The 243,793-nt window shown below is 46.2% G+C and overlaps 1 protein-coding gene across 1 annotated transcript; it reads left to right on the top strand.

Annotated features, from left to right (window-relative positions):
- The first annotated feature begins 45,869 nt into the window (after positions 1–45,869).
- Positions 45,870–243,554, top strand: CDH15 (cadherin 15). Its single transcript, XM_078668302.1, has 14 exons — positions 45,870–46,110; positions 130,703–130,870; positions 139,468–139,623; positions 152,738–152,882; positions 153,864–154,024; positions 157,268–157,396; positions 161,468–161,656; positions 162,510–162,763; positions 199,401–199,543; positions 206,067–206,303; positions 206,993–207,232; positions 208,441–208,577; positions 210,820–210,987; positions 239,905–243,554. The coding sequence occupies exons 1-14, from the start codon at positions 46,054–46,056 to the stop codon at positions 240,103–240,105; spliced, it is 2,385 nt and encodes a 794-aa protein (XP_078524428.1). The 5' UTR covers positions 45,870–46,053; the 3' UTR covers positions 240,106–243,554.
- The last annotated feature ends 239 nt before the right edge of the window (positions 243,555–243,793 follow it).

Raw genomic sequence — 243,793 nt, forward strand, 5'->3', positions numbered from 1 at the left:
GCGTTCAAATGGCGCATCTGAAAACAAAATGCTTCTAATGGTGGGCTGGACCATTTTACGGGATGATGATGACTTCTTCGACCCAGTTACGCTCAGTGATGATGAACTTTTTCGCATTGGTGTCTCACTCTCTCCCACACTCTTAGTGTGGCTCATATATCTTGCAGGGGGTGTGCTGCTGACAGGGGTACTGGGTATAACTGAAGAAATGTTTGTCGCTTCTTCCTCCTCGTCATCATCAGATGAAACATCAACGGATACACTTTGTTGACTTGCAATTCGGGCTGCCTTGATCTCCCTTAGGTGCGCATGCCATTTGACAGTGTGCTGTCTCTCAAGATGACCTCTCTGGCCTCCGGTACCATAGTTGGTACCAAGCTTACCACGACTAACTCGAACCTTACAAATGGTACAAATGGCTATGTTTTCCCTTGTTGGGCTAACACTAAAGAAGTCCCAAACTGCGGACTTCAAATGTCTGTGGGGGGCGGAGGAGGCGATACTGGGAATGCTAATGCCAGATGAAGTGGAGGATGTGTGTTGTCGAAATGTAGTACGTTGTGCACTTACAGCACCACTAATTGAGGAAATGGAGGTCGAGGTGGATGGAGGTCCCTTCTGGCGAGAAAATATGGAAGCTGTAGGTGGTGGTATACTAGTTAACTGCATTGGTGGTGGTCCCATTGACACGTCGCCATCATCACGCTCAGCAGCATTTCGGGATAGGGTAAAAATGTCTGTTTGCTGCATGCCCGCTGAGGCTGGAGTGACGTCTATGATGACTGCGTCATCGTCGTGAGAGTCTTCATCAGCAGGAGTATACGCCACTTCTTGTTCAGCGTCATCATCACACTCCATAACTATGAGACTTTCAGGGACCTTCCTTTTACGCTTAGCTACCTTTGTCAGATCATGGTGTGCCTCACTCTCAGACAGGCCTGATGGTTCCCAATTTTCATCCATATCATCAGAAGGAAGGGGGCTTGAAGAAGATGTAGACACCATCCTTGATCTTTTCCTTGCTGGGGATCTGGAAGACAATGAATCATCAGGAGGAGTGGCTTCCTCATATGATACCTCGGCTTGAATGTCGATTTCCTGATGTGCCCCTACTTCGGGAGGAACAACTATTGTGGGCACTTGTGCCACTCCATGCACCTCTGCTTGCGCCTCTCCTTGCGCCGCCTCTCCTTCCACATGTACTTGGGCTTGTACTTGCACATGTGGTTGTTGTTGCGGCTGTGGTTGTTGAACACTCGTCAGATGAGTTACAACAACCTGTGTTGATTGAGGGATGCTGCTACTTTCTTGCGATGAGCCAACATCACTGGTCGATGGTGATTGAACAACTATACTGGCTGCCTCTGCAGCACTCAAGGGCTTGGACCTAAGTTGGCGTGGTGGTGGTGGCACTGAGCCCAATGGAGCGGAGGTGCGACTCCCTGCTTGGTCCCCAGCAGACCCCGCTGCTGCTGCAGGCTTACTTTTTTTTCCCCCAAAAATGTGGCGGACGGCACACCAGTCTCCTTGGTAAGTGGCGCCACTTGCTTCTTCTGCTCCTTACTGGCAACTTTCTTGCTAGAGGAGCTACGGGCAACTTTTTTTGGGGCCATCTTCTTCAGATGTCAGAACAGCAGGCCGCAGTTGCACAAGTTACATAGTTGTCTGTGGCCACACGTGACGTTGTGCTGCACACACCGCAGCAGGACTTCTTCCTGGCACTGATGAGGAACGATGAGGCTGATGATTCGTCTTTCTGCACCTAAAAGCAAACGAAGCCAGAGGAACATCAGTTAAATAAATGTTGCATATGTAGCGCTTCAATTAATAGTTTGCAAGTAAGCATTTTTATTATACCCACCCCCCAAAATGGAAAGACCAATAAAATGCACCACTGACAGAGTACCCCTGGGCATAATGGATGAAAGCATGGCAGACTGGGTGCAGGCCTATGGCACAACAAAGCACACTGCCTGGCTTCAAAATGGCCCCTAGACCCCCACCCACATGGCCAGGCCCTGCCTGGACCAGGCCTCAAAATGGCCCCCACCCACATGGCCATGCCTCATCAACACCCCAAAAAATCGAAAAACACACAGAAATCACCACAATCCAATGCCATCCATGCCCTCCATGATGTTTACATTAAAGAGACCCCACAGAAAGACTCAGTCCATGCACCACTGAGTACCCCTGGGCAAAAGGCCCCAACAATAGCCAAAAAATCGAAAAACACACAAAAATCACCACAATCCAATGCCATCCATGCCCTCCATGATGTTTACATTAAAGAGACTCCACAGAAAGACTCAGTCCATGCACCACTGAGTACCCCTGGGCAAAAGGCCCCAACAACAGCCAAAAAATCGAAAAACACACAAAAATCACCACAATCCAATGCCATCCATGCCCTCAATCATGTTGAAATTCAAGACACCCCACAGAAAGACTCAGTCCATGCACCTCTGAGTATCCCTGGGCATAATGAATGAAAGCAAGGCACATTGGATATTGGGGCTCCAAAATACTGGTAGGATTACTTTTTTCATTCAGAATTGCCGTTTCATTCATTGCAGTTGCATCTTTTTCATCTCTGGTCCTGACGAAAGCTGGATAAGGTCTTTTTACAGCTGAAACATGTTGACCACACTGCTTAGCGTCTTACTGTAGTTATAATCTCAGACTACAAAGCGCTTGTTCTTAACCACGACACCAGAGCAGTATCCAATAAACATATTTTCTGCTCTTGTAGTTGTTTTTAACATTCTTTTTTCTTGTTCACTTCATTCTGAGCACTGCACATTCATTAGCACCACCCTGAAATACACTGTGGCTTGAAGGTTATCACAGTTTTCCGATCTCTGCACCATCTTTGATGGGGTGGGTGAGATTTGGAATACACTTTCCACTTCCCACATGACGATGCCTCCGCCACATTTGGTGGGCTGATGGGAATTTTGCAGCCCAGTGTTATTTCTGTTCCACTTATTGTATCCACAACAACACACTTTGCTTTTCTGACTATGTGCCTCCCTGTTTTGTATTCATGGCTTGCCTAGGGTTGTGAGGTTCTATGGTCATTAAACCAACCCATACTGACCCCCTTCAAAAAAAATTATATTTTTACATTCAAGACACCCCACAGAAAGACTAGGCCCATGCACCACTGAGTACCCCTGGGCAAAAGGCCCCAACAACAGCCAAAAAATCAAAAAACATAAAAATCACCACAATCCAATGCCATCCATGCCCTCAATGATGTTTACATTAAAGAGACCCCACAGAAAGACTAGGCCCATGCACCACTGAGTACCCCTGGGCATAATGAATGAAAGCAAGGCACATTGGATGCAGGCCTATGGCACAAAGCACACTGCCTGGATTCAAAATGGCCCCTTGACCCCCACCACATGGCCAGGCCCTGCCTGTACCAGTCCTCAAAATGGCCCCCACCTACATGGCCATGCCCCATCAACACCCCAAAAAATCGAAAAACACACAAAAATCACCCCAATCCAATGCCATCCATGCCCTCCATGATGTTTACATTCAAGACACCCCACAGAAAGACTAGGCCCATGCACCACTGAGTACCCCTGGGCAAAAGGCCCCAACAACAGCCAAAAAATCGAAAAACACATAAAAATCACCACAATCCAATGCCATCCATGCCCTCCATGATGTTTACATTAAAGAGACCCCACAGAAAGGCTAGGCCCATGCACCACTGAGTACCCCTGGGCATAATGGATGAAAGCAAGGCACATTGGATGCAGGCCTATGGCACAAAGCACACTGCCTGGATTCAAAATGGCCCCTTGACCCCCACCACATGGCCAGGCCCTGCCTGTACCAGTCCTCAAAATGGCCCCCACCTACATGGCCATGCCCCATCAACACCCCAAAAAATTGAAAAACACACAAAAATCACCCCAATCCAATGCCATCCATGCCCTCCATGATGTTTACATTCAAGACACCCCACAGAAAGACTAGGCCCATGCATCACTGAGTACCCCTGGGCAAAAGGCCCCAACAACAGCCAAAAAATCAAAAAACACATAAAAATCACCACAATCCAATGCCATCCATGCCCTCCATGATGTTTACATTAAAGAGACCCCACAGAAAGGCTAGGCCCATGCACCACTGAGTACCCCTGGGCATAATGGATGAAAGCAAGGCACATTGGATGCAGGCCTATGGCACAAAGCACACTGCCTGGATTCAAAATGGCCCCTTGACCCCCACCCACATGGCCAGGCCCTGCCTGGACCAGGCCTCAAAATGGCCCCCACCCACATGGCCATGCCTCATCAACACCCCAAAAAATCGAAAAACACACAGAAATCACCACAATCCAATGCCATCCATGCCCTCCATGATGTTTACATTAAAGAGACCCCACAGAAAGACTCAGTCCATGCACCACTGAGTACCCCTGGGCAAAAGGCCCCAACAATAGCCAAAAAATCGAAAAACACACAAAAATCACCACAATCCAATGCCATCCATGCCCTCCATGATGTTTACATTAAAGAGACTCCACATAAAGACTCAGTCCATGCACCACTGAGTACCCCTGGGCAAAAGGCCCCAACAACAGCCAAAAAATCGAAAAACACACAAAAATCACCACAATCCAATGCCATCCATGCCCTCAATCATGTTGAAATTCAAGACACCCCACAGAAAGACTCAGTCCATGCACCTCTGAGTATCCCTGGGCATAATGGATGAAAGCAAGGCACATTGGATGCAGGCCTATGGCACAAAGCACACAGCCTGGCTTCAAAATGGCCCCTTGACCCCCACCACGTGGCAGGCCCTGCCTGTACCAGTCCTCAAAATGGCCCCCACCCACATGGCCATGCCCCATCAACACCCCAAAAAATCAAAAAAACACACAACAATCACCACATTCCAATGCCATCCATGCCCTCCATGATGTTTACATTCAAGACACCCCACAGAAAGACTAGGCCCATGCACCACTGAGTACCCCTGGGCAAAAGGCCCCAACATCAGCCAAAAAATCGAAAAACACATAAAAATCACCATAATCCAATGCCATCCATGCCCTCAATGATGTTTAATTTAAAGAGACCCCACAGAAAGACTAGGCCCATGCACCACTGAGTACCCCTGGGCATAATGAATGAAAGCAAGGCACATTGGATGCAGGCATATGGCACAAAGCACACTGCCTGGATTCAAAATGGCCCCTTGACCCCCACCCACATGGCCAGGCCCTGCCTGGACCAGGCCTCAAAATGGCCCCCACCCACATGGCCATGCCCCATCAACACCCCCAAAAATCGAAAAACACAAAAATCACCACAATCCAATGCCATCCATGCCCTCCATGATGTTTACATTCAAGACACCCCACAGAAAGACTAGGCCCATGCACCACTGAGTACCCCTGGGCAAAAGGCCCCAACAACAGCCAAAAAATCGAAAAACACATAAAAATCACCACAATCCAATGCCATCCATGCCCTCAATGATGTTTACATTAAAGAGACCCCACAGAAAGACTAGGCCCATGCACCACTGAGTACCCCTGGGCATAATGGATGAAAGCAAGGCACATTGGATGCAGGCCTATGGCACAACACACACTGCCTGGATTCAAAATGGCCCCTTGACCCCCACCACATGGCCAGGCCCTGCCTGTACCAGTCCTCAAAATGGCCCCCACCTACATGGCCATGCCCCATTAACACCCCAAAAAATCGAAAAACACACAAAAATCACCCCAATCCAATGCCATCCATGCCCTCCATGATGTTTACATTCAAGACACCCCACAGAAAGACTAGGCCCATGCATCACTGAGTACCCCTGGGCAAAAGGCCCCAACAACAGCCAAAAAATCGAAAAACACATATAAATCACCACAATCCAATGCCATCCATGCCCTCAATGATGTTTACATTAAAGAGACCCCACAGAAAGACTAGGCCCATGCACCACTGAGTACCCCTGGGCATAATGGATGAAAGCAAGGCACATTGGATGCAGGCCTATGGCACAAAGCACACTGCCTGGATTCAAAATGGCCCCTTGACCCCCACCACATGGCCAGGCCCTGCCTGTACCAGTCCTCAAAATGGCCCCCACCTACATGGCCATGCCCCATCAACACCCCAAAAAATCGAAAAACACACAAAAATCACCCCAATCCAATGCCATCCATGCCCTCCATGGTGTTTACATCAAGACACACAACAGAAAGACTAGGCCCATGCACCACTGAGTACCCCTGGGCAAAAGGCCCCAACAACAGCCAAAAAATCGAAAAACACATAAAAATCACGACAATCCAATGCCTCCATGCCCTCCATGATGTTTACATTAAAGAGACCCCACAGAAAGACTAGGCCCATGCACCACTGAGTACCCCTGGGCATAATGGATGAAAGCAAGGCACATTGGATGCAGGCCTATGGCACAAAGCACACTGCTTGGATTCAAAATGGCCCCTTGACCCCCACCACATGGCCAGGCCCTGCCTGTACCAGTCCTCAAAATGGCCCCCACCTACATGGCCATGCCCCATCAACACCCCAAAAAATCGAAAAACACACAAAAATCACCCCAATCCAATGCCATCCATGCCCTCCATGGTGTTTACATTCAAGACACCCCACAGAAAGACTAGGCCCATGCACCACTGAGTACCCCTGGGCAAAAGGCCCCAACAACAGCCAAAAAATCGAAAAACACATAAAAATCACCACAATCCAATGCCATCCATGCCCTCCATGATGTTTACATTAAAGAGACCCCACAGAAAGACTAGGCCCATGCACCACTGAGTACCCCTGGGCATAATGGATGAAAGCAAGGCACATTGGATGCAGACCTATGGCACAAAGCACACTGCCTGGATTCAAAATGGCCTCTTGACCCCCACCACATGGCCAGGCCCTGCCTGTACCAGTCCTCAAAATGGCCCCCACCCACATGGCCATGCCCCATCAACACCCCAAAAAATCGAAAAACACACAAAAATCACCACAATCCAATGCCATCCATGCCCTCCATGATGTTTACATTCAAGACACCCCACAGAAAGACTAGGCCCATGCACCACTGAGTACCCCTGGGCAAAAGGCCCCAACAACAGCCAAAAAATCGAAAAGCACACAAAAATCACCACAATCCAATGCCATCCATGCCCTCCATGATGTTTACATTAAAGAGACCCCACAGAAAGACTCAGCCCATGCACCACTGACTACCCCTGGGCAAAAGGCCCCAACAACAGCCAAAAAATCGAAAAACACACAAAAATCACCACAATCCAATTCCATCCATGCCCTAAATGATGTTGAAATTCAACAAAACAGTTGTGTCATGCACCCATAACTAACCCTGGTCCCACTGGATACTGTGGCTACCCACAATATATTTTATTTAATGTTCTGAAAAAGTTCCAAAATTGTAGTTGCAGCAACTGTAATGCCCCAAACAAACAACATCAACTTACTTGTGAAATTTCTAATCCAAAAGTGATCCAAAGAAAGTCAAAAAGGCCTCAAATCCAAATATCCAGCAGCATCCACAAAAAGTAATCCTTCCAGTCAAGATCCAAATCAAAGTGACCAGGACATGAACAAAGCACTAGGAGGAGCCTGCTGGACTGGAACAGGAAGTTGGAGACTGTGGGGCACTTCCTTCCTCCCACCCCCCCCCAAAAGGGACTCCTTGCAAAAAAAAGTGCAGGCAAATGTCAACCTGAGGAGTTATTCTGATAAAAATCATCATTTTCAGAAGGTTTATGCGGCCTGCTGATGGATTTCTTGTGCAGAATTGCAAATTTTGCAATTTCGCAAACGCGAGATTGTCGCTGCCCGCCGCATCTACGTGTTCGCAAGTGTTTACTCCCGCGATGCGTGATCACGGGCCTTTATGACGTACTCGCGTTGACAAACTCTCTCTGTGCAAGGTGGCAAGCCGCGATGACGTAATCGTGGTCGACAAACTCCCGCGGGATCCCGCAGCAAGATCCAAAATGGCGCAGCACACGCAAACATGGAGAAAAACAACTCTTCAAAGGCTGAATGACAGTAAGTGAACGCCGCGCGCCGCAATATTGTATTTGTCAAGTGCGACAAAGCAAAAAAATCCGCTTCGTGCGAATTGCGAATTTTATGCAAATTCGCGAGAGTTCGCGGATTGCGAATTTTCCGAAAATCCGCGAATTCCACAAGCGGAACGGATTTTACGCCCATACTTAGTATAATCATTGGACCTTGTAAAGTATTCTAATCCGGATATATATAATCTAACAAATTCCAAAATAACCCAGGTTCTGTTCTTTCTCTATATACATTAACCTTCTGGTCTAAATCTCTATAGTATCTTACTGAATTCCACCAGGCTCTCCATGTTGGGGTACCGCCTGACGCCATAACTTATAGATCTCCCTCCTTGCCAAAAGGATCAAATAAAACACCAATTTATTCTGTATCCCTGTGAAGCCCATCTCCCCTTTGGGCGTCAATACAGTGCCAAACAAGATAAGAGAAGGGCTTACCTCAACCTAAATGTCTAAGGCATCGGACAGAGTCTTACCCACGTTCCTCCAGAATTCTTGAATCATGGGGCAGGAAGCAAACACATGGATATTTTTTACCTTCTGGGCACCACATCTCATACATCTAGCTTCTCCACTGCCCGTTATTTTGGATAGTTTGAGTGGGGACCGATATATCCTGTGGAGCATAAAAAAGTGGTTTCTCCTTAGTGAGGCAGATTTAATCACTGGATAAAATGTGTCTACGTATACTTGCCAATAATTTTTCAGCTCCTCGCTCGGCAAGCACTTCTCCCAGATGTTCCAGCATCCTATCCGCAGCAGCAAGGAGATGATTATACCACTGTGCTACCTCCTTCTTTTTTGAAGTTGGGTCTTGTAACTCATCTTCCATGGAATCGTCCTCTGAGGATGGCCAATATTGGCTCTTACACCTTGTCAATGTGGAAAAAAACAATAAAAAGCCAAACCACTCTAGCGTCATTCCAGACAGATGTTGCCGGGCTTTCTAAAAACGCACTCTTCACAGCTCTGAATGATTCGTATATCAAGGGGAAATCTCAATCGTATTTCAGCTATTCTCTTCACTCACAGACTCGCAATAAAATACTGTACATGAGGCTGTTAGCTCTACCAATTTTTGATTTTAATCTGCTGTGGGCCCGGCGGAATGGGCAGCTTACATGCAGGCTCTGCAATTATCCACATGAGTCCTGGCTTCACCTGCTATGTTGCTGTCCGCATTTTGCCATAGATCGTCGCCGCCTACTGGCTCCAGTTTTTTGGGAAAAGACATTGAGACACTGCAGGGAAGCATCGGATTTGTGTTTTAGCAATAACTCAGCCCAGGCTCTAGCAAAAGCTGGGAAGTTTGTTAATATTATTTTAACTGCACTGCATAATGCTTAGCATTAAGAAAGTGATTAGGACTTTCCCTTTTTTTTTTTTTTTTACTTTTATATTTTAAATTTTATATTTCATTATGTATTGACATGTTTGTATATTATGGTTTTAATTAACTGTATAATAAAGAGAGAGGGGCTCTTACACCATGATAACATTTGGTAATACTTACATCTGGAGAGAGCTCCACTGGTAAAATTCCTCCAGAAGTCCCAGGGGAAATATTCATTGCCCACCACAATGTCCTTCCAGTGTGTGACACCCGCGTCTTTTAGTGGTTGAACTAAAGCGTCCAAACGACACTCCGGTATCCCTGGGGAGTCCCACACTGGGGTCCATTCACTATAATAGGGCAATCCCAAACAGGCCTGACAGTCCGACCAAAGTTTGGCCGCCGCATACAACGTTTTCAGCCGGACTTTTTAAAAGAATTTAGGAGCACCAACTTTATACATATATCCTAACTCCTCTACATCCAACAGCATGGCTTCAAACATGCTGCCAAATAGCGAGCTGTCTGGCCTGAGAAGTAGTATCCTACAATTTTTTAATTGATATGCCCAACAGTACAACTGGAGATCCAGTAGCTCATACCACTGTGTGAGAGTTTACGTCTTAATTTCTTACAGGACAACCTGATCCCTTTGCCTGCCCAGATAAAAGAAGAAATCTTGCCCTGTATTTTAAGCAGATCACCTTTAGGGAACTCCAGGGGGACGTTATTAAAAAGATAGGCATATTTAGGTAGAACACACATTTTAATCAGATTAACCCGCCCATAATGGGATAGCGGGATATTCAGCCACCTTTTTAATAAAACATCCACCTCCTTGGAGACTCTTTCCAAGTTATTTTTGGGAATATCTCTGAGATCTTGGGTTATTATTACTCCAAGGTATCTTGGTTTCTTGGAGAGCCTCACCCCTTGAACTACGATGTTCCAGGCCATGATCTCTGTTTTATCGTTGTTAACCTCGTAGCCAGATAGCTTTCCAATAGCCCGAACTTCAATGAGTAACTCAGCATAAGATTGACATTTGATGGCAATAAAATCAGATCATCAGCATATAATGCTAATTTCCTCGTAAATCCGTTTACTGTGAAGGGGGTGATCTTTTCATTCTGCCTAAATCTCTGGGCCAAGGGCTCTATGTACAAATCGAAAAAAATAGGGGACAGCGGGCACCCCTGCCTTGTGTCATGTTCTATTGTGACCGCTGCGGTAATTGCTGCCATTGACCAAAATCTGAGCCCGGGGAGCTTTATATATTTTCTTAAGGACCTCCCTGAAGACATCGCCTAAACCAAAAGCCATGAATGCCCTACTCAAATATTGCAGTTGACTCGGTAAAAGGCTTTTGCTGCATCAATAGTAATTATTGAAAGAGGGAGGGCCTGGGCAGTTGCCAGATCGACAACACCGATTACGGTATACACCAAATCCGACATCTGCCTGCCTGGGAGGAAGCCCTTTTGATCTTCATGGATTATGGGCCCCAACATCTTACAGAGCGGGGTATTCAAAATCTCTGCAAAGATCTTGTAGTCACAATTTAGTAGAGATATTTGCCGGTAAGACAAGCACTGGGTTGGATTCTTCCCGGGCTTCAGAATCAGTGTGATGACAACCTCATTCCATGAGTCAGGTAAAGGGGAAATGCCTCCTAGAATTTCAATTAACATTTTCAGCCAAACCGGGATAACTTCTTCGATCATTAAAACATAGACCTCAATTGGGTCGCATTGGGTCCTGCACCTTTCCTTTTCTTAACTTTATTTAGGACATCCAATATCTCACTCCCTGTTATATCTTGGATGAGAGTTTTTTGGCTATCCTGATTCAGCTTTGAAGCTGTTTCCCAGTAAGCCAGCAATCTATATATAGCCTCTTTCTCCACCGATACAGCCTCACGATATAGACATTGAAAAAAATCCATAAGAGCCTGCTCAATATCCCCTTTGACCTCCATTACTTGGCTACCCACTTTAATCTTGCTAATATAATTGCATGATCTATCTGCTCTGCTCTGCTCTTCATGGCGAGAAGTTTGCCACAATTCTCACCCTGATCAAAATCCCTCATTTTGCTTACCTCCCACTGCTGAAGCATTATCTCTTCAGTTTTGAGTCTAAACTTCAGCTGGAGATCTTCAACCCTCACTAGTAAGCTTTCTTTCTCTGCGCCAGAGGCCTGCCCATTCTTTAAAGCTGCCTCTGCTAGATGCACCTCCAAATCTGCCATCTCTTCTTTTTCAGATCTAGCCCAACCCACAGCTGTACCCTTTAGAGTCCAAATCATGTTTTACCAGTTTTCTAATGTGCATTCTGGGAAATGAATGGCCTACAACAGTACAGAACTACTGTGTAGTGCACATGGTCATTTTATTCCATAAATACTGCTCACCTGTGATCAAGGCTTATGAGAAAGCAGAAATGTGTCAGGATAAAACATGTTGTTGCAGCTTTTTAATGTTCAATTAAAGCGCGTGTCATCCAGAGACATCAACTGGGTTTCAATAGGAAACTGATTTATTGGTTTGCTAATACCTTTGGTGCAGTTTGACAAATCTTCACAGAACGTTCCCAAAAAAGATTCATCCACCTCTGCTCCGTCCTGGAAAGATTCAGGGTTATCTGTCAAGTGGCAGCCGAAAAAATTAATTTCCCGTACGAACTATAGACTACGCTATAGCGAAAACGGCATAATAGACCTACACAAAACGTGGTCATGACACAGCTGCCATTGCCACATCATTTTTCAGGTACATGCATTCATCATTACCCCTACAAAATGGCGCTGGTGCCATTTTTTATTTATTTATCGATTCGACATAGATCCATGAATTAGAAAAAAAAGAAGTAGCATGAAAGTGTTTTGTTTTAAGGCAGAGGAATCAGCAGTAATTTGCTGTCAGTTCCCTCTCATAAATAAATAAATATCTTTTCTAAATTGGTGGGTATTGGGGTAACGTTGGAGTGGGTGAGGGGAAGCAGCTGTGAGTGGGTGTGGAGAGGGGAGAAGCAGCAAATGATGAAGAGCAACACAAAGGGTGGGGCAGAAGCATGTGAGCAAGTAAGCAACACAGCACAGGTGAGGTAGTTTGGCGGGGGAAGCACATGAGAGAGAGAGCTTGCAACATGAGAGAGACAGCAACACAGGGTTTGGTGTGGTTATTTAGTGTGGATGGAAGGAAATGAGGGAGGGAGTTGGAAAACATATGGGCTTGTGGAGTGTTTAATCAATAGAGAAAAAAAATGTAGTTCTTGAGAAGTGAGCAGTGGTAAGATAGAAACCAGCAAATCAGAAAGATGGTAAAAATATTATACTTCAGGGAAGGGACAAAAAAAGATTGACAAGTTGGGACAAGGAAAGCCATTGAATAAGATGCAAGCAAATAAGACTGACAATAAAGCCAACCAATGGTAAGCAATAGACAGGTTGTAATCCCCTGCATATTCTTGGTAAGCCCATAATAGTCCTTTTGCAACCAGACAGCGGGTTCTATCTGGTACACCCGGCCAATAAAATTATAGGTAACCAAGTGCAAAGCCGTTATTAACAACAACAAAGATGGATAAATAGCCTTTTTTGCAGTCTTGCCTACAGCACATTCCACCTTACTTGTTAATAACCAGAGAAAATCACAGTGCAGCAGCATAGTTTAGTAGAATTACCTCTATTTTTCTATTTACAGCTTGCCTGGCTACAGTGCATATCATCACAACATTCTCGATAGTCATTGCCCCTGTCTGTAAAAAACGGATTGAATTGATAGTAAATTATTAACCATTACTGACATTAATCTCAGTAGTCCATATATATTGAAATTATATCTCACTAACCATACCACAAAGCACATAACTCTCACAGACCAAATAGTAAACCATCTAGATGCAATGCAGACACAGTATTTGATATTTATTAGTTTTTGTAAAGCGCGTCTATCGCTCCGGAAGGAGCATCTTGGCGCTGAGCAGACAGAAGAAGCCAACTTGGCGTGAAATAGGAATCAGATGGCTGCGAGGACCAGAGAGTCGGGCTGAGAGAATATCCATGTCTTCAGGAGTTTCCTGAAAAGGCTTTCAGAGGGGGCGTGCCTGAGGTTGAAGGGGAGGACATTCCATGCCTTTGCTGCAAGGAGTGAGAATGATTTTCCACCCTTCGTTTTGAGCTTAAACCTGGGTACGGTGACCAGGTTGGCTCCTGATGACCTGAGGGGACGTGATGGAATATAGTGTGGGAAGCGCTTAATGAGATAGGAGGGGCCTGTGTTCTTGGTAGCTTTAAAAACAGTGACAAGAAGTTTAAAAAGGATTCTTTTAGGGAGGGGCAGCCAATGGAGAGTGTTGAGGGCTGTGGAGGCAGAAGACCTTCTAGGGAGTTTGAGGACGAGCCTGGCCGCTGCGTGCTGTACGCTCTGTAGCTTCTTGAGGGTAGACTTCTTTATGCCTGCCAGGAGACCGTTGCAATAGTCTAGCCTGGATAGAATCAGGGCAACGGCAACTGATTTCCTGGCAGAGATAGGGAGAAAGTCGAAGAATTTCTTTAGTTGTCTAATAAGGTTAAAACAGCACCCTGCCGTGATGCGCACATGGTCGTCAAAACTGAGGGAAGAGTCGAATTGGACGCCCAGATTGCGGGCCGAGGAGACTGCACTGGGAGGAGCTTCCGAATGTAGAGGCCACCAATCTTTTGGAGAAAAACAGGCGTCTTTGCCTAAGGGTATAATTTCGGTTTTGGCGCTATTGCATTTAAGATGGTTGTTGTTGAGCCAGGCAAATACTTGGGAGAGGCAATTCTGGAATCTAAGAGCGGCATCGGGTGTTTTTTTATCTAAGGTGACGACAAGTTGGGTGTCGTCAGCATAGGATGTTACTAGGATGCCATGGGATGCCATGGGATGCAAGCAGTGGGGCCATGTAGATATTAAAAAAAAGGGGACTAAGAATAGACCCCTGGGGCACCCCTGATATAATGGTTCTTTCACTGGAGAGAAAGGGGCCAAGTGAGACGGTTTGAGACCTTTGGGAAAGGAATGACGTTATCCATTTTAGTGCAGTACCTGTCACACCGATCTCGCGCATTCCTGTGAATGAGGATGTCATGGGAGATGGTATCAAATGCGGCAGTTAAGTCGAGCAGGATGAGTACAGCGTGTTTCCCCTCATCCTGCAAGAACTTGATGCTGTCGGATAGTTCGATCAAGGCAGTTTCAGTGGAGTGGCCGGGGCGGAAACCAGATTGCTGTGGGTGGAGGATGTGGTTATTTTCCACAAAGGCTTTTAGCTCCTCTTGTACTATTTGCTCAGTAATTTTGCCTAGTGTCGGGAGTAGGGAGATTGGGCGCATGTTGGAAAGGTCTGTCGGGGATTTATTTTGTTTTTTCATTAGCGGCTTCACGATGGCCTTCTTCCATTCTGCGGGGACGGTGCCTGAGCTGAGGGATTGGTTAACAATGGAATTGATGAGAGGGTTGACAGCCTCGATGAAGAGGTGGAGGATAGCAGGGGGACAGGAGTCCGTGGGGGCTCCTGATCGGCAGGACATAATGGCCTTCTGGGTTTGGAGCAAGGTCACTGTTGGGAAATTACCAAGCAGGGGCAAATTGGAGGTGGCAGCTTGCAGAGGGACAGAAGAGGGGGGAAAATCCTGACGAATGTTATTAATTTTCTCCACGAAGAAGTCAGCAATTTGGTCGCAAAGGGTTTGGGATGGGGGGATTTCCACTGCGAGGGCCTTGGGGTGGGTGAAGGACTTGACAATATTAAAAATCGTCTGTTGTTTCTGATTGGCTAATTCTATTGCTGCAGAAAAGAACTCCTTTTTTGCATTTTTTATATGAGACAGGTATTGTTTCCTCTGTTGGGTGTATCGGGTTCTGGAGGAAAGGTCATAGGTTTTCCTCCACTCTCTTTCAAGAACCCTGCACTTATGGTGACTGTCGGCAAGGGCCTGGGTATACCAGGGGGCATTGGGTTTTCTTTTATGAGAGATAGGTTTTTGGTGGGTTGAATTAGAATTGGCCAGAACCAGTTGATTGATCCAGATGTGAAAGTTTATGGAATCTTGAGATACATCTCCAACACTAGTGGGCGGGGGGGTGGGTCTAGCTGAGGGTGAAGTTTAATGGAATCCGCTACTTTCTTCCAGTTGGTCGAGTAGGTTGGAGGGGTGTTCTTGGCGCTCGGTTGTGATATGGGTTTTGCCTGGAAGGAGAAGGGTATAAAACAATGGTCAGTCCAAATTTGTGGGATAGGGGGGGATACAGTTAGAGTGATTGAGTTTGAGCAAATGCCATCTAGTGTGTGGCCAGCCTGGTGCGTGGGGGGAATGACTAATTGAGAGAGACCAAAGATGTCAAGGGATTGTAGGAAGGTTAAAGTGTGGGGGTCTACGCGGGATTCCAAATGAAGATTGAAGTCACCGAGGAGGGTGAAGTTGGGATAGTGGGACAAAAGGGATCCAAGAGTTTCATCCAAGGAATCTAGGAAGGGCGTAGCGTTACCAGGGGGGCGATAGACAAGACCTCCAGAAAAGGAGGTAGAAGGGTTAATGTGGATTACAAAACCTATGCTCTCACAGTCCTTGAGGGCGGCCAGGTCAAATGTGTGGCACCTCATGGATTTTCTAATAATGATAGCTAACCCGCCTCCCCTGCCAGCTGGTCTATCCCGTCTGTAGATGGTAAAGTCAGGGGGAAGGGCAGTTGCCAGATCTGGGTTGGATGAGTCATTGAGCCAGGACTCGGTGATAAACAGGGCCTCAAGATCATGGAAAAGTACGAGGTCATGGATGTCTTGTCCGTGGCACGCTAAAGATCTTGCATTGATAAGTCCGAAGTGGAAGGTAGTTGGTTTATGCGGAATTGGGGAGGGTGGTCGTAGTAAATTGCCGGTGGGTGGCAGGGATGACCATCTACAACGACGACACGAGAATGGGCCCCAAAGATGGTAGATGGGAGAATAATCCTTACAACTATGGCTAGCCGTTGACTGTCGTATAGTGAGTAGATCGTTCGAATTGTACCTGGTTATTGGGTGGATTCGGGCAGTATGACCGGCACTCGGCACGGTCTTGGCACGGACGGGCACAGACGGGCTTGGCTTAGGCGCGGCTTCGGCGCCCATCCGGCGCCCCCGCTGCGCCAGCCCGCTGCGCCGTCTGGCCGCCGTGCACATTTTATAGAAAGGTAGGAGGGCGGGAAGGACGGCCCGACGTGAGCGCTGTCCCCACCTGCCACACTCAAGATGGCGCCCACCGCCGCCGGGATTCGGCTGAGAAGCGGCTGGGCTGAACACGAACAGTAAAGGTGTGTAGAGGTGTCAGAGTACCTAAAATTTCAATTCCCCTTTTTCTGATATCCCCCACATAAAAAATAAGGCGGTTTTAAAAATTAATAAAAACGCTCCAGATACACTTTTACAAATACCCTATTCCAGTATCAGATTCTAAAGATTGCTCTGCAGCTCACAGTACTAATCTTGTGCACAAGTAGCCAGGTTAAATATGTGAGCTCAATGATCTTACCAACGAATTATCTGATTGTTAAAATAACATTCAATTTCTAAGATGTGTGATCCTATTTTCTCAAATTTCTATAGTGTGCCTCTCACATTTTCCTATGTCCTTGATGGACTATTTATGTTAAGCCTTGGTAGAGACTTCCAGTGTCTCAAGAAAGGCCAAAGTGCTCCTAAAATATGTTTTTCATAAAAAGTGATGTTCTTCAGACAAGATACATTTCCTGAAATAACTATGTCATAACAGTATCAATGATGCCTTTGTGCAAAAGCTAAGTCGAACAACTATTACTCTCCAGTCATGAGATAACAGATCACAATCCAACACCACTCGATTCAAAGGGCTTGCCAGCCTTCTCCAGTCCGAATAGATATTGTAGTCTCTCAGCTCCAATATTCTATCCAGCCTTTTAGTAAATTCATAACACCGTTTTTGGTGTGTTAAGTAGATTCAAAAGTGACAATAGGAGGTGCAAAACGTATGTCATGCACGCCCAATTCAGGTTCAAATCCACAATATCCTTATGTACACCCACACTTCTGTACTTTTAGATTTTGTATTAACTCAGACTCCTCTATGTATGCATGAATGTTTCTAATTCAGAACAGCCATGCCAAACAAAAACATGAGACTGACTGCAGTCTTCTTTGCCAAATATGGCTCAGTTACTTAACACTTTGCATCCTGATGGAACTCTCTGCAGAAACATCACAAGTCCATCACATCCAGCACCCTCGCTTTTTCTGCAGCCACGCTCACCAGCTTTGATGGTTTTCAGCACACCCTCAGCCAGGGCACCATCAGACTACAGACTAAGAGGTGTAAACAAATAGAAGAAAAGGCAGCAGGCCTTTAACATCTCTGCACCCTGGACATTGAACAACGTGCCCATACCAATCAGGATCAGCCCAACACTGCTCTAATTTAGAAAGGAATTGCAGACTCACCACTTTAAAGACCACTACATCACAATGCATTAACTGTCCATATCCATACTCCTTGACTTAACGCTTGTCTGTAACAATGCACAGCACTAAAATGCCTTTTGGCCAGTTCGCGCTATAGAAAGGTCATTCATACATATGCATACTTCTTTAGAGACTCACAGTTCTGCGTCTCAAATTCAGGCCTTTATTAACCTGCACATATATTGACTCAACAGTATAAACTACCAACGCTCCTTCAAGGTAATCTTATATTGGGATATGGATCACCATTCTTAACTCTACATCCGATCACTAGGACAATATGTTGATAGTCGTTATTGTGGTGTCAGTATGGGTATAGATTTAAATTAAAACCTCAATATTGTGGTATGACAGCTTTAGATTCAGATTTCCCGCTGCTGCAAGCTTCTTAGTTGATTAATAACTCCACACCAAAGGTTCTAACAAATCATTTTCAGCCCTCTCTGGTTTGCTTAATGGTTTGAAGGACCCAGGTTTCCCCTCTGAACGTTGGTTGCTGCAGTGAATGCAAACAGAAATGTATGGATGTTGCATCCCTAAAAGTACATTAATTCTGGTTTCTGATCTAATTCAAAATAGGTTAGTGTTTGCTTACCTACAGCTACAATAAATAAAAGGAGAAAAATTAGGAAAATCCATACCTCCTCTCTCTATCCCATCTGTGACTTACTCATTCTGATCATACACCTCTCCTTATACACTGCAAGAGATCTTAATGGAGCCTTTACATTAATGAAAGTATGCCCTTATTATGAGTCAGGCGGAACAGAATTGCTGTATGGAATTTTTCTCCACCAGATTCAGTGTGGACTGATGTTCCTGCTCCCGGTTTTCCCAGGTGTGGGACAATGGATCACATTTTTCCAGACTGCAATTTCTTCCAGAAAATTGCATAAGGTTTTGGCTGCAGCAGCAAAGCCTCATTCCTCTTTTTTTTCTGATGGTGGGGGTGGACCCAATTCTCCCCACTGCAAGACCCTTCCCTTCTCTTCCCTCCCCAGCTCACTGTGAGGCAGAGCATACATTTATCACCTACTCAGAGCAGATGGAAAATGTATGTGTTAAACCCCTCGTGTGGTTTTACAAAATGTAATTCTGGTCCTTCACTGTAATTCCCATTCCATGGGGCTTAACTTATAATTGCATGGTACTGGTGTGGATTTACCGCACAGTAGTGGTAATTCCAGTGGCAAATGTACAACCCCACCAGTAATATGCAACTCAGAGTCTGGGCCAATATGCTTAACAACAATGAATTAAATAGATATCTAATTTTTAGAAGCAGTAGCGTCATAACTGTGTGTATTTCACTACTCAAGGATTATCGCAACTCATGACATCAGCACCCTATTGTTCTAGTTTTAGTAGGAGGAGAGGGTAGATTAACCTGTAAAGACCTCCTTAGATTTTGACACTCAAATCCCCAGATAGTTAATATTTTATTTAGCCAAGGGAGGATAGCACTATTGTAGCAGCCTTCAGATACTCCCGTGAACTCACTCTCATTGACATTCGATTTGTAGATGGCTAGAGATCTAAAATTATCAATAATTTTCTGGAGTTCTGGGACAGATCTAGTAGGCCAGTTAGAAAAACCAATGCATTGCATCAATGTGATGGGTATGCCCAGACGTGCTTCCCATGCTTATTGTGCCATAGGAGGCATGGCGCACCTCACTGATAAAGCCCATCTACTCTGGAATGGCTTGCAAGATAGTTAAGACTTGGTCTGGCAGTTTAAGATGTGCTGTTCCTATTAAAGCCTGGCCAAGACTGATTTCTTCATGGCTGCTCCCTATCAGGAGTGGGGCAGTGGGCATAAAACACAATGGACTGGAATGCAGCCCAAGCGATTGCCAGTGGCTAAGACTTTACGAACATTCCTCCCAGTACATTTGGTTGTTTAAATGTGCTGGCCTAAGTGCGACGTGTATTCTTAGTCTAGCAGTTCAGGCTTAACTGGTCCTATGGGAACTGGAACAAGACTGATTTGCATAAGGTTGCTTCATGCCAAGAGTGACGCGGTGGTCAAAAAATGGCAGACTGAAATGCTGCTCCTTTCATTGTAATAGTGTCATTTGCATGGATCAGTACATTGGGAGCTGCTGGCAGTAAGAAAGACTTGTTTAATGATTGGATGTTGTTAAATGATTTTTAGTGAAATAGCACAGCCTTAACATTAAATGTTGAATTAAGCCAATTATGTTAAGGATTACTTGCCACATTGAGAACATAAGACTGCATGACATTAGCAAACATACAGAATTCCAAATTCCAACATAATGTTCAGATATGTTTATTAGCAACAACAAAATCGGGCCATGATTGGCGTTGCGTTTTTAGGAACACAGATCGATGGGTGGATTTACTATGACCTGCACTAAATTAGAAAATTCGGAATAATCCTCTTACTTCTTCCTTTCACCCGCCAAGTCTGTTGTATTTGTTTCATTTTCTTTTTTGTCTCCACGGTACCTTATCACCGTAGCTCAGATATATATGTCATTAGAACTTCTTTCACAAATCGTAATTCGTCACATTCTTTTCCTTCAGAACAACACGATGTAATTTCCAACAGTCCATTATTAATTTGTGGTTCATCATAGATTTATTAATCTCTGCATTACATGGTTGTTTGCCATTTAGGAACAAATGGTAATCCTTTTTGCAAGTAGTTTTGCCTTTTTATGTCAGTTTGAAGACATATTACTACTAACCTTTCAGCCAATCTCACGTCTCTCAAAAATCATCCCCTGTTTGCTGTCTATTTTTGTTAGGTCTTGCCTACGCAGGGCGCATGCGCTGCCTAGAAGGAGCTTTAGCCGTCGCTCTGCTCTTTTTAGAAGCACATACTCGTGCTTGTGGCGGCATCCACCTTGCGGGAGCGCGCAGGGGCGCTCCACAAGCACGAGTATGTGGTTCTAAAAAGAGCAGGCTGCGCACGCATTCACGCATGCACCACTCCCGGGCCAGCAAACACACGATTGCAGTGCCAGCAGTGTGTTTTGCTTTTAGTGTGACAAAGACGCGTGTGCTTTTAAATAGAGCCCGAGTTATTCACTCATGTGATTTATCTTGTGTTGGCTTTATTTCTTCTTGTTGCATTTGCCTCTCCCCTGGAGCATGGACGCATTAGTTGTTGTGGTCTGCTCATTTTTCAGACACTACTTTTTCTTTCATAAGTACTCAATGAGAGTGCATGTTTTCCAGCTGTCTCTTTTGTGTACATTTCTGCCACGCTCATGTTACTGTCTCTGCCCACATGCTTTTCTCCTGTCCTCCGCCATGATGCATTTGCCTAAATGCGCTTCTCCCCATCCCATCGTTGCATATTCCCCTCCCCCCCTTGTCCAGTCCTCCTCTCTCGTCCGTTTGCTTGCCTTATCTACTCTGCTCCCTCGTCAGTTTGCTTCTCCCTCCACAGTGATCTCTCCATTTGCTTGCCCCACTGCTACTCCTCCTCCCCCCCACCTTTTCTTTGTTTACTGGTCAACTCTGATCAATAAACAAAAATTGAAAAAATTAGGTTATTTTGTGCACTCGAATGCATGTTGTCATAGGCTTGACTGCATCATGGGCTTTTACTTTCTCCGTTTTTTCAGCCAAGCTGCACAGCATTGATAATGCTGTACAGCATGGCTAAAACCATTGGCAGATAAAATAGGTCCAAAAGGCTAGACCTCTTGGCTTTTCCAATGCTTTCCTTTCTACTAGGAGCTGGTAGAATATTAATGGACTTGACCGATGTAGTTATGTGTGCTCACATTAAGGCCTTTCAGATTGACTTTGAATGCTACTTAAATAGAAAGCTGAGGTTTTATACCCCGAAGCTGAGTTCCCCCTGCTGGCTGAAAAATGGCAAAATGTAAGGTTAGAGTGAAACATTATTTTTGCTACCCACCAAAAGAAAGGGGCGCCAAGACCACATCTCCTCCTTTGTCCAATATCAATCATATAAAAATGTGAGCTTTTAATTTACATTTGAAAATGACATTACAGAAACAATAATGGCCTAAGCTTGATAAAACCTTACCACTCCTTCCCATGCTTAGTACTAAGCAGCCAAACTTCCACCCCTCCAATAGATGGAACTCAGTTTGGTTATGCTAGCATTGCCTTGGTTCGTCTTGCTTCGAACCTTGTTGCCCACTGATACTATGACTCAAATTGTAAATGGTGTTCAGCCCTTCTGATTCATGTGCATAGGCCATATTGATTGCTATGTTATCTACTCCCTGATCTCTGGACAGGTTCCTAAAGTTTTGAAAAAGGCAGAAATAATGTCCGCTTGAAAATAACAAAATAAAATCATTGGGCTAACTGAAAGGGGTGATTTTGGCAAAATTGCTGGAATTAATGTTGACCAAGCAGTTATTCTTTTTTGAAGAGGCATGTTTACTTGAATCTGTCCCAAAGCAGAGGTAGTGTCTGTCTTGTTATCTTTGCCAAGCAAGCTTGGGTTGATATGTGTTTGAAGAGTTGCTTCTCTTGTCACTTTTACACCTTTCAGCACTTTTGGTACTGTGGAACACTGAGCATTCCTGAACCGCTTGGGCAATCGGGGTTGCATCAAAAGAACACTAGATTGGGGTTCCTCCCCGTGATCCAATTATTTTTGGCTTCTTTTTTAGGTCGAGCTTGGTAGCAGGGATGCGCTGCTCTCCGAGGTTTGTGGTATTTAGTCAGTTGGTTAGCCATGCCCACCGCTTTCCATTTGTTCCTACTTGAGCATTTCTAACAATTGCTAAGGCATACAATCAAGAAATCGCTGTAACAAAATGCCCTTACACTTGAGTATCAGATCTTTCACTGTTTGCTCGCATACTATGATTACTTTAAGGTACATGCAAATAGGAAAACAAACGGACTCCATTTTTACTGATGTTTATTTTGTGTGGGTTTCCTTTTTACTGTATTTACTGAAGATCCATAAAATATTCTGAAGAAAAAAAAATAGCCAGGTTTTAAGGAATTTTCCAATTTTATTTGGGATTGTTTCATGGAAATAACCATCACACAAGTTTATTCCATTGGCTGTTACTTTTTTTGTATCACTTCTTCCCTCTCTCCCTCTCCCCCACTCTCTTTCTCTTTTTCTCTCTTTTTCTCTCTCTTCCCCCTCTCTAATTCTCTCTCTCTCTTCTTTCTCTCTCCCCCCTTAATTCTCTCTCTCCCCCCATTCTCTCCCCTTCATTCACTCTCTCTCCCCTTCTTTCGCTCTCTCTCCCCTTCGTTCTCTGTCCCCTCGTTCTCTCTTTTCTCACTCTCCCACTTGAGCTCCATCTGCCATTCCTTCTCCCATTCTTTCTCTCTTGTATTCGCTCCTTCACTTTCCTCCTCTTTGGCATGCAGGTTGTAAAAATCTGCACAGCACACACAGAGCCTTTCCAGCGTTCTCATTAGAGTGCTGTGTAGTTATAATATATATAAGTCAAAGTTAAGGCATACAATCAAGAAATTTCTGTAACAAAATGCCCTTACACTTTATTATCAGATCTTTCACTCTTTGCTCTCATACTATGATTAATTTAAGGTACACGCAAATCTGAAAACAAACGGGCTCCATTTTTTCTGATGTTTATTTTGTGTGGGTTTCCTTTTTACTGTATTTACTGAAGATCCATAAAATATTCTGAAGAAAAAAAATAGTCAGGTTTTAAGGAATTTTCCAAATTTAATTTGGGAATGTTTCTTGGAAATTACTATCCCAAGTTTATTCCATTGGCTGTTACTTTTTTGCATTACTTCTTACTTCTATCTCTCCCACTCTTTCTCTCTCTCTCTCTCTCTCTCTCTCTCTCCCTCTCTAATTCTCTCTCTCTCTCTGTCTTCTTTCTCTCTCTCTCTCTCCCCCTTAATTCTCTCTCTCCCACCCTTTCTCTCCCTTTCTCCCCCTTCATTCACTCTCTTCCCTTCTCTCTCTCTCTCTCTCTCCCCTTCATTCTCTCTCTCTCTCTCCCCTTCATTATCTCTCCTCCCGTTCTCTCTTCTCTCACTCTCTCTCTCACTTGAGCTCCATCTGCCATTCCTTCTTCCATTCTTTCTCTCTTCTATTCGCTCCTCCACTTTCCTCGTCTTTGGTATGCAGGTTGTAACAAGCATTGGCATAGCCAATAGGTCTCACCTTTGGGACCTTCTTAGTGTTTAGCCATGCAACAGGTAATGTTGTTGCAGTAAGGATATTGTGCTGCATAACTAAATACTTATAAGGTCCCAAAGGCGAGACCTATTGGCTATGCCAATTCTTGTCCTCTCTTGTGGTTTATCTGTTAAGAACTTATACACTGACCTATTTTTACTTTCAAAGTTGTTTGTGTTTCTGATTGAATGTGTTTGTGACAGCAGTACAGGTGTTTTCATCTCCTCATCACTAATATATGAGCAAGACAACTGATCTGTCTCTTGTCAGTCTATCTATTCTCTCTTTTATATGTACTTCTGATCAGGTATGAACTGAATCGTTCTCATAACTGAATGTATCATTTAGGAATGCCAATTTTACATTGTTCTGTTCTTTTTGTGTATGTTCTAAATGTCTATGGTCGTCCTCCGGAGATCTCATTTTAACATCAACTTGATCCAGACGTCTCACGAGTTTGTCTTTAATAAAGGGAGGTCAAGCAACCAATTTTTTTAATGTTTAATAACATCTTTCTCCTTTTTACATAAAGTTTGTTTCAGTTTTCTTCTCAATCCTCTTTGGATATGTTGGATTTTTTTTTAGTAGTCTGTAAGGTTTTCCAAATGAGTTTTTGGCGAACAATATTTCTATTTATTCAGCCTTATTTTAAATATGATGGTAAATGTATTGATTACCGTAATATATTTATTTTATTTAATTGGAAATGTGTAACTGGGCATTTCCTCTTATTAACTTCTGTGCTCAGATATACAGGAGATGGTGCTTCCTTTTTGAAAGGGGAAGTTAGCGTGCATTTGGTGTCTGATGTTCTTCATCATCCATGTTTCAGGTGAATTTCAATTGAAGGCAAGTTTGAAGAGTTCAGTTTTTAGGAGTTTCCTGAACTTCGTTTGTTAGAGTTCCACTGTTAAGTTGGGGTTAAGTTTGCACCTGATTCGCAGTCCATGCCCACCCAGAGATCTGCCCCACAGTTTAATGCTCTGGACATCTTGTTGGTTGATCCTGAAGATAGGGAACAAAGATCTCTGGTGCAGATATTATGAGATGATAGTGTCGGTGGATATGCCAGGCATTCACCCCAGTTCGCTGTGCGGGCGATGCTCATAACTTTAACTTTAATCCTAGTATCTACCAGAAGGCAGCGGATGGATTTAAGGGCAATGTTGATGCCGCCTCACTGGCAGAGGTAATGGCACATTCTGGCTGTCTGGTTCTGAAGTCTTCTGGAACCTGGCATTGAGTTGGCAATGCAGCGAGCGCAAGGTAAATAGTTTTATTTATTTAATGACTTACTTTACTCCTGTCTGTAGTATGTCCGAGTCCACTTCCCCCCACCCTGCCACTCCACTTCCCCACAGCACTCCCTATGCGAGCCCCCACTGGATCTGAGGCTCACCTTGCGTTTGTTGAGTTTGACAGAAGCTAGAGTGTCGAGAGCAGATGACAGATTGAGGCAGAGGTGGTCCATGGATGAACTAAGGTCGGTTTTTGTGAGTTGATTGATTGATTGATTTTGACAGCAAGATGGGATGACTTCAGTGTCTCAATGTTTACATTTCTAAAATGTGTTTTGGGGGTTAGGGTGCTTTTCTGCTTCAAGGCATTGGGGTGTATTTCAGTAACCCTCTCGTGACACTGCAACTTCTACTTACTGTCAGACCATATCTCGCGACTTGCTGTAAGTAGTTGGTTTTCCTATATTTAGCACATGTTACACTCTGCAGTGGATGAACAATAAGTCAAAGCATGCTCTTAACACCCACCTCTAACCTGTGAAATGGGGCATTACAAATTGGGCAGCCCTCTTTCTGACATAGTTCCCACATTCTTTTACCTCCATCTTGCCCAATAAGGGCATACATTCAATGAACGCAATGGATCAGAAAAAATATAATTTATACTGTGTGTTTGGTGTATTAAAAACTGTCAGACCTGCATTGGATATGAAACATTCTACTGATACAATGCTTGTCCTCAACCCTGACTCCACCATTACATGATTGCTTCACCCCCAATCCCCCGACTCTTAACTAACAAAACATTGTCTGTCACCTCTGCACAAGCGCCATCACTGATGACATCTGAGCGTGCTTCATATTTGGTTGACACTAGAACATCCTCAAGAATGACACATACGTGCATCAATTAAAAATTTAGCAGAAAGCATGGGTGGGTGGTGTGGTCACCTGGGCATATAAGACACCTAATCAGAAGTAGTGTTTCTCAGGGTTTTAATGGTCCACCTGTGGATTACAGGGGTTTCTGGATAGGTCAAAGGCAAATGTCTTCAACAAAGTATAAGGGAATGTCCTTTCTTGACAGGGTAGCCAAAGTCCATATGCTTAATGTTCTCCCTCTATCTCTACGCTTAAGCTGGTGTCTGGATTCGTTTTTCCTCTTTTCTGTCATCCCGCCAGGTCACAGGTGGAGAAGTCTATATGTGGCCCTTGAAACAAAAATAAACAATAATCAGTATTGGTGTCCTAAACCAATTTTAGTCCTATACCGTCACCTTCACCCGGGACATGTGCTATGTGAGCCAGTAAGTGACAAAAATGGAGAGGTGATCCCCTGCAATGTCATGCATACTCAGGCACTTAGTGTCCCGACCTCCACCACCCTGCCATGAGATAGTGAATGAAGGATACTTGCCTCAGGCCACGGTCCTCCTGGGTCATGGCAGTAGGGTCCTCACCGCCTTCCTCCTCCCTGGGTTGGTCAGATTAACACACGTTGCCGCTAGGCGGTAATGTGGGTGTTCCCGCTCCTGTAAAGTCTTTTTCCTCCAGGCTGGTCCATCCTATCTCCGGTGCCTCCTCTTACGCTCCTGGGATTCTCTTTCGCTTTTCGTGCTTCGCCTCCGCGTTCTCCTCTTATCCCTTGATGACCAGGATACTTCCACATCCATCTTTTGGACAGGCTGGTACCTCGTCAAATAGAACGCCAAATTCCTCTTCCGGGTGGCCGTCGCAAGTGCCATCTTTGAAATCCCACTTGGGCGACATGCGGGATTACAGGTGGCCACCAAAAAGGACGCACTCTGCGACTATTCTGGTAGCTGATTAGGCAAACCGGCGGCTGGAGCTCAGAGAACATATGTCTGGGTCTGAAGTTGGCTCTGATGTGTTTGGACAATGATGAGTGCATTCCAGTGATGTTCAAAGGGGCAAATGAATGAGTGAGATTGAGGCTGATGCCCCGTTCCACCTCTTGGGAATCAGTGGCCCAGAATTAAGGCTGCGGACGCTGAGCTGAGAAAACAGATGCTCAAGGGTGGCATGCAGGTCACTGTTATGTCCTGTTAGACACGTTCTAGTGTCTCGACAGGCATAGAGTTGATAGCCACTCCCTTATGGGAGTGGGCACACTTGCACCCCCACACGCATCCCTCACAGGCGTCACGAGTGATGTGAGCCTGTTAATAAAAGGGCCCGAGTGCACGTGCTCGTGGCCAGTTGAGTAACCAGAGTCACTGTGTCTGTGTCCGTCATTCAACAGCATGTGGGCCTAGGGCCCACTACATAACATTTGGCGACGAGGCGGGTCTGGCCCCCGTGTCCCCTGGCAGCAGCCTGGCTGTCCTCTGAGAGGGATGGGAGCGTCCCCCGTTCAGGTCACCCGTAATGCATGTGCGACCCTGTAGAGAGGCGACTGGACAGACGACGGGCACCCAGCGGTTGTACTGGCGCTCACACGCTGAACCTCTGCTGTCCCCCCCAAAAAAGGGGGGTGAAGTCGCAGTCAGCGCAGGAGGCCGGAGGCGCTTCGCCGCGGTGGACTGACTGTGAGAAAGCCCACATGTCCCAAGGTGACCGGAGCAACTGAACCACGCCAAGAGTGCCGGCACCGAGCTCCCAGGTTGAGTGAAAACAAGATACCTAAGCTACACCAACATCTGTATTTTCACATGGAGGGGCGCATACATATTCTTACACACAAGTCACTTATTTTTTCAACGCCCTATCTCCACAAAGTCCATAAGAAATTTCAATAGAACTAATAAGATAGTCCAATCAAAGTTTCTGTCTTGAAGTCTGTTTTTTAATTTCCACAAGTTCGCAATAATCCAAGTAACAGCCGACGCGCGTTTCGCCCTCAGGGCTTTCTCAAGGCTTAGTTTTGTCTGATATGGTCTGGAAATAGTGGAAATAATTCCCTTGGCTATAGTGTCCCTTAATGATATATAGTATTCCGATTCGCGTAGAGATTAGGGCACATTCATAAGTCAATGCGCAGTCCGAAGGGCGTGACACAGGCACACAGAAGCGCGTCAACATGGGCAAATGCCCAGGAGGAAAAGAGACCTCTCTAAAGAAAAAGAAGCACAGTTGAAGACAGCAGAGAGATCTTCCACATCTCCACAGCAGCGACGAAGCCCGGAAGGTGAAAACGCAGCACACTCTCCTCCCTCACACGGCCTCGAGACAGAGTCGGCGGTGACCCAAGACAGGCCCAAGGAGAGTCGCACACTACGAGTGGCCAGCCACCACCATAGCTCACCACTGCCCATGGAAGCCATTCCCAGGAGAGGGAACACCCGGATTAGGAGCCTCAAGAAGCTGCCTGGATAAGGAGCGCTCGAGACGAGTGGCTGGTTGCCACGCAGCAGAGAAGAGCGACAGAAGTCTTGCCTGTATGGTCAAGAGACCATTGAAGGTAATAGGCCCAGTTGGCCTTGTTGGAACATGGTGCATGTTACTGCAACCGGGGAAGAAGCAGAAGAAGAGTGGCAATTGTGTCACCTAGAAGAGCTGGACAAACACAGGTGTGTCAAAGACAGCGAGAGGAGAAGTACGAGGACTCGTAGCACCACAAGTCAAGAACGCCTCCAAAGACACCAGACAGCCACCAAGGCGGACCGACGGCCCTGGCGACAGCACCAAGGGAGAACCACACATAAGACGCAGCAAGCGCAAACCGCGTTGCTCCCATCGCTTCACAGTGAGACCGTTCAGCCCTGAGTGCCGGCAGTTGGGGTTGAACGGCATCCCTTCCCTTGACCGCAAATGCCAGAGGTGCGAGAGAAGATTCAGAAAGAGGCAGTCATGTGGCTACGACGTTCATCCAGAAACCTCCTCTCCTAGTTAATCATCGCCACCTGTCGTTCAGGTCCAATGACAGTTACATCAACAGTGCCATGTGCACGATACCGCACACAGCAAGACATGTGGAAGTTTGACCGGAGGGTCTGCACCAAGAATCGGACAACCAACTGAAGTCAGAAGAGAAAGTTGTGAGTGGCATGGCCGGACGATGAAGAAAACCCAAGCTACAACAGGAGTGAGTCTTGACACAGCGACAACAAGGGAAGAGGGAGGTTTGTGCGAGAGACTGGCTACTGGCTCCTCAGCTGTTCGCAGCTGCCCCCAGCCGGCACACACACAGCCCATTGCAGCCTACCTGAAGTCCCATGACAAGCCCGACGAAGGGCCTCCCCAACCGGGAGAGCTGGAAGAGACATTGCCCCACCGACAGGTCACCGGACACAGCAAGACAGCCTAAGAGAGACTTCAGGCGATCCAGAAATAATCCAGTGAACTTTCACCATGGACTCCCAACATGATCTTGATGCACCCAGTTAATGAACTATTGTTACACACCACATACCATCATCCTGGTCAGTGGATGGAAGTTACGTGGGACTAAAAAACATGCTTACACCTGCACGTTCCTAGTGTGCAGATTACATCTTCAAACAAGAGTTCATGTCCTGAACCGATCAGGTTAAATAAGGAATACCTGCTGAGAGTGTCCTGCCACAGTCAAATTCACAAGCCCTTGTCTGCCGTCTTCCTGATGCCGGAACCCGAGAAACACACCTGTGGTGTATATTTCGTTACTGTTTATCCCTACAGGTTGAACTATATAGCTTTTGTTTTATTAAAATTTGGGAGGAATGGTATGTCCTGCGAGATACGTTCTAGTGTCTCGACAGGCATAGAGTTGATAGCCACTCCCCTATGGGAGTGGGCACACTTGCAACCCCACACGCATCCCTCACAGGCGTCACAAGTGACGTGAGCCTGTTAATTAAAAGGGCATGAGTGCATGTGGCCAGTTGAGTAACCAGAGTCACTGTGTCTGCGTCCGTCATTCAACAGCATGTGGGCCTAGGGCCCACAACATAACAGTTGCTCCTTGAATACAGAGGGACCAGGATAGAGGTTCTTGGAGCCAAGTGGGTAAGATTGAACCAGATGGGGTTGCGTGTCTTGACTTGTTGTAACACCTTTTTCCGGCAAGGAGCAGCATCCCTACTTCGTTGGTGCCCCTTAGGGGCAATAGTCACCAGGTGCTGCTCTGCACTAATTGCAGAGGAAGCGGGCCAATGATGAGGTCATAATCGAGATTGGTGCTGATGTTGGACAGTGCTGAGAGCCAGAAGACTGGGAAGTTCAAAGGAAGTTCACCAGAGGGGTGCACTGAGACTTTCAAGATGGTGCCAGCTGTACAAAATTGAGAGGGGCACCTCCCTGGTAGACCTTAATAGTTGTATTATATTATAATGCAGCTTTTCACACGGTCAACCATATCACTTTGGCTGACCGGGTCAAGGCCGCAGGTCTTCGGGATTCAGTGTTGAACTGGATCATTTTATTCCTGAGTGAGAGATCCCAATCAGTTAGGCTAACCCTTTTTAATTAAGCAAAGGTACAACTGAACTGTGGGGTACCACAAGGCTCTTCTCTCTCTCCTCACCTTTTTAATATCTACATCCCCCCTTGGTCAAGTCCTTCAAAAACAAGAAAGTTAATATTTTTAACTATGCTGACGACATGCAATTGTTATTCATAATTAACGATAGTTCCACATCTAGTCAGCAATTTCAGGATACTTTGCTGTTCATCTGAGATTGGATGAACAGTAATCATCTGAAGTTAAACTCGGATCACTGAAATAATATCGACTACCAAAATATCGACTACCCAAAATATCGACGAGAAAATATCTACAACCAAAATATCGAGTTTGTATGTACAAACAGGTAAGTACAAAAATATCGAGTACAAAATATCGTTAACAAAAATATAGTTGTAAAAAATATCGACTTTAATAAAAACAATGTTTAATTACATTAATATAAAAAATTAATTACTAAAATATAATTAACAATACTTAAAATAACTTTTAATAATTAAATAATTAATGAAAGTAAAAAAATAATATTTTTTTATCATATTTCTTAAAACATATATATATATAGTAACAAAATTTAATTAAATAATAGCCAATATTATTAACGTACAAATACAAAAGAGTAAAAATTACTATTCCCACTGCAAAGAGTGCAACAGTGGATATATGACGTTACAACGCAACTTTTACAACGCACTACCATTACAACGTAAGTATTGGTAAGTATATAATAATTTTTTTTAATTTAAATTATTTAAAATTATTTAAATATAATTTAATTTAATTTCATTTCATTAAATTAAATTAATGTAAATTTAATTTTACTTTATTTTTACACTGTACCCCTGTACCCCAAAACTGACCCTGAACCCTAAAAAAACCCTTTACCCAAAAACCCAAAACTGACCCTGAACCCTAAAAATACCCCTTTACCCAAAAACCCAAAACTGACCCTGAACCCTAAAAATACCCCTTTACCCAAAAACTAAAAACTGACCCTGAACCCTTAAAATACCCCTTTACCCAAAAACTAAAAACTGACCCTGAACCCTAAAAATACCCCTTTACCCAAAAACTAAAAACTGACCCTGAACCCTAAAAATACCCCTTTACCCAAAAACTAAAAACTGACCCTGAACCCTAAAAATACCCCTTTACCCAAAAACTAAAAACTGACCCTGAACCCTAAAAATACCCCTTTAATTTAACATAATTAGCAATTAATCAATTAAATTAAATTAATTACCAATTACATTTTAATTCATTAACAAATATTATTTAATTACCAATTAATTAAATATTACTACCAATTAATACATTTACATATTTAATAAATAATAATTAAATTACTTCCCACCCTATTCCCCTATAAACCCACAACCCGCTACAGGAAATACATTATTTTAATTTACATATTTAGCAATTAATAAATTAAATTAAATTAATTACCAATTAAATTTTAAATAATTAACATATAATATTGAATTACTAATTAATTAATTATTACTACCAATTAATACATTTACATATTTAATTAATTATAATTAAATTACTTCCCACCCTATTCCCCTATAAACCCACAACCCGCTACAGAATAAAATTACACAATAATAAAAAAAATCATTAATTAAAAATAATTATAACATAAAATGACACTTTTCACACATATTATAACATAAAAACACTATAAATAATTACATATTATATAAAAAACGATATTTTTTACTTTCGATATTATTTACAGTCGATATTACTTCACTTACCTTAAAAACGATATTTTGGCTGTCGATATTCTGTTCTGTCGATATTTTCTCCAAACGATATTTAAAACTCGATATTCTGTCCAAACGATATTTTGGAGTCGATATTATGTCTGTGCACCGTTAAACTCTGACAAAACAGAAATAGTTATCACAAAAAATAAGGTGGACCACTGGAATCCCTCCCTCTGGCTCAGCGAGATGGGAGGGATGGCTCCCTCAACCAAAAGGGCAGTAAAAAGCCTCGGTGTCATCATTGATGAGGAGGTATCATTTAAACAACAGGTTGGCGCAGTGACATCGGCAAGCTTCTGCCAACTTCGACGCATAAAAAAGATAAAGAAATTCCTCACTAGGGAGGTTCTGACCCAAGTAATAATAGCCCTAGTTATGTCTAGAACTGATTATGCCAATTCTCTGTACTTCGGTCTTCCTTAAGTCTTTTTACACAGACTCCAGTTAATACAAAACCAGGCCGTCCAGCTTCCATATCATCTGCCCAAATATGGCCACATCTCCTAAGTGACTAGGGACTTTCACTGGTTGCCAGTTGCACAGAGAACAATGACATTAGAGGGTCAAGTGGCATGGTGAGAAAAGTAGGTCCCACCATGCAAGGGAGACAGTGAAGAATGAGATGTTGCGTGGTATGAGAAGAGCGCAGTGTAAGAGAGTGGCAACATGGAGGGTAAAACCCCCAAGCTAACCTAACTTGTCCTGTTTGAAACTGAAGGTCTGCAGTGTTGTGAACAGGCAGTGAAAGCGGGAAGGCAGAAAACGTCACAACATGCCAGAGGACTAGTGGAGGAAATATTTCCTATGCCACAGATAAGGAGGGCTAACTCAAAATTACAAATAGAAGTAATGGATGTGACACTACTCTCTTGAGATCTCACGTGGTTGGAGGGACATTATAGGTCAATTTGTGGCGTACTTGTAGGAGTGTGTTTCCCTTAGTAACCGCTTACCACATATGGCAATAAATCACTGGTGGGGGGCTTGAGCTGTTTAAAGTCTCTGAATGTATTCCAGACGACCCTTGAGAAAAGGTTTTGGTTCTAGGACTCCCGAATGAACACTGCTGTTGTCCACGTAAAGCCAATCGCAGCCATCTGCCCATCATGGTCCAATGTCCCTGAGGCCCTTTCCTCTTTCTTTAGCCACCAAATCTCCATCCTTCTTAGTAATTTCTCTCCCTCACCTGTTCAGTAATCTTTCCCCTTCCACATTTATATTGCTAAATCCCAACTTGCCATCTAAGGTCCCTGATAGGTCCCAGCTCAGTGTACATTTAGGCACCCCATATTTAAAAGAGAGGGTGCCCTCTATTTTTAGTCAGATCCCCCAGGAACAGTGTCAACAACCGTAAATGTGGACTGAACTGTGGCACTGCAAATTGAGAAACAGACACACAAACTCATTTTATAGGAAGTACACTTACTTATTCAAAATGGCACTGTGGTTTTTGAGCTGGCTTTTGTTTCACAGTTAATGCAAACATTTATTGTTGTAGTGGGTTATTTATAAAGGTATGTTATTACTATCTATGTGCTGCCACTTGTTTGTTGTTTGATGCCCGATGACAATGTTTTACATCAAATAAAGGCCAAAATGGAGAAAGTCTTTAAAAATAATAAATATGTAAATCCTGCAAAATACACTCTCAGTAGGTAAATGGGGCACATGTTGCCTTGCACTCTTACTGCAGACTAAGCAAATTAGAGGTGCATTGGGCCCAGCGTATGTCTTCATCTTCGCTAAACAGTTATCTTAAGCAGACAGATAAAGTATAACCCTCATAAAGGTTACAGTACATTAGGTTAGTGAGGTTGATGGAGATACAGAAGTGGCTGGACCAATCCTGTGGTTGCACTGCCACATGAGAGGTCTCATGGCCATGTGTGAAGATGGGGGCCTGTGTGTGCTCAGATTGATGTGGTGCACAATGTACCACCTGTAAGAAGCCGATGCCTAGCATGTTGGCTTTCTGCAGATGAGTGAGCTTGAGGAACTTATCCAAAAAGATGGGGTTGTATCCTGGGGCTGGTATATCACTCCTGAAAGGAGGGAGTTGCTTGGGTTGGTGGTAAACTGGGTCACTGTGCATTCAAAGGATGGGACTGTGTTGCCAGGAATAGAAAAAGAGTTGAGATCTGACACTTAAGTTAGACCTACCAATCGCCCTTGCTTGCCGGCTCTGTTTTCCAAGATGATTTGTGGCATTTTAAGGACATCAAGGGTGGTTATTGTATTGCCTTGGAACCAAGCCTCAGTAATTGTTGTTGGCATTGAGCTAGCCGTATGTGAAAAGACCGCCTTGCTTGGTGGAGGACTAGTAGCAATCTATGGGATGAAAGGCCAGAGGGAGATTTAAAGGGGGTTAATGTAAATAAAGTGACATATTCTGATGATGCTGAGTGAGGGATGTGAGATATAGTGAATGTCGGAGGTAGTGTGTCCAATATTTAGGGCTGTGGAGAGGCTTATGTAGCAGCTGCAAGGCCAGCCTGACCACATGCATACTTTATGGACAGACTTCTGTTAACACAGCAAAACTGGGTGAAGTAATACACTGGCCTGAACAGGTACAGATGTAACAAGTAGATCAAAACCACATTTTTTCACCAACACCTGAGCTATTCTTTCTTAGCTAACTAATCACTCGCCAGGTGCAGACCGCTGGTTGGTCCCTCACTTGGCGAAGACAGTAAAGCATCTCCTAAATATCTACACTTAGGAAGTTTTTTAATACTTTGTTAAAAATTACTGATGTATAGATTTTTGAATGTCCAGATATTAACATGAAATTGTTATTCTATACCTAATCTCCTAGGTAGACCTGTAATTCAGCCTCTGCATTAAGACCATTACCAGCTGCCTATGGAGTGTGGATTTAATATTTTTCTTTTTTAGGTCTTGCCTAGACAGTGCATACACTGTCTCTTTGAGACATTTTCTTTATTATCAGTGGGATTAAAGCCCATCCATTGCTTGCCGTTGGTTGGCTTCATTGCCACTCTCATATGCCTGCTTCTATGTGGTCAGCGTGTGACCGCTTGACTTCCTTTTTGTCTGCATAACCCTCCCATGGAGCTGTGGAAGTACTTGTGTCCTTCTACTGCTGCTTTCGTGGGATCTACTTTTTTCTTCAGCTTTATACAGTCCTAGTGAGTGCATATTGCCCACGTCCTGAGTTTTAGCTTTTTTTTAACGTTTATTTCATTATACCTGTTTATTTCTCTACTTTCTAGCGTTTTTGTGCACACAAAGGCAGTATATGACTTCATATTTGCGCTGTTTTTTTTTTGTAATGTAAATTTCTTTTATTTACACACCAGATTCTTCAAACAGTCCTTGTGAGCACTAATTTCTTTTTCTTTACAGTAGTCCATGTCCTGAGTTTTATCTTTGTTCTCCACATGGCCTGTTTATTTTTATTAGCATAACTTCCTTTTGAATGCACCCCAGATTCTTACTCTATGTCACTCTCGCCACGCCACTCTGGTTCAGTCCACTCTGCGCCACTCCATTCTATACCACTCTACTTTACGCCACTATTTTCTACACCACTCTTGGTTGCTGTAGGCGATTCCACCCCACTCTTCGCCACGCTACTCTAAGCCACTCCATGCCACACTACACCACGGCGGTCTAATTTTGGAAGTTCTAGTTAGATCACATGTTAAGTAGGGGTGGTCCAGTGCTGGCAAACTCTGCTACATGGTAGGCAGAGTTGTTTCCCGAAGTCCGCGTTCTAAGCGGAGCGAGGAGTACAAGACATTTTGCAAGCTCCACCTGAGGAGCGGAGTTCACCACCCACCCCTACTGATAGGGTTGTTGGTGAACAACATCTTGGAACCATAGAATCTATTTAAGGATGCTACATAAGTGTGGTAGACGCCGTTTTAAAACCAGAGAGTCAATCTAAGGATGCCACATACATGCAGTAGATGCTATCTTGAAACCGCCAAAATAAATAGAATGGCCGTTTTATTTAATCTCTTTCATTGTTCTGGGTACCATGCCGGTTTCTAACAAAAAGGATTCTTCCCTTTTTTTTCTAATGATGTATGTGTGTAATAAAAAAAAATGTATTTACTGTCATTACCTGTTAATAATAGTGAGCTCAGTATGATGCTGTGTTCTTTTAGCAGATATTGGTTAACACCATTATTAAAACTGTTCAACAGTTTGGAAAGATTAAATGTGTTTTATCGCATTTTGATAGTTTGATAAAGGTGGTAATAAATGTGTTGGCTCATTTTTTATTAGTTGCACGCAGGTGTATTAGGTTATATCTATCATGTAAATTGAGAGAGAGTTCTCATAGTCTAAAGCAGATATGACATTATGTGAAATGACTAGGCTATGGATTTTTACTTTATAAGCAATTACTTTGGAAAGAACATTTGAACTTATAGAAACGTATAAATGTTGTGCGGGATGTTATTAGTCATCAATACACCTTTTATACTACTGATATATTGATTGCATTTATTTGTCTTTGATTGTAGGGAACACCTTATAATGTAACAAAATACCGGGGTTCTGCGGAAACAACTGTAGGCATTGTGAAACATGTGTGAAAGGATTACTAGAATAAAAAAGTCTAAACAAAAACTATATATAAATTAAAACATCATTGATTTTACTTGGAGAATGAGAAGAGAAACTATGTTTTCTTATCGGCCCTCATGGGATATGTCAGCATAATTTTGGATGCCGAGTACCTGCACTTGTTACATTTGAAGGGGGTACCAGAGCAATTCAGCATGGGTGCAGTGCCATTAATGGGAGTGTACTGGCCCTTCTCAGTAGCAAAAAGGAACTCCTGGATAGTGAGTGTAGGAAAGTACAGTATTATGGGGTGATGCTGGTAAAGCTTCACCATGCAATACCCTAAAGAGGGTCCTTGGATTCACAATAATAAATTCTTAGCTCAGTCCTGGTAGAGTGGCAAGGAGCAGTCAAGCTTTACTAGAGGTTCGTGTTAAGCATATCAGAATACCAACATGTACGATAAGTAAGTGACGACCCGAACGAAATCCAACATCAATTTTAAAAGTAAAGTGATCTTTATATAAGTCTAAACACCTAAACAAAGTAAATCAGATATGTATATCCGGAGTTATGGATTTTAGAAGCAATATTAAATCAGTGCAAAACAGTACTGCAAAACATTATCATTGCAGTCAATGGGAAAAAGCACCAGTGCCAATTGGTCACTTGCAAGTCGAGTTACATGGAACCTAAGAAGAGTAAAGGTGATGTGGATCCCAGGACAAAGCCATGGCAGTCGATTTGATTTTACCTGGTTCGCGAAGCCAGGGTGCAGAGTTGTCCTGGCTGTCCTTGGGGCTGAAGTGGGAGCAGCCGGGGAGGTGGTTTTTCTGCAGTGCTGGTGGGAAACGGTGCAAAAAGTCGACAACAAAGCCACTGCTTATGTCAGATGAAGGTTTTGCGTAGTTCCCTCGAGTTGCAGCATCAAGTAAAGGATGTGACTGCCAGACTGGCGACCAACAAGCCATTACAGTGGTAAGGTCAGCAGAAAGCTATTTCGATGTGGTCCAGGGGAACACGGTGGCTGCATGAAACGTTGTGGAGTTCAAGACTACATTTCCCATAATGCACTGGACCATCTACATTTGGGCGTTCCCTCAGAGGGCCCGATGGCTAGCGATTCTTTGGTTCTGGTACATTGTTTTTACCTGCGGTGTTCAGGGGACCAGTGCCACTAGTCCATGGGAGTCAGGTTTTGCCTTTGACTCTCAAAGGGGTCCCTCTGTCTGGAGAAACTGAGTTTTGGTCTAGGACGATTCACAGTCCTGCAGTCCCATGAAGGTTGCCACAGGTGCAAGGCATCATTCCTTTGGCTTGTGCTGCTCTTGTTGCTGTAGACTTGGGTCTCTTCTTGTGTCCTTTGTTGCCAGTCAGATCAGAACTGAGATTCTGGTGCCAGGGGTAGCCCTTAAATCCTAGATTTAGGGGTGTTAGAGGTATGGATGCAAAAGGCCAATGGGCTACTAGCACCAGCGGCTAATCGGCCCCCGAGGTGACCACGTCCAGGGTGTAGGTCGCCTTTTCTATGCAGAACCCTCTATTCTACCACCTTCTTTTTTTAATGAAGTTTTATATAGCACAAGCTTGACCCTAGGGTATCGGGTATCCAAGCGCTTTACATAGCACCAGTTGCCTTTCATGAGGACACATTCATTTGTGTTAGGCACGGGAAGACTAAGTCATTGCCGAGACTCGAACCCGGTTCCCTAGATTCAAGGTAGACCGCCCTAGCCGTTTAGCCAACTCATCTTCCTTAGCTGTACAGACGAGGTAGCCCACCCAAGTGGTGTGGCTAGCCTTTTTGGGGTGTATTTCTCTTGAATACTTAATTTTGCAGCCTGCTCTGTTGCAAATGTGCCTTTGGGAGGCAGCTCGGCTGCATATCACAGGTAGTGCAGCTGGTGCTTAATTTGTAAAAAAAAAAGAATTGTGCCACGGCCCTCATCTGGAGGCCACTGCAGCTTGCACTAAACATTGCCCTTGCCATGCTGACAGTGTCAGTACAACACAACTTCTAACCATCACACTCCTACAAGTCTGACAGTTCAGAATGTTCCAGGCCCCAAAAGCTACAAGAATGGCTTGGGTAGCATGTATTAGTATTTTTTTATGTATATTGAATTAATATTTGACAGTTGTTGAGGTCATCTCTAAATTAGCCAGACAGCGCCACCCCGTCACAAGTGCTGGTGTAAACAATTAAGTGCCTGTGCCGAGCACCGGAAACCACTGGATCAAATTAAGCACTGGGTGCAGCCTTTGAACCTCACTGCCTTGATGTGCCACTTCACTAGCCATCCAGTCAGGGCGAGAGGTGTGACATCACTTCTGTGCTGTCCAGGCCATCTTCTGAGAGAGATCACACCTCCTGGCAGGGGGTCAGATTCCTGACTTGGGTCAGCAGCTTCAGGCTGGCAGCCAGAGAACAGGATAGGCTGGGGCAATCATTCCTTAAGGTCTGCTGTCTCACCTTTAAAGCCATCAATGGTACAGGTCCTGGATACTTGCAAAAGAAACTCTGTAAGCTGATTTCCTGCCGTAACCTGAGATCAAACGCTATGGCATTGTTGAAGATCCCTCGCATCCGACGCACTCGTTCGGGGGGCAAAGCCTTTTCATATATTGACCCTAAATACTGGAATATATAGCGCAGTTTCTCCGTCCGCGCAGCGGGCGGGCGCGCCAAAGGCGCGCCAGAGGCGTGCCCGTCTGCGCCCGTCCATGCCCTGCCGGGCCCAGGGGCTTTACCCCCTGGCCAAACCTCGGACCCGTCCCGTAGACTTACTTATAGTGCCAATCTGCTGCGTGCCTACAGGCCCCATCATAATGTGGACTGCTCTTTGTTCAGTTCAACCAGCACATACTCCCAGTCCTGTTTAAGCTGCTCACTGTCACTCGATGTCCCTCAGCTCTGTAGTAGTTGCACTTCTCAAACACCTACCAACCTTGAAATTGTATACAACTTCTACAGCATGAACTGTCGATCTATACCTAAGCACAGGCGTGAGATTTTTGATCTCTTAAATGATGAACAGCCTGATGCTCTCTTTGTCACAGAGTCGTGGCTTCACAACGGCTCTGGCCCAGACATCGCGGAGGCATTGCCGGCCAACTATGCCATCGTCAGGTGTGATAGAGGGGCAAAAGTCGGCGGAGGCATCGCCATTATTTTTAAAAATACTTACCAATGTCAACTAGACGCCATTGCTCTACCCAACTGCGAAGCCGCGTCTTTTAAACTAGCTCTTCACCCCAAAACCCCGCTGTCCGGAATTTTAATCTACCGTCCCCCAGGTCCTGCTAACGACTGGGTTTCCCATCTGTCCGATCTCATTGCTTCCTTCCTGACTAAATCCAGTACTCTCCTAGTGGTGGGTGACCTTAACATTCATTTAGACGATTCCAGCAACAGTGCAGCCAAAACCTTGATTGCCGACTGTGACGCAATGAATGTCACCCTCCATAACTCCGGACCCACTCACAAAGGTGGACACTTATTAGACCCCATCTTTTCAAACCTGCCCGATCTGACTTGCCCGTCATCTGGTCTGATCATTATTTGGTCAGCTTCAGGATTACGTCCAGGACAACCTCAGCTCTGTGCAAAGGTACCCATGCCGAAAGTAGGAGGGCTTGGAAAAAATTGGACATTTGTTCCTTGAATAAAGTTCTTGCTTCCCACCTTCCCGCAGAACTGCTTACGTCAGTAGATGTGGAAACCGCAGCTTCACTGATTGACGCCTGGCTAAAAGCTGCAATTGACATCTGTCTTCCTATCTCGCTAAAGAAGGTGGCCCCCCATAAGACTCCAGCTCCTTGGTTTACCACGGCGCTAAAAGCCAAAAAATCCCTCTGCAAGAAGCTGGCGCGCATCTGGCGAAAAGACTATTCAAAGTCGACAGCTCTCGCTTACAGTCCTACCACAAAGCCTGCGCCTCCACTAGGGCCGACTTTGTGGCGAAGTCCATAGTAGAGGCTATTGACAAATCCAAAGTCCTGTTTGGTATCGTAAAAAGTCTTGCAGGATCTCTTACTACTGCAAAAGCTCCCCCCCTGTCGAGTAGTAGACGTGATGCTATTGCCCAATTCTTTATAACGAAGGTGGACAAGATCCACCAGGACATCTCCACTTGGAAGCATGGACAAAATCCCATGGGTCAATCTACCCTCGTTAAGGAGGCCACTCGCCATGCGGCCCCTATACTCTGCCCGCTATCAAATTGGCCCGACTTACAGCCTGATGGCCTTCACGAACTGTTCTGCAAAATAAAATCTGGTTCCCCTTTAGATCCTTTGCCTATTGCCGCATTCAGGTCTCTTGACCCCCCGCAACTGTTAGCAATGTGCTCCACATTGAACCTATCGCTCAAGACTGCTACAGTCCCTGCTATCTGGAAACATGCTATGGTCACGCCACTTCTAAAGAAGCCTTCCGCTGATCCCGAACTTCTTTAGAATTACCGTCCTATCTTACTGTTACCTGCTTTTTCTAAGGTTCTTGAACGTCATATCCATTTTCACCTCACTCAGTTTGTGACCTCCAACAATTTACTTCACCCCTCGCAGTCAGGATTCCGGTCAGGTTTCTCTACGGAAACAACCCTTTTGGGTGTCACGGAAAATCTCCGATCCCTGCTTGACAGAGGGGAGACGGCCGCGCTGATATTACTTGATTTCAGCGCGGCGTTTGACACCATCTCTCATAAAATCCTCCTGGACGCCCTAGCCATCATGGGCGTTGAAGGATCCGCCCTGGGCTGGCTGGCTTCCTTTCTTGCAGATCGCACCTTTCAAATCTTTTCCCAGTCTGCTTCTTCCAATGTCTATTCCCAGCCTTATGGTGTCCCGCAAGGCTCTATTCTTAGCCCCCTCCTTTTCAATCTGTACGTCACTCCTTTAGCCTACATAGCTGACAGCGTTGGTCTCACTCTATTCATGTACGCCGCCGACTCACAGATTGTTTTTTCACTCACCAAATCTGATAAGGCTTCCACATCCCCCCTTTCAGTTGGGCTGGGAGAAATTGCCAAGTGGATGGACCACAATCTTCTCAAGTTGAACGGGGGAAAGACTGAGGTTCTCGTCCTGGGACACAAACCCGACCTATGGACTTCGCGGCATTGGCCTGCAGAACTTGGCCATCTCCCTGCACCTGTGGAACAGGTTCGTAATCTGGGTGTTGCTATTGACAAAGACTTGTCAATGCAATGCCAAGTCAACAAGGTATCATCCACATGCTTCACCATTATACGCTGGTTGCGAAAGATCCTGTGGATGTTGCCTGTGGACACTCGGCGAGCGGTAGTGAGTGCCTTGGTCACCTCCCGACTAGACTATTGTAACATACTCTACCTGGGGGCGGCCAAGGCCGTCATGCGTCGCCTACAGCTGGTACAAAATGCGGCAGCGCGCCTTCTCAGTGGCTGCCGCAAAACCGACCATATATCCAGTTGCCTTCGTGAGCTTCACTGGTTGAAGGTGGAAAACCGCGTGAAGTTCAAGGCGCTTACATATATGCATAAGATTTGGCAGAAGGTGGCACCAAGTTACCTACAGACCTTGGTGAAATCTTATTCCCCTACCCGTTCCCTTCGATCTCCTCTCAAATTCTCTTTTCTGTGCCTAGGGTCAGACTTTCAAGAATGGGAGGCCGCTCCTTTGCTTATCTGGGGCCCAAACTATGGAATTCTCTCCCTCTGATCATCCGGTCGGAGGACAGCCACACCCGTTTCCGTAAAGCTGTTAAGACCTGGCTTTTTGACCAATAACTGCATCGGCCTCAACTAGCCATATTAGCTGCACAATCTTAGCGCCGGGAAACCCTCAGGGGTAGCTGTCGCGCTCTACAAACTCAAATAATAAATAAATAAATAAATAGAAGCAGAAGTGGTGGCCGTGCCTTTTCCCATCTGGCTGCAAAATCCTGTAGCGGCCTCCACCTTTGAACAGCACCCACCCTGCAAGATTTCAGGAAAGGCCTAAAAACCTGGTTATTCTACTAATATTGCTAAGTGGCAGCAACCCCCTCCCCTCAAGCACCTGGATACCCTCATGGGTGATAAGCAGCACTTTACAAATCCTATTTGATTGCGTGCCATAATGGAGCTGCCAACCTCGGATTTACCTGGGTGCCAGCCCATGTTATCCTATGGACCGTTTATCACTTATTGTAGCCTTTAATGGTAAAGGCCACTATAGGGACATATAAGCATGCACTTACATGTCCTCACCTTTAATATAATGCACCCTGCCTCCTGGTCTCAGGAGGCCTTCCTTAGGGGTGACTGGTACATATTACAAATAGTACATTGACTTTGCCACACAAGGTGAGGGCAAAGTCGAGTTCCAGCAGTTTGCTCTGCTCCTGCAGTCAGTAGTTTACTTGAGTCACTCAGGGTGGCACAAACAATGCTAAGACCATGGTGACCCCTTTATGGTCATGGTGACCCCCTAAACTGCCCCCTTACCCTTTCCGACTCAGTTAAGTCTCAAGGCATCACCCTTGACAAGAATTTATCAATGGAGGTCCACATCAAAAACTCAGCAAAAAGTGCTCTTTTCTCTCTAAAACACCTTAAGAAATTGAAAACTTTTCTACCCCCATGATGACCTCAAGACAGTAGTCCAATCCCTAGTTCTCTCTAAAATCGACTACGGGAACGCCATCCTTACAGGGACTCCAAAAGCTCACCTAGCCCCTCTAAGGGCAGTGCTGAACATGTCAGCTCGACTCGTATCTGGAGTTAAAGATTTGAACACATCACTCCAGCTCTCAACTGCCTCAATTGGCTTCCCATGGAAGGGAGATGTATTTATAAACTGGGCTGCATCACACACAAAACCCTTCACTCTCCTGCCCCCAACTACCTAAATAACAAACTGGTAAGAGCAGGTCAATCCAAAACACTGAAAAGCTCCAACTCTCTCCTTCTTATTCCGCCGAAAATGAAAAAAAAAAACACCCAATACCGATCGTTTTCTGGCAATCCCATATCCCAGGATATGGAACGCTCTCCCTGGAGCCCTCAGATGCAACCCCTCCTTCTCCTGTTTCAAAAGGGACCTGAAACTCCATCTCCTAACAAATACTTTCAGGACCAACGTCAACTTACCTAGACTACTATATCCGAGTTGTCTCCTCGCTCCCTAGACATTCAAGGATAGTGGGTGACCGGACTATGTCATTCTCACCTGTTTCTTTTATTGCTCTCTCCCCCTCCGCTGCACTGCATATTGTTCCCATGCTGTATTTTCTTTTGGTTTACTTCCTTACTGCTGGCCTACTATGTCATGTAATTGTCCTTCTGCTGTTTACTGTGTGTATGTAAAGCCCTCTGATACCTACGGGTTAAGTTAGCGCTATATAAAACTTTAAAAATAAATTTAGAAAAATATGCCCTGGGTACCATAGGTACCTTATTCCAGGGACTCATAAGGGGGTTAAAGTCCTTTCCAGTTTGCGTTACCAATTCACACATATCAGTGTTAGTGAGAAAGCACTGGCACTGGGGCCTGGGCAGCAGGCTCTAGTGCGCTTTCAGAGCCATAACCATCAGCATTGGAGCAAAAAGAGAGGAGGTGAGCATACCAACAGGGCACTTTCCTAAAGTGAGGACTCGCACTTCTCTGTTTCGATGCAAGGCTGCCTCGAAAAGTGCCACCGCACAACCCCCTTGTCACATCTGGAGATGAGACGAACCACAGAGAAGCACAGACAGGACAGCAAAGAACCTATATAAGTTTCATAGAATAAAGCGCTGCACGCACTGCAAGGGCCATGAGAGTGCAGCACTGCAGAGAGAATCGCCTCCAGGCGCTAGACTTCTAGAGTTCTGTAGTTCTGAAAAGGAATGATTTCTATTTCATTCCAAAAACTGTGTGGAGCGCCTAAAAGCCAGTGGACGTGTGAAATTGTCTGGTGGTGCCCCAATGATCCACGGCCTGTCCAGGGCGTGTTTTAAAGCACCCAGCGACGGGCTAACTCTGTCCCAGCCCTGAAAGCTGTCTCCCCTAGCGCTGCAGACCTCGAAAGGCCCAAACCTGACCTGTAATTCATAACCCTGCTCTCGTCATGAAAGCCGTTCATAGACACAGGCGTGACTTGTGACTGACTCTGTCTTCCTGAAATTCATTCTCAGACCCACGTGGCCGCCCCGTCACCGCCCTACTGACCTCCATAGCCACAGGCATGATATGTGCCAGCCTCCCCAGCCCTGCCAGCTTTTCAGCAGCATCCGCCTAGCATGTGAGAGCTGTGTGACTAATTCTGCCCCCTCCTACAGGCCTTTTAGAGGCGCTACCTTCAATATGACTGGGGTGCTCCCCAGACTCAGGCAATGTGACTGAACCCCAAAAGCAGTCTAGTGGGACAGGCAGGCCAAAAACGCATGTTTTCTCTGAAGCTGAGCCCCTGCCAGAGGCCCGCATGCCTAAACCTAACCTTCCTCTGGTAATTGAAAACCAAGCTGGGCTTTACGGGTCCCTCGCGGGCAAGGATGCCGCGTACCAGGACAGCTGCGGCGCTCATGGGGTTAACGCCATTATGTGAGCCTTGCCATCCATCCCCTTAACCCCCACTGTTCCACAGTCCAACCCCCACCCCCCATTGGAGGGGCCGTGATGATATTTGACCTTCGCTGGACTAAGTACTGTGCAGCGGGACAGCTGTTGTTACCCCCCCCACCCCCCCACACCCCTCCCGATGTGCCAGTAAGACCCCCTCCCTTCATCCCAGTCAAGCATTTCAGCACTCCGGGCCTCCCACCGCACATGTGCCGCTGTCACTCAGTCTGCCCAAACTTTTATTTTAGTTCCAGGGCAGTCAGAACAAGGTGCCCGGGCGGGGTTCAGAAACATTCCCAGATCTTACCAAGCGCCCAGTCCCTGCCCTGGGCACTGCCCAGCACCAACCGAGGGACCGTGCACCGACTCTGCCAGGCCAGGCCCCCCTCACGCCCCAAGAGGCCGCGTGCTGCCGCGTTTCCCGCTCTCCAAGGTGTCACCTTTCCCGAGCCATGGGTCCCGGAGCGCTCCTCGTCTGCTGCCTCTCGGCGCTACAGCTCTGCAGCCAGGTAAGCCTTTCTTTCAAAGTGACGCAATTAGTTCCCCTGGACGCAGGATGAGAGGTCGGGCGCAGAGACATTTTAAGGCGTGGGAAGAGTGGGCATTGCCCGGGGTCCCCCACCTTCCTAGGGACCTCCCCGAGAAAGTGAACTTTCTCTTTAGTTTACTTCTGTGTGTTTCTGTAGTCTGTACCTCACCCTTCAGCATATAATGCAATATTCTTACGCAACATGGAGCTTGAATTAGCAGATAATGGGTAATACTATTCGGAGGGGTTCAAAACAGGGGCCCCTAAAATAGTGCTGGCACGGGCCCACAAATTACTTAAGATGACGCGCGGTGCGCACTGAGGCGTGTTTGAGGCGCAGGGAAAGAAACCTGAGAGACGGCGGCGATGAAGCAGAGGAGACAGAAGGGAAATAGATGGAGAGGAGACACCGAAGGCGCCTGGAGCCAGACAGTGCAAGGAGTTTGGGCTCCTAGACAGACTGTGAGGGGACCTTTGCGTGTGTAGACAGAGCATGGAGAGGCGCGCGGCAAAGCGAGCGCGAGGAGCTCATGCGCGAGGGACCAAAGGCGCGTGGCCACTGTGAAGTGCTTGGGACCCACAGACTTCGTTCAAGGAGCTACGGCCGGTAGATTGACAATGAGAGGACCTGGACAGACAGTGCCAAGCTTGGCCCAGAGACAGTAGCAGAGGCCCGCAGACATACACTGTGAAGTGTGGGGGCCCACAGACAGTGCAAGGAAGTCGGGGTCTTAGACAGGTAGTGTGAAGAGTCTGAGCCCCAGAGACAATGTGAACGAAGATCTTGGATACAGACACAGTGTGTGAGGAGCTTGGGGGGTAAATGGACAGTGTGAGGTGCTGAAGGCCCTCAGCCAGATTAAAGAGTGTGTAGCGCACAGACGCGGTGCGAGGAGCTAGGGGTCCATAGACAGCATGGGGAGTTGTGTGGGGCCCATTGGCAGTGTAAGGAGCTAGAGCCACAGCGACATTGAGACGAGTGTGTAGTAACAAGTTCGGTTAAATGTTTACAAAATAGTCTTTTTCCCGGTCTTGCGCGTGGCTTTGCTTTGTAGAGCACTTTTGCACCATCCATAGTAGCCTCTCGGGCTTGGTGCACATGGCCCCTTCGAAGGCCTGCTGCTCCCCGGCCACAGGTGGGACAATGTTTGGCGCTAGAGTGGAGTTCTTTTTCGAAATGTGTAACCTAAAGGCGCAGAGGTGAAAGGTTACAAAGCAGCAGTGTCAGCACATAAGGGGCAGCCAGCAGCGCGAGCCTGATGCCATCCTGGGGCAAATATTTGAGTGGAGTCAGGTGCTCTAACGGGTCAAGTTGTGCCCCTGTTTCACCACTAGTAGTAGCACTGTTTGGGGGGTGAGCAGAAACTGTGCACACTCACATTTTTTCCCAAGCACTCACCACCAGTGGGAAAAGTGAACAAGCATTGGCTAAGTAAATGCGTCTGACCCCGGCTTGCTCACCCAAATGTCGTTTAGTACATAAAAGCCAGATCTATTGGTTTTGCCAATAGTAGAAAAAGTATATTTGAAAAACAACAAGGGGACCCAATAAAGTCGAACAGGGACCTTGGGAGTACATTCTTTTAGACAACAGTGACCCCTGAAAAGGGAGGAAATAGGGAGCAATGAATATAGACTCAGTCGTTTCTATATTGGATTGACATATCCAGCCGGACAGAGGTCTAATATTTACTTTTTTAACAATAGAGAGGTATTTCACAGCAATACACAAGGTGGGGGACAAGCCTGTGCCCTACTTAACACATGTACAACATATACAGGTAAGGACAAAAACCGGGAACAAGGGGCTTTTAGGCACAAGCTTAACGGTGGAAAAATAGTGGAAAAAGTACCACGAAAAATGATGACTTCATTTTGGAGATCTAGAACGGAATGTGACAGTGTGGGGATGACTATACTTTTCAGGTGCAAAATAGTCCCCCATCCATTTCAATGAAGCACTAACTAATTGGTGCAATGATACACCTACCTGCTAATAGCATGAGATGAGAGAGAATTTACTCCCCTTTGCACCATTTTAAAGAATTATTAATAATAGGTCCTGCATACAGCTGTGCTGTCAAACCAGATAAAAAACTGGCTCTTGAGTAAAATGAGCACAAACACATTTGCACGTTACACTCCATTTTTCAGCACCTGCGTGAAAATGTGGTGCAAAACCACACTCAATCCTTAGCATAAATGTTATTTACACCGGGGTGTGTTGGTGCACTTCTCAATGATTCACACTAGTGATGATAGTGATATATGTTAATAACATGCCCAATAGTGGGCTTTGTAGGTGGACAGCCTGATGCACCATTGCTCTGTGTTGCACCAGATCTTTATATTGCACCATCCCAGCTCTGAGGCCAGCACAGGGGGTGGGTGAAGAGGAGTGTGGCATTGTCCTAGGAGTTGTGCCATGGCAGGAGTAAGGAAGAGGCGGTGAACCTCAGTAGGGGATCTGTGGTGCTCTCCAGACTTTGTTGTGGTCATTATCTTCTACCAAATACACCTAAGATGCACACTGCACCCTAAGTGCATCCCTCCAGGTAGCAGCAGGACTAGTGATAGGCAGCCGTGGCCGCTGCAGGTAAGGGCGGTGGGGCCAGGCGAGGGGGGATTTCGAGAGACGACCCCGAGGGAAAATTAATTATTTAATGTCTTCAGTCCTGGTATCCTACAGCTCCTCAGCACCTTCTTCTTTACAAGTTCTCTAGGAACTAGACTCAATGTCATTTCGGAATATGTAAAGTAGTACTCATGTAGTACTCTTTTACGTACTCCTACATGCATTTGTGATTAGTCTCCAGAGCATCTAAAATGGGAATAATATAATTAGTACAAACTGAAATGACTGAGCCCTCTGTGCGCTTTTATTAAAAGGAAGTTGGACATCTTGGGGCAGATTCACAGAGGCATGTAAGAGTACATAGAAGATTACTCCTGTAGTACCACGTCCCTTACTCATAAAAGCTTTAATGAATCGGCCACTTAGTAATGATGTCCTAAACACTGCTATTGATACGGGTTTTAGGTTCAGAATAATTTCAACTGCATTTATGAACAGAAGGCAAACTATTTTTCCCCCAAGACGTATTTTACTCTTCACTTTTTTACTTTTTATGCACTCATATTTGTATTTTTTTATGTTCGATCATGTATTACCAATGTTGTATCATTTTTATTTAAAGCTGCCTGGGACCTGGCTGGCCTGGTTCACGCTACGTAAACCTGTAAATAGGGGAGGCCATGGGATCCTGGTCAGGTAATATCAGTGGGCGATGCCAAGGCAGGATGCTATTCAGCAACACTCCGCTGGCAGTTGGTACCTGTCTGCCCTCCCTCCTAGTGGTTTCATTCATTGCTAACACACCCAGTAGTCTACACAGTTGTGGCACGCCATCTTTCATACTGATCAGTCCCATTACCCTCAGGTGGGCGTTGCAACAGGCCCACCCAGCACAGCCGCTACCACCTGTGTGAGGCTCATGGGTATCCCTGGTAAAGTGGCATGCGTTAAAGCCTGACCACAGTCTGTGATTGAAGTTTACCCTACTGAGCTGCTGGGAGGAAAGAGATGTACTGTTTAGGTACGGTGTGGGAGAGACTGGGTGTTTTGAGGGATATGTGTTAAAAATATTGTTGCTGTGGCGGGTATGTGTGTACAGACCTGCCCACTCACACAGTGCCACCATGTGACATGTAGTTTTTTCACTTATCACCCGGCAAACCGGTGAAGATACGTTGTCACACAGTGAGCTGGAAACCCTTGGACAGAATAGGTTGGCTGGTCATACGTAAATGCTGTGCACCAGTGGGATCCAATTAAAACCTACCCAGGACATCTACCAAATCGGGGCTTAATTTGAGCCAGTGTTTTCTGGTGCTCAGCACCGGCACTTAGTTTTCAACACAAGAGCTTGTTCAGTCTGCCACAAGGTGGCGCTGTATGGCTAATTTAGAATGGACCACAACAACAGTTAATTATTAATTCAAGTATACATGAAAATTGACTATTATCTTCCACCCAATCTATTCTTATAGTTTTGGGGGCGTGAAATTGTCTAAATTGTCACACTTGTATAAGTGCAATGGTTAGTAATTATGTTGTTACTGTCATTGACAGTATAGCAGGGGCAATGTGTGGTGCACGCCGCAGTGGCCTCCTGGCGATAGCCCTGGCATTTAATTTTTTACAAGTTAAGCACTGTACCAAATAGAAGAGCCGAGGAAGACCTAATCAGCACCTCAGTGGTAGCAAGGCTCATGGAAGTGCTAGAAGCAGCCATCTCTGCATCCTTCTCACGTCACTGTCTGAGCCTCCACTCTCCAGCCTCAGGGGTGCAGACAATAAACGTCCACTGTCTGGGCAGATATCCACGCCCCTCTCTAGTGCCCTGCCACAACCAACCTTTGTCTTTCAAATGAACCTTCCCTAAGTTTCCATCCTCTTTATGTCTTTTCTCACTAAGCACAACCTACTGTAAGTTACATGCATGTTCACCTTTTGCTCTTAAAATAGTATTTTACCAAAGTGTCCCCACCTTATCTCAAAGATCTCAACCTATCCTTTAAAAGGTATAACCCTGCAACCCACCAACACCTAATATCCTGAAGCTCATCTAATAATCCCGCCAACCACTTGCAAGAATTGACATATCCCTCCCTCCAAAGATCACATCTAACTGCTGTGAATGTAATTCGAGTAAAGACGTGGAATGCTTTCCTTAACAGTACAAGACTAATCTCAATAACCAACAATAACCACTGGAAAACCCCCAGTAACTTTGGGTTCCACAGTAGAGTGTGGCCCGGTGTAAAGCGCTTCAATGCGTCGTCCGGAGCAATAAGCGCTATATATATGCAATTACAATACAGTTCATTGGAAGGCGACTCCTGATGAGTTTGTTCTTGCTGTGTGGAAGGTAAACGTGACTGGGCAGAGCAGTGGGTCCAAAGCCCCACTAACCATGGCCCCACCCTATCTCCAAAGCCCGCCCTTTCTCCCTGCACTCTCCTATGCTGAAGATTAGCAGGTCTGGTGTATGTGTGTGTGCATGCACTTGTATGCGTCACCTCCTCCTAATTTTCCTATTAATATTAAAATGACAATATGTATGAATTAATGCACCTGTTGACAATAGGGAAATCAGAGCAGTATAGCGACAATGTGCATAAAGGAGTGCACATAAGTCTAGTGAGAGAATACTTTTGTGTTCACTACGTGCAAAACAGTGCGATGGGCGGTTTGTACGTGTGGCGTGGTCACTATATGTAAAGCAGTAACACGGAGACATACCTCTGAAGCAATGTTTTGTGGTCACTGAATGTAAGGCACTGCACTGGGCTCAATCAATCAATCAATCACAGCATTTATATAGCGCACAACTCACCCAAAGGGTCTCAAGGCGCTAGGGAGGGGGGGTCCGCTACTGCTCGAACAGCCAGGTCTTGAGTTGCTTCCTGAAGGCGAGGTGGTCCTGGGTCAGGCGGAGGTGGGTCGGGAGGGAGTTCCATGTCTTGGCGGCGAGGTAGGAGAAGGACCGTCCTCCTGTGGTGGCTCTTCGGATGCGGGGGATGGCGGCGAGGGCGTGGCCGGTTGATCGAAGCTGGCGTTTGGGAGCGTAGAAGTTGAGGCGGCTGTTGAGGTATCCCGGGCCTTGGTTGTGTAGGGCTTTGTGTGCGTGGGTGAGGAGTCGGAAGGTGATTCTCTTGTTGACCGGGAGCCAGTGCAGGTCTCTCAGGTGTCCGGAGATGTGGCTGCGACGGGGGATGTCCAGGATGAGATGTGCTGAGGCGTTCTGGATCCGCTGAAGTCTCTTCTGGAGCTTGGCGGTGGTTCCGGCGTAGAGGGAGTTGCCGTAGTCCAGACGGCTGGTGACGAGGGCCTGGGTGACCGTCTTCCTGGTCTCGGTGGGGATCCACCGGAAGATCTTGCGTAGCATGCGCAGGATGTTGAAGCACGACGAGGAGACGGCGTTGACTTGTCTGGTCATGGAGAGGGAGGAGTCCAGGATGAAGCCCAGGTTGCGTGCGTGGTCTGTTGGTTGGGGTGCGCTGCCCAGGGCGGGGGGCCACCAGGAGTCATCCCAGGCGGAGGGTGAGGATCCCAGGATGAGGACTTCGTCTTGTCCGAGTTCAGTTTCAGGCGGCTGTTCTTCATCCATTCGGCCACCTCTTTCATCCCTTCGTGTAGGTTGTCTCTGGCAGTGGCGGGGTCGCTGGTGAGGGAGAGGATCAGCTGGGTGTCGTCGGCGTAGGAGATGATGTTGAGGTTGTGCTGGCGTGCGATGTCTGCGAGGGGGCCCATGTAGACGTTGAAGAGGGTTGGACTGAGCGAGGAGCCTTAAGGGACGCCGCAGATGACTTCGGTGGCTTCCGATCTGAACGGAGGGAGGCGGACTCTCTGTGTCCTTCCGGCGAGGAAGGAGGTGATCCACTCCAGTGCCTTCTCCTGGACTCCGACGTTGCTGAGGCGCTGTACTAGGGTACGGTGGCAGACAATGTCGAAGGCCGCGGAGAGGTCTAGGAGGATGAGGGCCGCTGTTTCTCCGTTGTCGAGCAGGGCGCGGATGTCATCGGTGGCAGCGATCAGGGCGGTCTCGGTGCTGTGGTTTGCCCGGAAGCCAGACTGCGAGGGGTCGAGGGATCCGTTCGTCTCGAGGAAGGCGGCCAGCTGCTTGTTGACGGTCTTCTCGATGACTTTAGCCGGAAACGGGAGCAGCGAGATGGGGCGGTAGTTCTTGAGGTCGGTGGGGTCGGCTGATGGCTTCTTGAGTAGGGCGCTGAGTTCGGCGTGCTTCCAGCTCTCCGGGAAGGTAGCGGTGTTGAAGGAGGTGTTGATGATGTCCCGCAGGTGGGGTGCGATGACAGCGTCGGCCTTGTTAAAGACGTGGTGAGGGCAGGGGTCGGTCGGAGATCCGGAGTGGATGGAGTTCATCGTGCGGATGGTGTCTTCGGTGTTGATCGGAGTCCAGGCGCGGAGGGTGGTGGTGGGGGGCGGGGGTTCGGTCGTGGCGTGCGTCGGTTGAGTGCTGAAGCTGTTGTGTATGTCCGCGATCTTGTTGTGGAAGTAGGAGGCGAGGGAGTTGCAGAGGTCTTGCGAAGGGGTGATGTCGTTGTTTCCGGCGTTGGGGTTGGAGAGCTCTTTGACGATGTTGAAGAGTTCCTTGCTGTTGTGTGCGTTGTTGTCCAGTCGTTCCTTGAATGCGGTTTTCTTGATGGCGCGGATGAGTTGGTGGTGCTTTCGGGTGGCGAGCTTGAGGGCCGCCATGTTGTCCGGAGTTGGGTCTCTGCGCCAGGTTCTCTCGAGGGCTCGGCAGTTCTTCTTGGAGTTCTTGAGTTCGTCGGTGAACCATGGGGCTTTCTTGCTGCCGGGTCTGCTAGGCGGGTCCTCAGGGGGGCGAGGTCGTCTGCGCAGTCGCTGATCCACTTGGTGAGGTTGGTGGCCGCCTGGCTTGGGTTCGGTGTGCTGGTGGGGGGGTTCATGCTCAGGGAGGTCGCAGGTTGGTCGGCTGTGATCTTGTTCCAGCTTCTGCGTGCAACCTGTTGCTGGTGGTGGTGGATCGTGGTCCTTCTGAAGCTGAAGTGGACGCAGCTGTGGTCCGTCCAGTGGAGTCCGGTGGCGTGGCTGAAGGCGATGTCCTTGCTGGATGAGAAGACGGGGTCGAGTGTGTGTCCGGCGTAGTGGGTGGGGGGTGGTCACCAGCTGCTTGAGTCCCAGGTTTGCGAGGTTGTCCAGCAGGGTGGTGGTGTTGCGGTCGTTGTTGTTCTCCAGGTGGAAGTTGAGGTCCCCGAGGAGGATGTAGTCAGCGGAGGGAAGGGCGTGCGGGGTGATGAAGTCGGCGATGTCCTCGCTGAATTGTGTGCGTGGTCCCGGGGGTCTGTAGATGAGGGTGCCTCTGAGGGTGGTCTTGGGGTTGATGTGGACCTGGAAGTGAAGGTGCTCGGCGGGTGCTCGGGTGTCGTCGGTGTTGGTCGTGATGCGGATGGTGTTCCTGTGGATGATGGCGATGCCTCCTCCTGTGTTGTTGATGCGGTCCCTTCGGATGATCTTGTAGCCGTCTGGGATGGCGATGGCGATGTCGGGCGCTGAAGAGGCGTTCATCCAGGTTTCCGTGAAGAAGGCGACGTCTGGGGCTGTGGAGTCGAGCAGGTTCCAAATCTCGATGGCGTGTCTGTGGACGGGCTGTGTGTACATGTCTTGTGATCAGTATAAGCAAAGCTCTAAAACAGAGGCACTGCATGGAAAGCAGTGCTTTGGAGACGATATGTAGAGCAGTGCTTAAGGGGGTCCTGTGCATGTCATGCTGTAATTTGGGGTCACTGTTTGCAGCGGTTGAATTGCATAAAGAAAACTATGGGAACTGGGATTGTGAGTATAAGGGGGGCGTGGTCAGCGAGTTGGGGGGCGGGGTCAGGGGCGTGGATAAAAAGGTCAAAATATACAGTTACTATTTGGTTACCCTTTCACCTACACCTTAAATCCTGGGGACTCACAAACATTTTCCCAGGAGCCAGAAAGTTTAGTCTGTGCCCGAGGGCCGCATTGATGCCAGTGGGGTGGCGGTAGGGCAAGGGGTTTGGAGGGATTGGTGGTAAGGTTGGTGTAGGTGAAGCAAAGAATATACATCTAGTTTCTGAATTGAACAATGTGAAACCAGAAAACCTGGGATTAATCCCGACTTTACCAAATTCTGTGCTCCTAGGCAATTGTTAATTTCACTTTCTCTCCTTTTTCTTCCATATCACATATAAGAGAACCTTGGAATACGTGATTTCAGGGTGTGCGCTGTACAAAACGTTCTCTTGTGTTTGATTTAGTGATCTATAATGTTAATCATTTATAATAGGAACCCAGGCCACCCAAAAAGTGTACATAACAGCTGACTTGCCTCTTCAGTTCACTACTGGTGGTGTTGTCAGAGTGGGGAGAGAATGAATGTTTCTAAATTCATGTTCGAAAACTATCACTCTTAAATTAATACTTCTCAATGCATTGATATATTCAATTGTACAAAGGTGAAAAGTTTTTGCATGTTAATTGAATACACATTTTGGATTTTGAAGAAACTCATATATTTACACTTTTGCTGCAAGATGTGTTTAAAAATGAAGGTGTTCCTAAAGTAAAGCGGTGCAGGACTCCCTAGTTACATCCTATCTTTAACACCAATCACCCTTGAAATAAATGCTTGCCTGTCTATTTAACATTTTATTTATCTTTTATTTCCTTTTATTGGTAGCGCTGAGTCCAGTAAACAGCAGCCCAGTGCTCCTGTTTATCAGGGGGCAGTATGTAAAGGGTGGGGCTGTACTTTAACGCCTTAATCGCGGCATTTTTTTCCGCCGCGGTGCGGGCGTTCTAAAGGGTGGGCGGGGCTCCGTTGGCTGACGGCAGCACCAAGAAGGTAGTGCTCCCGTCGGCCAACAGCCGACAGGAGCACGCAAGGGGTTAAGAATCCATGCCTTAAATGATAAATAAATGCAACTTATGTGTCTCTGTGGGACATGGAATTTGCTGTTTGGTTGGTTAATGCAATCACTTCAGATAAAGTTGGCTGTACCGAGACGGTCACTGAATTGAATCTTGGTCATGCTGATTAGTTTAAAACACGTATTAGACATGGTTTAAGATGGGTTATTCACGGGCTGTCGCAAAACGTGCACATAGATTTTGCTTTAATATTTACAGTGCTTCCAAAAGATATATTTTTCGAAACAATTTGATTCAACGAGTGCACACTTTTTTTTATAGCTTTCCTTTAAAGGACACAATACAGATTCTATTTTTTAAAGCCTTTATTGGTTCCCAAGCAGGAGCGGGAGTTTTTTTTAAAAAAAAGGTATGGGAGCTGTTTGGATCAAATTACTAAAAGGCGGGAACGTCGTTCCCCCGCCCACTCCAACCTCTGACTGCTTGTCAGTCAGTGCAATGTGGTGATTGTGAGTTCAAAGCTGAGTTTTTGAATCACTGACTATAAAGCACGCTGTGCAGTTCACTGGGGTTGCTATACGTTAAACACTGCACTGGAGTGACTATCTTACATTGTACATTTTGGGTCATCCTGTGTGAAACAGTGCCATAGGTGGACTATACGTAAATCACTTCACCGGGGTCACTGTATATAACCAGTGCACAGGGGTGATTTCGTGTTAATCAGTTCTCTGGTATGACTGTATCAAAAGTGCACTGTGTCACTGCATAAAAACGGTGAACTGAGATTGTCCTGTGCAAAGCAGTGCACCGGTGTCATTATATATAGAAGCACATACTGAAGTCACTATTATGTACAGCAGTGCAGAGGAGAGCATTGTATATAAACAAGGCACAGGAGTGAGTATTCATAAATCCTTTCACTGGAGAGCGCTATATGTAAAGCAGTGCACCGGTGCTTGTGAGTCTGAACATGGGGGTAGGATTGGCCGGGCAGTGGCTGGTTGGAGGGGCCTGGATTGCTGGTGGTTACTGGCCTTGTAGCTCAGCCCTGTTTTTCAGTCTTTTGCGGGGTATGTTGCTGCCTGTGATTTTCAGTGTTTTGCGGGGTATGTTGCTGCCTGTGATTTTCAGTGTTTTGCGGGGTATGTTGCTGCCTGTGATTTTCAGTCTTTTGCGGGATGTGTTGCTGCCTGTGATTTTCAGTCTTTTGCGGGTGATGTTGCTGCCTGTGATTTTCAGTGTTTTGCGGGGTATGTTGCTGCCTGTGATGTTCAGTGTTTTGCGGGATATGTTGCTGCCTGTGATTTTCAGTGTTTTGCGGGATATGTTCCTGCCTGTGATTTTCAGTGTTTTGCGGGATATGTTGCTGCCTGTGATTTTCAGTTTTTTGCGGGATACGTTGTTGCCTGTGATTTTCAGTGTTTTACGGGGTGTGTGGTTGCCCAGTTTGGTCACTGATGTCCTGGCAAAGATGGTGCATTATGCAGGTCCCTTGGTGATTGGTTTCAGGTTCAATTTGTGCCTTTCTGTGTTCATGTGCACTCACATACCATACTGCTGGGACTGGGGTGTCTTATGCATAACCCTGTTGAGGCTATGTGCACCCCTTTGGGGGGCGTAAATTATTGGCATCATGTGCCTGCCCCTGCGGGAATGTAAACAGGAACTTGAGAGAACTGTTTTGCCAATGACTAAAGGCTGTAGGATTTGTCTGGGTTCCTCAGAGTACCCCTGTATCTGGTGATATTGAGTCTTTTGAGCCACAATAAGTCACCACGATGAAGCTTTGCAAATCCCAGTGATGACATCAGGCTGGGTCCTGCTGACCACAATCCCACTCGGCCTCCACCTGTCATCTTCCCAAACCTGGATTGGTGGTAAGAGGTAGTTTGATTTGGCGAATGAACTCCCGCTGTGATTTGGGGAGGGGAGTCCAACATCATGGCTGTTGTGACAAGGCCCGCTGTGAGCGCGCTATATGTAAAGAAGTGTACTGAGGTTACTCCACGCGCAGCACTGCACTGCAGACCACTGCCAGTAGAGCGGTGTATTAAGGTCACTCTACATGCAGCACTGCACTGGAGATCACTGCAAGTGGAGCGGTGTATTAAGGTCCCTCTACATGCAGCACTGCAGACCACTGCAAGTAGAGCGGTGTATTACGGTCCCTCTACATGCAGCACTGCACTGAGGCAAATGCAAGTAGAGCGTTGTATAAAGGTACCTCTACATGCAGCACTGCACTGCAGGCCACTGCAAGTAGAGCGGTGTATAAAGGTGCCTCTACATGCAGCACTGCACTGGAGACCACTGCAAGTAGAGCGGTGTATTAAGGTCCCTCCACATGCAGCACTGCACTGCAGACCACTGCAAGTAGAGTGGTGTATTAAGTTTCCTCTACATGCAGCACTGCACTGCAGACCACTGCAAGTAGAGCGGTGTATTAAGGTCCCTCTACATGCAGCACTGCAATGCCGACCACTGCAAGTAGAGTGGTGTATTAAGTTTCCTCTACGTGCAGCACTACACTGCTGACCACTGCAAGTAGAGCGGTGTATTAAGGTCCCTCTACATGCAGCACTGCACTGCCGACCACTGCAAGTAGAGTGGTGTATTAAGGTCCGTCTATGTGCAGCACTGCACTGGAGACCACTGCAAATAAAGCGGTGTATTAAGGTCAGTGTACGTGCAGCACTGCACTGGAGACCACTGCAAGTAGAGCGGTGTATTAAGGTCCCTCTACATGCAGCACTGCACTGCAGACCATTGCTAGTAGAGCGGTGTATTAAGGTCCGTCTATGTGCAGCACTGCACTGGAGACCACTGCAAGTAGAGCGGTGTATTGAGATCCGTGTACGTGCAGCACTGCACTGGAGACCACTGCAAGTAGAGCGGTGTATTAAGGTCCCTCTACATACAGCACTGTACTGCAGACCACTGCAAGTAGAGCGGTGTATTAAGATCGTCTACGTGCAGCACTGCACTGGAGACCACTGCAAGTAGAGCGGTGTACTAAGGTCCCTCTAAGTAAAGCGGTGTATTAAGGTCCCTCTACATGCAGCCCTGCACTGGAAACCAATGCAAGTAGATCGGTGTATTAAGGTCCCCCCACATGCAGCCCTGCACTGCAGACCACTGCAAGTAGAGCGGTGTTATCAGGTCCCTCCACATGCAGCCCTGCTCTGCAGACCACTGCAAGTAGAGTGGTGTATTAAGGTCCTTCTACATGCAGCACTGCACTGCAGACCACTGCAAAAAGAGCGGTGCATTCAGGTCCCTCTTTTGCACTGGAGATCACTGCAAGTGGACCTGTGTCTTAAGGTCCCTCTACGTGCAGCACTGCACTGGAGATCACTGCAAGTAGAGCGGTGTATTAAGATTGTCTACGTGCAGCACTGCACTGGAGACCACTGCAAGTAGAGCGGTGTACTAAGGTCCCTCTAAGTAAAGCGGTGTATTAAGGTCCCTCTACATGCAGCCCTGCACTGGAGACCACTGCAAGTAGAGCGGTGTATTAAGGTCCCCCCACATGCAGCCCTGCACTGCAGACCACTGCAAGTAGAGCGGTGTTATTAGGTCCCTCCACATGCAGCCCTGCTCTGCAGACCACTGCAAAAAGAGCGGTGCATTCAGGTCCCTCTTTTGCACTGGAGATCACTGCAAGTCCACCTGTGTCTTAAGGTCCCTCTACGTGCAGCACTGCACTGGAGATCACTGCAAGTAGAGCGGTGTTATTAGGTCCCTCCACATGCAGCCCTGCTCTGCAGACCACTGCAAATAGAGCGGTGTATTAAGGTCCCTCTACATGCAGCACTGCACTGCAGAACACTGCAAAAAGAGCGGTGCATTCAGGTCCCTCTTTTGCACTGGAGATCACTGCAAGTGGACCTGTGTCTTAAGGTCCCTCTACGTGCAGCACTGCACTGGAGATCACTGCAAAAGGAGTGGCATACTGAGGTCACTCGACGTGCAGCAGCGCCTCAGAGATCACTGTAGGTAGAGCCGTGTGTTGAGGTCACTCTACGTCCAGCACTGCACTGGAGATCATTTCAAGTAAAGTACTGTACTGAGCTCTCTCCTTGTGCAGCACTGGAGATCACTGTAAGTAAAGCAGTGTACTGAGGACACTACGTGCAGCAGCACACTGGAGATCATTGCAGGTAAAGCAGTGTGCTAAGGTCACTCTTCGTACAGCAGTGCACTGGAGATCACTGCAAGTAAAGCAGTATGCACTGGAGATCACTGCAATAAAGCAGTGTACTGAGGTCACTCCTTGTGCAGTAGTGTACTGGAGATCACTGCAAGTAAATGAATGTATTTAGGTCACTCTATGTGCGGCACTGCACTGGAGAGTACTGCACATAAAGGCGTGTACAGTGGTCACTCTACATGCAGCATTGCACTGGAGATCACTGCAAGTAGAGCCATGTATTGAGGTCGCTTTATGTGCAGCATTGCGCTGGAGATCACTGTAAGTAAAGCACTGTACTGAGGACACTACGTGCAGGAGTACACTGGAGATCATTGCAGGTAAAGCAGTGTGCTAAGGTCACTCTACATACAGCAGTGCACTGGAGATCACTGCAAGTAAAGCAGTATGCACTGGAGATCACTGCAAGTAAAGCAGTGTACTGAGGTCACTCCTTGTACAGCAGCGTACTGGAGATCACTGCAAGTAAATTAATGTATTTAGGTCACTCTATGTGCAGCACTGCACTGGAGATTACTGCACATAAAGGTGTGTACAGTGGTCACTCTACATGCAGCATTGCACTGGAGATCACTGCAAGTAGAGCCATGTATTGAGGTCGCTCTATGTGCAGCACTGCACTGGAGATCACTGTAAGTAAAGCACTGTACTGAGGTCACTACGTGCAGCAGCGCACTAGAGACCACTGTAAGTAAAGCAGTGTTCTGAGGTCATTACGTGCAGCAGCGCACTGGAGAGTATTGCAAGTAAAGCAGTGTGCTAAAGTCACTGTTCGTACAGCAGTATGCACTGGAGATCACTGCAAGTAAAGCGGTATGCACTGGAGATCACTACAAGTAAAGCAGTGTACTGAGGTCACTCCTTGTGCAGCAGCGTACTGGAGATCACTGCAAGTAAATTAATATATTTAGGTCACTCTATGTGCAGCACTGCACTGGAGATTTCTGCACATAAAGGTGTGTACAGTGGTCACTCTACATGCAGCAGTGCACTGGAGATCACTGCCAGTAGACCCATGTATTGAGGTCCCTCTACGTGCAGCACTGAACTGGAGGTCACTTCAAGCAAAGGAGTATACTGAGATCACTCTGTATGCAGCAACGCAGTGGAGATCGCTGCACATAAAGGTGTGTACAGTGGTCACTCTACATGCAGCAAGGCACTGGAGGTCACTTCAAGCAAAGGAGTATACTGAGGTCACTCTATGTGCAGCAGCGCACTGGTGATCACTGCAAGTAAAGCAGTGTACTGAGGTCACTATGTTCAGCAGCACACTGTAGACCACTGCAAGTAAAGCAGTGCACTGAGGTCTCTTCACTCTACTTGTAACTCTGCACTGGAGATCACTGCAAGTAAAGCAGTGTCCTGAGGTCACTCTACGTGCAGCATTGCACAGGAGATCATTTCAAGTAAAGCAGTGTACTGAGGTCACTGTAACTTCAAGCACTGCACTGGAGTTCAGTGCAAGTAGAGTAGTGTAGTGAAGTCACTCAATGTGCAGCACTGCACTGGAAATCACTCTACAGACAGGATTGCACTGGATATCACTGCAAGCACAGTGGTGTACTGAGTTCACTCTACAGACAGGATTGCACTGGAGATCACTGCAAGGACAGCTGTGTACTGATTTCACCCTACAGACAGGATTGCACTGGAGATCACTGCAAGTAAAGCAGCGTACTGAGGTCACTCAACGTGCAGCAGTGCACTGGAGATCTCTGCTGGTAAAGCTGTGTGCTAAGGTACTCTTCGTAAAGCACTGCACTGTAGATCACTGCAAGTAAAGCAGTATGCGCTGGAGATCACTGCAAGTAAAGCATTGTATTGTGGTTACTCTACATGGAGCATTGCACTGGAGATCACTGCACATAAAGGTGTGTGCTGAGGTCACTCTACATGCAGCAGTGCACTGGAGATCACTGCAAGTAGAGCTGTGTATTGAGGTCCCTCTACGTGTAGCACTGCACTGGAGGTCACCGCAAGTGCAGCGGTGTATTGAGGTCACTCTACATGCAGCATTGCATTGGAGATCAATGCAAGTAAAGGAGTGTACTGAGGTCACTCTACGTGCAGCATTGAACTGGAGATCACTGCAAGTAAAGCAGAATACACTGGAGATCACTGCAAGTAACGGAGTGTACCGAGATCACTCTACGTGCAGCAATGAATTAGAGATCACTGCATGTAAAGGAGTGTACTTAAGCTCAGCAGTGCAACGTAGGTCAATGTATGTAAAGCTTTCTACTGAGGAAGGTTTATACACAGCAGTGCACTGGATATCAAGGTATGTATTGAGCTGACTTTATGTGCAGCAGTGCAGTGTATATCATCGTAAGTAAAGCCATATATTGCGGGCACTCTATGTACAGTGGAGATCACTGTAAATAAACACAAAACTTGGTTTGCTTCTTCACTGAGAAAAACAAACGTTATAGTGATGTTCTAGTTAGATGTTGAAATAAGATTTAAATAAAATAAAGTTTAAAAAAAACTAAATTTCATAAATTATATCTAACTGTGCGAACTATAACTTTCTGACCCATCGAGCTCTGCTTATGACCTTCACAATACATCACTCATGACATGTTAAATGACATCATATTTGACATTACTGATAGCATCACTGATAGCATCACAGTCATATACAACATTGAGTTACTTTGCTGAACCTGTTGGTGCATAGCAGCGCAATAGCATCAGCCCAGGAGGTAAGTAATGATTGAGCATGTTGAAAGTTACATGGTGCACTGTTTGCTAATAGAAATCTGGGCATGTCTCCACATTAAATATTTGTAATAAATGCTCTAAACAAATTTTATGTAATAAGGATATTTACAGCAGCAGTTTCTGCACGAGTGCGGGGGAGTGTCGCCCCCTGCTCGCTGCGAGCTGTGCATGCAAAAATAAAATGGCAATGAAATGATTTTTTATTTTTTACCTTTGTGCGCACTGCAGCAACTAGCCTACCCGGAGCCCAGAGACATGGTATGTCCTCTTATCCTCTGCTACCGACGGGCAGCACGGAGGACTGAGGCAGTGGATGGCCAGACACTTCAAAGTGCGCATGTCACTTTGACTGGCTGTCTTGCGCCGGCCAAAGTGACATGCAGACTTTTAAGCTCTTCATTTAGCTGTCTTAAGACAGCTGGGTGGAGACCAAGCACACGCCTCCAGGGCCTGAAGGAGTGTCCAGCCAGCCCACCCCATCCAATCATGGCACCTCTCTCAAGTTGGCAGGAGAGAAGCACCAGGATTGGATGGGGCAGGCTTGGCCATGCTGGAGTAGATAAGAAGAACTGGATTAGAGCAAGGATATGCTGCCAGGTATGCTGCCATGTAAATGACTTATTTTCTTTTTTTTAATGTGTTTTGTTTGTGCATATCTGGCTATACAAGGGCTGTAGGTATAACACAACAGAAATAGATATGTCAGTGTAATGCAATACCGTTCATTGGACATAATATGTACTTTTTGTGTGCAGGAAGAAAACGGTTACTACAGTGATTTTTTTATTTTGTTTGCAAATGGGTGTTGTGATGACACCAGCTCACGCTAACTTAAATGCTAGAGAGATATTCTTCTCCCAGCGAGGAATGACCCTGGTAATCCTGGTAATTACAGACTGCAAGAGATGATAGGCTTGGAATCTGCTGAGCTGCCTGCTCGTGCTGTCACTCAGGGGTTTCTGTATGGGTGCAAGGAGTCCTTGTAGCAGGAGGCAGGGGAGATGTTGAAAAGATGAATGCGGTGGGCTAGGAGAAAGGATGGCGCAACTGCCCACGAAGTGCCGCGTGACACAGCTTGTATTCCCGGTGTGGGAGGGCCGTTCTCTGGTGAGGTGCTGCAGTTTGCTTACATGTGGCTGCAGATAAAAAGCAGTGGCACTTTGCTCGCCTTACCACTCCCCATAGCTGCCAGCCCCCACTGGATATTTATAAAGTGTGGATATTTATTTCCAAAACTTCACTGAAGATTTTGAGGTAAAGTAGATTTTGGGAATAATGTAGAATGTAGGAGTGTCACACAATGTAGGAGTGTTTGTCTTACACTGGAACTGTAAGCATAGCTCTATGGTTGTCTTCCATTGTGTCCATCTCAGGAATGTGTGTAGGCCTTTTAACAAACTATAGGTAGTTGTCCGTAGGATCTTGGTAGAAGGTGTCTTTTCTGTGGCACATACATACCCGTCAACCTCTTGACTTACAATTGTAGGTCATGTGAAGTCTTTAAGAGTGTAATCACATTAAGGTGAATTGAGTACAGCCTCTTTTTTGGAGGGTTTGCAAGGTTTATAAAGGGTGTGTCTGAATTAAAGTCTATAGATAGATTTTGTTTGTTAGGTGGATGAATACCAGGAAAAAGAGGGTAACATCAACCAAATGTGGGTGACTTGACAGATATGCTACGTGTCCAGTAGGCGGTCATAGGTTATATCCATTCACGAGATTTGTCAGACAATTTGCTTCAAGTTTAGCGTGTTGAATTACTTGAAGTCCACAGACCCTATAGGACACTGTGACAATTACTGGATGATGTGATCAGTGATATCGTAAATTATGTCATTTGAGATTACATTAGTGATATCATCATTTTGCAATTTAACACAACATATCTTATTTTAACACCGAACTATAACCTCACCTTAACTTTCATTTTTTTCAGTGAATTTCTGTTTTTGTTTAACCTAAACTAAGCTTTTTTTTACCATATCTAACTATGTCAGTGAATTTATGTATTTTTTTATCATATTCAAACTTGAGCATACACCCAACCCGCTCGAGCAACCTGCAACCAATGCCCCCGCTGCGCATAGCCTTCAACCGTGTGCAGTAGGGAGTAGGCAGCAGGGCCTGCACCCATCACCCCTGCGGGTGACTAACGCTCTACTGCGCATAGCCATGCCATGCACTCAACCCCTTTCGAGCACCCAACCAACATTCTCGTTTCTTTAAAAAAAATGGTATTGGGCACTGAGATACTCCCGCAGTACCCACCACAATTCCTGTAGTACTAACATGGTCGATGGGAGAAAAAGCTCCCTTGGCCAATCAAAAGCTCTATTTTAATTTTTTTTATTGTTATGGTACAGTGGGATTTTCACCATACCAACCATCAAGATATGCCTAACTTTTTCTGAGTATTAACCTCTTTATACCCTATCAGAGCACCTTTTTAACTTGGATTTCTCAAAAACAGCTGAACGGATGTGCACCAAATTATAAAAAGCACTTTTTGTGAGTAATGTTCTAACTTTTTGTCAATTTTGTTGTAAATCCGATTGTCCATTTTTTGTATCAGAAAGCAAAGATAAACTCAGAATTAAATGATGGAAAATCAATGTTTTTGGACTTCCCATCCCCCCTTTTTAGGTTGGGCATTTGAGACCTGTTGTATATACTTTAGTATATACTTATATATTAGTATATACTTATATGTGTATGTACTATGTGGGCTTTGGAGATCATCCCTAGGACTTGTCTGCTTCCGCTTAGGGACTTTTTTTCTGTTCAACTGCCTCTATTTAACTGTTTTAATAAAAAAGGACCAGTAGAGGTCAGTAAAATACCAGAATTGCTTTCTGCTGAGGGACTTTCTTTTTTTTAATTTTTATGGCAACTGCAAATTTTTATGGCCAGAATCACTTTAGTATTCTCTAGATTCAAGTCCATAGAAATTGTCTTCCACGAGCACCCATAGACAATAAAAAAATATTCAAATCTTTTACTTTCAGTGGTATGACCACCGAAGGTCCTGCTTTTATATTAAAAACAGAGCTTTGGACTATACTATTTCCCGCTGAAAGGCAATATTTCTCTCCCTGTGTTCCCATACCTGGCGTGTCACGCAGTTTGATACTTACTTTCCACCATGGTAAAGAACAGTAGATGTTTCAGCACCCAGGCTAATGTGCTGCATAGCTAAGTACATATAAGGTCTCAAAGGCGAGACCGATTGCATTGCAAATGCTTGTTTTCTTGGCCCCTGCTTGATGTACCTGCGTGGAACTTTCCAAGACAGAGTCGACGTTGATTAACTTGTATTTTTTTGCAGAGTTTTGTGCAGATTTGTCACAAGATGGCAAAGTTATTAGAAAAACAATGATGACCTCGTGGGTGATTAGCGCACTATACAAATCAACAACAAGGACCGCAACACCGCCGCCCTGCTGGAAAACCTTGCCAACCTCGGACTCAAGCAACTGGTCAACACCCCCACCCACTACGCCGGCCACACGCTTGATCCCGTCTTCTCTTCCAGCAAGCACATCACCTTCAGCCACACCACAGGACTCCACTGGACCGACCACAGCTGCGTCCACTTCAGCTTCAGAAGAACCACGACCCACCACCACCCGCAACAGGTTCCTCACAGGAGCTGGAGCAAGATCACCGCCGACCAGCTCACCACCTCCCTCAGCCAGAGCCCACCCGCCAGCACAACGGACCCCAACGAAGCAGCCCGCAACTTCACACAGTGGCTGACCGCCTGCACCGACGACCTCGCACCACTGAAGAACCCTCCCAGCAGACCCAGAAGCAAGAAGGCCTCCTGGTTCACCGGCGAACTCAAGGACTCCAAGAAGAACTGCCGCACCCTCGAGAAAGCCTGGCTCCTCGACCAGACCACAGACAACATGACCGCCCTCAAACAAGCCACCCGCAAGCACCACCAGCTTATCCGCACCACCAAGAAGAAATCACTGAAGGAACGACTGGACAACAACGCCCACGACAGCAAGGAACTCTTCAGCATCGTCAAGGAGTTCTCCAACCCCAGCACCGGCAACAACGACATCACTCCTTCACAAGATCTCTGCGACTCTCTCGCCTCGTTCTTCCACCGCAAGATCGCCGACATCCACAACAGCTTTGGCGCACCATCCACGCACCCAACCGTCGACCCAACGCCCCCCACCGCCACCCTCCGCACCTGGACCACGGTGACCACCGAAGACACAGCCCGCACGATGAACACCATCCACTCCGGATCTCCGACTGACCCCTGCCCCCACCACGTCTTCAACAAGGCCGACTCCACCATCGCACCCCAACTCCGGAACATCATCAACACCTCCTTCAACACCGCCACCTTCCCGAAGAGCTGGAAGCATGCCGAGCTCAGCGCCCTACTGAAGAAACCAACAGCGGACCCCACCGACCTCAAGAACTTCCGCCCCATCTCGCTCCTCCCTTTTCCCGCGAAAGTCATCGAGAAGATCGTCAACAGACAGCTGGCCGCCTTCCTCGAGACGAACGGATCCCTCGAACCCTCGCAGTCCGTTTTCAGAGCCAACCACAGCACCGAGACCGCCCTGATCGCAGCCACCGACGACATCCGAGCCCTGATCGACAACGGGGAAACAGCGGCACTCATCCTCCTGGACCTCTCCGCAGCGTTCGACACTGTCTGCCACCGCACCCTAGTTCAACGCCTCAGCAACATCGGCATCCAAGAGAAGGCACTGGAGTGGATCATCTCGTTCCTCGCCGGAAGAACACAGAGAGTTCGCCTCCCCCCGTTTCGATCCGAGGCCACCGAAGTCATCTGCGGCGTACCACAAGGATCGTCACTCAGCCCCTCCCTCTTCAACGTCTACATGAGACCTCTTGCAGCCATCGCACGCCAACACAACCTCAACATCATCTCCTACGCCGACGACACCCAGCTGATCCTCTCCCTCACCAGGGACCCCGACACCGCCAGAACCAGCCTACACGAAGGGATGAAAGACGTCGCCGAGTGGATGAAGAACAGCCGCCTAAAACTGAACTCAGACAAAACGGAAGTCCACATCCTGGGACCATCGCCCTCCGCCTGGGACGACTCCTGGTGGCCTCCCGCCCTGGGCACCGCTCCCAAGCCAACAGACCACACACGCAATCTGGGCTTCATCCTGGACTCTTCCCTCTCGATGACCAGACAAGTCAACGCCTTCTCCTCATCGTGCTTCAACACCCTACGCATGCTCCGCAAGATCTTCCGATGGATCCCGACCGAAACCAGGAAGACGGTCACCCAGGCACTCGTCACCAGCCGACTGGACTATGGAAACACCCTCTACGCCGGAACCACAGCCAAGCTACAGAGGAGACTCCAACGCATCAAGAACGCCTCCGCCCGACTCATCCTGGACATCCCCCGACGCAGCCACATCTCCGGCCACCTGAGGGACCTGCACTGGCTCCCCGTCAACAAGAGGATCACGTTCAGGCTCCTCACCCACGCACACAAGTCTCTCCACGACCTGGGCCCCAAGTACCTCAACAACCGACTGACCTTCTACACGCCCACCCGCCAGCTACGACCTACTAGCCTCGCCCTCGCCGCCGTACCACGCATCCCAAGAGCCACCGCCGGAGGCAGATCCTTCTCCTACCTGGCGGCCAAGACATGGAACTCCCTCCCCATCCACCTTCGACTGACCCAGGACCATCTCGCTTTCAGGAGACAACTCAAGACCTGGCTGTTCGAGCAGTAGCGGACCCCTTCCCCCAAGCGCCTTGAGACCCTCCCGGGTGAGTAGCGCGCTATATAAGTGTTTTGATTGATTGATTGATTGACAAATCGACATAACAAAACACAACATACCAGAATTCTACAAAAGCGGTCACTGGCATGCAGTTATAGTTCACCCGTACTTTTCACTGAAAAGCATTCTTTCTAATTTGATTTTATCTTTTAACCATGTGAATGTATTTGCACAAAATATGCAAATCACTAGCTTAGTCAGCTAAAGTCTGGTACACCAGTGTTTGTGAAGATACATGCACGGGAAAATAGCTAAGGGGAGGCTGAATTCCCATTTTAGCTGGCACACAAAATCTCGATCATGCCTACAGACCAGACCACTGAACGGATTAACACTAAGGCTGGCATTGAACTATATCTTTACTCGAAGTGAGCTTGTGTTGGTTTGATAAAAATGAATTCTGTCGTTTTTGAGATGTTAGCATTTTAACATAGTTATCCAGCTGACTTCACCTGTTTAACACTTGCGTACATCTCCATTATGACTTGTGATCTCTATTATCACATTTTGACTTTTTTAAGAAGTGAGATTGTCTGGATAAAGGCTCTGAACATACTCACATAAAAGAGGTGTAACTGTGATTCCCCCCCCACCCTCCGTAATTTACAGTGCTGACTTATTTTGCAGAATGCTAGCTCCCCTGAACAAATACAAAACAAAATGGATCTTTAATCAACCTCTCCTCTTTCTTGCAGTGCTGGTAAAAAAAATAACACTTTCACAATGACAGTGCTCCTCTCAAAGCCTCAATCATCACATCTGACAAGCTCAGCCTTGCAGGTCCCTTCTTAAATCAAGCTTCTACCAAAGAATCCTCCCCAGTGTGCAAAAATAAACATTGTACATGCAGAGCCCTGTCTTTGCACATGTCTTGTTAAACCTACCCTATAATGCATTATATTATTTCCTTTCAATATGCTTTGCTTTTAACGTTTGATTTTTGATCATACACATTATTACAGAAAATACACTTTAAATATTAGATAGTTTTCCCCAACAAAAACACATATTTCTCTAAACTTTGACAGACACATCTGCAGTCTCAGGCAAACTATGACTAGTACTTTACCTTTGTCCTCGTGGTTTATATATCTGACTAGACCATATCAATATAGGGCCATTATTACAGATTTCCCCGTGGCGCTTGGTTGAGTGTGTGTGTGTGTGTATTCCAAAGATTTGAAGAGTACCCTGTGAAAGCCAGTCTTCCTCAGTCACTCTTTTCCTCTGTGCAGACGCACAGCTGTGCTGGGCCCGGTGGGTCTTGTGAGGGAGGGGGAGGGTCTCTCAGACGAGTCAGTGACAGGCATGAAACCCGTGGAATTCCCGGATGAAGAAATGCCATCTAACTTACCATCTATTACCAGCCTCTTCTCCACATCTGTTCCGACTGAGGCATAAACAGGCCCCAGAGGGCGGCGTCCATTAGGGCCGGTGCCCCCTGTGCTTTCATCATGGGTGTTTACAGTAGCAGGGCCCTCTTAACCTGTCTGCCTCCCCCACAACTCCCCCCCTTCCCTCGATGTGCACTACACCCAGCATCCATTCCCCGCTGGTCCATGCCACTGACTGCTCTCCCAAGGACGTGGCCAATAGATTGTCCTTTTAATGGCTGTCAGCACATTCCAGCGGATGGATCCGGGCAGTTCCTGTCCCACGCATCAGGCCCCCAGGGAGACATGTATTTGTTTATTTTTCGAGTTGGAAGCACTGGTGAGAAAAACATACTGGAGGGGAGAAGTGATCGGAAACACACGGGGTGGGGGTGCAGTTACCTCTTGCATCGTGCTAGGAGCTCGAGCAGAAGCCATTAATACACAGGCTCTGAGCGCCATGATTGGAACAAGAGTGTCTCTGGGTGGGCGGGGCAGGAAGCCCACCATAAAACCACCAATCTGCAATAGGGCGGGAAAACTTGAATGTCAACAGAGGGAACAGAGGGAGAAAGACTAGTCTTGCAGTGGACATGCTGTTGAGAACCAGGAGAAATGTCTAGATTCCTTCCCTTAAATGCAATTAGGAGAGCTGAGTTAGTCACTTGCTTGACATGAGGCGGACCTCGATGGACTGAGAAATCCCGAGGTGTGTGGTCCCACTGGTGAACAATTGTACCCGTGTCTTAGACTGGTGGTTGGACGCGTGCTGCTAGGTGCATGGGGTTGAGTCCTAAAATACAGTTTTCGCTTCCTTCTAACAAAGACAGGGATAGGTGCATTGTGAGGAAAAGCTGCAAATTGAACAAGATCACAATGTACACAGAGTTTGTGCAGATGTGCCCAGAAGATAATCAGGTTCAGATATGTGCATTGGTGCAATAGAGGTGTGCTTGACACAGATGTCACTCTCCTTTGCTCTGGGTTCCGTGCACTGTACTGAGATCGCAATCGCGTTACCAGCTTCATCATTGCAGCCAATCACAACCACCTATCCTTATTCATTGATCTTTCTGCCTCTTCCGTCAAAGGTTATCTCCTTACCTTACTTTCCCACCTAATCTCCTAAGGCATCTCTGGCTCTTCCATCAAGTGGTTCTCCTTCCAGCTTCCTGATCAACACTTCTCAGTCAGTCAGGACTGAAGGTCATCTTCGTCCACTGAAGACCCCCAAGGCTCAGTCCTGGGTCTGCCCTTGATTTCTCTTTAACTACCCACCTTGGTGGCATCATCTCTTCCTTGGGTTTCTTATGCCATCTATACACTGATCACGATCACACTTAACTATTTCTCTTCTTCTCAACCCCCTACCACTCCTTAAATCACATATATCAGACTGTCTCACAGCTATTTGCCGCTGGATGGCGCTACAATCACCTGTGCTTAATTCTTCAAAGACTAATCTAAAACTTTCCTTTATCTGCCTTTTTTTTACTTCCCTTTGATTTGTTAAAACTGAACCATGTGTTATCGTCGACGTTTCAACCCTGATGATGCCTTACCTGAGCCTAAGATTAGCTCCTTTGGTTTGTTAACATTAACACAGTATCCTGACTTACAATTAATCCATAGATTCACCTTACCTGAACCTTTCTGACAAGTGCAGTTAATCTATTCAGTCAGCGCGGCTAGCCTCATTCTTGTCCCACACAACTATATTTCCTATTTTAATTATCTGATCCAATTTTCAGATCCTTCTGGCAGCCTCCACTCAGCGAGGGACACCTAGGGATACCTCCCACTTGCTGGGCGAGTAATGGTCATCACCACGCCTCCCCCACTTTGCCCCTATACCTGGAACACAATTTGATACTCTCACTCCTCCTTCTTAGGCTGTCCTTTTTGTCCTGAAGAAGACCCGCTGTGACACAACACTAACGCATCATCAAGGTCGAAACGTCAACGATAACACATGTAATGTAAATTGTAAATGTAAATTGATACTTGTATAGCGCACTACTCACCCGCAAGGGTCTCAAGGCGCTTGTACGAATACCGCTGTGGAACGCATCCTGGCTTTCCCTGTGAGGTGTCCACTCCTGGGCACCCCCAAGGTGGAGGCCAGGCATCCTTAGCGTTGTGGGGGCCGTTGTGGAGATTAAGCAAGCTATTGCCCAGAGTTGCAGAGTGGGACTCCATGATTGGAATAGGCACCGAGGCGAGAATTATCAGGTCCGTGGAAATTTTGAGCTCAAAACCCGCCAAGGCGGGGAATTGAACCCTGGTCCCGGGCTAGACCTCTGCATCAGGGTCTGCCGCTCTAACCATTGAGCCACACATGGTTCAGTCCTAACAAATCTCTTGGTGTATACAATTGAGCGGCCCTGCCACAACCAGAAATATTGTCTGCGTTGCTGTTCTGACCATTCATCATCTTGTACAAACTTGTATATAGCTTAACTCTTGTATATAGGCACTGCACTACCAGCACTGAGCACCCATTGTCACTTTAAAACACTGGTCATTGCACAATTGCGCCTCACCTTGACAGCCCTTGAAAAATGTGTTTTATAGAAATGTTTTGTGAAAACTCGAAAATAACAAATAATAATATATTCATGTTGTCGCGCGCTGAGATTGAACCCATCTGTACTCTGCCATATTGGTTACGCAGAGTAGTTTATAAAGTAGTCGTAATAAGACTTGTCTTTATTAGCAATGTAATTGTCGCCTCCCCAACAGAACCATTGTAGCTCTACTTATACTTGCCCAGGTTCTGAGGGACACTGGGTTCCCCCCTTGTATGTATACAGCCTCTTATAAGTACACCTGCCTGCTAGGAAGCACCTGTTCTGGTCTATCAAAAATGCATGAATTCGTTTATTTATTTTTAAACTTAAAAATGTATTGCAAGCATACAGCTGCCACGTTTGTGTATCTGCTTTTTAAAAATAATTTTGTGGCATGTGCTTGCACTAGAAATGTAAAAAAAAAAAACGGTTGCATCATCTTTCCCTGGGCAGACCTGTTGGCTTTGCCAATGCTTCTTGAGTTATTTTGCTTTCCTTTGTGTGTATGTCTGCTTTTGTGAAGATTTTAGTAATTTGGTATGTGTGTGCATATATATTGTGTGCATATCTGTCTGTGTTAATTTTACTCTTATACAACTCGCCTCACAGTCTGTAAACTTGGGATTCTGTTAATGAAATAGTCGCTCATGATGCATACTATTCTAGCGTTAAGTATTTCTGTTCAAAATCTTATGATAATAAAATACATAAAGGGGGTTAATCACTACCAGCCCAGCCATTATTCAGATGGGAAGATTCGCATTGGAGAAAAGTACATTGGATACAATAGCGAATCTTGAACTCTGTTTGGCTAGAAAGCCATCCTGCTGAACCACTGATGGAGGCCTTGAACTCTGTCACACTTTATGTTATGGCCTTTGAAAAGGTTAACAAGCACTGGCACAGCCAAGTGCTCTACTTTTAATGTGCTAATACATGCATTTAGCCCAATAGAGTGAGATACATGGGAGGGAAGTGGCCAGAGGGAACAGATGGCTACAATTTGAAGTGGTCCTTCGTGCATTTCAATGCAAGCATTCAAATGGAGTTAGAATAATTCAATCATACATCCAAAAAGATTAGGTTAGAGATGAACACTCTACTGGGCTGAGCCAAGATGTGATTGACAAAGTCTCAAGCCAATGGCTGAAAGACACAGGTAAAGCAAGCCAGTGGTTGGAATGGGTGGAATCAAATGTCCACTCTTTGTATATTATCAGTAGTAGGTCTGTTTGATTGACAGCTGCACTTTCAAAAGCTAGGATTAAATATGAATAAGGCACCTGTTATGTTCCGCAACAGAGATTCATGGCGAGAGACAATCTTTGTGGGTGTGTCCCTGACTGGCCCACGCCAAAGTCTGTCTTCCTAACACAGCCTCAAGACACACAACTGGCAAGGAGCTGTTTGCCCACACTCATGAAGATGTCAGGTTCCTGTAGCTCAGGTATCACTGACTTTGGACTCCTGCAAAACTGCACCATCAGCGTATGTCTGTCTAAAACAGCACTCTCATGACAGAGCACACTGGGCACACTGGTGAATGCTGTTTCACCTTTAGGCCTATTGTCTCCACTGAGGACTGCTCCTAGATGGGAATCATGCCTGGCAGGCCTACAAAGCTATTTAACCCCTTGGCCGCGGCGGTAATTCCGCCGCCGCGCTGGGGGAGAGGGTGAATCGTGCGGCGCCACCATGCTTGGGACGGAACCACTCCGTCACGAGCAACGGGCACGCTGTGCTTATGACGGAGTGGTTCCGTCACGGCTCCACCCACTCACTAATTCCCCCGCACAGGCGGGGAATCAGTGCCGCGTGGGTGGAGCGGCCGCGGCGTGACGGAACCACTCTCTCATGAGCAAAGCGCGCCCGTGACTTATGACGGAGTGGTTCCGCCACTAGCACGGAACGAGTTAAAGGTACTGAAGGTCACAGGAGATGCTACAAAGTGACCAATACTGATGCAGTTTATACTTAGCATCAGTAAGTGTTGCTAAGATCCCAGCATTGTTCCAGGAAATGGCCTGCTTGAAAAGAGGAAAGCAAAACTGTACATGGACATTTGTGTGCAGTCAGTTGTTCTTTGAAATAAGTACATTCAACTCCACTTTCAGAAAGTATTATAGCATGAACTGTAGAAGCTGGATGATCAGAGCACCACCTAGGAGGTGAAGGGTCACGCTTCCTGGGTTTCCCCAAACAGTGCCACCAAGAAGCCAAACATACTGGGGTGGAGCACCTCTGCGTGGACATGTGGCTAATGCATCAGGGCACTAAAAGGGAAATGCATTGATGCCCACCACTGATGAGAAAATATCCAACCTAAGAGGTGCAGTTAATATTCAAGCTCGTCTTAGACCTGGACATCACCACCTTAAAGTTCCATAAATCTTCTGGGTCCATAAAAACCTTTTCCACTCATGTGAAACAAATACCTAAGCTTGGGGTTTTCTCAACATCTGGAGAGGGGAGAGGACGTGGCCTAATGGCTAGAGCGGTCTATCTCGGAGCTGGGAAACCAGGTTTGAGTCTCAGCAGGGACGCTCAACATCCTGTGATTCCGGGCAAATCACTTAATCCCCCTATGCCTCACAAAAACAAATGTGTCGGTGTGTAACGCAACTGGTGCTCAAGTAAAGCGCTATAATACCTTTGGGTCAATGTTTGCGCTATATAAAAAAAAAAACATTTGTTCCAGAACTTTCTCTAGGAGGCACTAATTGACATTCTGAGTGCTCTTAACATCAGCTACAGCATACTGATCGGTTCCTATACAAAAAGTAATATCTTAAAAGACGTTTAGGCGACTTCAAGAAAAAAGCCTCCAACTGCCCGGTAAGAAGTGTGAATTCCTCAACTGAGAATCACATCCTTTCGCTATGAACTCTTATTGGAGGGTGAGCGTTGATTCCACCAATGGGTGGGCTTTGAAATCAACACAGACCCCTTAGATTTCTTGAAACTTTGCAATTTCCTTGGCAGGGTCAACTACAATGAATGGCTTGTACCTTAGCTGTCCGCTCGAACGGGGACTCTGAGTGAAACATTGATGCACCCTCTGACCCTGGCAAAGATACTGAATTGGTTACGTATCAACCAACCACATTCGACTGGGAGAGGTCCTGCTCTAGGTTGATATGCAAAGACAGAGACATTAATGGACATACACCAGCCAAACGCTGATGCCTACGAAATGACATGACTCAAACAGATGACAAAACAATTGCCAAACTCTGGTGCTGTTGCCACTTCCACCTGTATGTGGTTTGGTTTGCTTCGCTTCAGACCCGCACGACTGTAACCTGCTGGTACCGTTGATTAGCCTCCCCTGGACTGCCGTGCACAGAAGTGGGTATTCTACGGTTTTGGGACTATGCATGCTTCACTATCTATTGCCCAACCTCCATCGAGCCGCTGTAAGCCAAGAGCACAGAAGAACACATACGGCCTATTGCAGAGGTTGCCCTCCCTTAAGCCCTCACACAAAGTGGCACTGCATCAGCAAACACTGATGGATGGGGTCTATTCTGTCTAATATGTCCTGGTGGCAGTTTTTGCCTGCCTTCCTGATTGATTTTTATTATTATGCCATAGGTTAAATGAATGAAGCATAAAGTTTACATTATATAAGGTGTATCAGTGTTTGGTTGGGCAAGTCTTGAGTGATCTGCCCAATCAATTCTGTTGAATGTTTGTGTAGTGCTCTTCGGTTCCTTTGGCATGGCGGGACTGGGAACAGCAACCAGCCCTGGGAACGGGGTGGAGTGGGGGTTGCTAGCAACAAGCACCGCTCCCGCTTTTGTTTCAGGGGCCCAATATTGCTGTTCTGCTGCAAACCCGGTCCCCACGGGCACAAAACTGGCCCAAACCCCTCTGACCCACCGGGGAAATGCCCAGTGCCCGCTAAGGCCAGTCCAGCCCTGTGCTTTAGTCCAACTCTGTGGCGCCGATTTTTCTCTGGAAAACACAGCGCCTTCAAGTCTCTGCAGATTTTTTAGTTCTCTGCAGATTATTTTATATTTTGCAAAATTTCAGATGTTTTGGAAATTATGTGCAGACTGAATTTTCAGCCAGAGAGAAAGCTTGGTCAATATTAGAAAGAAAGGAAAGAAGACTGCGCCAATGAGACGGAGCCACAGTCCTAGCTGTTACTATAACAACTGCGCAGGCACTGACTGACGCGCTCCTCATTTGTGTTAACGGCTGAGCTGAGTTGCAGGCAGAGCTCAGCTTTAGGCCTCTGCAGCGGCATAGCACGGGTACCATGGGCCAAAATGGAAGCAAGCAATATAGCGTCCATGGGCCCTGCGTAGGTGGCATAGTTGAAGTGTGGTTGCCTCTTCATAACCTGTGGCATTGGTGCCATTGCACTGCTTGTCCTTAATGATAACTGAACCCATGGGCCCCTGCATAATGAGTCTTTACAAGAAGGTCACCTAGCTGAACTCAGTCACCCAATGACTACTGCACCCCTATGTCTGGGTGCAGCAAACAGGTGTGCCCTGTTAGATGTACAACATAAAAGGGGGGCCTGCGGAAAGGTGTGTGATGTCGAACTCTTGGCTTCAGGACACAGAAAAACTCCAGAAAGATTTGTGCAGGGGAGATATTTGCGGGAGACACTGACGTCAGAACTCATACAACTGTAGGTGAGGAGAGATGTGTATCATAGAAGTAGAAACCCTTCATATTTCACAAAGCTGGCGTTTAAGCAGTAGGAGTGTCGAAAATAAATGCAGAGTTTGTAGTACTTTTCTCATTCGTTTGGCAATGGTCCAAGAAACATTATAAGGAATTGGCACAACCATTTTCCCCCCACAGATATTTGAACATATTTCCACTGATTTTCACACACATGCCACGGATTAGGACTCCCTCTGTGCAGGGTATCAAGGAGATAAGGCGCATTTTTACTGTGTTGTGCGTATGTTGAATCTTCTGTAAAACACATTCTACACTGTGTTTAGGTATGTTGTGCTGTATTGGCATGTATGATGCAACTTTTAGCTTATACAAACGCAAATCCATAAGCCATGCCTGCACATGTTATCTAAAACCAAAAATAACGTTTGTTAGTTGCTTTAGGTTCATTCATGTTTGTTTTCCATATAGTGAAATTAGCTGTTCCCAAAACTGGTGCAAGTGTTTTTTCCCCCAAACTTTAGTAAATTCTTCTAAATTCTATTTTGCTATTTCGACAAATTGTCTTAAGCATGCACATACGTCCATGACAATATATACAGCACATGCACAAATTACCAGCGCGCAAAGTAAGCACTTTTGACCACATGGGTATGGTAGACGCTTTTGTGATTTCTGAAGGAATACTTTACAGGTGCTTCACTTCTAAGTAGGATGTAAGTTAGTTACACGTTCGTAATTTGAAACTTTTTTCATGGTAATGTTTGTTTAGTTACCTCTAGCGACCTGTCCACAACACGTGCTGTTTCTTACATTTGGGGCTGCTGCACGCTACAAAGGAAAGAACATTTTAAAATGGCGGCTATAGTTGAGCTGGCACATAGGAATGACGTGCGGAGCGCCGGGCCCGGGTCTCAAAGAGTTGGCATATATGTGTCATAATGCGTGTCCCCCTCCAGGGCGAGTAGGTGGCAAGGCCCAGCAGCATCCCAGTGCCCCAGAGGTAGAATCACAGGAAACAGGAAGAATAGGAACTTCATTTAGCAACTGGCGGGTGGGCCACAAAGCTGCCATTAAGGGACAGGGGGCCTACATCCACTATCCCACCCACTAGATCGCAAGATCACCGGAATATTGGTGTTTTTTGTCAAAGGGGCTCGCATCAACATGAAGGGGGCCCTGTTAGTGAAAACAAATAGTACCAGTTGGCCAATAGAGGCATGGCGGGCCTATCGCCCCAAAGTTCCACACACACAACCCAAAAATCAGGAGTGCTTTTGTAAAAAAATGTTTTATATATATCAACGTTTTTCTTTTTTTCTTGCCAGGGTCCACTAGGTTATATATGGTAGAAAGAAACAGCTGCAATCTCTTCGGTAGTCCCACCCTAAATAGCGTAGGCTTATTATTAAATTGGGTGATGATGTCTTAAAGAAAATCGTGTATTAAATGGCGGAAACACAAATATTTCTCCACCTCTAAATGAAGCCGTGGAAGTGAGAGGTTGGCGGACAGAGCAACTGTGGCGCTCAAAATGTAATACACCTGCACCCCTTGCTTCAAGGGCTTAAGAGCAATGTGATACATGCCATATAGATAGAGCAACCTCGTTTTCCTTGAGGGATCTGTGTATAGACGTCTGTAAACACAGGGGTTCTCCAAGGTCATTTACATTAATGGGGTTTCATCTTTTTAAGGTCTCGCCTAGGCAGCACATGCACTGTCTCTTTCAGACATGCTGTTATCTACTCTGTGGGGTAAGTGCACCCCCATTACTGCCTGTTGCTTGTACTGCCTCTAGAAAATATATGTCTTTTACTAGTCACTTAACTGTATTTGCCCCTCCTTTCGTGGCTTGGTTTCCTCCTATGGGGACTGCCCCTGTTACATGTACGCTTACTCTGTTCTTAATGTATGTTTTTGTTGGTGCACTATTTTTTTGCTCAGTTTGGCTCATTGTCAGGTACAAAATGGCGACAGAGATGCTGTCTTCAGAATGGAATGCCATTTCGGCATCCAGCCGCTACCACGCTCCCTCATCCCTGCAGCACTTGTTTAACAAGAGTCTTGCTGTTTTTAACTGTCCCGTTTTCCCTCCGGAGTTTAATTATACATTGTTCTGCTTTTCGCAGTATGTTGCTCCTGGTTTCCGTTGATCCATGCGGCATTGCAGACCCTCCCACTCCCCCTTGTGCCTGGTGCTCCTGTCCCATCCCTCAACTCTCCTGCCATGTTAATTGCTTGGTGAGAACCCTCCGCGCTAGATTCAGGAGTGCGCAGTGGCTCACACTCTTACAATTAACATAAAACAGACATATTTGCTCGTTTTTATTTCCTCCTTCGAGCCCCGAGACACCTGAATTCTGCCCGATAGGATGTGGCCATAGACCCCTCCTCCTACCTCCTACGTTACTCGATTCACAGAGCCATCTTTCCTGGAGCTGTGTGCAGAAGTGTGTCAGGCACAGCACTGAATCGGACGGGTTTCACGTTTGGATGTAGACCGTCAATCTTGTTTTCTCTGCCACTAATTAGCACTGTGAAATGGCTACAAAGTGGTGTTGAGCGAAATAAAAAATAAATACATATATTTTTAAGTTATCACGGTCAAGGAGAGATTGGAAAGTAACAATTGTCTCACCTCTACTTAGTGGAAAAATAATTTGGACGCATAGTGCTGGAAAAAGGCTTGCAAGAACATTTTTATTATAAACTTCTCAAGCGTGGTGGCTTGTAAAATACCAAGTCGTTTATGTTCCTGCTCTTGTCGCGCTTTGGCTCAGGCCAGGGTTGGTGCAGAGAGAGTTCCAGAAACAGCACTGCACAAATGAAAACATGTTGAGCTCACTCATGGGTGCACAACAATAACTACAATCATTCAGGCGGAATCGCCTTAACCCGCGGGTACTCATAGTACAGCCCGTGGGCCGCCAGTGGCCCGGCAAGCCTTCCTTGGCGGCCCGCATACCTTGCAGCAATCTTACCTGTGTTAAAAAAAACAATAGTGTTAGCAAACACCGTTGCAGCAGCGCGGACTCGGAGACTCTGCGATGTGGGGGCCGGGGGATTCCAGTGATTGAGTGGAGATGCAGGGGCCTAGGAGGTGAAATACAACAAAGCCTTATTAACTCGGGTGTGGCTGTGTGTATGCCCTGAGGAAGCTGTCTCAGCCCGGGCTGAGGGGCTGACACACTCTTAGAGGGGGAGGGAGGGAGGATGACAGAGGGAGGGACGGAGACAAAGGGAGGGAGAGGAAGGGAGACAGAGAGAGACAGAGAGAGGAGGCAGGAAGGGAGGGAGACAGAGGGAGAGGGAGACAGGGAGGGAGACAGAGGGAGGGAGGGAGACAGAAGGAGGGAGAGAGAGGGAGACAGAGGGAGACAGAGGGAGACAGAGAGGGAGGGAGACAGAGGGAGGGAGAGGGAGACAGGGAGGGAGGGAGACAGAGGGAGGGAGAGGGAGACAGGGAGGGAGGGAGGGAGGGAGACAGGGAGGCAGAGAGAGTGGGAGACAGAGAGAGGGAGGGAGACAGAGAGGGAGGGAGACAGAGAGGGAGGGAGACAGAGGGAGGGAGACAGAGAGGGGGAGACAGAGGGAGACAGAGAGAGTGGGAGACAGAGAGAGTGAGAGACAGAGAGAGTGGGAGACAGAGAGGGAGGGAGGGAGCCAGAGAGGGGGAGACAGTGAGGGGGAAGACAGAGAGGGGGAGACAGAGAGGGGGAGACAGAGAGGGGGAGACAGGGAGGGGGAGACAGGGAGGGGGGAGACAGGGAGGGAGGGAGACGGAGGGAGACGGAGGGAGACAGCGACAGAGGGGGACAGAGACAGAGGGAGATGGCGAGAGAGAGGGAGACAGAGAGAGAGGGGGACAGAGAGAGAGGGAGACAGAGAGGGTGACAGAGGGAGGAGGGTGACAGAGGGAGACAGACAGAGGGAGGAGGGTGACAGAGGAGGGAGGGAGACAGAGAGGGAGGGAGACAGAGAGAGCGAGACAGAGGGGGGAGACAGGGAGGGGGAGACAGGGAGGGAGGGAGACAGGGAGGGACGGAGACAGAGAGAGCGAGACAGAGGGGGGAGACAGGGAGGGGGAGACAGGGAGGGAGGGAGACAGGGAGGGACGGAGACAGAGGGACAGAGACAGAGGGAGACAAAGAGAGAGGGAGACAGAGATAGGGAGACAGAGGGAGGAGGGCGACAGAGGGAGACAGACAGAGGGAGGAGGGTGACAGAGGAGGGAGGGTGACAGAGGAGGGAGGGTGACAGAGAAGGGAGGGAGACAGAGAGAGTGGGTGACAGAGAGGGAGGGAGACAGAGGGAGGGAGACAGAGAGAGAGGGAGACAGAGAGAGAGAGAGAGACGGAGAGAGAGAGGGAGACAGAGAGGGAGACAGACAGAGGGAGGAGGGCAACAGAGGGAGACAGACAGAGGGAGGAGGGCGACAGAGGAGGGAGGGAGACAGAGGGAGGGATACAGAGGGACGGAGACAGAGGGAGGGCGAGACAGAGAGAGTGGGAGACAGAGAGGGAGGGAGACAGAGGAAGGGGACAGAGAGGAAGGGAGGCAGAGAGGGAGACAAAGGGGGAGACAGAGGGAGGGAGACAGAGGGGAACAGAGAGAGGGAGACAGACAGGGAGACAGAGGGAGGAGGGCGACAGAGGGAGACAGAGAGGGAGACAGAGGGAGGAGGGCAACAGAGGAGACAGACAGAGGGAGGGGGTGACAGAGGGAAGAGGGCGACAGAGGAGGGAGGGAGACAGAGGGACGGAGACAGAGGGAGACAGAGAGGGAGACAGAGTAAGAGAGAGGGAGACAGAGGGAAACAGAGGGAAGAGGGCGACGGAGGGAAATAGACAGAGCGAGGGAGACAGAGGGGGGAGACAGAGGGAGGGAGACAGAGGGAGGGAGACGGAGGGAGGGAGACGGAGGGACGGAGACAGAGAGGGAGACAGACAGAGAGGGAGACAGAGGGAGAAGGGAGACAGAGGGAGGAGAGCGACAGAGGGAGGAGAGCGACAGAGGGAGGGCGACGCAGGGAGGGCGACGGAGGGAAAAAGACAGAGGGAGACAGAGCGAGGGAGACAGAGCGAGGGAGACAGAGCGAGACAGAGGAAGGGAGACAGAGGGTGGGAGAGAGAGGGAGGGAGAGAGAGTGAGGGAGGGAGAGAGGGAGAGAGAGTGAGAGGGAGGGAGAGAGAGCGAGAGAAAGAGATGTGTGTATGCTGGGTCTAGTGGCTCAGTGGGCGAAGGCGTCTGCTGCAGGGACCTGTGTTCAACCCCATCGTCACAATTTTTTTTTGCTTTAGCCCCACCCTTCTCCGTCTGACCCTGCGCCCACCGGTGCGGCCCTTGGCCTCAAACCACACTGAAAACTTGGCCCCCCCGAGAGAAAGTTTGTAAGTACCCATACCTTAACCTGTGGATATTTATGTGTGCGTCTGAGTGAGTGAGAAAGACATTTGACCTCTGTTTCTAAAAGATTCACTGAAAGGCAAACTAACATCCTGTTTGGCTGCAGATTAAATGTTCAAAATAGATGCAATTTCAACCCATAGCTGGAAACTAAAAAACAAGCATCCATTGGCATTATTTATGCTTAGACTGTCTATCCAGGTAGGGGTTTTCTTTCTCTTTGTACCTTCATGTGATAAAAGTCTAAATCAGGGGCGGCTGGTGACATTTGAAAGTGGTGGGGGCGTAAACTAATTTGCATATTGCAGCGAGCGTAGCGAGCGAGCCCGAACCACCTTGCATCCATCCATACATCATTCATGCATCCACCCATCCATCCATCCACCCACCCACCCATCCATCCACCAATTCTGCATTCATCCTGCATCCATCATTCATTCATGCATCCACCCATCCATCCAGCATCCATCATTCATTCATGCATTCACCCATCCATCCATCCTGCATCCATCATTCATTCATGCATCCACCCATCCATCCATCCACCCATCTATCCTGCATCCATCTTTCATTCATGCATCCACCCATCCATCCACCCATCCATCCTGCATCCATCCATCCATCATTCATTCATGCATCCATCCACCCATCCATCCACCCATCATCCATCCTGCATCCATTCCTGCATCCATTCATGTGTCCACCCATCCACCCATCCATCCACCCATCCTGCATCCATCATTCATTCATGCACCCATCCATCCATCCACCATTCATTCATCCACCCATCCATCCACCCATCCACCCATCCATCATTCATTCATGCATCCATCCATCCACCCACCCATCCATCATCCATTCCTGCATCCATTCCTGCATCCATTCATGCATCCACCCATCCATCCATCCTGCATCCATCATTCATTCATGCACCCATCCATCCACCCTGCATCCATCCTGCATCCATCATTCATTCAGCCACCCATCCTGCATCCATCATTCATTCATGCATCCACCCATCCATTCATCCACCCATCATTCATCCTGCATCCATTCATGTGTCCACCCATCCACCCACCCATCCTGCATCCATCATTCATTCATGCACCCATCCATCCACCCATCCATCCTGCATCCATCATTCATTCATGCACCCATCCATCCATCCACCCATCCATCCTGCATCCATCATTCATTCATCCACCCATCCATCCACCCATCCAGCATCCATCATTCATTCATTCATGCATCCATCCATCCACCCATCCATCCATCCACCCATCCATCATCCATCCTGCATCCATTCCTGCATCCACCCATCCATCCATCCATCATTCATTCATGCACCCATCCATCCACCCTGCATCCATCCTGCATCCATCATCCATCCATCCACCCATCCTGCATCCATCATTCATTCATGCACCCATCCATCCACCCTGCATCCATCCTGCATCCATCATTCATTCATCTACCCATCCACCCATTCTGCATCCATCCTGCATCCATCATTCATTCATGCATCCACCCATCCATTCACCCATCATTCATCCTGCATCCATTCATGCATCCACCCATCCTGCATCCACCATTCATGTATTTTTATGACCATATAACTTAGCACACAGCTTGTCAGTGTTTAATACCAGTCTCGAACCTTGTACTCCAGCACCAATGATACATGATTAATATTAATTGTTTTTAAAAACATGTATTTATTCAACACCAATTTCACACCTTAGTCGGAACATCATTTTTATTTGTTTTTTTAAATATCTATTTATTTAACACCAAAGTAAGTCATGTATACATTTTTATGGTACGGAGGCTCGAACCTGGTTTCCCAGCACCAAAGTCGGCCGTGCTATCCGTCAGGGGTTATGTAACTGGGCTATGTAGTGACCAGCCAATCCTGCGCCAGGATTGGCTGGGGGGGCACCATGACTCCTCGCCCAGTCGCCCTGTGTAACCCCGGGGGCTGCGGCCCGCCCCCTGGTCCTCTCTCTAAGGGGGAATTCACAAGAAAACGATCTGCGCATGCGCGGGCATGTTTGTGCCCAAAAATACACTTGCGCAGCTGCAGCAGCCCGATCCTTCCCCCCCCTCCCCCCCTTGCGCACTCCGGGAAGGTCGGGTGTCTCCCGGTTTCCCGGCCGGCAGATAGCGCGATTTTTTAAAATAATTGTGTTTGGCTTCTAGTGACGACGTGGTGGGTCCATGGGGCTTAGTGGGGCTTCGCCCCTACGCCCCAATGGACGCACCACGCCTGGAATGGTGTCCTTCCTTTTTTCCTTCTTTCCTTCCCCTCTTCTTTCCTTTCTAGCATCTACCCTTCGTTTCATCCAGACTTTTTACACAACAATATTTCCTTTCTTTTCTGTCTTCATACATTGCTTTCTATCTTACACCCTTCCACCCAGGCTTTTTTCCTCGTTATTTTTCCTTTCTGTATTCCTTCTAGTCTTTTTCCTCTTTCTTCCTTCCTCTCGTCCTCTTTTTCTCTGCTTCTTTTTTCCCTTCTCCTCTACCTCCTACACCCGCTTCTTATTTTTTTCATGTCTTCTTACTCAGCATCATTCCTTTCCTCATCCCTTCCCTCTTTCCTTCCTCTCACACTCCTTCCACTCATTAGTGACTTCCTTCTTTCCCTCTCTGCTTTCATTTCTTCCTTTTTGCCTTCCATCCCTCCTCTGCTCCTTCCTTTCCTCATGCCTTCTAAAATGGAATCTTCATCACATAATGATGTACTTTACCATGCTTTTCTGTGAGCCCTTATTAAGACTGGACAAGCTGGTTTTAATTTGCTTGGAATCTCCTTTTACCCCCTCTGATTCTCACATGCCAGGCAATCTCCAAACGTCCATGACAAAAAATATTTCTAAATTTCTGGTGCATCATATTTCTAGTTGGGGCTTACAAACATGTTACACATTGCTACAAAGCGAATTCCATCGTAACACAGTAACACCAGCCCTAGGCTGTAGTGCAACGGGGTGGAAAATAAATAGTTGTGTCATTTTTTCAAAGGGCTATTTAACGCCTTAACGGTTTGTCTGCCGCGGTTCGGGCGTTCTATTAGGTGGGCGGGGCTCCGTCGGCCGGCAGCGCTAGCGAGGTAGTGCTCACGCAAGGGGTTAAAATTGTGGATACTTGGCAGCTCAAACTTTAATTTTTACCTGCCAACATAGTTTACAACACAATGTTAAACATCACGTTATTTGCTATTTAAAGAAAATGCAAATAGCAGCATTCCGTGCTTAAAAACGACTATGGCGTAAAACTGTGTCTTTTTGCTTGTTTACTGTAGTCAAAACCTTTTTTTTTTCGTACTTTTCATATTAGCCACTTTTTTTAGGTCTCGTCTAGGCAGCACTTGTGCTGTCTCTTGGAGACATGCTGTATTCGGGATATGGGCTTTAAGCTCCGCCTATGTTCCACCCATTTATTTTATTGGCTCCTTTTAGTGTCTTTTGGAATTATTTTTATTTTATTAGTTTATTTGTTTAGTGGTCCCTCCTTAGTACCTCCTTCTCTACTGTTGTAGCCTCCCATGAGGACTGGCTCTGGTACATGTGTTGTTACTCATTATGTTTTATTTACAGTTTCTCAGCATTACTTTTTTATGACGTTCTCCTAGCTGCTGTTCAGGCACAACCCACCATCCCTCTTCCACAAACCATCATGCTGCACAGGAGATAACGTTTTTAGAAGCGCTTCGATTCACAGTTACAAGCGCTTTAGGTCGCAGGGTGTTTTATTTCTGCCATTTTGTGCATGATGTGGAAATCTGTGGTGGATTGGGAGTATGTGGCATGTTGTGGAATTGTGCTGTGTACTTGAACTATGTTGTTTGGTGTGGAATTATATGCTGTGTATTTGAAGTGTGTGGAGTTGAATTGTGTGGCCTGGAACTGTGCTGTGTAGAGTGAAATTATGCTTATTGGAATTATGTGTCATGGTGTGGAGAGCATTTATGTGGATTGCTGGTCTGGGGCAAAGAGTGCATTTATGTGGAGTGTACTAATGTTGTATTATGTGGAGTGTAATTATGCAGAGATGAGTGATATCATGTAGAGTGTAATTATATTGTGTGGTGTAGAATTGTGTGGCATTAAATTGTATGGTGTTGTGTAGAATTAAGTGGGATGGTTTGGAGTAGAAGTATGTGGCATGGTGTAGGGTAATATTATATGGTTTGGAATTATTTGCCATGTTGAAAAGTTACATTTATTTTGCTCAATGCGATTAGGTCTCGTATTTGCTAGAGTTAGAGCTATTGGCATTGTAAATGACAATGTCTTTTACCCATGTGTTATGGGGTGGATGTATGTGTTGGGGAGTGGAATTATGTGGGTTGGATTGGAATTGTTAATTGTGGATTTGTGTAGCGCAGAAATGTGTGGTGTGGAGTGGATGTGTGTAGTAAAATGATGTGGCATGGTGTGCAGTGGAACTATGTGGACAGTAATTATGTGGTTTTGAGTGTACTGGAATTACGTGGAGTGGGTTTGTGTGTTGGAAAGACAGGAAGGGCTGGGACAGTGTTAGTGGAATGGCAAACCCTGCTTGACCTGCAACTCACTGCCACTGTAAAAGGTGAAAACAATGGTGCTTTTTAGTAAAAGTAAAAAATTCCATGTTACTGCGTCGGGTATACTGGAAGGGCTTTGACCGTGTCAGTGACACGGGAAGTTGGAATTAAAGTGCAGCTCACTGCCATTGTAAAATACAAAAAGTATGCTGGTTTTTAAAACTAGATATGCTATAAATGTGTGTCCGCACACAGACCGCACATAGGAGGGCTGCATAATTTGTAATCAGTAGTTGCAACCAATTATATCTCTTAATGAAAACAATATATCTCTTAATACAGCTGTTTGCTGCCATTCATGATCCACAAACTGTCACAATGCAAAGTATCACTCATAATGTGCATTGTTGAAGGCAAACCATCTGACTATAATGTACTAATGCTTTGAAATAGCATTTGCGAACGACTAGATTTGTGTGTGTTATCTCCATGCCACAAAACATGAACTCAAGCACTCCTCAAAAATACATTCATATCATTAGCAAGTCATGTTTTGGACGAAGTTTCTTAAAGTATTGCCATTTGTCCTCAAGGCCTCCCTGGTTGCACGGAACCCGTGGAATTAATTCCCAAATATGCTTTTATCCTTAATGAACAACTTAAAATAACATTTATTTCATTCATTTATGCCCTGCCTTTTAGGAACATATCCATTTTGTTTGTTTGCACACATACAATATTATTGTATGCAAGCACAGTAGGAAAGTAGGATCTGCTTCTTAAGGTTACCCCAACTTTTTGTTCGATGTTGCACTGTTTTGACTAGTCTGACTGGGATCCTGCTCATCAAGACCCCAGTCTATCTGCTTTCTCCTTTAAATTGTTATGCATGTACTTTGGTACACTCCACATTGGATACTGGGGTACCCTAATAAGTCCCTAGTATATGGTACCCATGTACTCAGGGCATAGGTACTGCAGAGGCCTCCCATGGGCTGAAGCATGTATTATGCCACCCATGAGAGGCCACGCATAATGGAACTACAGGTCTGCTACTTCAACCTGTGTAAACTGGTGCTTGCACCACTTACTTTAAATATAGGTTCACGATTTCTATAGGTCACTACACTTAAAACGTATAAGTCACCCCTATAGCAGGCCTTATCAATCCTGAAGGCAGGGTGCTGGGTTTTATATGAGAGGGTGCCTCTGCATGAGCAGAGCCCCTCTGCAGCCTTCGGAGACCATTCTCCCAGGTTGTCTGTGACTCAGCCCGACATATAGGTAGAGGTGCATTATAACCTTGCGGTAAATGATACCAAACACGATATGTTTCTATTCAGCCGTTTTCGTGATAGCAAACACCTTGGAATCATACCTCCACTCCGGTACCCGGTGTGTGATGTATGATTCCACCCTTCTGAAGCGAGCTTCGTGGGATCACTGGTCTATCCGGTGCCAGCCTTCTCGAGCCAGACAGCACAAAATGGATGCTGCTGACCAGAGACACATTTCTGCCTTCCTACTGCTGAGCCAAGCTTGAGCAGAGGAAGGCCGCACAATAAGCATCCTGTCACAGAGAGGTGTGACCACCTCCCAGACAGGATTTAGTATAATGTGGCTGGGTGGGTGCACTCTGAGAGTACCTGAAAGTCTGCACCTGGGGTACCTTTGGTGTCCCTGTGCATAGTTCAGCTCAAACCAGTTCTGGGAGCCATTGGCTCCTGCTCTGGCGTGAAACTGGACAAAGGACATGGGAGTAGCCTACCCTCTGTCATGCCCATCCCCTAGGAGGGTCCCCTGAATCTGTCCAACCCTCTCCTGTGGGTACAAAAGGGCTTACCTGGCTGTAGCTCTTGAGATTTTATGTGGACAAGATTCTACAAGAAGAAACCCCTGACCTTCGACAGTCTAGACTTTGCTGGACTTCAACTGGGCCTGACTTCGTCCCCCTCTCCGCCCAAAGCTTTGTCTGTGACCTTGCTCCATACAGGCTCCGTGCAGGACCTGTGTTGCACTAAGGACAACTGAAGAATCTCCCTTGGGGTTAAGGAGTCACTCCCCTGCATTCGCGGCACCTCAATGCAACTAACAGGTCTGCTGCTCCCGAGCTCCTGCAGACACTGAAAATTCCAGCAACACAAGAGGTGGGTTCCGAAGGTCCCTGAGGTTGATCTGCCCTCTCATCAAGTTTGAGGTCAGTATCCCTCGTGGGGACTGCATAACCCAAACCCATGTGCACAACGTCTATTTGCAAGTGCATGTGCTTGTTGATGATTCCCGAGCTTATGCATTGGACTCTGTGTAGTCCTGACCCTGAGCAGTATTTGCACCAAAGAACTCTGGTCTTCTCGCACCGAGTCCTCCTTGGGCTGGCACTTTGTAGTCTTGCTCAAGGTCCCCTAGCGACTCCTGATCATTTGGTGTGTGGGTCCTCCTGAGGGTCCTCTTGATTTCTGTTGGGCTTCCCTGGTTGCTCCAGGTGTGCCCTGACTCCCAATTGCTTGGTGAGTACCCTGGACCTTGCTGTCCACACCGTAACCTGCTTGACCTGCCTGGGTTGCTTTTGCCGAGGCTTGTCGGTGCTCCAACCAGACACTAACCCCTCAGCACTAGACATCCTTCAAGGGACAGGTTGCATCTTGCTCCTGGTCATTGTCAACATCTTCTGGTCCTCGTGGCTGCAGAGTCAAGCATCCCTTCTTTGCACCTGAAGCACCCGAAATCGGGGGGCATTCATCTCCCGAGCCCCTGGGTACTCTGAAGTGACCCAGACTCTGTCCCCTCTGCTTTCAGGTTCCTTCCAACCAGAACCCAGGCTTGGATTCCACCAGACCCTTTTCACCTTCACGGCAGCAGCACTTCTTTGAAGCCTTCCTTAGAAAACAATGGCGGTTTCCGACACCACTTCAGCCCTATGCACCCGGCTCCTCTGGGATAGATAATTCTGATATCCACGGTTGGGGTGGCTCTCCAACCTCTTATGTTCTGAAGTGTTTCCTCAAAGTCCTCCTAGAAGGGTCCTTAACTATAAAATTGAAACTGCGACTTCCCCATAGAATTGTACAGAGGCAACGGTTGTGCTAGCACACTGCATCCGTCCTCCGTGGAGTCCCTATCTACTCACCTTGGGTGGTTCCTTGGGGTCCCAGCGATTCTATGTGCTCCAGACCTTGTCTTGACCCGAGTCGTGGTTGTTAGACCACTATTTTAGTATATGGTTTGGTCTCCCCCTGGAGTCCACTGTGTATTGTGCTACTTACAACTGTTCTATTGATCTTGTATTGTGTACATTGCGTTCTGTCCTTGGGTAGAGGATACTAGAGAGTGTTATATTAATAAATACATATTTTTATATAACTACTGTGTGGTTCTCCTTTCATTTATTTAATTCAGGAGGTGATATTGTGGTCAAACAGGCTGCTTTACATTCCTGCAAGATTAAGCCTGAAGATTGCTCTCCACAGCTTCCACTAGGATAGCTTTCTAAAGGTTGTCTTTGACCTCATACATCATAAGGGTAGTTTGGATTGGTGCAAGGTACCCACTTTAATTAGTGGACAGCATATACCAGGCCAACTTCTCACAAGCACAATTTTACATTTAGAATTAAACTAAATAGAACAGCATTGGGCAAATTAGTTTGAAAGGAAAATGTTTCTCTTCTGGGCAGAGCTGGGAGAATTCAAAGTACAAAACTTCCATTAAAGTGTGGACATCACTTTAAGATATTGTCATTTTGGGCGATTCGGTGTTTAGGGCCCCTTTACTGTGGAGACTGTTTATAGCACATGATAAGATCTCTGCAGACTAAGGAGCCTGCCAGCCTGCTTTCTTTCCACATTGTCACTTTGATGTTCACAACACATGCTTTAGGCTTTCAACCTATGTGTCAAGTACTATTCTTGGTTCATTTCCTTTTACAACTGGGGGCATGTGAAATGCAGTGTGTATTTCAGTTCTTATCTATATCTTCAATGTGCAAGTGCCTTGTTCAAATTACGGGGCACAACCTGAGAAAAAAAACAGGAAAGAAATAAAAAAAGAGCAATTAACAAAAAAGACACATAGCTATGTGCAATTTGAAAGGGGGCCGCAGGCTTGGAACACGAGCAGCAAACTAACTAACTAAGCGGTGTTAGGGAAGTAATTAAACAAAGAATTAGCTCCGGCAGGGAAAGAAAACAGTAGGCCGTCCAATACACTAGAAGCGGAGTTACAAAAAAAAGAAAATTCAAGTAAAAGGGGCACAGACATATTGAAAAGAGACACAGCGCCATTTATCGGTGCTTTTGTGATAATGTAAAGGGGAGGGCAGCCAGATGCATTGCAGGGCTGTTTCAAAATCCAGTCTAAATGTCGGTGCCTTTGCACGATTTAAAAGTGGGTGGCAGGCTTGGAACATGAGGAGCAAACGTAATATGCAAGTGTCATGTTACACAAATGAGTGGCGTGCATTCGCTGCATTGCTTTTTAAGGATGTTGTAATGAACTGGCATTAAAATAATCCACAAACCAATTAGACAACACGCTCTGTACAGGATGGGCCCTCCCCCCAGGAAGGGCTGGGCATGTCACTTGCCCTTCTCCTCTTCTTTCTTTACTCTCGCCCTCTCTCCTCTTTTATCTCTCCACCCTCTTTCTTCACCCAGACTATTTTTCGCTCATATAAATACACCCCACATACAACCAATCTGTACCACGTAGCAACAATCCACATAAAAACACTCTACTTCATGCCGCATAATTCCAGTCAGCATAATTTCACTCAATGTCACAAAGTACCACAAAAATCAACTCAACATGTTTCCATTCCACACCACATGATTCAACAAGAAACCACATAATACAAATAAACAACAATGTTACACATCAGACACATACAATCCATGCCACATAATTCCATATCATACCACAAAATTCAACAGCACGCAACATAATTACACTCCACTACATAACACTCCACAACACAAAATTACATACTGCATAATTACTCTCCATAATACACAATCCCACTCCACAAAATTCCAATACACTAAATACCACAGAATTACTATCCACATAATTCTGCAGCATGCCACATAAATTCACTCCAGAACACATAATTAAAAATATTTACATTTACTACGCCAATAGCTCTAATTCTCGTTTTTTAAATATTCACTCCACTACAGATAAAAAAATAAGTATAAAACATTATAATTTACAACGACAATAGCTCCTAATTTCATAAATGCGATGCCGATTGCAAAGCAAATGCTTGTTTGCTTCATTGTTGTTTTTTTACAGTTAGGAGTTCAGAATAAGTAAGGAAACACAATACTTTTAGATGTAGACGTAGATAGCACCACTTTCCCAGTGAATGTGTTGAAAATATCTTACTTTAAATTGTGGTAAATTACTAGATTATTAACAGGATAATGTGCTGCATGGCTAAACACTTATAATGTCCCAAAGGCTATGCCAAGTTTGTTTAGGCCTAGCGTTAGCCAAGTGCTTTTGTTTTTAATACCAATATAAAGACCACACATGCTTATTTACAGGGTCCTTAAGTCATCCCGCTGCATTCATGGGTCTGCTGTAATGTCATTCATGGTGTACTTCCGCCCACCACAGCATGCAGCATGGGTCAGCCCACTTCAGACATTGGCTTACCGCCTGTGAGTGATGGCATTCTGATCTTGCCCGATGAGCAAGCACGTCTGCACAATAAGTAGTCCCCTTCAGTGCCAAGGACTACTGGTGCAACGTGTGTTTTTACTGATAAAAAGGTTTTTAGACAATGCTTGTTGTCATGCAACGTGTGCCTTCATACAAAAGACATTCACAGACAAAATCAGCTTTGGCAAAGCCAATAGGTCATTAATCAATGCCAGACCTCTTTGCTTTGCCAGTGATTGTTGTAATAATATATATTTTTAAATATTTTTGGGTAGTACCCAAGATTGAACAAAATGATATTCCTGGCATTACTTACTGTTTATGTGTTGAGCAGATTGTGTTAGTTTATAATCAGGAGATATGTACTAAAAGAAGGGACTCTTAACTCTATTCCTTGTCACTAATTTCACTCGTGCAATCCAGGGGCGCTGGAACCAGGGGTGTCCGAGGTCGTGCAGCACCCCCAAAAATCGTGAAAGGTTTTAGATAGAGGATGAACAATGAAAGGTCCCTTCAAAGGTTTCTCTTCTGGCTGCATTTTGTTTGTTTCGTTTTAAAAGAAACACTGTCACATTTCCCATGTGCTTTATTGGGGTCACAGGGCAGCACCCCATCCGAAAAATGGTACCACCACGGCTCCATTTTATGGCCGCGCGCTGCACAGAACACATTGTGTGCATCTGTCCTCTCCAATGAAACAGATCCTCGCATGCTCGATGCCGGATACTCAGTTTATGGCTCGCGCCCCTCCCACCTGCGTTCAGTCCGTGGGTTGACTGGTGGCAGGTGGGCATGGCTAAAGTTATCGGCATGCTTCGGGCCTGCTCGGGAGGGCGCGACAGCTGAGCGCATTCTGGGCATTCTGGGTGGCTGCCACGCAGCAGGGAAGGGCCGGGCGAGAGGAGGCACGGAGACCCAAATATTCATGTGCGCCCAACACCTGCCCTGTATCTACCATTCACAATAAAACCAAAACAAGCTCCCTGCCAATGTCCACCCCTAAGTCCCCGATTACGGAGGTGACACGTGGCTGCGTCGTACGTCATGCGTCGCTGCGTCTGCAGTAGACTCACAGTGTGCGTGCTTGTTTGTGTTAATTACACCCGTTTGGCACTCTTAATGTCAGGGAGGGATAATGTCACTATGAGGTTGGCCAAAATGGGGATTAACGGCTACTAGACTGTTTACGGGCGCGGCTGCAACACTGCACCATTGACACTTAAAGTACGGCCTTCCTGGCCTATGCAGCCCACAGTCAACACCAGCACTGGGCTGCTGTTTACTCGATTCAGCATTAACAATAAAAGGATGTCAAGCCTTTAAACGTTAATAAGTGTTAGAGAACAGAAGTAGGGGCTCCTGCACCACTTAACTTTAGAAACGACTTCATTTTTAGGTTTCGACCTGGCGATCTGCGCAAGCAGTTCGCGCAGGCGAAATCTATTGTTTACAATATTGGCTCTAGGAACGTCCCCCGGCTCCCATTGGCTAGCTCCATAAATGGAGGCTAGCCATTGGAAGCCGGATCTGTCCGTCAAGGCCGGACCAGATTCGGGGGCGTTCCCGCGATTTTTTCCCTCTCCGCCTCTGCAATGTCGTCATCGCGGCGGTGGACGGAGTTTCGTTTTTTTTTTTTTTTAGGGTTTGTTTTTGTCATTCCATTCCGACCACGGCCGCCGGAGGAAGCCCAGGTGAGTGCTTGTTTTTAAATCTTGCCTTCCCGCCCCCTCCTCCCGCTGTCCGTGTGTCTGTTCCGCCCCCCCTCTCCGTGTGTCCGTTCCGCCCCCCTCCCCGTGTGCCCGTTGCCGCCCCCCCTCCCCTTTCACTCTCCGTTGCTTGTTTTTAGCATACCATAGTTACACAGACGTGTGCACAAACGTTTGTGAGTAGTGCATCGGTTAGTCGATTTTTGTACTATAGTATGCCCAGATGTGTGCCCAAACTGCTTGTACTACAGTTATTTAGATTGCACATCACCGATAATGTCTTATGTCTGGAATATCTTGTCTTCCCACTCACAAAAGATGCCGATTAGCAGACTTGGATGGGCTGCAAAATGGAGTGGCATGCCTCGAGAGGAGCGCCTTACATTTGAGCATCAGGGACAATTTCTTAATTCTTGCCTTCCCGCCCCCCCCCTCCCGCTGTCCGTGTGTCTGTTCCGCCCCCCTCCCCGTGTGTCCGTTCCGCCCCCCTCCCCGTGTGCCCGTTCCCGCCCCCCCTCCCCTTTCACTCTCCGTTGCTTGTTTTTAGCATACCATAGTTACACAGACGTGTGCACAAATGTTTGTGAGTAGTGCATCGGTTAGTCGATTTTTGTTCTATAGTATGCCCAGATGTGTGCCCAAACTGCTTGTACTACAGTTATTTAGATTGCACATCACCGATAATGTCTTATGTCTGGAATATCTTGTCTTCCCACTCACAACAGATGCTGATTAGCAGACTTGGATGGGCTGCAAAATGGAGTGGCATGCCTCGAGAGGAGCGCCTTACATTTGAGCATCAGGGACAATTTCTTAATTCTTGCCTTCCCGCCCCCCCCCTCCCGCTGTCCGTGTGTCTGTTCCGCCCCCCTCCCCGTGTGTCCGTTCCGCCCCCCTCCCCGTGTGCCCGTTCCTGCCCCCCCTCCCCTTTCACTCTCCGTTGCTTGTTTTTAGCATACCATAGTTACAGACGTGTGCACAAACGTTTGTGAGTAGTGCATCGGTTCGTCGATTTTTGTACTATAGTATGCCCAGATGTGTGCCCAAACTACTTGTACTACAGTTATTTAGATTGCACATCACGATATTGTCTTATGTCTGGAATATCTTGTCTTCCCACTCACAAAAGATGCTGATTAGCAGACTTGGATGGGCTGCAAAATGGAGTGGCATGCCTCGAGAGGAGCGCCTTACATTTGAGCATCAGGGACAATTTCTTAATAAGTGCAGAGGGCTCCTAGATGGGAGTAAGGAGTCACTTCTCTGCGACTCGGCAGCCCATGAAAAAGTGCTCCCAGAATGAGAAGACGTGCAAACATTGGCGGACTTGTCAACTCACCCGCATCTGACCTGTGCCAAGGTTTTTTCACCGCCTAACAAACAAAATGTTTCCTAAGACTTCACTAGAGTTGCCTGCTATTCAAGTCAATATCACCATTCAAAAAAGTGTCTATCCTCCGTCGACCTTAAAGGGAACACACATCACTCTCTGAAATGCCTGACTTTACCTGCATTTTTGAGGCAAGAGGTTGACAGGCGTGTGTGAAGTTCCCAAAATAACGTCGCATCTTTCTTCTGCACCACACCACCAGCCTGATCTGCCTGGTCGGCACGTGCTCGCGCAGCTTCCGGTGTGTTGTCAAGCACTGTCAATTCACACAAAAGTCTTCTGGAGTTCATGGCAGCACCTAAGAGGTTTTAAGAACCCAAAGCCACAGAGGGCGCTCAGCTTTGACTTGCTGCTACCTCGTACCCCGACCTTCAGCAAGCTCTGTCCTACTCAACCCTTTATTTCTGTCTGTTTCAGGGGAATTACTTTCTTTCTCTGAGTTGATGTATATACTGTCAATTCTGCGATTAATGTTAGCAAGGTGTTGTCATGTTTCTCAGTGAATGTGTGGGGGGACGCCCCCCCCCTGCTTCACATCACGATGGAGCGCACGTTGCTTCTGGTATGCTGCAGCACATGCGGGTTCACACCGACACCTTGCAGTGTTCGGTTCAAGGCACTCAGATAAGGCTGCAGGAGCACGCTGGTACTCAGGGACACCCTCTTTGACCTATTGCCTCCATCAGGACATGACTTTTGCCAAACTCTGTCCCTCTCACCTATGTATTTATTTCTCATTTATTTAATGGTTTCAAGTGAACTGTTTTGTTTTTATGGCTGTACAATGGTATCATTTGGTACACTCATACCTGTCAACTTATTTGACAGGTGCCGCACCTTTTTACTTCAATGCACCCTCCTGACGAAGAAAATTTCTCCATAAAATATAATGGAGCCACCCGCTTTTCAAACCTATATCACCCTCCAAAAAAGTGTTAATTCCCCATTGAACAATGATTATCAGTCCATGTTAGATAAGTGCAGCATCTTTTAGGCAAGACTGGTACATCACAATGCCTTTTGTTTATATTATAACACAACCACAGACAGACAGACAGCATGCTACTCCACTGGGACTCAGTGTTATTAGGGAAAGGTGTTTAGTAGTTAATGGTGTATTGCCTCAGTCAGTTTCACTGTTAGGGGGGAGTGATTCGTGTTTTGTTTTTGTTTAGTGATTAGTTGTGTTTGGTAGAAATTAGAAGAGCGAGCTGCTTACAGTATTGGCTGTGCGCGGACTATTAGGTTGGGTTTATGCAACCGGCTAATATGTGTTTTTAGTTTGTTTGTTACACCTTTGCTTGAGTGAATGCGGCGCTTGTTTAGGATGCATGTTGGTGGTGGTGCCTCTGAAATAACCCGGACGTGGTTGGGGAAGGTTTGGTTGGTTGATCTTGTATGAGTTTATTTCTGATTCTGGTGCTCTGTGGCGTGACTTGTACAGTCAGTTGATTCCAGAGAGGAAGAACCAGGTCTTTTCTGCCTTCCTGAATGTCAGGTGAGCTTCAACGCACCCTTCATCCACTGGGAGTGAGCACCATCGTTTTGCTGCTTGCACAGAGAAAGATGTGCAACCAATGGTTTTCTTTTTGTAAGTCAGAAAAAACAGTTTTGGTGTCAATCTACAGCGAGGTAATCTTTTCAGGTAGTGTGTGTTGATCTTTTGATGGAAGGTTGGTGCTGTTCTATTCATGGCTTTGTGTGGCATAAACAGGGATTTGAAGGTGGCTCCCTTTGTAATGGGCAACCAGTGAAAGGCCTTCAAAGCAGCAAGATGTTCTCTTATAGATTTATGTGCAGAAGCTGTTGTAGGGGCTAACTCCTGGATTCTTTGTAAACACCTCAAGACACAGAATCTTTGGTTAGGCTGGTGGCATAGTTGTCATGGATGTGCTCTGCATTATGAAGTCAGGAGTATTGCTGACATGCCATATATTTTCAAAAGCTAATTTTGCTGGGGCAAAGTCAGACACTTATAGGAGTACTTCTGGGAAAGTTATGTTGGCTCTTAAAGGCCAGTGCTGCAGAGGGGGGGAGTTGACCCTCTTGTCAGGCAGCCTGGACAATTCCTTTATAAATGATAATTTGGTCATGATATTTCTGGCAAACACTATTGTTACTAATGACCACTGTCTATGAGGTCGCCCGAGTGGGCGAAGCAAAGGTATGCAGCCCCAGAGTGCTGCTGGAGAGTCATGGGGGCATTGCATCTACTTTGACTCTCATGGCGTCTGCTGACCAAGTTTTCCCCTGTCAGTTAAATACTAAACCCTCTCGCCCACCATAACAATGCAGGATGGGAGAGGAGTGGGGAGTGGCCAGAGCAGGTGGATTAATTTACAAATATATTCTAAATTCTCCCTTCTTTATTGATGTGAGCACAAACACGCATATACTCACAGCAATGCATATTGAAAAAGAAGAACTACTCAACATATGAGCTCTTACACCTGTTTTTTCGATTATCAGCCCTCATGTCTAACAAGTAATGGAATCTTAGGTGAGAATGATGGCAGCACATTCCTGGGAGAGAATAAAAGTGACACATGGAAATGCTTGATTTACTCAAAATCACTAGCAGTGCATTCCATGCTATCGTTTTAGCTCATCACTATCATTTCAGAAAGAACCAATCACTTGGGCCTTGGTTTTGCTCCTCGTCCCCCCCATTTCTGTGTGTGTGTTTGTGCTCTGTGTGTGTGTGCAAATGCAATAGGTCTCGCATTTGTGAGAGATTAAGGTATTGGCATTGTAAATGACAATGCCATTTATTTATCTGTTTTCAAAACCAACACATAAATACAAAATTTGTCATTTACAATGCCAATAGCTCTAACTTTTACAAAGGCGAAACCGTTGCATTGTAAATGCTTGTTAGAGACTTCTTGTAGCAGCAGTGTAAAATATGACAAAGCCTCTTCAAAATGCAAAAAGTGTATTTAGGGAACATGCAGAACGGTTCACTTTGGAACATCAGTTTATATCAGTCAATTGAGAAGTATTCATTTAAAAGTGTTCGTTTTCAAACATGAATTTAGAAGCACTCATTCTCTCCCCACCTTGACAACGGCAATAGTGAACTAAAGAGGCAAGTCAGTTGTTATGCGCACTGCTTGGGTGGCCTGATTTCCTGTTATACATGAACAAAGCTATAGTTTATCAAATCCCACACAAGAGAAGGTTCTGTACTCTGCATATCCCGAAGTCCTGTGTTTTGAGGTACTCTTATATGTGAAAATGAAGAGAAAGGAGGGACAGTGAAATAAAACAATTGCCTAGGATATCAGTGGTGTAATGAAACCTGAGGGAGACCCTCATCCAAGGTACATGCATGGCACCCCACCCTCCACGCTCCAGACCCAGTCCGAAGCTCTCAGGCCATGGGCTTGCAAGTGCTGAGTGGCCCCCAGAGCTCAGGCTCCACCCACACTGCAGGGGCTGTGAGGGCTTTTACTACGCCACTGCCTAGGATCATACAATTTGGTAAAGTTGGGAAGTCGGGATTAATCACAGGATTGCAATGGTTTCGCATTGTTCAATTTAGCCACTAGATGTATAGGCTTTGCTTCCACCACACGCACCTTACCGCAAAACCCCGCATTCCCTTGCCCGACCTACCGACCCCCTCCCCCGGCGGGCAGTAATTCGCCCTTGGTCACATCACTGATCAAACTTTTTGGCCCCTGGGAAAATGCTCGCATACCCATGTAGTAGAAGAGCATACATGCCAATAGACAGGGCTTTAAGTGGGACGAAAAAACTAGAGGGTCTCTCAAAGGGACGTGGCCAATGTAATTAAGGCTATGGCTTAAAAACACTTAAACTAAAAAATCTATCTTAGCATAGTGTGCCACCCGACTTGTATTTTGCTGTTTCTGTCATTGCCTCTAGATATATGATACAACAAGTAACATCATACCTACAAGTCAGGACTATTGGCTTTGTCAATGGTTGTTAGTTGCATTAGATAAATAAGCAGCAACTATGGCTGTATATAATTCTGAAAAAGCTTCCACTAAGAGATGTAGTGACACCAGGACAGTGTTGCTGCCCTGAGTTTCAAAAAGAGAAGGGAAATCCCGAGAGAAATTGCCTCTCTTTAAAGGATTTCCCTTCCCCTACAACGCTCACCTGGCATGACGTCATGCCGTAACTTCTTCACAAGTGAGAAGTGAGCCATGTGAGCAAGGGCACTTCGATTTGCCAGCTGTCACTGCAGACCGCCTGTGCCGGGCACAAAACAGAGCCCCATAGAGACCCGTTTCGAGGCCCCCTTAAAACAAGCATTTACAATGCAATGGTTTTGCCTTTGTTAAAGTTAGAGCTATTGGCATTGCTCTTGACACTCTGAAGCTCCACTCTGAAGCTCCACTCTGAAGCTCCACTCTGAAGCTCCACTCTGAAGCTCCACTCTGAAGCTCCACTCTGAAGCTCCACTCTGCACTCTGAAGCTGCACTCTGAAGCTCCACTCTGAAGCTCCACTCTGAAGCTCCACTCTGCACTCTGAAGCTCCACTCTGCACTCTGAATCTGCACTCTGAAGCTCCACTCTGCACTCTGAAGCTCCACTCTGCACTCTGAAGCTCCACTCTGCACTCTGAAGCTCCACTCTGCACTCTGAAGCTCCACTCTGCACTCTGAAGCTCCACTCTGCACTCTGAAGCTCCACTCTGAAGCTCCACTCTGCACTCTGAAGCTCCACTCTGAAGCTCCACTCTGCACTCTGAAGCTCCACTCTGAAGCTCCACTCTGCACTCTGAAGCTCCACTCTGAAGCTCCACTCTGCACTCTGAAGCTCCACTCTAAAGCTCCACTCTGCACTCTGAAGCTCCACTCTGAAGCTCCACTCTGCACTCTGAAGCTCCACTCTGAAGCTCCACTCTGCACTCTGAAGCTCCACTCTGAAGCTCCACTCTGAAGCTCCACTCTGAAGCTCCACTCTGAAGCTCCACTCTGAAGCTCCACTCTGAAGCTCCACTCTGAAGCTCCACTCTGAAGCGCCACTCTGAAGCTCCACTCTGCAGCTCCACTCTGAATCTGCAGCTCCACTCTGAATCTGCAGCTCCACTCTGAATCTGCAGCTCCACTCTGAATCTGCAGCTCCACTCTGCACTCTGAAGCTCCACTCTGAAGCTCCACTCTGAAGCTCCACTCTGAAGCTCCACTCTGAAGCTCCACTCTGAAGCTCCACTCTGAAGCTCCACTCTGCACTCTGAAGCTCCACTCTGCACTCTGAAGCTCCACTCTGCACTCTGAAGCTCCACTCTGCACTCTGAAGCTCCACTCTGAAGCTCCACTCTGCACTCTGAAGCTCCACTCTGAAGCTCCACTCTGAAGCTCCACTCTGAAGCGCCACTCTGAAGCTCCACTCTGAAGCTCCACTCTGAAGCTCCACTCTGCAGCTCCACTCTGCAGCTCCACTCTGCAGCTCCACTCTGAATCTGCAGCTCCACTCTGAATCTGCAGCTCCACTCTGAATCTGCAGCTCCACTCTGCACTCTGAAGCTCCACTCTGAAGCTCCACTCTGCACTCTGAAGCTCCACTCTGCACTCTGAAGCTCCACTCTGCACTCTGAAGCTCCACTCTGCACTCTGAAGCTCCACTCTGAAGCTCCACTCTGCACTCTGAAGCTCCACTCTGAAGCTCCACTCTGCACTCTGAAGCTCCACTCTGAAGCTCCACTCTGCACTCTGAAGCTCCACTCTGAAGCTCCACTCTGCACTCTGAAGCTCCACTCTGAAGCTCCCCTCTGCACTCTGAAGCTCCACTCTGAAGCTCCACTCTGCACTCTGAAGCTCCACTCTGAAGCTCCACTCTGCACTCTGAAGCTCCACTCTGAAGCTCCACTCTGCACTCTGAAGCTCCACTCTGAAGCTCCACTCTGCACTCTGAAGCTCCACTCTGAAGCTCCACTCTGCACTCTGAAGCTGCACTCTGAAGCTCCACTCTGCACTCTGAAGCTCCACTCTGAAGCTCCACTCTGCACTCTGAAGCTCCACTCTGAAGCTCCACTCTGCACTCTGAAGCTCCACTCTGAAGCTCCACTCTGCACTCTGAAGCTCCACTCTGAAGCTCCACTCTGCACTCTGAAGCTCCACTCTGAAGCTCCACTCTGCACTCTGAAGCTCCACTCTGAAGCTCCACTCTGCACTCTGAAGCTCCACTCTGAAGCTCCACTCTGCACTCTGAAGCTGCACTCTGAAGCTCCACTCTGCACTCTGAAGCTCCACTCTGCACTCTGAAGCTCCACTCTGCACTCTGAAGCTCCACTCTGCACTCTGAAGCTCCACTCTGAAGCTCCACTCTGCACTCTGAAGCTCCACTCTGAAGCTCCACTCTGCACTCTGAAGCTCCACTCTGAAGCTCCACTCTGCACTCTGAAGCTCCACTCTGAAGCTCCACTCTGCACTCTGAAGCTCCACTCTGAAGCTCCACTCTGCACTCTGAAGCTCCACTCTGAAGCTCCACTCTGAAGCTCCACTCTGAAGCTCCACTCTGAAGCTCCACTCTGAAGCGCCACTCTGAAGCGCCACTCTGAAGCTCCACTCTGAATCTCCACTCTGAATCTGCAGCTCCACTCTGAATCTGCAGCTCCACTCTGAATCTGCAGCTCCACTCTGAATCTGCAGCTCCACTCTGCACTCTGAAGCTCCACTCTGAAGCTCCACTCTGAAGCTCCACTCTGAAGCTCCACTCTGAAGCTCCACTCTGAAGCTCCACTCTGCACTCTGAAGCTCCACTCTGCACTCTGAAGCTCCACTCTGCACTCTGAAGCTCCACTCTGCACTCTGAAGCTCCACTCTGCACTCTGAAGCTCCACTCTGCACTCTGAAGCTCCACTCTGAAGCTCCACTCTGCACTCTGAAGCTCCACTCTGAAGCTCCACTCTGCACTCTGAAGCTCCACTCTGAAGCTCCACTCTGCACTCTGAAGCTCCACTCTGAAGCTCCACTCTGAAGCTCCACTCTGCACTCTGAAGCTCCACTCTGAAGCTCCACTCTGAAGCTCCACTCTGAAGCTCCACTCTGAAGCTCCACTCTGCACTCTGAAGCTCCACTCTGCACTCTGAAGCTCCACTCTGCACTCTGAAGCTCCACTCTGCACTCTGAAGCTCCACTCTGAAGCTCCACTCTGCACTCTGAAGCTCCACTCTGAAGCTCCACTCTGCACTCTGAAGCTCCACTCTGAAGCTCCACTCTGCACTCTGAAGCTCCACTCTGAAGCTCCACTCTGCACTCTGAAGCTCCACTCTGAAGCTCCACTCTGCACTCTGAAGCTCCACTCTGAAGCTCCACTCTGAAGCTGCACTCTGAAGCTCCACTCTGCACTCTGAAGCTGCACTCTGAAGCTCCACTTTGCACTCTGAAGCTCCACTCTGCACTCTGAAGCTCCACTCTGCACTCTGAAGCTCCACTCTGCACTCTGAAGCTCCACTCTGAAGCTCCACTCTGCACTCTGAAGCTCCACTCTGAAGCTCCACTCTGCACTCTGAAGCTCCACTCTGAAGCTCCACTCTGCACTCTGAAGCTCCACTCTGAAGCTCCACTCTGCACTCTGAAGCTCCACTCTGAAGCTCCACTCTGCACTCTGAAGCTCCACTCTGAAGCTCCACTCTGAAGCTCCACTCTGAAGCGCCACTCTGAAGCTCCACTCTGCAGCTCCACTCTGCAGCTCCACTCTGCAGCTCCACTCTGAATCTGCAGCTCCACTCTGAATCTGCAGCTCCACTCTGAATCTGCAGCTCCACTCTGAATCTGCAGCTCCACTCTGCACTCTGAAGCTCCACTCTGAAGCTCCACTCTGAAGCTCCACTCTGAAGCTCCACTCTGAAGCTCCACTCTGCACTCTGAAGCTCCACTCTGCACTCTGAAGCTCCACTCTGAAGCTCCACTCTGCACTCTGAAGCTCCACTCTGCACTCTGAAGCTCCACTCTGAAGCTCCACTCTGCACTCTGAAGCTCCACTCTGAAGCTCCACTCTGCACTCTGAAGCTCCACTCTGAAGCTCCACTCTGCACTCTGAAGCTCCACTCTGAAGCTCCACTCTGCACTCTGAAGCTCCACTCTGAAGCTCCACTCTGCACTCTGAAGCTGCACTCTGAAGCTCCACTCTGCACTCTGAAGCTCCACTCTGCACTCTGAAGCTCCACTCTGCACTCTGAAGCTCCACTCTGCACTCTGAAGCTCCACTCTGAAGCTCCACTCTGCACTCTGAAGCTCCACTCTGAAGCTCCACTCTGCACTCTGAAGCTCCACTCTGAAGCTCCACTCTGCACTCTGAAGCTCCACTCTGAAGCTCCACTCTGCACTCTGAAGCTCCACTCTGCACTCTGAAGCTCCACTCTGCACTCTGAAGCTCCACTCTGCACTCTGAAGCTCCACTCTGAAGCTCCACTCTGCACTCTGAAGCTCCACTCTGAAGCTCCACTCTGAAGCTCCACTCTGAAGCTCCACTCTGAAGCTCCACTCTGCACTCTGAAGCTCCACTCTGCACTCTGAAGCTCCACTCTGCACTCTGAAGCTCCACTCTGAAGCTCCACTCTGCACTCTGAAGCTCCACTCTGAAGCTCCACTCTGGCTGAACATAACAGTCTGCAGTTTCACACGTTACATTTGTGTTAGCTGCATTACGTCATAATTTATTGTCAAAGGCTGGTTCAAATATGTTCTTTCAATGTTTCAAGCTGTTTTCAAGCGTTCACGCTTTAGTCAGCCCACTACCGAGCAGACTGACCCGGACCCAGCCCAGTCCATCCAGGGCTTTCAGTGGCATTCATCACAGTGTCTCACCGGAAGGCGGGCATCAGAGAGAAGCGGGAGGGGGCGGGAAAGGGGGAGGAGAGAGCTGACGACGGCCGGCCGGAGCAGAAGACGGGCACCAAAACAAGCGGGAGGGGGCGGGAAAGGGGGAGGAGAGACGCTGACGACGGCCGGCCGGAGCACGAAGGCGGGCACCAGGAAACAAGCGGGAGGGGGAGCAAGGGAGGTGCCGGCAATGCCGGAACAGAATCGGGGGCGTTCCCGGCGTCGCGTGACGTCGGCAAAAGCCAAAGAAACGCGGGAACGCCCCCGAATCTGGTCCGGCATTGACGGACAGGCCCCTCGTCCAATGGCTAGGCTCCATTTATGGAGCCAGCCAATGAATGACGAGGGCCGACCCAAAGCCACACTACAGAACTCATCAGGATTTCGCCTGCGCGAAAAAGATGCGCAGAGCGCATCTTTTCGCCAGGCAAAACCTAAAAACTGCAGGTGCTCAGCACCAGTGAGACCCGGCCCACCTAAAGCCCTGCCAATAGACCCAATTCAAGTGGGAGACTCCCAATTTTCAGGCCAAAAATGACTTTATTTTAGGTGTCTCCCGCTCAAAATTCCCTTTGTTTCAATATAAGCCTGTGAGGAAAATACATTCCCCATATTTGTATGTAGAAGAAGTGGTGAATTATGCTGTGTACCACACATAAAACCCGTGTAAGTGACATCTGGTGTGTGGGAGGAGACGTGCACCTTGTCGGAAAACCCGTTGTCCTCTTCCCAATGGTTATAAACTTCTTATACATACGGGTATTTTTATGGTGGCGTAGCACTTTTGGCGCCAACAGGCGTTTGCCCTGCTTGTTCCAGCTGTTGTTTGGTTACCTCTAATTTAATTTGGACACGCTGGCTGCTCTTGCCTCCTTGATGTCTTTAACAGGCGCTCAGGCCGCCTTTTTGGTCATTTCTGCGTTTCCTGTCCAGCTCTTTCACAGACTCGACAGGTTCCACAACACTGGCTCCGATCTCGAGGGGGGGCTACGTGGGGAGGCAGGGCTAAGGGGGGAAGGTGGGTAGGGCAGGGGGCAGCAGCTGCTACTGTCACCGTTTTACAAGACAGGGGGAGCCTGGCACTGCTACTGGTTTAAACTTTTCGTGTCTCCTTAAACCTGGTGAGTGTCCTTCGGCTCCAAACAGCAGCAGCCGAGGTCCAGGCCGACTAGACTATGAAATAAGTGCTTTTCGGCGTCATCGGTGCATTCCAAGAGTAATTCGAATGGAAATCCTTTCTGGAATGGTATCTGTGGGAGCCTGCGTGGCGTGCAGTCACTACATCACAGTCCAACATGGTGTAAGACCCACCCATGGACACACACGGTTCTGAGACTGACCAATTGTAACTCGAAATAGAACATGGGGAATAACATTGACATTCCAACATAGTTGCAGTGTGTAGTAGCACAGCTTTTTGTAAGTACGTATGGCACTTAAAGGCAACCACAGGCTTGGAGCCTGCAGGCTCATACGTGTTCATGAGGCCAGGTCGAGCTCCCAGTAGCCAAAGTGACCTTGGCATCAGGGTCTTGGACATCATGGTTCCAGCCTCGAGCTTTCATGTTGCAAACAAAAACATTCAGGAATGTTTGGCCTTGCTCACTTTAAATAAATCAGTTGCGTGAACGTCCCATTTCGCTGGGGTTTGTAAAAGAAGTCTACGATCTGCAAACAACAGCCCTGCCATGTTTTCCCAATTCACACGTGACTAGCTACTTAACTGCAGGTGTTGCTGTTGCATTCTGGAACTTGTAGTCTTGTTTATACCATTATGAATCCATAACTACAAATCCCAGAATGCAAAGAGTGAAAACCTGGGAAGTAGAAGCTAGTCGGATGCAACTGGGAAACATGGCAACTGTGCAAGCATGTTGTCCTGATGTTGTGGAAGCACGTATCACCACAACAAGAATACACATGGCCACGCCTGCCATGCTGAGAGGCAGGGCTGGAACCTAGATTCTAAACACTAAGGGGCAGATTTATGAAGGCCTTGCGCCGCCGGTGCGTCACTTTTTCCCATGTTAAAAATGACGCACCGGCGGCGCAAGGCCTTCATAAATCTGCCTCTAAATGTAAGGCAAAATTGATGGCTCTTAAGTAATGTCAGGAACAGTGTGGTGCACAATCCCTTGACCTGTTCCGGCTAAGGGAAGGCAGATACATTGCACATTAAAGCATATCAAGCAAAAACGTTCCTGTCAAACGATCGTTTGGAGCTTTCAGGATTGTTTGAACCACCACGGGGGTGTGGGGTCTATTATCTGATTTCCTGCCCTAGTGACTTGTGGTACTGTGTTTTCTGCGAGTTCCTGCCCCAGTGTCTTGTGGTACTTGTAGTCCACCTCGCTTTGGTTCAGCTTTCTTGGTCACTCATGGCTGTTAGCTGCCCTCTGTCCACATTGATTATTAATGCGTTGGGAAGGGAGGAGACAGGAAACGTAGCGACCTTTACAGTCAAAGGTGTCAATACATTGTGACAAAAATATAACTTTTTGGTTGTTGTTATAAGTCGGAAATGTGCTTTATCTGCTGTCTATAATAGGCAGTGGCAAACAAATGCAGCTTGAACTATTAAGCAATGCTTATCAATAAGCCTTTTTCGAGAAGGCGTTGTGTGCTGATTTGTTCCTCAGATTATTCTACTCAGAATGTATTTTCACTATTTAAGTATGTCAGTGAGATTTAGACGGATCGCAGAAAAACTGTGTCTTGTGCTAATGCATGTGGTCAGAGTTTACTTCTGCTTTACATTAGAGTGCATGCTAGCCCCATTTTGTTCTTGTCATATTGTTGAAGTTGTAGGGAGTTTTTAGGCCATGCATCCATTTCTGGGAAAGGTTTGTAAAATTATGGTTTTTGGAGAGAATTAATTTGATTGTAGCCACATTGAAAAAAACTGTATCAGATCTACTTTTTTCCAACAGTCAAAACATGTGTTCCTGTAGAAAAAGTAGTGTGCCCTCCCTTGTATTAGTTTTCTTGCCATGTGTTTCACATTCACATTTCAGTTAGGGGCCCCACACCTAATTTATTTTGTATTGCTTTCTTTGTTTTGCTTTTGTGTAGTGCCCAACCTGCTTTGCTAGTGCTTCTGAGAAGGCAGGGCAAATGTTGCACAGCAATGCCCAGCCTAGGACTGTGTGACAAGCCTTAACTTTAGTGGGGGTAGGGGTCATGGGCCAGAGGTTGCCAGTAACAGATGGGTTTTCCAATGCCACATGAAATTCAGAAAATGCTCTTCAAGTCCAAGGCGGGCAGGAGGGAATTCTTGAAGGCAGTGCCTCAAGTACAGGGGATATTTTGGTGGTGTAGGGAGACCAGATTGTGAGAAGCCCAAGATAAGTCTTTTGGTGCCCTGCTTTCTACTTGTTGTGTATAGTTTTTGAGTTGTACCAGGCCAACATATCACCCACAAAGGGTTTGTCTTCAGAGACGGTAGAACAGGATGGGCCACCGGCACGAGTGTCTCTGGTGTCTGGTCCTGATCTAGGTGACTTCTCAGGGTTTATGTGTGCTCTCGATGGGGCCTGGTCTCTTCTTCCAAAGGGTGTGGTTGATAAAAGCCTCCCTGAGTAGGCCTTCACCAGGGCGTTCCTGAGATATGACAGGTTGGACACATTCTTCATGTGTGGATTGCGGGTGTTATGTAGTTCTGGCTGTTTTGATGGTTTTCTCCAAATGTTTTGGAGTTAGACGTGGACTAGCAACCAGCACGGTGTTGGCTGATGTTACGTTTTTACCAGAGGGCGCAATCAGACGCCATTTTTATTTGCTATTCTAGACCTTTGCTTTCACAGGCTCCATGGATAGTTCAAGTAAGTTGACTGTGATTGTTTCCTCCATTGGGACCGAGAGGAGCTCTTTCATGCTTGGGATGAGGTCACTGAGAGCCAGAGCATCTCTTTCAAGGCAAAAGGGATGCAGTGACTGGGAGCCGGAAGGGTTCTTTAACCACTTCAATGCTGATGACGAGCTCAGCTCGTCATCAATGTTACCTGCCGTGTGCTGATGACGAGCTGAGCTCGTCATGTAACGCGGTAATTTTTAAAATGCTGCATACAGCGGGAAAAGCCGCCGCACGCATGCGGTTAAAGGTCGAGGGGGTCTGCTCTCAGGGAGCCAGAGAAAGCCCTTTGAAGGAGGAGGAGATGATGTCACTCAGAGCCAAAGGAGCTTTATCAAGACCGGGGTGATGTGGTCACAGAGGAACTCTTTCAAAGCAAAGAGGATGTTGTCACTTGGTGCCAGGGTTAGATTGGGACCCAAAATCGGCCCGGGCATACAAAAAAGTGGCCTACATTTGCATATTGCCTTTCCGCAAAACACTGCTTCAGCGCAGTTTTATGAAAAGAAAGGGGGAGGGGGGCATGTTTTATTAACTTCACTTAGATTTTAAAGAATGCACAGATTAGTTCACACTACTGAGCCACACATAAATGCAAGTGAGACCACTTCTGCTCAGGCCCCCTGCCCCCGCTCAATCAGCATACATTGATGGGCCGGCCCAGCAAGGAAAAGGGAGTGATACCTCCGCACATCGGCCTCTAGAACGGTCACTCAGGCACCCACTGGGCCGTTGGCGGCATCCTAACAGCACAGACAGCCCACAGGCTGCCCAAAAAAGCAGCCCATAGCCGGAATACAGCTACCGGCCCTTCGGCCATTTCCCAAGTGCCCGCGTTACCAATCCGACCCTGCTCGGTGCTAGATGAGCTCTTTCAATGCAAACTGCATGTGGCCATAGGGAGCCGAGGAGCTCTTTCAAGGCCGAGAGGACCTGCTCACGCGGAGCCAGAGGAGCTCTTTCAAAGCAGAGGGGCTGCTGTCCCTCAGAGCCAATGGAGCGCCTTTAAGGCTGAGGTGATGTGGTCACAGAGGAGCTCTTTCAAGTCTGAGCGGATGTTGTCATTGGGAGCCTGAGGCAAAAGAGATGTGGTCACTGGGGGACGAAGGCTGGGTTTACACGGTCACTTAGAGCCAGAGGAGCCTTTTCTCAGCAGGGTTGATGTTGCCAGTTGGAACCAGTGAAGGTCTCTCAAGGTCAGGGCGATGTGGTTGAACTTCTATAAGTCCAGCGGTGGGCTGGCAGCTGGATTTGGGTAGAATGGGGAAGGAATGGATGCAGGGGGTGAAAGGATTGATGGGTTGACGGAAGGGTAAATGAACGGTAGCTGGGTGAAATGATAGACGGTATGGGGAAAGGCTTGGTGGCAGAATGAATGAATGGATGGAATGATGGCTAGATGGGTAGGGACGAATGCTGGTACAAGGGTGAAACAATGGATTGAGGAGAGGGTGAACATGTAGATGGGTAGGAGGGTGGATGGATTAATGGAACATTGAAAGGATTGGTGGGGTGAAACCATGGGTGGTGAACAGATGTGTAGATGTTTGAATGGATAAAAGGATGGATGAACTAAAGAGTAGGTGCTATATGGATATGTAATAGGATGGATGGATACAAGTAAGGGAGAATAGAATAGTTAATGGATGGAGGGGTAAACAGATGGTTGAAAGAAAGGATGGTTGAGGGGTGGATGGGTGGAAGCTTTGAATGGTGAAAGGATGGATGGATGGGTGGATAGAATGGTGAACAGGTGAATGGAAGTATGAACGGGTTGATAGATGGTAGTGGTGAAAGGATAGATGAATAAAATGGAAGGAAGGATAGAATGGTTTAACACCTTGCGTGCTCATGACGAGCTGAGCTCAGGCACGGTAACGCTGTGCTCATGACGAGCTGAGCTCGTCATGATCATCGCGGCGCTCACACGTGGGGATAATTGCCCTGCTGCGCTGAGCGTTCTACAGAAACGGGCGTGGTCATGACGAGCTCAGCTCCTCATGAGCACAGCACCACCGTGCATCGTGACGAGCTGAGCTCGTCACGAGCACCGCGGCGCCACGCGCGGCGCCACGCGCGGCCCCCTCCCCCCAGCACAGCGGGGGAATTACGCCTCCTGCGAAGGGGTTAAGGGTGACTAGGTGGGAGTGTGAAAGGACAAAATAATACTATTGTGAAAGGATAGGTGAATGAATGGATGGATAAAGGACAGATGATCGATGGCTCGGCGGGTCAAGTGAACTCTTCTAGCGAGGAGTGGGCCGCCTCGCTGTGAGCCGTTAGACGTATTGACCAAAGTGGGGAGTAAGTTAACTTATTACCCACTCCCTCCCTGGAGGTGGCCGGGCCTCCTTGTCCCATGACTGACCTCGCCCAGCCCTACCGGCTGACCAGAGGACCCGGCCTGTTGGGAGCACTCCCGATTCCCCCCTAGGTATCCACACTGACAGCCTTTAAAATAATCAGTGATTCACGCTCCTGTCATCTCCAGTTCACGTTTCAGATAAAGTCATCCAACGCCTTCTCGGTGGGCAGCGTGCCATCTGCGCGTGAGATGGAATGTACGTGGCGAGTCCAGCTTGCTTTAGATGCTCAAAATATTCCTTACTTTTACATACTAACGTTTCTGAAGAGGACTCTTGAAGGATGCACCTGGACACAGACACATTGTTGGTACACAAATGCCCACACGTAAACACAGGGACAGTGCAGGTGGGCGTTCCCCACAGCAAGGGCGGAGCTACCAGTGTGAGGCAGGTGTAGTTGCACCGGGGCCTGGCTGTGTGAATGGCCCATTGCACCCCAATTATAGCTGCCCCGCTAGTGGTTTGGGGTTAATTTTCCTTGCTTGCAGTAGGATGCTTGGCAGTCCATACGTCACTGCTCCCACTCCGCTCTGACATTGCAGCTTGAGTGCCTTATCTTGTATTCCACATCTTGTGCTTCAATACTTGGCCTCTCAGCTGAGATCGGGCACTGCCCTGCCAATCAGCGCCAAAGGCCAATGTGGCACCTACTGGCCGTCGTCGCACCTCTCTTCAGCTGATTTCGAACTGGTTGCCAGGAAGTTGTGAACGTTTCTAAAATAGTCCCACACAGGCTTCTGTAGCCATTCAAGACCTGTGCTCCAGTGGTATCTGCAATCCAAGCCAGTGCTCCTGTAGACTCTGCTATGTTTACTTCTAAAACAACAAACTGAAAAAACATATTTTCAAAAACATAGGTTCCAAAATATAGACGGCCAAAACAGGCCCTTAAATAAAGATTGTTGACGACCTCCCGAAACCACTGACAGAGGATCAATTGGTGTTCTGTTGCGGTCAGCTTACAGAACTCTCACCTAACTACAGACTGCACCTGATACATTTCAAATACCTACATAGATTCTATAGGACCCCGTGAGTCTGTGCAGGATGGGACTCAGGGAGGGAGATGACTGCTGGAGATGTGGCACCTCCCCCGCCTCCTTCCTACACATAGCATGGTCTTGCCCAGACTTACAGAGTACTGGTCTGATGTTATTTGCCTCGGTGAATCAAATTGTGGGACGGTCAGATGTCCCATCTCCCGCACTAGACGTACTGGGATATGTCAAAAACACTCCACCCAAAACACGTAAACTGCATGCACCACTCCTCCTTTCTGCTAAAAGAAGAGGTTACACTCGGTCAGAAAGCAAGCGACCACGATCAAGGGATGGCTGGCCGATGTTGCATACGCAGCTGGGGATATTCTGGGAGCTGATGCCGCCTACTTCCCGTCCGCGTGACATCTGGGAACCCTACGTACAATGGGCAAATACACACTCAGAAAACACCGAGGTTGTGGGGGATGAAGTGGTGATACCTGCGAGGTGATCTGGTGGATATCTAGTGGTCTTGGAAAACAGGGTGGGTGACAGCACTTTTGTTTTAGCAACAGGATAAGGCGGGTGGGTGTGTCTAAGTGGAATTGTATGTGCTTAGTGGTGCCCAACTGATGTCTTCGACTTCCATGTATAAGCCAGTCCCATTTATTGTTTCCTTTTTCTTTTATGTACTAATGAGGATCCCCCGAATTTGTATAGAAGTTAAGGAGGTGAACATTGAATTGCAGCCATATCGTGACCTGATGTTATATGCTTGTGATATTATATGACATGTGCGTGCACCGGAACTATTGATGTATGTACCTGTAAACTGGCGAGTTTTTGTGGTTGACTTGTGTTGTAACTCATGAAAATGCTAATAAAAAAAATAAAAAAATAAGGATTGTTGAATTGATTTGATTGATATCCTTATATAAATGTCGATCTGCATTCAAATCCTAAATCCAGCCAAACGCACTTAAAAAGGCGATATTTCGGCAATCAATATTTAGTCTGAATTTAAAACAAATTAAGATGATAGTTTCAGATATATCTGGTTTTTATTCTTTAGATTTCAGACTTCTCTAATGTAGCAAGAGGGCACGTGAGTTTGTGGTTAAATGGTGTATATTTCTCTGAAACGAGGCGTGGTCTATCTACCCTACCCTTCTGTTAATTTCTGTTTAAAAATCCTTGCTGAAACCTCTGTTAGCCTATAGTGTTCAATAAATTTACCATTGCATAGTGTCCTTATGACTCCTACAACTTCTTCAAAGTTTTTCAGACTTCTCCGAACGCCTCTTTTTCTACAGACCGAGACCTTCTTGTCTCATTAATCGAACCATGAACCAAGCGTTCCTAAGAAATTTATGGGCATGAAAATCCAGACGTCTACAGGAAGAGTACAACATTGTTTCCATGAAGCAATACAGAAATTACAATTTCATACATTGCATTTTCCAAGATGTTCTGTTGGCAGTCTTCCATTTTGTTTGCTCTGTTTCAACTGCTGTCATGCATCTTCTTCTGCCCTGTCTGTGGATTAGAGGTAAGCAAGATTTGCAGCCTCATTTATAAATGGGGGATAACAGGACATCCGCCAAATATTGGCAGAAGTTCCACCTTCCTTCCTCTCTGTTCTTCCTCCTCACTTAAGGGATGCAGGAATGCGACTTTCCCAGTGGCAGAGTCCCACCAGAGCCCCTTTTCTAATCTGTTGCTGGTGGACATGGCTTCTGAGAGGCCACCCACTTTAGGGCGACCTTTCCCCAATGCCTTTTCAGCCTGCATCCTTTCTTTCTCTGAACTCCATGTAAACTATGGTGGTCCTGGACCAAAAAACTCTGAAAATGTCACCCATGTGCTGGTTCTTTGTGAAGATAGATGCTGATTTAGGGTCATGTTTTCATAAATAAAATAAGTGACGTCTGTCATGTCAGTATAACATGGTAAACCTGTCACTGTTTGCTTTCCCTGACACCCCCATCCCCTTTAGCAACTACTGTGTTGTATGTAGATGTTGGATCAAGGGAAAAATGTCCTCCAACAAAGTGGACAACTCTAAATCATGTGGCGCATCCGCGTCTGGTGGTCGAGCCGTCTAACTTGATATGGCCTTGCCTCAAAATTCATGTTAGATTCATATAATAAATGCTGTACATTATAAGGACATTGCAAGTCACTGAGGTGTTCATGGATAGATAGAGGAACGAGGCCAAAGGCTGAGTTATTGCTTCTTGTTGCTGATGTTTGAGACGCAGGACTGGGCAAGGAGAACGGTTTTTTCCTCCACACTAGATGGGCCCTTTAAGGATGAAGCCCAAGTAGGGTGCAACATGGGTGGCTGTGTTCCTGTACCAAGCAGGTGTGGCCTAGCAGTTTGGAGTTCTCTCCTGGGTGGGGCAAGAGTGATTTGTATGTGGGTGGTCCCTAACTGTAGGGTCACTGTGAGCAACAAAACAACAGATTGTAATGTGACCAGAATAATTAGAAAAAGCGACTGAGATTAGTCAAAGCATTCAGTGTATCACTTTTTTTCCTTGATATTTTATTTCTGCATTTCTTTATAAATCAGTGTGTTCTTTTCATTGCCATTATAATAACGGAAGACCATGCTTAAAACACCCACATTTCGCGATGCATACGGTGTGAATGGGAAACCCTAAAAGCCTGCATTATTGAAAACCTCCTGGTTACCTTTAATTAATTCTGCTCAGGGTCTTTGCTTCTGTCTGCTTTGGGCCAATCAATTTGCTTTAATTTGTTTCAGTGCGTAAAGCGAACCAATTGCTCCAATGAGGTCTCCTGGCATTGAGGGCACTGAGGGGTCTGTGGAATGGATTTCGGCCAAAAGCAGGAATGGCCAGATTTTCACACTTCTTTGAAAGGGAGACTTACACTCTATTGCAGTAATTCATAACCTGTGGTCTGTGGGCCGCTGGGGGTCCGTGACGCCTACTCACGGGGTTCACACCAATTTGAAAAATGTAATTATATAAGCAGATTACCAAAGGATATATACATAAAGAAGACAAAATTTAAAATTGCAAGTTTTAATATGCTCAGTTAAAGTGAAGGAATTCGAAAGTAGAAGCTAAAAATAAATTGGTGTCCTTCTATTAATTTGTGGGAGCAGCGCAAGTACAGGAACAGAATCTAGTATAGACAATTAGTGGCCTCAATTGAAGCAGCGCTAGGATCCGCTGACAAAGAGAGAGCACGCACCATGAGCAAAAAAGACAAAGTGAAATGCTACAGTCTAGTATATTACAGTGTCTTTTGGAAATAACACTCCATTTTGAAATGCTCCAACCATCTCATTAAAATTTGGACTTTTGCTAAATTAAACAAAATATTTCACAATGTGTATATTTCTTTGATGCATACTAGTTAATACTGTATTTTGTATATCAATTTGGGGTTCAAATTGTAGAAATTGCATAGGCGGGGGTCCCCGGCTTCCAGTAGGGATCCGGTGGGGATCCACATAAGTCAAAAGGTTAAGAACTGCAGCTGTATAGCTTGGACTTGGGGGAAGCAAGTTTCATAATTGAGTACCAAAAAAATTGAAAGGCTCTCTTGCAAAAGTGTTCCTGCTTTCATAGCTGAGTACAAAAAAACTGTGTGTTTGAGGAGTAGAAGGAATTCCAGGATTGATATTAGTGAATTTTGTGAGGCAAAAAGATGGGCTCTTCATATGCTTTGATTGATGGATGAAGCAGAATGTCTTCAAGATCCCCTCAGAGCAACAGGCAATCACTGCAAGATTGTAGGGTGGGAAAATGTGGTCTGTGTATCTCAGCCCCAGTTTAATATGGGCATCAGCATTTTGCGACCCCTCAAGAAATTTCTCAAGAGATCGCAGCAGGCCAGCTGAGCCGCATTTGCATATTCTTAGCATGAACTAAACAAATCAGGGGTGACGGTCACCGTTTCAAGGTAGATCACATAGTTGAAGATTTGCTTCAACGTCCTGTTCAAATTTTTGATAATCAGTGTGAGAAGTCCCTTTTATTGGTGTCAGTGATCTGTGACTTTCACAACAAGTTTGTGTTCAGGTGAAACTCCAGGTTCTTCACCTGTGCACCAGATGCTGATCACCACCTGAAAGAGTAGCTCATAATGCTGTATTTCAAAGAGATTTGGTTAAACCAATGAGATACCCAAGACCTTAGTCTTGGTAGATTGAGCTTCAGCAGATTGTTAGGGGTACTGCTATTGACCACACGCATACAGTTCCTGATTCAGGTTCAATCTATAGAGTTGTTAGTGGAAATATTGAAGAAGAGTCCCGTATAGAGTAGACACCAAAAAAGTTAATCATTGAGATGAAGTAAATTGCCGTCAAAGTCAAAGTAGCTTTTAATGACCCCACTCTGTCTGCTTCGCTATACTGAAATGGCATACCCAGTGTTGCTCTAGCTATTATAGTTCCTAAAGAAAAGGCAGAGTTCTTTCGCCTTGTTCTCAGGAAGCCATCCCTTTGGACACATGATGTGGCAGGCGTCTTTGCCTGCTGGGCAGAGAACACTTTCGGTTTACACTTCTTCCATGATTAATTCTTTGCCGATTCCAGTGTATAGGACCCTGGTAGAAGTCTTTCAAGTTTGAAGCAATCTGAAGCATTCCTCTTTATTTCAATCTCCTCCTGATCCATATTTCCAAGAACAACCTTTTGAATTTACTAAAATTATATATGTAATTTGCTTACTAGTAGAGGCTTTCAGCCAGACCTCTTCATTGCATTGTTGTTATAATTTTTCTTCTGCCCGCTAAAGTACGCAGCACGGGGCAATGGGCCAACTCATTCTATCTATTGGCTAACTTTACTGTATTTGATAATATTCTGCTCTATCACATGAGACACAAAAAAGTAGTTCCATTCAGTGCTGGAACGACTAGCGTCGGCCGCTGCAGGTAAGCAAGGTGGGGTGGTGGTATGGGGTGGTGGTGGGAGGGGGGTAAGTCAACAGATGACGGAATAGGGAAAATAAATAAATCCATTCCATCGTCTGTCGACTTCCCTCCCCACCCCCGCCTCACTATGCTTACCTGCACCGGCCGCAACTGGGGACTACTATGGCAGTTTGCAGTTTTGAGACCAAAAAATAGGTTTGCTTTCAGCCAATACTTTTATATTGTCAGGGGCCATCGGCTTCCACACCAGGTTTTTTTACAGCTCACAAAAGCATTAGCAAAGTCAAAAGGTTGATAGCCAACATAGAACTATTAGGTTTGCCAGTGATTGCTCGATGTTTGTTTTCAGGTTAATATGTAGCAGCATTAAGGTGGGTGGAGAAGGGTGCAACTTGAGGGAGCAGGCTAAAAAGAACTGTGCGGTACAAAAGTGGGTGATGATGGACGAAGCATCTGAACCAATCAAATACTCACACCCAGTCCACAGATCTGGGTTTAATCCATCACCGTTCTTTAGCCCACTCTGCCACCCCAGTTCAGACATGGTTAATATTATGTAGCAGCATTAAGGTGGGTGGAGAAGGGTGCAACTTGAGGGAGCAGGCTAAAAAGAACGACTGTGGCAGACCTTGAGCAAAATTGGGAGCTGGTAGGGTGAAGAAAAGTGACAGGCAGTGGATAGTGAAGAGACAGACGATAAAGAACCATGAGGGAAAAGAGAAGTGGCAGGCGCTGACTGAGGAAGGGGGGGGGAGACGGGAAGCTAGCCGGGAGATAAAAAATGACAGGCAGTCATAGAAAGGGTGGAGGAATAAAGGAGCTGGCAAACATAAGAACATTCTCAGGAAGCGGTGGGGAAAAGGAACCAGAACGCAAATAATGAGCAAATAAGAAAAGCAGAAGGCAGTGGGCGGAAATGGGGTGAACATGGGCGGCAGGAGAGGCGAAGGGGGTAACAGAGTCATCTCTGTATCAGCATTGGAAAGGATGCAGGTGACACCATGGAAGATGGCAGGAGTGCAGTGTAGAACATTATTCCCTAGAATACAACGAGCAGGTATAACCCTAACCATATGGTCACCATGAGAAGGGGGTTTGCTTCATCCCAGTCAATGGGAAGCAGATCAGGGGTCGGCACGCTGATTATTCGTGAATTACATGAGTTATTCCATGAAAGCCAATCTTACCCCAAGACCAATCTCTTGAAACATCAATCTTACGCCTTAAAAAAGGCTTCTAACCTCTGCAATGTGTCTTGCGGCTAAACTAAAATGGAAACACACAACTGCTAAAAAGCCGGAATGACATCAACATCTCACGCAGGCCAATTTCTGTTTCAAACTTTTGTGCATTTTGCGCAAGCGCTTATGGAGTACTCTCTTGGCACGGCTTGCACATTAGACACTAACCACTCTAACTTAGAATTCCTCTAGGATCTTCACTTCTCCACCTCTTCCTGACATTTAATATATCAAACATTTCAAAACAGCTAGAAATATATAAGAACTGTTAGAAATGGGGTCTCTAGTTGGAAGTGGTTTGTACCCTGCAAAAGTAAGGACCCTTACTCTAGTCAAGGTAAGTAAGATACACACTAGGAATAACCCCTGCTCACCCCCTTGATAGCTTAGCATAGAGCAATCAGGATTATCCCCAGTGGTAGGCATGAGACATGTTTGCAGGGCTACGCATGTGGCTAGCACAATCAGTGCTGCAGGCCCACGAGCAGCATTTGATTTACAGGCCATGGCACACTTCAGTGCACTTTACTAGGGACTTACCAGTAATATGCCAATCATGGATAAGCCAATTACCATTACATTTTAAACCGGGAGCACTTGCACTTTAGCACTGGTAAGCAGAGGTAAAGTGTCCAGAGTCCTACAGCCAGCAAAAACAAAATCCAGCACGCAATCAATAAACAGGAGGTCAGAGGCAAAAAGACAGGGGAAACCACGGCAAATGATCCCACGTCTAACAAGAGCCTTTCGCAGGAGGAAGGGGGAGAGAAGACAAGACAAGGCATTGGCGCTGGTGCATCTTTACCGAGCATCTATGTGTTTGCCATTAAGAGGGGAGCAAGAAACCAGTGACATAACTCAAGCTTCTGCACCCTCCAGGGTGCGAGGTTGTCCCCAGTCTGAAGTTTTGGAGGGTCCTTCTTCATAGTCCGCAGTCTCAGTATCTGCACTGCTAACTATGGTTCATGCATCCTGGGTGTTCATGTCTGTCAGGGTTTGCAGACCCTTGAGAGGGTTCATGAACTCCATGACATGGCTATGTAAATATATATATATATTTATATATACATATATTGTTTTAACTATGGGGGCTCCCCTTGAGGGCCCCACCATCACTGCCTGGGGTTATCATGTTGTACCCAGCCCTTTATGTGGCCTTTGAATCTTTTTCTCTGTTTGTGGGGACCGTACACCACATTATGTAATTGTTGCTGTAAGAGAAACATTTTTTTGTGGTCAGTCATTCAAAATGCTCGGGTCCACAAACCCGAAGTTGGATTTGCGAACCCAAAATGGGCAATGGAGGGAAAAGACTTCCTTGTCCAACAGAGTTTTTTTTATTTATTTTATATTTAGTCTGAGGATGGACCTCGAACCTAAATAGATTTAGACAAAACCAGGCAAAGGCATTTCCATTAGCAAAGTTCTACTTTCGTGCCAAGTTTGGTTTAATTTCATTCAGCGTTTTTTTCTGTAATGGAGAGAAAAGATCCCTCATTCGAATGTCCACTTGAAGCATCTGCACGAAGCTTACAGGGCCACACCCAAATAGAATTCACTTTTTTTGGAAAGTATTGTGTAGATTTATCAAATTACGCCAGTTACTACAAAAACAAAACATCGCCTTTGAATACAAATGCCGAATGTGTTATATGTATATATGTGTGTGTGTGTGTGTTTGTGTTTATGTGTGTAAATGAAGTGATAAACAGTCCTCCTTGAAGCCTGACTGGAGCCCACATTCCAAACATGTCCTGTAAGCCTAGGTGTTCCAGGAATCTGTGGTGAGTGATGGATGATGTGTGCTTTAAATGCCTGAACCCTGACACGGCAGACACCAGGCTTAAGAGGAAGGTATTTTCCCAGCTGCTGCTTCTTGGAATTTGAAGCTAAGGGGATCCACATTTTGGAGGAACAGGCCATGCCACAGGTGGAAAGGGGGCTGGGAATCAGTGTTTAGAGTATAAGGAAGCCAGATGAATCAACCAACCATTAGATCCGGGGGCTGCAGTCGGGGTTCACTTCCATTCAACCTGTTGGACTACTTAACTACAGTACAGTTACTGGCAAATGCAATAAGTTACAGGACAACTATACAAGCAGGTTGCTTAGCCACACCAAGTGTTGGCTGTCTAGAGATTTTTGGGAAATAAATCCTCTCAATGAGGTAAGATGCCATGCAATATATGCCTATAGCAATATACAGCCCTATGGAGCTGGACAACCTAATGTCATATAACATGTATTTTGTAAGGCACATTCACCCGTGGGTATCTTGGTGCTATGCGACAGATATTTAGAGTTAACCAGCTCAATGGCACTTATTTTATCAACCTTAGAAAGATGTGTGGCTGACTGGGCCCAGCAGAACTCAAACCCACGAGATGGTATCAGGCAAAGATCCCTCTGTTACCCTCTATGGGGTGCCTGCCTGCCTTGTTGTCTTTTGAGCTTCAGTGTCTTATTGACATAAAGATCCAAAATGGTGCCCAAGTGTTTTACAAGTTCCTAACAAACCACACAATGCCAGTCCTGTGATGTGCTCTACAACAGTCAGTATTCATCTTGTGGGAGATGAGCCATGTTTATGTGTGACAACCCCCACCCCCAGCAGTTTCCTATTCTAAATGATATACACTTGATGAACTGTGGCCAGGGCCAATCGGATTGTGCAATTCTGCAGCTGTGGTGTTATCCTCATCCTTGCGAATTTGCTGTGGTTACCTGATAATCCATCATCTTCTGCAAGGTTTGAATTTAAAAAGAAAAAATACTAGTGCAAACAGATAGAAAAATTACTCGAAAAAACCCACACATGGTACCACAAAGCGGCAGACCCTTTGTAAGGGTTAAGTAGTCACGTTTCAGCTACTAATTGCAGTGTACATGAATTAAACTGGTGCTAAGTTGTGAAACTCTACCCAGACAGCTTTAATGTGTGTTAAACTGGCAAAACTGATCACTAATACTGCCACATAATGTGCTATGTTATGCTATACAATTTACCCTTTCTTTCCACATAATGTAGTGGAGCCTGCCACACAATGTGACCCTCCGTTGTCAAATGATTCCAGTGGGCCTGACCATAACCTGAGTATTTTGGAACTGTCGTAAGTCTGCTTGAAGCCTCCCCATTGGTTAACACTGGCCCATAGGGCTCAATCTTAGCTGCATTTCTACCGCCTGGAGTGAGGGAGTTACTAAGACGTTTGGGGTGGTAACCTTGGACTAAAAGCTTATATGACCTTCTGGTTTCTTTTTAGATCATTGATTTCGGTGTACTAATTTGCCTACTTTGTATTTAATTTTTTTCTTTTTCTAAAGTAAAGTCCTGACAAGACATTTAAATTACCAAGTGTTATCTACTGAGTAACACTGTATGTTGAGCTTCTGCACCCTTCCACCTCTGGAGTAAGTCTGGCTGCTTGACTAAGCTATCCTGAAGTGCAAAAGGGAGAAGTCAGCCATTTCAGTTGGAGTCTGATAATACGGTGGCCCGGGAACCCTAGTGATAAACGACAAACTCCCTACCAGCTATTGCCCTATCGCCTCTGAGTACCTCGGCACCCCAAGAAAAGGACGCAATATCATTATTGTTTTGCTGTTGCTATTCTTGGGCAGTATTTTCGACTCCCCACTCAAGGCTGTAGGGGTATAAAGTCTTAACAGGGGGTGTCCTTGTGAGTCTGTGCCCTATTGTCTATACCATTGTCCTTGTGCCTATGTCAGGGTCAGTGACGTTGTGCTAGGGTCCATAACTTTGTGTCTGTGTCCACACCCCAGTGTACCTGTGCATCCAACCCAGCACGGGCTTCTCTTAGCCCATCTCCTATAGGCACCAACTCAAATACTGCTGTGATTTCAACACAACATAGACTCTTCTGAGTTCAGACACCATACAGAGATGTAACATGGATACCAGTGCGGGTATGGTACACCTGTTACACTGTAGGACCCTCTCATAGTCATCCGAAAAGTTTTACTAGTCGCATCCTTTTCAAGACAGTGGCCAAAGCCAGCGACCAATGAATGATCTGCGATAAACAAAGTGTCAAGGCTGCTCAGGAAAACTTAATTCACAAGACTGGGTCAGGCGTCCAATGGAGAGTCCAGTCTAGCTCTGCCTATCCAATCACACTCTGGGCAACGTGTGATTGGCTCGAAGATGGTGGTACAAAAGGGGATGATGGACGGAGCGTTTGTTTCCAGTGGCCAAGTGAGCAAGGGACTCACGTCTGAGCATACCCTGCCAACTTAGGGCGAACAAAGCGATACAAAAGGGGATGATGGACGGAGATGGTGAAAGGTTCAATGGAGCACAGGACATGAGATAGTCAATGGTATTTTTAGTAGTGGCACCTTTGTATTCTTTTCAGACAAGTTGTGAGGTTCAGAACTAGACAGAGCACTCAATCTGTCACCTCAAAACAGATCTATACTAAAATCGTAACAAGCAGAACAAGAAACAACACTCCAGATGTGGTCTCGAGAAAAGAAGCAATGCTCCAATTGTCAATTCTAGAACTGGACACAATACTCAAGTTTTGAATTCCGGAACTGGACACAAGGCTCCAGGTGCGAATTCTAGAACTGGCCACAAGTCTCCAGGTGTGAATTCTAGAACTGGACACAACACTCAAGTCTTGAATTCTAGAACTGGACACAATACTCAAGTTTTGAATTCTAGAACTGGACACAATACTCAAGTTTTGAATTCCAGAACTTGACACAAGGCCCCAGGTGTGAATTCTAGAACTGGACATAGTGCTCCAGGTGTGAATTCTAGAACTGGACACAACACTCAAGTCTTGAATTCTAGAACTTGACACAACACTCAAGTCTTGAATTCTAGAACTGCACACAATACTCAAGTCATGAATTCTAGAACTTGACACAAGGCTCCAGGTGTGAATTCTAGAACTGGACACAAGGCTCCAGGTGTGATTTATAGAACTGGACACAGTGCTCCAGGTGTGAATTATAGAACTGGACAAAATACTCAAATTTTGAATTCTGGAACTGAACACAATACTCTGATTGTGAATTCTAGTTCTGGACACAGTCCTTGAGAAATGGGAAATCTGCAACTTGCCACAAGATTTCAAGCATAAAATCTAGAACTGGAGACCAGAGTCCAGGTGTGGCTTCTAGAACTGGCCACAATACATCGAACGCGTTATGTTCCCCAGATCTGGAGACATTGCTCTAAACATTTTACACACATATAAAGTAGACACCATAGCCCAGCTCTGACATCCAGACCAGACACAATGCCCCCGGTGGGTCTGGACACAATGCGCACATTGTTCGGTGAACGGGGGCGGCCGGAAATGGCTCCGTCGGACATTCTGAAGTGCATCCCTCAAGTATCGGGCGCCTGAGTATAGTGCTCTCCGGTGGGGGCGTCTCTGCCCTTCATGCCCAGTGGCACCCAGCATTCCTTCCATCAAAACAAAGCTCCGCGAGCAGCTGCAGAGCCGAGTCTGCCCACAAGGGTCACCCTGGAGGGCAGGTGGATTGGGGGGACCTCCAGAAACTTCCTGCCCACCTGCCACGTGCCAGTCAGTGGGGCACACGGGTGCCGCGTCAGCGGCGCAGCCGGGTGCAGGTGCGGCCTGTTTGTGCAGTTGTCAGACCTCAGGGCGCGAGGTGGAATTAGCGAACCGCCCCCCCCCCCACACACACACACACGTTTTTCTGCACATCTCCTGTTTCTCTTTGTCCCACCTTATTTGGTTCCCCGTTCTGTACTGCGATCTATTGCTCTATAGCGCGGTTTGCTATATCCAAGCCCCATACAAACGTACATACGGTGGGATATAGTGAGCAGTGGTACACCAGGCCTGACGGCGCGCAGGCTCTGCCCCCTGTAGGGCTCGTGAGTGCAAAATTGAGAGGTTTTAGGGTGAGTGTGTGGGTATACCATGATTTACAGACAATGCCACCCTCATCTAACCATGCATCCAATAGCAATTACATGAAATATCTATTGCATCGCACTGTTTCCAGTCCCCCATCAAAGGGGACAGCTTGTGGGTCAAGTCACAGTACGTCACAAAATCCAAGCAGACGTCATCAAACAAAGGAACTTTCTAGAATGCTTTTTGTTTGATTGTTAGAAATGCGTGGCTGGGTAAAGTGAACTGTCTTCTCTGCACTGCGTGGCCCCTTTAAGTGTATCTACCTCGACTCACTGCATCACCACCTGCACGGGGGAGCACTCCGAGACATTCTCTGTCTCACACTGAATCCCTTAATGTTACCTTCTGTGCAGTGAGCTACGCACAGCAAAGTGAAGACTTAATAGCGTTCAGTTAAATCATATCATATTTAGTAAATGGGTGCCTGTAATATATGTATACAAGCTTGCCTCTAATTCTACATACGACTTGTGGCATCCCCAGTCACTTGTAATAAATATATGACTTTAGAACTCAACTGTAATAACTTATTACAGTTGAGTTCTGGATCACGATGCCTGCTGCCAAAGCCAGCAGCTGAAGGGAAAGGCAGTTCACGGAGCATAATTACAGCTGCACATTTAACAAATGAAATATGGCGTTTTCTTCTTCTGGTTTGTTTTCTAGATGAACAGTGATCAGCAGAAAGGAGAGATGTATGGCAACTTGTTTATTTTGTCCACCCTTTAGTTAATTATAGGAAAGATAGACTGTTTCGTGAAGGTCCGGACAAATTCTAAGCTGCAGCATTTCTTTAAATCTGATTAGTAAACTAAATCTGACATAATTTTGCAACAAGTACATAACTGCTTTTTGGTGAGCTTGATTTCCTACTAAAGATTCAAATGTTACTCTTCATGTTTACAAACATTCCATCTCTTTCATGTGAAAGCGCACCACACCTAGGAATTAAGTAGTTTATGGTAAGGGTTATGCTGTGACCGTGCATTCTAAGGAAAAAAGCACCTCCAGTCATACATTATAAGGATAATACAAATCACCTCGGAGTTTCATGACCTTATAAAGGAACTTGGCCTTTGGTCTTGATGATGTGCACTATCCTTGTAATGTGCATGTGTATATATATATATATATATATATATATATATATATATATATATCTCCATCCCAGTTGAAGGTTCCGGCCGAAACGCGTAGGTTTCTTTGTTGAACTGTTGTTGATTTAAAACTAAACAAAAAGGACTACTTACAACCTGCTGTTGCCTGACTGTGCTGTTTTTCTTCTACGCCCTCGGATCGAGGGGGCTATCTTCATTGAAGAATTTGTAATATATATATAATTTTTTTTTAACAGACTGAGAAAATACAGTATTATACCAGGACCACATGTTTCCCATTATATATCTCGGAAGGTATCAAAATTTAATGTATGTACACGAATTAAGAATTGTTTGTTGTCGCAATGTTTTTAAATGAGCACTATGCACTTTATTTCTTGCGCCATTTTTCATACTGTAAATAGAGGACAGACATACATTCAAAGATGGCCGCCACGTTGACAAATTGTAACATCATCGATGTCAATGATTTCAGCTATGGCGAAAAGTTTAAAATGGCGCCGTTTTACACAAACAAACTGACACTGACGAAGCTGGAATAGCGAAACGCGTCTGTCAGGGGTGAAGGGGGGTTTGCATTAAAATTACTTAAATCGGATTCCAGTGTGCTTGCCGTTTCTTCGACTTTATAGTTGAATGTGTTGCAATATATATATATATATATATATATATATATATATATATATATATATCCTTCAAATCCTGCACTGCAGCCATGTATTCACTCACGCAAAGCCGTCAAAGCAGGACACGGACCCAGTTTTCGTGCTGGTTGTTATTTTATTTGCCCAAGAGTCTAAGACGCGTATATATACTATCACATATCATCATCATGTACAGTGGAAGGTAGAAATGCCTTTAAGTAACTGAAATCAACATGTTTACTCTGCTCACATCAGATGGTCATATAAAAAATAACAAGGCTTGCAGAATCTAAACGTTGCTCCACAAACATACACTGACAAACCCACTAACTACCAGAACAGGTTGTTACACCACCCATCCCACCACCTAATGCCCACTAACGCCTCCCCCATTTTCCTACCTCCCTCTCCCAAACTATCGCCTATACGTAAGAGAATTCTACTAGGGCTCAGAAGGGCGTTCAGGAAAGGGCTGTAATTATACCAGGCACATCTTCCATCTGTAACAGCGGGTCTGATGTAACCAGAAGATGACACGCTAGCGTGTTATAAAACTCACCCAAAAATTAATAAAGAGAGTGCAGTTCAAGCTGATTTAGCCTCTAAATGTTAAAGACGTAATGATCAGAGTTAATATAACCCACCTAAATATAGACCCAGTTTTGGAAGTGGTTGAAGTTGTAATTTCCCTCCCTGCCAGAAATAGTTGTATCTTTACAGGCTTGTAAACCCTGATTAAATATTATTGCATTTAATCGGAGTGCCAGGGGGAACCATTTCTTTAGGGGGACGGGGGGCGGGGTGAAATACTAATTGTGGTATTGACCACTCTGTTCCTCATGGATGAGAACTTCAAAATGATTAGATACTGGTTGGGCCCACCAAGAATGAAACCTGTGAACTTCATAGTTTCTCACAGATCTCCTCGATGGATTCATTAGTCCACTGAGCCTCCTTGTTGTTTGTAACACCATGGGGAAGATTTACTACTTCTGGCACATCTCTGCTAATCAGCAGGGATACGCCAGAAGAGTTGCGAAGCATGTGCCCACCCGTGCGCCACCACTGATGCACCGCATTTACAATGCGGCGCACCGTGGCGCATGGATGGGCAGATGCGTGTCGCATCCCCCATCGGAAAGGCGACACATTGCTGGAGTTGCGTCGCAAGCGCGATGCAGCTCCAGCAAGGCTCGGGTTGCCCTATCCCTAACATGCTGCGCCAATCCTTATGCCTGCTTCAAGCAGGCGCAGGGTTTTGATGCAGCATGGCCTTAACAGTGACTGAGTGAAATCTACAAGATTTCACTCAGCCACTTTTAGGAGGCATTCCTGCGACAGAACGCCCCCCCCGTGCCGGAACCCCTACATGTGGTGCAGGGCTTTACAATGTGACGCATCTCCTAGATGCGTTACATTGTAAATAACCCACAGCGTGGCGCTGGCTTTGCGCCACCGCTGCATCACAAAAGTGACGCAACGGCGGCGTAAAAGAGGCGCAAGGGGCTTGTAAATCTGCCCCCAAGTGTGTTAAACACAACATCCCCCACAATGTCTACCCCTTTAGTTCTCACTGTATATTCCTGGGATTGAGAAAGTGAATGATTAGGTGTGTCTGCCTCTTTTGCTCCTCAGAAAGAAGAGCCTTCCCTCATGTGTCTGCTCTGTTATCGTGCGAAGAACCGATTTGATTACTAGCGAAGGGAATGCCTCTGTATTGGTTGCCAGGATGTAGCTTGTGCTTGTTCATTTTACCAGGAGAGCCACCTTAGCTGGTCCTTAGTGATGCTGCATGTACTGTCTCCGCTTTCAGAGGAGGAGGCCTAATTCGATGATCCACAATCAGGATGAAGAGCGGGTTCCTGTGTTCATGAACCCCGCTCTTTGCTGGTCTTTATCCAGGTTGAAGCGCTGGTTCCTCTTTTTCAGAACATTTCCCCATGGCTAGTTAATATTTGCAGTGGAATATGTGTTGATTTGTGATCTCAGATGAGAAGGTCCATTCACCGGATGAGATCAAGGATTATGTAGGCATTGATTATGATTCCCAGGTTAAAAGGCCCCTCCTTGTTGATATCCAGGATTATGTATGCGTTTATTCACGATCTCGGGTAAGAAATCCCCTCCCCCGGTTGATAACAAGGACTATGTATGCATTGATTCCTGCTCGCACCTGAGAAGGCCCTTCCCCGGTTAATGTCCAGGTTTATAAATGGATTGATTCATGATCTCGGGTGGTGTACATGCAAGGATTGTGTATGCATCGATTCATGATCTCAGGTGAGAATGCTCCTCCCTTGTTGATATCCAGGAGTATGAATGCATTGATTTGTGATCTGGGCGAGATCACAAATCCACGGTTCATTCCAGGATTAGGTATACATTGATTCATGATCTCAGGCCAGGGGGTCCCGCCACCTGATGATGTCCAGGATTATGCCCACTCTACCACCATCTCCTGCCCAGAATGCATCATGTACTTTAGTCCAGTTCTCAGTCCATTCATGGTCCCCATTAGGGCTGGTCCAGGTCTCTGCTCCAAGTGCATGTGCTGGCCAGGTGTTCAGTCTGACCTATCAGAGAGGAGACAAGGGTGAATGACATATGACTCCATGACCAATCTGGCATGCCAGAAATGCTGAACCACAAGAAGACACAGGACTGCTGGAATTTTTTTGCAAGGGTTCTGAGGGTCATGGCCATCTGGTGGGGGGGGGGGGGGGGGGCATCCTGCTCACACTTATTAACCCACCACCGCATTCACTGCTCAGTGGCTGGCTGACCTCACGTAAGTTCCCCAAAGAAACCTATAGAGCAAAAGAAGATACATGAAGTCGAGGACCGACGTAGGTTTGTTATTGATCATCAACAAGGTTTACAGGCATCAGTCACAAGGGTACCCTTAGATATTTGCTTCCTGCTTTTAGTGGCACTGTAGGGAACTACAAGGGAATATAACATAATAACATAAAGATCTTCTGCTTCACATCCCTTCCACAATGAGGTCATTTATTATCTCTAATACTCCAAATCCAATTTTTGTGAAAATTGTTTATTAAATCATTTGTTTCATGTGTAAAAGACGGCGCGTGAAAGCCTTGTTTGTCAGCCGTCTTAAAAAGAAAGCATTGGCAGCAAAATAACAAAATTAAGAATGAGGGTACAAGTTGAGGCACTATTAGGTCATTTCAGAAGCTGTGCGATGTGATCTTTGTTGAGTACGAATGGATGCATTTGTCCTTCATTCACCTCGACTCTTTCCTCATTTTACTAACTTAACCTGCTCTGTGATTTCTTTGTTGTCGAGGACAGAGCAGACTGACTCCTTCACTTTGTCAAAATAGGTTTCCATCATCTTTGGTGTATTGATTTGAATAACCTCACAGAGTGTCGCATAAAATGCAGAACTTCAATAAACATTGCAGACTCAAAAGATAATTACACTCTTGACAAAATAATCTCTTACAAGAAATTATATATACATAATTGCATTGAAGATCGTTCTCCAACAAATCACAGGTCATAAATATAACTTGTTGCTGATCACCCCTCAAAATTGCAAACCTACCCCCAAATCTAGAAGCAAGCTCTTCCAATGCCTTCCTCGTGAATGCCTCTATCTACTTTAGGAGAGCCTGAACTCGCTAAAGCCACTAGTTTTCCATTTGCTGCCATTGCTCTGGCTAGTGTTCTGTACGTACAATAGTAAACTATTCAACTGGAAGTAAAACCACAAATCAGTTCCAGACACTAGTTACCCACGAAGGAAGAATCACAGCCCCACACAAAGTCGGCAGGTACAGGAGTATGTGTCTGTACCTCACATTCCTCTTCGTACTTCCCTCTCGCTTTACCACAGCCCATTCCACGCGAGTATCTTGTCTTGCAAGATGTATGAGGCATCATACAAATGCAACTCCAATACCAGTGGCGGCTGCTGTAAAATGGAAGCGATGGGCAATCACTTGCCTTCACCTGCCGCCACTGCCTCTGTGCTCCTCTCCCGACACTGGTCACGCTGCACAGGCTCCCAGTGGACAATCGCAGCGCTGCTCTCATGCTGATAATATCATTTACCAGCATGAAAGCAGCGCTGTGATTGGCCTGAGCGTGCTGGTCCGACACTAGCTCAGGCTCAGGGAGCCTGCAGCCTTTCTCCATCACGGCAGTACAACACAGCTGGGTTGGAGAAACCAAAGTGCGCATGTCTTTCAGCCGGTCCAAGACAGCCGGCCAAACTGGCATTTTTAAGTGCCCACCACTACTCTCTGACTGTGATACTCCGTCGCGATGGCCCCGTCCTAAGCTTGGATGATAATGGTAGGATCCGGAAAGAAAAATAAAATGATAATAAAATAGTTTTATTATAATGTTAATTTTCAGTGGGACGACGCTCCTCCGCCATAACGGAAGAGCCGCCCCTGCAACATACAAAACATTTTAAGGACATGGGAGAAGGAGGCTCATCCCTGGGAATAATATTTACCCCGTAGAAAAACAAAAGAGGAAAGTTATCCAGTGCACATGCCATGATGCATTACCAATATCCCTAACCATGCATTTATAAGAGTTTATGTATGTGAGCACTCTGGTGACGCTGCAAGAGTAGCAGCATTCCAGGAATACTCCTGAATTCTGTGAATTACAAGAATGACAAACATTTGCTGTAATCATAGGAGTAACTCTATGGGAGCAGTTTCCAACTTTCTCTGTGAATCGTGCTGTGTGTGTTGTAAATGTGATGGCTATGTGGGTAGGGAGAATGTCACAAGGTATGGCCAAAGGACGAGTCGGTGACCTGTGCCCGCTGTCGTCTGAACTCGACTGCAGGCCGTAGGTGGTGGGTACTTTGGGTCAGAGACAATTTATCTTTACATAATGAAATTAATTGAAAACACTTTGCAAAGGGAAGTTGGAAAGGAATGGAGGTGGGGGGAGAGGATATATATGAATATATGTAGAGTGTTATGTGCTGCTTATTTCCATTGTTGAGTGTGGGAAGCGACTGGAGTCACAAGAGACGAAACCTCAAATGAGTCATGATGCCTTTACCCTCCCTCAAGAAGGATAAAAGAAAATCCTGTATTAATAAACTTCTTCTAAATAACATGCTCTATTTGGTCACATCTATTTACGCTGGCATGGCATACTATATGTACTGTATAGAATGGAGTATGTATACATACACTATGAGGTTGAACCAGAGGCATCTGTGAGTTCTTTTGTGTAATGTGCAATGTGTCTCTACTCTTTCCCTGTGTAGGCTTTCAGTTGGCCAAAGATGACCAAGACTGATGGTGCCCGAGCCCTAAACCCATGGAGGTCGCGGCAGGCGGAGGCCGGTGGGATGAAGAGGATGAAGAGAGCCTGGGTTATTCCACCAATCAGCGTCTCCGAGAACCACAAGAAGATCCCCCTGCTGCTGGTCCAGGTATGGGAGGCCCGGGACACTGGGTGTCTACGTCAGCTGATTATATGGGCATGCCGCTTAATTCTACCTCTTGAATACTGAGCAAAGGGACCGACATTAAGTCTGAGTACTGGGGCTTCTGGGACCACTGTCTGTGGCATAGTCTCTGCACATCAACTCTTTGCCAAAGTCGATAGGTCAGACTGCGCTTTATTCTGAAAAGACGTTATGTGGTGTGAATGAAAATGACCCTCATGTTGTGTTCTCAGATGTGTACGATTGTCTAAAGTATTTATTTGCAAACAACAACAGTGTTAAAACAATTGGGACTGTTAAACAAAAGAAATAGGATTGTTTATTTTTCTTTTTAATAGTTGTTTCAAGACAAGTATAATTATAAATGATGACGAATGTTTTCATAGACAGCTGCACCATTTATAGTGTGAGAACAGATACAAAGGTGGAGGCTACATAGACTGCTCTATCATGGCCAGCAGGAAAATGGACAAACTGAATGGGGCTGTTAGTCCGCTTCTTGTTGCACAGTTGGTTTACCTTTGTACACACAGCTTCGTTCTTGTTCACTTTCCATCTTTGTTAGTAGCAGTTGTATAAGCTGTAAAGAAAAGGAGCATTTCAGGCCCATATCTCTTATTTTTCGTAGTTGTCGCTTTTAAAGTCGGCCCTGCTTCCTAAACAGCAAACCTCTGAATGTCAATGCTGAATTTCATGCTCCCTACCTGGTACAGGTGTCTGTAAAGGGCTGGCAGTCCCAGCATCTTCCTGTTCTTTCCCCATCTACAAAGGGTCTTTAGTAGTGGGAGTGTTGCTGGGCTTGACGTCTGCACTTCACCTCCTCTGTTTACCTTCTGGCTCAGCTGGTTGATTCACGTTGTGATGGTAGCAGCAGCCAGGCGAGACCAGATTTGGTCCTGTGGCCATTCAGTGGACTCGCCTAGCAGAAGCTACCAACCCTATCGCTGACCTCCGCAGAGATCAGGCTTGTTAGACGTGTTTGCGAGGCCTGGGGCAAACACTTAATGTGGGGCCCTCTCTGTTACTTCAGAATTTGCCCTGTGATTTAAGCACCTGTTTCTGTGTATTAAAGAGGAAATCTACATCAGGGAAAGAAAAAAACTTGGCCTTCTGGCACACTCAATTGTATGTATTTTATCAACCTCTGAAATATACAAGACTAAACCGGCACAGAAGGATTTTAACTTGTGCTATATGATGCCAGACAAACATCCCTGTATTTGGTGAGTCAGCTATTAGAATCCTCTGAGGCTGTTTGACTGCTTTGTTGTATTCTGGGCTTCAGTGTCTGTGTCAAGAAGGCCCCAAATGGTGGGCGATAGCCAGGGCTTTAAGTGGGATGAAAAAACGTGGGGGTCTCTCAAAGGGGCGTGGTCGAAGTGATGAGGTCGTGGCTTAAAACACGCAAACTAAAAATCTGTGTTTAGCATAATGTGCCACATGACTGGTAATGTGCTGCTTCTGTCATTGCATCCAGATATATAATACAACAAGTAACATTGCATCAACATCAAGCCAGGAATATTGGCTTTGCCAGTGGTTTTTAGTTGAATAAGATAAATAGGCAACAACTATGGCTATGTTGCATAGAAGATTTAAAATTCTTTAATTCTGAAATGAGGAGACTGTGAAAGAATCATAACAAGTCTCTTTGAAGTTACATCAAAGGCAGTGAAGGGTGGTACTGCTGCAGAGTTAAGATTTTTTTTTCATCCTGAGGGTGAAGGCAAAAATGGAGAGCCCGATATTTATTTATAAAGTTTTATATAGCGCTAACTTGACCTAAGAGGGTATCAGAGCGCTTTACATTTAGGATTGTTGCGTTAAAAGTTACATCAGTTACAAGAGCATAGTAAGATAAAGTACACAAAAACAATGTTGCAAAAATTCGTAGGAGATGGGGAGGACGGAGTCATAGCGGGGAGACGAGAAGGAACTGTGCCCAATGTCCTGCTGGGTAGGTGACGGTGAAGGGGGAAATCAGGGCCAAACTCCTCAATAGCTGTCAAGCAGCTCCACCGGACATCAGCCATGCTGCTCAGGTCTCAGCGTTCAGCAAAACCAGTTTTGAGTTTATTTGATTTGAGAAGTTTATATAGTGCTGGGCAGAACTGGAGGCATCAGAGCGCTTTACCAGAGGATCGTTGCATAACAAGGGACATCTAAAAAGTTTTATATAGCACTGGCTAGACCAGGAGGTATCAGAGCGCTTTACCAGAGGAACACTGCATTACAAGTTACATCAGTTACAATAGCGTAGTAAGGTAAAGTAAACAAACAACGAGGTTGAGAGAATTCGTAGGAAAGGAGGGGAAGAAGGAGCCATAGAGGGGAGACCAGGAGGAATTGTACCCAATGACCGACTGGGTAGGTGACGGTCAAGTGGGAAACCAGGTTCAATTTCCTCAATAGCTCTCTAGCAGCTCCACCGGGCATCAGCCATGTTGCTCAGGTCTCAGCGTTCAGGAAAACCAGTTTTGATTTTATTTGATGTGAGAAGTTTATATAGCGCTGACTAGACCCGGAGGTATCAGACCACTTAACCAGAGGATTGTTGCATTACAAGGTACATCTAAAAAGTTTTATATAGCGCTGGCTAGACCCGGAGGTATCAGAGCGCTTTACCAGAGGAACATTGCGTTACAAGTTACATCAGTTACAATAGCATAGCAAGGTAAAGTAAACAAACAACGAGGTTGAGAGATAGGGATCCGTCTCAGCACCTGCTTTTTAGAACTTAATCCCTGGTGACAGCTGTAAAAGATCCTAACATTGCACGCAGTCCTTCAGGTTGCTGTACATCTACCAATATTCCAGTCGTTGGGGGATAAGGCAGCTTTATGTGTGACAACTCCATGTAGCACACCTAAAGGACTACTGAAATGATATGCCAATGAGGCTGCTGCATTTCCCTGTTAATTATTTACTGCTCTTACCACACAACCCACCATATGCTGCAGAATTTGCAGATTTGAACAAAAATATGTTTTTTCTAACTCAAACAGATCAAAAGGTACTAAAAAAAGTACCAACTGTGGTGCAGCACAGTCACAGACCCTGCGCAAGACACCACTCAGAGGAGGATGGTTCCCTCCTGAATTATTCTCAGTAGTAATTTTCAGGGTTTGCCGAGTAGGAGGAGAGAGAAACAGAAGGTCCTGCTATGCACAGCAGGGACATATGTATCTTGGAGTTTCGTGACACAGTGAGGAACTCCCTGTGACTAAGGTTGGCAATCTTGCAGCAGAAGGCACAGGCAAGCTTCCCGGTTCACCACTATGTGACGGACATTATCCTGGAGGACTTAAATAACATGGAGAGATTCTTGCCTGACTTCATTTCTCATCTGTCTCTTTTGATTGATGGGCAAAAAGCTCCCAAAGGCATAATGTTGAATAGTCCTGCCTCATGATTAGAGGGCTGGTCCTTGAGGTTCATTGAGCGAACACCACAGACGAGAGGCTCAACTTTGCTCTGAAGGAGCCAAACGCCATTTTGTACCTGGCGGTTGGTCTGCCGGTGATCCTTAGGGCCGCGATGTCACTGTTGTGATATGTCAAGACCCTGTAAGGGTCCATCCAGATCACTGGTACTCACCCTCAGTGAGACTGCTTTTCCTTAAACTTTGAACTGAGTTGTTAAACCACTGACTTTGGGCAACCCGGAAGTGAAGGGGCTGCTGCCCTAAACTAATCACTGGATTTCTGGCCCAGCCATCTCTGGGCAGGGCTGTGAGAGGTTTGAAGTCTGGCTGGGAGACCAAGATGCCAAAAACAAACACACAGATAACTTCTGTGCCGGCAAGCGCGGACAATGGGATAAAGATAATACGGCCCTAGGGACGTTTCTTGGAAAAGTAGGGAGTACCCACAGCTGCTGCTGCCATTTTCATGAGGCTAGGACGGCCCACAGCCTGCAGCACACCCCCCACATCAAAGAGGACCCCAGGAGTAGAGGCTTCCTGTGACACATACGCACGCCTTGATGTCACGCAACCCCTATGTCATCACCCGGGCTGGGAGACCTCTGCACCTTAACAAGCTGGACAGAGCCCTCAACGCTCAGCTCTGAAAACCCGCTCAGCAGCCCACCACCATTGCTCCCCAACACCACAAATCATTATGATTCTGCTCATGCGCCTGCAGACACCGCACCCTGACTTAAATATGATCACTCCAGCTGCACTCTACCACTATGGAAGGACACAAGGAGCAATCCTTAAGAGACCTGGTTTACTTAGAACTCGACCCACTTGACAAAATATTATTTTCCTTCAGTTCACTTGTAAACTCAGGTTTGACCTTGCCCATACAGATTTTCCACCTCAGCTGTTTTTCAGATATTATACGATCATCTGAATCCACTGAATGAGGAGCACAATTCATTTTGCAAAAGGAGCTCCCTTGTTTACACAACAAACATGGGGTACGGTAGATACTCCAGGGGTCTGGCTCACATGCAGCCCAGAGACATAGAAGTGTACATTTTAGATGATCGCATCCCCTGCTACGTCACTATTCATTCTGGTTCCATCAAGAATGACATCTGTTCATCTCCTTATGTGTCGTGTTGGCTGTTTTGCCTTCAGAGAGTGCTTATTTTTCAACGATGTGCCTTTCTTCGGACATCTGAAGCCAATTGTAGCCTATGACTTCTGTCTCGCTCCTGGTCTCTCCTTCCTTTATGGTACTCAGGCACACCCACTCCACATATTTCACATCAGGGTGAGGATTTCTCCACAAAATCCCAGAAACTTTTACATTTCAAATGGTTCCTTTTCTCTAAATGCCCAAAGGATGCTGATCCCCTTTAGTGTTCCATCTCTCTCCCAGGAGGAACTTGGGTGGATGTTCTGTTCGTGTCAGATCTCTAGATGGGAAACGTCCTTTAAAATGAAGTTGGAATCATGCTGTTCCCTTATCAGCACCGGCAATAGAACAAACGCATCGTTATCACGCATTCGTTTAGCATGCCTGTCGTTACAAAGACTTGCTTTGGGGGGGCATTGGTGGAATGTTGTTGGATTTTAAGTTCAATACCTTCCCTACTGTTGCACAGACTGGAGTTGGAATCGCACATGATACTATTCCAAAACCCAGCACCCCCTAAGGCACGTCGTTGCAACGACTTGCAAGCTAAAAGAATGCGTCATGACAATGCGTTCATTCTAATGCCCACGTTGTCAAGGCATGTGTACTAAACGCATGTGGGATTCTGTCATACATTCCTCCTGACATCAGGACTATAGGCTACATGCTTTTCATGCCGTAGTGAAGGGGTACGAGTGCCCGTCTCTAAGCTAATGATGATCAACGAGGAGAGTTGCTTTCAGACGTGGCCTTTAATGGGGTCAGACCGTCTGCCACCAGAGGTGACATGACAGCCACTTAATGTTCACTTGAACAATTTCTAGTCCCATCCCTTTGAGCCTTTGGAGGAGGTAGACGTAAACTTCCTTCACTTTCCTGGTGGCTACCACCTCAGCTTGATGTCAAGAGGAGCTAGGAGCCTTGCTGAGAAGGGAGCCATTCCTGTGGGCTGGACCTTTTCTTTCTACTTTCATTCAGCCTTTTTGACACTCTTTTCCTCAAAGATCTACAGGTCACAACACCTTATTCTCCAGCCATCTTCCTATTCCTTTGTCAGAAGAAAATCATATAGCCAGTGTCTAACCCAGGGTGGTGTGGAGTGCAAAAAAACGATGGATTTAGGCCCAGATCCTTGTACTGGGGTGAATGTATGACATTGTTCTACATTCTGTCCATCAACTGTGTTTTTTGCAATTTTCACCCCGAGTGCGCTGGGGATGCTCAGACGTGAGTCCCAGGCTCTCCACACCACTGGAGTCAAGCTATCCAGGCTGATGAAGGCTGATAGCCAGAGACCGGTCCTTGGATGCTTGATTCCGGTCTGGGAAAGACATGGCTTGGTAGTTCGGACTGGACTGTTCCCATGAGGCACAGGGTCAGAGCTGATTTGCATATAGCCAGTGTCTAACCCAGGGTGGTGTGGAGTGCAAAAAAACGATGGATTTAGGCCCAGATCCTTGTACTGGGGTGAATGTATGACATTGTTCTACATTCTGTCCATCAACTGTGTTTTTTTCAGGAGAAAATCATTGGCATTTATTTGTCGTCCGAGGTGAGCTTTGGAGTTGAGTTTCTGAGTTCTTATCCTTATTAGTTCAGTCCACAAGTGTAAAAACAAATTACTGTATGTGTTGTCCCTTTTGGATGTATGAGGTCTTGATAGGATATAGCAGAGGTTTGGGGTTTTCTTTGGTACACCTCTACAGAAAGGACCCAGACAAGTAAAAGGGACATGGTGCTAATATCAGTATTATTTACCAGTAATTCCTAATATACTGTGTACAACTCTTCTTTGTCACAGTCCTTAGGCCTCACCAACTCCCACTCCCTCTCCGCATGAAACCTGTACCCCTTCATCCATTGTGGAGGCCAGCTAAGCTCAGGAGGATGCTGGGGCTGCCACCTTCTTCTAGTGCCGCGAAGGGTGTGCATGCCTGGATACCAGCACTGATGTTCTGAAATGTCCAGTCTCGGAGGTGGTGCACACCTCAAAGGACAATTATGGGGAAGAGGAGGACCAAGACCAATGATAATAATTACCTGTAAGAAGTTTGGACACAACCCCCCCTCCCTCCCACCTGCACAGCTACTGCACACACATTTTTTTTCTACAGCTTTTATGGTGAACAAGGCTCTTCTGGTGGATGCACAAACCAAAGACAGACGCATCTGCTGATCAAAAAATTATACCTCTTCTTTTGTTGTTAAATAACATAAATTAGAACATTGGAATGTTTGGAGCTCTGTTGGAAACAATGGAGTGCTACGGGCTTCTAATGGCCAGTAGGAGCCCGGAGCTCCAACATTCTAATTGTGTTGTTCACAGCTGTTGCTGTAACAAAGGCTTCACGGAGTCCGAGGGGATTTGTTTTATTCGTTATAACATTTTTCCCTCTAGAAGCCAAATGTTCTAATAGCCTTAGAGCCCTCTGTAGCTGGGGCTATACCGGTATAAAAGACCAGGTCCCTTGCTGGAGCTGGCCTATAATGGCTGGTACAGCCCTCTTCGGCGGGCTATAAGGATATAATAGAGTGAGGCTTTCACTGTCAACAGGAATTGGGGCTTATTGTAGCACCGAGAAATTAGAAAGACCAAATACGCCTAACCATGACCCAAACATTTCAGTATCTCAGACCAGCACATAAAACATAATCATCAAATATGGAGTACAAAATTACTCATGAGGATGAAGAACTGCTTGTATCATTCATATCAAAATAGACCTATCAACAACACCAACGAAATTCAAACACTTTTTCAGTATTCACATAATCTGAACGATACAACTCTGTAATTACAAATTAAATAAAATCAATAAAAACATTTTGTTTCTCCTGTTTGGAAGAACACACTGCACACGAGCCTTTGCCAAAATGGGCACTACTTACATACCAGGCCTATTTCATACCCCTACTAGCTGGATCCATGTACGTACACGTCTTGTTCTGTCCTACACCGCTTGACCCTCTAAGCAAAATCCTACTAAGCTCTCCTTCCCCCCACAGCCATAATACTCACTGACCCAGCCTGTATGTCTTACTGTATTGTCTAACAACACTATTGCCATCCAATAAGACAATGTACTAGGGAGACCAGACAACCCTTACTATTCTGCACGCCCATCACTCCCATATAACCGTCTGCACGTAACTGAATCATCTGCATGAATAAAAACAACTGACAACTAACCTTCCTCTAGATTAGAAACTTCATGCAGCTAATCACTATACCAACTCTGAGAATGTTGACCTATGTACGATTTACACTTACGACTAGCACTGGAAACTGACTGGGCTCCATGGAGTAGCTTTCTACCCATCCATAAAGCGCTTCAGCACCTCATCAGGGGGAGTAAACACTATATAAATATATACTACAATACAATTTCTCTCGGCGTACATCTACTGCTTATTGTCACTCTAAGATCTTGATTGTTTTATGTTGACTAATGCAAGTGATAATCCATGGGATTCAGGAATCAATGAGTACAAAGTGGTACCCAGCCCTCTCAGTGTGATTGTGGGTATGAGAGAGATGGGTGGAGGTGCCAATAACGCCCATGTCCTCTGAAGCACCCTCACCTCCCTGGCTCACTCTTACGTCGGTTTTGGTACCCCACACTCTCACCTGAGCTGGTGATAGCAACCTCCTGGGTCTGGGACACACTCTTTGGTTTCCATGTGCTCCAGTGCTCTCCAATCAGTTACGTTTCTGATACTCACCAGTGCCCCTCGTATTGCCTCTGTGCGGTAAATGCAAATGTCTTGATTTTTATGAAAACTTTCAAGTTTTGGTCAATAAATTGTGATCGGTGGGAGTGATTGGGGTGAAGTGCTTTTCTCAAAATCACAAATTTTGGTCACATGGTGAAGTAGAACTTAGAACCCGGCTCTACAGGTTCCACAGATGATGCTTTTCCACTAGTGCAGTTTTTTGTATCACCCTTACCTCTGACCTCCCTCTTTTCTCACTCCACACTCTCCTCCTGGCAGATTAAGTCGGACAAGCAGAAGCTGGGCAGCGTCATCTACAGCATCAAGGGGCCAGGTGTGGACGAGGAGCCCCGCGGCATCTTTACCATCAACACCAGAACCGGGGCCATCTACCTGAACGCCACGCTGGACCGAGAGGTGCACGACCGTTTCAAGGTACTGGGGAATGGGCTTGAGGGGGTACCGAACCACTTCTGCCTGTAGGGGTTACAAGCTCTGGCAGCAAGGAGTCGTGCAGAAGTATGCTGGAACAGCAACAGGCAGATCCATGTGTTGTCAGTTGGGTAAAGGGAGGTTGTGTCTGAAGAGCAGGTTTGCGTCAAGTCTTAGAATTAACTGCCTGATTCATGTAGCCAATAGCGCTCGCAAAAGGGCCAGATTCTGAGAATCTGGCCCTTTGCGAGTGCGATTTTTGCATTTGGTATTCGCAATCCCAAATGCAAAAATCGCTATGTAAGAATTCGCATATTTGCGAGGAATGGCATTTAAGGAATCTCTAATAGAGATTCCTCAAATGCTATTCATGACACAAAACAAAATTGCGATTTTGCACTTTTGGGGCCGCTATTTACCGAGAGGTCAGACCTCTCGGTAAATAGCAAATACTCAGAGAAATGCTTTTAAAAGCATTTTCCTAAGTTGCATGTTGCACACACACATGTCCTTTGGACATGTGTGTGCGCAACACCTGTTCAAATGTGCTTTTTAGGGGTGCTACAGGGTGTCCTTTGGACACCCCTGGCACCCTTAAAATCGCTATCTTATTTGCGAGTAGCAAATTGCTACTCGCAATTAAGGGATACTCCCCATTCATTCCTATGGGCCTCTTGGCCCATAGGAATGAATGGGGAGTTTTTGCGAGTAGCAAATTGCTACTCGCAAATAAAGAACATGTAGGAATCGCTATTTAATTAGCAATTCCTACATGAATGCCGTTTTGCGTGTCCTCAATAGCGAGTCGCTATGATTCGCTATTAGGGCCACGCAAAACGGCCTGTACATGAATCAGGCTGTTAGTGTAGATTCAGGGGAGTAGCTTCCATTGGTGCAGCAGGTGCAGTGGCACCGGGGCCCAGAGACCTTTGTGGCCCACTGCAGCCTGTTTATTGCTGTATTGTGTAATTCAGACAACAGCCAGGGGGCCATTTCCCTCCTTGCACGGAGGCCACTGTTCGGGGGGAGGGGGGTTATGGTCCTAGGGACACTGGACCAGGGCAGCTTAATTTGTGGGGGTGCTTCTACAAAATATGAGAAAATACACGTGTAAATGATAGAAGTTGAATCAGATTTGTTTGTACATTATTACATGAAAACCACTTCCTACATGAAGTGTAAAGAAAACACTTTAAAAATGCAATAATGAAATGCTGTGTCTCAGCAAAGACAGAATGAAACACAAGGCATGTTAAAAGTCTGACATGAGCATATAATGGGATACTTCAATGCAATAATAAGAGAAGAATAGCATTCTGGTATATATGAAAGGGGAACACTTGTAGCGTCATGAGAAAAATCTATCTTTTGATAAATGCAGTGAGAAGATCATACAGTTGGATTATACATGGAGAAAAATGCATTGAAATCAATGCAAAAAGAAATGCTATCTAAAAACACATTTGCAAATATTCAGTATTTAAGACAAGAATTCTATAATATGCACTAACGATCGATCGCGGTCCACCTACATATGTCTCATGAACACAGTAGGGTGATATCCAACGAGTGGACAGTGGTCAGATGTTTTTATAGTGATTCAATGCAGAACAGTTAGACCGCAAGTTCATATTTTGACATTTCGTATACGTCAATGGTACGCAAATTCTGTCTCTATTTAGACATTGTTTATTGAAATCGTTTAGCATCATTTCTCAGAATCCTTAAAAAACGAAACAAATTAGAAGGTTACAGGTGTTATTGGCACACCAAGTAGCTGTCGTAAGTTTCGATAAGGCAAGCTGGCGAAAACAATTGTGATAAATTGAGAAATTATTAAGAAGATGTGAAAGTGGCCTGTTGCCCCACGCTTTCCTCTTACGTTATTAAGTTCCTATGTTCTTGTGGTTTGTGTGGGTAAGCGCAGCGCAAGCTGGGGACATCGAGGGATTGCAGTGTCTGCCTGCATACATATATATATATATACATACATACATATGACTGGTCTTCTTGGCTTGTCCTTTTTGTGCGCCCTTCATGGTTTTCCATCCCTGCCAAGGCCATGCTCAGTATGGTGTGCAACAGGCAATGTTGGAAAGTTTGTCTGAAAGATAACTCTGCTTCTTGCTACTGATGGCCTTAAAGAGGAGGAAGCATGCCACGACTATGATTGGTCCTCGGAGAGGAAGCTAGTCATGCTCTCCTGGAGTTTGGGTGATGTGATGTTTGTCTACTGCCCTGTGATTGGTGTGGTAGTTGCCTAATAGACTGTCTTCACAGCTGAGCCAGAGAGACCAGTGTAGAGAGGTGCCCGTGTGCGAGGTTACCAGGGCCTGGATAGTGCAACAGATGGTTTACGTCTGTAGGTCTGGCTGGATTTTCATCTTTACAGGTTCAGGCGGAATATGTCCGCTTGTGATATCTATTTCACTCGGTCTTTGGATGAAGTTTGCAGTGGACATAGAAACCAAGTGGCTTTGCCCAGGTGGAGTGCGAAGTGAGCGCAGCTACTCAAGGTCATAGCAGAAAACGATTCCTGGACTTCACTGTTCTTGGTGAGAAGAAAAAAGTCAATTTTGGGAACATTTAAGTTCAAATAAACAGATTTGTGGGACATGGAAACAGGGTCTAAATCATTGGGTGCCATGGATGAAAACCCTGCGGTGAGGTGCCTCGTCCAGCTCTTCCTTGAAGTCCTAGGAGTTTCTGAGACGTTTGTTGCAGTAAATTAGGAATGATTTATGAGTGATTACCGGAGGGGGTCGAGTTGGCGCATTTCATGGACGTCCGTGGCACTCCAAGATAGGACAGAATAACAACTCTACCATATGGTATAGCATTCCATACCTCCATAGGCCTCGTTTCCGGGGAACCCTTCTGGGGCTGGACTGGCCTTGAACTCACTGGTGCCTTTTCTAAGGAGAAAGATTAAAAACCAAATAGCTGAGATCCCCACACAATGATCCAAAGTCACATTGTCGTGGCCACTGCACCAACCGAAACTTGTACACAGGGCTTTAAGTGGGATGTAAAACTGGGGGCTCTCTCAAAGGGGCGTGGCCAATGTAATTAAGGGTGTGGCTTAAAAACACGTAAGCTAAAAATCTGTGCTTAGCATAGTGTGCCGCCCGACTTGTATTTTGCTGTTTCTGTCATTGCATCCAGATAAATTATACAATAAGTAACATCAAACCTACAAGAAGTCAGGACTATTGGCTTTGTCAATGGTTGTTAGTTGCATAAGATAAATAAGCAGCAACTATGGCTTGAATATAATATTGAAAAAGCTTCCACCTAAAGCCCTGGAGAATGACTCTCTTTAAAGGATTTCCCTTCCCGCACAATGCTCACCTGGCATGAAGTCATGGCGTAACTTCTCCACTAGTGAGAAGGGAGCAGTGTAAGCATGTGCACATCGATGTGCCTGCTGTCACTGCAGTCCAAAAAAAAAACAGACCGCCTGTGCCAAGGCACAAAGCAGGGCCCGATAGAGACCTGTTTCTAGGCCCACTTAAAAAAACTGCAGTTGCTCAACACCGGTGAGACCCGGCCATCTTAAAGCCCTGCTTGTACATCAGTTTGTAAATATGTCCACAGGAAACGTTGCTGTTTATTTGTGTCTGCGTCTAACCTGTTTATTTCAATGGGCCACTAGATAGCAGTGTTACACAAGAGTTCGAGACTTGCACTTCTTTAATGGTTGAGTACTAGAGCAAGTTTTTAAAAGACAGGTTTTATTTTTTAAGGAAGTAAACAGAAGAATTGACTTTGTGATTATATTCCCTGGTATGTGAATGTGGTGTTAGAAATTGGGGTCTCCAGTTGACAATGGTTTGCACCTTTGTCCAAGTAGGGACCCTTGTAGTCAGGATAATGGAGTTACACTACTAAAATAAACCCTGCTTACCCCCTTGGAAGCTTGGCAGGAGCAGTCAGGCTTATCTCAGAGACAGTGTGTAAAGCATTTGCACATAACCAACAGTAATACAGTGAAAACACTACAAAGGGGACACCACACCAGATTTGAAGAATATCCAATCTTTTTATATATCAAAAACAAGACCATAACGATAAGAATCCAACATACAGTACTTGAAAATATATACTTTGCATGTTGCAGCCGACACGTTGGTGCGAGCTAGTCATGGCAACCATCACAGTTGCGATGTGAAGTGAAGCGGTGCAGCAAGAGGTACCCTCAAGGCATGGTGCAGGCAGCGGCTCAGTGTCGGTCCTCCAGTGGCGTTGGTGAGACCAGGGCTACGTTGTGGAGTGAGGCTGTGCTCGTTGAAGTGCTGGCAGGTCACGGTGCAAGCGACAGAGCGGGTTAGCGGGAGCTGGTATCGGTCGGCCCAGACTGCAGTGTGGGACGAGGCGGTGCATTATGAGACTTACGAGCGATGCCCCAAGCCACGATGCGGTCACAGGTGTCAAAGTCAGCAGGCAGCGACGGCGTCGGTTAGACCAGATCGGCAAAGTGAAGCGAGTTATAAAGTTTCAGGCTCCAATATTAAACTGCATTTCACTCTGTTCTCTCAGGTAGAGAGTGTTTGTGCTTAGTCCAAACCTGTTAGGTGCTCTCTGGCCCAGCTTCCCAGCAGGAGATGGAGAGAGCATTATTCAAGGCAGACCAGGCCCATTCAGGCGCAAGGAAATCTCCTCCCACTACTCTAAATACAGCTCAGGTCTATTCAGACCAGCCCTTACTCATCCAGGAAAGGCAGGACACACGTCGACCCACGCCAGTATCTGCCTGAAGAGAATGCACATCCCCAGTCCCTGTCACTCTAAAGCCAGACAGTCAATCCAAAACCCAGCAGAAGCACACAGGATGGCTAAGCAAGAAACTACCCACTTTCTAAAAGTGGTATCTTCAAATTCAGAACATAAAAATCATCTTTATTAAAAGATGCATTTTTACATTCAGAGTCCAGGCATACTAAAAATAATTTCCCTATCTTGTCCCAATGGAAAGTTAGGCTTATAAGATTTTATATGTAAAGCTCCCATTCTATCCTATGGGACAGATATCCTTTCCATAGTGAATAATGAAATACACTGTAATTCAATACCAGGACATGTCACACACACCAGTACATGTCGTACCTTGAATTTACACAGTACCCTGCCCAAAGGGGTATCTGAGGCCTACCTTAGGGGCGACTTATGTGTATGAAAAGGGAAGATTAGGGCCTGGAAAGTGGCTGCACTTGCCAAGTTGACATTGCAGTTACAGACTGCATGCAGACTCTTCAGTGGTAGGTCTAAGATACATTTACAGGGCTACCTCTGTGGGTGGCACAATCAGTGCTGCAGGCCCACTAGTAGCATTTGATTTACAGGCCCTGGCACTCTCAATGCACTGTATTTTGGACTTACTAGTAAATCAAGTTTGCCAATCATGGAAACACCCATCCATAATACAATTTACAACAGAAGCACTTGCACTTTAACACTGAACAGCAGTGAGAAAGTGCGCAGAGACCTGCAAAAACAGAGTAAAAACCGGGAGGTCGGAAAGCAAAAAGACAGAGTAAACATGCCAAAAGATGCCAGGTCTAACAGTGGGTATGAAAGACAGAGGTATGAGGCAATGGGAGGGGTGAGCTAATACATTACCCAGTTAAAGAAAACACCTCTGTGCAACGGCCTTCAAAACCCCATGGGTGCACGACCAGGTGAAACAGGTGCAGTGGGGGGTCCAAAGGTAGTTGTCCACAGGTATGAGAGGCCCAATTTATTCTATTTGTATCTCATTTTACTTTCCAATGCATTTCAACAACATGTACTGGTGCAGTCTCTAGTTATAAGTATTTCCACAAAGACTGACAGACAAGATTGAAGTTTTAAAATGTGCTCAAAGAATACCAGTTAAAGACATGCCATAAGCTGGGCCATCAATTGGTACAATAAGCATACAAATTATAAGGGACACAGAGAAGAACTCAGTAAAGTTCTACTGGAAATTCAGCCTAGATTCTCAGAAAGGGAAACGTGTCTGCCCAATGTAGAGAAATTGCATCCTTGTATAAGATTTTATACAAAGAGCTTCATACGTTCACTACACAAATAGATGGTTCTCATGGTATGCACCAAGCGGAAACAAGCAAAATGAAACATTTTACTATAGAATACATTAGGAGATTCTCTCACCCTTCTAGTACATTAGACTCGGACATTCCCAAAGTCTTTACATGCAACATGACTTGTTACATAGTATACTATTCAGTCTGAGTAGATATGTATCAAAACATTTACAAAATGTAATACGCCCACACAAGGAAGGGAAAGGAAGAATGTAAGATAGTTGTAAATCACTAGTCATAAATTGCTAACATACATACAGATTCACGAATACAGTTGATAAATGCTGATTGGTCCCCACAAGAGAGGCCAAACAAAGAATGAGCATAAATCAGAGCATTTTCATATCAAACATAATCCTAATCAGCTGTATAAATCATGCTATTGTTAGGAGTTGATGGTGTAGATAGCAGTCTACGTTTCGACCCAGAAGTTGTAGGATAGTAGATCCTTACTGCACGGGTCTTCGTCAGGACGTGAAGAGGGGGGTGGGGCAGGGGCTGATTCCTAGATTTAATAGAACGGAAAACTAGTTACTCAAAACGGTCTCACTGGAGTCCCGTAAAACCATAGCGGAAAACCGCCCGTTATATTAAATTAAGTAAAATTAAATAAGAAGGGAAACTGAGGATTATACTGGGGGTGAGCCACATGGTGCTCACAAAACATTGCTCAGGTTACCTGTTTATTGGCGGGGCGGGTGTTGTCAAGTGCGGCCAAAAAGACGTGGTCCGTGGACAATCTATATAATTAAGAGAGTCTGATGTAGTTTATTCACAGATTTATGAAGGACCAGCACAAATGTTGTTCAGTAAGTGAAAAATGACCGTTAAATGGTTAATTACCTGTAGCATTGAATGGTTGGTTAAAAGGTAATCACTCCGCTGTCCGTATCTAAAGGGCCGGGAAGAAATAGTAATGGTGCCCAGTCATTTATTTGTACATGAAATTTTAAAGAAATACCGCTTCTACACCGGATTATCATACAGCATTACCGAGGCTTACCTCGTCATTCAAGATAGCGGGATTAAGGGGAAAAGACACATGTCGATCGTCCTCCATCCCTCCGTCATGTGGAAAGGGGTGTGAGCATTCAAGGCTCAAAAGCGGAACGATCCGCTATCATTATCTGTAGATTTGGAGAGAAAGAGGCCGGTCATTTATAGGGACACTTATGCGGTGAAATCAAATCAAAACATGCCCGCACACAGCGTCTGGTAAGAGACTTACCCGAACGGATCAGGATTGTGGTTTTTTACGGAGGGTTCAGGGCGGCGTCTCAGCGCGTCTCCTGTAACCAGGAAGTGCTGCCACGAGTAACACGAAGAGTTTACAAAGCTCGGTGGCTGTAAATGAAGAAAGACTACCGTTGCTGTAGTTGCTAGGTAACACAAAGACTTGCGGGATAGAATTGTGATAGGATTTTTTTGCGGCTAAATTTCTAAAAACGAGCATGTAACATCTGCATGTTATGAGGTACGTGATGCACCTATTTGCAATATATATTGCAAAACTGGTCAACAAGATATTTCTCAGCAAAGAGGCCAAAATTAGCATAACCATAATCATTTCAAAGCGCGAACCTACCGAACAGGGCGGTCAAGGCGCATGCCAACTGGAGATATGAAGGTTCATTTCTCACATGAATAACATCACAATCGTTTGAGAACATTACAATGGCAATAAATGATCATTCCAGGCTAGATTTGCGTGAACCTACCACATGGTGGTTAAACGCACACCAACATATGAACATTAACCGCAGAGTATTCAGACACTCAAAGGGTTGCCAATTGAGCAAAACTGCTCTCAGATTCATTCAAACCCAAGCGTACAGAATCAAAAAATTGGATCCATTTGATCTCCCTGACATTTAGGATAGGTTCTATATTACCACCCCTGGGACCCAGTTTAACCTGTTCCACTACAATCCACTTAAGGCTTTCAGGAGAGTGATTCTTTTCATTACAATGATCAACAAGGGGCGCTCCTTGGACCTTACACCTTACGCTGCTGCAGTGTTGCAGAAAACGTACCTTTGCACGTTGCTGTGTCTGTCCGACATAGATTAAATCACAGGGGCAAGTTATACAGTACACCACATTAGTGGAATTGCAGTTTGTGTGTGATTTAAGCGGAACACGTTGTTGCTTGTGGGCAACCACATCGGTAGTGACCCACGATGGGAGGTAGATTCCACAAAGAGGTGATAGATGGTTCATTTTTGGTGTTAAGGAATGAGCACACCACGTGATCCCGGATACTTTTTGCCTTCTTAAAATTGCGCAGTGAGCAATTCAGCAGCAACGAACAACGCCTTATCTGCGTAACCACTTTTTCAACTAAAAGCAATGTGATAAAAAAACTATCAATAAATATTGGAATTTGATCTCCGATGACCTTGAAACCAATTGCCTACCCCTTCATTCTTTTAAGAAGGCAAAAAGTATCCGGGATCACGTGGTGTGCTCATTCCTTAACACCAAAAATGAACCATCTATCACCTCTTTGTGGAATCTACCTCCCATCTTGGGTCGCTACCGATGTGGTTCCTGCAAGGCCTGTCCAGCGACGATTCAAACCAAAGAATTTGCCCACAAGCAACAACGTGTTCCGCTGAAATCACACACAAACTGCAATTCCACTAATGTGGTGTACTGTATAACTTGCCCCTGTGATTTAATCTATGTCGGACAGACACAGCAACGTGCAAAGGTACGTTTTCTGCAACACTGCAGCCGCGTAAGGTGTAAGGTCCAAGGAGCGCCCCTTGTTGATGATTGTAATGAAAAGAATCACTCTCCTGAAAGCCTTAAGTGGATTGTAGTGGAACAGGTTAAACTGGGTCCCAGGGGTGGTAATATAGAACCTATCCTAAATGTCAGGGAGATCAAATGGATCCAATTTTTTGATTCTGTACGCATGGGTTTGAATGAATCTGAGAGCAGTTTTGCTCAACTGGCAACCCTTTGAGTGTCTGAATACTCTGCGGTTAATGTTCATATGTTGATGTGCGTTTAACCACCATGTGGTAGGTTCACGCAAATCTAGCCTGGAATGATCATTTATTGCCATTGTAATGTTCTCAAACGATTGTGATGTTATTCATGTGAGAAATGAACCTTCATATCTCCAGTTGTCATGCGCCTTGACCGCCCTGTTCGGTAGGTTCGCGCTTTGAAATGATTATGGTTATGCTAATTTTGGCCTCTTTGCTGAGAAATACCTTGTTGACCAGTTTTGCAATATATATTGCAAATAGGTGCATCACGTACCTCATAACATGCAGATGTTACATGCTCGTTTTTAGAAATTTAGCCGCAAAAAAATCCTATCACAATTCTATCCCGCAAGTCTTTGTGTTACCTAGCAACTACAGCAATGGTAGTCTTTCTTCATTTACAGCCACCGAGCTTTGTAAACTCTTCGTGTTACTTGTGGCAGCACTTCCTGGTTACAGGAGACGCGCTGAGACGCCGCCCTGAACCCTCCGTAAAAAACCACAATCCTGATCCGTTCGGGTAAGTCTCTTACCAGACGCTGTGTGCGGGCATGTTTTGATTTGATTTCACCGCATAAGTGTCCCTATAAATGACCGGCCTCTTACTCTCCAAATCTACAGATAATGATAGCGGATCGTTCCGCTTTTGAGCCTTGAATGCTCACACCCCTTTCCACATGACGGAGGGATGGAGGACGATCGACATGTGTCTTTTCCCCTTAATCCCGCTATCTTGAATGACGAGGTAAGCCTCGGTAATGCTGTATGATAATCCGGTGTAGAAGCGGTATTTCTTTAAAATTTCATGTCCAAATAAATGACTGGGCACCATTACTATTTCTTCCCGGCCCTTTAGATACGGACAGCGGAGTGATTACCTTTTAACCAACCATTCAATGCTACAGGTAATTAACCATTTAACGGTCATTTTTCACTTACTGAACAACATTTGTGCTGGTCCTTCATAAATCTGTGAATAAACTACATCAGACTCTCTTAATTATATAGATTGTCCACGGACCACGTCTTTTTGGCCGCACTTGACAACACCCGCCCCGCCAATAAACAGGTAACCTGAGCAATGTTTTGTGAGCACCATGTGGCTCACCCCCAGTATAATCCTCAGTTTCCCTTCTTATTTAATTTTACTTAATTTAATATAACGGGCGGTTTTCCGCTATGGTTTTACGGGACTCCAGTGAGACTGTTTTGAGTAACTAGTTTTCCGTTCTATTAAATCTAGGAATCAGCCCCTGCCCCACCCCCCTTTTCACGTCCTGACGAAGACCCGTGCAGTAAGGATCTACTATCCTACAACTTCTGGGTCGAAACGTAGACTGCTATCTACACCATCAACTCCTAACAATAGCATGATTTATACAGCTGATTAGGATTATGTTTGCTATGAAAATGCTCTGATTTATGCTCATTCTTTGTTTGGCCTCTCTTGTGGGGACCAATCATCATTTATCAACTGTATTCGTGAATCTGTATGTATGTTAGCAATTTATGACTAGTGATTTACAACTATCTTACATTCTTCCTTTCCCTTCCTTGTGTGGGCGTATTGAATTTTGTAAATGTTTTGATACATATCTACTAACCATTGAATGGTAATAAGTGTGCATTGAAAATAAAAACACTGCACATGTTTATTGTTTGGATTAAATTTCTATCAATAGTGTTTAAATTTTTCATAAATAATTTTGTGTCCGGTCTGGGACCCCTATGCATATATCGATTACTTACCCAGGTCCCACTGACTATATGGGTCTAACCCAATTACCTACAACACACTATTCAGTCTGAGGCAGGAAGGTTGTCCATAATTAGGTACATCTTGTTCAATGTGACTGGGGAAGTCTTAGGCCCCCATTAGGATGGCGGGCGGACTTTGCCCGCCCGCCATCCTCACGGTACTAGGGACCGCCCGCCATAAGGGCGGGGGCCCCGTGCATGGCATTAGGATGCGCCCGCCACAGTGGCGGGCGCATCCGGCATTCCTACCATTGTGGCGGGTGGTGCACTCAGCACCGCCCGCCACAATCGCAGGGAGGCATGCAGTGCACTTCCATACACAGCATGGCAGGCACCGCCACGGAAAGGCATTTAAAAAAAACATCCTAATATGGCTGGCGGTGTCTGACAGACACCGCCACCACAGAAAGCCTTTTCCGCCCCGGTCGCAAGGCGACCGGGGCAGAAAAGCTGTGGACGGTCTTTCGGTCCGCCGCGGACCCCCCAGCCATACTAATATGGCGGGGGTCATTCTGGGACGGATGGCGGGCGGTTGGCCCCCGCCAGGCCGGCGGTGGCTACCGCCGGCCTGGCGGGGGCGAACCGCCCGCCATCCTAATGGGCCCCATAGTCTTTTGCAAAACCTACAGTTCTTTATCACAGCAAAAACAATAACCGCAAAAATTATCACGTGATATGCTGCGATGTCACATTCAAGATGGGAGGAAATACAAAGTCGTCCTAATTTAACATAACTTTGGTTTCTCATATGTTCAAGAGTACAATTTGGGAAAAACAGATCCCACACTGGTCACACCTTCCTAGGCAATCTTTAAGCCTGCCCTCAAAGCACACATGGAGGAACAAGGAAACAAGGTCTACTGGAACACCTGTGCCTACATTAAAAGCACCTGCACGTACTTCCACTACTGAAATGACGTCTCTGTGAAAGTGTATATATTGTATACATTTAGACAAGACGAGAGGCCTTAGCTCTCGTCTCACCACATCAAGCTGTGCAATACCCATCCAACTGCTGTTTCAGTTGATGTCTCAATTATTGTACCATGTTTTGAAAATGTATATAACTTCTTGTAGACACGTTAAAAAAAGAATAGATTCAAAATACAAAAACACCAAACTGAAGTGTTGTAGTTCCCAGCACAGCAACTCTCCAGTCCTGCTGACTACCTCACCGCTGTCAGGAATACACAACACATACTCTGCAGTGGCGGTTCCTCAGTTGGAGCGGAGGAGCGTCGCCTCACCCAAACACTGCTGGGCAGGAAGCTTCAAAAATAAAACGGTAATAAAACGATTTTATTACCATTTTATGTTTGACGCATTCTGCTAGCAAACAGTACGAGGGCAGGGCGAGGCCAGTGCGGAGAGGTCACTTAAGTTTGAAGTGTGCATGTTAGTTTGGCTGGCTACCTTGCTATGCTCAAACTGACATGCGTAATTCAAATGTCTCCATCCTGGCTGTCTTGGAAAGCCGGGTTGGAGAGCAGGCACAGGCCTATCGTGCCTTTTGGAGCGTGGAACTAGCCTCCTCCAGCCAATCAAGACGCTTTACTTATGCAGCTTAACAGCATGAGAACAGCGTCTTGATTGGATGAGAGAGTTGGCTGTGGGATTCGGGCTCTGAGGACGTGCTGCAGAACAACGAGGAAGTGCTGCAGAACGTTGAGCGTCAGTGTAAGGTAAGTGATTTTTTTAAATGTGTATATTTATATTAATGTGTAAATTATTGCGCCCCTCTAATGTGCTTTGCCACCAACCACCACTGATACTGTGTTGGTGACAACAAGTGTGATACTGAAGAAGGCCGATACTAAACAAACTGAAACCCAAGGTCCAATTCACAAAACTGGCAACTGCACACAAAAGTCCACATCAGGACCTTCTTACACCGCGCAGTACGTTTGTGTGTTGTGGGAAAATATTACGCCTGATATGTGGCTTGCGCTACCCCAGCCCTATGGGCTTTTCGAGCTAGTGGCCTGTCCCGTTACAATCTCCCTGTCAACCAGTCCACCTCCTACACATACTGGCAGCACACTGGGAAACAACAGCATGAGGTGAGGTGGCTGGGACCGGTGTATTAATGGAAACCAGCAGCATATTGCGCTGCCAAGTAGCAGCCAGTTATTGCTCTCCTTTCCATGTGCACCCACAGTGTGGGGGCAGGACAGTAGGACAAGTTCCTTTTATGTACTGATTGATGTACATTGTCCATGACCAGGATCTCTCTAGCAGTTCCTTCATCTGCTCTGTTTTCCCCCTGTCCTCCAGCTCAGGGCCTTTGCTGTGGACCTGGACGGGGAGCTCATCGAAGACCCCACAGACCTGGAGATCGTGGTTGTGGATCAGAACGACAATCGCCCCGTATTCACGAATAGCAACATCACAGGGCACGTGCCGGAGGGGTCCACGCCAGGTAAGGAAGAGCCAGAAAGGGAGCGCTGATAACCCAAAGCAAGACTAGCTCCTCTGGGACCTATGGGTTTGTTTAAAGCATTGCTACAATTTGGTCATGCAGTCTGGCTTGACAGCATAGCTGTCTGTGTCTGCAAGACCTATTGTCACCGGTTCTTTAAAATATACATAGAGAGGATTTTGGCGGCTCCACCCAGAGGCCTCCTACTCCCTCACCTCATGCTATTGGTTATTTGATCTATCATTCATCAATACGGGAAGTACTTCCTTTGGAATACACAAGGAACTATTTTGCATCTGAAATAATCATCCCACTGTTTGTCACTTTTAATTCTTTTTCTCCTGTGTGCATTCTATGCAGAAAGCAATCATTTTGCTACTTTTTACCAGTACTGGCAAAGGCAACAGGGCATGCTTTATTGTGATAAGAGCATTTATGTATGGAATGCATGGAAACAACCTTTGTGAATGTCTGTGTGTACATAAGTTGGCACAGTAAAGCCTGTCCTATTGCTTTGCCAACTCTTGTTTTTACCTAGTAATGGGCTGAGCTCAGACACATTATTTCCTATCTTTGCTACTGAAATGGAGCTGCACCTTTTAGCAGCTTCCCACTGACAACAATGTGACATGTCGAAGGTTGCATGCAAACCCAAATGCAGGGAGCGGTCTAACCTTTCATGTTTCCTACATCTTCATGGTAGAAAACAGACTGCTCTCAATATGAGATTCCACTGAAATACCACAGGTGAGTGAAAGATGTACATTTGCTCCTGAAGGGGTCTTCCCATTGGTCCAAGGAGTTGTTCACGAAGAGATTGTGAGCTTAACACAGAGATGTGTGTATTTGTGGGAATTGAAATGATGCTCATAGTTATGGTGTGCTCAACCGCTTGTGAGACGCTGTCATCATCTCCTGGTGTCATTTGCAACAGGTGATCATGTCTAAGACACTTGTGCATTTATGTTTTTTGCATTTCAGGTACCTATGTTGCAAAGGCAGAGGCGACTGATGCGGATGACCCAGAGACAGACAACGGGGCCCTGCGGTACTCCATCATCGACCAGGGCACGCCACAGATGTTCAGCATCGACAAGGACACCGGAGTGATCAGGACGGTGCAAGTGGGCCTTGATCGAGAGGTAATAAGGCTTGGGATGAATATAGGGTCTCTAGATGAAGCAATGAAAATACTTTCTAGTACTTCTAAGCTGCATATCTTAATTGAGAGGACTAGTGAAGAATTAGGAGCAGACCATGGTCATCACAACTCTACAAAAATATATGTTTTTCGACAACCTCTGACCCTAAATAGTCTCAGATAATGACTTTTTGAAATTGTGCTTCCTCCTACATAATCAGCTGGCAATGCAACAGTAAGGCTGACGGTATCCTGCAAAACCCCCCACAAAAAAACAGGTCCTACTCATTTGGGCCCCAGCACCAACTCATGGGCATCATTTCTGATCCTGGAGTGCCCCCTTTTTTCATTGCACTGGTTTATATGCTTTCCTACTGTCTTTCCTTTTCACTGGTCTTCAAGGTTGCTTGCCCTTATTCCTTTATACTGGTTTGTGTGGTGTTCTACTTGGCCAACAAATCAGTCTTACCAAGGCATAATTTTGAGCTGAAAAGTACCATTTTTGATCATCGCTTAGGCTCCAATATGGCCGATGCTCGCAAACACAGCGCTGTGAGCCTCTTCTGTTCTCTTCATTGTATGGCTGATTCTTGCTGAAGATCGTAATGTGACCCTCTGATCAAGGTACCCTTTTTGACTTTACCTTCTCTGCGATGTTTTTCGCCCCTCGCCGCGACTGCTCCATAGATACTGCTGGTAACTGCATGACTTTAAAATGGTGGCCAAAATTTCCCTCGATCTGCATCTACCTTCTTCTCACCGCAATATTTGTTTCCCGAGTTATTGCGGACCCCAAAGTTTGACCGCGCTCTCTTCACTCTGTGGCACCTTGACCCGCTTTAATCTGCTGTCTCACCCATTTTAGTCCACGAGTGTAACTGCTTTTGGATAAGCTAAGATCAAAATGGTTCCCAACACATGTTAATGTACAGGTCTCTACCTGCTACCTTCAACATTTGCTGCATTGGGGCAGCAGTCTCTCAGGCTTCTGTACCAGCGACCCAACTCTCAATTACCCCTACTTCAGTGAGGGTCTTTCTCTACCAGCCTGACTGTCCCTAAGATGGCTGCCATGAGTGGGACCTTCACCAAATCTCCCCTTCTCCCCTTGTTGGGGAGGGATCCAGCATCTGTGCTCTGGAGTTTCAGAGACCCCTCTGACAAGGGAGTCTCACACTGCAGAGGATTGGGAATGATCCTAGTACCGCTCGGAGCCCATCTCCGCACACCGTGTATGGCGCTCACAATGGAACTTTTTGACGATGCCCCCCTAGGCGGAATCTAGACCCTTCTGTATCTACTGCGGTGCCAAAGCAACCTTTGGCTGATGACCGGTGGAGCTGTCCTATGTAGCTATAGAGGAGTTTGGCTCTGGTTCACCCCTCGGCCGTCACCTAACCAGCCGGACATCAGACAGTGCTTTACCTCGTCTCCCCGTTGTATTTCCTACCCCCTCCCTCCTATGTGTATGCTATGCTTTTGTAACTCATGTAACTATGATCCAGCAACTGATGTAACTTTGTAACTATGTTCTGAAGCTATGTTCTTCCTCATGTAAAGCGCTCTGATACCTTCGGGTCGAGCCAGCGCTATATAAAACTTTTCATATATATTTTATATCTTCACTGGCTTGGCTTGTTGGTCTTCCCTTAGTCCTTTCGTAGCTTGGCTTGTTGGTCTCCCCTTAGTCCTTTTCTTCGCTTGTATTGTTGGTCTACCCTCAGTCTCTGCAGTGGTTTGGAAGGTCTACCAACCCTCATTTTTAATCACCGGTTTGATAGACGATTTCTCTCTGTTTTTACAACCAATGCAAGTATCTCTGTGCCTCAATGCTCGGGTGGATAGTACACACATATGGACGTTCACATAATACGTAGGTACTTGGAATGTATTTGTAAACGCTTGTCTCTAATTTCCTTATTACAGGAGACTTTTGATGTATCTAGTCACCTATAATAAAGAAATGAAGTTGTGGCTCACTTGTAATAAGCTATTAGAGTTCATTTCGAGCGCCACATTGCCTTCAGCCAGCTGCCAGGGAGAAAGGCAGGTCCCACTACTTGTGTTTGAAACAAGGAAAATGGGGACTGGCTTTTCCTTCTTCCAATGTTTTTCTCTCAAAATAAAATAAGATCACTAGAAAGAACATATTTATGGAAATGTGTAGGCCTGGTTGTGAAATTCTGCTCTGCTTGCGGATTTTAGGGAGTTTTTTTCCGCTTCGAGTAGCGTGCAGAGTTTTGAAAAAAACTCCGCGGAGTGGAGTTTTTTCATCGCTCGCACTCACCAAAGTTAAGTTGGTAAACGCGAACAAGGAAAATCTTACTTCAGAACACCTCCCTTTTGCATTGAGGAAGTTGCCGCTCGAGTAGAACAAGTACTCGAGCAGCAGAAAGAAGCCTCACACTCTTGCGCTGCTCGTGGTACCATTCAGGCAGATATTACAGCACAGGACACACACTGGGAGCTACAAATCAACAGGAATGGTGCGATGTAACGCACTCTGCCCCTAATCGAACTCCACGAATCACTGCAGTGTTTTTGGTCACTTATTGGAGTTTTACATAGCAGAACTCCGCCCAGGCCTAGAAATGTGTTTATTTGGTTCAAGTTATAGGAAATTATAGGAAATGTCGAATCTCTGCATGTTTCTACTCAATATGAGCCGCTACATTTTTTAAATCTGATTTACATTAAACTGATTCTGATATTTTTTGCTAAAATGATTAACTGCTTTCTCCGGTGTGTTTAATTTCACAGTACAACATCTGCTTTTATTCTTATTGTCTGCAATGAACATGAAATAGAAAACCACTATGGATTAAAGCAGTTTATGGAAAAAATTATGGTGTGACCATTTGTTATAAGGATTAAAATGGCCTTTGCTGTAGATTAAAATGATATTGCAAGTCACTTCACAGTTCAAAGACTTTATCCTCGTTCCACTGTATGATCATGGAACCCATTCATGACTTGCATTATCCTTACAATGTACAACAGGATATATAGTTGTATATCCTGTTGTACATTATAAGGATGTATATATATCAATCAGTATAAGGTCCCCGGCTGTAGAAAGAGTTTGGATGAAAAAGGATCAGATTTTCAGCTTATTTGATTAAATACATCAGCAGCTAGGATTAAGATTGGAGGCCTAAAAAACACATGAAAAGGAAAGCTTGAAAAATCATTGTATTAAAACTTTTCTAACATTGATTACCTTTTCTATCACTGACTTCCCCAGATGGTTGATATGTACAACCTTACCATCCAAGTGGCAGACATGTCTGGCGACGGCCTTACCAATACTGCGACAGCCGTCATCTATGTTGGAGACGTCAACGACAACCCACCGGAGTTTACGCAAGGAGAGGTAAACCAATTTAAGATACAGAGCATGGATGCACCCTCCCCCACATTAGTTATATTTCACTATTTCACACTACTCATGGTCATCCTGAGTCTATCTCTCTCCTAATGTCGCTAATGTACACTCTGATTCAGTTTCACTGTGCTCTTTCCTTCACTCCAGTCACAACTCTTTTATCGATCCTATTTTTCTATTTCTATTTAGGGAGTTTTGTAAAGCGCATGGTGACGCAACAACGGCGTGTCCCCGCGCTAAGGAGCAACTTTCATTACTGGACCCTACAAAAACGACGCATCAACTAAGCAAATAGAGCAGTTTTGAGCTTAGCTCTAAAGATTGATTCAGATGGCTCAAGTCGAAGCGCCGTAGGCAGCTTGTTCCATCTAGCGGCTGCAAGGCATCTGAAAGATCTTCCCCCCATCCGCGCTCTGGACACCTTAGGAACCGCCAGGAGTCCAGAACCGGAAGATCTCAGGGAGCGGGGAGGCTCATAAGGTGTCAAAAGTTCTTGTAAAGGGAGAGGGGATCTCCCATTGATGATCCGATGGCATGTGCAAAGTGCTTTAAATTCTACCCTGCTTCTGACTGGGAGCCAGTGCAGAGAACGGAGAGCCGCTGCAGAAGCAGCTCTTCTGGGTAGTCTAAGCACCAGTCGGGCAGCGGCGTTCTGTAGGACCTGTAAGCGGTTAAGATTCTTCTCCAGGGTGCCCAAATAGAGAAGGTTGCCATAGTCCATCCTTGATGTGACTAGTGCATGTACCAAGGTCTGTCGGGCTTGCACAGGCAAGAACTTCAGCGTCTTCCTAAGGCTTTTAAGAATCCCAAAGCATAGTCCGACCACCTGGTTGATCTGAGGGCTAAAGGTGAGGGCTGCATCAAACCAGATGCCCAGATTCCTCGCTTTTTGGCACGGAATGGGTGTTGGGCCCAGGGAGGATGGCCACCATGCCGACGTCCACGCAGACTGGCAGCCCCCCACGACCAGCACCTCGGTCTTGCCCCCGTTGAGCTTGAGGCAATTGGCGGACATCCAGGCAGCAAGGTCTTGCATGCATGCTCTGAAGGTGTCCGCCGAAAGACCGGGTGCACGCGATAGGGAGATAACCAGCTGCGTGTCGTCGGCATACGACACCAAGCTGAGGCCGTGACTCTCTACTAAGGTGGCAATCGGAGCGACATAAAGATTGAAAAGTGTTGGACTCAGGGAGGAGCCCTGCGGCACCCCCTGGTCCAAAGAAATTCGCTCCGAGTAGTAGTCACCCTGCCTCACTTGGAAACCTCGGCCAGTGAGAAATGAATAAATCCACTTCAACGCCGCTCCTTTCACCCCGATCTTGTCCAGACACTGTAGCAAGATGGAGTGTGCTACAGTGTCGAACGCAGCGCTAAGGTCTAATAGAATTAGCGCCATTGTTTGTCCCTCGTCAGCACCCTGCCTGAGGGCTTCGGTGGCCCTCAGAAGGGCGGACTCGGTCGAATGACGGGGCCGAAACCCAAATTGGGTAGGATGAAGATGGCTGCCTTCCTCCAGGTATGCCATTAGCTGTTTATTTGCCACCTTCTCCGCTACTTTGGAGAGATAGGGCAGCAAGGAGATGGGGCGTAGATTGTCCAAGTTCTCGAAACTGATATTGGGCTTCTTACGGAGGGGGAGCACCACCGCCTGTTTCCAATCATCAGGTATTGAACTGGACCGGAAGGAAACATCCAGCACATGCCTGATGTAGGGTTCCAGGGTCTCCAGACTGTCACTCAATCTTTTAGGGGGTGCGGGATCTCGAGGGGAGCCTGATTTAACAGACTTACAGATTTTAATTAGCTCTTCCGGTAAAGGGGTGATAAAGTTAAGTAGCCGATTACGATCATCTTCCTCTACTGCTAAGTCTATTGGCTCTTCCGCTGCACAGGGTATTTCGGGGAAGGCGGCGTAGATTTTCGACACTTTGTCTCCGAAATAAGTAGCGATGCGGTTGCATGCTGCTACTGAGTGATCTTTATCTAGACTTGCAGTTTTGGGGGTGGCTAGAGACTTATATATGCTAAACAGTTCCTTAGCAGAATTCTCTGCCCTCTGGATTCTGTCTGCATAGTATGTGGCCTTTTCAATACGGATTCTGTTATGATAGAAGCGTCTCTTGATAAGGTAGACTTCTTTCATCGAACCCTCATATGCCACTCTCCATTGTCTCTCTGCCCGCTTGCAGTCCCTTTTGGCGAGACGCAATGCCTCGCTGAACCAGGGAGCAGTTATCTGTCTGCGGGCACCTTTATTAAGCCGACTCAATGGGGCTGTACAGTCCAGAGCGGCTATAATACGATCATTAAGCAACTTATTTGCTGATGTCACATCCTTACCTCCTGGAGGTCCTTCCGCAATGAGAGCCCTATTAAACTCTAGCAAGGAAAATGTTGCCCACCTTCGACAAGGGTAATTGAGAGGGGCGGAAGCATGAGCCTTATATTTAGGCAGGTGAATGACAAACGGGACAAGGAAGTGATCTGTCCAGGGCAGGGGCTCTGGAGGTGCCGCCAGGACATCCCCCCAGTTAGCAAATATAGGATCTAACAAATGCCCACGGTTATGTGTGGGGAGTTGACCCTTAAGCTCTAGCTGTAAAGTATTCAATTCCTCACAGAGCTCCATCGCTCCTTTATCAAGTGGATCTTCTAGATGTGTGTTTAAGTCACCTAGCAGCAAAAAGTTATCACTTCTTAACGCTGTTTCAGTGATACACTCTAGCAGATTGCCTTTAAATCTGGACATAGGCCCTGGTTGGCGGTAAACTAACACGCCTTTTAGAGTTGTATTACCATCAATTGTTATGGTGAAAAAGCCCGCCTCACAACTTGGCAAACAGATTGATTCAAGTTTGCAGGCCCAGTGTTTTTTATAGGCAATCGCAATTCCACCTCCTCTGCCTTTCGATCTATCCAGGCGGACCATCTGATAGTTCTCAGGTAGGGCCTGTATAATATCAGGGTCACAGGTGGAATCAAGCCATGTTTCTGTAATGAACATTAAGTCAAAGTTTTTATCAGTAAGAAGTTCATGTACCTCATATTTATGACAGCTCAATGATCTCACGTTAATGAGGCCACAGGACAAGGAGAAGTTAATAGTCTTACTATCTGCTTTCCCTGTGTGGAAGCGGAAGTGACAGTGACGGCACCCATCGTCCAACCCCACTCTCATACTGTGGAGTCCTGGAGTGCACACATTAAACGAGTAACTTACAAGTTCATTCCTGCTCCAAGTGATTCTACTAGTCGGGGCAGGGGTTCGGGCCCTGGGCCGTGTCCGGTCGCGGACGGGCGCAGACGGGCTTGGCTTAGGCGCGGCTTCGGCGCGCATCCGGCGCGCCCGCTGCGCCAGCCCGCTGCGCCGTCTGGCCGGAATACACATTATATAGGGTGTTAGGAGGGTGGGAGGGCGGCGCGACTAGAGCGCACCCCCAGCCCTACCTAAGATGGCGCCCGCCGGCGCTAGCAACAGTTCCAATAAAACGACTGGGCGAGGCAGGGAGGGTACAGTACAGCGTGTGAGCAGGTGTCAGTGTGCCTAACGAATTCCCCAATTAAAACAAAGTATTTAGAGCCCCCAGGTACAGATCCTACTGTTTTACATGTGCACCAGGGGTTTTGACAATTTTTTTTCAACCAATCAAGACACACGGGAAAGGAGAGAAAGTGGAAGGGTGGATGTCTGAATATTTCTACTGTTGGAATACTTGCTGACAGTTCTGTATAAGTATGTCTCAGATATTTAGTATTTTCCTTGAAGTCTTTTACATATTTCAAATTATCAATATTTTCTTTTAAATCCCTTGTTTCACATCTGTAATTTTTTTGAGCTTTCTTTCTCATCTTTGCTATTTTCTCTTAATTTCTTTGTTCAAAAAGGTATTTTTCCATAAGTCTGTTCTTTGTTTCTGTTCACCAGAAGAAACAACAAATGTTGTTTCTTCTGGTGATATCCTGTTCTGATAGAAAAGTGTTTGCGTATTTCACGGAAACAGTAAATTCATGGTTGTTCTATGGTGGTGGATGAAGGCTTAATTCTTCCTCCTCTTGTAGTTCTCTATGGAGGTGATGGAGCAGACTGTGGGCATAGACATTGGCAGGGTGAGCGTGCAGGACAAAGACCTCCGTGGATCTCCCAACTGGCTGGCGAGGTATAATGTCCTCCGGAGAGGTGACCAAGAAGCAGCCTTTGCCATCCGGACTGACCCAAAGACCAATGAGGGGGTCCTGTCCGTGCTTAAGGTAGGCCCTCTTTTTAATGTGCGGTTTGAACTCTGGGGTAGGAGGTCAGCGAAGGGGTAGGTACTCTGGGCCTTGCAGTGTACTCCTCTGCCATGTGTCTGCAGTGACCCTTCCATGCAGTGGCTATGGGTTTAACCATCAACTATGTACTCCATAGAAGTAGATCTTAACTTCAAAGAATTGCCAAACTTCATCATACAAAACAGTCTAGTGCCTCCATGCCCATGTGAGCTTGACGTCAAGCCCAGCATTAGAACATTTCTAAAAAGACCAGAGCCTCTTGAAGGTTGGTAGCAGTCTCTGACATGTCAAGACTGTCTGGTACTTCTTGAAAGCCTCTGGCACTGGGGCAGGCTTGGTGACAGATCAGGATAGTTTGCAATCTCTAGAAGGCGTGTTGGGCAGAAGACATGAAATAGTATTGGGCATGGCCTGCATAGGTAGGACAGGCCAGTGCATCACAGGGGGTCACAGAGACGTGTGGATAGAACAGAGGTACTTGGAAGGCTGTAGCACCTAAGCAAGGTGAGTTACATGTTAGGCAGGTAGGATGTCCTAGAGGGCATGGTACACCGTTAGCCATTTGTTTGCAGGTGGCTCTTTAAGGCTTATATCACCAACGTACATAGGTTACGGCAGAGTCGTTCGTGTGGCAGGATGGGTGGCAGTTTCTAAAAGGCCAGTGGGTTTGGGCAGACACGTTCAAGTCAGGCTAGCCAAGTCCATCAGAAAGGTGGTAAGGCAGGGGGACGCAGTTGTTCACATTAGGTCACTGCTTTAAGAATTCTACGAGAGCTGGGACTCAGTCAGTCACACATCAGGTTAACCACGGATGCTTGTTCTCTTCCCTAAGCCTCTAGATCACGAAGCTCAGGAGCAAGTTGAGCTGACCATCACTGTCCAGAATGTGAACGAGCTCAGCAAATCAGCCCCCAAGACCTCCCGGGCCCTGGCCGTGGTGCGTGTGAAAGTGCGAGACATGAACGAGCCCCCCTTTTTCCAGGAGAACCCCAAGGTGGTGAGCGTGAAAGAGGGCACCATGCCCGGGAGCGAGGTCACCAAATACACAGCGACGGATCCTGACATCAGACAGCCCCAGACCCTCAGGTGAGCGGGCACAGAACAGCCAAAGGACAGTGAAATGCTCACCTTCACAAACAACTTTGGGTATTTGATGTAGTATTTATTTATTTTATTTATTTAGTCATTTGTAAAGCGCAAACAGCTACCCCCAACGGGGGTGTCCCGGCGCTGACAGCATGTGAAGTCTCAAAGGGTACAGCAGAGAGTTCCAGCAGGCTAGATCTGAGAGAAAAAATAGGTTTTGAGTTTCCTGCGAAAAGCAACCTCGGATGAAAGGAGTCTGAGTTCTACTGGAAGGGCATTCCACAATCTAGAAGTGGCCACGGCGAATGCTCTACCGCCTGTTCGGGTCAGACGAAAGCGAGGGCAGAACATGAGTCCAAGATGGTTGGATCTTAAATCCCTCGTAGCAAGAGATCGCCTGATTCTATGCCTTAAAAATGCCGGGCCACGGTCATTAAGAGCTCTAAAGGCAAGGACTAAGGCCTTGAACTGAATGCGATATCTCACAGGTAGCCAATGGAGTTTGGCCAGGTAGGGTGAAATCAAGTGGCGGTAAGGGATGTTACATATCAGCCGGGCTGCTGAATTCTGCACAAGTTGCAGCCGATTAATGAGATATGCAGGGGCGCCAACATATAGGCTATTGGAATAATCCAGGTGGGATGTAATTAGAGCATGTACAACTGCTCTGCGGGACTCGAGAGGTATGAAAGGCATGATTTTTTTAATCATTCGGAGTTTACCAAAACAGGCTGATGAAACCTTAATGATTTGGGTTTTACAGGACAGTGCTGTGTCAAATTGGAAACCCAAGTTGCGAGCAGCTTGCACAGGTACAGGGGGGGGATTGAGTTGAGAGGGCCACCAGATGTTGGAGGGGATAGGAGATTTTTGATTAAAAAATAGCACCTCAGTCTTGTCGGTGTTCAATTTTAAATTGTTGGTGGACATCCTTGAGGCGATGTCAACCAGACAGTGGCGGAAGTGAGCCATGGCGCTGTCAGAGTGATCCCTAAAAGAGAACACAAGCTGAGTATCATCAGCATAAGAGATCACTCTGACGCCCCATGCCTCAACTAACTCCGCCAATGGCCTTAGGTATACATTAAATAAAAGGGGACTGAGGGCAGATCCCTGCGGTACCCCCCATCTCAATGGTTTCTTGGAGGAAACAAAGGGTCCAAGGGAGACCTGCTGATATCTGTCAGACAAGAAAGATTTCACCCAAGCCAGGGGAGTTCCTCCTACACCCACCTCCTGTAGGCGAATCAGTAGAGTGTCATGTGAGATGGTGTCGAATGCTGCGGATAGGTCGAGGAGGACCAACATGGCCTCCTCGCCCCTATCCACACACTCGCGAATAGATTCAGACACTTCCAGCAATGCTGATTCCGTGCTAAAATCAGGCCTAAATCCTGACTGTGTATCATGGAGGAGATGGTTAACTTCTAGATATTCAGACAGCTGCTCCTGTACCGCTTTCTCCAGCACTTTTGCGGGCTTGGGGAGCAGTGAGATGGGGCGGTAGTTATTAAAGCATAGGGGGTCGGCGCCTGTTTTTTTTAGAATAGGTATCAGCAGTGCCTGTTTCCATAAAGAAGGAAAAAGACCCAACTGCAAAGAGGAGTTCCAGATATCTAACAAGGGCTTGATCAGCATTGGTGCTAAGTCACTCAAAACAAGGGCAGAGACAGGGTCCAAGGGAGAGCTAGATTTACATTTCAGATACAGAGACAAAGCATGGTCTACCATGAGTGGCTGAAATGAGGTGAACACTGCCGCACAGTTACTGACCTGAGCTGGCGGTGTAGCGTACGAAATGTGCTGGAAGTTTACAGTGATGTTATTAATCTTTTCATAAAAAAAGTCGGATAGTCCTTCACTGAGTGAATGGGTTTGTATAATTGGGGATTCCAGTGCAGAGGGATTAGCGAATTCCTTAACAATATTAAAGAGGATCTTGGTGGAATTTTCTGCACTTTTAATTTGTTGTATGTTCTGTTATCCTATGGCATTTATATTCTGCACTATACAACAGAGGTTGTCTCAAGGCGCTGTTAAAGGAACTGGATACCCTCACAGGTGATTAGTGTGGTATAGAAATCGACTTAGCATAACAAACACAGAGCGGTCAAGTGGGATTTAGGATTGGTATGTTTTTGGTGACATTAAATTTAAGAACGTTAGCTTCTATGTATAGGGCACTAGAGAGGGCATTTCGCCTACAGGCCCCTTGGACCTCAGTTTAACCCCCTCCCATGGTGCAAAGTTTGAAAGAAGCTGTAGCCAACTGGCTCTGGTTAGCCAATGGCAACCGACTCACGCACATACAAACATGTATGCCTGAATACACATGCAATGATGCTGTCACCCTCAAATGCATCCACACCACACATGATCATTCACCTTTACATGACCAAAATAACGTACAAATGCGCACACATACATGCACATGCCCGCCCATATACATTTGGACGTACACATCTACAAAACAAAGCAGGATTTCATTAAGGAAAATAGACTGGCATGTTTGAGACCTTCCATGCATTCTGTGTCCCATCTATTGTCTTTTATTCTAGTTTTACAGAAATTACATGTAACTACAGGCGCTGGTCACATGTTCTTAACGAATTCGGCGGTACAAAAGGGGTTGGTGATGGACGGAGCATCTGAACCAATCAAACACTCACACCCAGTCAACAGATCTGGGTTTAATCCATCACCATTCTTTAGCCCACTCTGCCACCCCTGTTCAGACAAGCCTGGCTGAAGACGGCTGAAATGCCAGAAACCGGTGATGGATTAAACCCAGATCTGTTGACTGGGTGTGAGTGTTTGATTGGTTCAGATGCTCCGTCCATCACCACCCCCTTTTGTACCACTTTGTTCGCCATAAGTTGGCAGGGTATGCTCAGACATGAGTCCATTGCTCACTTTGCCACTGGATTCAAGCAAGCCTGGCTGAAGAAGGCTGAAATGCCAGAAACCGGTCCTAGGAAGCTTGTTTCCGGACCAGAGATGGCATGGCTTGGCAGCTCGGGCTGGACTGTTCCCATGAGGAACAGGGTCAGACTGATTTGCATATGGCCATGTCTGAACTGGGGTGGCAGAGTGGGCTAAAGAACGGTGATGGATTAAACCCAGATCTGTTGACTGGGTGTGAGTGTTTGATTGGTTCAGATGCTGCGTCCATCACCACCCCCTTTTTTATAGCTTTGTTCGCCATAAGTTGGCAGGGTATGCTCAGACGTGAGTCCCTTGCTCACTTTGCCACTGGATTCAAGCAAGCCTGCTGAAGACGGCTGAAATGCCAGAAGCCGGTCCTAGGAAGCTTGTTTCCGGTCCAGGGAAGGCATGGCTTGGCAGTTCGGGCTGGACTGTTCCCATGAGGAACAGGGTCAGACTGATTTGCATATGGCCATGTCTGAACTGGGGTGGCGGAGTGGGCTAAAGAACGGTGATGGATTAAACCCAGATCTGTTGACTGGGTGTGAGTGTTTGATTGGTTCAGATGATCCGTCCATCACCACCCCCTTTTGTACCGCTTCGTTCGCCATAAGTTGGCAGGGTATGATCAGACGTGAGTCCCTTGCTCACTTTGCCACTGGATTCAAGCAAGCCTGGCTGAAGACGGCTGAAATGCCAGAAACCGGTCCTTGGAACGTTGTTTACGGGGGGAGAGGTGTGGCGCCGCGGCCAGGGCGACTGACGCTGGAATCTGGGGACCACGGTTCGATCCCCGGCTCCGGCGGCAGGTTAGCCCAGCACCATGTGACTCTGGGCAATAGCTCGCTTAATCTTCCCGACGGCCCCCAGCACCTAGAGACCCTTACGGGTGATTGTGCGCTATACAAATGTGGACTTTTTACGGTCCAGGGAAGGCATGGCTTGTCAGTTCGGGCTGGACTGTTCCCATGAGGAACAGGGTCAGACTGATTTGCATATGGCCATGTCTGAACTGGGGTGGCGGAGTGGGCTAAAGAACGGTGATGGATTAAACCCAGATCTGTTGACTGGGAGTGAGTGTTAGATTGGTTCAGATGCTCCGTCCATCACCACCCCCTTTTGTACCGCTTTGTTCGCCATAAGTTGTCAGGGTATGCTCAGACGTGAGTCCCTTGCTCACTTTGCCACTGGATTCAAGCAAGGCTGGCTGAAGACGGCTGAAATGCCAGAAACCGGTCCTTGGAACGTTGTTTACGGTCCAGGGAAGGCATGGCTTGGCAGTTCGGGCTGGAGTGTGCCCATGAGGAACAGGGTCAGACTGATTTGCATATGGCCATGTCTGAACTGGGGTGGCAGAGTGGGCTAAAGAACGGTGATGCATTAGACCAGATCTGTTGACTGGGTGTGAGTGTTTGATTGGTTCAGATGCTCCGTCCATCACCACCCCTTTTGTACCGCTTTGTTCGCCATAAGTTGGCAGGGTATGCTCAGACGTGAGTCCCTTGCTCACTTTGCCACTGGATTCAAGCAAGCCTGACTGAAGACGGCTGAAATGCCAGAAACCAGTCCTAGGAAGCTTGTTTCCGGTCCAGGGAAGGCATGACTTGGCAGTTCGGGCTGGACTGTTCCCATGAGGAACAGGGTCAGACTGATTTGCATATTGCCATGTCTGAACTGGGGTGGCAGAGTGGGCTAAAGAACGGTGATGGATTAAACCCAGATCTGTTGACTGGGTGTGAGTGTTTGATTGGTTCAGATGCTCCGTCCATCACCACCCCTTATTGTACCGCTTAATGAATTCGGGGGCATATTTACAAGGGGTTAACCCCACCAGAACATCACTTTTTTTGACGTCTGGTGGTGAAAACCCCTTCGCCTTATTTACAAGGCAGTGCCGCCTTGTAAATAATGCCCCTATTCACGCAACACTCAGCGTGAAGGGGGTGGGGCAATGGATGTTGCAGTGGGCGTTCCGCTGCTTTTTGATGCTGCCTCCTATTTACCAGCCAGGCTTAAATTTGGAGCAGCGCCAAAAATAAGACCAGGGAAACCTGGTCTTATAATGGCGCAACAAGGAGAAATATTTGATTTCTCCTTGTTTTTTCTGTTTCTATGTGTGGTGATTTCTGCAGCACATACAGAAAGACCAAATTGCCATCAGTGATTGTTCATGTGCAGGAAGGGAAACCTTTCTGCACATGAACAATCATTCGATAATGTTGCAACTTCTATCTGTGCTGCATTCTGCGGAACACATAGAAGTTACAAATCGCCATTAGTGATTATTCATGGGGAACAATCATTCCCTGCAATGCAGGCATCCTTGCACTCTGGTGCAAGGGTACCTGCGTTGGTGCTAGGCAGCTACACTTAGCACTAGGGTAAATGCAGGGGTGCACCGTATTATTGTGAATACTCCCCATCACTGAATTTTCAGAATGTCGGAGCACAGCGTTACCAATTATAATGCAACACTTGGTTCTGTACCAGCGATGACTTCATGACAGTAAACGTGAGAGGATGAACGGCTGACGCGGACCCACCCGCGCCGCCGCTGTGCTTCCTGTTTCCTCCTTCCTCAGACACGCCCATGTCCGCCGCAACACTGTCGCTGCCGCTACCGCTCCCGATGCTCCAGATCTCCTGATGTCCTCGCTAGCTAGTTGCCCTGCTAGCTAGCTGTTTCTTATCTATTGGAGCTGACGAGGGTCCCGCGAGGCACACCGGGCTGTTACAGCGCTGCAACAACAACAGCCCCGTTTTTTTTTTTTTTCTTCGTCACTCAGAGAGGTGCTTGGGCTTCTCCTGCTTTCTCTGCAGCAGCGGGGGAGCTGCTAATCAGGCTGGAATCTACGGAGGGTGGAATACGCAGGTCGAGATACCATCCCCGGCCCCTAAGCCCCTGAGCTGCGGTGGTTGCAGCAAGAGCTTCCAAGGGATATGGCAGGAAAAGTGCGCCGCCCAGTGATCTGACCCACCATAACTTGCTCCGCATTTGGAAGCATTTGGAAGTAATTGGAAGTGAGCCAGAGCCAGAGCAGCAAAAGAACGCTGGGTCCTGTAATTGAACGGTGAGGCACCGGAGTCAGGGGAGATCGTTGGTCTGACCTGCTCTGCGAGGTAAGGCGCACTGGGCAGGGCTCTTCCCAGCTCGCACTCGCTTTGTTTGTTTCTACCACACCCCCCTGCAATCTTGCATCGACCTGTGCGCAGCTGCCTTTTTGAACTTTTGATGGCGTAAGGAAAGTAAAGGAGCTAGGCTGGCTTCTGTACCATTGTGAATTCGCTACGCATTTACATCTGCTTTGAGGGGAGCTAATCATTGTCTCACTGCTAAGAAAAATCCTCGTTCAAAATTTTCTAATTCCCCTGAGCAAAGTCAGAGGCGCTTTTTAAAAAAAAAAAACACGTTTGCGATCTACGAATCCTGATGGCGGCAAGAGCGAGGGGCAAACAGCTCAAGCCAGAGCTGGGAAAGGAAGTGAAACTCCCTACTCCGATTAGCTCTCCATCAACTATAAGGGGGGAGAGAAAAAACAGAAGGAAAATGCAACAAAAAGAAGCTCTAAAACAGAAACTAATGGAACTTAATGATCAAAATAGAAAAAACAAGTATAATGTATTAAGAAAACAGATGGAGGAAGATAATGATATCAACGAGGACAATGAACAAGAAGAGGGCGAAGAGGATGAAGAGGCAGAGAGCCTGACTCTGTCGGAGCTGTCAGCAGAATTGAGCTTGCACACTGCCGGCGGCAGGGGGGATAAGGGGGAGGAAAATGGGGGAGATAAGGGTAAAAAAACGGACCAGGGGGGTCCAACGTAAAGGCGGGGGGGACAAAAAACAGGACATTGGATATTTATTTCGCACGAACTCCGGGTGGCGGGGATGGAGAGAAAAACTGCTCTTTAGCTGAGCGTAGGGCCGAGCGACGTCGCTCCATTGAAATCCTCAAAAATAGGCCCCTGACTGAAATTCCTAGCTCCCAAGTGGGTGAGTCTCTGAGTCTTAGCCAGGGACCACCATCTGAGGGGGGGAACGTTGTCAACGTGGACCAACCGGTTAAGGCCGCTAATACGTCCCCTTCTTTGTGTCCTGAGAGTCGATCTTCCCCCAAACAATACCCTCTCTTCTCAAAACCCCTTTTGCAACAGGGTCGGCAGGGTCAACTCTCAAGCACTCCTTCACGAGGGGAGAGAGAACAAGGGGGTACAAGAGTCACTATAGAACGGGCGTCCTCCAACACGGCAGGGAGAGCAGGCAGCCCCACAATGCAAAAGTCGCCACAGAAGACTCCGGTGCTAAACATCGCAGGGGCAGCAAGGCTGGAAGGAGTAGCAGCGTTGCCTACACCAACGGTTTCTGCCTCGGATGTGGTCCCCCTTCCGTCGCAGTCCACAAGTGCAAACTCCAGTCTAGCCCCAGGCAATAAGCAAACTACGACAGCTCCGAACCAAGCCCTAAGTTTAGAGAATTCCTTGACCTCCCAGGATGATGTCTTGCTCGTTCTCCCGAGTGCTACAAAAGCAAATAAGATGGAAGATATCTTAGTTACGATTCTCCAAGAACTAAGAGATTTCAAATTATCTCAGGCTCAGGAAATCTCACTTCTACACAGCAGGCTTACGAAGATGGAAGAGTGCCTTGGGAACATTCCTCTGAGGGTCTCTGAAGCCGAAGTTCGAATATCATCTCTAGAGGACTCATTGTCTACAATTCAGAAAAATCTTACGGAGGCTAACAGAGAGAAAACCCATCTAGAGGAAAAGCTCCAGGACCTTGAGAATTACAATAGGAGATCGAATCTACGATTAGTAGGCATACCAAAGGGCCTTGAAGACAAGGATGTAGTTAGCTGGTCAGATTCATTATTAAAAAAAGCGATCCCTGAGCTACAAGGTGACTTGACTATAACAAGGGCGCACAGAGTCCCTGCACATAAACCCAGTAATTTAAAATTCCCCCGTACAATCCTCCTCAACTTTGCAGACTTTAGGGTAAAAGAAAAAATTCTAAATACCGCATTTTCTAAAAGAACTTTTAATGCAGAGGGGGTGAATAATTTCAGGATTTTTGGCGATATGTCGGCTGCATCTGCTCACAGACGCAGAGACTTTGTGAAGATCATAGACCCCTTTAAGAGCAAAGGAGCCCAGGCTATGATAGTGCAGCAATCAAAACTTAAAGTTTTGGTTAAAGGAAAATTCTTTATATTCACGGCCCTACGTGAAGCCCAGACACTACTTGACGGCCTTGGGGGATAAACAAATCAAGTTGATGTACTCCGCTGAATCTATCACTAATCACAAATGCACGGCGGATACTTGTTGGAAACAGGAAGCACACAAGGATGCAAAGAGATGGCATCCAAAAGGAAGAGACAACAGAGCAAGACGGAAGTGGGACTCTGGGGTCTCCGTCCACTCAGGGGGGGAGGGAAGGGGGGTGAAGGGGGTGTCGCATGGGGGAAAAAAAGAGAGTTCAAATGCAATATGTTTTTCCACACTTTTATGACTACGGTATGAAGGTTATTCATCGATCTCTAGCACATGTCACTTTGGCTCATTTTTGGATAACGATAAATTGACAAGATCCTATAAATATAGTTGCCCATTTTGCTCTAGGAGGCGACTCAAACTTATTGTTAATTTTTTTTTTTTTTTTTTTGGTGAATTGTTTAGCTGCTTACTTGCATATCTTGCACAGACAAGGGTACTCTATTGTATACCTATCTCCATGCCCAGTACAATGAATGGCATATCTCCTCATACATCACTCTACACTTGTGTCGCTAGCTTGCATATTTGCACATGGAAACTCAGTTTTTTATGAAATTCTCTATGATCTCTTGCTGCTATTGCTCTTTATTGTTTTTTATTCTAGTTATCATTTATCTATCCTGCTGCTGCTGTTTATACGTTTGCTTATTCCGCACAATTGCACTTTAGCTAGGGGCCACGTCCAATGTATTGAATATCTAAATTTTAAAAACCGAGCTGCTATCTCTTCTATCTTCATGTCTTGTGCAATGAATGACGGGTCTCCTCAGATAGCACTTTACATTTTTGCTGCTCGCTTGCATATTTGCACATTGAACTTTAGATTTTTCATGATTTTTTCCATGAATATCTGTTACTTTTGTTCTTTATTGTTATATATTAGTATTACTCATCAGTTTTTGATGTTGTTGCTGATGTTTGCATATTTGCTCATTCTGCACTTCTGCACTTTATTTGAGGGCTACGTTCAATATCTAGAACATCAATGACATGGTGAAATTTATATCATTAAATGTTAATGGGTTGAATAACGTCCGTAAAAGGAACGCTATTGAATGCTGGTTAAAAAACCTAATACCTGATGTCATCTATTTGCAGGAAACCCATCATAAAGATCAGGCAGAGTCAGCTAAACTCTTTAAAAACTGGACGGGCTATAACATATCCGCTTCTGCAGGGTTGGCCCAGAGAGGAGTTTCTATTCTAATAGGAAGACATGTAGGTTTTAACCTTGAAGGGTCGTGCATAGATCCCAGAGGCAGATGGGCAGTCGCACACGGTAAATTAAATAATGTCAACGTTATCCTTGCCAAAATTTACGCACCTATTTTGGACGACCCGCATCCTATTTTACAGGTTAAGCAGGCATTAACCGGTCTTTCTGGACCAATAATTTGGGGGGGTGATTTTAACCTATTACAAAACCCTCGATTGGACTCTTCCAAGAAAGATCATCGACAGAATAAACCCCAAGTCTCTTTAGCTGTTCAAAGCTGCAAGATAGATCTTGACGTTATTGACCATTGGCGTAATCTGAATCCCACCAAGCGTGAGTACACATGCCATTCAGCAAAATATAATTCTGCGTCAAGGCTGGATTTTTTTTTGTCCTCCCACGATCTAGAATTATATAATTACGATTACCTACCCAATGCCTTTTCGGATCATGCGGCTCTCTGCATGGAGGTCAAATTGGGGAATTATGAAGCAAGATCTATAAATAGATGGTTTTTTAACAAACTCAACCTCCTTGACCAACAATGGTGCACTGATATTAATGAAAAGATCGAGCTATTTTTTTCACAGAATAGAGGTACAGCTCCTTTAAACATAATCTGGGATGCATTTAAAGCTACTTTACGTGGAATAATCACATCTAAAGAGATCCCCAAGCTTAAGGCAAAACGGGAGGAGAAAATCAAACTTCAAACTGAACTGTCCCAGGCTACCCAAGAGCATTATAGGGTTAGATCCCAGATTTCCAGCCACAATCTCCTCGAGGCGAAGCGTAAAATGAAGGAATTTTATTATGAACTAGGTGAGACAAATAGTAATTTTCAGGCACAAAAAATCTATGAGGAGAGTGAGTACACAGGAAAGCTTCTGGCCTGGCAATCTAAAGAAAAGCAGACTCGTAACAGAATAGATCAGTTAACTGACCCCATCACTAAAAATCAAGTTAAGACCACCACTGCCATTGGCGAGCTGTTTTTTAAACACTACGAGGGGATATATCAAGCATCTGCAGGGACCACACCTGAATCTATCACAGATTTTCTTCAGCCATTGGAAATACCTAAAATGGATGCTGAGGGCAAGAACTACCTCACTCAGGATTTCACATTATCAGAACTAGATGAAGTGATAGAGTCTTTCCCCAATGGCAAAGCCAATGGTGAGGATGGTCTTCCAATTGAATTCTTTAAAAAATTTGGGGGAATATTGCATAAAGAATTCTTGGAATTAATTAATAATTTACTTCAAGGAGGTCCCCCACCAGATTCTTTTCACACAGCGGTGGTGGTCAGTATTTTAAAAAAGGGAAAGGACAAGGAAAATATAAATTCTTACCGACCGATTAGCCTCCCGAACACAGATTATAAAATTTTTACTAAACTTTTAGCAAACCGATTAAATAAACTAGTAGGACCACTAATAGCTTATGATCAGTGCGGTTTTATTGCAGGCAGGCATCTCCATTCCAATACTACATTTTTACTGGCGGCGCTAGACTATTTTAAAACTAACAAGGTGAAGGCTCAAATTTGGTTTTTAGATGCGGAGAAAGCCTTCGATCTAGTCTCCTGGGATTGTCTGTTTGCAGTTTTACATAGTTTTAATTTCCCGAATGCTTTTATCTCTCTTTTATGACACTTGTACACGAATTCTAGGGCACAAATTATCATCAATAATACCAACATTGGGTCCTGCGAGGTCACTAGAGGCACACGACAAGGCTGCCCCTTGTCCCCAATTTTATTCGCACTTTTTATTGAACCTCTAGCGATCGCCATTAGGAATATCAAAGCTGTCACCGCCCCAATTTTAGGAATGACAAATATAAAACTATACACGGATGATATTGCCCTTTTTTTAGACTCTAAACCCTCAAGTCAATTGAAGATTCTAAAAATCTTCTCTGACTTTCAAAAGCTAGGGGGTTATAAAATTAATGTAAATAAAACAGAAATTATCCTACTTAACTGCACTACAGACACTTTAGCTCCTGAATTCAGGCAGATATACAACACGAGTCCAAAGAGATATCTTGGTATATTTATATCGGATAGCCTAGACGATCTATACTTCCTAAATTTTCTTCCTTTATTAAAAAAGGTGGGCTCACTTTTAGATCGTTGGAATCTACTACCCCTGTCTCTTATAGGGCGGGCATCGCTAATTCGAATGTCGGTATTACCCCTTTTTAATTTCCTCTTTAGTGCGATTCCCTGCGCAATCCAGGCCTCATATTTTAAAAAAATAGAAGCTCTGATTTCCTCTTTCCTATGGGCAAAAAAATCCCCTAGACTTGCACTGAGCACCTTATATTTATCCTCCACACAAGGAGGGTTGTCCCTCCCAAATATTAAAGAATATTATTTTGCGTCTTTTACACATTACAGTCAGAGGTTTTTTTTTCTCTAGATTGCCATGAGACAGACAATTTTTGTATGAAAAGGATGTTGTTGGAATTGAAAATCTATGATCCGGTTAGAACCACGAAAGACCCAAAAAAAGTACGATATAAAACTTTGCAGTGGATTTTTAAGGTCAAAACTCAGTTCTTAAAATTTTATGATTTACCCAATGTAAGTAATAAGACGAATTTAATGAATTTTAGCCTGGGAGAAGCAGGTTGTATGGACAAAAATATAATAACTCTCTGGAAGCAAAATGGTTTTGAAAAAATTGAAGACTTCCTACTGGGAAATAGGTGGAAATCTTGGTATGAAATTTATAGCCAGTTAATTCACTCGCACACAATTATGAACTGGTCATTTATCACGATAAGTCCAAAACTTAGGGAACTCAATATAGGAAATTTATCCCACAAAGACAATATCTCCACTACCCTTAATAATAAAACACAAAAGAAAATGAGTATCTGGATTAAAATATTAATAGAAAGTAAGGACCAGGACTTTTATAGCAAGATAATTGAACGATGGAAAAAAAGGGAAGATATTATAATCAATCAACAGGTTTGGGACAAAATAAACAAATTTAATAAAACCATCTTTCGAGGAGCAAACTTTAAACGTATGCAATTCTACAATAAATGGTTAATATATAGAACCCCGTCCTTTTTACATGATATCTTCCCCCTCGTAGCCGACAAATGCTTTCGATGTGAAGAAAAAGGCACTTGGAAACACATTATCTGGGAGTGTCCAAAAATCCAGGTTTTATGGAAGGAAATAGAAAAATATCTTTCAATCGTCCTTAAAACAAATATTATATTCAACGACCTAATTCCCCTCATAGGCTGTTCTCCTCTCCACACCCAATATGACGAGCCCCTTTTTATAGCTTCTCTAATAGCTAAATCCCTTATATTACAGTCCTGGAGAACAGATTCTGTCCCATCCTTCCAGGCATGGAAGGTAAAATTACAGCGAATCCAGGGTAGGGAGAAAAAATATGCCCTTAGATCAGGGGCTCTCAAAAAATATGATAAATATTGGAGTGTGTTCGATGTTTAGATTTCTCCCGTTATTACTTAACCTGATTTATGCTTTATTGAAAATATTTATTAGTCCATTACGACGGTTCTACCTCCGCACGCTGCACTTTAGAACTTAGCTTTGGTATATTAAATGTGAAAACATTTATTATATATGTATGCTATGTATTCTTTCAATTCTAAACAAAATCTTTTTGATTATTCAAACCAGTTTACTAATTGTCTGCTCTTACACAACCTTGCACTTTATAACTTAAATGTTAAAACGATAATTTGTATGAATGTTTTTCAGTATTTTCCTTCCTCGCACTGTGTTAATTGGATTTCAATTGTATTGTATTGCTATATTTGAACTCTCAATAAAAATATTTTAAAAAAAAAAGTATAATGTAACACTGCCCTCCACCATTCTGTTGTAAATATGCCCAACAGTTGTATAAAACAGCTCAGGCACAGAAGTTTAGAAAAAAAATAACCAGTCTATTAAAGTGCTATCCGACTTCCACCTTGGTGGGTTGAGGAGAGGAAGATAAGTGCTTTGCTGGTGACAACTAATCCAGCCTAAAATAGGAGACCATCCCTGCAGATAGCAACCCTGCAGGCAGTGCACTTCTTTCTGTAAGTTACACAACAGAGTGTGCCACAAACAAACATTGGCAAAGCCAATGGGTCTCACCATTTCACTTTGCCAACACAGACCTATTGGCTTTGCCCCTGTTTTTTGCCAGTGCTGCTCAGCATCAGCAAAAAGAAAAAACACGTTTTTGCCAATGCTTAACAGTATTCCCCCAAAAATAGAATGTGGGTCTCATTACCAGTACTACAGAATGGAGTACATTATTTGGGTTCATTTGTAGCGCTATATGTTTTCAGTGCTTGCAAAGAAAGGATGTCCAAAGTGAGGCATGATAGTTAAACAAAAGAAAAACCAGTGCTGACTAAGTTTCACAATAACCATGTACCAAATTTATCGAAAAAAATTATATTTCATTTAGGTTCAATTAAACAAACGATAGTAGTATATAGTGATACCTTCACTTCAACTCTGGCCTTAAATTTGACAGCTCCGGCCAGGAATCCTGGCCTTAAATGTGATGGTTCTAGTCTTAAATATGACAGGCCTAGTCTTAAACTTGTGTCTGGAAATTTGACAAGTCTGGCAGCAACTTGCTGGCCGCAAACACTCTGGTTTTAAATGGGTGACATGTAGGGCTAGTCCCAAAACTGACAGGTTTGATTGCAAAACATGGGGTAATTGTGTATGTGTTTAAAAAAAAAGTACATAGAAAAAGTGTGTGCATGTAGTAGGGAAATGCCTGGGCATGTTTAAAACTGGGAGGTTGCAGACAGCTGTTGGCTGAACAGATGCGGAGCAGTCCTGAGTCCCCACAGCCCAGGGCCTGGGAGGAAGTCTGTGGCATGTAGGTGTCAAAGTTGTAAATGGTCCTCACAAACCTGCCTATGGTAATTCTCTCCAAAAAAAATAGGTTAATACAAACACCTTATAAAAAAATAAACCCCAGCAACCCCTGAGCTTTGAGATGCGAAAAAAAAGACAGGTAGCATGTTGAGGCAAAGCTTCCCATGAGACCCTGAAACAGGGGGCCAGCTTCTAAAATTTAGGAAGGCTCTCAAAACATTACTCTTTCCCTGAGCCATCCATCCCACTCCTGACTATCCTCCACTGGTGGTAACAGGTTCAGCGCTGGGATACCCCTGGAGGTGACTACGCGCTTTAGAAATCTATAAAATAAATAAATTAGCTGTTAGGATGTAAAAAACACATCGCAAAACCCCTGGTCCCAAATTTGACAGGCCTGGCAGCAAACTCTGGCCTTAAATTTGACAGGTCTGGCCTTAAATTTGACAGGTCTGGCAGCAAACTCTGGCCTTAAATTTGACAGGTCTGGCAGCATACTCTGGCCTTAAATTTGACAGGCCTTAAATTTGACAGGTCTGGCCTTAAACTCTGGCCTTAAATTTGACAGGCCTTAAATTTGACAGGTCTGGCCTTAAACTCTGGCCTTAAATTTGACAGGTCTGGCCTTAAACTCTGGTCTTAAATTTGACAGGTCTGGCCTTAAATTTGACAGGTCTGGCCGTAAACTGCTGGCCTTAAAATTGACAGGTCAGGTCTTAAATTTGACCGGTCTGGCAGCAAACTGCTGGTCTTAAATCTGACAGGTCTGGCCTTAAACTGCTGCCTTAAAATTGACAGGTCTGGTCTTAAATTTGACAGGTCTGGCAGCAAACTGCTGGTCTTAAATTTGACAGGTCTGGCAGCAAACTACTGGCCTTAAAATTGACAGGTCTGGTCTTAAATTTGACAGGTCTGGAAGTAAACTGATGGTCTTAAATTTGGCAGGTCTGGCAGCAAACTGTTGGTCTTAAATTTGACTGGTCTGGCTGCATAACATGGGTAATTGTATATGTGTTTAAAAGTGCAAAGAAAAGTGAGTGAATGTAGGAGGGAAATGTCTGGGCATGTTTAAAACTGGGGGTTGCAGACAGCTGTTGTCTGAACAGCTGCGGAGCAGTCCTGAGTCCCAGCCCAGGGCCTTGGAGGAAGGCTATGGCATGTAGGTGTCAAAGTGGTAAAGGGTCCTCACAAACCTGCCTATGGCAATGATCAAAAATAGGTAAATACAAACCCCTTATAAAATAATAAACCACAGCCACCCAGGAGCTTTGAGCTTTGAGCTCAATATCTAGGTCTGTTTCTATCTGTAACCATCTCTGTCTATCTCTCTGTCCCTCTGGCCATCCTTATCTGCCTATATATCTACGTATAGGGCTGTGTTGCAACCGCTCTCACTTTCATTATGTCTCTCACTGTCATCTATCTAGTGATCTATTCTAGTCCCTCTATTCTCTTTGTCAATATTTTTCTGTCTCCTTATGTCTTTTTTCTGTTTCTCTGCTGTGAGTAGGACAATAGTTTTAGCTAACAGTAAAATGTGAATTTGAAGCACCCACAAAATATAAGGAGTTTGTTGAATGTTCTGATTCGATGTACTACCCACCATTTGGGAAATGATTGAACAATATTTCATTTTGCAGTAACGTGTTGGAATACAGTGAAGGTTTTTAAAAGCTTATGACTTCCATTTCAGATTTAATCACATCATGTGTCATCTCAGTTTTGGAAAACTAAGTTTTTTATCTTTTAATCCAGCCTTACGAGGAAAAGTGTAATCTTTCTGCACAACGTTACTTTGAAAATAGTTTTAATACACTGAGAAAGTTCAGCTTATAACAATCTGTGGTGTTTACATTTGTTTGAATTGCCGTTATATATTGCTTACTATCACAACTAAATTGTAAAAAAAACAAGCACCTTTTACATTTTCAAACTGTGTTATCTCGGAGTCAGTATTCCGTTTTACTGACGAGATTCAAATGACCTAATGTTGACGGCTCAAGATGTGGTGACTGCTTCGTAAAGTCGTCTTTCTTGAATACCTAAAGCAAATACCTGGAGGATTGGGGGATGAGGATGCTTGGCTCTGGCTTTATATACGTTAATTTGATCTTCTTTCCCCGGCGTGGCTGTCCTGCTGCTGAAGAAAGGCTTTCTAATCCAGCGCCAGCCAGGTAAAGAGACAAAAAGACATGACAATAGCTGGAAGTTATGGGCCACGCCTTCCTCTTGAGGCTGACGGTCGGATCGTAGGATGCAGAACATTCGGAATCCTGCAAACTCCGAAGAGGCTTTTGTGCGTGACGGGCCGCACCTGCACAGTATAAAATGAGTTTTTCTGCGAGAAACAATCCTTTCATTATTGTGGCCCCTCAACAGAAACCTACGACTTGTCCGCACCTTGTAGTTTATTGTAAACTGGATACAGATTACCCCCACTGATTTAACAATTCTTCATATTATGTCTGTTTTCATAATCTGCTTCAATATACTAGAAGTCTCTAATAGCTTTCTCCAAACTACCGCGGTGCCTGCATATATTGTGTAAACGGGAAAAACATTATTTTTCTTTGCTGTTCTGGCCATATATCTCCCCACCCTTAGAAGATGTCCAGTGCAAGTAAAAAAACTGCTAAAACTGTTGAAATGGTTTTCAGCCCAAAGATTCTAAGCGGTTAAACAGAGAAATAGTCCTTTATTTGCTTTAATTTGAACTGAAAGGCACCTCTTTTTGGGGGGAAATGAATAAAGTACTGAACCATCAGAACCACTTTTAATTTCTATTGTCTAAATACATTTACTTGACTATTCACTTACAACTAACATTGGCACCCCAAAGACTAATGTGCTACCTGACTGAAAAAGCTTTGGTATTATGTTTGGAATTCTTTCACTGAATGTACAAAACAGCGCTATTTTAGGCACGCTTTGCATTCTTAGGAACACATTTGGTTCTGTATTTATCCAGAAGAGCCATCAGAAAAAGATTTCCCAGTAAGGGCTGGTGTGTTTTAAGAACTAGATTCTCGGAAATTAATACTGAAAATACATAATGTGCATCAACGTTAAGGAAATTATCCAAGAAAGGCGTTAGTTATTTACCAAAGTACGCTGCATAGCCAGATTTAGTCAACCACGGTAAATCCTGTTAAAATCCTCCAGTGGGAAATATGTTTCATTTATTATTTAGTAATAAATTAAAAGGCATGCAACATTGTAAGATCATTACTACACTGTGTTGCATATTTCTTTTCCACTCAGTTAAAAGTAGTATTTTGCGCGCTGCAAATACAAATTCATTTTGCTCTGTATTAGGTATTTTTTGCAACACTAATGCATAAAACAACATAACACACAGTCCTTCATTCTGGATACTGTGGTTCACGCAGGTGCATCATTTTTCATGAAGAGGTATGGTTACCGCACATTTGATGTTTTACCCCAGTTGGATTTCCACTCAAATGGAGTTTAAAAGTGTGACATGGTCAGATGCTTATGAATAGCTTTCCAGGTTAGGATCATTGGCCATAAGAGTGGGTTGTCCATTGTTTTCATGAGTGGGGAATCATGGTACATGTGTGGTATACCTTTGGGGGTAGAATGTGTAGCCTCTATCGAGTCGGGCCATTATTGATTAGGTCTAAGAGTTTGTTAGCAAGATAGCAATATGTGACAGTTGAAACATATGATACAGCAATATCGTTGTCAGAATATCATGTAAATATTGTGTCACAAACATTTTCAAAAAGTATTGCCCCAATGGAGTTAAAAATAGTAAATCTACATCCAATGGGACTATACTTCTGTGAACAATATTAAGGAGACAATAAATAGGTCAGGTAATATTTTTGTAGATGATATCGTAATATCCAATTGTGTTGACTTGCTTAATCACAGGATAATATACCACAGGACTGCATATCAGCTCTTAGTTCAGAAGAGTTTGGTGTGTTTTATGTACCCCCAAAGAATAGTATATCTTTGTCTATCTGGTGAAGTAGAAATATTAGGATGAGCAGGGTGGATCAATCCTAACAAGCAGGTAAAATGTGGACCACCCCCCATATTCACTGTTTAGGCCTTCCTCTAAAGAGTCAATTGTAAGATGGATCTTCGTATAAAGACATTGGTCTTCTCAGAGATTAAGGATGACTGATTATTATCAATCTTGTGTTTGAACCCTCAATTAACAAGTATTCCTAAAAACTCAAGATTATTCTGTCTCCACTCCAATTCAAAACCTAGTGGGCACTCTTGACATGGTTAATGTTATACTACCGTTCCAGTTAGCCTTAAAATGTACAAAAATGAAAATTATGAATTGAGGGGAAGTAGGGAGGGCTGTGAACTAAACTGCTGAGTCAAAGCAGAATACTAATAGCATGGGGCAGTGGTATAATTGTTGATCTTAGAGTGTTTGCTCCTATGACATCTGTCAGACAGTTGCCTGTTTCTAGAGGTTCTGGAACTAACAGGAAGAGATCAGGCAATAACGGGGCATCCCTGTCTCAGGCCCCTGTGAACTACAAAAGTATTGAATAGCTGCCCCACATATTTCCTGTACCACAAGGATAACACGTGGCCGACACAATTTTTTTATTCATACTCTGTCCTATCCATGTCTTTTTCAAGTGTTAGGAACAGATACCCCATATAACAAACAAATTCCTCTTCGGCATCCAGTGAGATAAATATAGCTTCTTCCAAGGTGTCCATGCTGAGCCATAACATATGACGCAATGTCCCATGATGTTTTTGGAATGAGAATCCAAGGACAAATAATTTAAAAACGTGTATTTTAAAATGCACATGTACCCTTAGGTCTCTTGGTGCTAAAATAATATGTTTATCGTTACCCACCAATAGTACAAAGTAGTCTTTCTATTGACTTCAGAATTATGAAGATCTGATTGGACCCACTGTGATCGAAACCTGTTCCCATGAGATAAAACAGAGATTCCTGAAGTGGATACATTTGTCCACGGAACCACCTGGGCCGCCATCTAGTAACAAATGTCACTTGTGACTGAGTTTATTATGGGCGACCATATACCTGTTAGAATTTTAACCAGAGTCTTCAACAATACATTGATTAAAAATATTTGGAGATAGCTGACACTTTATAAGGTGCCCCTGACGGGTTTGAGATGAACACAAACTAACGCCTTGTACAACAACAATCCAAGTACCAGTGGATTACTCTTCCTTGTGTGAGTGAATCATGAATGTCAGTCAGCTGTGCTTTGCCCAGCTTATAGAATCTTTCTCCAACAATTGGGTTAATGGCAATTAAGTGTTGGGTAAGTAATTTCACCCGCTGATATTTTCTTTCTTGTAATGCTTTCTTCTCTGTTTCCACTTGAGGTATGTCTTGCCAGGAAAAGAAATCTTCCGCTGCAGATGTGGTTTCCTCACTCCTCTGCAGGTTTGGTTTCCCCAATCCCTGAAATATACAACTCTATATAGTAACTATCTAATGTATTTAATATGTTTTGAGTAAGGCCATTGGGTTTATTCAATTTTGCAGCTGCGGCGATTTTCACATCATTATAGATTTGTCACATTTGACACATAAGCCATCATCTACCACATGATCTGCAGATATTAACAAAAAGTAGTTTCTAGCTCAAACTGTTCAAAAGTTATAAAAATAAAGCGACATGTGTTGCTGCTCGGTAGTAGGCCCTTTGCAAAGATGGAATGGTCACCTTTCTGTTGCTTATTGCTATATTTGGGTGTTAAACAGGTTTTAATGAGATGCAACCGATACCCAGACAGTGTTTACAAGTTTACAAATTACTAAATAATGATGTAATTCTATTACAAAATATGCTGCTTTATGCTGCATAATTAGATTTTTCTTGCCATATCATTTTCTCAAATCAGCTGCATAATTTACTTAACTCTGCTGTATAATTTGGCACTCTCAAGCCGCATAATTCTGGTGGCCCTGGTATTGGGGATGCTTTTGTACGAAGCCCTGGCTATATTAGATGATAGGTATCGCAGAGAGTGCAAGGTTGAGTTGCTAACTGCATATCGAATTTTCACCTTCTTAATAAATTTGCCATTGTAGATGAATAAGGGAATTACCAGATCTGGGGTTAAAGAGCGAGTTAAGAGAGATCTTAGAACTTTTCTGTTTCAGTCAGTGGAGTGTCTTTTGTATCTAGGTGATAGGTCTTGAAAGAAGATTCAAGTCACTTCTGTTCCCACTTAATCTTCTTCTTGTGTAAGGCAATCTCTCACATCATTCCCACTTGTAGAGAAGTCCTATCCGCTTCCTATGAGGTTACGCTGTTTTCCAACGGATATGTCTTACTATGGTTTGTAGCTCATTCATTTCAGCAGTAAGTTTACGCTTGGTTAATTTTCCATGATTTGAGTAGAAGGGCAGCCTGGATACACTCAAGGATTAAGGTCTCTGGAGAGTGATCTGATAGTGTGCCCACATGGATGTATCAATGCAAAACATTTGGCAGCAGTGAGCCAGTGATAAAGACGCATTTTCTTCCCTTGGTGCAAATGGCATACAATAGAAAGGAGTGATCAATCTTGGTTGTATGTACCGGTCTGCAGACATCCAGCAGGAAGTCTCAGTTGCACAATTCTAGTTGTCCTGGTTATAAGACATATTTATGCTTAGATGTTTGGGTGTGCCTCTTGGTGCCATTTCCAATAGTTCCAATCCCATGAAAGGGGCAGCTGTCCTGAAGTGATTGTAAAGTCTGAATAAAGGCAAGAAAACCTTGTTCATAAACATATCACCCATCATGAGAAGTACCACTATCTTTCTACCTCTTCCAGGCATTCTCTATCTCGGTCTTTCCATGTCTGCAAATGTATTTCTCTCTGTCTCCCATGTCTCTCTCCCCTGTGTCTCTCTCCTTTTGTCTTTCTCTGTACCAGTCTTTTTATCCTGTTCTCTCACTCTGACTCCCCTGACTTATCTTTGCAGCGTGATGTCTCTCTCAGAACCCTTCTTCTCTTTCTCTGACTTTGTATGTATCTCTCTGTCTTTTACTCTTTCAGTTTCCCTCTATCCATGTCTCTTTCTTTCTCCTCATCTCTCCCGGTCCTAGGACGTTCCTATTATCTTGGACAAATATTTTCAAACTCTGCACTTAATCTTTGAAGCCTGCTTTGCAAACTGGAAAGTTTCAGAGGCGAAATTGTTTGAATGTGTTTGTCAGTGCTCAATGTAGTCCGCTGTGCATTTTTATTACTACCATCTGACCCTGCTTCGATGGGGTCAGTGGACACTTCATCTTCTTAAATCTCAACTATTCTATTCTCTATTTATAAATGTTGGCTGTAAGTCATCCTCATCCCTCCCATATCACACTAGATCTTACCATTTGCACCTACTCACATATACCACATACCAGACCTTCAATTAACTTCGACGTGAGAACCTTATGAAAAAGCTACAAATATGGATTCAGCTTTTGAAGGGATCTGAGAAATATTTGTCCCTTTACTAAGTAAAAAATGCCTCAGACATTTGTAGACTTAGAAGGACTAATTTGTGAATTTATAACTGTAACTAGAAAACATGGATACATTTAAATATACTATGCGCTTTAAAATTGCACATGTTGTTTTATTGTTTTTAATGTAAACTCGAGCTGAGCAGGAGGCTATGATCAGTCAGCCTCTTTTTGAACACTGTAGCCCCATCCTTGCTGCAGTCAGGGTCTCAAATCATAAGCACCTGAGGCTTCTTGTTCCTCGAAAGTGTTTTACTTGCAACAGGGCCCATCCCCCAGGCTGCAGAGTAAACTGACTTCATGAGATCCTGGAACACTGGCCTCTTGATATTCTAATGGCCCTTGTAATGCACAGGTGCCTATTTACACGTTGATAGCTGCCCATATCGAAGTCCTGCCATGAGCGTCCTCTCAAGGCACATATTTTAACATCTTCGATGGTAGACTGAGGAAAGGGCATTGTCTACATGCTATGGCGCAAAAACTAAAGGCTTTTGTGTTTTAAAAGCAAAATAATGTGAATTGCACAGACCCCTAATCATCAGGCATTTGTAAAAATGTGTCATGTTAATAATTTTTTTAACTTTCATGTAAGCCTTCTGCAACTTTGACACTGTTAAAGAAACGAATTTCTAACAATGAGCCTTCAATGAGAGATTAGCGCTAACAGCAGTTTTAAATTGACCTCATCAGAAGACCTGAAATAATTTGGTGCTGAAGTCATGTTAAAATATCATTGTTGCTAAATCAAGCAGTATGAGCAGTCTTTACATGCTTCCAGAATAAGAAGATATCGAGCCAGTGCAGAGATTCCAACACTCCCCAGTTCTTAAAGGCAGCTGCTCAGGTCATTTCCCCACATCCTCTACCTTCCTGGATTTCTCTTTGGTCACCCCATTATGTGTTCCGGTCCCCAGCAATATAATTTTTGTTTACTCACATATCCCCGTTTGTAGTGCGCACTACTGAAGATGTGAACAGCTTAAATAACCTCAGCATTATAACTCCAAAACGTTCAGCTGGTGAAGAGATCGGAGAGGCATGTAACTCTTTAGGTCTGCGCAAACTCGCCATGGAACTGCAGTATGTTTAAGTACAAATGAAATAATTTACACAGTAAACTATGCTGCGCCTTTAAATCATACATCCTTAACAGTTGCTCTTGTTTGTAGAACTGCTCGCAGATTTAAGTTCTGCAGAGACAGCCTCTGTTTGCTCAACGGCATCCTATGCTGCTTCTCTGTAGAAAGGTGTGTTAGAGGCAGGACCCTCCCCCCAGTCAGAGTTAAGAGAACGCGGATCTCTTGCGATGCTAATTGTCCCTTTGTTATGCGAAGAGAGGCATTTTGCAGCTCTAGTCCGGCGGCATCCTGAAGCCTTCTTAGAGTTTCCTCTCAAAGCAGCGTTCACAGACGCTGTTGAGAAATGCGTCATAGATTTTAGAATCATGCCAAACAAGTGCACCACTCTTTTAAGGGCTGATGACTTTAACCAGGTAACCTCCACGTGCCTAAAACAACAACAACAAAAAAAGATTGGGTCAGAAATAAAAATAGTCGACCTTTGACTTCTATTTCTGAGCTGCACTGTCAGAACCTAAATATTAACTATGAATTATTTTGATGCTGGGAAAGCATCATGATATTTCTCGAAATTGGTTCTTTAGTTTCAGACAGTGCAGCTCAGAAATAGAAGTCAAAGGTCGACTATTTTTATTTTTGACCCAATCTTTTTTTGTTGTTGTTGTTTTAGGCACGTGGAGGTTACCTGATTAAAGTCATCAGCCCTTAAAAGAGTGGTGCACTTGTTTGGCATGATTCTAAAATCTATGACGCATTTCTCAACAGCGTCTGTGAACGCTGCTTTGAGAGGAAACTCTAAGAAGGCTTCAGGATGCCGCCGGACTAGAGCTGCAAAATGCCTCTCTTCGCATAACAAAGGGACAATTAGCATCGCAAGAGATCCGCGTTCTCTTAACTCTGACTGGGGGGAGGGTCCTGCCTCTAACACACCTTTCTACAGAGAAGCAGCATAGGATGCCGTTGAGCAAACAGAGGCTGTCTCTGCAGAACTTAAATCTGCGAGCAGTTCTACAAACAAGAGCAACTGTTAAGGATGTATGATTTAAAGGCGCAGCATAGTTTACTGTGTAAATTATTTCATTTGTACTTAAACATACTGCAGTTCCATGGCGAGTTTGCGCAGACCTAAAGAGTTACATGCCTCTCCGATCTCTTCACCAGCTGAACGTTTTGGAGTTATAATGCTGAGGTTATTTAAGCTGTTCACATCTTCAGTAGTGCGCACTACAAACGGGGATATGTGAGTAAACAAAAATTATATTGCTGGGGACCGGAACACATAATGGGGTGACCAAAGAGAAATCCAGGAAGGTAGAGGATGTGGGGAAATGACCTGAGCAGCTGCCTTTAAGAACTGGGGAGTGTTGGAATCTCTGCACTGGCTCGATATCTTCTTATTCTGGAAGCATGTAAAGACTGCTCATACTGCTTGATTTAGCAACAATGATATTTTAACATGACTTCAGCACCAAATTATTTCAGGTCTTCTGATGAGGTCAATTTAAAACTGCTGTTAGCGCTAATCTCTCATTGAAGGCTCATTGTTAGAAATTCGTTTCTTTAACAGTGTCAAAGTTGCAGAAGGCTTACATGAAAGTTAAAAAAATTATTAACATGACACATTTTTACAAATGCCTGATGATTAGGGGTCTGTGCAATTCACATTATTTTGCTTTTAAAACACAAAAGCCTTTAGTTTTTGCTCCATAGCATGTAGACAATGCCCTTTCCTCAGTCTACCATCGAAGATGTTAAAATATGTGCCTTGAGAGGACGCTCATGGCAGGACTTCGATATGGGCAGCTATCAACGTGTAAATAGGCACCTGTGCATTACAAGGGCCATTAGAATATCAAGAGGCCAGTGTTCCAGGATCTCATGAAGTCAGTTTACTCTGCAGACTGGGGGATGGGCCCTGTTGCAAGTAAAACACTTTCGAGGAACAAGAAGCCTCAGGTGCTTATGATTTGAGACCCTGACTGCAGCAAGGATGGGGCTACAGTGTTCAAAAAGAGGCTGACTGATCATAGCCTCCTGCTCAGCTCGAGTTTACATTAAAAACAATAAAACAACATGTGCAATTTTAAAGCGCATAGTATATTTAAATGTATCCATGTTTTCTAGTTACAGTTATAAATTCACAAATTAGTCCTTCTAAGTCTACAAATGTCTGAGGCATTTTTTACTTAGTAAAGGGACAAATATTTCTCAGATCCCTTCAAAAGCTGAATCCATATTTGTAGCTTTTTCATAAGGTTCTCACGTCGAAGTTAATTGAAGGTCTGGTATGTGGTATATGTGAGTAGGTGCAAATGGTAAGATCTAGTGTGATATGGGAGGGATGAGGATGACTTACAGCCAACATTTATAAATAGAGAATAGAATAGTTGAGATTTAAGAAGATGAAGTGTCCACTGACCCCATCGAAGCAGGGTCAGATGGTAGTAATAAAAATGCACAGCGGACTACATTGAGCACTGACAAACACATTCAAACAATTTCGCCTCTGAAACTTTCCAGTTTGCAAAGCAGGCTTCAAAGATTAAGTGCAGAGTTTGAAAATATTTGTCCAAGATAATAGGAACGTCCTAGGACCGGGAGAGATGAGGAGAAAGAAAGAGACATGGATAGAGGGAAACTGAAAGAGTAAAAGACAGAGAGATACATACAAAGTCAGAGAAAGAGAAGAAGGGTTCTGAGAGAGACATCACGCTGCAAAGATAAGTCAGGGGAGTCAGAGTGAGAGAACAGGATAAAAAGACTGGTACAGAGAAAGACAAAAGGAGAGAGACACAGGGGAGAGAGACATGGGAGACAGAGAGAAATACATTTGCAGACATGGAAAGACCGAGATAGAGAATGCCTGGAAGAGGTAGAAAGATAGTGGTACTTCTCATGATGGGTGATATGTTTATGAACAAGGTTTTCTTGCCTTTATTCAGACTTTACAATCACTTCAGGACAGCTGCCCCTTTCATGGGATTGGAACTATTGGAAATGGCACCAAGAGGCACACCCAAACATCTAAGCATAAATATGTCTTATAACCAGGACAACTAGAATTGTGCAACTGAGACTTCCTGCTGGATGTCTGCAGACCGGTACATACAACCAAGATTGATCACTCCTTTCTATTGTATGCCATTTGCACCAAGGGAAGAAAATGCGTCTTTATCACTGGCTCACTGCTGCCAAATGTTTTGCATTGATACATCCATGTGGGCACACTATCAGATCACTCTCCAGAGACCTTAATCCTTGAGTGTATCCAGGCTGCCCTTCTACTCAAATCATGGAAAATTAACCAAGCGTAAACTTACTGCTGAAATGAATGAGCTACAAACCATAGTAAGACATATCCGTTGGAAAACAGCGTAACCTCATAGGAAGCGGATAGGACTTCTCTACAAGTGGGAATGATGTGAGAGATTGCCTTACACAAGAAGAAGATTAAGTGGGAACAGAAGTGACTTGAATCTTCTTTCAAGACCTATCACCTAGATACAAAAGACACTCCACTGACTGAAACAGAAAAGTTCTAAGATCTCTCTTAACTCGCTCTTTAACCCCAGATCTGGTAATTCCCTTATTCATCTACAATGGCAAATTTATTAAGAAGGTGAAAATTCGATATGCAGTTAGCAACTCAACCTTGCACTCTCTGCGATACCTATCATCTAATATAGCCAGGGCTTCGTACAAAAGCATCCCCAATACCAGGGCCACCAGAATTATGCGGCTTGAGAGTGCCAAATTATACAGCAGAGTTAAGTAAATTATGCAGCTGATTTGAGAAAATGATATGGCAAGAAAAATCTAATTATGCAGCATAAAGCAGCATATTTTGTAATAGAATTACATCATTATTTAGTAATTTGTAAACTTGTAAACACTGTCTGGGTATCGGTTGCATCTCATTAAAACCTGTTTAACACCCAAATATAGCAATAAGCAACAGAAAGGTGACCATTCCATCTTTGCAAAGGGCCTACTACCGAGCAGCAACACATGTCGCTTTATTTTTATAACTTTTGAACAGTTTGAGCTAGAAACTACTTTTTGTTAATATCTGCAGATCATGTGGTAGATGATGGCTTATGTGTCAAATGTGACAAATCTATAATGATGTGAAAATCGCCGCAGCTGCAAAATTGAATAAACCCAATGGCCTTACTCAAAACATATTAAATACATTAGATAGTTACTATATAGAGTTGTATATTTCAGGGATTGGGGAAACCAAACCTGCAGAGGAGTGAGGAAACCACATCTGCAGCGGAAGATTTCTTTTCCTGGCAAGACATACCTCAAGTGGAAACAGAGAAGAAAGCATTACAAGAAAGAAAATATCAGCGGGTGAAATTACTTACCCAACACTTAATTGCCATTAACCCAATTGTTGGAGAAAGATTCTATAAGCTGGGCAAAGCACAGCTGACTGACATTCATGATTCACTCACACAAGGAAGAGTAATCCACTGGTACTTGGATTGTTGTTGTACAAGGCGTTAGTTTGTGTTCATCTCAAACCCGTCAGGGGCACCTTATAAAGTGTCAGCTATCTCCAAATATTTTTAATCAATGTATTGTTGAAGACTCTGGTTAAAATTCTAACAGGTATATGGTCGCCCATAATAAACTCAGTCACAAGTGACATTTGTTACTAGATGGCGGCCCAGGTGGTTCCGTGGACAAATGTATCCACTTCAGGAATCTCTGTTTTATCTCATGGGAACAGGTTTCGATCACAGTGGGTCCAATCAGATCTTCATAATTCTGAAGTCAATAGAAAGACTACTTTGTACTATTGGTGGGTAACGATAAACATATTATTTTAGCACCAAGAGACCTAAGGGTACATGTGCATTTTAAAATACACAATTTTAAATTATTTGTCCTTGGATTCTCATTCCAAAAACATCATGGGACATTGCGTCATATGTTATGGCTCAGCATGGACACCTTGGAAGAAGCTATATTTATCTCACTGGATGCCGAAGAGGAATTTGTTTGTTATATGGGGTATCTGTTCCTAACACTTGAAAAAGACATGGATAGGACAGAGTATGAATAAAAAAATAGTGTCGGCCACGTGTTATCCTTGTGGTACAGGAAATATGTGGGGCAGCTATTCAATACTTTTGTAGTTCACAGGGGCCTGAGACAGGGATGCCCCGTTATTGCCTGATCTCTTCCTGTTAGTTCCAGAACCTCTAGAAACAGGCAACTGTCTGACAGATGTCATAGGAGCAAACACTCTAAGATCAACAATTATACCACTGCCCCATGCTATTAGTATTCTGCTTTGACTCAGCAGTTTAGTTCACAGCCCTCCCTACTTCCCCTCAATTCATAATTTTCATTTTTGTACATTTTAAGGCTAACTGGAACGGTAGTATAACATTAACCATGTCAAGAGTGCCCACTAGGTTTTGAATTGGAGTGGAGACAGAATAATCTTGAGTTTTTAGGAATACTTGTTAATTGAGGGTTCAAACACAAGATTGATAATAATCAGTCATCCTTAATCTCTGAGAAGACCAATGTCTTTATACGAAGATCCATCTTACAATTGACTCTTTAGAGGAAGGCCTAAACAGTGAATATGGGGGGTGGTCCACATTTTACCTGCTTGTTAGGATTGATCCCCCTGCTCATCCTAATATTTCTACTTCACCAGATAGACAAAGATATACTATTCTTTGGGGGTACATAAAACACACCAAACTCTTCTGAACTAAGAGCTGATATGCAGTCCTGTGGTATATTATCCTGTGATTAAGCAAGTCAACACAATTGGATATTACGATATCATCTACAAAAATATTACCTGACCTATTTATTGTCTCCTTAATATTGTTCACAGAAGTATAGTCCCATTGGATGTAGATTTACTATTTTTAACTCCATTGGGGCAATACTTTTTGAAAATGTTTGTGACACAATATTTACATGATATTCTGACAACGATATTGCTGTATCATATGTTTCAACTGTCACATATTGCTATCTTGCTAACAAACTCTTAGACCTAATCAATAACGGCCCGACTCGATAGAGGCTACACATTCTACCCCCAAAGGTATACCACACATGTACCATGATTCCCCACTCATGAAAACAATGGACAACCCACTCTTATGGCCAATGATCCTAACCTGGAAAGCTATTCATAAGCATCTGACCATGTCACACTTTTAAACTCCATTTGAGTGGAAATCCAACTGGGGTAAAACATCAAATGTGCGGTAACCATACCTCTTCATGAAAAATGATGCACCTGCGTGAACCACAGTATCCAGAATGAAGGACTGTGTGTTATGTTGTTTTATGCATTAGTGTTGCAAAAAATACCTAATACAGAGCAAAATGAATTTGTATTTGCAGCTCGCAAAATACTACTTTTAACTGAGTGGAAAAGAAATATGCAACACAGTGTAGTAATGATCTTACAATGTTGCATGCCTTTTAATTTATTACTAAATAATAAATGAAACATATTTCCCACTGGAGGATTTTAACAGGATTTACCGTGGTTGACTAAATCTGGCTATGCAGCGTACTTTGGTAAATAACTAACGCCTTTCTTGGATAATTTCCTTAACGTTGATGCACATTATGTATTTTCAGTATTAATTTCCGAGAATCTAGTTCTTAAAACACACCAGCCCTTACTGGGAAATCTTTTTCTGATGGCTCTTCTGGATAAATACAGAACCAAATGTGTTCCTAAGAATGCAAAGTGTGCCTAAAATAGCGCTGTTTTGTACATTCAGTGAAAGAATTCCAAACATAATACCAAAGCTTTTTCAGTCAGGTAGCACATTAGTCTTTGGGGTGCCAATGTTAGTTGTAAGTGAATAGTCAAGTAAATGTATTTAGACAATAGAAATTAAAAGTGGTTCTGATGGTTCAGTACTTTATTCATTTCCCCCCAAAAAGAGGTGCCTTTCAGTTCAAATTAAAGCAAATAAAGGACTATTTCTCTGTTTAACCGCTTAGAATCTTTGGGCTGAAAACCATTTCAACAGTTTTAGCAGTTTTTTTACTTGCACTGGACATCTTCTAAGGGTGGGGAGATATATGGCCAGAACAGCAAAGAAAAATAATGTTTTTCCCGTTTACACAATATATGCAGGCACCGCGGTAGTTTGGAGAAAGCTATTAGAGACTTCTAGTATATTGAAGCAGATTATGAAAACAGACATAATATGAAGAATTGTTAAATCAGTGGGGGTAATCTGTATCCAGTTTACAATAAACTACAAGGTGCGGACAAGTCGTAGGTTTCTGTTGAGGGGCCACAATAATGAAAGGATTGTTTCTCGCAGAAAAACTCATTTTATACTGTGCAGGTGCGGCCCGTCACGCACAAAAGCCTCTTCGGAGTTTGCAGGATTCCGAATGTTCTGCATCCTACGATCCGACCGTCAGCCTCAAGAGGAAGGCGTGGCCCATAACTTCCAGCTATTGTCATGTCTTTTTGTCTCTTTACCTGGCTGGCGCTGGATTAGAAAGCCTTTCTTCAGCAGCAGGACAGCCACGCCGGGGAAAGAAGATCAAATTAACGTATATAAAGCCAGAGCCAAGCATCCTCATCCCCCAATCCTCCAGGTATTTGCTTTAGGTATTCAAGAAAGACGACTTTACGAAGCAGTCACCACATCTTGAGCCGTCAACATTAGGTCATTTGAATCTCGTCAGTAAAACGGAATACTGACTCCGAGATAACACAGTTTGAAAATGTAAAAGGTGCTTGTTTTTTTTACAATTTAGTTGTGATAGTAAGCATTATATAATGGCAATTCAAACAAATGTAAACATCACAGATTGTTATAAGCTGAACTTTCTCAGTGTATTAAAACTATTTTCAAAGTAACGTTGTGCAGAAAGATTACACTTTTCCTCATAAGGCTGGATTAAAAGATAAAAAACTTAGTTTTCCAAAACTGAGATGACACATGATGTGATTAAATCTGAAATGGAAGTCACAAGCTTTTAAAAACCTTCACTGTATTCCAACACGTTACTGCAAAATGAAATATTGTTCAATCATTTCCCAAATGGTGGGTAGTACATCGAATCAGAACATTCAACAAACTCCTTATATTTTGTGGGTGCTTCAAATTCACATTTTACTGTTAGCTAAAACTATTGTCCTACTCACAGCAGAGAAACAGAAAAAAGACATAAGGAGACAGAAAAATATTGACAAAGAGAATAGAGGGACTAGAATAGATCACTAGATAGATGACAGTGAGAGACATAATGAAAGTGAGAGCGGTTGCAACACAGCCTATACGTAGATATATAGGCAGATAAGGATGGCCAGAGGGCCAGAGAGATAGACAGAGATGGTTACAGATAGAAACAGACCTAGATATTGAGCTCAAAGCTCAAAGCTCCTGGGTGGCTGTGGTTTATTATTTTATAAGGGGTTTGTATTTACCTATTTTTGATCATTGCCATAGGCAGGTTTGTGAGGACCCTTTACCACTTTGACACCTACATGCCATAGCCTTCCTCCAAGGCCCTGGGCTGGGACTCAGGACTGCTCCGCAGCTGTTCAGACAACAGCTGTCTGCAACCCCCAGTTTTAAACATGCCCAGACATTTCCCTCCTACATTCACTCACTTTTCTTTGCACTTTTAAACACATATACAATTACCCATGTTATGCAGCCAGACCAGTCAAATTTAAGACCAACAGTTTGCTGCCAGACCTGCCAAATTTAAGACCATCAGTTTTCTTCCAGACCTGTCAAATTTAAGACCAGACCTGTCAATTTTAAGGCCAGTAGTTTGCTGCCAGACCTGTCAAATTTAAGACCAGCAGTTTGCTGCCAGACCTGTCAAATTTAAGACCAGACCTGTCAATTTTAAGGCAGCAGTTTAAGGCCAGACCTGTCAGATTTAAGACCAGCAGTTTGCTGCCAGACCTGTCAAATTTAAGACCAGACCTGTCAATTTTAAGGCCAGCAGTTTACGGCCAGACCTGTCAAATTTAAGGCCAGACCTGTCAAATTTAAGACCAGAGTTTAAGGCCAGACCTGTCAAATTTAAGGCCAGAGTTTAAGGCCAGCCCTGTCAAATTTAAGGCCTGTCAAATTTAAGGCCAGAGTTTAAGGCCAGACCTGTCAAATTTAAGGCCTGTCAAATTTAAGGCCAGAGTATGCTGCCAGACCTGTCAAATTTAAGGCCAGAGTTTGCTGCCAGACCTGTCAAATTTAAGGCCAGACCTGTCAAATTTAAGGCCAGAGTTTGCTGCCAGGCCTGTCAAATTTGGGACCAGGGGTTTTGCGATGTGTTTTTTACATCCTAACAGCTGGCCCCCTGTTTCAGGGTCTCATGGGAAGCTTTGCCTCAACATGCTACCTGTCTTTTTTTTCGCATCTCAAAGCTCAGGGGTTGCTGGGGTTTATTATTTTATAAGGTGTTTGTATTAACCTATTTTTTTTGGAGAGAATTACCATAGGCAGGTTTGTGAGGACCATTTACAACTTTGACACCTACATGCCACAGACTTCCTCCCAGGCCCTGGGCTGTGGGGACTCAGGACTGCTCCGCATCTGTTCAGCCAACAGCTGTCTGCAACCTCCCAGTTTTAAACATGCCCAGGCATTTCCCTACTACATGCACACACTTTTTCTATGTACTTTTTTTTAAACACATACACAATTACCCCATGTTTTGCAATCAAACCTGTCAGTTTTGGGACTAGCCCTACATGTCACCCATTTAAAACCAGAGTGTTTGCGGCCAGCAAGTTGCTGCCAGACTTGTCAAATTTCCAGACACAAGTTTAAGACTAGGCCTGTCATATTTAAGACTAGAACCATCACATTTAAGGCCAGGATTCCTGGCCGGAGCTGTCAAATTTAAGGCCAGAGTTGAAGTGAAGGTATCACTATATACTACTAACGATGAACAAAATATTAATGGTGCTCATACAGTTACACAAACAATGATAAAAGTGTGAACAATGACAAGTGTAAACTGAACAAGTTGCATTTGCTTAATTTGATAAAACACGACAGGCTTCAAAGTATGAGTGCACATTTATCAGTTAAATGAGGAAATATAAGATTTTACATATCAATTATTCACAAAATAAATATGGATAAATACTAATAAGATGGCCAAAAAATAAATATGGAAAATAGAGATGGAAATGTTCAAAAAATAAATACCATAACGCCGGGACCCCTAATCATGATTTTGGTGCATTGTGAGAGATCTGTGTTACCGATTCTGTCATAAAAAAGGAATAACAAGTTAAGACTAGTGTGTATTGTAGATCTCTGCACGGATCCCATCACTAGCAGAGCGTGGAGCGATCAGATCAGGATCGAGGTGGATCTGCAAAGCGGTGCGTACACAGTGCTATAACAACTAAGGTGGTGCAGCCACTCAGGGATTATTGTGCTTTGACACAGCTGTACACCCACATGTCAGAGATGCTACGATAGCAGTAAGGTGCAGGAGCAGAGTCGCTGCATCTGTGATTTATCACTGAGAAGACAGGGGCTGCTGTGGGTCAGGTCTAGTACCAGAATATCGCAGGCTAAATACGGTCAGACAAAAACAGTGTTTGCTATATATTCATCACACAGGTGTTACTCCATTCAAGTTAGCAATAGAAACCTGCACCCAAAGAGGCGATATTTTTGCAAACGATATTTAGGACACAATATTTAGGTCAGATTATATTTTTGTCAAAGAAACTCTGTCATACAACCGCAGGTAAAGAATGCGGTGCTTTCAGTGAGCTGTATGTTGGTCCGAGTAATGACATAACACTTAGGGTACTGCGGGAGAGCTACAACAACACAGATGTAAGACCAGAATAGCGGCGCAGTCACAAATCAGGCACAAACAACCTATAGCCGTGCAGTGTTTTGCCACACCCCCTCTCTCCTGGGCCGAATGAGTGGGCTGAGGGTCTCAGGGGGGTGTTTGTAAGTGCTGTGTGCTTTGCAGGTGGAGAAAAGGAGCAGCATAAATCAGTCCTTGAAATGGGAACATAGAAGTGTGGGTACTCTGTACCAGAACACCTGCTTGTTTCTGAGAAGTGCCGGTACTTTCAAATTAAAAGTATTGCATTTTTCTTGAGTAGTGCCAGTACACTCCCTCTCAAAATAAAAAAGTGCCGCTTCTCCGTACCGGACAGTACCGGCCCAATGAAAGCACTTGTGTGAATGTTGTGCCCCACATTGGGTGTCAATGTACCTTGCGACAGCCATGAGACTGGGCTATATGGATCCCTTGGTCCTGAGATGGGCTGATGTGTACAGAGCCCGTGTTCATGAAACCTCTGGCATGGAGAGGGTCCCCTGGGAGGGCCACACGTGGTTGCAGTAAAATAGAAATAGGGGGCTCAGGGCTCTCAGTGGGTCTGTGGGACCAGCACCCTGTCCCCTCCTCTTCTGTGAGTGGGACTCTGATTTTCCTCCGGTCATGATCAGGGTATTAGACAGTCTGTGTCCCCTATGATTTTAATTTAAGAGGCAGGTGAGGAAGCAAAATAGCAAAGCCCGAATAGCTCCACATACCGGAATGGAGCAGCAGCAAAAACACAATGAGGATGCAGAAAGGGTGCGCCCATTTTATAAGGAAAGGGTGAGTCTAATGAGACATCAATTGTTGGATGAAGGCACTTGCAGTCCCGGGAAGACTACGAAACCTGTGTCCGTTTTGGTCATGTTTATTGGCTGCGTACTGCTGTGGGACTACAATAAGGAAGCTCTTTCAGGGTCAGATAGCTCAGTGGGTTAAGGAGTCTGCTGTATAAAGTTGTGTCAATCCTGCACGCAGTGTAAAATCCTTGTGAGATCATCCGAACCTTTTATCCTTCCAAATTAGACAAAATCTATACATTGTGTTAATAAAAGTAAAACTGATTTTCACAGCAATACCAAGCCACAAGTTTAAGGCAGAAAGTGCTAAAGAGAAGAAATATATTATTAGCATTAGTACAAGGAATGCCAGGACAAAAAACATTTTTTTCTAAAATAGTATATCTTTTAACCACGCGGTGGCAGCATTGACGAGAAAATAAATCTAGCATATTTAAATTCAAGCTTGTTCTTTGGGGCCTTGTCGTATCTGTGTGTGTTCTCGTTCCCCAATGTCTGAGCTGGTGTCTGGACTGGTGAGAGTGAATGATGTAATAGAATGTGGGAGTGGAAGACAGGAGATATGCACAGCTGGAGGGAGGGCGGAGCCTGACAAGACCTACCTGCTGTTGCTCTCACCTGATTGTCTAACATTAGAGCTTACCTCCACCCCTGTGTGATGGGCCTGCCCTCAAACCACACAGATTCTATGCAAAAAGGCATTTTGGAGAACGTAAGGTAGTATTCCTGGAGTTCTCCTTCACAGACTCTTGCATGCCGTTGAGAATTAGGCCCAAAACATATACAATGGGAATATTCAGGCTGCATTTAGGTGCAATTGGTGCAAATAGAAAGGACGGTGTCCTCTTTGCACTTTTACTGATAAGGGAGTTGGACGGCTATGAGCCAATACACAAAGGCCTGTAAGAGTGCGCAAAAGAGTGCCCCTGTAGTACTTACTTACCATACTCAGAAATGCTTTGGAAATCAGCCTCCATATTTTGTTTTACTTTCCATAACTTAAAAAAAGTGTTTGTTGTTCACAAAGATAGTAGTTCCCTGATGATGTTTTTTTTTTAAGTGTTCACGTGTTTGGATCTTTATTTACCTTTTTTTGGCAGGCCCTCAGCCCCACGCAAGCCTACTTTCCTTAGGCCCGCCCTTTAGCAACCACAGAGTAGCGAGAAGTTCTGGAAGAGTCAACACACTCTCCCCACAGTTTCTTCCACCCAGGAACACTCCCTGCTTTCACAGGCCTGGCTGTACCTCGAGCACATACCATACATACATATACGGATCTGTGGCGTCTTCCCTTTGAATACAAAGTCTCCCTACGAAAGGCAGGCGAGAGTTCCCCAAACACAAAAATGTGTTTTCATCTTCTACATGAAGTTGACTAGAAGGTGTGGACCCCATCTATGGTGGAATAATAATTAAATCCCTAGGTGCAATGCGTGTGAAGGAAGGTCTTTTTTTCCCTTTTTTGTTCTACATGATTGTCAGCACAAAGCTGCTGCAAGTGCAAATAAATGTGGAAAAACAAAAATTAAGGTTGTTATCCATAGGCACTTCATTGAACTAGAATCCTACATCTGTGAGTAAATACCATGTGGTAATGCTTTACCGGCTTCTGGTAATTACGCCCGATTGTAGGGCTCACCTCTAAATGAGGGTTGCAGTGGGAACATTTTTGATGAAAGCAACCACTGCTGGTGGAATTATCTAAAATTGCAGTTGCATATTTTTTTAATGATCTGAGTTGACTTCACACTGCACAAATATCAGACAAAGTATTCTTTTGTTACAGCAAATGTCCCTCACTGACAGATGTGTGGGTGCAGCATCTCCAGTGCAAAGGTTTCCATAGTCCCTCCCACTGAGATTGTGCTGGCAACAACTGTTCTATAGCAACAAGTGTTATTGAGTCTGTTGAAATCTAGCACCCTCTTGTGGCCATAACTGAGGGCACCATAAGGCCTGAAGTGGCTTTAATCTTGCACTGGGCCTTGAGGGGAGGTGGTGATGGGGGAAGCTACTTCCTGTGGAATTACATAGATAGATTACATAGATATGCATTCTCAGCACTGCACCAGTAAGTATCACCAATCTGAGTAATTTTATCTGCCATTTTGTGTTGACAGCTACAAGATTGAAAAGGACCCAGAAGAGTGGCTGGTTGTGGACACCAAGACTGGAACAATCCACACCAGGAAGGAGATTGACCGGAAGTCCCCCTTCTTTCAAGGCGGCTCGTACAAGGCGCTGATTATCGCAAGCGACAATGGTGAGAACTGAAGGCAGGGAAGGGCTGCGCCTCCACAGCCTTTGTAGAGAGGGGGTGGGGATCCACAAAGCTCCGCCCTACGGCAGGCGCTCAAAGCACATTATTTTCCCTATGTAGCACAGAAAAGGCGAACATAGCCAGTAACGCTCTGCATTACATAACTGTACGTATGCAGTATAACATTTGACTTATCCAGGTTTTGCGCCATGGTCTGTATCACAGGTGTGTAAGATTTCGAGGCATTATTACCAAGCAGTGGTGACAGCAGGCTGCACTTCTTTGGATGGCGCCCATAGAGGGCACATTGAGCTGAACGACAAAGCGAGGAGTGCCTTCTACAACCTAAAACTCCTTAATAAAATCAAGCCTTTTCTCCTTCCGAATGATCTCAAACCCGCAGCTAAGCCCTGATTCGGTCTAGACGAGACTACAGGAACGCTACCCTCACAGGCACAGCAAAGTCCCACTTAGCCCCCCTGAGAACCACTCAAAATGCAGCAGCAAGGACTGTCACTAGAGTCAAAAGACACAATTACATCTCCCCCTCCCTCAAAGATCTAAAGTGGCTCCAAATTGAAGCTCGCAGTCACTTCAAAACTGCCTGTCTCACTCACATAGTCCTTCACACTGGTAAACCAGCAAACTCGGCAGCCAAACTCACCAAGGCAGGCCAGTCAAGAAGCCTGAGATGCACCAACACCCTACTTCTCATGCCCCCCAAAGAAACAAACAAAAAGCCCTGGCTCGATTCTTCTCGGGCAATGCTCCCAAAATCTGGAACTCCCTACCAGTAGATCTCAGGACCACCAACCCCTCCTTCATGATCTTTAAGAGACAACTAAAGGATCCCATCCCCAATCAGCACCTTAACCCTCGGGACAGTAAATGATAGCGCATTTTTTCAATCTCTACTCTGCTCAAGGTATAATTGTTGTTTCTCTTTACACCAATCCGTATGCAAAGCCCGACTCTGTTTTTTACTTTTGCTTATTGCTGTCCGATATTATTGCCTGTGTAATGTTGTAAAGCGCTCTGACACCATCGAGTCTTGCCAGCCCTATATAAAACTTTCTAAATAAATAAATAGGCTTTTTTGTGTGGGATTGTCCCACTCTGCCCACGTGTTCTACATGCCTTTATTTACTTACAATGTTGGTCTATAGTGCTGTTTCACCAACTGGTTTTCGAATGCTTTACAAATTACTGTAACTACATATGAAATGACCTGTTACGGACGGCTGGGAAAGATAAGAGTTTGTAAACTTCATGTGTGAGATGTCACATGATTTGAGGAGGTCTTGATTTTGAAATATAGCGAACAGGTGGGTCTCGAGTCTCTTCCTGAATGAGAGGCTTCACTGGATCAAAAGGGGGTTCCAAGGTGGAAGGGCGGAGCCCAAAAAGGACTATCTTTGAGCTTGGGAGGTTTTCAATTCCAGGTGTACGATAGTGAGTCCATACTGCGTGAAATTGTGGGGCCACCAGGTATGTTTAACACTTGGGTTACATAACTCGCCCGCTTGTGTGTATAGCTTGAACGTGAGGTGGCATATTCTAAATTTGATTTAAGTGGGAGTCAATGGAAATCTCTCAGGATAGGAGAGATGTGGTCTAATTTTCATATCTCGCAGATCAGCTGGGATATGAACTGGAGCATCGCTTCCAGGGACGGCATAGTCTTCACTGGGTGACCCAGTAGTTTGACATTGCCCAAGTATAAGCGCAGGCTTATGAGTGCATGAGCGGCTGCCTCAGGTTGCTCGTTTGAGACCAGATCTTTTATTTTTTTTTATGATGTATTTGGAAATTTACACCTTGGGCAAGTTTATCAATGTGTGGCTCAGATGGTAGTAAACTTTCGATGAAGCCCAGTGATGTTGTTGATGGAGTGGGTGGGCATCAGTTTTCTGCCAATGCTGAAATTAAGGATGGATCAATCAATCCTTTTGTAGGAGTCGCCTTACAGTGTTGATGTCCCAAGCTTCTCACATACATCAAACCCCTCCATGTGTCTCTTACATGTGTCCCTGGACTTGGGGCTCCTGAAGTTGTCTGCTCATGAGCATCAAACTTCTCATACTGTCTGTCCATGGACCACACATGCCTTACAGTGTCTGCCCATGAGCCAGCATCGCCCCAAAATGTCTTTCCTGAAGCGTCACACATTGTCAGTATATGGGCCTCGCGCTCCTTATAGTGTCGATCCATGCGCCATATAGTGTGTGGTTGTGAATGTCCGCGCCCTCTTGTTGGTTGTCCAAAGGCCTTAGGATCATCAAAATGTCTCCCAGGACCCTCCAGCTCCCCGAAGCGCCTATCCATTTGCCCAAAGCCTTCTTGTGTAGGTTCAATGGGGGTGTGCTGGGATTATGGGAAGAAGAGAGTGGTGGAAAATATTGTTTCTAAGAACCCAGGAGGGAGAATAAAAAGTAAGTGGTTTAAATGCCACTGCCCGTCATTCCACAGTAGAAAGTAGTGGGAACTATCTCACTGGCCTTCACCCGTCCCAGCAGAGTAGAGAAAGCCATCCTACTTCCATCAATCCTCCTAATAACAAATAGTGTAATCCATCCTACTATCCTCCATCCCTGCAAAGAATAAAGAAAGTCGTCCTACTGCCCTTTATCCCTCCCAGCAAAGAATAGTGAAAGCCACCCTACACCTGTGCCAGCCGAGAGTAATGAAAGCTGTCTTACTGCCCATCATTTCTCCCAGCAGACAGACGTGTAATCCACCCTACAATCAAATACTTGTCCTATCAGAGAGTATTGGAAAACGTCCTATATCGTTCACCGCTCCCAGCTAAGAGTAGAGTAAGCAAGCCTGCACCCCAGCTAGCAAAGTGTAGTGGAAGCTGTCCTACAACTTATCACCTCACCCAACAAGCAATAGTGGAAGCTGTCCTACTCTTCATCAATCCTCACAGCAAAGAGTAGTTGAAATCCTTCACCCCTTACAGCAAAGAGTGGGTTAACCTTCTTTCTGTCCATTACATCTCCAAGTAAATAGTAGTGTAAGTCATCCTCCACTCTTCCTTTACAAAGAATAGTGGAAGCTGTCCTACTCTACATCAATCCTCACATCAAAGACTAGTGGAATCCTTCACCCCTGACAGCAAAGAGTGATGTAACCTTCTTACTATCCATTACATCTCCACCTAAAGAGTAGTGTAAAAATGTCTGACAAAATATCGACGGACAGAAAATCGACCTACAAAAATATCGACACAGAAATATCGAAGTCCAAAATATCGAAGTCCAATCTATATAAACGTAAGTACAAAAATATCGAGAATAAAAATATCGTCAAAAATATCGATGTTAAAAATATCGTTTTTTAAAATGTTTTAATAATAATGTAAAATTAAGTAAATAATACATATAATTAAAAGAAATATAGTTAAAATATTAAAACATATTTAAAAATAATAACTAATACATATAATGTTAACATTAATTAAACATATACATATAAATTAATATATATATACTTGCTCCACATATTGCCACATTAGGGAAAGCATTGGATAGCGTCAGGGTAAAAGTTACTATTCCCACTCCAGAGAGTGCAACAGTAGGGAAAGAGCAGGATAGAGTAGGGGTAAAAATTACTATTCCCACTCCAGTGAGTGCAACAGTAGGGAAAGCGTTGGATAGCGTAGGGGTAAAAATTACTATTCCCACTCCAGAGAGTGCAACAGTAGGGAAAGCGCTGGATAGTGTTGGGGTAAAAATTACTATTCCCACTCCAGTGAGTGCAACAGTAGGGAAAGCGTTGGATAGCGTAGGGGTAAAAATTACTATTCCCACTCCATTAAGTGCAATAGTAGGGAAAGCGTTGGATAGCGTAGGGGTAAAAATTACTATTCCCACTCCAGTGAGTGCAACAGTAGAGAAAGTGTTGGATAGCGTAGGGGTACAAATTACTATTCCCACTCCGGTGAGTGCAACAGTAGAGAAAGCGTTGGATAGCGTAGCGGTAAAAATGACTATTCCCACTCCAATGAGTGCAACAGTAGGGAAAGTGTTGGATAGCGTAGTGGTAAAAATTACTATTCCCACTCCAGTGAGTTCTACAGTAGGGAAAGTGTTGGATAGCGTAGGGGTTAAAATTACTATTCCCACTCCAGTGAGTGTAGAACATGTAGGATAGCGTAGGGGTTAAATTAACATACTTATCAATTCTTTTTTTTGTTTGTTTAACCCCTTTAATGCTGCGCACGTTCAGCAGACGTCGCGTGCACTACCTCAGTAGTGCTGCGCACGTCCGCTGAACGTTCCGGCCCCGCCCATGTAATAGAACGTTCGGCACCAGCGCGGAACTTTCAGCGCAGCGGAGGGGTTAAATAAATAACATATTAATAATTAACTAACAAAACAAATAAATAAATACCAATAAAATTAAATTCATATTTACTTAAATAACATTAAAGTACTTCCCACACTATTCCCCCTTTAACACACAACACACTACACATAAGAACACAATTACTTTATAAATTAATTAATAAAAATTAATAAGAAATTAATTATAATTAATATAATTATAAATCAACCAAATAATACAAATTATTTACCAATTAATAATTAATTACAAATAAATTAATAATCAATAACAATAAATAAAAACAAATTAATTTATTAATTTAATTACTTCCCACCCTATTCCCCTATAAAACCACAATCAACTACACATAAAAAATCACATAATTAAGTATCAGTTTATCACTTATTGTTAATTAATTATAATTAATATAATGATAAATTAACCAATGAATAAAAAGTAATTACCAATTAATAATTCATTAACAATTAATGATCAATCACAATAAATAAAAACATATTAAATAATTAATTATAATGAATTTACTTCCCACCCTGATCCCCCTATAAACCCACAACCCGCTCTGATACTAAAACTCAAAATTTACTTTAACAAAATTACTAATTTCTAAACATTTATTTAAAAATGTATGAAAATACATTAAAAAAGGTTAAACATACATATAAAATACATACTAAAATACATAACGCAATTTTTTTCCCGATATTATTGACCACGATATTTTTGCTATCGATATGAAAAAAAACGATATTACTTTCCTTAAGGTCTATATTCTGGTCAACGATATTCTTGACTTCGATATTCTCTCCCTACGATATTAAAAACTCGATATTAACCTGTTAAGTGCTGCCGTCGGCCGTTGAACGTTCGGAGCACTACCTGGCTGGTGCTGCGCACGTTCAACGGCCGACGCAGCCCCGCCCGTTTTTTAAAACGGCCGCACTTCCGCGAAATCGCGGCAGCGGCCAACGGGTTAAGGAAGGTCGATATTTAAAAATTGATATTTTGACTGTGCAAGTGTAGTGTGAAAGTCATCCATTCTCTCCTTCACAAGGAATAGTGAAATCCCCACTAAAGAGATGTGGAAGCTGTCCTAAGGTGTATCAACCCTTTAAAAAATTAGTAGTGTAAGCTGTCCTAAAGTCTATCACACTCCCAGCAAAAGATGGTAAAGCTGTTCTGTTTTCCATCACTCCTTCCAGCAAAGAGTAGAGGAGTGAATCTACCAGCCCATCATTCTCTCACACACAGTAGTGGACAGAATGATACTGTCCCGAATTACCTTCACCCCAGGAGAAAGTTGTGGAAGTCATCCTACTGCCCATTAGCACGCAGAAGGTTGTGGAAGGAATCCTACTACCCGTTGTCCCCCTAGTAGAGTAGAGGAAGGTATCCTACTATCCATTACCCCTCCCAGCAGAGAATGCTGTAAGGCATATTACTATCCATCACCCCTCCCAGGAAGGAGTAGTGTAAGCCGTCCTACATGTCCATCAGGCAGTTGACGAGTCCCATCAGAGTAGTGGAAGGTATCTCAAATTCTGTCCTCCCTTAGAAAAGTGTAGTGGAAGACAACCTACTGTTCCAAAAGCCCGCATACAGAGCGGTGGAAGCCATCCTACTGTCCATCAGCCCGAGTATAATGTAGTGTAGTGTAAGCCATTCTATTGCTGACCATCCCCTCTGTAGAAAGGAGTGTAAGCCCTCCTGTTGTCCTTCGGTCCCCAGCACGAAGAGAAACCATCCTATTGTGCCCTTGGTCCCCAAACTACCCCAAACGGTTTGTGCTAAGGCTGAGGGTGGTGGGTGTGAAGGAGCGTGTCAGATGCAACACGCCAATCCTGGGCACCCAGTACCTCATGAACCCTGCTAGAAGGCTCATGGAGTTGGATGTTATGTTGTGTTTATTTGTTAAGTGCACTATCACCCGCAAGGGTATCCTGGCAGCGGCCCTGGATGCAGTGCCATGGAGGGTGTCTCGTGCCCGTCACTTCTCCCTTCCTGTGTTATAGTTACATCAGTGTACACTTTACGTATGTCATATTATTCAGCGTCATTCATTGAACATGTAATATGCTGTCTCCAGAGCTCTTGGAGTAGCTGTGTGTATGTGTGAAGGTATGGTAGCACTTTGAAAGCACTCAACATGGATCTTGCTTACTTTGTCCTTTCTTTACAGCGGACCCTCCTCGCACGGCCACTGGCACGCTTTCCATAGAGATCATGGAGGAGAACGACACGCCCCCGCACATGTATCCCCTGGTCGGCCTGGTGTGCAGCATGCCCAGGAAAGACAGTGGGGTGCTTGTAAGTGCCACAGACCAGGACCTGCCCCCCCAAGCAGAGCCGTTCCACTTTCAGCTGGACCCCGCTGTCCCAGAGCTCATGCAGAACTGGACCATCAACCCGGTTAATGGTAAGGAGATGGGATGCCATATAAAACTGTATTCCTACCTTCAACATGGCTACAATGAGCCTGTGATGCCTTCAGCCCCAAACGTTCAGAGGTTTCTCAATGCCTGGGGACTTATCATCCCAACTAGTCAGGATAGTGCACCAGTGCAGAAGAAAATCTTTGCGGGGGTGGCAATTTCTGGGGACTCTGTCCATCCTAGGAAGGAGCTGAACTCCTGTGGATGTTACTTAGAGAACCCAGCACCTTCTACCCTCTCACTTTGTGCTTAAGTTAACCTTTGTGCTAGAAGATGGCCACAGTTTGACCGCTAGGGTTGATAGTTCTGGATATTGACAAACCTCTTCTCTGCTATTCTTTAAAGGAGTGGGGATGCAAGTGGCAGGCAAGAATGAGTTGGTGAGTAGCTGACTGATCGAAGGAGTGAGTGATAGGAGAAAAGGTTGTCATGTTTACATGCAGCTTAGCACAGACTGGTCTTCTGAAGGCCAATCCGCATGTGTTGTGAGGTCTCCAGATATATTTGGCACACAGTTGGCCAGTTTTGCGGATACATCTGGTTAGTAGGAGAGGCATATTACTGACAGCCTTTGAGGTATAAGAGGTGAGGTCATTGCGTATTGCTTATGGTAATAAACATCAGTTTGAGTCGCGGTCCCTTTCACGATGCCACCTTGTGTCTCCGTCCCCAGATACGCATGCCGTGCTGCAGTTGCTGAAGAAGATGGAAGAAGGCTTGTATGTCCTCCCGATGTGGGTCAGTGACTCAGGGGAGCCTCAGCTGACCCAGATGCATCTCCTGAACGTGACTGTGTGCGCCTGCGATTCTGCGGGCTCTTGCAAGCCCGATGCGGCAGCCATTTTCATCGCCGGCACAGGCATCAGCTTTGGAGCCCTGATGATCATCCTCGCCAGTATCTTGCTTCTCCTAAGTAAGTGGATGCCATCACTTGATGGGAGACGTTGACCAATGGCAGCCCCTCCATCCATGGCAAGGAAATTATATAAATGATTGCTTTTGACTTTTAATCAACCATCTGCTAACACAAAGTCTTGTTCGAGAACCAGTTTCCCTTCAAGCATCCGTTTAGGCAGCAAGTTTCTTATAAATCAGAAAAGGCCGAGTAAAGTGATGTACAAGTGCTCCCAGGAAGCAGATCTCAGGTATTCTCCTTGAGAAGCACAACAGCTGTTGTCAATAGTAGAATTGACCAGACCGGATGTCATTGCAATTTTTCTTGGTGGTAAAATGGAGGCAGGTTGCAGTAGCCATGGTTCAGTAAGTGGGAGAATGCATGCAGGGTGCATCAGAGTGAGCTAGCATCTGGCAGAATCCATGCACAGTGCAGCTGCAGGGGGTTCCTTCATGCTGCAGCAGTACTGCTCCACACCACTCCAAGGCAGGATTAAGAGAAGCTACAATAGAATTGCACTCAGTGATGCAATCCGCCTATACTGCAAAGAAACTGTCCTCAATCAAATGTAGCATATGTACCTGCTGCAAAAAAATTGCTCTCAGCAGTTATTTCATGCCGGCATTTAATTGTTCACAGTCAGTGGTAGAAATTCATGGCTGGTGCTATGGAATCCTTCTTAAGTGGGACACTTCTTGCAGATTGCAGAAACATTGATTCCAGCTAATGGTGGAAATCATGCATGTAAAAAAAAAAATACTCAGTCATTGGCAGGCACTTGGGACACTCGCTTCCATTGAAGTACTAGCAACATAACCCACTGAGACAATCAACTTGACTAATCATCCATAGACAGAAACGTACAATTACGAAGTAGACCTGTGGGGCACATGCTCATAGGTGGTACAATACTACATGGCGTGATCAACACCGTGCCCTAACTAAGTAGCAGGAATTCTCTGAGGAAGGTTGGCTCTGTGTTAAATGATGGACATCAAAGAGGCTATATTAGAAGTGTCTTCAGTGGTGTACATTCTTACTTAGTCTTACGAATCAGGCAGGACGCCAAAGAACTATTCACCTCATCGGTAGAAATCAAGCAAGCTAGGGTAGAATTGGTCATCCCGCGCGTGCTGCGCCGCGAGCAGCGCATTTCTTGCACGTTTAGTCTTAACACTTCCGTTTTGAGCCTCTTTCTTACTTCTGCTGTCTTTTCTCCTGGATAGTGGTGATCCTGTTTCTGGTTATCGTTGAGCGTTACCGCCGGGGCAGTGCCCACAAGGGACTCCTGTCGGACTCTGAGGATGACATCCGAGACAATGTCTTCAACTATGACGAGCAGGGAGGAGGTGAGGAGGACCAGGTGAGTGCAAAAGGAAGGCGCGTTTATCAGTTGTACTGATTCTCATTGTTTGAATGTTGACTTTATCAAACGCACATTGCCCAGGCTAGGCGGCAGGTCTTTTACTTACTTGGCCCCGTTCTATTGGAATAACTTATTTTACCAATCTGTTCTGATTATGTTAAATTCAGGAAACTGCTTAAGACAGTTCTATTCTAATCTTCAGCATTTTGTCTTGTCTGTGTTTATCGTCAGCACCTAGATACCTCTTCGTGGGTGATTTGTGTGCCATAGTAAGTTATATTAAAATAACATAACAATGAAACTGCTGGAAAAGCTATCAGAAGCAATGTACATGCAGCACCTGCAAATCACTGCATCCCAAACATGAAATAAAGAACCAAGCTGGTTCAACAAAAAGGGTCATACATGCTATAATAGTCACTGAAACAAATGTGTGATAGCTACAGCACTCTGTAATTGCCTCAATACCTCTCTCCAGGTAGCACAAACAAAATAAGACAACAATTGATCAATAGGAATAACGAAAGATAGTAATTAATTTGCATATTGTTTCTGTAAGGTGATACCAGCAGGTGATATGTGATCCAACTCTAACCTAGAGAGTTTTCTAGTTTAAGTCAAAGTTTGGGGCAACTTTCTTAGACCAATACAAAACCAGGTGGAGCTTTCCAGATCACGTCAACACCGACATGAAGAAAATCCAACCACTGCGAAACGCAGCAGCCCCCTCTAGACTAACCGGGGACACAAGAGAACACATGCAGCCCACTTTCAGGGTAGAACTGGATGATTGTATGACCCAGAGTATTCAACTAAGGTTATTCTGCATTATGTACCAGGCACACTACACAGAGCCCACCCAATCTTGTGGCCAGGATCAAACACTGCACCAAGGCATGCACCCCGTGTTTTCCAACTACTGTCCACAGGACTTATGGCATCCTTTACACAATGGGGAGGGACGGGGGCTCAAAGAGATAGGGGGGGGGGGCAAAGGCATCACCTTCTTGGCCCAAGCCACAGTGGCATGTGAAATCTACCGTTTGTCCTAGGGCAGGTGGTCTTTGTGTTTTTAACCCCAATGCACTCTCAGCCTGTAATGGAAGGTCCACAGTTCCAAGGCAGACCTGCCTGCAGTTTTGGTATTTTGCAAAAACAGACCCTCAAAGCTGGGGTCTTTCTTGGACAAAAACTTACCTCAAGTCCTCCATGCTCCCAGGGGTTTCTCCCAGAGCGTGGGGGGCATTTATAGATTTTTTTGTCCAGGACTGCCATGGTTCACAGGGCCATCCTGGACAGGAAAGCCGCCTTGTAGGAAGCGTGTCAAAGGGGCCGTCGTAAATATGGCCGCCTCTCTGACACCATTTACATTAGCACAGGTACTTGGCAGCGTATTTCTGAAGGCAGAGCTGGCAGTGGTTCGGCCATCGGAAAAGCTTCTTGTAGAGGAGCAGGAGAGGAGGTGTCCACTACTGCCACATCTAAATGAGCCCCTTTGTGTGTATTGTTCCCGATTGTCGCATGTAACTGTGTTCCCTTCAGTACCCCAATGCCCCATATCTCCTATAGGCTAAGATTCTGGAATTATGAGGCAGGGGAGGACCAAATTATGCAGCAAATTTTACTAAATCATGTGGCAAAAAATGTCAATTATGTGGCGTAATGCAACACTTTTGGTGATAGTATTATTTAATTATGTTGTCAGTTGTACACACTTTCTGGGCAAAGGTTTCACCTCACTGGTACCAGTCTATCACTCAAATACAGCAAGGAGCAACAAAACGATGACCAGTCAACTTTTGCGAATGGCCTTCCACTGCAAAGAAGCACCGGTTGCAGAGTTTTTTGTAACTTTTGCTGCATCAGCGCTAGAAACTATTTGTTTTGCTAAAATCTGCTGATTATGTAGCAAATGATGGATTATGTGGGAACTGTGGCCAATCCATAATTAGGCAGAAAATGCTGCAGCCACAAAAAGGCATAATTCCAGTGGTCCTGCCTATGGGGCAAATTTCAAAATTACACTGTGCAGTTGGGAAATTAAAACTAGGGCGATGGAAGTTGGTATCCTGCCCTCCTCAACGCCCCCCTCCCAGGTGAACAATAGTTCGATATAGGTGCTAGGCAGTACATGTTGACTGCAATGAAGAACTCAAATCAGAGGGACCAGACCTGCAGGGTAAGAAAGAATACTTATTGGCTATTGGGTTACATATAGAGTCTCGCTTGTCTCCCTTAGGACGCCTATGATATCAACCAGTTGAGGAACCCCAACAAGCTCCTCCCACCACCCTCTCCCCGAGGAAAGCAGCCGATCCGAAAGGATGCACCTTACAACTACGGGACACCCCAGTATCCCAGGAAGCCACTTGGGGGCCCATCGGACATCGAGGACTTCATCAATGACGTGAGTAAGGGGCTGGGTGTGACCTCTTTTGTTCTATTTACTTCCCATTAAGCATTCCATTGGCTCCATTAACACCCAGTGGCTGGACATGAAAATAGCATTTATTTTGCGCCAAAAATCATACCAGAAGTGTATGTATATACATATATGCACTATAAGTAGAACTTTACTCAGACAGCTTGCTTTCGTGTACATCGCTTCATTACGTTTTGTGATATTAGCTTTTCAAAAAGATGCCAGGTGTATTTTAAAGGGTTAACACTTCACCTTTTTAGTCCACAGACTGTTCTTGGCAGGCCCACGTCCCAAATTTTAACAAGTATTGGCAAAGAAAATAGGTCAGGTGTCTTGTTTGATTTTGTCCTGGCTTTTGCAAAACTTTGGTGCATATTAGCAAGAACCTCATTAAAATTATCGCAGTTTTAGTGGCAGGAAACTGCCGCTAAAACAGCGATAATGGGCTTGCTAATATGCGTTAACTCCTTCAATGCTCATGACGAGCTCAGCTCGTCATGAGGCACAGTGGAGCTGTGCTCATGACGAGCGGAGCTTGTCATAACCGCCGTGGAACGCCCTCGCGGGGCTAATTCCGCTCCTGTGCGGGGCGTTCCATTGAATGGGCAGAGTCGTGACGAGCTCAGCTCCGCTGTGCAGCATGACGAGCTGAGCTTGTCACCAGCACCGTGGCGCTGCGCGCAGCCCCCCTCTTCCCCCGCACCACGGGGGTATTAGCCCCGCGGCGAAGGGGTTATAGAATTCCAATAGAAGCCCAGGTTAGATGTCCTGCAGATCTAACCTGGGCTTCTATTGGAATTCTATAACGCATATTAGCAAGCCCATTATCGCAGTTTCCTGCCGCTAAAACGGCGATAATTTTAACGAGGTTCTTGCTAATATGCCCCTCAGTTTGGGAAGGTGCAGGTAGTTTGTCAATCTCAAATAAAACACTGACTAAAGATGCCGTAACTGATAGTGAAGTCAGCCAGTGACTGAAGTGGGGTGACACGTTGCCCCTTGGCTCATGCTCAAGTGGTTTGGGAGAAAAATTTGAATGACACAACCATAGACAAATGGAGGAAGTGCGGCTGAAAATCCCTATAAATAACTATGCCATACACATAATTTTAATAAAATCAAAAGATCTTGGCAAACACAGACTCAAAACACCGAATTGTTGTGCCACTGGCTGTACGCCCCGTACTTATGAGAAAGAAAGCAAGCACAAAAAAAAAGAAGGCTAGAAAGAACGATAAAAAATAGACAGAAAGAAGTAAGGAAAAATGAAAGAAAGGTTAGAAAGACAGAAAGCAGGAAAGGAAAGAAGGAATGAAAAAGAAATGGACAAGAAAGAGAGAGAGAGAGAAAGAAGAAAGAAAAGGTCACAAGAAGGAAGAAAAGAAAGAAGGAAGAAATGAAGGTAAGAAAGAAGTCAAGAGAGAAAAGAATGAAAGAAAGGAGGCAATAGAAAGAAAGAAGGGAAGTACGAATTAAAGAATGTAAGAAAAGGAAAGAAGAATGCAAGAATAAAGGAAAGAAAAAAAGATAGAAAAGGGGAAAGCAAGAAAGAAATAGAGGGAATGAAAGAAGTATGGGAAAAATAAAAGAAGAAAGTAAAGGAGGAATAAAAAGAAGGAATGAAGGAAAGAGGAAAGAAAAAAGCATGAAAGAAGGAAATAAATGAAGAAAGGAAAGAAGGCAATAAAAAAAATTCAGAGTGCTGCTAATTAAATACAATAAAGGCTGTTTTTCCTCTGGGGCACAGTTTATTAAAGGACCGCAGGTGAAATTAAGTTCAGAATAAACGTGTTCTGAAGAATTGTTCGCTAATGATTTCACATGTATAATATTGAAGCTTCCAATAATGTAATACAGAACAGTTTCAAATGAACGCAATCTGTTATGCTGTGACACACCAGCATTCAAACAATAAACAAAGGACATTCCAAAAGGAATTTACAACAGCATTGGCATGAGACAGGAACTGATAACGTGTGGAATAAGGCCTGGTATAAAGCATCCTGCTGTTGTGTCAGGCTCTAAACACAAACGCAACATGAAAGTAATAAACAAAAAAAAAACATCGGCACAGAAGGGAACTAGCTTGTGTGCAGACGTGCTCCTTGTGAAAGAGCAAGTAGTCACTCGAAGTGAAGTTATCCAGTGGCTGAAGTGGGCTGACTGTGAATGACACACCAACAGACCAATGGATGAAGAAAGCTGACTGAAAACCCCTTTAAATAAGTATATTGTACATATATATATTTTTTTTAAATCAAAAGGTCTTGGCTAACACAGACCTGAAAAGTATTGGAATCCTACATAGTGACGGAACCCTTCCTTCTATCATTTGTTTCTGGTCAGTGGACGTCTGGTCCGCGGATTCAAAACACTTTGATGGACTGGGCATAAGAGAACGTTATTTCTTGTTGACGCCACTTCAGGGCAAGTAGCATGATCCCTGCATTCTAAAAACAAAAATTATTAAAAAAAAGAATTTGACATTCCATGTGAGGAGGCAGGATGAGCAAGCCCTTCTCCCCAGGGCTTAGTGGGGGCGATCCTCAAAGACCACCGCAGCCACCTGGTAGTTTCAATTAAATAAAATAAATAACCCATTTTGTGAAGTCCACACACTATTTTTGGGTACACAGTCCAGACAGATGTAAACTGGAAATTGGGGTTTGAAGTCCCATTTCTAGTAACCCCTGAGCACTTTTTAGGTTTTGCCTGGCGAAAAGATGCGCTCTGCGCATCTTTTTCGCGCAGGCGAAATCCTGATGAGTTCTGTAGTGTGGCTTTGGGTCGGCCCTCGTCATTCATTGGCTGGCTCCATAAATGGAGCCTAGCCATTGGACGAGGGGCCTGTCCGTCAATGCCGGACCAGATTCGGGGGCGTTCCCGAGATTCTTTGGCTTTTGCCGACGTCACGCGACGTCAGCCGAAAGCCGGGAACGCCCCCGAATCTGGTCCGGCATTGAGCCGGCACCCGCCTTTCTGACCTTCTCAGTTTCTTCCCTCAGGCTCGGACGGGAATAATTATCCCTCCCCTCCTCTTCACACCCACTCACTCCCCTCCTCCGAATTCCCCTGCCGCCCCCTCCTCCACGCAGCCGATTCTACCCCTTCCCGCCCCCTCCCGCCCCTGCCGATTCTACCCCTTCCCGCCCCGTGGGTGGCGCGGCTGGGGGTGGCTCTGTCGGGGGTGCCCGCCTTCCACTCCTCCTACGGCTCCTCCCCACTCCTTCCCCGCCCCCGGAGCCCGGACACAGACACAGCGCGGCGGCCGCACTCCACCCGGACCCGGCTCCAGCTCCGGCTCCGGCTCCTGGCCCCCTCACCCTACCGAAACGGCTCCAGCAGGTTTCCGGGGCCCAACACCCCCGTCCAGCAGGTAAGAACGGCACCCCGGGAGGGAGGCGGGGAAGCGGCAGAGTGGCCTACTCGAGGACCCGCCAAACTGATGCGTAGTGACAAACTCTAGTGTAGTCCTCGCTGTAGTAGGCGTCCCGCTTTCGCAAGTAGCTTATTATAGAAACAAAAACAGAGATCGCGTCCCGGCGCCTCGTAAAGGAAGCTCCCACAGCAGTGTTCTCCGGGGAAATTATACTAACTCGGATTCCTCTCTTAAGGACCGGCCATGCCTTCCAATATACAACGAAGCCCCTCTCTAAGCTGCCCACCTCCACCTTCCAATGGAGTGCAGTTACTTCCGCTTAAACGTTCCGTGTCCTTCTCCATGGCATCCCAACAACTCGCTGCTAAGTGTTTCCCTCCGCCTTCCACGAGCCCCCCTAAATGCCTTCCTTCAAGTTCAAGGAGATGCCAACAACTCTCTTGGAAGTCCCTTCCTTCCAAACGATCCCAACAAAGCTCTCCAAAGTGCCCTTCTCCAAAATCCCAAGCCTTCTCGCTACAGTGCCCTTCTCCAAAATCCCAAGCCACCTCTCTACAGTGCCCTTCTCCAAAATCCCAAGCGCCCTTCTCCAAAATTCCAAGCGCTGTCTCTACAGCGCCGTTCTCCAAAGTTTCACGCCCTCTCTCCACAGTGCCCTTCTCCAAAATCCCAAACTCTAGCTCTACAGTGGCTTTTTCCAAAACCCCTACCCCAGTCTCTACAGTGCCGTTCTCCAAAACCCCTACCCCAGTCTCCACAGTGCCGTTCTCCAAAGTTTCACGCCCTCTCTACACAGTGCACTTCTCCAAAATCTAAAACACTTTCTCTACAGTGCCGTTCTCCAAAATCCCTACCCCAGTCTCCACAGTGCCGTTCTCCAAAGTTTCACGCCCTCTCTCCACAGTGCCGTTCTCCAAAACCCCAAGCCCCCTCTCCAAAACCCCAAGCTCTCACTCGAAAGTCCACTCCTCCGCCTTCCGCAAGACCCCAGCCGCTCGCTTCTAGCTACCCCCCTACACCTTCCAGAAGATCCCAGCAACTTTCTCGAAAGTGCCCAATTTCTCCAAAATCCCAACAGCTTTCTCCAAAATGTTCACCATCGCCTGCAAAAAGATCTCAACAACTCTCTCCAGCGACTCGGAGAGCCATCCCTTCACCACCAAGGGTGAGTTTCCCCATAAGAAGGGACGAGGTACGGGATGCGCGGGAATCGGTCACTAACAAGGCCGAAGGCTGGAGGCACGATTGATAGAGGGATTGGTTTGTGGGCCTTATGTGGAATAGAAATCGAGACTTTACATTGATTTGTAAGTTGAGGCATTTGGGTTCGACTTTAATGTATTTTTACGAGTAAATGCTTGAAAATTGTTTTTTTACCATAGCTTTTTCCTTCTAGTAGGGAGCTAGCGACCTCACCAAGACAGTGTGGCCTGTGATGTTTAGCACGAATGTCCATCTCCAGTATGTGCACTGATTTAAGGTTTTCTGTAAATGAGAGCCTGCGACCTACGGGCAGAACTCTGCAGCCTGTATATTCACTAAATCACCAACTGGCTTGCATAAATTATAACTATTGACGTGCAGTTTGCACTCAGGTTCCTGCAAGAGGGAGAGCACGCCCTCCTTTTTAGGTTTTGCCTGCTCTACTCGAGGCCCCGGCTGCGGCCTGTTCCGGCCCCCACCAGCACTATTCTTTTCAATGATTAGGAATGAGCGGGGGTCTTTGCACTGAGCCAGGAACAGGTCTCTCCGTTCATACAGAAGTGGGTTAATAACGTAATGAAGGAACTCGCCTGTACCTTACACTATAACGTCATGCAACAATCAGCAAAGCGGGTCGTAAAATGTCTAGTTTACCTGGCGCCATAGACTTCCTCGGCCTTGTAAGTTGCGTTTTGTTCAGAACGTCGCTTCCCGAAAATGCAGGCTGAAGTATTGAGGGGATGTTTTGGGTTTTGATTTAGTGTAGTGACGTATTCCAGATGGTCCACATTAAGTGCAAAGATCTTTTTGTTTTGTTCAGGCTACTTCAAACATTCCAGGAAAGATATTTGGAGAATTTCATTTTGTCCCGTGATCGTGCAGTTTTCGTACAATATGCTATGCCTATTTTTCTTTCAGCTGAGTTTGGGTGGCCTGGTGCTGCACTACTCGTACCCTGTGCTTACAGATGGGGCCCACCAGCACTATTCTTTTCAATGATTTTTTGCAGAAAGCACGTCCCAGAGTTCAGCAATTTTAACAGAAAGAAATACCACCTAAATATTTTTTTTCTGATGTGATCCTAGTGAAACCCTGTAGTCTAGGGGGAGACCCCTACAGCTCTGCTGGGGCCTACCTGCTCTGCTGGCCGTGGGCTGCGTTGCTATCTTGCTCCTAGGCGGCCTTCTCAGACAAAGCGGGCACTGGCTATTTCCGACTGCCCTTCCTGGTGCCTGCTCTGCGCCTTGTTGCCTACCTACACAGTGGAGACTGTCCGGTCGCTGGATCCCTGGGAGCTGTGCTCAATGGCCCATGACCAGAAATGTACTGCCACTGGACTCTGGCCACGCAGAAAAGCCCCTCCCCACCATCCTTACTTGCCGCACCGCCTGGCCTTCTCCAGTCATTCCTGTGGGGGGGGGCTCGCAGTGTGCGGGGGGGGGGGGCTCGCAGTGTGCGGGGGGGGCTCGCAGTGTGCGGGGGGGCTCGCAGTGTGCGGGGGGGGCTCGCAGTGTGCGGGGGGGGCTCGCAGTGTGTGGGGGGGGCTCGCAGTGTGTCTGGGGGGGCTCTGTGTGGCTGTGTGTGTGGGGGGCTCTGTGGGTGTGTGTGTGGAGGGCTCTGTGTGGGTGTTTGTGTGTGGCATTTGCGAGAGATTAAGCTATTGGCATTGTAAATGACAATGCCATTTATTTATGTTAAAAAAACATAAATAAAAATAATGTCAAGAGCAATGCCAATAGCTCTAACTTTAACAAAGGCAAAACCATTGCATTGTAAATGCTTGTTTTAGGTGTCTTGGGTCCATGGATCCTAAAAAGTAGTCAGCAAACTACTGACACACTTGGGGTGAGGGGAGGGGGGCGGTAGGAGCGTGACATAGTTAATACAATCAATTTTCCACATGTAAAAATGTCCACGTAGGTGTGCCCAGCAGCAGATTCTCTTTTTATCGGGGCACTACACTACTTTTGGTTGGCCAGTTACGATGACCTACTCCCATTGGCTGTGTGCGGCTTATCTTGGCCACCAGCGGCAGGCTGGGTGCAGATCCTGCAGCCACACCCTGCTGCGCGCAGCCACACCCTGCTGCGCGTAGCCACACCCTGCAGCATGCAGCCACACCCTGCTCCGTGCAGTCACACGCTGCTTCACACAGCCACACCCTGCTCCGTGCAGTCACACCCTGCAGCATGCAGCCACACCCTACAGCATGCAGCCACACCCTGCTCTGTGCAGTCACACCCTGCAGCATGCAGCCACACCCTACAGCATGCAGCCACACCCTGCTCTGTGCAGTCACACCCTGCAGCATGCAGCCACACCCTACAGCATGCAGCCACACCCTGCTCTGTGCAGTCACACCCTGCAGCATGCAGCCACACCCTGCAGCATGCAGCCACATGCTGCTTCACACAGCCACACCCTGCTCCGTGCAGTCACACGCTGCTTCACACAGCCACACCCTGCTGCGTGCAGCCACACCCTGCAGCATGCAGCCACACCCTACAGCATGCAGCCACACCCTGCTCCGTGCAGTCACACCCTGCAGCATGCAGCCACATGCTGCTTCACACAGCCACACCCTGCTCCGTGCAGTCACACGCTGCTTCACACAGCCACACCCTGCTCCGTGCAGTCACACCCTGCAGCATGCAGCCACACCCTGCAGCCACACCCTGCTGCGTGCAGTCACACCCTGCAGCGTGCAGCCACACCCTGCTGCGTGCAGCCACACCCTGCAGCATGCAGCCACACCCTGCTTCACACAGCCACACCCTGCAGCATGCAGCCACACCCTGCTCTGTGCAGTCACACCCTGCAGCATGCAGCCACACCCTGCTCTGTGCAGTCACACCCTGCTGCGTGCAGCCACACCCTGCTCCGTGCAGGCACACCCTGCAGCATGCAGCCACACCCTGCTCCGTGCAGCCACACCCTACAGCATGCAGCCACACCCTGCAGCATGCAGCCACACCCTGCAGCGTGCAGCCACACCCTGCTGCGTGCAGCCACACCCTGCTGCGTGCAGCCACCCTGCTGCGCGCAGCCACACCCTGCTGCGCGCAGCCACACCCTGCTCTGTGCAGCCACACCCTGCTCTGTGCAGCCACACCCTGCTACGTGCAGCCACACCCTGCTGCGTGCAGCCACACCCTGCTGCGTGCAGCCACACCCTGCTCTGTGCAGCCACACCCTGCTGCGTGCAGCCACACCCTGCTCTGTGCAGCCACACCCTGCAGCATGCAGCCACACCCTGCTCCGTGCAGCCACACCCTGCAGCATGCAGCCACACCCTGCAGCATGCAGCCACACCCTGCTGCGCGCAGCCACACCCTGCTCCGTGCAGCCACACCCTGCAGCATGCAGCCACACCCTGCTGCGCGCAGCCACTCCCTGCTGCGTGCAGCCACACCCAGCTCCGTGCAGCCACACCCTGCTCCGTGCAGCCACACTGTGCTGCGCGCAGCCGCACCCTGCTTCACACAGCCACACCTTGGTCCGTGCAGTCACACCCTGCAGCATGCAGCCACACCCTGCTCCGTGCAGCCACACCCTGCAGCATGCAGCCACACCCTGCTGCGCGCAGCCACACCCTGCTGCGCGCAGCCACACCCTGCTGCGCGCAGCCACACCCTGCTGCGTGCAGCCACACCCTGCTCCGTGCAGCCACACCCTGCTCTGTGCAGTCACACCCTGCAGCATGCAGCCACACCCTGCTGCGTGCAGCCACACCTTGCTCCGTGCAGTCACACTGTGCTGCGTGCAGCCACACCCTGCTTCACACAGCCACACCTTGGTCCGTGCAGTCACACCCTGCAACATGCAGCCACACCCTACTCCGTGCAGCCACACCCTGCTCCGTGCAGCCACACCCTGCTGCGCGCAGCCACACCCTGCTGCATGCAGCCACACCCTGCAGCATGCAGCCACATCCTGCTGCGCGCAGCCACACCCTGCTTCACACAGCCACACCCTACTCCGTGCAGTCACACCCTGCAGCATGCAGCCACACCCTGCAGCATGCAGCCACACCCTGCTGCGTGCAGCCACACCCTGCTGCGTGCAGCCACACCCTGCTCCGTGCAGCCACACCCTGCAGCATGCAGCCACACCCTGCAGCATGCAGCCACACCCTGCTGCGTGCAGCCACACCCTGCAGCATGCAGCCACACCCTGCTTCACACAGCCACACCCTGCTCCGTGCAGTCACACCCTGCAGCATGCAGCCACACCCTGCTCCGTGCAGTCACACCCTGCAGCATGCAGCCACACCCTGCTCTGTGCAGCCACACCCTGTTGCGTGCAGCCACACCCTGCTCCGTGCAGTCACACCCTGCAGCATGCAGCCACACCCTGCTCCGTGCAGCCACACCCTGCAGCATGCAGCCACACCCTGCAGCATGCAGCCACACCCTGCTGCGTGCAGCCACCCTGCTGCGCGCAGCCACATCCTGCTGCGTGCAGCCACCCTGCTGCGCGCAGCCACACCCTGCTGCGCGCAGTCACACCCTGCTGCGTGCAGCCACACCCTGCTCTGTGCAGCCACACCCTGCTCTGTGCAGCCATACCCTGCTGCGTGCAGCCACACCCTGCTGCGTGCAGCCACACCCTGCTCTGCGCAGCCACACCCTGCTGCGTGCAGCCACACCCTGCTCCGTGCAGTCACACCCTGCAGCATGCAGCCACACCCTGCAGCCACACCCTGCTGCGTGCAGTCACACCCTGCAGCGTGCAGCCACACCCTGCAGCGTGCAGCCACACCCTGCTGCGTGCAGCCACACCCTGCTGCGTGCAGCCACACGCTGCTTCACACAGCCACACCCTGCTCCGTGCAGTCACACCCTGCAGCATGCAGCCACACCCTGCAGCCACACCCTGCTGCGTGCAGTCACACCCTGCAGCGTGCAGCCACACCCTGCTGCGTGCAGCCACACCCTGCAGCATGCAGCCACACCCTGCTTCACACAGCCACACCCTGCTCTGTGCAGTCACACCCTGCAGCATGCAGCCACACCCTGCTCTGTGCAGCCACACCCTGCTCTGTGCAGCCACACCCTGCTTCACACAGCCACACCCTGCTCCGTGCAGTCACACCCTGCAGCATGCAGCCACACCCTGCTCTGTGCAGTCACACCCTGCAGCATGCAGCCACACCCTGCTCTGTGCAGCCACACCCTGCTGCGTGCAGCCACACCCTGCTCCGTGCAGGCACACCCTGCAGCATGCAGCCACACCCTGCTCCGTGCAGCCACACCCTACAGCATGCAGCCACACCCTGCAGCATGCAGCCACACCCTGCAGCGTGCAGCCACACCCTGCTGCGTGCAGCCACACCCTGCTGCGTGCAGCCACACCCTGCTGCGCGCAGCCACCCTGCTGCGCGCAGCCACACCCTGCTCTGTGCAGCCACACCCTGCTCTGTGCAGCCACACCCTGCTACGTGCAGCCACACCCTGCTGCGTGCAGCCACACCCTGCTGCGTGCAGCCACACCCTGCTCTGTGCAGCCACACCCTGCTGCGTGCAGCCACACCCTGCTCTGTGCAGCCACACCCTGCAGCATGCAGCCACACCCTGCTCCGTGCAGCCACACCCTGCAGCATGCAGCCACACCCTGCTGCGCGCAGCCACACCCTGCTCCATGCAGCCACACCCTGCAGCATACAGCCACACCCTGCTGCGCGCAGCCATTCCCTGCTGCGTGCAGCCACACCCAGCTCCGTGCAGCCACACTGTGCTGCGCGCAGCCACACCCTGCTTCACACAGCCACACCTTGGTCCGTGCAGTCACACCCTGCAGCATGCAGCCACACCCTGCTCCGTGCAGCCACACCCTGCAGCATGCAGCCACACCCTGCTGCGCGCAGCCACACCCTGCTGCGCGCAGCCACACCCTGCTGCGTGCAGCCACACCCTGCTCCGTGCAGCCACACCCTGCTGCGTGCAGCCACACCCTGCTCCGTGCAGTCACACCCTGCAGCATGCAGCCACACCCTGCTGCGTGCAGCCACACCTTGCTCCGTGCAGTCACACTGTGCTGCGTGCAGCCACACCCTGCTTCACACAGCCACACCTTGGTCCGTGCAGTCACACCCTGCAACATGCAGCCACACCCTGCTCCGTGCAGCCACACCCTGCTCCGTGCAGCCACACCCTGCTGCGTGCAGCCACACCCTGCTGCGCGCAGCCACACCCTGCTGCGCGCAGCCACACCCTGCTGCGCGCAGCCACACCTTGCTCCGTGCAGTCACACCCTGCTGCATGCAGCCACACCCTGCAGCGTGCAGCCACACCCTGCAGCGTGCAGCCACACCCTGCTGCGTGCAGCCACACCCTGCTGCGTGCAGTCACACCCTGCTGCATGCAGCCACACCCTGCAGCATGCAGCCACATCCTGCTGCGCGCAGCCACACCCTGCTTCACACAGCCACACCCTACTCCGTGCAGTCACACCCTGCAGCATGCAGCCACACCCTGCTGCGTGCAGCCACACCCTGCTGCGTGCAGCCACACCCTGCTCCGTGCAGCCACACCCTGCAGCATGCAGCCACACCCTGCTGCGTGCAGCCACACCCTGCTGCGTGCAGCCACACCCTGCTGCGTGCAGCCACACCCTGCAGCATGCAGCCACACCCTGCTTCACACAGCCACACCCTGCTCCGTGCAGTCACACCCTGCAGCATGCAGCCACACCCTGCTCCGTGCAGTCACACCCTGCAGCATGCAGCCACACCCTGCTCTGTGCAGCCACACCCTGCTGCGTGCAGCCACACCCTGCTCCGTGCAGTCACACCCTGCAGCATGCAGCCACACCCTGCTCCGTGCAGCCACACCCTGCAGCATGCAGCCACACCCTGCAGCATGCAGCCACACCCTGCTGCGTGCAGCCACCCTGCTGCGCGCAGCCACATCCTGCTGCGTGCAGCCACCCTGCTGCGCGCAGCCACACCCTGCTGCGTGCAGCCACACCCTGCTGCGTGCAGCCACACCCTGCTCTGTGCAGCCACACCCTGCTACGTGCAGCCACACCCTGCTGCGTGCAGCCACACCCTGCTCTGTGCAGCCACACCCTGCTGCGTGCAGCCACACCCTGCTCTGTGCAGCCACACCCTGCTCCGTGCAGCCACACCCTGCAGAATGCAGCCACACCCTGCTGCGCGCAGCCACAGCCTGCTGCGTGCAGCCACACCCTGCTCTGTGCAGCCACACCCTGCAGCATGCAGCCACACCCTGCTGCGCGCAGCCACTCCCTGCTGCGCGCAGCCACACCCTGCTCCGTGCAGCCACACCCTGCTCCGTGCAGCCACACCCTGCTTCACACAGCCACACCTTGGTCCGTGCAGTCACACCCTACAGCATGCAGCCACACCCTGCTCGGTGCAGCCACACCCTGCAGCATGCAGCCACACCCTGCTGCGCGCAGCCACACCCTGCTTCACACAGCCACACCCTGCTGCGCGCAGCCACACCCTGCTCCGTGCTGTCACACCCTGCTCCGTGCTGTCACACCCTGCTCCGTGCTGTCACACCCTGCAGCATGCAGCCACACCCTGCAGCATGCAGCCACACCCTGCTCCGTGCAGCCACACCCTGCTCCGTGCAACCACACCCTGCTGCGCGCAGCCACACCCTGCTTCACACAGCCACACCCTGCTCCGTGCTGTCACACCCTGCTCCGTGCTGTCACACCCTGCAGCATGCAGCCACACCCTGCAGCATGCAGCCACACCCTGCTCCGTGCAGCCACACCCTGCTCCGTGCAACCACACCCTGCTGCGCGCAGCCACACCCTGCTTCACACAGCCACACCCTGCTCCGTGCTGTCACACCCTGCTCCGTGCTGTCACACCCTGCAGCATGCAGCCACACCCTGCAGCATGCAGCCACACTCGGCTGCTCACCGCCAAAGTTGGTCAGGCCCAGGGACTGGTCAAAGGCCAAGCTCTGCAGCCAACCTGTGCCCTGAACAGCTGAAGGGTGTGCACAGCACTAGATAAGTTCATGGCAGGTTGATAACGTGTCTAAAAAAACATATAAATTCACATAAAAACACAGTCCTATGTTGGTCCTGATTCAGTGAATATGAACCGGTAAAACCGCCTGAAATATACCAGTTATGGCATGTAGAGCAAAAAAACGCACACCATAAACCATGCCACCTGCCATGCTCATGTACCCCTTTGATGATGGCGTGAAAGATGTCGACCTCACGCCAACCATCATGCTCAGTAAACCATTCTGCTGAATTATACCCATCATTTAACTCTGGCTAGAGGGGGGTATAGTCATAATTGTGTAATATAGTCTAATTGTGGCGTCAAGGGACTTGAGGGTCGTAATTTTTTATGTTAACAGAATCCATATTGTGCATAACGCATATTTCCCATTAGGCCTTTTCTTTATGTCAGATATTTATTTAGAGGCAGTTGTCTTGAAATGGGTGTTTGTTTCAAACATTAAAGTGTTTATGGAAAATATCGAGAGGTGAAGAATTTAGAATTCTAGCAAAAAACACCCTTTGTTTTGTTGAAAACGCATTCTGTCTGTAGTATGGAAAGTTTGTTGTAGGTGTTTTATGCAAGGTGTAGCTAACAAAGGGCACTGATTCGAAATTAGAATGCTTAGGCTTTGTTTGCCTTTCAAGAACAGAATGCTGATTGAATAATAGATGACTGTAAAACTGTGCAGAGTGGTTTGAGATTGATGATGATGATGTAGCAATGCATATTTCAAAGGGCCTTCGAATTTTTTTCCAATTTGTAATTCCATGCGCAGTGGGTATTAGTAGATGCACCAGCTTCAACCATCTCTCCCTTACACAGAATCTATTTTTTTAACAGATCACGTTGTGGGTTTTCTAAAAATCTACATACTTAACAGCATATTTATTTCTGATGTATACTTCTACCTGCCGATTCCTCACCTTTGGGGTATCCCCATATGCAAGACTCGATCTGGAACCTTTCACATCAGTGCTCTTGAGTGCCGTTAGAACAGACCCGTATATAAGCGCCACCCCTGGACAATGACCAAAGGTGATATGGGATTGTGAAGCGTAGCTGTATGTCAACCAGCATCAGAAGGAGCCAAGCAAGTCCCATTCCTGCTTGAAGTTGAGGGTGCAAAATCACCCGCACTCCTAGCCATTCCTGCGACAGGTCCTCGTCGCTGTTGAGCCACCTGGTCCAAATGGAACACATGAAGGCCAAGAGCCACTCTCTATCTTCAGAGAAGTCGCAAGTGTGTAAGGTGCCACTCAGTATCACTACCTATCTACAATTAAGGAACCAGTTCCACAATTGATCCTGATGCACCCCAAATTCATCAGCTACACAGCAGCAGATCGAGGCCTTTAGGAAGGCCATGTTGGCATTCTTGGCACTCGTCCAAAACCCCCTGGCATGCCTTCAGGATGGTCACTATACAGCCAAATATGTGATTCACGCTGAGCTGGACACTATTGCTTGTTTGGGGGTGAGCAGTTGGGTCTACTGTGGTGCTTTGTCACCACATGTGAGGAGATACACAGGTTTATTTTGTGATGTACAGACATATCTTCCAGATATGCCTTTTAATGGCTCCTGCCTGTTTGGCAAAAACGCTGATTCTGCCCTAGAGTTCTTCAAGGAAAGCTGGGCCACAGTGCACTCTTTAGGCCATTCGACACCTGACAGACAATTCCTTCATTGGTTTTGCCCCTTCTGAAGCTACTCTTGAGATTTGGTGTACTGGGAATGCCGAGCCCCTAGCCTCGCTCCATTGCCTTTTCAGGGTCGGGCACATGGATCAGACAGACAACGTATGGATCAGACAGACAACGTACGGATCACCAGGGACAACGTCCTCCCCAGTTCCATACCCCTCTGGAATCAGCCTCCAAGCAGCTTTAGGTTCCCCTTGCCAACGCACGTCGACCCTGTGGAAGGAAGAATTAAACATTTCCACAAAGGGTGGCAAACTATCACATCCAACGGATGGGTACTCTAAATCATTCAACTAGGCTGTCCTTCCATTCTGTCACAAATTCTGCCTTCATCAAAGCGGCTTTCAGAGCAGCATTTATCCTTCTTGCTGCAAGAGGTGTAGGCTCTACTATCCCAAGGAGCCTTAGAAAGGGTACTGGACTCAGAAAGAGGGACTGGCTGTTACTACCCACTATTTCCTCATGCCGTAAAGGCCTTAGTCCTATTTTAGATATTTGCCCTCTGACTGTCTTCCTACAGAGGACAAATTCAAATTGCTCACAGTGGCACAAGTTACGTCTGCCCTGAAGCCACGTGTATGAATGGTTCCCTTGGACCTGCAGAACGCATACTTTCATGTGCCCGTCCTGGAGTCACAAAGATATTACCTGTGATTCAAGGTCAGCCAGGTGATTGTCCAGTTTGCTGTACTGCCCTTCGGCCTTACCAGCGCCCCTCGGGTTTTCACAAAAGTGATTGGCAATGGTCATCGCCTATCACCGAATGCTGGGGATATTAGTTTTCCCCTACCTCAACCACTGGCTATTGAAGGAAGGCAAGCTTGCCACAGTCATAGACCCGTCTCCAGGTGACAGCGAAGCTCTTGATATCATTGGGGCTTTCGATCAACGAGCCGAAGTCACATCTGACTCCTTCGCCAAGGCTTATTTTTATAGGAGCTGTTTTGGACCCGGGGCAGTTCAGGGCCCCTCTCCGTCACGAGTCCAGGACATTTGGGCTATGATTCCAACATTTCAACCTTGGTCCTGTATCTCGTGAGAGCAGCTCTGAGGCTTTGTGGACTGCTGGCCTCATGCATCTTGCTTGTCTACTTCACCAGGAGGTATATGCAGGCTCTGCTGTGGTATCTGATGTCTCAGTGGGCACAGCACCAAGGACACCATTCGGATGTCATCCAGGTGTCGGAGGAGTCTGCACCGGACCTGCTGTGATGGCTGCTCAGACGTAGCCTGACCAGCAGCAGACCCTCTCCCTTCCACACACAGAACTGATAGTGGTGAGAGATGCGTGTCTGGTGGGCTAGGGAGATCATTTGGCAATTGGGGAGATCAGAGGACTCCGCTTTCCAGCAGAAACCTGACTCCACATAAATCTGTTAGAGCTGCAGGCCATCCATCTGGCATCGAAGGCCTTCCGGCCATCCATCAAGGGAAGGCTGGTGCAGGCTCTCATGTACAACACAGCCATGGGATATTGCAAGGAGCAGGACAGAGTGGGGTCTTAAGTCCTGGTCCAAGAGGCACTATGCCGCTAGAGATGGCTGGAACGTCAGGGCATCTTCCTGATCGTGAATCACCTGGTGGGATTTTTAAAAAGCATTGCGGACGTGCTCAGCTGGCGATGTCTGGATGATCACATATGCCTTTTGCATCCAGATGTGGTGCATGGCATCCTCCAATGAGGGAAGAGTCCTGGTTGTATCTTTTCACCACAGTCGAGAATGCACAGTGTAAACATTTCTGTGCTCTCTAGTTCCCTAGAACGCTCTCTTTCTAGGAGATGTATTCAGGCTAGATTGGAGTACAGGATTCCTGTGAACCGTTTTGCCCCAACCTCTCCTACCCAGAATTATGAAAATCAGGAACAACCAGCCGTAAGTCATCCTCGTGGCTCTGAATGGGCCAGGAGAGTGTGGTACTCAAATGTCTGGGTATGAGCATCTGTCCTCGACCAGACTACTGCTTCCAGAGGATCTCTTGTTGCTGCAGCAGGGCAGGGTTCTACACCCGAACCTGTGCCATCTACATCTCCATAAGTGGAGATTGAGCAGCAGCAGCTGGTTGCATTTGATTGCTTTTGAACTACCACAGGACGTTCAGTATGTCGTCCTCGCTGCCAGGCTTCCTTCTACAAAGTCCATTTACGCCAGTTGCTGAGACAAATTTGTGACCTTGGGTGGAGCCCCTAATACAGACCCATTACAAACAAAGGTGTTGGATATTTTACTGTCTGTTCTGCCTTTGGCTCAGCAAGAACTTGCAGTGGACACCATCAAGGGTTATTTGTAGGCCATTTCAGCCTTTTTGCATTTATCGGACTAACCTTTTGTGTTTGAATCACCTGGTGTGATGTGTTCGAGGTTTGACACACATCTTCCTTCCCAAATCCTTTGTGATGCCACAGTGGGACCTCAATTTCTCATATGTGCTCCTTCAAGCTGATGCACAGCTGCTAATGATTGTCTTCCTCATCACAATCACTTCAGCTCATACTTTGAGTGAGCTCCAGGCTCTTTAGGTGCAACCGCCCTACACCAACTTTTTTTCCCAACAATCTGGTCTGAGAACCACAGCAGCTTTCTTGACTAAAATTGTTATGCCTTTTCACCCTTCTAACATTATTTACCAGATCTTCCCCAACAAAAGAGGACAGACTCCATTGTTTAAAATCCAAAAGAGTTTGAAGCTTTTGCATACAAAAGCTGACAACCAGCTTTTGTAGGGTTTTCTGTCAAGGTGGATAGTCCTTTGCATTAAGATCAGCTATGCATTACCGAAAAGACAGCATTTTGAGGGACTGAGGGCCCATTCCACAAGGGGTAACAGTGCCATCACTGCATTGATATGAGGAGTGCCTTCTTCTTGACATCTGTCATCCCGTAGCAAGGGCCTCAGTGCATACATTTATGGAGCACTACTGCCTTGACAGCCAGGTCCAAAAGGAAGGGCATGTTGCCTGTTTGGTCCTGCGGGAATTTCTAGTCTACGTAAACTGCACTCACCCTCCCACATTGGATGGTACTGCTTTAGTAGCAATTCTTGAGGTGAGGAATCTACAGTTTGAAGTATCCATAATAAAAACGAGTGACTTAACTCCAGTAACACTCTTTCAACAGCAGATTCCTCACTGCCTACCCACCTCCCCATTCTGTGGAGTGGTCTCTTTTTAGAATCTAAAAAGGTCCTGAATCAGAGATCTGCGCTCTGGTAACTCCAAATGTTTTGTGCTCTGGAAGGAGACAAGAAAGAAATTGACTTTGGCACTCAGGTGTGGTACTTATATGCAGCTCTGTTCTGCAACTGGGGAGGAACAAAGTCAACACAGAGTCATGTGTCGCACAGGAGCACTGCTTAAAAAGCTTCCGGATCCAATCTGCCCCTTAAGGATATTTTAACCGTGAAAAATCTGCAGTTCGAGTACCTACCAGAAAAAAAGACCAGAGTTAAGGAACTTGTTCTTTTTTTTTCTTTTACTACAGACAACCAAACAATATACACTACTGTACTTACTGTTTTCCATAAACATTTCAGTGTTTGGTGTAAACCTTTTTGAAGCTATCTTCCCCAAGATAAACAAGTAATATACCAATAGTCATGGATAGCATGTGTAATATGGTCCTACCTTGCCATCTCAGGGTTCTGGTTTTATTTAAGAGGCCTTCAGCCTCCTGTTTTATGGTGCCATCAAAACCCTTTTATACAATAAAGGGACCGATTATACAGTCACCTGTTTTACAGGTCACCTGGCCCCCCGTCATGTCCTGCCAGACAGCAAATTAATTCATTCCATAACTGTTGCAGACTTATGCTGTGCTAGGACTCTTCAGCTCCCTGGTTTTAGTTTTTGATGGCCATGAACGTCACCTGGGGATTCATCAAACGGGTTCAACTCAGTGATAGGTTTGGAAAAAGCTATATACAGATGTGGTTGTGTATTTATTAAGTAGTTCTTGAAGAACACCTATATATATATATATATATATATATGGTATCAGGTCACTTCAGAGCATTTAGTGAGAAACAATAGGTCAGAGGGTATTGTTAGTCTAATATGATTGTGTGGCATCTTTAAGGTACAGGGTTCAAGGATCCTTGGAAGGTGGAGCATAAACTAGTGGTTGGGAGGACGATTAAACTCTGTCCAAGCAGGGGTGAAATCAATGCACGAGGCACGAGATGGTGTATTCAGTTGCATCATTTATTTACCAAGGGACGATGTAAGAAGGGATGCTTGGTACAGTTGTGACACAGAAACAGTAAAGAGCTTTCTTTGTTTTTCTGCTTAACCTCATCAACCATGTGAAACACTCATGTGAAGTTGCAGCCAAGCCTGTGTTACACAAATGTTGAAAATAGAAATTAATAAAAAGGACAGTGTGTGGGGTGCATAGACCATTTTAGGACATGGCTTGGCTATTCCAAGCTGAAATGAAGAAATATACCTAAAAGAATGTGACCTTGCTACTATATACATAGGATTAGCGCTGTGCCATCCACGTCGAGCTAGAAACAATGCAAAACCCCAATGCATTTTCCATTGACTTCTTTAGACAAGGCTAAAGCAAAAACTGCTAAACAGAATAACACCAAATTTGGCTTTTTGTGATTTGGTGTAAATCTGTTCAGTAGTTTTTGAGAGATTAAGGTTAAAAAAATAATTGTTTATATGGACGGTTGGGTCCACAATAATCTAATGAGTGTCCTGCGAGAGCGCAAATTCAAAAATGGAGCCCATTGATTGATTGGTCGAATGGCCCGTTTTTCCATGAGCCTTCAAGCTCCCGTGGGGAGCTAGACTCTCGCAGGAGTGAGCACTTCGAATGGATGGCTGTTGGAGGTTTAGAAATTAAATTGGCACCATTACTGTCTACTGAGAAAAATTGCAGGTGTTGCGGAAATGAAGTAAAAAACGATAGAAGGGGGCATGAGAAAGGCATCCTGTCCCCCTAGATTTTGAGAGGAGGTCTCTAAGGTATAAGTGCTGTGATGAAGGTAAGTGTATATTGTTTAAAAAAACAAAACGATTTAGCGGGATCATGAAAAGTAAAAAAGAGTAGGTGAATTGTCGATACACTCTAGTAGGAGAAATGCATAATCTGCCCCTTGTTATTAAGAGGCGGTGTGTAGGATTGCGATGAATAGAATAGTATTTATTTCTTAAAAATTAAAAAATTGATGCGATCTTGTGGGATCGTGAAAAATAGAAAGGAGTAGGTGATCTATGAATACTGTCTGGTATGCACACTTGTTACTGCAGGAAGGAATCTTCCTGGAGATGTGTTTAATAGAGTCTACTATTTACGCCCATTGGCTTGGGAAGAGTTCTGAGTAGAGAGTTAAGAATCTCCCCACACCCTACTATGCACACCTGTCATCCAAGAGGTCTCATCGGAGAGGCCAGTCCCTCCACACACACACTATTTTGCACACCTGTCATCCGAAAGAGAGGTCTTAAAGGAGAGGTCGTTCCCTGCTCACACCCTACTAAGCACACCCGAAATCTAAGAAAGGGGTCTCAGCAGAGAAGAGAGGTCAGTACCTCTCTATAGCCTACTATGCAATCACATCATCCAAGAATGGGGTCTCAGCAGAGAGTTCACTACCTCTCTACACCCTACTATGGACACTCGTCATTCCAGCGAGAGGTCTCAGCGGAGAAGCCAGTCTCTGCGCACACCCTTCTATGCACATCTGTCATCCGACAGAGACGTCTCAGCGGAGAACTCGTTTTTCCCCCTCACCCTCCCCTACTACGCACACCCATCATTCCAGAGAAGTCTCCTTAGACAGGACAGTGCCTCCACACACTCTACTATGTATATCCGCCATCTGAGAGAGAGGTCTCAAAGAGGAGGCCGGTACCTCTCCAAACCCTACTACACACACCTGTCATTCCAGAGAGAAGTCTAAGCAGAGAGGCCAGACCCACCACATACCCTACTCTGCATATCCATCATACAACAGAGAGGTCTCCATGGAGAGGCCAGTACCTACCCACACCCTACTATGTACACCCGTCATCCGAGAGAAGGGTCTCAATGAGAGGCTAGTTTCTCCTCACACACTACTATGGATGCTTATCAAACCATGCAGGGGTGTTAGTGGAGAGGTTACCTTCTCCTAATACCCTAGTACCTACACCCGACGCCTTAGGAAAGCTGTCAGTAGAGAGGGTAGACCCTCCATACACCCATCATCCTAGAGATCTTAGCAGAGACTTCAGTACCTCTCTACACCTTACTGTGGATACCTGTCTTTTCAGAGAAAGGTCTCAGCAGAGAGGCCAGCCTCTCCACACAACCTACTATGTGCATCTTTCGTCTAACTAAGAGGTCTCAGCGTGAGGCTAATTTCTTCCCTCATCCTACTATGCACAGCCGTCATTCGGTACAGCAGTCTCCGGAGAGGCCAGTCCCTTCATACACCCTACTATGCTCATCAGTCATCTGGGAGAGCGGTCTCAAAGGAGGGGACAGTCCCTCTCCACACCCTACTATGCACACACATTATCCAAAAGAAGGATCTCCATGGAGAGGCAACTTTCTCGGCTCACCCACTAAGCACACCCGTCATTGCAGAGAGAGGTTTCAGCGGAAGGCCCAGTCCTGCCACAAAGCGTACTATGCATATCCGTCATCCAACAGAGAGGCCATTACCTACACCCACCCTGTTATGTACACCCCCCATCAGAGAGAGAGGTCTCAAAGGAGAGGTCAGTCCCTCCCCACATGCCAATCAGATGAGGAGGGGTGTTAATGGAGAAGTTAGTCCCTCCCTATACCGGATGCTCTTGGGAAAGCCGTCAGCAGAGAGGCCAATCTCTCCACAAACCCTACCAATACACCCGCCAGCCCAGAGAGAGGTCTCAGCAGAGAGGCTAGTCTCTCCTCTTATCCTACCACGCACACCCATGATTCCAGAGAGAGGTCACAGGGGGAGGCCAGTCCCACCACACATTCTACTATGCACAGCCATCATCTGACAGAGAGGTCTAATCGGATATATATATATATATCTAGTGGAAGTCAGATAAATCTATGGATGGAGTCAGCTGTTTGGGTGTTTCCACTGTTGTGACGGTCAATATACAAGTGAAAAGGGAGTTGCTATATGGAAGGTTTATTGGTCCAAGACTGTCTGTTTTGAAAATGAGTATGGTATTTAATGAGCTTGCAAATCTGTGAGATCCCACCACAGTTGTGAGACAGTATTGGCACACCCAAGAAATATACTTAAATGGACAAAACTAATAGTATACATTATTGAAATAAGTGATCACTTTTTCTGAATTATAAATACCTCTTTGATGTAAAAACACATACAAAGCCCTTCACATGTCTCCCTTTAAACTATTCATCAACTCGCTGGGAAGATCTCCGAATGAACAAGTTACTTACCTTCGGTAACGATATATCTATAGGAAACAGTAGTTAGTATTAGATTCCTTACCTTAGAATATCCCCAGGCATCAGACTGGATCCGGAAATTTTTGCGTAACAGTACCCTTGCGCGTCGGTAGGCATCGTCTGCGGCTCCGCGTCCGTCGTCGGCGCAGTGATGACGTTGTCGGAGTACTTAGACGCCGCCTCCGCGTGCTGACGTCAGTTTTTAGACACAGCTTTTCCGTGCCAGAAACACAGAGCCATGTTAAAAACCAACACTGGTGCCATTGAAACTAGGGCCCTGAAAGGGGATGACCTTAACCCTAGATATCAGTTCGCAGAACGGGGAGCATGGGTGGGGCGGTAAGGAATCTAATACTAACTACTGTTTCTTACAGATATATCGTTACCAAAGGTAAGTAACTTGTTCATCTGAAAGAAACAGGTTAGTATTAGATTCCTTACCTTAGAATAGATACCCCAGCAATACCAACCCCGGTGGTGGGTCTGCGAACCAATAATCAAACCAGAAAGTCCTGGAGGACAGAACGGCCAAAGAAGCCACCCCTCCGGACTTGGCTGTCCAGGCAGTAGTGTCTTGCAAACGTGTGCAGCGATGCCCACGTAGCTGCCTGACAGATGTCCTGTAAGGGGACTCCCCGGCCCAGGGCAGTGCTAGCCCCCGTGGCCCGAGTGGAATGGGCCCTCAGCCCAAGAGGAGGCTCCTTCCTTGCCAAGGAGTAACATGCCTTGATACACAAGACGACCCACCGAGAGATGGTCCTCTTGTGCACCGCCCGTCCCTTCTTAGCGCCCACGTAACCAACAAAGAGTTGGTCATCCACCCGGAACTGGCGTGTGCGATCCAAATAGAACGAAATCGCACGTTTTGGGTCCAGAAGGTGGAGCCGCTCTTCCTCTTTAGAGGGATGCGGTGGTGGAAAGAAGGTGTGCAAGGTGATGGACTGCCCGATATGGAAGGTCGTGCCAACCTTGGGCAGGAAAGATGGCTTAGTCCGCAACACAACCTTGTCCGGATGGACAGAAAGGAAAGGGGGTGTACATGAAAGAGCCTGGAGCTCACTCACTCTCCTGGCAGAGGGGATGGCAACCAGGAGAGCAGTCTTCAAAGTAGGAAGGCGGAGAGGACAGTTGTGGTGTGGCTCAAAGGGAGCGCACATCAGAAACGTAAGAACAAGGTTCAAGTCCCACTGAGGCATCACAAACGGAACAGGAGGGAACATGTGTGTGATGCCCTTCAGAAAACGAGTTACAATAGGGGACTTGAACAAAGAAGGTTGATCAGGCAGCCTTAGAAAGGCTGAAAGGGCAGAAAGGTAGCCATTGATAGTGCCCAGAGCAGAACCCTGCTGGAAAGAGAAAGAAGGAAGAGAATAACCTCAGAAAGAGGGGCAGCAAGAGGATCCACAGCCTTTGCTGTGCACCATGCCACAAATTTGTTCCACCTGCAGGCGTATACCGACTTTGTGGAGGGACGCCTGGCTGCCAGAATGACGTTACAGACTTCAGGAGGCAAGTCAAAAGGCCTCAACTGCCGCCGCTCAATCTCCAAGCATGGAGGTGGAGACTGGACAGGTTCGGGTGGAGGACCGTCCCCTGCTGCTGCGACAGAAGGTCCTCCTGAAGAGGCAGACGAACCGGGGGATCGACTGACATACTGAGTAGCTCTGGATACCAGTACCTTCGTGCCCAGTCCGGAGCCACAAGGATGACTTGGGCCCGGTCGCGCTTGATCTTCTTCAGCACTCTGGGCAGAAGTGGTATAGGCGAAAAGGCGTACAATAGACCGCAACTCCACTCGCGACGAAAAGCGTCTCCGAGCGAGTGCCGCCTTGGGAATTCCAACGCGCAGAACTGATGACATTGCGCGTTCTCTTCGGTGGCGAATAGATCTAACCAAGGCTCTCCCCACTGCTGAAAGAGGCCTTGCGCCACGTCCAAGTTCAGACGCCATTTGTGATCCATCAAGCACCGACGGCTGAGTTCGTCCGCCCTGGCGTTCAGAGAACCTGCCAGGTGTTGAACCACCAGGGTCACGCCCTGATGTTCCAGCCACTGCCAGAGGCGCAGAGCCTCCTGGCAAAGGGTCCACGACCCCACCCCGCCCTGTTTGTTGCAGTACAACATGGGGGTGGTGTTGTCCGTGAACACCTGCACTACACTCCCCCGAACAGAGGGGAGGAATGCCTTCAGTGCTAGACGAATCGCCGCAGCTCCAAAAGGTTGATATGGAGCCGGGACTCCACCGGAGACCAGAGGCCTCTGATCTCCACCTCTCCCATGTGGCCTCCAAGCCCTGGAGGGACGCGTCCATCACAACTACGTGCTCCGGCTGGGGAAGGGAGAGGGATCTGCCGCTGACCCAATCACGGTCCGTGAGCCACCACTGCAGCTGTCTCGCAGTGCCCTCCGAGATCAGGACGTGGTCGGAGAGGTTGCCCTGATGCTGGGCCCACTGAAACTTTAGGTCCCACTGCAGAGCCCGCATCTGCCACCTGGCGTGATGCACCAGAAGGATGCAGGAGGCCATCAGCCCCAGAAGCCGCAGCATCAACCTGACCGAGATCCGGGACAAAGGCTGAAAGATTGGAATCAGAGCCTGAATGTACCGCACCCGCTGTTCGGGAGGATAAACCCGAAACTGCGCCGAGTCGAGAACTGCTCCGATGAAGAGGAACTTCTGAGAGGGGCACAGGTGTGACTTCGGCACATTGATGGAAAACCCCAGCAAGTGCAGGAGATCCGCCGTCGTCTGGAGGTGGCTGACGACTGTTTGGGGCGAGCCCGCCTTCAACAGCCAGTCGTCGAGGTAGGGGAAGACTGAAACCCCTAACCTGCGCAGATGAGCTGCGACCACCGCCATCACCTTCGTGAACACCCGTGGGGCGCTGGTAAGGCCGAAGGGGAGCACGGTAAACTGAAAGTGCTCGTGGCCTACCGTGAACCGCAGGTAACACCGGTGGGCCGGCAGGACGGGGATGTGGAAATAAGCGTCCTGCAAGTCCAACGCTACCATCCAGTCTCCTGGGTCCAGGGCAGCTAAGACCTGAGCCAGTATCAGCATTTTGAACTTCTCCTTCCGGAGGAAGCCGTTGACGTTCCGTAGGTCCAAGATAGGGCGTAGGCCCCCCTTGCGCTTCTTGGGTACCAGAAAGTAGTGGGAGTAGCAACCACACCCTACTTCTGGCCCAGAAACGCGCTCGATGGCCCCCTTGGCCAAGAGGGCCATAACTTCCTCCTGCAGAAGTCGCAAATGATCCTCGATACTCGGTGGTATTACGGTGGTATGGCTGGAGGGGTCGCCTCGAAGGGGAGGGAGTAGCCCCTTCGGACGATTTGCAGCACCCACCTGTCCGATGTGACAGTGTGCCAGTGGAAGAGGTGATGGCGAACCCTGCCCCCCACTGGCGTCACATGGGCCTGAAAGCACGGACTAGGAGGGTTTTGAGGCGGATGCTGCGGGGGAAGGTGTGGACTGACCTCGCCGTTGTCCCCGACTGCCTCCACGGCGGTTTCCACGGCCGCCACCGCGTTGGATGTTAGTCTGCGGTGCGTGGCTGGCAGCACGTGTGGGGGCGCCCCTTCCTTGGCCACGAAAGGAGCGAAAGGCACACGATTGCTGGCGTGGGGCCGAGAGGCCCAAGGACCTGGCCGTAGCCCTGGAGTCCTTAAAGCGCTCAAGCGCATGGTCTGCCTTGTCGCCAAAAAGGCGACGGCCATCAAACGGCATGTCCATGAGAGTATTCTGGACATCAGCCGAGAAGTTGGCGGACCTCAACCAGGCGTGGCGACGAATCGCCACCGTCGTTGCTATCGCTCTGCCCAGTGAGTCGGTGGTATCCAGCCCACACGGGATAGAATATCGTGCTGCATCCCGGCCTTCCACAAGGGCCTGGCCGAGTTTAGCCCATACCTCCAACGGGCATTCTGGCAGCACTTCCACGACCGTGTCCCACAGAGAGTGGGTGTAGCGGCCCAAGAGGCATGCGGTGTTGGAAGATCGCAGTCCCAGACTCAGGGAGGAGAATATCTTTTTGCCGTACTGCTCATACCTCTTGGATTCCCTGTCAGGCGGAGCCGACGGGAATGCGGACTGGGAATTTGGAGCTTGGATGACCAGGCTCTCGGGGGTGGGGTGGGTGGACAGGAAACATGGGTCGCCCGGGGCCGGGCGGTGGCGTCTGGTCACGTTCCTATCTACAGGTGAACCTGTAGCAGGCCTGGACCAAGTGCCCAAAAGAACGTCAGTCAAGGCCTCGTTAAACGGCAGCAGAGGCTCAGCCGAGCATGACTGCGGTTTAAGGACCTCAGTGAGGAGGTTAGTCCTCACGGCCGCGACGGGGAGCTCAAGGGCCAAGGCCTTGGCCGCCCGCGTCAACACCACACTATAGGTTGCCTCCTACTCCGTAGCCACGGTAGGAGGTGAGACAAAACCAGTGTCTGGCGAGGTGTCCAGACCACTGGCATCCCCAAGTCCACCTGTCCAGTCCTCCTGGGACTGACACTCCTGTGTCAGAGGGTCCTCAGACCCCTCCCAATACTCCTCATCACCCATCTCCTGATACTCAGGGTTGGCAATGGATGGGGCCAGTTCGTTGAAGTAGAACTCTCCAAACGGCGTCGAGAGCAGCGCCGGAACCGGATCGAGGGAGGCATCGCGGACGGCGCCGCCCGAAGACGGCGCCGGAGGTGACACCTGTGGGACCGGCACTGGTGAGGTCGTCAGGTCAACCGGGGACGACCCGGATCCAGAAGCGGATCCAGTGAGGCCCTGCTGCGCCGAGCCCGAAGGCGCCGGCGGCGTCGGGGCCAAAGCCCCCGACCCGCTAGGGCCCCCAGACGGGTCTGCTGAGCCCGAAGGCGCCGCGGAGCCCGCAGGCGGAGTGAGGGACCTCATGGCCATGAGGAAACGCTCGATCTCCTCTGGCGTCACGTGCTGCCCAGAGACCGGAGGGTATGGGGCAGGCCGCGACGCCCGGGACTCCGACGGAGCCACGTGGGTGGTGTCACCCGAACCCCCAGCCGCGTCGCGAGAGCGTCAGAGGAAGTCGGAAGAAGTCGGAAGAGTGATGACGTCTCTTTGACTTCTTGTGCTTACCTGACGACTTCGAACCTGAGGAGTGATGTCGACTCCCGGAGCTGTGATGGCTCCGACCCCGCGACTGGTCCCTCGACCTCCGTCCGGACCGGGACCTCTCACGGCGTGCGGCTGACTGCCGGAGTTCGAGCCGCTTGCGGGACCGCTCCCGCCTAGCTTTCAAAGTCAGGGCCCGGCAGTCGGGGCAGGTCTTGTCGTCGTGATCGACGCCGAGACAGTGTAGACACCGGCGGTGAGGGTCGGTGACCGACATCAGTCGGTCGCAGTCCTCACAGGATTTGAAACCTGGCATCCCTACCGGCACCGTTCGGAGTCGAAGACTCGAAAAAGGATCAAAAAAGATCTCAAAATGTTTAGTCAAAAAATGACTAAGGTACCACTTTTTCCGGATCTGCGCTTGCTGGCGCGGAAAAAAGAATAACTGATGTCAGCACGCGGAGGCGGCGTCTAAGTACTCCGGCGACGTCATCACGGCGCCCACGACGCCGACGACGGACACGGAGCCGCAGACGACGCCTACCGACGCGCAAGGGTACTGCTATGCAAAAATTTACAGATCCAGTCTGACGCCTGGGGATATTCTAAGGTAAGGAATCTAATACTAACCAGTTTCTTTCAGATGTGACAGTAACAAGAACAGAGGAGATGAGCAACCCCAACTGAAATATTGCCTTATTACACCCTATTATACTCAGACATCTTTGAATGCAAAGATTTTGCAAACAGGGCACCCTTTCCTGTTATGTTACAAAACAAAGCCATTCCCTTTCAAAATGATGTACGCAGACAGGATATATTCTTCACTTATTCTACATTATATACATTGGGGAAAAATACTTTAAAAAAAACCTGGAAATTGCACCCAAAATCCAAAGATTAATGTTATAGTTAGGTGTGATAAAAAACATTGTTTATTGAAAAATTTAAAAAATATAAATTTACTGAGAAAAGCTAAGGTCACAGTAACAGTATAGTTAAGTGTGGAAAAAAGGTGTTTCTGTATTATACATCGTTTTTAGAAATTCACTGAAAAAAGGTTAAGGTAACGTTATAGTTAGGTGAATATGTCAGTGAGAACATTAAAGTTATCATCTAAAAAAACAGAAATCCACCAGTTATACTTAGCAGAGCTAAATATAACTTGCACCCCTGTCTTGCACTGCTTATGACCTCGCATAATAGCTCACTCATGACATGTTCTATAACATCATTTATGACATCACTGATGACCTCATCCAATGAGTGGGTTGGTTTGTTTTAAAGCTTACATAGTGGCGGGTACCTACCATATTACTTTTCTACCCAATATTGTACCGCCTGAGTCTAGAAAATCAGTATAAGTGTTTAAGAAACACAAGTGCTCCTAATGCTCCATAGGTGTGTAGAGGGATTGAGCACGTTATACATTTCTGTGTTTTCTTTAGTTCAAAATGTTAATGTTGTCACTGGCATACTCACCTAACTATAATGTTACATTTGTTTTTTTCAGTGAATATATAATATATATCTTTAAACCAAGTTTACTAAATATTTAATAAAATTGTTAGCGGGGGTCAGTTTTTAAAAATTATTAAAACCTAATTATACATATTATTAAGTTTAACTATTTTTATTTATGTCCTGTAAACTTTTATTTCTTGGTTAGTAATACATATTTTAAATTAATTTTAAATATATATTCTACATCAATATATAAATATATATATTTTAAAATAATAGACTTGATTAGATTTCCCAATAGTTTTCCATAGGCAGATCTCGATCTGTGTGTTGGAGATCTCTTCCCAAGTTGAGGGTATGTCCGCCCTCTAAGCGGATTGTAAAATGCAGGTGTTCAGTTGCTTGTAGTAAATTAATGGGCACAAATACATCACAGGGTTTGGTGAAGACATGGCAATCTCCACTCAGAAATGGTGACTAGCTCAAACAAAAAGTGGCGAGTAGCACCTAAGTCTAGGGGTAAATATGCACATGGGTGAACAGACACTTGTATATTTACCTTCGTGAATCTGTCTCTCAGTTTTCGCTTCCAGTCATTCCAAATGACTGGAAGCGAGAGGGCGATACCATCATATTTCTAACTGGATCAAAAGCATTATATTTTCTTTTCATTTTAGGGACTTGACGTTGCTGACAATGACCCCAGCGTTCCCCCGTATGACACTGCTCTTATCTATGATTATGAGGGCGAGGGATCCGTGGCTGGCACACTCAGCTCTATCCTCTCCAGCACATCGGATGGCGACCAGGAGTACGACTACCTCAATGATTGGGGCCCACGCTTCAAGAGACTGGCGGATATGTATGGCCAGCCATGATGGGCCATTCTTATTCAAGGACTACTCCCTAACACCGGAGTTAGGGGATCAAAGTTTGTTTCCTTCTTGTATGGCTCCGGCTAATGCAGGCTCTACGAGGCCCGCACAACAGTAACACTGTACATAAAGACTGGGGAAATACCAACATCTGCCAAACAAGAAGAACTCTGTCCTTTGTGAGAGGCAATGCCAACACATTTACCAGCAGTAGTGTATATTCTATAGATAAATTGCTCATAGAAAAGATGTATATACTCACTGTAATGGAACTCCTTGCAGGCTTTGTTTTGACCAATGGTCACAGTCTAACATTAACCACCTCATCAATTGGACACATATTTGTTTATAGTCTGATTGCTTAAAGGCATCTTCAGAAAGGAGGTCTATAATCGAATGGATACTAACTTCTAAGCTTGTGTGCTGGTGGTACAAGAAATAAATACGCAATATGTTGGGGCACAGAATGCTAATTGAGAAGAAGACCACAAACCACTGCCTCAGTGAAGAACATACGAGTACTCCTGGCGCAGTTTGACATAATGGAAATTGGTAAATATGGTTATGTTTAACTCATAACTATTGCAAACAACCTAATAGCTCGTTCTTTTCTGAGACTTTTAGTGCTAGCTGATGGCTTAGTTTGTCAGTAAGTTCCACAACTAACCCTTATATTACCACCTACAACATAACCTCTACCCAGCATTTAAAGTCCCAGATTATGTCTGCTATTGGACCAGCAGAAGACACCTCCACATATGCTCATGTAGCAGAGCCTTTTCCAGCAACAAAGGTAGCATCTGGGGATACCGAGGAGTCCATATGCATAGTAAAATGACATCAGGCATCCCTGCCCTAGTGTGATGTGGTACAACGGACCAGCCACATCTGTAATGGGAACCAACTAGTTATTAAAGAATACTTAAAAACAACAATCTCCCAAATATTAAAAGCTCCATCTTAATAATTTCAGCCACTTTCATTATAAGAAGCCTCCAGGGATACGCAATATTTTGACATGATGCATTAACGTCAGGATTAAAAATTATCTCACAATGCATTATTGAAGGGTCTCAGTAATCATTAGCTGTGGATTATCTTCGAAAGCATGACTGAAGAGTTTCAGTAAGTCAATATTCGAGAATACCTCCCCTTTTATGAATGTAGAGTCTCAGCAATTTCAGATTAGGGAATATCCCCCAGTGCATAGTTAGGGTACCAGATATCTAGAGCAAAGCAATATCTAGAACTGCAGGATTGAAGAACCTAAATCAACCAGAGTTTGGGGAATAGTTAAATTCCCAATTTTTAAATTTCAGTCATCGAGATGCAAGGACAGCGCGTAACAGATCTTCAGGTGAGATGTAGAATAAGACAGGTTAATTCTTGGATGAGGAGTCTTGAGTATTAAGGTAATAGTGAGTATCTATAAATGTATGATTACAATCTCCACTAATCTACAATTAGGGTGTGTTCCTAGTGAATGAATAAAAGATCACAGTAATGTTATAATTATGTCCAGGATTAAAGCTAGTGGCTTAATATATGTAAAAAGAGTATCTGCTAATTCCAGCGTAGTCATTAATTGAACAAAGTATCCCCATATAACCGAAGAATCTAAATAACTAGAACACACCAAAGGCAAACTAAGCCCACATGTCCTTCTGTGCAAGTATCAAGCCAAAGATATAGTACTAGGATGTAAAGACGTGTATTTTGTCTCAACATGAATGTTACTGAATGGCATGACAGAGCCTCAGGAAGGACATTTACAGCTGGCGAAACCCCATAAAACATAGAATCATTCACTTCATTTACAATAAAAGATCAATGCAACTATGGATGAAAAATAGAAAGTTGGCTGGACAGGAAAGGCCATGGTCAGAGGCATGAGTTTATTTGCACTGTAAGCAGATTTAGACAGAAAGCAGAATGTATGGAGTATCCAACCTTTAGCTATAGGGGTGGAGCCATGACACATTTCCACTTAGGGAAACTAAATGTACGTCGCAATAATATTCTGATAGCATGGCATGTCCATTGCATTAGGGCCAAGGGTGGACACCTTGATGGAGACTGAAGGATGTAGAATGATTGAGAAGAAGAATGAAGGTCAGGTAAGACATTTTTCCTAAGGAGTGAGACAAGTGGCTAGTTAGCAAGCGAATTGATGAAAGAATTAGAAGGTGGATACAAAAAAAAAGTGTAAACCATTGCATGAGGCAGGCAGTCAAGTTTCTAAACTCCGTGAAATATCAGATGGTTGTGATCGGGTCGCCTGATGGGACCAGGTCAATCAACTGCAAGTCATAACCTATTTATTTTCTTGCTAGGTAATTGGCATACGGCATGCCCATCTCCATGGAGCAGTTTAGTGCTTTGCCAGGTACATTGTTTTAATGGATTTTAAGTAAAAACTCCCTATACCCAACAGGTGAGCTGTACTTGGGCAGGGTGGCAGTTGAGACCGCAGTACAGAAACTATGGAGTAAGTGGGGAAAGAAGTAATGGAAAAAATAATTGGAGCAGTGCTAGACTGTATAGCGCATGGTTGATCCTGGTGCACCGATTTGAAGAAATCACACAAATTAGGAATGTTTGTGCCACGTTTAAACATGGAGGTAGCTGAGTTCCAAAACTGCAACAGATGCGGGAAAAATCCTCTCCAGTTACCGTGACCTAATCGCTCTACCAACAGCATGTGTCCAATGCTGGTCTTTTACTTAAAAATAATTTTATTCTGAGAGTAGTAGACTTGATTAACTTTACCTGCACTAAATTGGTGAACTCATTTGAGAACAATGGTATATAAAAGATGAGGACAGAAAAGTGGGGTCCCATTAGCAGAGAACCCTAGTTTTGTGGATGGTTAGTGGTTTGCTGTGTTAAGATAGTTATGTGCCATAATGATCCTCACATCCTGTTGTGAACACATTTGCATTGGAAACACCACTTATGGACACATTTTGGACATGTGCCCGAGTGCCACAGTCATGCCAGATTTTTATGTTTGATGATAGCAACTTTGTAAACAATTCTGAGCTTTTAACTATATCCATTCTAATCACCAGGACCACACGAATAGAATCTGAGCCGTTGTACAGAAGCTTTGTTGGAGGCAATATGAGTAACTACACAATATATCCTCCCACTCCCTAGTAAATCCCAGTAAGTTCCAATAACATTTTTCTCTCCAGGTCCATTCTGGAATTATTACATGCAGGACAATGGGGCAGCCAGCTCATTGTATTTAGCACTATTGTTTTCTACTTTTTGTTTGATTTTGTACAGACTGCTATTTTATCTTTAAAAATTGCCTTTGGGAACAAAAAATGTCTCAGGTCTAAAACATTTTAGTGTCTAGAGTTTTTTTACCCTTTAACATGTCTGAAAACCAAAGTTGTTGCATTTGAAACTAAAATGATAACGTAATAAAGTGGTTATTGAAAGAACTCCAGACAAGTAGATCTTTAAAGAAGATTGGAAGCTTTGTAATCAGTGAGATTGGGCCATTTGCCAAGCTTTAGAAGCGGAGTGCTGTAGCGATTGAGTGTGAAAGTAATCCCTTGAACAGGCTTCTTTAGAAGCTGAACTGCTTAATGAAGGAGTGTGGTACCTAAACCATGTGATATGCGTTAGATGAGCAATGTAATGAAAGAGTGAGCCGTGTAACAGGCTTTACAAGCTGAAA

Source organism: Lissotriton helveticus, chromosome 12, assembly GCF_964261635.1.
Source record: "Lissotriton helveticus chromosome 12, aLisHel1.1, whole genome shotgun sequence".
NCBI classification, from domain to species: Eukaryota; Metazoa; Chordata; class Amphibia; order Caudata; family Salamandridae; genus Lissotriton; species Lissotriton helveticus.

What these genes read in the sequence shown, in the direction of transcription:
- CDH15 (XM_078668302.1), top strand. Translation starts at nt 46,054, where the DNA reads ATGGGTCCCGGAGCGCTCCTCGTCTGCTGCCTCTCGGCGCTACAGCTC. An exon ending in GCCGGAGGGGTCCACGCCAG is followed by an intron (nt 152,883 to 153,863) that starts GTAAGGAAGAGC and finishes TTTGCATTTCAG; the next exon opens with GTACCTATGTTGCAAAGGCA. An exon ending in AGACAGCCCCAGACCCTCAG is followed by an intron (nt 162,764 to 199,400) that starts GTGAGCGGGCAC and finishes TTGTGTTGACAG; the next exon opens with CTACAAGATTGAAAAGGACC.